The sequence below is a fragment of the Hemicordylus capensis genome, chromosome 3 (genome assembly GCF_027244095.1).
Source record: "Hemicordylus capensis ecotype Gifberg chromosome 3, rHemCap1.1.pri, whole genome shotgun sequence".
Classification (NCBI taxonomy): Eukaryota; Metazoa; Chordata; class Lepidosauria; order Squamata; family Cordylidae; genus Hemicordylus; species Hemicordylus capensis.
In genome coordinates this window covers 153,043,576-153,331,933 of record NC_069659.1, presented here as the reverse complement: position 1 = coordinate 153,331,933, position 288,358 = coordinate 153,043,576, and the positions used below count along the sequence as shown (strand labels likewise).

General features: G+C 44.1%; 2 protein-coding genes and 2 long non-coding RNA genes across 25 annotated transcripts; 3 read left to right on the top strand and 1 right to left on the bottom strand.

Annotated features, from left to right (window-relative positions):
* Positions 1-31,469: 31,469 nt before the first annotated feature.
* On the top strand, positions 31,470-61,325 carry LOC128349017 (uncharacterized). Of its 11 annotated transcripts, none has more exons than XR_008318497.1 (6): positions 31,470-33,367; positions 35,860-36,066; positions 36,191-36,288; positions 36,871-37,050; positions 57,507-57,812; positions 60,264-61,325. XR_008318497.1 is itself a non-coding variant. In XM_053304870.1 (5 exons), the coding sequence occupies exons 1-4, from the start codon at positions 32,998-33,000 to the stop codon at positions 37,048-37,050; spliced, it is 855 nt and encodes a 284-aa protein (XP_053160845.1). In that variant the 5' UTR covers positions 31,470-32,997; the 3' UTR covers positions 57,522-61,325. The 11 variants fall into 11 exon arrangements, 9 of the variants coding, with proteins under 9 accessions (XP_053160845.1, XP_053160844.1, XP_053160846.1 ...); XR_008318496.1 differs by having other exon boundaries at positions 60,205-61,325; XM_053304870.1 differs by having other exon boundaries at positions 57,522-61,325.
* Positions 61,326-90,741: 29,416 nt separating this feature from the next.
* Positions 90,742-241,436, top strand: LOC128352409 (eggshell protein 2A-like). 12 transcript variants are annotated; one of them, XR_008320388.1, is made up of 5 exons: positions 220,605-220,958; positions 226,929-226,982; positions 240,412-240,458; positions 240,759-240,892; positions 241,136-241,436. XR_008320388.1 is itself a non-coding variant. In XM_053312978.1 (4 exons), exons 2-4 carry the CDS (start codon positions 208,616-208,618, stop codon positions 241,185-241,187), a joined length of 243 nt encoding a protein of 80 aa, XP_053168953.1. In that variant the 5' UTR covers positions 90,742-90,805; positions 208,549-208,615; the 3' UTR covers positions 241,188-241,436. The 12 variants fall into 12 exon arrangements, 5 of the variants coding, with proteins under 5 accessions (XP_053168953.1, XP_053168951.1, XP_053168949.1 ...); XM_053312978.1 differs by lacking the exons at positions 220,605-220,958; positions 226,929-226,982; positions 240,759-240,892 and adding exons at positions 90,742-90,805; positions 208,549-208,759; XR_008320386.1 differs by lacking the exons at positions 220,605-220,958; positions 226,929-226,982 and adding an exon at positions 185,755-185,875.
* Positions 136,140-154,200, bottom strand: LOC128352410 (uncharacterized). The gene is made up of 3 exons (XR_008320393.1): positions 154,151-154,200; positions 139,106-139,276; positions 136,140-136,930 (listed from the first exon to the last, which is right to left on the bottom strand). It is a non-coding gene; the product is annotated as an uncharacterized LOC128352410 (long non-coding RNA).
* A 17,570-nt stretch (positions 241,437-259,006) lies between the features above and the next one.
* Positions 259,007-276,892, top strand: LOC128351938 (uncharacterized). Its single transcript, XR_008320124.1, has 3 exons — positions 259,007-259,339; positions 259,429-259,530; positions 275,536-276,892. It is a non-coding gene; the product is annotated as an uncharacterized LOC128351938 (long non-coding RNA).
* Positions 276,893-288,358: the final 11,466 nt, after the last annotated feature.

Genomic DNA, 288,358 nt, shown 5'->3' with positions numbered 1-288,358 from the left:
AATATAATTATCTGTCTGAACACTCTGTCAATTTTTCAGTGGATCACTGTAGGTTAACTAGATGTCACAGAACCATATTTTTGTTATCCCCCCCCCCAAATTAACAAGATGTTTTCAAAGGAATCTGAAACAAATTGGGTCAGAGTTACATACTCACTATGGTATCTAGGTTTGCAGGTATGCATCTTAGTTACTCAAAAGGTCATTGATCTGAAATTAATTTCAATGCCTAAGGCCCAGCCACTGTGCCTAAATAGTCCCAGTGAGTCCAATGATAATGCATGCAATTGTTTGTATCCCTGAATGGGTCTGATATAAACAGCAGCATTAAAAAACTCCGAAAGCAAACAAGTGGTACCTGTGCAAAAAAAAAGGGGGGGGGGAAGCACAATACCGTACACAGCACGGTTGCTAGCAAGAGGACCTGGGGTTCCCAGGTTTTACTCTGGGTTTGTATCTAATAATGAAATAAAGGACAGATGGTTTGACAGTAGTAGTTACTTTAGGTAATTAATGCAAACTTAGAATAGTTGCCAGAGTCCTTCTAAAGTAACATTTTGAGGCAAATGTGAAACTTCCTGCTTGGGCAAAACATGTGAGGAATCTCAGCGGAAGCAAAAGAAAAAAGAAAAAAGGAAAGTGTCAGTAAGAGCTATTCTACATACAATGCAGGGAAAGGAGGTTGACTGTTGGTGGTTCAGAACAGACTTGTGCACCGTGTCAGGTCCCGCAGGGCTGTCAGACTCAACTTGCCCTGTCAGGAACTGTTGAAGTTTCTTTGTGACAGCAAGGAGCCTCCAACAGTCAGAATGTTGGAGATCCGACAGGTATGACAGACTTTGCCCGCCTCCGCCCCCCACCAATGCCCTCTCCTCCTCCTCCAGAGCAAGGACACAAGGAGCTGCCTTGCCTTTCACAGCTTATATTTTAAAGTTAAGGGGGAAAGATATCTCTTTTACTTTCCTGCTAGGACCAGGCTTCTGGGAGTGGTCTCTTCCACACCCCACCCCCGAGGCTGCAGCCATGAAATGCTCTGTCTTACAGAAGACTATGAAATGGAAGGCTATGTAGGACTCTCCTAGGTCTGCAGCACACATGCACGTCCATCCTTTGATGATTCTACCACCAGGTGCTACATACATATGTGTGAACAGACCATTGCAGTTCTAACACCACAGACAGAACTTGTATATTGTACAGTGCTCTCATTAAGGGATGAGCATACTTGTGTGAACTAGCCCAGAGACAGCCTGCACATGTAGCCTCTACTACACAGCTTTATTTTAGTTGGCCTCTGGTACAATAGGCGGCGGGGGGGAGGGGGCATTTCAATTTGAGCTGGATTTTCTTCAGCTTCTATGTCCTCCAGCTGTAGCAATCAGTCAAGTCAGTCCTTTTCAGGCCAGGGCCAGGCCTATACAATGCCAGGGGGTTGGTATCTTGCTAATATGTAATCTCATATTACTTCACTGGCTTTATGCAGGCCTTTTGTTAGTGGCTTACACTTGAGTCCAAAGTTTCCTATAGATATTGTAAAGCTGGAGGCACTATAAATCTATAACTAATTTCACAGTTTCTTTCCTTCATGCTACAGCATGGAATTGTTTCTCAGTTTTGAAGTTACATATTCTGCTTCTTTCACTTTATAACGGGGTGCGGGGAGATGAAAAGTGGTCCTATTTTGGCGAGTGGACAAAGGGGTAACAATTAAGGAAAAGGAGTTATGTCAACCTTGTCTTTTCTAAGACATAGCCTGCCACTCAGAGCCTTTGAATAGTGGTAGATTTAATTACAATGTGCAAAAGAAGAGAGCTTTAAGTTGTTTATTAGGATTTCATTACCAGCAGCAATATTAAACAGTAGTTCAACACTACCCTCTACAGGACGTGTTCACTTTATGAGCCTACCTGAATTCTGTTTTGTTGCTATGCTACAAGGCAAGAGCACAGGACTGGCACTCCAAAATAATCCCACATTCCTGTTGTGCCTCTAAATATTTATACCTCCTATTTGCAATTAATCTTTTATGTCCAAGAGCAAAGACACTTTGTGGAGGTTTGTTATTAAAATCTAGGCAATGCCATGTGATCAAATCTTACTTTTTCTGATTACACTCTTTAAAAGCAACAGCACTTCGCCATTTCTTTTTTTGTGTGTAGCCAAAAACTGAAAGGTCAATGTGAAAGCATCTCATTCACTTGTTCATACACTCACTCTTTTTTTACAAATGCACATCCCCCTCCCTGATTTTTACAGGCCACCTTCGCACATCACGGCAAACCGTGGGTCCAATGGACCCGCAGTTTGTCTCCATCCCCTGTGGTTATGAAGGACAGCCACAGCAGCCAATGCCTTGGGGGAGGGGGAGGAGCTTCCTACCTTCAACCCTGGTTAGGACATGGAGGCATCATCTGCATGACATGATGCCACCTTCAAACCTGAGGTCTTGGCAGCGAAACTCAGTCAGACTCAAGGTACAAATTGCAGTTTGGGGGCTAAAACTGACCCATGGTTCAGCGACAAAACTGTGGTTTTCTGCATTTGCACTACCACCTTCTTTAACTTCTGCCACATTTGCCTCCAGTTGCCTTTATGTGCGAAGGTGGCCATAGCTTAAGGTCAGTTTCACAGGATAAATATTATCTTACAAGCTCAATACCATATATCCTTTAAATACTGTTAATAGACTTGAAAAAGAATATTCTACAATTCAATTTTTTTCTTTATTTTCTGCACCTGCAGCAGGAAAAGAACTGCAAAAAGAATAAAACTGCATCAGTAAATTCTCAACCACAGACATTTGAATTCGTAAAATCCTATTGCTTCACAGCACAAAGATAGTTCTGTGAAAGGTTAAAACTGTCCTATTTTACATACGAATAGGAGCTCCTTATTACCAGCAATTACCGCTCAGCACCAGGAATTAGTGTCTCTGGACAGAGGAGGTAGAACCATGCCTTCTCTGATAAAGACAGTGAGCTGGGTCTCACAATCAGTGAGACCCAGTTTTGGAGTGTGTGCGGGGAGAGCGGTCTAAGCCAGCTCTCACATGAGTGGGGAGGGAGCCCTGGGTGGCTGAATCAGTTGTCCACATGATTGCAGGCTCTGTGATGGAGCCGGGGAGGGGTGCTGGGGAGCTCGGTGGCCGCGCGCCCCCTGGAAGCTTCAGTATGCCCTGCGTGAGTGCGCAGGGCATACTAGGGAGACCCCTGGAGCTCAGAGGTGACTTTTTGCCTCCCTCCGGGGTCTACTCATGAGTAGCTGTGGTGCAGAGCCGCACCATGGCTATTCACGATCAGAAAGCCCGGGTTTACAGAGTGCTCACTCCACAAACCTGGGCTTTGGGGAGGGCTAAAAAAGTGGGCTAGCTGCTTGTAAGTCACCGGGCTCGCCTGCGAGTCCAGTGGTTTACACGATCAGCAAAAATCAGGCTAGTCTCTCCTAGCCCAATTTTTGCTGATCATGAGAATAGCCCCAGTTTGTTTTAAGGTATGGAAGAAAGGTGTATTATTATTTATTTATTTGATTTTTGATTAATCTGAGCATGAGATTGGCACAAGGTCACCTGGTTAGCTTAGTGGCTGGGAAGGAGAACTGGACATGAGTTCTTTTCCCACTGCTCTGAAAATAGAGGTGTGGCCATGCTCAGATTTATACAAACAGATCGGTACCTTTTGAAATTAAAATTATATTATTTCCCTATGGGTCTCCAGCTGTGGCTGGACTTCAACACCCATCACCCTATCATGCATCACAGCCGGGCATGATGGGAGCCACAGCTGGGGACCCAAGCTTGAGCAACTCCCACCTCACCTTGCCTTGAACTTCCTGCCTCATTACCACCTGCCTAAGGTCCACTGTCGGGGTGCCAGAGGAGGGTTATAAGTGTGGAGAGCTTATTTCAATCACAGAAATCACAGAGAGCTTATTTTGATCACAGTTCTTCACACTTACAGCTTACTCCTCTGCAGACACAAACTGTGACCATATTCGGCATGGGTGTGAGGCTTCTGAGTGTGTTAGTGCTGTGGCAAGGGCTTTTTGTAACATCTGAGGAGAGCTTCTGGAGCACCTCCTTTCTCCCAAGTGTTTGACCAAACACCTGGAACATTCTGAGAGGAAAAGGTTTGCCTCTGAGTGCTACTTATTGAGCATGCTCCAGTGGAGGTGGGGGAATACATCCTCAGGCATCCTCATTCCTCTTTGCTTTGCTTTTCCAATATTAATGCTTATAAAAGTATTGAAAACAACATGGGATGCACTGGTACATAGCCTCATACCACACAGTACCAGAATGAGTGCGGGCAGATTGATCTGTGAGGGAGCTGCATTATGGACTGCCTTGAGGAGGGGGAGATAGAACTGATGGCCTTTTAATGACAACCAATCCTTTTGATGTTCTATCTATCTGCTGCAAAGAGTCCTATTGACATTTGTGAAAGTTACTTCCAAGTAAGTGTGCTTAAATCATAGGCTAAGAGTCCAAGTGTACATAATAATTATGCAGAGGCTGCTGAAAACAGACTCTGTTTAATAGCTTAGCCCCATTGCAGCCATAATCCCCTGTTAACACCTTTTAGAGAGGTGACTCTCTTCTGTTTAGCAGAGAGAGAGCAAATGGCCCTATCTGCCCATCATAGCATCCCTCCCAGTGCCTATTGCTGGTGTCTCCCTTGTGTTATGAGGTTATGAGCCACTTTGGGAGTGGGATTCCTCTTTAAATTCATTTTGCTGTGTAAACTGCTTTGAGAACGGTTTTGTTGAAAAGCAGTATATACATAATAATAGTAATAACAACTATACTATATAATGCCGGCTATCATGTAATTCTGGTACTTGCCATAGAGAGTTTCCATTCCAGTGCCAGCCAGCTGCTAGAAGCAGTAGCCCTGGTGTGGACATTCTCCATGCCAAGTCATTGCATGACATCGTAGCAATGGTGTGGCAGGGCCAAGTCATCGTGTAGAGGTCATTTTTGAAGTTTCCTGCTGCTGCAGATTATCTATACGATTACGAGATGTATTACTGCCAGATTCCTATGAAGTGTCACAAGGCAGGTGACATTCTCTTAAGAGTTTAATTAGTAGGATGTTCAAGATGTGGAAGGGAGTTTCAGAGAAGCTTTTTCTGTGTTATGCTCTCAAAGAGCAATTTCCATTAACTGTTGAAGTAGTGATTTTCATTTCATTTTAGGCAGCTTTGCTAGTGATCAGTTACACATTTGCTTGGCATTTTCAGCCATCTGGTTGTGATAATATTCCTAACACAGCAGTGAGACACCAGTTATCCCCTCCCCACTTGCTTGTTTCTCAGAGAAGTATACTCCTCCTAACTGAGCAAGAAACAACTTTTCAACTAGAGGCTCTCTTGTATTTAGTGGAGGAGGAAAGAGGAACTCTCCCTATTCAGCCCCTGCACATTGTCTTTCCAGTGGCGGCTGCTGTTGTCCACCTTATGTCTCTTACAGGGAGCCATCTTAAGGTTTTTTTCCCCATGTAAGGTGCTTTGAGAACATTTTTTGTTGAGAGGCAGTATATAAATATCTTTAATAATAATATGTTGAAGATGAACTTCCAGTGCATTGACCTTTTGCACCAACTGTCCTAATGACCACTAGGGGCATTGGGAGTAGAGACAGTGAGTCAGGGTCTCCCTATCTCTCCCTACTCTATGACCCCTGAACTGACTCTGCAGCACTTCCTGTGCTGAGTCACAATCCTTCCTTTCCTCCTAGAGAGCAGATGGAAACATCTCTCTCTCTCTCTCCTTACCTATCCATTATGTTGTCCTTTGGATTAGATATAGGTCTTTCCTATCCAAGTGTATTTAACCAATAAATATTTAGTGTTTAGTCATACAAGGATCTCCATGTGTTTCCTCTAAATAGCTGCCATATCCAAACCATCCTCTACTACCTACTCTGTAGCTGGAGTGTGTGCTCATTCCTTAGTGCTCTGCTGTTTTACCTATTGTGGGTAAAAATCAACAACCTCTAACATAATAATACACGTTCACGAACTTGATCTTTCTTTGTGACTATTTTTCTTTGCATTTATAGATGTTATCTTGACAGAACTCCTACCAGTGTTCATATAACTTTGTTTATATTTCACAGTATTCCCATGTTGTGTGGCTGTCAGAAACCCATTTGTCAGAGGCCTATACCTATACCTTCCAAACACCTTTAAAATCTTTTCTTTTCCCCTCTTTTTAAAAAAAACCCTCAAAACCAAGCCTGTTATAAAAACAATTCTGGAAAAGATGCCAACTAAAAATTAACAGTAATTTTTTTTCCTGTTGAGAAATGCTTTTGCTTGATTATACAGGAGTCTGTATGTAATCAACGAAGCTAACCAGTGTTTAAATTAGAGTTGTACATTGATTGAACTATTTTTACAGTAGTTAAATACAGATATTTTACAGCAATATCATGGGAGTGCATCTGATTGGACTCAGTGGGACTTAATTCAGAGTAAATGTGCATTAGCTCAGGCTGTAAGCTGACCATCAGGGAGTTTAGTATGTGGCTGTCATGACCCTGAAGCCCCCCAACACACACACACCTACCTGAGGTGGGAGCATTGGTGGATGCATAAACCTTTGAGGCACAAGTGGGCTAACTTGTAAACTGCCTAATCTATTTGAACCAAATTTGCTACAGCTGTAGGGGCACATGGGGAAACCTCAATGGCATAGTTTGTGATGATTTCATCAACCCCAAACCCAAGATGGTGGACATGTGAATGTTTGAGCCGCAAGTGGGCTAACTTGTGGACTGTTTGAACCAATTTGAACCAAATTAGGTACAGTTGTAGTGGGTGTCACACAGGGACACCTCAATGGCATAGCCAGTGATGATTTCAACTACCCTGATCCAAGATGACGGACATGTGAATTTTTGAAGTGCAAATGCACTAACCTGAGGACTGTCTAACTGATTTGGACCAGATTTGGTACAATTGTAGTGAGTGAAACACAGGGACACCTCAATGGTGTAGTGACCTGATCCAAGATGGTGGATGCCTGAACATTTGAGGTGCAAGAGATCTAGCTTGTGGGCCTCAATCTGAACCAAATTTAGTTTAGTTGTAGAGGCAGAGAAAGTAGGCTGATTAGTTCTTACTAGAACAACTTATTAACTGCTCCAGGAGGCTGTAGAAAATCATCCCCAGCCTATTGCTTTCTAGGTCTTTATAAGTAGCTCATGTGTGCTTCCTTCCCTATCCAGAGTCTTGCAATAGCATGGAAAAATGTCCCCACCACTCATCACACCATCTTTGTCTCTCCTACTTGGGACTTTAGGTAACTGAAATGTCTCCCAACTCTGCTGTTACTTATCTGGGTTCCTCTCACAGGGAGAATGTGCCTGTCACCAAGGGAATGAAGCCAACATGTGCTGAGTCTAGGTACAGCTCTCCTGGGTGGAGGGAGGCTACCACTCGCCATAGCAAGAAAAGCAACCTCTTATTACATAGCACTGCAACCTCTTATTACTTTGAATACTGCAGTAATATATTAGTGCAAAATTGGTTTCCACACATAAACAAATATCTTTGTTTACTTTTGTTGAGTCCCAAGAAGCAATCAACATGTTATTGCCACCAGAATCTATATGGTATATTTCCCATATTACCTCTGCAACACTGATGGAAGTCACTGCATCACAACTCCTTCCCCTTCCCACACCACTCAGATAACTTTGGAAGCCCCAGAGGAAAGTCATATGGTGACTCATCCTCACACCTGTCCTGCACCAGCTCACCAGCAAACTGGGGGCTTTTATTATTAGCAAGAAAGAATGAAAATGTGACATAAATTGTGGAACTGACCCATTGTTTCAAAGATGTAATATGAAGACATGATGGTATCCTTTTCTATTCTTTCACAGGCATTTTAAAGGTAACTTTCTATTTCCTAATCATCTTGATTCTTAGCTCCAGTTAATGTTTAGATTTTTAAAACATCAGACTGTTTTGATTGCAGATCTCCAATATGAAGTTAGAGAGACATGTGTGATTATGGCTGGCATATTTATCTCAGAAGATGGCATGCTTAAAATGTAAATGGGATTTGGAAATCAAATTCTAATCCTAAAAAACAGCAGTTGAGTTTCTGTATTTAAATGCACCAGTAAATATTCAATTTGTAAGATACTGTGGCCAATTTTGAAGTGGGACTTGAAATCAGTTTGTCTTTCTATGCAATAAAAATGGCACATATTTTAAATAGGGCTGAACTCATTGATTAGTTTAACTGAGAGATTAATCAACAGTGCTTTTGTTGATTAAGTGAAGCAGGCTAACTGACCTTTGACATTTTTGAAGTCTAATCAAAGTAGTCCCATTGAAGTTAAAAGAATAACTTGGGGAAAGCCTAACTTGTTAATTGTAATAGGATTCCTTTGAGTAATTTTCCCCATAGTGTCAGCCATTGCTCTTAGTGGCAGGTAGGCAATATGAGAGCTCTAGACTGACCAGCTTTGCTTTCCACTCTTGCCAAAAAGAGCAGTATCTTTTTGCCTGCTGTATTTCAGGGCCTTGTGGGCCTGACTACCATCCACCAGAGCCATGAACTGCTGATTAGTATAACGGCTAAACACAATTACCTAGGAGTTAAAAAGAAGTTATTTCCCATACCCCAAATGACTGTATCTTGGCTCTCACACTCTTTTCTTTAACCTATTTAACCATTAATACATATCTTTCAGTTCCACCTGAATTTCTCTTGTTCAGGGCAGATAATAGTGTGCATTTGTGACAGGGGGAAGAATGACAGCTTTTTGAATAAGTTTCTGAAGCTTTCAAATTATTGAACTGATGCTCAAGAGCCTTTGTAAACTGTCAAGAACCACCAAACAATATGGGCACTGTCTGTCAGTTTTACTTTGCTACTCATTTGCCCAACAGAGAGGAATAAGTTCCCTTGATATTGGATGAAATGAATTTTAAATCATATAGTGGATAGAGCAGATTGGCTTCCCAGAAGATCTGTGACTCAACTGATGCTTTCAGGGTGAGTGGAGCTTTGAAAAATGCTGGCAGCTGTCAATTTCAGAATGTCTTTCAATGGGGCTATTAGACCATTCACTGGCTCTCGGACTTGAATTCATTGCTGTCTAAAAGGGTAAATGGAAATGCAGAGGCTTCTGCCTGAGCAATGACTTCTTCCAATGAAACTCTACCTACCATTTTCCATTTAAGTTCATAGGACTATATGCACATTTTTCTCTCAGTATTGTTTTACTGTACAACAATGACATCCATGTGGGGTGAGAGGCCCAAAAGAAAAGGGATTAGGACTTGTCCAGTCAGACTATGCCAATTTCAAAGATAATATCTGTAAAGCAGATGAAGCCAGCAGCAACATCTTGGGCTGTACTTCACACATTATGAGGCTGAACTGAGCTATTTTCTAGCCAGTGGTTGTCTCTGATGATAGATGTGAAACTGTAGAGGCAGGCAGAAGTCCCATCCATGGCCTGAGCTGTAGTAGGCTATAAGCAGACCAATAATTCAGAGGAATATAGACATTAGAATGTCATTCTCAGGGACTTTAAACAACTAAGGAAGCTAGTCATCGAAAGGGCTGTAACTTGTTGGTAGAACTGGCCTGCTGCCATTGCATAAGACCCATCAAGCCCAATGTAGCCACTAGCCATGTATGATAGCCCACTAAGAGCTCAATAAGCCTCCTGTTTATGGGCTGTCTGCCTGGGATGTCACAATATATGTGTGGTGGGATGCATGCTGGCTTAGTGACAGAGCATGCGCTTTTCAGATAGGAGGTCCTGGGTTCCATTCCTAGCTCCTCCGGTTAATGGAAGCTTGGCAGGAGGCTTTCCCAGGGCTCAGAAAGACCTAGTGACAGGGTTTCTTCTTGTCAGCTAAGAGCAGAAACTCATCTTATGGCGCCTTTGCTGAAGATGAAATACGTCAAAAATTACATCAGAGCCAGCCACTTGGTCTTTGCTTCCCTTTAACAGTTGCCAGGGCATATTCTGAGATGACAATAGCAGATACAATTAATAGAAGTCTCTTTCTATGAAACTCTATGTATGTTCCTGTGGCTCTGGGATGTCACATTTTAAGGAGATTTGGAAGGAGCTCTTGATAAGAATACGAATATGATGAATATTTATATACCGCTTTTCAACAAAAAGTTTCCAAAGCAGTTTACATAGATAAAATAGATAACTAAAATGGCTCCCTGTCCCCAAAGGGCTCACAATCTAAAAAAGAAAAATAAGATAGACACCAGCAACAGCCACTGGAAGGATGCTATGGTGGTAATGGATAGGGCCAATTGCTTTCCCTCTGATAAATAAAGAGAATCACTACTTTGAAAAGGTGCCTCTTTGCTCAATTAGCAGGGGACAAGACTAGAATCAGACCAGGAAGGCAGCAAGTTTTCTTTCTTTCTAGGGACAGTAGCAAGCAGCAAGACCAGGGGAGCTTTTCTAACAGAGGTTTGCAAAAAGATATTGAAGAAGTTTAGGAGGAAGATTTCGGCAAGGAACTGCATTGGTCCCCTGTATCACAGAGGGAACACCCAGCATGAGGAAAAAGTGAGTACTATCCCACTTTTGAAATTTTCTTGGAGGTCAGAGCTTAAAACCTTTACTAAGCTGAAAACAGCACCCTAGACATAACATGAAACCCACAGGGGTGTGATAGAGGCATCCCACCCCAGCCTGATGGTGCCTCTCCTGTCAAAGAGAAAGAAGTTCTCAGGGAAGGTGGACATCAGTTTGAGGAAGAAGGAAATGCTCACTTAGCAGGGACCCCTTCTTTGGGAGATGCATCCATATCTTCTTGCTCAGAGGATACTCCTCTGGGGGGTGGGGATGTCCTAGTAGTGGGTGATTTGATCATTTGGGGCCTAGAAAGATGGGTCTGTAACCCGTGTGCAGACTGTATGGTGACTTGCTTGGTGCAAAGGTTGTGGACATCATGGTGCAGCTAGATAGGCAGTGCTAGGGAGCTTTCTTGGTGCACATTGGCACCAATGGTGTTTGGAAATGGTGTTGGGAGGTCCTGGAAACCAAATCTAGGCAGCTAGGCAACAGATTGAATTCCAGGCCCTCCAGGGTAGTGTTCTCTGAAGTGCTACCTGTTCCACACACAGGGCCAGTGAGACAGGCAGAGTTAAGGGTTCTCAATGTGTGGATGAGACGGTGGTGCCAGGAGGAGCGGTTTAGATTTGCTAGGTACTGGGATACATTTTGGGGCTAGCAAAGCCTGTTCAAAAGGGACAGACTCCTCTTGAACCAAGATAGAACTAGACTGCTGGTGCTTAATTTTTTTAAAAAAAATCAGAGAACAGCTTTTGAAATCCCTCAGGGATTTGGCAGTCCCTGGGGGGATTGCCAAAGGGAACTGGGTGGTATCTGGTTCGACAAGATACTGGGTGGTATCTGGTTCAGCAAGCAAAATCCCCTAAGGTGCGAGGGTGGAAACATTTCTGATAAATCAGAAGGGGACAGAGTAGAAACAGGAGTAGAGCAGACAGACAGCTGTTCAAAAAGGTCAAATGACAATTGTGGAGATAGCACATACCAACACCAGGTAAGAGACTCAGTGACCAGACATCTTGGCCTCCAAGTAAAGATGGGTGAGCTAGAGTGCTTGGTTACTAATGAAAACATAGATATAGTGGGCATAACAGAAACATTGTGGAACCATCAGAACCATTGGGACACTGTTATTCCTGGGTAGAAACTCTACAGAAAGGACAGAGAGGGGCGCATGGGGGGTGGAGTAGCACTGTCTATCAAAGAAGGGATAGAATCCAATAAGCTAGAAAAACTAGGAGGACTGGATTGTATAGTTACCACAGAACTCCTCGAGGAAAAAATTTTCCATTCCTTCAGCGAGGCAATTCACATGAGCAGCAGAAAGCAGGTTAAGGGAGCCCAGCCCATTTTCTTGTGTGCAGCAATGGGAGCTGTGCGGCTGCCGACGACAAGCCTGCCTAAATGCCCCCCTTAAACTCTGCTAACCCCATTTTTCTGGTCATGTGTCTGCTGCGGCTGCTTGCAGCCATGGCAGACACACTCGGGGAGAAGGGAGAAGGGACCCCAGGAATGTGGTGCATTACTAGGACTCCAGGGGGCGCTTCCCTGTTCCCAAGCCCCAGAGATGTCGGATGAACCACAGCCAGGTGCAGGAGTGGCCAAGCAAAGCTGCCACTCATCTGGGCAGATGATCGGCCCACCCAGGGTGTTCTGTGTACTCATCTGTGGGGAAGTAAGCACTTTCGGGCTTCCTCCCCACATAACAGGGTAGCCCTTTCCACTTGATCATGGGAAGATCTTCAGCATGTTGGAACTGATATCCCATTAAGATGAGGGTAAAGACCTTGCTTTTCTGATTCACTGTATTCAAGGAAAGGATTAGCCAAAGATTAACTGAATGCCATGTAGCAATCAAAGCTAATTCCTGTTGACTAGAGATTCCATTTTCTTAAGTTGAACATAGTTCACTTGGAAATAAGTGTCTTACTACTTTAGTGACACTTTAGCGACACGGGTCACAACGAAGATATATGAGCTACATTTGTCTTCTCTTCTGAATGTAGCATCCATAAGTGTAAATAACAAATGTAAAGTCTTTTGCTTAACTGCCATATCCTGAGTGGATTTTTCCTAGTGTTTTCAGTGCATGGTGGATGTACAAGAAATGAGGTTTTCTCAAAAGGACCAGCACAGTCAACTCTGAGTGCTTCTAGCAAGTTTCAAAATTTCTTCTGTTCCTGAAGAACCCTTGATCAGTTATTTCATTATAGCTTTACAGATTGTGTATAAAGACAAGTTATTTGTAGAGCCGTATACAGCAAGAAGGCTCACACACTTGTTTTGTTTCGAGTTCTATATTGAACTCATAAATATGTGATACCAAATAAGCCAATGCAATTATGAAACCATAATAATATGCTGAAGCATTATCCTTTTGCCCATCCACTACAGGATCAACATTTTATTAATCTCATTTATCATATACTAGTATAACAAATTTATAATTATCATTATTTTTTATTAATAGGTAGAACTGAGCCAAACTTTCATATTTGATATTCACTCTGAAAAAATGCCACTTTAAGGAAGCATAATGCTGGCCCGCTTCATAAAAAATTGATTTTTGTTGTTTTTATTCTTCCTAGTGCAGAACTTCACATAATGCAACATGCAGGCACATGTAAACTATAGAGGCTGTTCACACAAGTGTCAGGTTTAGGAGCTGTGTGTGCTCCCAATTTTGAGTTGTGTGGGATCAATCAACTAGGTAGGAGGAGGGGAAAGTGATTGTGTGGAGACCAGAGCTGGGTAGCACAGCCTTTCCTCCAGTCTTGGTCAAATGCTAGGTACGAAAGCTAAACAGGATGGTGCTGTCCTACCCAGCTCCTGTCTCCAACACTATCACTTCTCCCTCCTCCTACCTAGTTGTTTCTTACCACACAACTGAAAATTGGGAGCACTCCTAAACCGGAGTAGGACACAGCTCTCAAACCTGAGTAGGACAATTGTCCTATCCAGTTTAACACATAGAGCTTATTCCCACGATCACTAGAAAGTGGGCTAAGGGAGCCTAGCCCACTTTCTAATGATCATTGGAACCACCGGGCTTGCAGGCAACCCCGGTGGTTTCACAGCAGCTAGCCCCCCTAAACCCCCTCCCCTTAAATGAGGTTAACAGAGTGAGCGCTCCATTAACCTTTTTTAAAAATTGTGTGCCGCTGCGGCGTGTGGCGACACATGAGTAGTCCCCCAACCAGGAGGTAAAAACAAGCCTCCCGCCCTCTGGAGTCCCCCCAGAATGCCCCTTGCACACACGTAGGGCATCCTGAGACCTCTAGGGGTCAGGCGGCCCCTGATCCCCACAGCCCCCACCGGCTCCATGGCAGACCTGGTAGTCATGTAGGTGGCTGATCCAGCCAAAAGGCTCTCCAGGGCTTCCCGACTGATCATCTGTGGATCATCTGTGGAGCGCGCTCTCCCTGCCGAACCCTCCCAAGCTCTACACACAGCTTGTGTGTAGAGCCTCATAGAGTTTAACACAGAGAGGCTGTTCACATGAGCAGCCCAGCTTGGGTAGGGCTGCTTGTGTGGAGCACCTTCTGCCCCTGCTTCCTTTGATGGATGTTTTGTAAAATGCTAAGGTTGCTGCATTAATAACACTAGTAGGTGTGCTGTGGAAAGAGACTGGTTGGCATTTAGCTTCAGTTGTCTGGCTAACAGTGCTATACTATACTGCATAAAGCTACACAGGACTTTTGGCTGATCAAAAATGATTTAGTACAGTGGAGAGCACTTTCCAACCTTTGGGCATTTTTTACAGTTTCCCCCAAAGCCAGGCACTTTCTTGTGAGTTAAATTACTCATCTTCATGACTACCTGATCTCTGATCATCTCAGCTGAAGACGAAAAAATAGAAAATTTGCAGTCACGCTCAGTTGATGAAGTGCTGTTGCATACTGGCCAACAGACTCATGAGGCAATTGAGAATGAGAACAGAACTTGAAAATTTGCCAGCAGAAGTATGAATCCTGGGATTTATAGCAGATTGGGGGAAGGTGCTTTCAGCAGGATAGCAGCATGAGGGGAAAGTACACTTACATACCCCCTCTTGTGTGCTGTGGTCCCAATCCATTGGTTCCCACAGCTGTTATTTTAATGAAGAGAAAAAAGCAAACACGAACAACTGGATATGGACTTCCTCAGATGTCCTTAACATGCAGTGGGGATCTTGCAGGAGAAGGCACTCTCTAAGGTAACCTGGACCTTTTGTAGCTTGTCTCTGGACATACTAGACAGAGTTTGAAACTTTCTTGCACGCATGCATGCATGCGCTCTCATGCGCACACACACACACACACACACACACACACACTCACTCATATTACTTGGTAGATTCTCATAATGTTTCCTACAATCCTTCCATTCTCCTCCTCTTTCTTCTTTCCTTGCTTACTTTTAGAGTGTAATGATAACTCCAGTCCTGAGGAACAGACTACAGAAACTGGAAAGGAATACAATTTTAAACATCAATGAGAATAACAGACTGTGTTATGGTGATCCAAAAGTGAGGCAACACAGCAAAACACATTCAGACAGTGACATGCATGAGCCAATAGGCAAGCACATTCCTAAAAAATTATGTCATGCTGGCCACATTTGCACGTAACACAGAACCCACAGTTCTGCTCCTCCACTTGCTCTCCCGTCCAAATTTGAATGTAACAGAGAGCTCCCTCTCTTCTATCAATGAGATTGCAGAGAGGGGAAACTGACTGAGTGGGCTTCCTTCTTCTGTGAAGGACAACCTGCACAGCCAATTATAGCCAGTTTTAAGGGAGGAGCTTCCCAGTTCCAGGAGTTGCAGCCTGCATCAAACCTCAGGTTGTAGCAACAAAGATTGCTACAACCCAAGGGTTTAGATTGGAGGCAGAAAACCTAAACCTTGGGTACATCACTGCGAGTAATGCAGTTGCACACATCCATATGTAAAGCTTGTGGAACCTCTGGCCCCTTCAACTGTGGCTCTGTGTTATGTGCAAATATGGCCTTACTCAAATAAGTCACTCAAGGAATAATAACTGCAGTGGCTCTTGTTTGTCAAACATACAATTTCCATGCTAATTTTCACCATGATCATCAGTTAACTTCAAGGTACTCTGGGGAATAAGTGCAAATAATGCAGTTCCCATACCAGGTCCTTCATTCAACACCTACAATCCATAACTGTCAAAAAGTATGTGTCCTCTGAGACACTAAAAATCATCATAAATTAACTTGAGAACATCAAGTCTTTGGAACTAATTCAAAAAAGTGGTTCTGTCCCTGATGGCAAGGATAGCTGTCATACTAGACTTCCTCTGTTGCTCAACAGTTGACAAAAAAATGTAGGTCAACCACAACAACCCCACCCCCTCTCATTTGCCAAATTGTAATCCATGTTCTTCAAATATTATATAATCAGTATCTCTTAACATGTATTTTTGTTCAGTATCAAAATAGTGCAAGCATGTGATAATTTATAAACAATTGGATTATTGATTACTGACTAACCAAATATGAATAAAGGATTCCAACTGAACAAAGGTTCAGCACAACAATCAAAAAGGCAAATTGTGTGTGTAAACCTTTAACACATTTGCCAGATTAATTTGCTTAAATTAATTTTCCCAAAAAAAAACCTTGTACCACTACACATTCCATACATTCTCACACAGTAAGAGTGTGTGTATTTATGTGTATAGTTTGAAATGCCCTCCAGTGTTAATTCCTATGGAAACTCTATTTCTGTTCTTGGCACTCTCACCTTACTGCCACTCTGGAGGTATGAAAAATTAAATGAAGTAGTGGCTAATGACCTCTTCCCCTGTTAAATCAACAAGACGTTGTGGATTGTTGTGTTTAAAAAAAGTTTCCTCATATTGAGGTCATTTCAACCCCGCTGATGTAGATATGAAATGTTTTGTTTTTCCTCCATCCACTCTGTTGGGGGCCTTCTTGCACCATTGCCCTTCTAATGAGTTCCTTTAATTAAAAACCAGTTCCGTGCACATCCCTAGAATTGAGTCGTGCAGGGGCAGGTGTTACTGCTAATTTTGTAGCTTTATACTATATACTGTACACTACACACGGTTACAGAATGGGTGAATAGGACTTGTTATTTTATTGGCCTCATTGGCCTGCAATGAGGAGTGTTATGATCCTCAGGTTGCAGCATAATTCCACCTACAAGGCAGGCGGTTGGTTCCTCCTCATCTCACCTAGTTATAAATTATTCTTGATCAACCTTGGGCACTCATCAGGTTCTGGCTTTGTCTCTATCTACAGCTCTCCAGGCGCCATGCGATCCCTAGCACTTTCATGCTGTATTGCTTTCCCCATTCTGCCCACATTTCCAGTTCTGTCTAGGACCCCACACTAGGCATTTTCAGCACTCATTTATTCATCCCATTTTACTTTTATATCCTGCTCTTCCTCCAAGAAGCCCAGAGTGGTGTCCATGGTTATGCCTACCCTCACAACCACCCTGTGAGGTAGGCTAGGCTAAGAAATAAGTGACTGCCCCAGAGTCACCCAGTGAGTTTCATGGCTGAATGAGCATTTGAACTTGGGTCACCCCAGTCCTAGTCCAACACTAACCACTATACCTTGCTATCTGAGTGAGAGCCAGTCACATTCCAGTGAGCCATATATCTTCAGCTACCTGGTGTTTCTAGTGCCTATGCCCCAATACTGACAAAGGTAATATAAAATGGTGTGTGTGGGAAACCTAATTCAGGCATGTCTCATTCTTTCATAGGAAGGCTATTGTAACTTATGCTAAATTGCCTGCAAAACAGATGCAGTGAACAAAAATTATTTTCTTTCTTCTCACAAAAGTGGCTGCACTCAATTAAAAATGGTTCTTCTGTTTGGCTTTGTACTGAGAACACTTATTTTTCCAATCTGTTCAGACAGTTTGTTATCATCTAGCGACATACGCAGCATTCAGTTTGCGCTCTTCACTAGTTATTTATAAAGCATTGTCAAAAGCAGTGGTTTGTATCTGAAGAGAGTTTGTCACAAATAAGTCACACTAATCATTGTAACTGACGGGACTGAAGTTAGTCATGATTAACTTGTCTCATGGTGCTTAGTTATAACTAACTTTCTTTGGATACAATGCACTGTTTTGAATGAGAGCCCCAAAAGTTATCTTCTGAATTTATAGTTTGTTCATATCCAAATAAAATGTCTTATGAAACAATTTAAACTATTGCTGGCTAATAAAGTATTATGAATATATCAGTCATATTCATAATTGTATTGTGTAGCCAATACAAATGTGCAATCTGCAAATGGCTAACTACTTAATTTGGCCAAATGGAGGAACCTGCTACACACTGAGGTTATTCCCATGAGCAGCAAAAACTGGGCTAGGAGAGCCTAGCCCGATTTTTGCTGCTCGTGTAAACCACCACACTCACAGGCGAGCCTGGTGGCTTACAAGCGGCTAGCCCGCTTGAGTAACTCACCCCTTAGCCCAGGTTAACAGATTGAGAGTTGCCGTGGCGTGGCTCCACACCACAGCAACTCACGAGGAGACCCCCGACTGGGAGGCTGAAAAGCAGCCTCCTGGCCCGTGGCTCTCACCAGCATGCCCTGCGTGCTCGTGCAGGGCATGCTGGAATTACCAGGGGCCACACAGCTCCCAAACTCCCCAGCCCCCGCCAGCTCCTTGACGGAGCTGGCTGTCATGTGGGTGGCCACAGCGGCAGCCCACTCAAGACTTGGTGCTCATCTGTGGGGAGAGCGGGCTTAGCCCGCTCTCCTCGCAAACCTTCCCCAGGCTCTTCTCACCGATCGTGAGAAGAGCCTCACTGTCCCACACCAGAAGACATGGGGCAATAAGACAATTAAAGCAGATATTGAGAGAAACTTTATTAATTGATCAAATAAATGTGAAATGCAGCGGGTAAATAATCTCTGCCCTTCCAGTAGCACAGCCCGATACCTAAATAGGGAGTCAGACAATGCCTGCCCTTCCCCGAAGATCTTCAGAGCGAGTACACCCTGGTTCAGAGTGGTGGATCAGACGGGTGCTGAGCCTCTTCACCAACAACCAAAGGGGTCAAGTCCCTTCCAGAGACCTCACTGACCTCAAGCCATTCAGCCTTTGAAGCTGATGGAACCCCCAGTGCTGGGAGGAGCCAAACCCTAACCCTAACCCCTCAGCAGCCAAGCCTCTGGGGTCTGACTGAGCATTTCCTTCTCTCTTTTTCAAATAAGCCCAAGAGTGCTCGCCAAAAAATCAACCCTCTGCCCATGCCTTGCCTGCACTGCACCTACTGTGCCATAGACAGTTTTCCGAAGGGAAAATATAATGGAGTAGGTAAAAAATGTCCAGAACCAGCCAATCTCTCAGGAAGCAAGGAATTCCTTCTCGGACTCCCAAAAGGGTAACCAGCAAAGCCCATTCTGTGCCCATGCTGGGAGAGAGGCAGGGGAGCTCAAACACAAGAGACTGAAGTGCAGAGTGAGGAGGCAAGCTACATAGCTCTGCAAACTCCACCCCCACCAATCCTTTCCTTTAGCCAATCTCACCTGCCTCATGCCTTCCCCAAAATGTTGGCAAGGAAAAGATGCCATTCTCAGCACGAGGCAGTAGGAGTGTCAGCATTACAAATCTTTAGAGGGCAATTATCTTCTTTATATTTAATTCTCTAAGATGTACCCATGGTTAATTCTGAGCATGGCAGCTCTTGCAAGAGTTTGGAGACCTGCCGGATAATCACGGGGACAGGGGAAGAAAACAGCCATGGCGGCCAGTGGAAGCCGTGCCTGCTGGTGGAGCGGCACTGGTGGGTGGAGGTCTTCACTAGGCAGACTACAGTCTGTTTGGAGACCTAATCATTGATACACTAGTGCCTATCTATCTATCTATCTATCTATCTATCTATCTATCTATCTAATTCTCTGAGGCATACCTGTGGCTAATCCTGTGTGTGGCAGCTTTTGCAAGAGTTCATGAGCAGAAGCACCTGATTGGGCAGTGGGGATTCCACATGCAGATAGGGAGGAGGAGCCTCTGGCGCCATGGTGATTGGGCAGTGGGCATTCCATATCTAGGTAGGGAGGAGGAGCCTGTGATGGTTTCAGTCAGCTGGAATGCAGCTGTTACTGGTTGGAAGATGTTCTTGATTGTAGAGGAGAGAAATATATATATATATATATATATATATATATATATATATATATATATATATATATAAAAGGATAGTGGGCAGGGATCTGTGAAGAGAGGGGTCATGAGGGAAGAAAGAGCCCCTTCAGGAGAAGGAGGCTGCCGCTGTGTGAATTAGATGAGGAAACAAGATGAACAAGATCTGTTAACTCAGGGAGAGAGAGAGAGAGAGAGAGAGAGAGAGAGAGAGAGAGAGAGAGAGAGGGAAAATAAGGGAGGGGAAGAAAGACAGAGGGGAAGAGCAAGTGAAGGAGAGAGAGAGAGAAAGAAGGGAGAGGAAGAGAGAAAGAAGGAAGGGTGAAGGATGGGCCTGAGCCTGTCAGCAGCCTGAGGGGAATGAGCAGCCATTGTGGCGGCAGCAAGGAAGGGCCCAGTCAACCACTGCTGGTGTTTGGAGCTACCAAGGCCATTGGTGGAGGGAGGCAGGCAGGCAAGGGATGGACCTGGTCCTGAGGGGAATGAGCAGCTATAAGGGCGGCAGCAGCAAGGAAGGGCCCGGTCAACCACTGCTGCTTCTGCTCCTGTGGGGAGGAGCAGGAGTGGAGCTCAGGTGAGGGTGAGGGTGGGGAGGTCTCTGGGGATAGTGGGTTGCAGCTTGGATAGGCAACGCTGCAGCCACTACCAAGAGGGGTGAGGGGGATGGAGTAAAGGTGTGCTGGGGGGAGGGGAGGGGGATGGAAGCAACAGGGTAGAGGAGGATGAGCAGGAGTGTGGCTCAGGTAAGGGTGGAGAGATCTCTGAGGTTAGGGGAGCTGTGGCAGGGGTAAGGGGAGCAGTCAATTACTAGCGTGCAGATACTCTGTGCGGGTTAAGCTAGTTAATATTTAATTTGGGTTCTGCACTGGCATCTAAGCTAATCTGAACTGGAACTGTAATGTATTGAATCAATGAATAAAAATTACTACTACTACTAATACCTATATACTGCTTTTCAACAAAAGTTCCCAAAGCCATTTACATAGAGAAATAAAAACAAATTAATGTCAGGCCTGTCCCCAAAGGGCTCACAATCTAAAAAAGAAACATAAGATAGACACCAGCAGCAGTCACTGGAGGGATGCTATTCTGGGGTTGGATAGGGCCAGTTGCTCTCCCCCTGTTGAATAAAGAAAATTACCACTTTAAACAAGTGCCTCTTTTCTCAGTAAGCAGGGAAACCAGCAAAGCCCATAGAAATTAATAAATAACTAATGGCATGGTACCTGCAGGTTTCACCTGTCCCTACCAAGCACTCAGGATGTTGGGGGGCGGAGAGGGATCTGCCAGTTGGTTGGCATCATCTTTAAGGATACTTTTACAGCATGATGTCCCTGAATTACAGATTGAATAATTTCAGAAGGGAAGAAGATTGATTTGTTTTTGCCATCATTGCCCTTAAAGGCAAGCACGCACCCCACCAGTTTCTCAGATGAATATTTCCTTCTCGTCTATGTAAATCAATTTCCAACCAGGCCTCTGAAAAGACATTGCTCAGCTGTTGTTTCATCCCTCCACAATCTTTACATTCTAGGAAATAACGTCAAAAGATTATTGCCAGAATCTGACTTCAGGCAATCAGGCTCTTCAAATGAAATATGCAGCCTTAGAGGTTTTTTTGAAATAAAGAAAACAGGAAGATCTGAAAAACTTTATTCTCCCCAAAGATTTTGCTTTTTAGGCTGTCAGGAGCGTCCACCAGTGGGCCTGGAAATAGACTGTCATATTGAATTAATCAGTTTTATTGATTGCTGGAACACATTCGAATTCTTTTTTGCATTTTATCAAATAACACATGTAACTCTTGAGATGAATTCATTATGGTGGCACTTTGTTAATCTTGGCATTGGTATTTTACTCCTGGCAATGTGTAATTCTATGATTAATTGTTTTTTCACCCTTCATTAAGGCATTTAAAACTAGAGAGCCAACATTATATACACATATGCCTGAGAGGCAGTGTCTTACAATGATCAGCTTTGAACTTGAATTAAAGAAATCTGACCTCAGATCCCTGATCAGACATGGGTGGTCTTGGACTATTCACCAGCTCTCAACCTAACCTTTCACACTGGGTTTGTTGTGAATATAAAATATGATGTATGCCTCACTGAACACTTGGAAGTGCATTGTATACCTGTGCAATTAACTGTCTGTGCATGCATATCAGTGTTAAGGATCTAACCATAAAGACAAAAATCCCACCTTTTTACCATTTGCTACAGATTTCAATCTATTCATAGACAAATTTTGCATCATGTATATGTTACTACTTTCAAAATCCTTGAACCTCTCCAAAACTCAGCACTGATTAAATAATGCATATACTTAACATTTGAAAGTTGACCAACTCAGTTATAGACCATGATCAGCTTGCCTCAGACAATGATGAAATACTGTATAATAGGGTGGTGACTCATAAGCATGGACTGTGATGAACATTGTTTTACCTCTTCAGACAGCTTATGAGTATCTACACTGCAAGTATCAGTGATCCATAGGCGTGGTTCATGTCAGCATTAAGACTAAATATTTGGGCTTCTAGTGTTTATAGGTACCAGGTATACAGGCTGGTGTTATTTTATTAATATTTCTATCTGCATTGTTATCAGCAATTGTATTGAGGATGAGTACAGGCTGTTCTGATTCCAAAGAACAAAATCAGACAGATAAGGGTAAATCATATTGTCTGTCTTCTTTGATGGAAGAAAGCAGACTGTGTTTAGCTTCTTGAGTCAAGATATAGATGTGGAGAAACTATGAGAAAAAATTTTCTATATGAGAAAATGTTTCTTCTTGGGAGGTACACTGAAGCTCTCTTTGAATTTCAGTTTCTCTTTGAATAAATTTCACTTCTACATCTAGGTCAAATAAACTAAAGATATGTGAAACCAGTCTCAGCATTTTCACTAGACTTATTAAAATATTCCCCAAGGGTCATCAGATGTTTTGATTGAGAAGGAACCTACAAATTAATTCCAAATAACATTTTACATGAAATTTGAGTGGTAACTTAGGGACAGGGGGAGGATACAACGACAACAAACATTTATATACCTCTCTCCAACCAAAGTTCTCAAAGCAGTTTAGAAAAATAAATAATGCATAAATAAGATGGCCCCCTGTCCCCAAAGGGTACACAATCTAGAAAGAAACAGAAGGCAGATACCAGGAACAGCCACTGGAGGGATGCTGTGCTGGAGTTGAATAGCGCCAGTTTGCTCTCCCCCTACTAAATAGAAGAAAATCACCACTTTAAAAAGGTGTCTCTTTGCTCAGATAGCAGGAGTATCTATCTAGCTACAATATGAGTTCATACATATTGGCGCACATACTGTGCAATGCTCCTTCTGCCTAGCAACAGAGCGTCGGTGCAGGTGTGCAAGAACGGTGCAGGTGTGCAAGAACGGTGCAGGTGTGCAAGAACGGTCTTGTGCAAGAGGCTAAAATGGTGCTAATGCACTTGGACAATAGAGGGTCAGTGTTTCCATTGGTCCTCTACCATGCAGCTGTGCTTGTGCAACTCTAGCGTCTTGTGCTAGGCAGATGCATAGTATTTGATAAGGCATTCCTTATGTTTTGTATGCAGCTTTGTCTCCTAGATAATTGCATGGCCTCCTTTAAAGTTTGCACCATCTGCAGTTCACAGTCTTTCACATCTGTGGTATCCTTATGAAAAGCCAGGCAATTTCTTAGTGCTGCTAGATACAGATTGCAGCCCACATGCACTTGATTAACTCTGTTTTCTACTGAGAAATCAAATTCCGGTTCCTCAAACACTACATGGAGAATGGGAATGGGTATTTCAGTGATTCTTAATATTAAAAAGCTTCTATAAGATTCAAAGAAACAATTTTGTTTTGTTTTTTACTTATACTGTATGCGACCCGCAGAGGGAGCATGATATAGCCAGTTTATTGAAGCTAAGCTGGTTTAGGTATGGTCAGAGCCTGGATGACTGACCATCCACTCCTCATGTAGACGGTCATGAATTGCATGATGGAAGAAAGGTGGGACAGAAAGGTAACAAAATAAATAAAGTAGGCATGAACTTAAGATCCATTGGTAATGTATCATATTATATGACAGAAACAAGTCATGCATGCAGATCATGAAATTTCATGAAAGAGGCTACACATGCAATAAACATGCATGCTTCTTGTATGAAAAGGCTGAAGAAGGACCCTGAAGATGCTCTTCACCTGTGATGCCATTTGGTCTAAGGCCAGTCCTGTTTCTACTTCAGGTCATGTCAATCAGCACAAAGTATAAAGTCTTAGGTTTTCAAAAAGGTGAGTTGTTTAAAAACTTGGGGAAGCAGGAAGACCATCTTAAGAACATAAGAACAGCCCTGCTGGATAAGGCCCAAGGCCCATCTAGTCCAGCATCCTGTTTCACACAGTGGAACACCAGATGCCAATGGAAGCCTACAGGCAGGAGTAGAGGGCATGCCAGTTGGGGGCAATATGCTAAATCATTGTAAACCGCTTAGAGAGCTCCGGCTATAGAGCGGTATATAAATGTAAGTGCTATTGCTATTGCTATTGCTATTCTGCTGTTACTCCCCTGCAACTGGTACTCAGAGGCATCCTGCCTTTGTGGCTGGAGGTGGCCTATAGCCCTAAGACTAGTAGCCAAAGATAGACCTCTCCTCCATGAAGTTATCCAAACCCCTCTTAAAGCCATCTAGGTTGTTGGCTGTCACCATGTTTTGTGGCAGAGAATTCCACAAGTTGATTATGCATAGTGTGAAAAAGTACTTCCGTTTGCTGGGCCTAAATTTCCTGGCAATCAGTTTCATCGGATGACCCCTGGTTCTAGAGTTATGTGAGAGGGAGAAGAATTTCTCTCTATCCACTTTCTCCACACCATGCATGATTTTATAGATCTCTATTATGTCTCCCTGCAGTTGTCTTTTTTCTAAACTAAAAAGCCCCAGGGGTTGTAGTCTTGCCTCATAAGAAAGGTGCTCTAGGCTCCTGTTCATATTGGTTGCCCTCTTCAGCACCTTTTCCAGTTCTACAACATCTTTTTTTAGATGTGGTGACCAGAATTGTATGTAGTACTCCAGGTGTGGCTGCACCATATATAGCTCTGTTAATTAGGATCCAATTATTCATTTATCTTTATAAAACCTATGCAGAAATGGCTGTGCAGTACATGGTTTTGAATATATCACTTCATGCCAGTTCTTAATGACCCATTCCAATACTCCTGTGCCTGCCTTCCTGCCATGAACGTAAGTTGCACAAGAGCACAACAGTGCTCAAATGTTTCATCTGCACTCTTGCAACATGCACAGTGAAATGAATTTGAGCAACGCAAGCATACTGCATGCTTGGGCAACACTCATGCATTTCAATGAGACTTTCACAAGAGAACTTTCTAAGGCATTGTTCCATTAAACAACAACAAGAAGAGAGATTACTGTACATTGCAAAGGCATGAATATCCAAGTATGACTTCATCTCAGTTGCTTTTGATGGTTATTCATTTTGTTTTAATGCCATTAATATTTACTATTAGAAATCGCTGTGGTGCAGGAAAGAGCTCTTTAACAACGTTATAAATTCTAAACCTTGTTGTAAAGTGAACACAGCAATAATTTAGCTGGGGATTAATTCTGTTAATAGTCAATTCCCAGAGCCCTCTTGCAATTCAGTTGAACATATTCCAGCCTTCTGGCATGACATTGGTAAATGTGTGGAGAACCCTATGTGAGCCATTAAACACATTACCTCTCAGCTGCTAAGTAAGCTTGCCGAGCTCATGGAAACCTCAAAGGAGAAACTCAATCGGGCTCTAATAAAATTGAGTGAAAAATTTTTATCCAGCATATTGGTAGGCTTGCTTGGGAATTAGAGAAAACAGATTACTCAGTAATGATGCACAATAAGTGTAAGTGTGCTTTGCATTTAAATCGGGATAGGAGTGCCGAATTGACAAAAAGTCATGTTGTTCAACCAGGAGGCATTGCAAACTGATATGGAAGATTCCCAATTCATTATTCTATTTATTTATTTTTCAAATTTGTATACTGCCCCAAGCTTCCGTTTCTGTACTGTTTACAACAAAATCAGTATGTAAGAGAATTATGCACCATTTCTGTAAGAGTCCTTGTTCTGGATATGCCTCTTGGAAAGAGCTGTGCAAGGTGTAGCAGGCACCTTTCTCGGAGGGCAGGTAGCTCAGCTACTGGAGGAGAGACTGAAATGAGCCAGTCCTCCCTGACCCAGAGATGGGGCGGTGAGCCATGCCTGGTGGAGGCTGAATGGAAGGAAACAAGACCAGAGCAGTGAGTTCCGCAGAGTTGCCGTAGGTAGCCTCCTCTCCCCACAGGTTCATGTTCATATACCCTGGTTTGTGATGAGCTTAATTCATTCATCTTCTATATTGAACCAGTCCCAGAGACTATGTTCTGCTGCAATGCTTTTAAATGGGTTCTTTGCACATAAAGCCAGGAAGGACCAGGGAGACCTGAGTTCAGATCCCCATTCAGCCATGATACTTGCTGGGTGACTCAGGGCCAGTCACTTCTCTTTCAGCCTAACCTACTTCACAGGATTGTTGTGAGGGAAAAATTAAGTACACCGCTTTGGGCTCCTTGGAGGAAAAGCAGGATATAAAAGGTTAATAATAATAACAACAATAACAACAACAAAACAAAACAACTAGACAAGTGTGCTGCATTAATAATGAACAGAGGGAAAATAAGAAAAACAGAAGGAATAGAACTGCCCAATGGAAGCAAGATCAAGAACCTGGAAGAGAAAGAACATTACAAATACTTGGGCATTCTCCAGGCTGATAACATCGCACACACTGAAGTTAAAAGAAAAATAGGTAGTGAATACATCAGGAGAGTTAGAAAAATCCTCAAGTCCAAACTCAATGGCGGGAACACCATACAAGCCATAAACACCTGGGCTATACCTGTTATCAGATACACTGCAGGAATAATAGACTGGACCCAGGCAGAGCTAGAGACGCTGGATCGTAAGACCAGGAAAAGAATGACCATCAATCATGCTCTGCACCCCCGCAGTGATGTCGATAGGCTCTACTTCCCTCGCAGCTGAGGTGGAAGAGGAATGCTGCAAGTCCATCAAACAGTAGAGGAAGAGAAAAGAGGCCTTGAAGAATATATCAAGGACAGTGAAGAAGATGCACTTCAAATGGTCAATAACGAGAAACTATTCAACACCAACGAAACAAAGCAGGCCTACAAGAAAGAACAAGTCAAGAACCGAGCAGAAAAATGGAAAAATAAGCCCCTGCATGGTCAATATTTGCACAATATAAGTGGAAAATCAGACATCACCAAGACTTGGCAATCAGGGGCGTAGCAAGGATGGAGTGGGCCCAGAGACAAGATTTTAAAATGCCCCCCCTACACACACACACTGAAGCTCAGCTCATGAAGTAAAGAAATCGTAAATGAAGCTGAATAGTGGTAACAAAAAGCATATCTATCTATCTATCTATCTATCTATCTATCTATCTATCTATCTATCTGTCTGTCTCCCCATCTCCCCTATGTGCCACAATAGAACATCATCCTAAATTATTTTTTAAAAGATTTTGTAAATTGTGGGCGATGCAAGTCATTTAATGGGACTAGAGAAAGACATGCTGTTCTGGTAGCTCCAGGTCTGAACACTCACATCAATTTCGGAGGACGAATACAACTGAAGGAAGCCTGGGCGGGTGCACAGCTGGGGAGTCAGTCATGTGACTTGCCTCTGGGGGCCCCCCAAGGCAGTGGGCCCCCAGACAACTGTCTCCCCTTGCCCTATTATAGTTACGCCCCTGAAGAGCACCTCAACACCATAGGGGCCAAATAAATCGCCATCAGCCAATTACAAAAAGCAGCTTTACTGGGAACAGCCTATAATCTGCAACAATATCTATAACAATTGACAATAAAATTCTGGCATCCCAGGTCCTTGGGAAGGACTCAATGTCTGGATAAAACAAACCAGTCAACAACACTTGTCTGACTGTGTAAACAAGAAATAATAATAATATAATCTTGTATTCAGTCCAACTTGGACTCCATTATTCCTGAAGAGTCTATTAAGGGGGTGTAAAGCAATCCCTCTTGCAGTATTAGATTGGATTAGTTGCAATCTGTGACGCCTGAGGATGTGGACAAGCTACTTGGAGCAGTTCCACCTACCACTTGTTCTCTGCATACTTGCCTGACTCGACTGCTTCTATCTGTCAGGGAGATTGTTGCAGGTAGCCTGTTTAATATCATTAACTAATCACTGAAGGAGAGTAGGATGCCTCCTTGTTTGAAAGCGGCAATGGTTAGACTGCTTCTTAATAAGCCTTCCCTGGATCCCTCAGCGATGGATTGTTATAGGCCGATCTCCAACCTCCCATGGTCGGGCAAGGTGATTGAGGGAGTGGTGGCTAACCAGTTCCAGGCAATTTTGGGGGGAAATGGATTATCTAGACCCATTTCAAACTTTCTTTAGAGCAGGCTATGGGGTTGAGACAGCCTTGGTCGGCCTGATGGATGACTTTTACCAAGGAATTGTCAGAGGGAGTGTGTTGATCCTTTTGGATCTCTTGACGGTGTTCAGTACCATCAACCATAGTATCTTTCTGGATAACTTGGGGGAGTTGGGGATAGGAGGCACTGCTTTGCAGTGGTTCCACTCCTATCTGTCAGGTAGATTCCAGATGGTGGAGATTGGTAACAGCTGATCTTTGAAATGGGAGCTATTATGTTGAGTCCCTCAGGGCTCCATTCTGTCACCAATGCTGTTTAATATCTACATGAAAACACTGGGTAAGGTCATCAGGAGATTTGATGCAGGGTGTTATATTGATGACACCCAAATCCATTTCTCCTTGTCATTATCATCAGTCTATTTCTCCTTGTCTTTATCCTCCTCCTCCTCCTCCTCCTCCTCAGCATAATCAGGAAATGGCACTTGTGCCCTAAATGCCTGCCTACAGGCAGAAATGGACTGGTTGAGGGACAACAAATTAAAGCTATATCCAAGCAAGATGGAGGTGCTCATTGTGGGGGATCAGAATCTGAGAGATGAGTTAGAGCTTCCTGTGCTGAATGGAGTTACACTTCCCCAGAAGGAAAAGCTATGCAGCTTGGGAGTTCTCTTAGATCCAGGCCTCACCCTGGTATTTCAGGTGGAGTTATGGCCATGAGGGCTTTCCATCAGCTTCGGGTGATTTGACAGCTGTGTCCATTCCTTGAAGGGAAGGATCTCAAAACAGTGGTGCTGGTAACCTGCAGGCTTGACTATTGCAATGTGCTGTATGTGTGGCTGCCTTTGTACATAGTTCAGAAACTTCAGTTCAAAATGCAACAGCCAGACTGGTCTCTGGGGTAACCTTAAGAGACCACATTATGCCTGTTTTAATACAGTTGCACTGGCTGCTGATATGTTTCTCAGCAAAATACAGAGTGCTGGTTATTGCCTTTAAAGCCCTGAATGGCTTAGGTCTGGGTTATCTTAGAGAACGCCTTCTGTATGATCCCCATCGCACATTGAGGTCATCTGAAAAGGTCCATCTCCAGGTACCACTGGAACATCTCATGGCAACTCAGAACCGGACCTTCTCTGCAGCTGCTCCTGGGTTGTGGAATACACTCCTGGCAGAAATTTGTAGTTTGGGCTCATTGTTGGACTTAAAGAGAGCCCTGAAAACGTATTTGTTTGGCCTGGCCTTCCAAGGTTTCTAAATTGTTTTAAAATGTTTTTAAATGGTTTTAAACTGTTTTAAAATTTGTTTTTATATTGTTTCAAGCTGATTGTCTTAAATTGTTATTTTCAGTTTGGGTTGTTGTAAACCACCCAGAGCCTTTGGATGGATAGGGCGGTATAGATATTTATTAAATCAATCAATAAATAGCTACAGTACTTCTCTCCAGACCTTTTTTATTGCGTTAAGTTAAAACATTAAAAAGAGAATTGCCGCAAAGAACAGATGTTTTGACCCACACTCTTAAACAGTAGGACATAGAACACTGAAGCTGATGTATATACTTCAGAACATCTGTCCTTTGTTGTAGTTATCTTTTTAATGTTTTAACGCAGTAAAAAAGGTCTGGAGAGGAGTATTGTAGCTAGCTCATCATGTGTTTTGCATCACCATTGTATCAACTAATAAATTAATTTAGTGGGGAGGTTTCTATCCCATTCCTATGTTACATCAGTTGGGAGAAATCAAAATGAATAGACTTCCTATGTTGGGGTGCCTTCTGTCCCATGGCCATGTCAAGTCAATTGGGAGAAAAACCTCCACAGAAATAAATGGACTTGCCATAGTGGGGTAGTTTCTATCCCATTCCCATGTTAACCATTAGGGATGGGAAAGAACAGCCTGTTTCTCTTAAAATGTTAGGTTTTGTCCCCAGACCCCAGCCCAAGAAGACACAGACAACTATTAATGGGTAAGCTGGCCATAGCCTTATTTAATTATATAACAAAGAGAAAGAGAACTAGGTTGGGAAGCCCACCTCCCCAAGACGGTGCAGGGCCTAGCAACGGCCAGGTTTGGACACCCTAGTCCTCCCCTGCGCCTTGCTTGGGCGACACACCCTTGATCAGGAAGGCATCAGGCACCTGCCTGATACCTCCCCCTCACTGCCAACCTCCAAAGGGGGTCTGGATTCTTCTAGGCCTTTGCCCACCCCGGACCACGCAGCCCAAGGGTTAACCAAGTCCTGAAGCCGGTTCGTGACGAATTGTCATCCCTGGGCCACACAAACCACAAGGGAGCGATTGACCAATCCCCATTCAACTATCCAAGGGTGCTCACCGATGTTAAACGTCCACTACTTTTAACCCAAACCTGCACTCTCCCTGCCACACAGGGAGGTCAGCCTAGCTTGGCCTTCCTGCCCCACCACTCTCCAACACTGCCCTAAGCCCCTTTTGAATTTTAGATAAATATAGATCGCAACCCGTTACCGACAAATACACCCCATCAGGCTGAAATAAGTGGAGAAAGGAGGCCGATAGGCCCGGCTGCGCCAACACATACCCCCCATTATTGACCACGAGCTTCCCTATGGCGGAAGATGCCTTACGACGGGCATGCACAATCCCTCTCAAAGACTGCAACCCCCACCAAACTCTATGCTGCAGCCATTCCACCCACACAAATCGTATACCTGGGAAACTATTCTGCAGGGACATAATATCAGAAGAGGCCTGCTGGATAATGGAGAGCCCAGTTCGCTTGCCCAGGTCGTTTTCCTCTAAATGTAACACCAAAACATCAGGACAGGAATACTTATCTACATAATCAACTAACGCCAGGAGCAACTGTCTCCAAAGCATGCCCCGCAACCCCAACCAGACAACTGTGGCTCGAAGCCCCAAACCAATTTGGGTGCCAAACTGGGAGGTGCTGGCCCTCTTGTATGCCCAAAATATCAGCGAATGGCCATAGAGAAGCACTCTTACTGGAGCCGCCGCCCCGCCAGCACCTGTCAAAAGAACAGAAACAGATAACAACGGCCACTGCCGGACTTTCAGCGCACGTAGCAACTGGGTAGCCAGCCCTTCCATTTTTTCCTGAGTGAGGGGAACCCCCAGCTCCCTAGCTAGCTGTGTGAAACTCTGCAGAAGGAGGTGACATTCCTTAGAATGCCGCTTCTCGCCTCTGTGCCCGAGCAGTGAGGTGGGGGGCAGGGTTGTGCGCCTGGCCGGAAGAAGCAGGCACGGAAGCACCATCTTGGCCCCCTCCACGTGACTAGGGCCTGGCCATTCAGGAGAGGGGGCCGGGGAAACATCTTAGCCCAGCAGCCGATCGCTGTTTGCTCCTGGGGACAGTCGGCCAGGGAGGAAGAAGAGATCAGCCACGTGCAGGCTGGTCGCGATCAGGACTCTTCCTCTAGGCCGGTAGTGGGAGCGGCAGCTGCGATCGGCCACAGCTCAGGCCGATCGCAAATGTGCACCTTTCGCTGAGGCTTGCCGGCGCAGAGGAGCAAAAATTGCTGGGGACGGTGGCGGTGATTGGCCACGTGTGCAGGCCGATCGCGAGCCTCCTCCCACCCCAGCTCCTGACTCGTAAGGCACCAGCTGCACGCTTACCCCAGGAAGGGATTAACGGCCTTCGCACACGCTGCGGCAGGAAGGGAGCAGCTGTGCTTCTCAGCAGTCAGAGTGCCGAGGGACCAAGCAGACAAAGGCCTTTCTCAGGGGCCTAGGGTGATATATGGGGCTTGGTCTTTTTTCTTTTCATTGCTTGGGGAATGCGGAAGGGGGCTTCTTTCATGGGGGAATGCTCTTTTTGAGGTCATTTCATTGCTTGGGGAGTGTTGAGGGAGTTGATGTGGGAGAATTATTATATTGGATTGATTGATTAATTGGGGAGCCAACTGATGGTTAAGTTGATGTGGGAGCATTATTGTATTGGATTGATTAATTGGGGAGCTGAGTGATGAGTACCTTGCAGAAGGACTGAAGGAGTAAAAGCTTGAATAACAAGCAGAGGGCTATCCAGTTTAGGGAGCCTGGCCCACAATTTGCCAGAGCGGTGCGAGACATCCTAAGCCAGTTGAGCAGTTAAAAAAGCTCGTTTGTAGAAGCAAGCATGGATTGTCCCCTTTGCTAAGCAGGGTCTGCTCTGGTTTGTATTTGAATGGGTGACTACATGTGAGCACTCCAAGGCAAGGTTTTTTCCCTTTAATGGTCCTTCAGTTGTGCTATATTTGCTCCCATTAAGTTAAAACAAAATAAATTAAAATGAAATGAAAATAAAATAAAATAAAAGGAGAGAGAGGGAGAGGCCTTAATAGCTTATTTTCTGTTGCTAGAGTGGTGCGAGGTATTCTAGGCCAGTGGAGCATTTAGAAGAGCTGGTCTTGTGGAAGCAAGCATGAATTGCCCCCTTTGCTAAGCAGGGTCTGCCCTGGTTTGTATTTGAAGGGGTGACTACATGTGAACATTCCAAGTCAGGGTTTATTCCCTTTAATGGTCCTTCAGTTGCAATATATTTGCTCCCATTAAATTAAAATAAAATAAAAATAGAATAAAATAAAATAAAAAGGAGAGAGAGGGAGAGGCCTCAATCACTTATTTTCTCTTCGTTTGAGTTTCAGCCACCCTGAGCCTATTGTGGAGGAGTGGTGTAAAAATTGAATTGATAATAATAATAACAACAACAACAACAAATAAATAAATTACAGCTATCTCACCCCCCCCCCACACACACACACACTCTTGTTCCCGCATTTGGCCACGTAGGCGAGTTGGGAATCAGTTGCAGCCTCTTTAAGGGATTCTGCCAGGCCTGCTCAGTCATGCCAACAAGGAAAGGGCCCGGCAAGGAGAAGGGCAAGGGAAAGGCTCCGGCCCCTAAGCAGCCTTCAGCACGGCCGAGGGAACCCGACCCCTACTCTGGATCAGAGGATGAAGGGCAGCTGGTAATGGCGAGGATTTTGTCTCGCTTAGATGCGTTGGAGTCCAGGAAGAAGGCCACTCGAGGGGAGGGGTCCAAGGCGGTTGGGAAGCAGGGGGCAAGGAAAGCAGGGAACCAACCTAATAAGCAGCTGCAACTTTTACAGTCCATTGAGGTGAGGCTGGACGCGCTAGAGAGTGGCGAAGGGGAGGCAACTGGATCAATGGAGAATGCCAGCCGGAACACCTTGGATGCAGATGTCAGGTCCTTTGGTGAGTCCGATTGGGGATGGTGCTGCCCACCTTGGGCAGGGCACCTGCCTAGCGTGTGTGTGGGGGGATGCCGGCATGGCCAGTAGGACTAGGTTACTCAGCCCTCCCAGTCTCAGTGACGGCTGGGGCGCCTGAGAATAAGGCAGAACCAGAACCAGCTGCACAACAGCAGCAGCTCACACCCTGAGAGCAGAAGTGGCAGAGCGGTAAGGTGGCCAGTGCAGACCCAGGGCAGGTATCCGAGGGCAAGGAAACAGCAGCTACAAATGATAAGATTGAGCACTACCCACAGGGAGAGGTGTCCCTGCCCCTGGGCAATCACTTGTTGCTCGCCACAAAACAAAAGATATGGAGGAATGAATTTGTTTATATGTTCTCATTATTGTTTCGGGAAACAGAACCCAGAGAGGGGAAAAAGGGGGACCAGAGGGACAGAGAAAGAATCAGATACAAAACAGTTGACCGTAACTGGTCCAACTGGCTGGTCGGTTACATGGTGTACATGGGGGAGGTGTTACAGAAACAGCCAGCGCGTGGAGCATCTATGGTGAAGTATTTGGACATCATATATCATGCTTTCTCGGAGTACAGTGGGCCCGCTTGGGCTCGCTACGACGAGGCATTTAGGAGACACTCAGCCATGAACCCGGAGCTCCCGTGGGATTGTCAGCACCAACAACTCTGGATGAGGATCATGGGCCCCAACCGGCCTGGGGGTGGGGAATTCTCTGACAGTGGACACTTCATAGTAAAATCTGCTGCCACACCTGCTTAGGGCCAGATGCCTGGTGCTGCGGGCCAGTTTTGTCAGCCTTGCTGGGAATTTGCATCAGCAGGGATTTGCTCGCGCTGCCCGTGTCATTTTTGGCATGCATGCACTATTTGCTGAGGCGCTCACTCATTCAACTTCTGTCCAAAGGGCCGCTGGCCCCGGCCCGGCACCAGAGATGGGCCTGCCACCAGAAAAGGTGGTAGCCGCACTCCGGCAAAAGGGACCTAGCCCCATAAGGCTGGGTCTGCTGTTGAAGCTGCTGCAACAGTACCCAGTAGTGCAGGATAGGGACTATCTGGGGGAAGGGTTTCAAAGGGGGTTTCGGATCCCTTATCAGGGTCCCAGGGTTAGTTCCTGGGCAGAAAATTTGCGTTCAGTTAAGGGGTTGGAGCAGATTGTAAGGGCAAAAATTGATAAAGAAGAACAGGAACGGCGGGTGCTGGGCCCCTTCCCTCAGCCGCCCTTACCCAGCTTTAGGGTTTCCCTTCTGGGGGTGGTGCCTAAGAAGGCAAAAGGGAAATACCGTTTGATCCATCACCTTTCCTTCCCTGCTGGCGGATCGGTTAATGATGCCATGCCTCACCAGCTGTGTTCTGTTAAGTACACAACTTTTAAGGCAGCAGTGGAGATGGTTCGAGAGAAGTGTGCGTTGATGGGGAAGTGCGATATCAAGTCAGCCTTCAGGCTCCTTCCAGTCCATCCAGACGACTTTGACCTCCTGGGTTTTGCTTTTGAGGGCGTCTACTATATTGATAGGGCCCTGCCCATGGGCTGTTCCATCTCTTGTTCTGCCTTTGAGCATTTCAGTTCCTTTCTGGAATGGGCAATCCGAGAGAGGGCAGGGCTCGCCTCGGTGGTGCATTTCCTAGATGACTTTCTTTTTTGTTTCCCAGGGTCTTTATCGACCTGCAAGTATCTAATGGACACATTTCATGAGCTGGCAAAGGAACTGGGCATACCATTGGTGCAGGAAAAAAAGGAGGGTCCAACCACCCGGCTGGCCTTTCTCGGAATTGAAATAGATACAGTGGCTCAGTGCTGCCGCTTGCCACCAGAGAAGGTCCTTGCTCTTGAGTGGCGCCTGGGGCAGCTGCTCGATGCCAGGAAGGTCACATTGAGGGACTTACAGGTCATAGTGGGACACTTGAACTTCGTGTGCAGGGTGATCGCACCCAGTCGCGCATTCCTTCGGAGGCTCTGTGATGCCACTAAGGGGCTTAGGGCCCCACATCACCAAGTGCATGTGACACATGAGCTTAGGGAGGATGCCAGGATGTGGGTGGAGTTCTTGAGGGACTTCAGTGGCATTTCCCTGTGGCGGTCCAAATTCCTGCTAGAAGCAGAGCTCCAAGTCCTGTCTGATGCAGTGGGGGGGGGGCACGGTTTGGGGCTTTTCTTCCGGGGGTGGTGGTGCACATCCAGGTAGCCCCCAGACTGAGAAGAAAGGGGAGTGACACAAGATATGACATTCCTTGAGTTCTTCCCGATAGTGGTTGTAGTGCACATCTGGGCTAGGGATTTTGAAGACAGGGCTGTCCAGTTCTTGTGTGATAACATGGCCACAGTGCAGGTGATCAACTTGGGGACTTCCAGGAGTCCTCAGGTGATGTGCTTGGTTCGCTGTTTCATGCTGCAATGCCTGTGCCACAACATTCTTTTCGCTGCATGGCACATGCCGGGGCTGGATAACAGCATTGCGGATGCGCTCTCTTGGATGCAGGAGGAGCGCTTTTGAACTCTCGCCCCAGCAGCCAGGGAGCTTCCCAAACTTTTTCCACCCCACCTATGGAACCTTGGATTCTAGAGGCAGAGGAGGCCATTCGCCTATCCCTAGCACCTAGTACAAGAGTGCGCTATGCGTCGGCTGTCCATGCGTTTCATGCATTTAGGGTTGACACAGGGCTGAAGGACCTATGGCCCATCCCAGGTGAGCACATAATGCGCTATAGCACACATTTACATGGGAGGGGCTTGGCCATGGGGTCCATTGGGGGTAGGTTGGCAGCACTGGCTTTCCAGGCAAAAAATGAAGGGGTTTGCGGACTCCACAGCTGACTTCCAGGTGCGCAGAATGCTTGAGGGATTGGCCCGAGAACACCCCCCTCGACCAGACATGAGGGTCCCGCTGGCACCAACAACCCTGCAACAGGTACTCCAACTTTTAAATGATATTTGTTTTTCCAACTTTGAGGTACAGTTGCTTAGGGCTTCCTGCCTTGTGGCCTTCTTCGGTGCACTGCGAATCCGTGAGCTGGTCGCCTCCTCCAGGTCTGATACGTCGGCATGGGCCCTGCAGTGCAGGGATGCCTGGATGGAGAGGGACAAGGTGGTGTTGCGCCTGAGGCGGGCTAAGACCGACCAGAAGGGCAAGGGAGCCACCATCACCCTGGCAGAGGGGACTGATGAGGGCCTGTGCCTGGTGTGGGCCATGAAGGATTACATGGCGGTGCGTGGGGAGGGAGAAGGCCAGTTGTTCCATCATGTGGACACTATGCCCTTGACGCGCTTCCAGTTCTGGGCTCTGGTTAAGGAGGCTTTGAGGAGAGCAGGCCTGGACCTGCGGGTTTATGGCACCCACTCCTTTCAGATAGGGGCAGCAACTGCAGCGGCAGGGCTGCCTGAAAACCGGATCCGGGACTTAGGGAGGTGGCATTCATCCTCATGTCGCCGCTACAAACGCCCACTGCCGAAGTGATGGCCCACAGAAGTAACACCCAATTTTGTCTTACAGACGGTCAGGCACCTCCTTTCCCTTTGCGGATACTCATCTATGGGCACAGCTATGTGTTCTGGGCTAGTCGGCGAGCTCAGCAGACCAGCTTGGTTACCCAGTTGGGCCTGGCAGGAGCGGCGGAAGTGGAGTGGATGGGGTGCCGAGGAATGCTGTGGAACCTTTTCCTTCCATTTCTAGGTGAGTACATCGCTGCAAAGGGGGCACCGCACATCTTGGTGGTACACCTGGGAGGCAACGACTTGGGTTTGTTGCAAGGCAGGGCCCTGAGCCTGCAGGCAATCAAGGATTTTCAGGGCCTGGCGGCCCGGTGGCCTGAGATGCAGTTGGTCTGGTCTAACCTGCTCCCAAGGACATGCTGGAGGGGCCAAGGGGCCCCCGTGTGTTTCAGTAGGGCACGTAAGAAAGTAAATCAGGCAGTTGGAAGAGCGATCACTGCCTTAGGGGGGACAGCAATACAGCACCCTGACATACAAGTGCAGGATGCGACCCTGTATAGAGGGGATGGAGTGCATCTCTCTGACCAGGGGAACGAGGTGTTCCTCCGGGACTTGCAACGCGGTCTCCAAGAGGTACTGGCGGGGTGAGGAAAGTGGGGCTAAACAGAGGTTTGCCCCACTTCTGTGGCAGGAGAGTTCAGGTGTTGGGTAGGTAGATTTAGGGATCGGTGTTTGGCTGGAGGGCCAGTTGGGTGAGGGGGAGTCAAGGAACAGCCTTTCAGGGCTTTGGTGGCCCGTAAGGTTGGGAATGGCCCCCACTCGGGGGGTGGGTACGACTCACCGGCTCAGAGCTTTGATGGCTTGGGTTGGGGGGGTGTTGGACCCCCCCCCCCTCAGTGGGGTGGAGCCCCATGATGAGAGGAGGCCAGGACATGGAGCCTGACCAAATCAGGACCCGGCCCTTTGCCCTGGTGTGGGGTGCCCTTCACTAGGAAGGGCCACCACGCGAGAGTAGTACCCGCACTCTTGTTAATTGGGACCTCATTGCAAGTGTCGTTACCTCTGTACAATAATAAAAGTGGCCTTTATTTACTCCAACTAAGCATGTCCTGTCTTCATTGGGGGCCTGGGGGTGCAATCAGCCCTGCCAGCTAAAAGAAAATCATCAAAGAATGAGCTCTAGACATAGAACCCGCCAATCTCCTGACCGCCCATTCCAAAAAAGCTGCGCCTTCAGGACCACTCCCATATAAATGGTATAGCCAGAAAGCCAGTTGTTCCACAAATTCTCAACCGACTTTCTTTTTGTCGCCTCGTGGTCCTTGCACGATTCGCCTTCTTTATGCTTAACCATCCCAAACCCCGCCCCCAGCAGACCGGCAACCAATGAGGGCCTTCTTGGGCCTCATACAAAGCTGGGACAAATCCCCTCCCACCTGCACGGGGCCGAGGGAGGGACATTAGTTTCTCCTTGCAAGCTCAATTGACCTTGAAAGATGATAGTATCTGAGGCTCTCCACACGAGCAGTGTGGAGAGCCAAGGAAGGTTTGGCGGGGAGACCGGGCTTGGCCTGCTCTCCCCACAGACTATCATACCACTAGCACTGGGCAGCTGGATTGGCCGCCCACACGATTACCGGCTCCATCATGGAGCTGGTTTGGGCAGTGGGGATTGAGGGCTGCCTGGCCCCCAGAAGTCCTAGGATGGCCCGTGTGAGTGCGCGGGGTATTCTGGAGAGACCCCGGTGCCGGGAGGCATGTTGGTGGGCTACTGTGTGAAACAGGATGCTGGGACTAGATAGGCCTTGGGTCCGATCCAGCAGGACTATTCTAATGCAACACTTGGGGCAGCTTCAGGTGAATCGTCCATCTACAAGTCCTTCAAAACCTTATTGAAGCATATGTAGAGGGGCGATGCAGATGAACATCCCTCTCACATGACTTAAGGATGTGTCTAGCGCATTGACACATCCACTGGGGCCTCTGGGTAGATGCGTTCTTGCCTTGGCTCTGATGTTATAATGTGTGTAGGGCTGTGTTCATATTCTGAACCTGCACTCAGAGAATTATAGTGATGGATACAATTTTTCTCAGTATAGAATGGGCAGCGGCTCTCCTGGGCAAGGAGTTGCCTTGTGTAGACACTATGAATCATAGCAAGCCAGACATATCTCCAGAGATGCAAGCACAGTCACAACAGGAACCATTGTCATTTGTGTTTGGCTTGGATGAACAGAAGACATAGGTTTTTTTTAATATATATATATATACAAGAAGTGCATGCCCAAGGATAACTGTCAAGAGACCAAGCAAAAGATGTGACAGTTGTGGGAGACTGGCTTGTAGAAGGCACTTGAGCAGCTCCCAGACCTGAGATGTTTATCTTTATGTCAGTCAGTGTGTCCTTTCAGCTGAAATGCTGAGAACTGAGATGTTGAATAGGGATGTGCACAAACCTCAGTTTGAACCTCAGTTTGAACCTCGGTTTGAGCACATTCAGCAGCAAATTTCAGAAGCTTTAAGAAAGAGGATGGCTGACGTGCATCCCTAGAAGCCCTGTGTGACATCAGCATGCAATGGGAGCCGCACATGCGTGGACACCATTTGCGTGGTCAGCATGGTATTGCTGACCATGCAAATGGTGCCTGCACATGCGTGGATGCCATGTTCATGCTGATGTTGCTTCTAGGGATGCCCGCTACCACAGCAGGAAGCTGCATTGGTCAGTAGAGAGCTGATAAGGACCTGCTCTCCTCTTTCTTAAAGCTCCCAGACCCCACTGCTGAAATGTGCTTGAACCACGGTTTGAACCACGCTTCGTGCACATCCCTAATATTGAAGTATGAATCCTCATTAGGGTGGGCTCTGAAATGTTAATTTTTCTTAGTTATGAACTCACATTTTCAGTGAGTCATGCAGTCACACAGGCACCATGCTTGAGATGTGGGGGTCACCACTGTACTTTCCTTAAGTGAAATGTTAAATCACTGTAGCTTCTATGACTTGGAAAAGTTGGGGGGGGGGCATCCAGTGTCACCAATGGAACTACTTGGAAGTAGGAAGTTTTATGCATGTGTAAAAAATCATGACTCCTGTGGAGGGTTAAAATGAAAAGAGGATGTAGAGGTGGATGTTCATCTGAACCTGCGCCCAGGGATGTGCACGGAAACAGCAGGGGGGCTGCTTGAAGGTGGGGGGGGATACCTTTAAGGGCAGGGGTGCTCTTACCCCTCCCGCTGCATTTCCCCCACCAGCACTGCACTTTAAAAGGGTCCAGTGGGGTGGCAGCATCCCTCCCTGCCACCCCATTGCCTTGTCGGACTGGACATGACTAGAAGTACCCAGCGCGCAAGCAAGCACTATGTGCATGCACGTGCCCAACATGCGTGTGAGCATCAGGTACTTCCAGTCACTTCCGGTCCAATGAGGCAATGGGGCAGCAGGGAAGTTCACTGCCATCCCACTGGACCATTTTAAAGTGCAGTGCTGGTGGGGGAAACATAGCAGGAGGGATAAGAGCACCCCCGCCCATAAAGGTATTCCCCCGACATCGAACCGGCCAAACCGCCGGCCATTCAGACCTGTTCAGAGGCCCGTAAAAGGGCCTCCAAACAGGTTCGTGCACATCCCTACCTGCCCCCTATGTGCAGATCTGTGCCTATGTATATTGTACACTTGTCATAAGAGTGTTGAACATAATGTCTGAGTAGAGCTTAAATCCACAGTCATTCTTAATTCACCCTGGTGTTGCTTCCTGTTGGGTAGATCAGGGGAGAAGAATTAGGCATCTGTCCTGGAAGTAGAGATGACAAGTTACTGCACTTCATCAATTAGGTGTTTCATCATTTCTGTCTCAAAAATTGCCAGAGCAGGAGGTACCATGAATCTCAAGCCAAATGAACAAGCTAGCCTAACAATTTGTTTTCACCAATAACACCCACCTTTCATGCTAGATGTTGAACACTGCAAGATTGATTTGTGCATTGACACTCTTTGTTGTGAGTACCTAAAGACCGGAAACTGGGACAGTATTAATCACTGCTGAAACCGAAGAAGAGAACAGATAAGCTAACACCAAAATGAGTGTCATGATAGCAGCAAATGTCTGAAGAACTTTTATTGGAAAAATTAGTGTAATCAATCCTCTTAGATCTCTGTACAATGAAGAAAAAGAGCACTATCTCTTGTGAGATAATGGTTAAGCTCTGCTTAGGGGAAAACGGAATCGTAATTTCAGGGGCAATTACATTGTAACTGCATGTAACAGATACCCCCAGTCCCTTGTAAAGTGCCTTCAGGAGAAGTGGCAATTACATTGAAGATGAGATTGAAAGGGTTGCTTAGCTTTGTCCATAGTCCCAGCTACCCCTGCAGATTCTAGACCCTTGTTTGTGAAATAGCTAGGTTTCTTATACATGAGCATCTGAGGATTCCCTTTATTTATATGCTTCCAAAGATTCATAAACTGACCTTTCTGTTTTTCAGTAGACCTATTTTATTGGGTTCACGTGGGTTCCGTTTTGGAAATATTCGGATTATTTCCTTCAACCCTTTGTTCCCTTTTCTCAACCTTATATTAAAGATTGATGTCCAAGATTTAAAACCAAGAAATCGATTAACGTATGTTATTGGTTATATTCCCATGATGCCTTTGGACATCACGGGAAACCTGAGGTTAACTCATCTCAGGCTGACCCCCTGTGATGTTCAAATTATCGGAACCACAGTTCCTGTACCCAACCAGTTCCAATTTCTCCCCCTAACCTCCGGTTGAACCCTCAGTTTGTAGTAAGGTACACCAAACCAAGAGTCCGGAGTCAGGGATGTGTCATCCGGTTTGGGGAGATGGCCCATACTAAAGTTAAGGGAGGAAGCAACTCCCACTGATTGAAATCTATTGGCTGGCATAGATTTCCTTCCAGGCTCAGAGGAAGTCCACACAGCCAATTCCCATCCCTTTGCAATCTCCCAGACTGCAGATCTTAATAATCTGGGAGCGCACCGGGAGACTTGAGGCAAACTATGGGTCCATCAGACCTGCAGTTACAGGGATCCATAGAGACCCACAGTTACGGCCCATAGTTACGGCTGACATACAGAGAAGGAAGCACCGGTACAACTAAGAGAGCAGGCTTGTCTCCAACCTTCCGTGGCTGGGCAAGGTAACTGAGAGGATAGTGGCCTCCCAGCTCCAGACAGTCTTGGAGGAAACGGATTATCTTGACCCATTTCAAACAGGATTCCGGGCTGGCTATGGGGTGGAGACTGCCTTGGTCAGCCTGATGGATGATCTCCAATTGGGAATGGACAGAGGAAGTGTGATTCTGTTGGTCCTTTTGGACCCCTCAGCGGCTTTCAATACTATTGACCATAGTATCCTTCTGGAGCGTCTGAGGGGGTTGGGAGTTGGAGGCATTGCTTTGTGGTGGTTCTGCTCCTACCTCTCCAGCAGGTTCCAGATGGTGTCCCTTGGAGACTGCTGTTATTCAAAATCTTAACTTTTGTATGGTGTGCCTTAGGGCTCCATATTGTCTTTGATGTTGTTTAATATCTACATGAAACCACTGGGAGAGATCATCAGGAGATTTAGTGCAGGGTGCTATCAGTATGCTGATGACACCCAAATCTATTTCTCCATGTCAGCATCATTGGGAGAACACATAACCTCCCTAAATGCCTTCCTGGAGGCGGTAATGGGCTGGATGAGGGATAACTAACTGAGACTGAATCCAGATAAGATGGAGGTACTCATTGTGCGGGACCGAAACTCGGGAGACGATTTGATCTGCCTGTTCTGGATGGGGGTCACACTTCCCCAGAAGGAACAGGTACGCAGTCTAGGGGTGCTTCTGGATCCAAGCCTCTCCCTGGTCTCCCAGGCTGAGGCGATGGCCAGAGGTGTCGGCTGATATGCCAGCTGTGTCAGTTTCTTGAGGTAAACAACCTCAAAAGAGTGGTACATCTGCTAGTAACTTCCAGACTGGATTACTGCAGTGCGCTCTGTGTGGGGCTGCTCTTGTATGTAGTCCAGAAACTACCGTTGGTCCAAAATGCAGCAGCCAGGTTGGTCTCTGCGTCATCTCGGAGAGACCATATAACTCCTGTGTTGAAGGAGCTACACTGGCTGCCAATATGTTTCTGGGCAAAATACAAGGTGTTGGTTATAACCTATAAAGCCCTAAATGGCTTGGGCCCTGGGTATTTAAGAGAATGTCTTCTTCATCATGAACCCCACTGCCCACTGAGATCAGCTGGAGAGGTCCGTCTGCAGTTGCCACTAGCCAGGAGCGGAGCCAGCCGAGCAGTGGCCTGCGTCCAGCCCCGCTCGGCGGCCCCAATATGCCGGTGTGCGGTACATCACACACATGGGGTGTGGCTTGGGCTCTGTAGGAGCCCAGAGAGCCAACTCCCCCCTCACATGCCCGGGCCGTCGAGAGCCAGGGTGAACTCTTTGCAGGTTATTTCAGGCAGCTCCAACTGCCCAATAGAATGTATTTCCCTTCCTCTCCCTCTCTGGAGGGAGAGAAAAGGGAAGATGTCCAATTAGGCAGCCGACCCTGCCTGAAATGAAGAGCTGAGAACCCATTCCGGCTCTCGGCAGCCCAGGCCACGCCCCCTCACACATGACAAGGCACATGATAAGGGGGCGTGGTCTGGGCTGCCGAGAGCCAGGACGGGCTCTCAGCTCTTCATTTCAGGCAAAGTCGGCTGCCTAACAGGACATTTTCCCCTTTCTTGTGGGGGAGATAATTGAATGCACAAATCATAGGAACTAGTTACCTTAAAAGTATCAATTTTTCTAGCCAGTAAAGTGAAAATCATGTGAGGCAAGCATATTTTTCTTCCAAGTTCCAATAGCATTTCAACATTTCTCCTTCTGCCAGGAATCCAGTGAAATGACTCTGGTACACATTTAACACATCTAATTTCAAAATTATCTATCCACTTAAGAAATAAACACCTGCCACCTGTGTAAACCACTGGAGGTTGTGATAAATCCCCCCTTTACCTTACAAATTCATCAGCAATGTGTTGTATAATTGAAAAGGATACTTATTTCGGACTATTTCAAAATATTTGAAACTGACTGTTTTCATTAGGAATTATGGCTGATTCATGCTTGAATTTCTAGTTGTGTGGTACATCCCTAAAATGAAGTGGGCCTTAGGACTACAGTCTTGTATAGATTACCCTGTAGTGATGCACCATCACTAGTTAGAAGAAATATCGGGCTGGGAGGAATTAGTCATCCTGTTCATATTAGAAACCATAAATAGCAGTTAGTTTCAACATGGCAGTCCTTTTTCTACATGGACATCATAGATCCCAACAAAACAGAAAAACATGGGGGCGGGGGTGTGTGTGTAGAAAATAAATGTATTGTTCTCTCAGAAATTCAGAGACCTTAATCTCAAATAGGAAATCAGTTCAACAACTCCTAGACATGACTTAACGACAGTACTACACACAGGGCTTATAGTTTTGCAGAAATACAACACTTGTCCAGAATGGTTGAAGCAATGCTGCTGTGTTAATGACACTTTTCCTCTTCCCACAGCATCTTGATATTGTTCCTTTTTAAAAGCTCCATACAGTTTACACCCTAAAAGCATCAAAGGTGCAACAGGCTGAAAATGCATCTTCCTTTCACTATTTTTTTTTTAAGTTCAAGAGGTCATTGGTCTTTGATAAAAATGTGCTTCATACAACTGGTGGCCCCAATGACTGCAATGACTAGAGCTTTAGGTGGTGGATTATTGTGGTGCCACCAGTCATCTTGATGATCTACTAGAGCAGTGTTTCTCAACTAGCGGTCTGCAGACTGGTGCCGGTCCACAAGGTGTTGGGTACCAGTCCATGAAGCATCACTAATGAAAATCATCCCCCCAAAAAACAATTTCGGGCTGGCAGGAGCTCTCCAGAGTTCATTTCCAGGCAGCCCTCATTGCTGGATAATGTCCATTTCACTTCCTCGAACATTATCCAGCAGTGAGGACTGCCTAGGAATGAGCTATGGAGAGCAGCCTGAAATTGTTTGGGGGTTTTTTGTGGGGGGTGCCGGGGTGTGTGTGAGAGGGTGGCCCCCTTACTAACTGCTGGTCCAGGAAACTGTGCATGAATAATGTACCGGTCCATGACTCCAAAAACATTGACAAACACTGTACTAAAGGAGGCAGACTCATGGTGCCCTGCTCCTTCTGTCCTTCCCACATCACTTCCTCCCAGAGAGAGGTGTTCTTACCCCTGGATTTCCAGGCCATAGTCCAGGGCCTCCACAGCCCCAGGGCCCCCCAAATCCTCTTTAGTCTGCCCCAGGAGGTGTGGTCGCCCATTTGAGCATGATGATGCTTAATTTTTAGGGGAGGAGGGCCTCCAAAGGCCTTTAGGTCCAGGCTCCAAAATTACCTAGGTGCACCTCTGCTCCCGGAGTTCCCTGTAAGAAGGTAGGGGATGCTGAGAGGAAATGTCATTTGCCCTGTTGGAGGAGAGGACTTTGAGGATGCTTTTCTCCCTTCCCCTTGGTGAATGGGAGAATGTAGCCATTCCTCTGCTGGGTGAGTAAAAAGGGTTGCTTGATGAGAACGAGTTGCTGCCATTAGCCTACATCCCACTGCCTTGCCACTCATCATGTGGAAGAATGGGAGGAAGCAGCCATCCACTGGTCAGCCAGCTCATTGTCACCACCTGCCTAGTGTTGCATTCCTCTTTCTCCATTCAGATAAACTAGGGAAAGGATGGTGGGAGATGGAGTGGGGCAGGGTAAGTGGACAAGAGAGTTATATCAGGCAGTTAGATATCTTGGACTAACTAAAATTTGCCAGGGATAGTGGACGGTACCTACCAGGTGTCACTTATGCCATCATTTTAGAAATACTCCTCCTTAAAAGGAATTGTGGAACACATATTAGAACAAACCCTCACATTAAAATAATCTCACAATGCAGTAAAGAAATGGAATGGAAGAAATTCACTCATCTCTGAAAAGAAAGAAGAATGACTTTCTAATAGGTGATACCTGCCGCTCAAGAAAAAAACTGTGAAAAAAAGTTTACAATTTGAACAAAACCTGCTGTCAAATTAATCAGTCACCCTTTTAATCTTTTCAGTTAATAGACTTAAATATTGTAGCCCTGTGTTTTTCACTGAGATTCATTATTTCTGCATGGTTTAAGCCTTTTTCTTTAATACCCATGTATTTTTCAACTATTTAAAATGACACAGCAATGCCTGAGCAGATTTTTGCTTTCTGATTCCATGTCAGATTGGTGTAATAACTTGTACTCTCTCCAAAAGACATACATAAATATGAGGATGTCTTGTCTCTCCCAGAGAAGCAAATGAATGACCTGTTACACTGCTTTCTGACACGAAGTTGTTATAGGGGATGCCTCAGCACATGTTCATTATCTAAGCAGGAGGCTCTCCTTAAAGAAAAAGTGAAATGTAGGACGTCCCTGAACAGTTGCATAGGCCAAGGTTCTGTGTTTCTTTACCCACTTTAATAGCTTCTGGTGCCAGAAGTGGTTGATAATCATATATTTGACATGTGTGAATCTGATTCCATGTCTTGTGAGTGTGCTACTGATTGCAGAACAATGGCTGTGTGGGGAACTAGCAGGGGCGTAGCTATAATTGAACGAAAGGGTTCAAAGAACACGGGCCCCCAGCTCCTGAGGGCCCTCCAGATCCATCCCTCCCTATTTTCTTCATTGTCTCCCTCACTCTGGGGGGCCGCCCAAGAGAGGGATGAACACGGGCCCCCTCTCCCCTAGCTACGTCCCTGGGAACTAGTTTGGTGCTAGAAGAATTTCTTTGTTCGGCAATCTCTAGGCCTAATATTCCCACCAAAGAATAGACAGCTATTCATCCAATGGAGCTGACTCAGTAAACTAGACCTTTCTAGAACATAGCCAGGACTGGCTGGAACATGACTGGTTTGGGGCCCATTCTGGATCTCATCCTACCCTTTATGGAAAATAGGTTTTTGTTCCAGATTAATGTCCATGCAGAATCCACCCTCATTTTTAACACCCTTTTATCTATAGGTGGGCTAGTCCTGGGGGGGAAAGAAGTTGCATGAATATTGATGGTGTAAGTTGATCATACAAGCATTTTCAATGTTGTCCGTGTGTGTTGGGGGGTGGGGGTTCAGTGATGAAAATATCATATAAAGGAATAAAATAATTCAATTATTTTTCAATAGCATTTTATTTTTAATGGTTCTGCTATTGAGGTCATCTATAATAACATAACCCAATATACAGGTCTGTAGATGCCCAAATACTCCTAAACAGCACCACTCCTAAACAGCACCACCATATCTTAACACACTGGTAGCATGCCATTGATAATCATGATCTACAGACAGCAAAATCCTACATATTAGAGGTAAACCCCAATAGGTCTACTTCCTACTAATGATACTGTCTGATATCCAGAGTATGGAAGTGCCAGCAAGAGGAACAGCACTTCAGTCTAACTGCGCTGGAGCATCAGAAGTGATTTTTGATTACCTCCCCTTTCCCAGAAAGCCCTCAGTGCCACTTGAAAATATGTCCCTGAGGTCTCACAGACTAAATTTTGAAGTGCAACTGAACAAACAATTCTGATATTGGAGCTGCAGGAGAGAGAAAGAGGATTTGTCTGCCAAGTCACATTTTTTTCATGGAAACATGGTTGGGGTCAAAACTGAGATGCATTATAATGCAGTGTAGAGGTATGCAAACCAACTCGACACTGAGCCGGTTTGACATCAAGCTGGACCGGTTTGAGGGCTTGCCCTTGAGCCTGACCGGGCCCAGTTGGGCTTGAGGTCAAGTTCTAGAGCAAAACATTTTTTTTAACTTACCACCACAGCAGAACCAGGAGGTGCTGCTGCAGCCACGGGGTTTCCAACAGTTTCCCCTCCCCCTGTCGGCCTCCTCAGGTCTCCAAAGGGCTGGTTCAACCCGTTTTGAGACCATTTTGGCCCTCTCTGAGCTAATGGCAGCTATTTTGGAGGCCTCTGTGCATGTGCCCTGGCCATTTGCATGGCCAGGTCACAGGGTCTCCAAAATGGCTACTGCACACTCAAAAGGCAAAATGACCCCCAAACAGGCCGAACTGGTCCTATGGAGAGCAGGAGAGGCCGAAGGACCCCCCCCCCCCTCCGCAGTCTCCAAAATGGCAGCAGCACACACTGGAAGAGCCAAAGTGGCCTTGAAATGGGCCAAACCAGCTCTTTGGAGACCAGGGGAGGACTACAGGGGGAGGGGGAGCCTCTGGAGACCCCCACCCATGGTTGCAGCAGCACCACCCCTGGGGCCACCAAGGCGGTAAGTTATTTTAACAAAAATTTCCCCACCCCCCTTGAGATGGTCCCGAAACCATTTGGACTCGAGCCAGACTGGGGCTCAGCTCGCTGTGCACAAAACCAGACTGGACCCGGTTCAGTTCGAATCCGGTTCAATTCAATCCGAGCCGGGTTTTCCGGTTTTGTGCACATCTGTAGTGATCAGCCATCCCTCCCCTTAAAGAGTTAACCAGAAGTGAACCCTGTCCTGACTGACAGACTGGTGAACTCCAGGGCTCAGCCAATCAGTACACCAGGTTGGGTGGGACCTAGAAAGCTGCTGGGAGGAAGAAGAGAGTTCTTTGTTAGAGAAAGACATGTGGCCAGGAAGGGTGGCTGCAGGAAAATGACTCGGCAGGTCCTGGAAAGCCAGGAGGGCAGGAACTTGAATTCTCAACCAGGGTTTGGTGAATTCAAGAAAAGGAAGCCTGGGCTTTGGCTTCAGAAGTTTAGCTCAAGAAAATGTGGTTTAGTAAGATTTTATGTTATAAGTTCTATTCTCTGTGTGTGTGTGTGTGTGTGTGTGTGTGTATGTATGTGTGTGTTTTGCGTTTTCCTGATACTGTTCTATTATAGTTTACCTACAATGTAACTGAAATAAAAATCACTAACCTACGCTCCATACACCTAGGGGATAGCAAAATACTCTGTATGCATTCAAGTGTGCTTTTGCATTTTCCTACATACTGTTCTTTGCAAATGGGTAACCAAGATTTCTAAAGTGTGCCGCCCTAACATCATTTGGGGTGCTCTTGAAGTGTTCTTGTCACCTACTGAGTATTTTTATCTGTAACTAGAAGCTGAGTAAGTCTCAGATTGAAGCAGTCTGTATTACTGGAATAAAACTGTTTTTCTTTTTGTTCTTTTCTTTTACAAGCCTCTGCAAGTTGGTTTTTAACTCAGGAAAGGGTGAGACTAAAGGGGGATTTCTCTGATGCAAATACGTCTCCTTAAGTATTCAGCAGCTATCATTTTTCTCACCATGTGTAGGCTTGCACATGGAAGATTTTTGTACTTGTCTAGTAGCAAAATAAAGAGAGCTTTCCCTGGTATTCCACCCCAAGTTCAGGGAGGTTCGAGCTCTGTAATAAAGAGGGATGGTGGTGGCAGCAGCCATTTTTGAACCTACCAAAAATACAGAAAAGTATTAAGAGAAGCTTAGTCATGCAGTTCAGCAGGGACGATTCATCACTTATTTCCCTCACATGAGCTTGCTCTGAGACAAAGGTTTTAATCTGCTACAACATCTCTAATGCAGTGTGACATCAGAGACATAACTCAGTGTGACATAACTAGGTGCAAAACTTTGGTGGCATAAGGCATTAAACACCGTTGGAACTCTATATAGCTTACTTGCACAAAGTTACAAAGGAAACTGGAGTTCAGACACCACTAGCATTCTAGTCCAGAAGACAGCTGACCAAGATCAGAGCTGTAGAGCAATGTATGTTCCCTCTCCCCAACAGAGTTGCTAGGTTCTCCTATGGAGACATAAATGGTTCTCTGTGAAATTCCCTGCCATGAATGGCCCACCCTAAATGACTTTCTCCTGACCTCCCAGATGACAAGCTAGTGTCTTTCATTTCATAAAGTCATGTGGTCAGATGAAGTGATGGCTAGTCTTAAAACTGAATAAAATGTAGTAGCAATGTGGGATTACAAAATGAAGGGGCCAAATAGGAGTTTGTTTTAGGTTTCTTTACATTTTATAGCTCATTTTCGGTCTTTATATGTTATTTTGGTGTGCTTTGACTATTTAAAGTGATCTAAGCTCTTGTAAATGCCCATCAGATATTTCAGAAATGAATAAATGAAAACAGCCAGTGTACCTTCCATCCTCCTCCTTCTAGACCAGCCCACTGGAGCTCTGACATAATTCTCTCGCCTTTTTGAAATCCTTTTGGTTTGAAATGCCTCAGATATTTTGCCAGGAAGAAACTTTCACATTTGCTTTGAATTTCCCCCTAGGAAACATTTTGGTGACAACTGTAGGCCCTCTCACTTTCCTGAGCCCATCTGCTGTGAATCAAAATTAGAATCCTAGTGTTCTATCCAGTTATGTTGGGGAGAAAGATTGGTAGATTAATTCATATTACTTCAGTTGTGGATTACCTACATTGCCTACCAATTTGTTCTGGGCTCAGTACATAGTGCTGGTTTTGACCTACACAGCCCTAAACTGCTTGGGAACAGCAGTTGTACCACCTTTCTGTTGTACCACCTAGAATTGAGAACAGCATTCCAAGACTGGTTCACCTGGTACCATTACTGTTGGCTTTTCAGTGAGTGGCAATGACAGCCCTGTCTGAGCTCTTCCCTGCCAACTGCCCTGTTTTACCTGGGACCGCCACTTTTTTTTTAAACTGATTCCCAACATCCTAGGGAGGCCCACCAAAATCCCAGTTTCACTGAGGATGCCGCTTCCCGTTCTTCCCCCTCCCCATCCTCCCCCTCCCCCCATCCATGCCACAGCCTCCTCCTCCTCCCTACCTCCTCCGGCAGCTCCTCATCCAAAGTCTTGTGAGAGTCCAGTCCCCTCTTGCGAGACTTCTGACAAGATCTGGAGATGGAGCTGCCAGAGGAAGGAGGGAGGGAGGAGAAGGAGGCTCCTGGCAGCCCAGAATCTCCTCAATGCTGCAGTGCAGTTGCCGTGTGGGGAAGAGTCCAGCAGCAGCAGCCACCCACTTCCTTCACAATTTGATTTCTGGTCAGTGGGAAGTATCTTATTCAGAATTTTTTCTTTAAAACAAAAAGGGAAAAGCCCTTCCCGTGAGAATGTCTGTTGTAATATGTAGTGCATTCAGCTAGTTTAAGTGGCAGGATCGAACCTCTTTGTGTGTCACTTCTATTTATATATTTGCAGAAACAATTGTGGTTAATGCCTCTGTTTTCACAAAAACCTGGGGATTGCCATCTTCATGGTTCCTGTGGTATGCTATAATGGTGTCATACAATGATATGATGGTATGGTATTTATTTATTTAATTTATATACCGCCTCTGACTCCAAAGACTCTACGCAGATATGATATGATATAAGTTTCAAGGCCACAATGAAGTTTGGATAACAGCAAAACAAGGGGCTAAAGACAGAAGGGAATAAAAAGTTGTTGCTTATCCCAGGCTAACATGCCTATCACATCATTGATTTGATTTTTATTGTGATCTGCTTATTTAATGCATGTTAAATTTATTTAATGGATGTTATGGATTCATTTAATGGATGGATTCATTCATTAATGGATTCATTTAATGGATGTTAAATTTAATGGATGTTAAATATGGGGGCATATTGCCCCCAGAATGTTGGGGGCAATATGCTAAATAATTGTAAACCTCTTAGAGAGCTTCGGCTATAAAGCGGTATATAAATGTAAGTGCTATTGCTATTGCTATTAATGGTCTCTATTGCCAGGTGCTCTAAAGACTATATAGCTGGTGGAAAAGCAGGAAACAAATGTCTGAGACCCTGCTTGCTACACTTTGTTTATTCTGCAGGTACTTTCATAATGTCTCACTGTGCTATGAATATCCCAGTGGGTCATCAAAAAAGAAATTTGCCAGATTTTTGTGTGTGTGCGTGTGTGTGATTAAATAAAATATAAATGCAAATGCACAGAATGCCTGTCTGGGTGGTGGGTAGAGGGATTTTGCACACCGTGCTTTGCATGGTACATTAATTCCTGCCTGAAGGGAAGAATTTTTTGCTGGGTGGTGGTGGTGGTGGTGGTGGTGGGGTGGTCCACACTGTCTCTTTCCCATTCTGAAATGTTGGCAGGCATGTGATCTGCTTTTACATGAGAATGCCTTGATGCTTTTTGTGGGGTGTATTACTTAGATAGGAATCCTTAATTATGCCTTGTGGTTCCTTGTTTTGTGTATTTTGACTAACTATTGTCAGCTGTCTTGGTTGTGATGATAGAAAAGTGAGGAACAAAGGTTTAACATAAGAAGTTGCTTTCTACGGAATAAGGCCAGCAGTCTATCTAGCTCAGTATATTGTATACTGATAGACAGCAGATCTCCAGCCTTTCAGAAAGGGGTCTTTGCCTGCTATAGCCCATCCTAAGATGCTGAAAATATATAAGAAATCAATAAAAGAGCGAGGAGAAAGGTGAACGAATGAGGAGCATAGGAACACAGTATGCTGCCTTATAGTGAGTCAGACCGTTCGTCCATCTAGCTCAAAATTGTCTGCACTGACTGACTGGCACTGGCAGTGGCTCTCCAAGGGTTCAGGCAGGAGTCTTCCCCAGCCCTACCTGGAGATGCTGCCAGGGACTGAGCCTAGGGCCTTCTGCCTGCAGAGCAGACCCTTAATCACTGAGCTATGACTCTTCCTGGTGGAGGAGTGCAGGAGGTGGCAACTCACTGACTACTTCAAAGCCTCAAAATGTATAGGCAGCATCTCCAGGAGATGACCCAGCAATCCTCCTCATAGCAATCCAGTTGTTGTTGGAGGACGTGTGCAGTCTCTGGTACTGGCTCTCCTGCAGGATAGTGTATTGCGACATATTCTTGGAACCACTTGAGTGGAAACAAATCCAAATATGTCTGCCAGTTACAACCAAGCGTTCTTTTCGGTTTAAAAAACGGAGCCACCCTGGCTTCCTGCTGGACAGCAAGCAAGGCCAGCTTATCTCTGCAGTGGAGGCTACAGGGAGTGCTTGTGTAAACAAACCTCATTACTAAACTGCTCTTTGCTGCTGAGTGATTAGGTGCTTGTTTCCACAAATTCAGCTTCCAAGATAATAGCTTATCTTTGGGGTTGGAGTTGTTAAATGCTCAGAAGCAGAGTGGAATTAACTAATTGAGGTTGTTTACACAAGGGATAGAAGCTCTTATCTCTCAAACCAAGGTTAAGAAGCAAGGGCAATTAATGCCTCCCTGGAGTAGTTGCCTCTTTCCATTAAGTGCCCTAGGGGGACACTGCTGCTTATCTAGTTAATGCTGCATCTTTAAATGGAACAGCCAGAATATTTCCCTATTTTACTCTCCCGCAGCATTCAGCTTCCTTAGAGTGGAGTAGAGGAATAGATGCCTCTCATTCCCATCAAGCCACTGATGCGGGGGTGTGGGGTAGTGTTTTTTGCAATGGACCAAACGGATTCTATACAATGGGGATGTGTGAGGCAGCATATGGAGCTACCATAACCAACTGTGACAAGGAAGATACTTAGGTTAAGGGACAGCAAGACACTTTCCAAGGTGGCACAGCAAGACAGCAACTTGCAGGAGGTGCATCTAGTCTTGCAAGAGGAGCACTTCGGTTATTGTGGAGCCTGGACCTAAAGGCCTTTGGAGGCCCCCGTCCTCCACTGCAAGTTCAGCATCCTCCCTGGGACCTGGGATCATGCTGTAGTGAAGGCTACCTGGTGGCGGGAGGGAGGGAGCCGCCTTGGCTCGGGCTTTGCAGAAAGGGAGTGCCGGGGTCCAAGAGCTGCCGCTGCTGTGCTTATGCACCAGAGTGTAGCAGGTGTTCTCCCATCCTCTCTTGCAGCGCATGCTTCTGTGCCCCCCTCCCAACGCCCCTACGTGCACCAATCACACCAGCCTACTTTGGGGGCCATGCAGCTCATGTGGTCCCACATGCTGCCTGTGCGTTGCTGCGAGGCGAGCCAAGCCAGCCCTCCTCCCTCCCTCCACCGCTTAGCCCTCACCGCAGCATGATCCCAGCGGTGAAGACCAGGGGGTTATAGGGGGCCGAGGTACCACAACGCCCCACCAATGCAAGAGGGGAAAGGCGTTTCTTCTCAAGGTGCCTTGGCCGCAACAGGCAGCTGGGTTTCAATCAATCAACAGCTGGTTTAAAATCGGTTCGGATCGGACACGAACCTCACTGGGCATCAAATCCCCAGGATCACTTCATTCCAGTGCCATTCATCCAATGACCCTTTTGAATGAATGCACAAAATGGTATCTTGCCTCTCCCTCATACCATGCCGCCTCCCTCTGCCACATAGCCCTCCTTGGTATGCATGCTTGCTCCCCCTCCCCCGAGGAAGGTCCACCTGCATTCCCTTTCTGCAAAGCCTGAGCTAAGACAGCCCTCCTCCCTCCTTCTGCCACTTAGCCCTCACCACAGCATGATCTCGGCGAGAGGTTCCACCCCCTGTCGAGGTCACAAAGGGGACCACTGTCTTCCACCGCCGGTGCAGACCAGGGGTTATAGGGGGGTGAGGGACCACAACGCCCCACCGATGCAAGAGGGAAACAGCTTTCCCTCTCAAGGCGCCTTGGCTGCAATAAGCAGCTGGGTTTCAATCAATCAACCTTTGGCTGCAAACAATGAGCATGCAAGAACAAGCAGCCCTTCAAGTGGCGCCCACTGCCATACCTTTTCCTCGATGCCTCCGCACCACATACAGTTTGAAGCTGTAAAGATAGGAAATAAGATAGCTGTAGGAAGATCTCAGCAGCACGTGGAGGCAAGGCAGAAGGGTCCTGCACCTCCGCGATACTCCTCCTCTTCCGAGCCATGTGCAAAATTGAGGAAGTGAGTGCCTTGATTGCAGTTGTTTTTTTTGGGGGGGGGGGGTTGACTCCCAGTCACAGACCAGCACTCAACCCTTCCCAGATCGGCAGTGGTCCAGGGACTGTTGGTTGAGAAACTGTGCTTTACACCACCACTCACTCTGGGCCACCCCGGTGCCCCGCAAGTGCAGGAAACCTCCATCATTCCCTATGGGGAAGAACTTTAAAGATGTGTAAACTCCATTCAATCTTTAAAAATCAGCCCTCTGCCCAATTACTTTTAAATAATTCTGGCAGCTTCCTTGCCCCCACTGGGCACTACCACCCACCCTAATCTTCTCTGGGCCACCCCTTTCCTCCCGACATGAAGCTATACTTTTGCTGAAACCTCCATTATTCCCTATGGGAAAAATCTTAAACTTCAGAAATTCACAAAAATCAGCCCTTTGCCCAATTCCTCTGAAATTTGAGTGGTAGCTTCCACCCATTGGGCACTACCACCCCACCCACTAATTTTGCCCCGGGGCCCCTTTTTAAAAATCCAAAACATTTTGGATTTGGATTTTGCAATTTCGAACAAAGAACAAAATTGCGGTATTTTGGATTGGCTGATTTCAAAGAAAGAACAAAATGGGGGTGTTTGGGATTTGGGCCAAAAACAAAACAGGAAAAAAAATGCACAACCCTAGCTACCTGTTCCACATGCAGGGACATTGAGACAGGCCAAGCTAAGGGGTCTCAATGTGTGGATAAGATGGTGGTGCCGGGAGGAGGGGTTTAGATTTGTTAGGCACTGGGATACATTTTGGGGAAAGTGAAGCCTATACAAAAGGGATGGGCTCCACTAGAACCAAGATGGAACCAGATTGCTGGCACTTAAAATCAAGAAGGTTACAGGGCAGCTTTTAAAATGACGCCTGGAGGATTGCTGGCAGGAACTGGGAGGTATCTGCTTTGGCCAGCAAAATCCCCTAAGGTGTGAGGGTGAACATGTTTCAGATAAACCAGAAGGGGACAGAGTAGAGCCAGGAGTTGAGCAGAAGGAAACTGGACAGTTTGCAAAATAGGTCAAATGATGGTAAGGGGGATAGCACATGCCAACACAAGGTGAGGGACCCGGCATATAGATGTCTGTATACCAACACCAGCAGCCTCCGAACCAAGATGGGTGAGCTGGTGTACTTGGTTACTAATAGCGGGTATAATGGAAACCTGGTGGAATGGTGAGAACCAGTGGGACATGATTATTCCTGGATATAAACTCTACAGAAGGGACAGCAAGGGGAGGATTGGGGGAGGAGTATCACTGTATATCAAAGAAGAGATAGATTCCAATAAGCTAGAAAACCTAGATGGACCGGAGTCCTCCACAGAATCATTATGGGTAACATTACAAGGACTGTTTTGCTGGTCAATGACCGAATAAACTTATAACTAACTTACAAGGACTGAAAGGAAATGTGTTACTAGGGACATCCCATCGCCCTCCAGATCAAAGAGCTGAGAGTGACCTGGAGTTGGGGAAACATATAAGATAGGTGTCCAAGAGAGACAGGGCAGTAATAATGGGTGACTTCAACTACCCGCACATAGACTGGGTATATTCACATTCAGGTAATGACAGAGAGGCCACATTTCTAGACATGCTAAATGACTGTGTCTTAGAACAGTTAGTCGCAGAACCAACCAGAGAGAAGGCGACTTTGGATTTAATAATGAGTGGTGAGAGATGACAGAGTTGCAGAACCATTGGGTAGCTATGACCATAGTGTGATCCAATTCAGCATATATGCAAGTGGAGAATTATCAAGGAAGTCCAACACAGATGCATTGGACTTCAGAAGAGGAAACTTCTCAAAAATGAGGGGACTGATAAGAAAGAAGGAGAAGGGGAAAGTCAGGAGGAACAAATCACTCCAGAAAGCATGAAACTTATTTAAAACCACAGTACAAGAAGCACAGTTGGAATGTATACCAAGAAGAAGGAAAGGTACCACCAAGTTCAGGAGGTCGCCAGCATAGCTAACAAGCAGAGTCATGGAAGCTATAAAAGGGAAGAAGACTTCCTTCATAGGAACATAGGAAACTGCCATATACTGAGTCAGACCATTGGTCTATCTCGCTCAGCATTGTCTTCACAGTGGCAGCAGCTTCTCCAAGGTTGCAGGCAGGAATATCTCTCAGCCCTATCTTGGAGATGCTGCCAGGGAGGGAACTTTGAACCTAGATGCTCTTCCCAGAGCGGCTTCATCCCCTAAGGGGAATATCTTGCACTGCTCACACTTCTAGTCTCCCATTCATATGCAACCATGGCAGACCCTGCTTAGCTATGGGGACAAGTCATGCTTGCTACCACAAGACCAGCTCTAATGGAAGTCCTGCCCAAATAAAGAGAACAGGAAGGAACATAAACTCTGGCAAAAGAAATGCAAGGAGACAATAAGGGATGCAAAGAGAGAGTTTGAGGAGCATATAGCTAGAAGTGTCAAGGGGAATAACAAAAATTTCTTTAAATATATCAGAAGTAGAAAACCTGTCAGGGAGGTGGTTGGAACCTGAGGGTGTGAAAGAGATTATTAAGGAGGATAAGGAGATTGCAGAGAAGCTGAATGAGTTCAGCTAGTCTACTAGTCTGATGGCTGTGGGCCATTTCCAGCCTCAGATGCATGATGCTTCTCAATAACAGTTGCAGGGGAGCAACAGCAGGAGAGAGGGCATGCACATATCTCTTGGCTGTGGGCTCCCCAGAGGCATCTGGTGGGTCACTGTGTGAAACAGGATGCTGGACTAGATGGGCCTTGTGCCTGATCCAGCAGGGCTGTTCTCATGTTCTTATTTTCTTTGCATATGTCTTCATGGCAGAGGATACTGACCATATATATAATTCTCCAGAATTGATCTTTTCAGGTAAAGCGGCTGAGGAACTGGGTGAATTTGAGTTGACAAGGGAAGATGTTATAAACTGTCTTGAAAAACTAAAAATTAACAAATCGCCAGGGCCAGATGGCTTCCACCCAAGAGTTTTGAAGGAACTCAAATGTAAAATTGCCGATCTCCTAGCAAAAATATATAATTCGTCTCTACAATCAGACTCTGTACCAGAGGACTGGAAAGTAGCCAGTGTGACTCCAGTTTTCAAGAAGGGATCCAGGAGGGATCCATGAAATTACAGGCCGGTCAGCTTAACTTTGGTGCCAGGTAAATTGATGGAAAGCATACTTAAAGACAAAATTGTTAAGCATATAGACAAAAAAGTCTTGTTGAAGGAGAACCAGCATGGCTTCTGCAAGGGTAAGTCTTGTCTCACTAACCTTTTGGAGTTCTTTGAGAGTGTCAACAGGCATGTGGATAAAGGTGATCCAGTTGACACAGTATACTTGGACTTCCAAAAAGCTTTTGATAAAGTTCCCCACCAAAGGCTCTTGAGTAAACTTAGCAGTCATGGAATAAGGGGACAGGTTAATGTGTGGATCGGTAACTGGTTGAAGGACAGGAAACAGAGAGTAGGAATAAACGGATAGTTTTCACAATGGCAGTAGGTAGGATGTGGGGTCCCCCAGGGATCAGAACTGCGACTGGTGCTCTTGAACTTGTTCATAAATGATCTAGAAGTTGGGGTGAGCAGCGAAGTGACCAAATTTGCAGAAGACCCTAAACTATTTAGGGTAATGAAATTCACAACAGATTGTGAGGAACTCTAAAAAGATCTCTCCAAACTGGGTGAGTGGATGAAAAAATGGCAAATGTGGTTCAATGTATGCAAGTGTAAAGTGATGCACATTGGGGCAAAAAACACCAACTTCACATACACTGATGGAATCTGAGCTGTCGGTGACTGACCAGGAGAGAGATCTTGGGGTCGTGGTGGACAACTCATTCCATGCTAGGAATCATTAGGAATGGGATTGAAAATAAAAATGCTAATATTATAATACCCTTATAGAAATCTATATTGTGGTCACATCTGGCATACTGTGTATAGCTTTGGTCACTGTATCTTAAGAAGGATATTGTAGAAATGGAAAAGGTGCAGAAGAGATCAGGGGCCTGCAGCACCTTCCTTATGAGGCTAGGCTGTAGCATCTGGGGCTCTTTACCTTGGAAAAGAGGCGACTAAGGGGAGACAGGATCGAGGTGTATGAAATTATGCATACAGTGGAAAGTGTAGGCAGAGAGAAATTTTTCTCCCTCTCTCACAACACTAGAACCAGGAGTCACCCCATGAAACTGAAGGTCAGGAAATTTAGGACCAACAAAAGGAAGTACTTTTTCACACAGCACATAATTAATCTATGGAATTCTTTGCCATGGGATGTGGTGATGGTCACCAGCTTGGATGGCTTTAAAAGAGGCTTAGACAGATTCATGGTGGACAGGTCTATCAATGGCTACTAGTCAGGTGGCTGTGGGCCATCTCCAGCCTCAGAGGCACAATGCCTCTCAATACCAGTTGCAGGGGAGCAATAGCAGGAGAGAGGGCATGCATATATACTTCTTGCCCCAGAGGCATCTGTTGGGCCACTGTGTGAAACAGGATGCTGTACTAGATGGGCTTTGTGCCTGTTCCAGCAGGGCTGTTCTTAAGTTCATATGTTTTCCCCACTTCAGAAACCGTCTGCTTCTTAAGGCCATCCAGGCTGGTTGCTGTCACCACATCTTGTGACAGAGAATTCCATAGGTAGATGGACCACAGCGACACCAAGCTAAACCAAGGCTCCATTATTAGAAGCAGTGTGCCACTGAGTGCTAGATGCTGTATGATAGGCAACAAGGCATGGCTACTACATCATACCCACCCTGTGAATTTCCCATGGCATCTGAATGGCCATCGTTGGAATAATGCCAGATAAACCCTTCCTCTGATCCAATGAGGTAATTCATATTTGGCCTAAATGCACATGAGAAGATTGTGTATAACACATTACTGTATTTATGTTTTCCCTGATGTAGGAGGTGTGTGTGCTTACTTCTCCGCTACACAAGAAAATCAATACCTGGGTAGGAACTAGCCCCAAAGCATAACATTTTTGCAGTAAGCTGTAAAGTTGTGTGTGTGTGTGATTTATTTATTCATTATTTTATTTTATTTATAAGATTTATATGCCATCATTCTTCTTAAATGAATTCATGGCTGCCCAGAGATGTAGGTTTGGGCGGGGTACAAATTTAAATAAATAAATAAATAAATAAATAAATAAATAAATGGTAGCTTACAACAAAATTTATTTAAAAACACAGTAAAACACAACCCCTAAAATCATAGAAATGCAGGATAAGGCAATCATTAAATCAGGGCTGTCACAGATAAATGTACAGAGTTCGGGGGAGTCCTGCTGGAATTAAAAAAAATACTAAGTACTCTGGTCTATGACCGTAATAAAGCTTAGATTGGATTGGACTGAAAAATTATTAAGAATTAGACAGAGAGGAGAAAAGCCTAAGATCAAGGGGCAGAGTGCTCCAGAGAGCTGGGGCCACCACTGAGATTGCTCAGCCATGTATCACCTGTGTTATGTAAGTGATGTGGGTTGTGTGGAGTCACAGTCAGACCCAATTAGCCAAAAATAAGAAAATATGTTACATCTATTAGGTCCCTACATAAAGACATATGGAATGTTCTGGTAACAGGAAGTTAACTGGCTTCTTCAGACTATTGACAGGTTCTGGAACAAACTACTGAGAACAGAATATGAAGAGAAGACAAAAGAGAAGGAACTGAAAAAGTACCCTGGTTTCTTTTTAAAATATTGTTTTTTTCTTTTTCTTTTTGGAAATCTACTGCAAATATTTCTGTAAGTAAATAAATATTTCTGCATCCTCTTACATTTACTGAGGATTCTGCTTATCTAAAGAGCCAGACCTCCTGGCCTGGATGAGTAACTGAGGCTCCCAACAACACATGTTGTCCTCAGATCCGAACGCACCCTATTCTGCATGATGGATAAGAAGTGGTACTTTAGCTTGCCCTTTGGTGGCTATCATCAAAACATTTGCTCCCCTTAATCCAGCAGTCAGTTCTGTTGGACTCAGTTATGTCTTGGAATGTAGAATGAGCTCTTACAGAATGACTGAGCATGATCACATCCAAGTCTGTACTCTACTCTGTGTGATGTTTTTTGAAAAAAAGTGGACATTTGTCAGATGCAGGATGTGAAGTCATACAAGCTACTTGCCCCAATAACCTGTGGAGGATGCATGTACTGTACTTGCCCCTTGTGGAAACCCAACATATGATGAATGTCTAGAACCAGATCCATGTATGTATATGTGTGTATGTATATGTATGTATGAATGATATACTGCCTGATGTGTATCTCATGTGATTCATCTATGAATCTTCATTGAAGTAGCATAATCTGTTCAGTTAAGATTCTAGTTTGTGCTTTCTTAGGAAATACATAACATTCCAAATATAAATATCTCTAATTATCAATGGCACAAAGAAAATATCACCAATTAGAATAAAAAGTTTCTTGTAAGTGTATTAAGCTGCCTTTATAACTCTGAGCCATTATAAGTATCTGGTGCATAATTTATTTGGAGTGCTTTAGCTAACAAGAAGAGAGAGAGAGAGAAATATTTCTTTTAAATGAAGAAATGGAAATATAGTGATATTATGCAGCCATGCTTAGCTTGAGCACATAAGAAAATGAGATGCATTAAAAAGGGGGCACAAGCCAATAACAATAAAGAATGTTCATGTAATAAAAATATAAATTGGTCTAATATGCAGATCATTTTTCATTATTTTTTAAATGCCAAGAATACCCAGTATAGAATTTAATGAAGGCTATGTAACATTAATACAATATTATTATAAATAAATAAAACACCTAATATGAATTCTCTAGAACAAACGGTTCACAGAACATTTTAACAATGCATAAATGCAAAATGAAGCTGACATCATTAGAGACGAGAGTGGAAATCATCCCCCTGTCCACCACCTTAAATTGTATTTGGATCACTAAGTATGACCAGGTATGATTAAAATATGACTCTCTTGAGAGCGAGCCTTCAGGGCCCTCTCCCTCCGTCCAACCCACCTGCCCACACATCCCTATCCCTCCAAGCCCTTTCCCTCCCTCCTCGAACGACTATATTTTGTTGTTGCACTAGTGACAACAGAAGTGTAGTGGGAGGGAGGTCTTGTTAAGACCCGCATGGACACATGTCAGCTATCACGGTCCGTGGCTATGCTTTGCTCAAGGTGGGAGGAATAAGCACCAAATGGGTGCAGACCAATCAACAGTACTTTAAATAAAATAAAAACAATAAAATACATTTAAGTCCTGCAGGACTGTGGCCATGGTGTGGGCACACTGGGAGGAACAAAGGAGGATAGACACTTGATCTTGATATCAAAGGGTTGTTTTATTGAGAGATAGTGGGGTACAGAAAGTAAAAGAAGTTGGTTAATCCTGAGGTACATTACCAGGCTGAAGTACTGGGAAGGGGAAGAGGCTTGTGGGTGACAGAAAGAAAAAGAGAAAAGCATTTGTCATAGCTACCTGCATTTAGCTAGGGGAGTCTTGTCTCTCCAATGGCTCAAGCATAAGGTGAGCAAATGAGGTGCTCTCAGGCAGTGTCGGGCACTGAATCTGATGGTAAAGACCCCTGGGTGCCTATTGCTCATCCCAGTTTTTTGCCCCTAGGTACTCCACATAGGAAATAATGGGCAATAATAATAAAAATTCAAAAATTCATTAAGTATCATAGGAGTGTCTGATTGCTTTGGGGTTTGGGTGATAGTTGGCACCCATGGGTGCCTACCACCCAACCCAGTTTTGGAGGCTCAAACTGGTTCAAACCAGTTCAGAACGGTTTGAACCAGGTTAGAATTCAAACTGAAGCAAAGGAGGGTTTGAGCAAAACCAAAACCAAAGTTCCTCACCCCGGTTTGAACACGGTTCAAATTTGAAGCAAACTGGGCAAACCAGTTTTGTGCATATCCCTACAGGAGGTGAGGAGAAATCTTCTTTATCCCAAAGATAAAGAGGGGGAAGTGGGGGGCTTGACAGTGAGCAGGAATTGGGCTAGGAAGAAGGGCTTATATTAAATTCTTCAACTTTCAGGGACATAAATGCCTGCCTCATATTGAGGGAAGCCCATTATTTCTGTATTTCTGAGCCAAGGAAGTATGTTCATGAGCTAGTGATATATTAATTCTCACAGCATAAAGAATTACAATCAAGCCATACATGCAGCTTCCCTAGACTATAGGTTTCAGATATACTGAAAAACACCACAGACTGCCTCAACAAAATCAAAACCATAAAATTTACTCCTAGGAGATATCTTAGCCACTATGACTGCTGAATCATAATATACAAACAGACCTCAAAAATACTCAATCATAGACCATCAGGAATACAATTCTGAATAGAGCAACAACTTGTATCATGAATGAACTATCACACTTTGCCCTCACAACTATATACTTGCCCTCACAAATATATGCATATATATGTTGATGTATACCACCTACGAGTTCATCTTATTGCCACTGACACACACAACCCCACCATATGGCTATATTCCTTGTTTAATCATACTTATCAATGAAGATTTCATTCTTTCATTCATTCATTCAATCATTCATTCATTATATTTTTATACTGTCCACTCAACGTATCTCAAAGTGGTTTACAAAAAAAATTCTAGCTGTCTCATGCTGACGCAATAATCCTAGATGGGTGTTATTGATGAAGAGCTCCCAATTGCCTTTATTTATTTGTAAAACCTGTGTGTATACATTGGGAAAGTTGAAATACATTGGGGACAAAGTGGGTAGTCTGTTTTCTGCTCAGCTGTCTTCTTGATTTTCTTGATGCTTTTTACAGTTGTTTGGATCCTCTTTGGATAGCTTGTGATACCAGCAAAACAGAACTAAGGTAAATAATGTTGAGAAATATGACATTAAAAGCAGAGAATTCTTGGGCAGTCTACTGAGATCATTGGCCATACAGAAGAGAATTTGGCCATAGACTCCATCGGGTGGTGGTGGGGTGTTAGTCTATTACAACAGAAGAGCAAGAGGCTTTGTCAGGCTTCACCTCCAGCCAGAATACACAAAAGGGCCAGTCACTTCTTTCAGTTAAAGAATGGCTGAAGTAGTGAAATTAGGGACATCTCCACCTTCTTAAGGAAGATAAAGCATTATTTCTGTGTTGAAGAAAAGGTACTCACTTCTTTGTGGAAGAGGTTTGGACATTTTTGGAATCTTAATAATGGTGCAAGTAAAGAAAGACCTTCCTTTCTAATATGGATTATTAAATTGTGCTGCTTGGTTTACTTTTATTTTTCTTTTGCTGTTGATGCACTTAGTGTATATTCATTCAGATTGGCTTTTTTGGGTCATTGATTTCTGCCTGAGTCAAACACCGTATTATTACAAAGCAATAAAATGAAATACATAGACATTTTTTAAAAAGACAACTGAGGGCCTCAGACAAGGAACTCAGTAGCACTACCCAGCAGGAGTCTTTTGCCACAGCAGAGAAAAGCGCACTACGAAATTCCCTGGTTATTGTCACCTTCATGTCCTGGCTTTATGTGACTAAGGAAGATGAGGGTCTTACGATGATGGCACTCCCTCTCTCTTGGGAAAACTGTGGTTGCATTTGGCTAATGGAATGGAAGGGAATGCATTTTTTATAGTACGAAAGGAGGCATAATGATCGAGGGCCTCGGTATCTGAAGGCACAATGAAAAGAGATGTCCAGAAAGACATGATTGTTCCCTCAGTCCCGTCCCCCTTTCTTTTTTGAAAAATTATAAATGCAGTTGCAGGAGGCCCTGATTGGGGTCGGAACCACCACGTTGAGGATTTATTTTTAACCTTTCACCCAATGGCATTATCCTGGCTGAAATTGTGCCTGTGGTGGTATTGATTAATCCATTCCTTGATCCAGGCCAGTTTTTGAATGGGGCTTCAGTTACTTGTATTCCAGTCCTGGAATAGAGGCTAAATAAACAGCCAGCAGCAAGAGCACTAAAAAGCAGTCTGCACTTGCCTCTCTGTACATAATATCTATTTCATGAAACTATTAATATTCCTGATTCCACTCCACTACCCTGTCCTTGCATACAACAACACTTTCCCTTGGATTCCATAGTACCCTCCCAGAACTGCTGCTTGTCCCTCAAGGCAAGGCATACAGGTACCCAGGGAGGTTTCAGGCAGGAATATTGCAGAGGGTTTGTGCCCTCCCTCAGTGCCATGATCTCAGGATTCTCAGTGGAAACTGGAGGAAAAAGAGCTGGATACTTTGGTGCTCAAGCCACAGTTCCCAAATTGATGTTCTGTGGGCAATTCCCGGAGGGTGGCTCTGTGTGGGTGTGTACACACCAGTACAACATTTCTGTATGAGCTAAGCTACAGGTTAGGGCTTCACAGTTCACAAGTAAGGCAAAATCACAGTTAAACAGGCCAGAGGTTGGAACTTCAAAAGGAGAAGATGGTTCCCTGTCCCCAAAGGGCTCACAGACACCAGGGAGACACCAGCAACAACCACTGGAGGGATACTATGCTGGAGTTGAATAGGGACAGTTTTCTATCTATCTATCTATCTATCTATCTATCTATCTATCTATCTATCTATCTATCTATCTATCTATCTGTCTGTCTGTCTGTCTGTCTATCTATCTATATTATTTTATTTATTACATTTCTGTTCTGCCCCATCCAAAAGGCTCTGGGCAACAAATAAAACACATAAACAAACATCATTTAAAACAAACAGGTTAAAGCAATATAAAAACAGATTTAAAACAGTTCAGAACAATGTAGAACCAATTAAGAATGCTTAAAAACAATTTTAAACAATTTAAAAAACCTTGGAAGGCCAGGCCAAACAAATAGGTCTTCAGAGCTCTCTTAAAGGCCAACAATGAACCCAAACTATGGATATCTGCCGGGAGCGCATTTAACAGGTCAGGAGCAGCTACAGAGAAGGCCTAGTTCTGAGTTGCCACCAGATGTGCCGGTGGCAAGTGGAGACGGACCTCCCCAGATGACCTCAACGTGTGATGGGGATCATACAGAAGAAGGCACTCTCTAAGGTAACTCGAACCTAAGCTGGGTTACCCTTGTAAAACTACTTTAAAAGAGCCACTACTTTAAAAGGTACCTCTGCTGAGTTAGCAGAGGGTTTTATGCTCCTTCGTCCTCTAGTCTATATTTGTGTTGTACATTGTGTTGTGTCATGAGGCATATCCTTGCTCGCAATAATTTTGAATAAAAGAGTTAGTATAGCATAGCATTTGAGAGTCTGAGCTATAAATCGTGAAGTCCCCGATTTGAATCTTACCTCAACTATGAAAGTCTCTCTTTTAGCCTCAGCCTTCCCATCTGCATTATGTGGATGATAATAATACTGATCCACTTGACAGGGTTATTGCAGAATTACCCAATAATGTATGGGAAGGGTTCTGAATGCTTGAAAGTGTTGTACAAATGCTAATCTAAACTAATTGCATTCAGATAATTTGACTGCACTGTGAGGCTCTCAGTGGGAAGCTTCCATTCTCTTTGGAACTTCTACATTTTTTTGTTGAGATACGCAGATATAAAATGCTTGACATTTTTATATTTTATTTCTCAAACTCTGATTTATAATCCTTCCATATAATGAACAGCATGTTTTGTTTTTAAAAGGTTATATATGCCAACTCAAAAAAGTTTCATCTTAAAAAATAATGGAAGAATCAAAGCTGGCAGAAGCCATTTCACAATCAAAATGACAGCTGTAGAGAGGAGTTCACTGCTCTTGATATAGCTAATTTACGATATTAATAAAAGAAGTCTTGCATTGTGTGAGTTGTCCATGTTGTGCTACGGAGAATGTCTCAGACATAAGAAGAAAGCAACAAAACAAGTTGGCTGGCTGTTTTCCATCTCAGCATGAGTGCTACCATCAAAAAAAGAGACGGTCTTAAATATATGCTACAAAAAGAAAGTCTTGATGATTAGATGACAAAAATGATACAGAATGAAAGAAAAATTTCCTTTGGTATTACTAATGAGAATTTTCTATTTGAAAATTGATAGTGCTGTTCACTTGATCAAAATAAGGAATGCTATACTCACTATAGTATCCCAAGAATGTGCCCGCAAGCTCCATCCTGGAGCGGACACACTCAAAAACCTCACCTCCCTGCACCATCCACACTTATGTCATTTGTCTGAAGAGGCAAACACTGTAAGCATGATGGAGATTGTTTCTGTGATCAGAAAGCTGGGACATCCCAGCCTTCCAAGCACAGAAATAACCTCCATCACATTTATGGCACTTGCCTCTTCAGTCAAAGACCTTTTAACAGAGGCGTATAGAGCAAGCACTGAAATTGTGCCCCTTGTCCAAACATCTGACACCCATCTTTCAGATAACTTTACCATAATATCAGCTCAAAAATGCAAGTCAAGATTGTTAATCTTTTAATATTTCAAAAACTATTTAGCAGTGGACGTAGCCAGACCAAAACATGCTGGGAAACTACAAATTTCAGTATGCTGGGGCTCATGAAATACCCATATACTTTGTGGAGGTGTACTTAGAAAACTAAACAGAAGTGCCAGTCTAATTCTCTACTATGCATTGTAGCATCACTATTGCATAAGTTTTAAAAATCAATGGAGAATTTGACTTTTCCCAGATACTCTGAAAATAATTAAAGTATATGCAGAGTAAACTGTGTCACTGCTTGGAATATACAGTATTCTAGTATTTCAGAAAGACAGTTAAAATGAGAGAAAGAGAGCAAGAAACTCCCAGTGGGCCTTAATACTAAGGATTTCACACTGGTTCAAAGACAACCTCACCATTGATAGCCATATTATTAAGACATCACATTTAACTCACTTATCACAAGAAGCAAAGTAAGAGTAAATGAAAACAATCCTAGCTCACAAGCTTCAGCTCAGTATTCACAAGCCCTGAGTCTCTGTACATAGTGCCAAACTGAATATGTATACATTGACTTATATTAAATTTAATTTTTTTTTAACCTGTAGCCTCTTCGGGGGGCTTCCTAAAGGCCATGGGGGGGTCTACAAAAGTCCCCCCTTCCCCTGTCGGCCTCTTAATTCACTGCCGCAGCCTGTCCCGGGTTGATTTTTGGGCTTGTTCCGGCCTACAAAGATCAGCGTGGTGTCCATTTTGGAGGCCGCCACACATGCTCAAATCGCCTCTGAAAGGCCTGGAAAGGCCTAGGGCCTCACAGGGACCATCTGAGCATGTGCGGTGGCCATTTTTAAATATATATATATATATATTTTTTTTTTAAATGGCCACCCAAAACAAAATGGCTGCCGCACATGCTCAGATGGCCTAGGGCCTCACAGAGGCCATTTGAGCATGCGCGGTGGCCATTTTTGTTTTGGTGACTTTTGTTTTTATTTTTCCATTTTAAAAAATGGCGTCCCCCCTTCAAGTGGTGCCCGGGGCATGTGCCCTGCCTGCTCCACCATAGATATGCCCCTGCCTTTTAAGTATGGAGAGTGCATTGGCGGCAGCGGGCGGGGGAGGTTTGAGGGTTTTTTTGAGAGCATCAGCACCAGAACAGAGCCTGCAGGCACACTCTCAGGATGCTGTATGTGACTACAGCACCCCCTTTTCTGAATGTTTGAAGTGGGCTTCTACCTCTCTTATTCTCTGCCTCTTCTTGCTGCTGCCACAAGAGCTGTCTGATAATTTGGCCAACTCATGCTGGAAAATACCTGGCAATCAAGAAAAGAAGGCCACAGCTATCACGTAGATTTGGAAAAGTATATTCTCCAATGTAATAGAATGGACAGAATAATCCTCTGAAATATTATCTTCAATTCTAATTAATGTATTGGCAAATATTCTTTCCAAGTCTATATAAATTAAAGCAGCAGAGCACAGCCCATCTTCTGGCCACCCTGGCTGGGCAAATGGAGTGTGAGGCTGAAATAAATCTCCTCTTCCAAGCAGAGGAAACAAGCTTTTAAAAGTCCAAACCTCTTACCTTACCCCCTCCAGTCCTCCCTTGGATAAAATTGATTGATTGATTGATTGATTGATTAAGTACTGTCAAGTCGGTGTCGACTCTTAGAGACCACATAGATAGATTCTCTCCAGGATGATCTGTCTTCCACTTGGCCTTTAAGGTCTCTCAGTGGTGCATTCATTGCTGTTGTAATCAAATCTATCTGCCTTGATGCTGGTCATCCTCTTCTCTTTCCTTCAACTTTTCCCAGCATTATGGACTTCTCAAGGGAGCTGGGTTTTCGCTTAATGTGTCAGAAGAACGCTAGTTTGAGCCTGGCCATTTGTGCCTCGAGTGAAAATTCTGGATTGATTTGTTCTATGATCCATTTGTTTGTTTTTCTGTCTGTCCATGGTATCCTCAGAAGTTTTTCAAATAATAATTAAAAAGCAAATATCCCAACTATATAGGACTATATACATCTAATAGTTCATACATTCCATTGTTCTACTGTTCAGTGTTTCTGGGGAACGTGTGCGCACATGCACATGTGTGATATATCCTCTTGGTAATACATCTTTACCAAAGGGGTCAGCAAATTTCATGTCACAAGAGGGGGCTTCTATGATCCAGGACATGGAACTAAATTATTTTTCCTCCATTAGCCTAAAACTACACCACTAGAATACATTTGTGCCACTAGTGAACTGAATGAATGGAGAGGATGGAGGCAAAAAAGTAAGACATGATACATTTATTTGGATGCACAAAACTGTTCTGTATTCCCACAAACTTCCATTACTTGTTTGGGGCAGTTTCAGTCAAAAGGGATAAATTTTGTTTGTAAATTGATTTTTTTTTAAATATTTCAAATAAATAAATAAAATCTTCTTATACTCAAAAGTAGTAGGTATGGAGTTTTTACAATAAAGATCTGAATGACTGCACTTTTATTATTATTCACACTGGCTTTTTTGTGCATTATGTTCCCCATTCAAAAGCATTTACACATCTCTTTGTACACAGTATAATGCAGATCTGAATCATTTTTGCTTATCATATACTTTTTGTTATCTTCAGTTGGCTTGCATATCCAGTGATCATTGGGTTTTTTTTGGGTTTTTTTTCAGAATGAACAATATTTTTCACAGACTTCCTGCCTGTTTGGGATTCTTTACTCCTAAAGTCAATCCATCAATCCATTAAATATAGCAACACAAAATAGATGTTGATATCGTAGACAGAGTTTTGTTTATTATACAAGTTTTGCCCATAGCTTAAATTTGTACTCTTCACTATAATGTGCAGAAATAATCTGAAACAATATTAATGTGCTGGAACATTTAAAACACCAGTCTTATGAATAAATAAAAATGTCCCCTTAAAACATATTTTATAATGTAAAGAGCATATCTTAAGTGATATGTGGAAAATTCAGCTGGAGAGGAAAATCAATCTTTGCTACATTGTTCAGGAAAAGCAAAGATTCTGTTTTGTACTGCAGTGCTTTCATATTTTATATTCTCGGTTTAAATCTTTTTTCAATGAATATAATCATTGTTTTTTAAACATGGTTTCATCAGTTGCCCATTTTGCTGTAGCCCACTTATTGAAAAGAAACCAACACATAAGTTTGCATTATTCACAACTGGTGATAAAGGATCCAAGGATTTGTTTGAAATAAACATAAAAATGATGCACTTAATCCAATAGTGATGAATTTTAAGCATATTTTAGGAGGTGTCTTCTTTTGTTAACTTCAGCTAGTAGAGAGTCACTGAAGATAAAAAGATTTGGGGATAGTTGTAAATTGAGTCTCATGCTGGCTCTATTAACTCTGAAGAAGAAAAAATGAAAATTGTTCACATTCTTATAAAGCATATTCAAGGCTTGTTTGACTTACTGTAGTATTCAATCATAAAGTGGAGATGTTATAAACCGACTCTGCTCAGGGGAAACACACATCATATAAACCCTTATCCCAAGAATCCTAGATATTTCATGTACTACATTGAAATGTGCCTCATTCTTGTGTCTCATAGAATGTACCATCATGCCTGTTGTTGTGTGAACACTCTCATCTCTCTGCTCACAGAAGACTCTGGCCCACATCTTCCGTAGTGCTATGAGGGCAGACAAAGGGCAGCATGCTTGCAGAGTGTCTGGAGAATATCTCTGTTGAAGGCTTCTTCCACAGCTCAGTGCAGGTGGGTGGGGAAGTAAGTTTTGCTTCACTTCTCTCCTTCTAAAAGCCCTCTGTGATACTTTTACCTCTTGACCGTGAGGTATCATTAATGAGAGAGGAAGAGGGTGGTTTCGAACACTCCTACCAATTATAACTTCTGCTCTTATGAATATTTGCAGGAAACCTTAGGAACATAGGAAGCTGCAATATACTGAGTCAGACCATTGGTCCATCTAACTCAGTATTATTCATACAGACTGGCAGTGGCTTCTCCAAGGTTGCAGGCAGGAAACTCTCTCAGTCCTATCTTGGAGATGCCAGAGAGGGAACTTGGAACCTTCTGTGTGCAAGCATGCAGGCGCTCTTCCCAGAGCGGCTCCATCCCATCTTAGCAGTGTTCCCATGTAGTCTCCCATTCATATGCAACCCAGGATGGACCCTGATAAGCAAATAGGAAAAGTTATGCTTGCTATCACAAGACCAGCTCTCCTCTGGTCTTTTAGAAGACCTTGAGGAGATTCTCACGATCCACCAAAAGCAGGCTAAGGGAGCCTAGCCCATTTTTGGAGGATCTTGTGCTGCCACGGGAGCCACGCAGTTCCTGGCAGCAAACCCTCCTAATTCCCCCTCCCCTTCGATGAGTTTAGCGGAGTGAGCACTCTGCTAACCCCATCTATTTGATCATGTATTGCTGCAGTGCAGCTCCGCACCACAGCAATACACAAGGAGACCCCCCACCAGGAGGCTGAAACCAACCTCCCGGCCCTGGGGTTCTCTCCAGGATGCCCAGCGCACTCGCGCGGGGCATCCTGGAACTTCTGGGGGCTGCACAGCCCCCGATCCCCACAGCCCCCCACTGGCTCCGTGATGGAGCTGGCAGCCGATCGGCCACCCAGGGCTGTCTGGGGATCGTCTGTGGGGAGAGTGGCCTAAGCCTGCTCTTCCTGCAAACCCTCTTAAGGCAAGTCTCACTCGTGAGACTCACCTCCCTGTCTTCTAGAAAGCTTTTATCATTGTTGGGTGTATACATGTGGTTTGGCTATTTGTTGGTGTGGGTTTGTGTTTTTTTAGCTGCTTCTTTAGTTTAATTGCTTCTGAGTCTGCATTTAACATTAGTCTTTAACTTTCATCAGGCCAAAGATTACACAAACCTCTGCCTGGTACTTTGGCACCCTCCATCACCTGTATACCACCCTCCCTCTCTCCTATTAACCTTATTGACACTTGTGAAATGCTGGACTCCTGTTTATCCTATGATTGCCCTACACCAGGCCTGCACAAGAAGGCCCAGGGGCAGGACCCGGCCTGTAGGGACTTCCATGCTGGCTCACAGATAGGACTATCCTGCAGCAGCATCAGGAGCCATGAAGAGCTTTCAGTCTGTCCTACTGACAAGCAGCAGCAGCTCAATGCAGTCGAGTCAGACATTCCCCCACCCACTGACATCATCCCTTACACACACACACACACACACACACACACACACACACACACACACACACACACACACCTTGACTAGAAACTCTAGCAAGTCTGTGAAGGGTTGCCTCCGTCCTCCACTTGTGTGAACTGCTCAGCAACTGCTGTTCAGTGGGAAGGGCCACTGATCTTCTCACTGGTCTTTTTTAGCCATCATGCTGAGAACAGCTGCAGAAATACCCTTTGTGAGATTATCTCATGGTTTAATTACTGATTTCTAGTCTGTGAGAAAGAGATTAATTAGATATTTGATCTGAGAGGAATAAGATGTAATTGGTAGGAGTGTTTGAAACCACCCTCTTCCTCTCTCATCAATGATGCCTCACAGTCATGAGGTAAAACTAACAGAGAAGGGCAAGCCATCTCAGTTTTAAAGGTACAAAGGGCAAATTCTTCTGTTTGATAACCACAAAAACTGAATAGGATGCTTCAGGGAAAGGATAGCTGGCCTTGTGGTAGCAAGACTTGTTTCCTTTGCAGGGTCTGCCCTGCTTTGCATTTGAATGGGAGACACAGAGACAGATGCCTAGATTGCCTGTCCCCTGGGGGACACCGCTCAGCATGCAATGCACTGTGGGATATCAGTGCACTGTGGGACACCTGGAGGCTGGGATAAAAAGTCCTGGCCTATGTTCATCCGTGCTGCTCCCTGCGGCATGCGCTGTGTGTGTGCGTGGCTTGTGAGCCATAGGGGCAAAGAGCCTAATCCTAACCCCTCCCACCACAACTCACTTTAGCGAAGCCCCCTGGTTCCCCCTTCCCCTTTACTGGGAAAGGGGAATCCTTACCAGATTCCGCTTTACCAATAGAGCTTTGAGCCTACCCAAACCGAGCTCAGTTCAATCCAAACCAGGCCTGGTTTGAGTGTGCACAAATCCTGATTGGACATGGTTCGACTCGAGTACAGTTCAATTTGAGCCGAACTGGGCTTTCTGGTTTTGTGCCTCTCGCATTCCAGGGTGCCCAGGGGCAGGAGTGGAGTGGCTACTCCCAATAAGAGCAACCACTGCGCTTGGCACGGCCACTCCCCCACTCCGGCTCGCTGCCAGAAATGGTGGTTGGCCGGGGGGAAGCCATTTAACCCGGCTAAATCTCAGAATTGACTATGAATGCCAGAGCAGATGCATCTGATTGAAATTGGTATGCATCTGATTGAAATGATTGAAATTGCATCTGATTGAAATTGGTATGCAAGAACTTGCCATTCTTTTTCAACTGTCCCCACAACATGCAAGGGGGTTTCATTTCCGTTCTCTCCAGGGAAAGAGCTAGAAGTATTTTTAAATATGATTAAAAGAGCCCTAGAAGGGAATTTATGCAATAATGATGCTTTGCTCCTCAAAAAGCACCTGACATCATATGTATTTTTGAGTGGTTTAAGAAATCAGTGGCTACCTTTCCATAGAACATCATTTACATTCCTTATCCAATTTTCTAAAAAGAAAGACTGTCCTAAGTCTATGTTATCTTATTGTTATGGTGCCTCAAAAAAAAAAAAAAAAAAAAGAGGCAGTAGTAAAGTGCTATATCAATACCCTGTTCCTTTTATTATAGAGATTACTATTTATAGTAGTTGAGGATCCAGTCTTTTTATGTGGTCTCTATTCCTTGTAAAATCTACATCTGTCATGCAATCATTATTTTAACACAGCCATTTCTCAATTCTGGGCTGAATAGCATTGCCAATATAATCACTCCTCCAGGTATAAGCCACTCTTTCGAGGAATAAGTCTAGTTTCTAGGTGGGAAATATAACCTAAAAAACAAATCTGAGCTTCTTGGATTCCTTGCCCCTGTTATAAGATCACCCTCAATAGCCCGAGTATGTTAGTCTCTCTCTTTCTGTCTTTGCTATGTTATTCTTTCCATTAGCCTCCCTCTTCGATCTTTCAAACCGTTGTTTCAAGACAAAAAAGGTAGACCCACTGTAGGAGTAGCCTAGTGGTTGACCGAAGATGGGGTCGAGCTTTTGTGTGCATTCCAGTCAGATGTCTGCAAAAGCTTTAGCTACTGTGAGCTGTCACTGTGCTTGATGAGCCTTGTGTTTCAAGTTGTTTGCCTTGCTTCCAACAACAGATTCTGTGTCTTTCAAACAAACTATAAATTTTATTTTAAATAAAAAGGCTTACCGAGCTTTCTTTGTTTGTGGCCTCCAGCTAGGCAGGAAGTGGGAGTTGCCCTTAACTTCTTCCTGGTTCTTCCAAGAAGACATACTTTAAGCCTATTCACACAAGCAGCCTGACCCAGGCCAGTGGGCAGCCCAGCCCGGGTTTGGCTGCTCGTGTGCAGCTCTCATGTGCAGCGCTTGTGTGTATCCAATCCGATGCAGTACCCAATCCCGGCACTGCCCTCCTGCCCAACCCAACTTTTAACCTCAGCCTTTAGCCAGCATTAAGGTCTCAAGTGCACTCTTTACCCTGGTGGTGGGGGTGTGTGTATATTAAGTATGCACTGAGTTGAGCGCAGTGCATTGTGGGTTGCCAGATGTCTTCCTCCTCCAGCTCTCTGCTCTGCCACTTCCTGCGGCACCGATTGTGTGTCAGGTGTGTCAGCTTGGAAGGGGATGGACCTAGTCTGCCTCCAGTGGCTCTTGCCATATTGCTATGCTTTGGCCCTTCTCCCTGGCTGAAATGATACAAATGCTATCCATTGTATGGTGGGGATTCTGTGTTCGTGTCCTAGTCAGAAAAGGACATTCCAGCCTCAAAGGAGAAACCTCACTTTTTAAAAAGGGAATTGAGAAGGGGATGCGGCTATGGTATTGAGAAGGGGACAAGCCTACTGCTCACTTGCTCTAAGCATGTCCTACAGACAGGGCTGTGCTCATCTCAGTCCTGCTCAGGAGGATTTGTGGTTTTTTTAATGTTCCTTATAAACTATTTGTGACATCTCTGGTTCAGCAGCTCCCTCTCAACTATATTTTGAAGGCCATTGCCTGGAGAATTTCCCCTTAGTAGAAAATACTCCCTTAGTAGAAAACATTCCCACTCTTCTCTTAGCAGAAAATATCTATATATATAATTCGCTTACAGACGACCGAGTAGAGGACTACGTCTGGAGGCAGCCGGAGCCGTGCGGATGCTTGGAACCATTGCCTGGGGATGGAGCCACAACGAGGGAGGCTGGTGGGACTTGGGGAACGTCAAACAGGACAGAGGACTGGGGAACAGAGACAGAGGAAGAAGGGAAGGATTCCGAGGGAAGAAAACAGGGAAGGGAAGGAAGCAGAGGAAGAAAGTTGGCAGGAGAAGCTACGAGGGGGCGGCTGGGGTGGAACGGCAAACTGAGGAAGGAAGGAAGGAAGGAAGGAAGGAAGGTGGCAGACAGGGCGGCTGGCATATTCGGGGAAGAGAGAAAGAAAGGCTGAGGCGGAACGCGGGGTACGGCAGGCAGGAATCGGCTGGCAACCTCGAGGCAGCAGGAGCAGGTACAAAGGGGTGGCTGGGGCCAGTTTGCGAGAGGCAGGTGGTGGCGGGGAGGGCTGTGTGATGGCTGTTAACCTCCTTCCCACCATAGTTCCCAGCCTGCCTGCCCCGCAGCCACTGTGTCACACCCTACATCTAAAAACACACACAACCTTTAAAAAAAAACACACCATTCCCAGTCACTCCTTCAAAAAAAAAAGACTGTGTAGTCCAGCTGATGGCAGTCCCCCCGCAAAAAAAACACCACCCATATAACAACTCAGAAACAACTGAACAATCAACCAATATCTCACAACAGAAGTCCAAAAAGGGGAGACAGAGCAAGTGAGAGAGCACTGGAGGGAGACAGAGCGCAAGCGAGAGTGCAGGGGGAGGAGACAGAGTGCACAAGAGAGCATCGCTGGGGGGGAGACAGAGCGTGCGAGAGAGCGTCGCTGGGGGGAGACAGAGCGTGCGAGCGAGTGCCATTGGGGGGAGACAGAGCGTGAGAGAGAGCGCCGCTGGGGGGGAGACAGAGCACAAGAGAGAGCACTGCTGGGGTGGAGAAAGAGCGCGCGAGCGAGTGCCAGTGGGGGGAGACAGAGCATAAGAGAGAGCGCCACTGGGGGAGAGACAGAGTGCGAGAGAGAGCGCCGCTGGGGCGAGACAGAGCGAGAGAGAGAGTGCCGCGGGGGGAGACAGAGAGAGAGAGAGAGAGCACCACTAGAGGGGGACAGAGCACAAGAGAGAGCACCGCTGGGGTGGAGACAGAGCGCACGAGAGAGCGCCGCTGGGGTTAGACAGAGCGAGAGAGAGAGTGCCACTGGGGGGAGAGAGTGCGCGAGAGCGTGCTGGGGGAAGACAGATCGTACAAGAGAGTGCCGCTGGGGGCGACAGAGCGCGCGCGAGAATGCTGCTGGGGGGGGACAGAGCGAGAGAGAGCGTGTGCGGGGGCAGAGCGAGTGAGAGAGAGCGGGGGGAGACAGAGCAAGCGAGAGAGAGCGGGGAGACAGAGCAAGCAAGAGAGAGCGGGGGAGAGAGCGCATGAGAGAGCGCTGGAAGGAGACAGAACACGTGAGAGAGCGCTGCTGGGGGAGAGACAGAGCGTGCGAGAGAGAGCAGGGGGAGACAGAGCACGTGAAGAGAGAGCACGAGACAGAGCGCGGGGGGAGACAGAGCACGCGACAGAGCACTGGGGGGAGACAGAGTGAGTGGGAAAGCGCTGCTGAGGGGGAGACAGAGAGCGTAAGAGAGCGCCTCTGGTGGGGGGAGACAGAGCGCGCTAGAGAGTGGGGGGCAGAGCAAGTGAGAGAGTGGGGGGAGACAGCGAACGAAAGAGACCCGGGGGAGAGAGAGCGCTCGCGAGAACGCTGGGGGGAGACAGAGCATGAGAGAGAGTGCTGGGGGGGTACAGAGCGAGCACGGGAGTGCTGCTGGGGGGATACAGAGCGAGTGAGAGAGCGCAGGGGGAGACAGAGCGGGCCAGAGAGCACTGGGGGGGGATGAATGAGACAGTTGGGGGGAAGAGAGAGAGGGGAACACGGTTCAATGCACAGCTAAAAAAGGAGGACCAGCCAAACGAATTCTCCCAACTAAACCCCCAAAAGAAAGTAAACTACCGCACAGTTGCTCTGTGCGGGTTCAGCTAGCTGTTTTGGAAACGTTTAAATCAACCAGGGAAGCAGAAGGCCCTCAGTATGACGGCCTGCTCAAGACTGCTGAATTCCAAGTTCTCTAAATAACCTGGTTCACTCTGAATAATTGCTGAGTGTCTGGTTCTCTCTTCTTCGCTCTTTCCGCTTGGAACAACCAACCCTTTACATATTATAGTCAGTACTTTCAAAAGGCAAAGTCCATTCAAGTTCAGAATTGACAACCAGCACTCAATGACCTGCAAATGATCTAAGATAACAGGAAAGGGTTATGAATATGATTGTCTGGGGCTTCCTACTCATCTGAACTGAGTGACTTTACCAATTCCACGTAACACTGCTAAAGCTAATTTATCTAATCTTGAATAAGCTCTTTGTGGTTTCATCAACAAGGCCATTCCATTCCAAGGCCATTCTAGAGTAAATTAAAGAATGTAACCTCAATGTATAACCATGTGTGACGGAGACACAGACTTTTGTGCATTTCATAGTATATTTTGCCTGTCCTGATATAAAATTCTTGAATCCTGAAATAGCTTAATCTGAAACAATTAAAAAGATACATTTATGACTATTTTGTGAAGTGACATGAGTCAATGTGACCATTTTTAGCCATTTTGCAAAGGAAACATCTGGCAATACTGTTTTTGTTTTGCTTTTTTCAGAATTTCAGTATAGGCAGTTTTTTATTTTGCACTCCCTCTTATGAACATAATAGCTTATTTGGATAGAAGTATTAAGGAGTTAAAGAAGGTAATGTGAAAAATCTGTTTCTAAATCCATGGAAAATATTATTTCTCTCCTGTTAGTGATAAAGATGGAATGCCAACATTAGTTAAAAAAATTAAACTGAAACAGAAGGCACAGCAAATGCTCAAAATTGGAATGACTTAAGGAGCAAGATTAAATGAAGCTGCAGTGCGCAAAGCAGAGTCCAGGCTAGGGAATTTCATTAAGGTCAGTTTTATGAACACCTCATTTACCTTCCTGCTATCAGTTGGAATGTGCAGAGTATAATTAAAATGACATTTCTTACTCTCAAAGACAGAAAGGATAAGAAAGAAATTTGCTTCTTGAAGAGGCATTACTAGATCCTAGCTCAAGCTTAATTATTTAAATGCCACACAGAGGAACAGAATGCTGAGGCAAATAAAAACAGATCTATATATTCTCCTGACTATGAAAAGGTTAAGCATTTTGCAAAGGCAAACTAATGCTATTTTAATTTTAAGAATCGAGCAGGAAGATATACTAGTTTAAAATACTTTTCTGAATTACAACTTTCTTTTGCTGCAAACAAGTCCGCAGAAAGACTAGAACTACCTTTCAAATTGCGCTCCATTTGTTCAAACAAAATGGTAGGGGATTTGTACACAGGCAGCCTCAAGTTCCTCTTGCCTCACTCCTGTTTGAAATGTGAATGTAAAACTTGTGTGGGGCAGAATTCATTCATTCATTTTTTAAAATGATCCCCTGCATGTCAGTATTTCTGGTTCCAGGTAGGAATGTGCGAACCAGTTCAAATTAGAACCAGGGTGGTTTGAAGGTTCGAATTCGAACCGAACCAGCCATCAGGTTCGAGCTGCAGGTTCGAATTTGAACCGAACCAGGGGGTGGTTAGATTCAAACCGGTTTGAACTGGTTTGAACCGGTTCAGACATCCAAAAATTGGTAGGATGATAGCTGGCACCCAGGGGTACCTGCCACCCAAACCCCAAAGCAATTGGACACTCATACGACTTTTTAATGAATTTTTGAAAATTATTTTTATTTTTTTCTCATAGCGTATAATGGGACTCAACCCAGCCCATTATTCCTTATAGCGGAGCACCCATGGGTGCCAACAACCACCCAAACCCTGAAGCAATCAGACAGTCCTATGAAAATCTTATATGCTACCAAAGAATCTACACTCAGAACACTTCAGAAAGAACAAAACCTAGTACCCCATGGGTTAGCAACCCATGGGGGTGGTTGGCAACCTCTTTGCATTAGATCACCACTCACTCTGGGCCACCCCAGCACCCCACAAGTGGCTTTAAGGTTTTTCTCCATAGGGAAGAATGGAGGTTTCAGCAGCCCCATAACTGCACTTGGGGTGTGCTGGGGTGGCCCAGAGCGAGGATGCCAACCACCTCCATGGGTTGCTAACCCATGGGGTACTGGGTTTTGTTGTTTCTGAAGTGTTCTGAGTGTAGATTCTTTGGAAGCATATAAGATTTTCAATGACAAACCATGAATCCACTCTCATCTGCAAACCTTAAAGACACATAAACTTCAAAAATCACTTAAAAATCAGCCCTTTGCCCAATTCCTTTCAAATAATTCTGATAGCTACCTGGCCCCCCTTGGGCACTACCACCCACCACACTCTGCTCTTGGACACCCCTTTCTCCCCGACGTGAAGCTATACATTTGCTGCAATCCTCATTATTCTCTATGAGGAATTCAAAAATAATTTTAAAATTCACCAATAATCAGAGGAGTGTCCAATTGCCTTGGAACTTTGTGGATAGTAGGCACCCCTGGTTGTCTACCACCCACCCGACTTTTGTGCCCCTAGGTGCTCCACAATAGGGGATATGGGCTGGTTTGGGTCCCATTATACTGTATGAGAAAAATAATAATAATTTTCAAAAATTCATAAAAAATCGTACGAGTGTCCGATTGCTTTGGGGTTTGGCTGGCAGGTACCCCTGGGTGCCAGCTACCATCCTACCAATTTTTGGATGTCTGAACTGGTTCAAACTGGTTTGAAACGGTTCAAATTAGAACCAAAACAGGGGGAGGTTCGAGCAAAACCAAAACCGAACCACCCCCTCCTGGTTCGAACCTGGTTTGAATTTGAACCAAACTGGGAAAACTGGTTTTGTGCACATCCCTAGTTCCAGGGGGATTGCAAATATTGCTCATTAAAATATCTCTCTTTGTTCTTGAATTTTGGTACCTGTCAACAAGTTCATCTAGGTTTTATGTCAACTTAGGGCTTAGCTACGTTATCTAGCAGTCAGAAATGTAAAAGCAGTGGTGTGTTCAGGACTGGTTACATATTGTCCTTTTTTAAATAAATGCCTGAATCAGTCAGATGACTTGGCTTGGGCTATCATGATCCCTTGTCCTCCCCAATATCTTACCTTAGCTCTGTTTGCATACTATGTTCAATGAATGTACAGTCTATACAGTGTACACAGATATGGTTATTCACCTATTATATTTAACGCATATCCAGTTGCTTGCTTTCAAGCTCTATAAATTGTTTTTGAGGGGTCCTGTACCAAAGTTTACTTTTAAAATAAATGCATGTACACTCATTCACACAAAAACATGTACATTTATACAGAGACCTCTAAACATATACAACAAAATGTCTGGTAGGGATGTGCATGACCGGCTCGGGCAGCCACTGGCAGGGCAGGGAGCAGTTCCCTTTAAAAGCAGGTAAGGAGCTGCATGCCTGTGTTGGAGATGAACTTCCAGTGCATTGACCTTTTGCACCAACTGTCCTAATGACCACTAGGGGCATTGGGAGTAGAGACAGTGAGTCAGGGTCTCCCTATCTGTCCCTACTCTATGACCCCTGAACTGACTCTGCAGCACTTCCTGTGCTGAGTCACAATCCTTCCTTTCCTCCTAGAGAGCAGATGGAAACATCTCTCTCCCTCCTTACCTATCCACTATGTAGTCCTTTAGAATAGATATAGGTCTTTCCTATCCAAATGTATTTAACCAATAAATATTTAGTATTTAGTTCTACAAGGATCTCCATGTGTTTTCTCTAAACAGCTGCAATATCCAAACCATCCTTTGCTACCTACTCTGTAACTGGAGTGTGTGCTCAGTCCTTAGTGCTCTGCTGTTTTACCTATTGTGGGTAAAAATCAACAACCTCTAACAGCCTGCTGGCCATGTGCATGCCGATGCCACGTGGAGGCTGCAGGCAACACCACCACAGCTGTGCGTGGCCTTTTGGAAGCGGGTGCCACCACCGGAAAAGCAGTGGGGCAGCAGACAAGCCAGTGAAGAGCTCCTTACCTGCTTTTTAAGGGAACCACTCCCCACCCCACTGACCTGGTTCGGCGCTTCCCGGAGGAGGTGCCAAACTGGCTCATGTACATCCCTAATGTCTGGATGGGGCTTTGCGAAGATCTGAATCTTTCCCTCACAACAACCTTGAACCAATTTTAAACTGGTTTAATAGTAATTTCTATATGTGAAAGAGTAATTACAGATTAAAAGATACAGGCACATCTTTCATGTCATTTCAAACACAATGCTTCTTGTTGGAGCCAAGCCGTGCATTCTTCTATGATTCACCATGTATTGACTAATCAAATGAGGTCTGTGCATGTATGAACTGGTCCTTGAAATGATTAGTTCTGTAGTGTATTGACATCTTTATAGTAATGGACAAGCTTGATTTGAAACTGAGTTCACAGTAGGAGAATACGTGAAGGGAGATATGATTCCCCCTCACACACCTTTTTGTGGACAGAGTTCTAAATTGGATTGCATTTTATCCCCTGCTTCCCTGCTGAAGGTGTCAAGCACGTGGATTTTATCATATTGCCTTCTTGGAAGCATAGTTCCAAACACCATCCATGGCAGACAGCTTGGAAATTCAACTGCTCCCTGTAGAATCCAAGGGGGAGAGTTATGGTATGGAAGGACCTGGCAGTGGAATGGAATCAGGAATATTAATAGTTTAATAAAATAGATATTATGTACAGACAGGCAATTGCAGGCTGCTTTTTATAATGCTCTTGCTGCTGGCTGTTTGTTAGCCCCGCCTCTACTCCAGGACTGGAATATAGGTAACTGAAGCCCCATGCAAAAGCTGACCTGGGTTAATCAAAAACACCACATTCCTCCCCCACACAAAAACCAGCAACAAAATACAGTTTTAAGCCTAGATGTGGACAGGAAACACATCTTTATTGAGAGTAAGAACTCAAGAGTAAAGAATTGTTGTGCATCTTCTTACAGAGAAGCAGGTTTTGTAATTCATAGTTGTAATTCAACATTGGAACATAGGAAGCGGCCTTCTACCGAGTCAGACCATTGGTCTATCTAGCTCAATATTGTCTATGCAGACTGGCAACAGCTTCTCCAAGGTTGCAGGCAGGAGTCTCTCTCTGCCCTATCTTGGGGATGCCAGGGAAGGACCTTGGAACCTTCTGCATGCAAGTATGCAGGTGCTCTTCCCAGAGTGGTCTCATCCCCTGAGGGGAATATCTTGCCATGTTCACACATGTCTCCCATTCAAATGCAAACCAGAGCAAATGCTGCATAGCAAAGGGGGAAATCCCTGCTTGCTGTTAGAAGACCAACTCTTTTCCCAGAGAGGAGAATAATGTATAGATGGATATACTATATATCAATTTATTATTTCCGTGTTATAATGTTGTTTCATGGACTCCAATCCAAAGAAACTTATTTTAACTAAGTCACATGTGAAACCGATATAACAAATTGCTAATTTAAGCCCCTTTTGATTGCAATGGTACTTATCATCAACTTTCTCTGGATCAGGGTCATTGATTTGAATGGAACTACAGCCTCAAAAATCCAAGGGTATGCAATAGTGAAAAGGTTCTAGATTTCTATAGATGTTATTAGGGTATTTATATCCTTGTGGACCATTGATCACCCAGATTTATTACCCTGGTAACTACAGTATTCTGAAATGTGCAATGTAGTTTGCTCCACTCAGAAGTTATTAATTTAATTTATTGCCTGATGGCAAATGATAAAGGTGCCATCCATCCAGAGTAGAAAATTGTTGATGAAAATGATTTTATACAATGATTTAAGACCATTTGTAAATGCAACTTGATCTTTTATTGAAACACATTTTAAGAATATATATCCTTTGTTTTAAGAAGAGAGTTAAGATACTTATGAGTCTTAGGATATTCATAAGTTTTCACTTATGTTTTAGAAAGCCTAAGAATTACATACTTTTAAACTTCCGTGCCATGTAAGCAGTAAAGCAGTATTGTATATTATCCTGGCTTTAAAAGAACATATAACAAAGTAATCTTCTAATAGCATATTGACAGCTTTATAAGTGCATCTTCATGGGTTTTCTTATGCCTTTGATTTCCTTTGTAGCAACACATGAACAACTTGCATGAGTGGCTAAGGCTAGTTCCCACAGAGGTGGTAAATCTGTGTGTGTGGTTGGGGAAGGTAATATTTCTGTTATGTGTGTCTAGTATTTCTGTTCCTACAAGCTTAGAACCTAGCTGCACTCTGGCAAATATAATAATCATATTTTTAAGGAGAGTAATAGGTTTCATCAACTCTTCTTCAATATAGTTTGTGAACAACATTGCTTTCTCTTCATTTGTACCATTTTAAATAACTGAAGTTAAGCAAAGTGTAGCTCCTGCAATAACAACTAAGCACCCTGGTGAGATTTGTGAAATGTTACCAGTTGGCCAACATCTACTTTCTATCCTCAAGACCCTGTGTGTTGTGTTAATGGAGCAGGCTGAGGACTTAAATTTAGGAAATTGGAGTGCATGTCTTAAATATTAACACTTCTGCATTCTAAGCGCAACTTAAGTCACAATAATCCATGGCACAGAGAATCTTACTTCACAGGTTTGATTGAACTTAATGCCATACCAATTTGCATTAGTAGAAGAAGTGGGAATTAATGTTTCCTGGGGGATGGAAATAATGACAACAAAAAGCTGGCAGCAAAAGACTCAGCAGCTCTAATATATTTTTAAAAGGATATTTTGTAAAACTTTTGTACTGCCTCTCAGTAGGGGAATATTAGATGTCATTAGCATGTTGGAATCAATTCTAGATGCTGTGTGATTAATGCTGACATCTGAACATTTTTGTGTTCAATTTGCATTTGCAAGCCTACTCTCTGTTAGCACAAAGACAATATGGACTATTCTCCTACAAGCCAAGTATGAAAATAACTATAGAATGTCTTCACCCAAACAGGTACAGCTGCATTTTTCATTCAGTGTGCATTAAGAAACACAAATGCTGAGCTATCCAAGTATGCAATACATAGCTATCTGCTGAGAGCTCACTGCTTTGTTTACTCATCTGTTGTTCAGTCATGTGTGTGCTTAATCATCTGTACCCAATAGCACAGGATGCATTCTTAGTGTCAGAATTATATGCTTTAAAATTTGACTTGGAGAGAAAAACATGATTCTTGACACAAAGATCTATTAAGTAAGGGTACCACTTGCCATATGAATGTCAGAATTGCCTTGCTAAAACTGACTAATGTCTATCTAGTTAAGCAATATGATTCTAGCCAACCAAATGTCTCAGGGAGCTCACAATCAGGGCATGAAGATGATGCCTATCCTCTGTTACTTCTTTCAGCATCTGGTGCTATGAGGTATACTGCCTCTGATCATTAAAGTTCCATTTACAGTAAATTGACATTTCCCCAAAAATGTGTACATAAACATACATTAGTTTTAAAAGGAATTCCCAAGATTCATATATTATGCTGCATAATAGATGCAAACAGGTTTTTTCATGTGTCAAAAAAAAAAAGTCTTGATTCGTTCAGAATGCAAACTTGTGGGCTGGTCTACAAGAAGTTCAGATGACTTTCACTAAAATGGTCTCATGTAACTCAGGCCAAGAATCAAAGGACCCAACATAAAGGCCTTTTCTTATTTTGGGAACCAAGAATTTTAAGGCTTGCTAGAGGTACGCTGGCCCCAGAGACCCACCATCCTGCATGAGATGCCATGTCCATGTCCATCCCCCAACAATTAAGAAAATCACCACATGATGAATAATCTGGCCATCCATGAAAAACCACATGAAAGTGATGATGGGAAGAACTCCAATGGCCAAACTCGGAAAAAACCAAACTATTACAAAATAGTTCCATTCATTCTGAGCCCAGTTCTGAGCCCAAGTTGGACCCTGTTGTTATTATGCTCTGGATGATGTCACTGGAAGCCCTGAAACCCACAATGATGACAATTAAATCTGGAGAAATATTCTGAGGTGGTTGTGTTTACTTTGTGAGGTGAGCATACAAGCTGCATACAATCTGTATTTCTGAGCTAGGAAATATGGAATTTGAATAATATCACCATACAAAAGGCCAGTTTGCATGATCTTTGGAGACATCTACAATCTATCCAGATGGATTTCCCCCCACATTTGGATGGAGTCCTGTTCAGCATACCACCACTTATTATGTAGAGTAGTATGTTGAATTACTGCCTGTGCCTCTAACACTGCTTGTGCCTGCAATACCTGTTTCTCTATGGGCATACCATAATCAAGACTGACCAAAAAAAAATCAAGTTAACCCAAATAGAAAATAGGCAGTTAGTAACATGCTACAAAGTCACAAAAACTGGCTTAATGTGTCCAAATAATTTTCAAGTTTCATTTCTTATGGTATGAGGCAAGCTTTTCTTTAGTAGTCCAATGTCATCTCCAGTATTTTGACAGATTCATCATTTAAATATGCACCAGATAACATAAAACAAATTAGGATGTTTCCTTCCTTACAACCCTTCAATCAAGCAGACCATGATCTGCTTGTTCAAGGACATCTTTCAATTGATGGTTGTGCTGGGAAGTGTTAAAGAGCAATTTGACAATGTTCAAATGTTCTCATCAAGCCATTTCAAGGCTCCGGCAGAAGGATAAACTGGTACTTTTCGCTATTCTTCCAGATTGTTAATATACAACCTGCACCTGAGCAGTGCAGCACACCCATCTGCCCCAATGCAATAGGCTTAAAGTATTGGTATTCCTAGTGCAGTTCAAATGGGCAGAATATGGTGAAGCAAATACCTTTTACCCAGCATCTCCGGTAATTCCCATCTGCTTGATTGTACTGCTCAAATGAAAGAAACAGCGCATGTTTGGGTTATTACTCACAGCTGGCAAATAAGCACAAAGGGCTTCAAATTCCCTGACTTGGTTAAAGGAAATTTCAGATCTTCCAATCTGGCCTGCCATCCATGGATTTGTTTTTGTTTAACTCCTTAGCCAGATAGCACGTTTGTCGATATAAGATCTAAGCTTGTTGACTTACAAGCCAGGCAAAAGTCGTTCCAAGTGGGCCTTCACAAAAGATGCATAAGTTGAACTTGCATTTGATGTGAGCATTACAAATGACCAAAACTGATACTCATGAGCCAAGAAATATACAACTTGCCCCCACGCACCCCAGCTGCAAGAATCACACACACACACACACACACACACACACACACACACACACACACACACACCAGCATTTTAGATAAAAGGGCCACAACTTTATTCAACAATCAGTTAGCAAACTGGATGTGGAAGACTCCACCCCCTGCAGTGTGAGCTTTGCAAGGCTGGGGGTCAAACTTTTGTGTCCTTCCCTAAGCCTTCTATAGGCACCCTGGCTCAAAGATAGAAGCAGTGCCAGCGTGCTTTCTTTTCACCCTTGTCAACCCATAGGGTCAGGGCAATTTCTAGGGCTTCACCCCCCACCCCAAGCCATGCAGCTTTTAAGGTTTGTGAAACCCTGAAGCAGTTCATGGCCAATTGTAGCCCCTGAGCTGCAAAGCTTCTAAGGAACTATGGACCAACCTTTCAAATGCCCAAGGGTGTTCACCAATACCATACCCTTCTAAACATCCTCCCAGACCACACTGCACCTGCCCACCAAGTCATGACCTGACACTAACTAATGATAGGAAAGCAGAATGGAATAGGTAAAAACAGCCCCCCTCCCCCACAACAAGGCCAATAAGTCAAGGAACCAAATATTCCTACTCAGCCCCCAAAGGACGACCAGTATAGGTTGTTGTGCCCCCTGGGATGGGAGGGATGGAAAGCCCAATGAAGGCGAACTGAGAGGGGAGGCAAGGAACATCCCTAAGGGCTAACAAACAACCTCCTCCCCTCGAACTACTGCCCAATCAGGGCAGCAGCTGGTAGCTGGCTGATTAAAGGGTAGGGCAAAGAGCAACCCCCAGCATGAGACTGCAGGATGATGCAATGTGGTGATATCACTCCAGAGAAACATTGAACCAGGTCTCACGATCAGTGAGACCCGGTTTTTGTGAGTGCACGCAATCCTCACACACGAGCAGGGAGGAAGCCCTGGGCGGCCGGATTGGCCACCCACACGATTGCTGGCCCTGTGACAGAGCGGGTGGGGGCTGGGGGAGTGGGGGCCGATCGGCCACCAGAAGCTCCAGCATGCCCTACGCGAGCGCGCAGGGCATGCTGGCGAGACCCCCGGAGCCGGGAGGCGGCTTTTCGCCTCCCCTCCGGGGGTCTCCTCGTGAGTAGCTGTGACATGGAGCTGCGCCATGGCTACTCACGATCGGGAAGCCTGGGTTTGTAGAGCGCTTGCTAAGGGGAGGGCTACAAAAGCGGGCTAGCCACTTGTAAAGTGAGCCTTATAGGTGAGCCCAGTGGTTTACACGATCAGCAAAAATTGGGCTAGGCTCTCCTAGACTGATTTTTGCTGATCGTGAGAATAGCCCCATTAAATAATGAAAAGAACATACCCTGTGGCTTATTATTATTCTGCAAAACTAAGGAGCTACCAGCATTTTCCAAAAGCCAGAACTTAGAAAATCTGCTCTCATCAACAACCAAGTGCCAGTTGCCACGCCTAGATTTTTAGTTGCCTGTGAGTACTGGATGGCTGCATTTTTGTATCCCTACCCACAATCCTTTAAAAGTCTACTTAGACATTTTCCAGACTGTGATTTACTCCTGCTTCACTCCAATTAGGGTTGGGGCGAATTCAGATGAGGAAGGGATTTACAGCACTTTTAATATGGTAACAGCAACGTGTTGTTCATACAGCCACTGGCGTTATTCAGCTTTTCTCAAAGCGATTGGCCCCTAATACATAATATAAAAATCTTTTAAATGCTGTACTTTGGAAGAGTGCTGAAAATGGTCGTGAGGGATACTCTGACATTTTTGTGGAGCTGTGTGGAGAGACCCATGAGATGAAGTGTGAGCTGGAGGTGTTGCTACCTGTCTGGGAGTGACCTTGGTCACTGTAGCACACACTTCATGTTGGCTCCACCTGCCACCCCTCTCAATTCCACCCCTGAGGAGACTTGCTTCCTGTGCCCTGCAATCTACTTCCAGTCCAGAGCTCCATCTAATACTGGCATTTTAAAAAAACCAACAACTACTGGTGTTCTAGTTCTCTAACAGCAGTGCACTAGAACAATGGGAAAGTCCCGCTACTGCAAAATCCATAGCAGGTTTCACGCTCTGTAGTGGGAGATTGTGAGAGATAGGCGAAACTATATGCCTGGTACACAGAAAGCACAGGAATTGGACTGCTGGGAAGCTTGCGCTTGGGAAGGTAGAATTTACGATGTGTGTGTTAGGAGTTTGCATGAATGGTTCATCCTGAACTGTTTTGCCTCGAACTGGGGCCAGTTTGCAGGTTCAATCACGGACCGAACTGGGGGCAGTTGTGTCTGTGATTGAACTGTACCAGGCCTCGATTGGGCAAACTGGTTTGGGATGAATGGGGGGCGCCGAGCAGGAAAAACTGCTTACCCTCAGCCAGATTGCTGCCAGCACCACTGCTTGGCTTGCCCTCCTGGTGTGGCCCCTCTCCTTTACCAAGCCACTCAGCCCAGCGGCAGCTCGGTTATGGCCACCATGCACATGCAGAGCCCTACAGGGGTGGTGGACCAATTAGAATGATTGGCCTCTGAAGGCTGATGGATCCGCTTGGTTTCTAGACAGCCCTTGGGAAGTTTCCAGTGTCCAGAACTGGTGACTCTGTTGAGGCGATGGTGAATCTATGGAATGTGGATACAGCCTGGGTTATTGACATGGTTGCTCCTAAATGGCCTCTTCGCCTTGGTGGAGCTTGTTCCACTCCTTGGTTCTCCTTGGAGCTTAGGGTGATGACCTGAAATGAATCTGACAGAACATGGGCTAGAGCCCATTTTAGGGATGACTCCGTAGTGGTGGGGCCAGTGAAGAAACTTGTTTTTTTCTTGACCTCCACTGTGTCTGCCCAGTTTAGACCAGCAGAGCTGTATTGCGTGGCAAAGTCACTGTTTCACACAGGTTGCCATGTGACGGGAAAGAACTACCAGCATCCCACTGTGATCAGTTTGCTTGTCACTTCAGAGATAAAGTCGCTTGCATTCATGCCAGTTTGAACTCCAGGATTTTGTCAGTTCCAGGAGATGTGCTTTGGCAACCATCTGGTTGGATTGTGATGGATTATTTTCAGTTAGTGCAGTCTGAGGAGGTGACTGGATCCTAGGCAGTATGTGGGCAACATCATGCATTCTGGACCCTTGCCCTTCATAACTAGTAAAATCTGTCAGGGAAGGAACAGTTAGATGGCTGGAGCCAATTATTAATGCTTCATTAAGGGAGGGTAAGATGTCATCGAGCCTCAAGCAGGCGGTGGTAAGACCACTATTTAAAAAGCCCTCCATTGATTCCACCAACCTTAATAGCTATTGGACTGTTTCAATCTTCTCTTTTTAAGCAAGGTTGTACAGCGTGTGGTGTCTGTGCAGCTATAAAGGGTCTTGGATGATCTTGGATTATCTAGACCCTTTTCCATCTTGATTGTTTTAATGAAAGGCGGTATATAAATCTAACAATAAAATTAATCTGGCTTTCACCCTGGTTTTAGGATTGAAACTGCCTTCACCCTGGTCGATGGCCTACACCAGGAACTGGATAGGGGGTCCCTGTTGGTTCTGCTGGACATCTCAGTGGTGTTCAATACCATCAACCATGGTATCCTTCTGCACCGCCTCTCAGATATAGGGATCGTGGGTGGTCCAGTGGATGGTTCTGGTCCCTTCTTGTGGGGAGATTCCAGAAGGTGGTCCTGGGGGACTTCTGCTTGACTCCTTGGCCTCTGGTTTATGGGGTCCCACAAGGCTCAGTATTGTCCCCCATGCTGTTTAACATCTACATGAAACCACTGGGAGAGGTCATCAGGAGGTTTGGGGTGTCATAAACATGCAGATGACACTTAGTTCTACTTTTCTCTGATATCAGATCCTAGGGAAGCAGTGGACATACTGAGCCAGGGGCTGGAGGCGGTGATGGGCTGGATATGGGCTAGCAAACTGAGGTTAAATCCAGACAAGACAGAAGTACTGGTCAGTAGAAGAGCCAATCAGGATAGGGTGATTCAACTGGGGTTGTACTCCCCTTGAAAGAGCAAGTGTGCAGCTTGGGGGTGTTGCTGGATCCAGTTCTGCTTTTGAATGCTCAGGTGGCAGCATTTGCCAGGGGCACCTTTGCACAACTTCGGCTAGTGCACCAGTGTGTCCCTTTCTCAAGAAAGCAGATCTGGCTACAGTTACCCATGCCTAAGTCATGTCACAGCTGGATTACTGCAATTCATTTTACGTGAGGCTGCCCTTGAGGAATGTTCGGAAACTTCAGTTGGTGAAGAATGAAGCTGTCAGGGTTCTCTCTGGAACTGCTAGTTCGGAGGATATGACACCTATTTTGAAAGAGCTGCCCTGGCTGCCAGTTTCTTTCTGGATCCAATTCAAGGTAAGCCCTTAATGGTTTGGGCCCTGGATACCTGAAGGGCTGCCTGTTCCCAAGCATTTCTGACCATCCAACAAAGTTGTCAGAGGGGCCTTTGCTCCATGTGCTGACATTGAGAGAGGCTAAATTGCCATGCGTATGGATCAGGGCCTCCTCTCTTGTTGCCCCCAGGCCCTGGAATGCTCTCCCAATACATGTCCACTCTCTGACATCTGTGGCTGCTTTTAATAATCAAGTAAAGACCTTTTAATTTGTTCAGACTTTTACCCCTTAGGGGCTGCCGGGATCTCTTCAGATTTCCTGCCATTCTTTGTCTTTTTTATGGTTGTTTGTTTTATGGTGTTTCATGGTTTTCACTGTTTAATTGATTTTCAGGTTTTAAATTTGATTTTAATGGAGCTTTATTGTACTTTAAGTTTTATAAACCATAGGCACATAGGCACATAGGAAACTACAATATACTGAGTCAGACCATTGGTCTATCTAGCTCAGTATTGTCTTCACAGACTGGCAGCAGCTTCTCCAAGCTTGCAGGCAGGAATCTCTCTCAGCCCTATCTTGGAGAAGCCAGGGAGGGAACTTGAAACCTTCTGCTCTTCCCAGAGCGGCTTCAACCCCTGAGGGGAATATCTTGCAGTGCTCACACATCAATTCTCCCATTCATATGCAACCAGGGCAGACCCTGCTTAGCTATGGGGACAAGTTATGCTTGCTACCACAAGACCAGCTTTCTTCTCCATCTCCACCACCTTGGGATATTTTATGAAAGGGAGTATAACAATTGAAAAATAAATAAGCAAACACTGAGGGGGGAATTTAAGGGGGGATCTGTAGGCACCATATGTGTGCACACACGTACTCTCTTCACTACCTGAGCACCGGGGAATGTAATGATCAGAAGCAGGAGGTTGGGCCCACCTCCTCTACAACCCTATTGGCCAGAAATTGGCAGGATGAATAAAGGGAAGCCTTTTGTGTGAACCAACCAAAGGAAGAAGAAAAAAGATTTTAAAAGGCAGCAATGTGTACAACTCATTCTGAATCCAATTTACACTTATACGTGCTTTATATACTCTCATTCTAACTTACAATACTTCCTCCTAGAGTAAATCCCACAATTTGGAAAACACCTTACAGTTTCTTTTAGATACCTTTTCAGAGCCTCCCTCCCATTCACAGGTATTTATGAAATGCATTTAAGCTTGTTCTGCCTTTCCAAAATTATGGACAAACTCCATTCCTAATGGATGTTTCAGTCTTTTATGAGTAGAGATCCAGTTGTATAAGCAATCCATAAAAATTATGAACAGGTTGCAGTCCTACTGTTAAGTGCTTCCAAAGCTTGTTCATGACAAATGGGCCTGATAAATACTGCAAATGGCTGTATGAAAGACATAGAGCCTGTGCAATTGTATGGGAGGATGCTACAACTGGTGTATTTTCAGTTATTATCACCATACTTCATGCTTTGAAGCCTTTCTAAAGGACTGTCTTTATACAGAACTGATGGCAAAAATATACCATGAACTGAGGTCATTGTGACCCAGTTTAAAATAAACATTTCCTTCAAACTTTACTTTTCTTCTAAGGGACTCTAGAGAGCGTAATAATTAGGATAGAGAGGTATAAACAAATAGCCAGTAAATAGCAGGGGTTATGCTAATAGAGTCTTCACTCCTGTGTAAGTCTTTGCCCATCTGTCCTACTATCCAATTAGGATGCTAAAGTCTCATAACTTATAATTGCACCGAAATATAAAAATTCTATAATAAGTGATTTAAATGCATGTGAATGTTCCATTTCTGTTGCAGCATGGAGTTGTAGTTCTTTAGACAAATATTGCGAAATCTATCACACACAAAAACAAAATAATATGTTGTGCATTGAACTAGACCCCTAATTCTCAATTGCTGCAGATCAACATAATTGTACATTAAACGATGGGTCTATACTAAGTCACACCATCTGACGATCTGGCCCGCCCTAAGAGCTGGCATGCAAAATAATTTCCTTATAAATAATAATTCCTTATTGGAAAGTCCCACTCTACCTGGCCTTTGTTTCCAGTCCACAACCCTCTTAAAACTCTTTGCATGTTTTTAAGACCATAGAATTAAAATTATTCTCTTTTGATCTTAGTTTTAAAAACTGCAGCCAATCCTGAAAGCAAATAATGTTTATATTTAACTTTAGCCTTTATATTGGGATGTAGTATAATGCAGTGGTTCTCATACCTTCTCAACCAGGCTTTTTAGGGATGGAGGCTAGAGAGCTGAGTCAGATAGAAGTGACAAGGGATGATGTTCTAAACTGTCTGGAAAAACTGAAAGCTAACAAATCACCATGACTGGATGGCATCCATCCAAGAGTCCTCAAAGAACTCAATTGTGAAATTGCCGACCTCCTTGCTAAAATATTTAACTTATCCCTGAAATCGGGCTCTGTACCAGAGGACTGGAGAGTAGCAAATGTAACACTGATTTTCAAAAAGGGATCCGGGGCAATCCAGGAAATTACAGGCCAGTTAGCCTAACATCCGTTCCAGGCAAAGTGATGGAAAGCATCCTCAAGGATAAAATTGTAAAGCACCTAGAAGAACAGGCCCTGCTGGGAGTGAGCCAGCATGGCTTCCGCAAAGGTAAATCTTGCCTCACCAACCTTTTGGACTTCTTTGAGAGTGTCAACAAGTGTGTGGATCAAGGTGATCCAGTTGACATAGTATACCTGGACTTCCAAAAAGCTTTCAACAAAGTTCTTCAACAAAGACTCCTGAAGAAACTTAGCAATCATGGGATAAGGGGACAAGTACATGTGTGGATTGCTAACTGGTTGAAAGACAGGAAACAGAGGGTAGGTATAAATGGAGAGTTTTCACAATGGAGGGAAGTAAGAATTGGGGTCCCCCAGGGATCTGTACTGGGACCGGTGCTTTTTAATTTATTCATAAATGATCTAAAAGCAGGGGTAAGCAGCGATGTGGCCAAATTTGCAGATGCTACCAAACTCTTCCGGGTAATGAAATCCCAAACGGATTGTGAGCAGCTCCAAAAGGATCTCTCCAAACTGGGGGAGTGGACAACAAAATGGCAAATGCGGTTCAATGTTAGCAAGTATAAAGTGATGCACATTGGGACGAAAAACCCCAACTTCAAGTATATGCTGATGGGATCCAAGCTGTCGGTGACAGACCAGGAGAGGGATCTTGGGGTTGTGGTGGACAGCTCGTTGAAAGTGTCAACTCAATGTGCGGCAGCTGTGAAAAAGGCAAATTCCATGCTAGGGATCATTAGAAAGGGGACTGAAAATAAAACGGCTAACATTTTAATGCCCTTATACAAAACTATGGTGCGACCACGCTTGGAGTACTGTGTACAATTCTGGTCACCACATCTTAAAAAGGACATTGTTGAACTGGAGAAGGTACAGAAGAGGGCAACCAAGATGATCAGGGGCCTAGAGTACCTTTCTTATGAGGCAAGACTACAACACCTGGGGCTGTTTAGTTTAGAAAAAAAAAACGACTGCGGGGAGACATGATAGGCTATAAAATCATGCATGCTGTGGAGAAAGTGGAGAGAGAGAGATTCTTTTCCCTCTCACACAACACTAGAACCAGGGGTCACTCCATGAAATTGATTGCCAGGAGGTCTAGGACCAACAAACGGAAGTACTTATTCACACAACGCATGATCCACTTGTGGAACTCTCTGCCACAGGATGTGGTGACAGCCAACAACCTGGATGGCTTTAAGAGGGGTTTGGATGACTTCATGGAGGAGGGGTCTATCAATGGCTACTAGTCGGAGGGCTGTGGGCTACCTCCAGCCTCAAGGGCAGGGTGCCTCTGAGTACCAGCTGCAGGGGAGTAATGGCAGGAGAGAGGGCACACCCTCAACTCCTGTCTGTAACTTCCAGCAGCATCTGGTGGGCCATTGTGCAAAACAGGATGCTGGACTAGATGGGCTTTGGGCCTGATCCAGCAGGGCTATTCTTATGTTCTTATATAACAAAAGGTGGCATTCCAAGTAGGGACATGTATGGAACCGGCCAGGCTGGTTAAGCTCAAACCCAGACTGGATTTGAACAAACCCAGCCTGATCTGGTCTCGGGTCTGGCCAAACTGGGTCCAGTCTAACCATCAAACTGGACCAAACCAGTTCATAGGCTGCTTTGGACAGTATACTTGTAAAGGGGAATCTGGCAAGGGCAAATAAAGGGCATTCCCTATACTAAGGGGAGGGGAGAGAAAGGGAACTGTTACCTTAAATTTAGAGGCAGTGGAGATGGCATAAGCAGCTGCGACCATGGTGGAGGCATCAGTGGCAGCAGCACGGCTCCTCTAACTCTCTTGCTGGCCTCTCAAATGACAGCCTGGGCCAGTTCGGGCCTCTGTGCATGCAAAGAGGTCATTTCATGACCTCCATTCACAAAGGCAATTTGCATGGTAACACAAATTGCCTCTGCACATGCACAGAAGTCACGAAAATGGACTCTGCACATGCACAGAGCTGGTCCAGTTTCAACTCGAACCAACTCCCCACTTTGCGGGCCGGGCCAGTTTGAACTCAGAACACCCGAACCGGGCCAGTTCGATTTGAACTATGGTTAGAATCAAGCCAGCTTGCACCATATGGCAGTGATTCTCTGCCTGTGGTAAACATCAGAATAAGTACTACACAGGATTGCAGCCCCAAAGAAAATGGCAGCAGAGGCAACTAGGACAGCTAGAGCTGGGAGGGAGACAATATAGTGCCTATATCCATCCCCCATCATATGGTTGTAGCTGAAGAAGTTTGGAAGCCATGACAAAGTACCTCTGATGAGGAAGGCCCACTCAGGAAGGAGCTAATTCCAAACTGGAAAGTACTAAGGCTGCAATCCTGTGCACCTTTAAGAGATCCCTAACTGGAGAACCCTATTTGGTCTCTCCCTGGTGCCTCAGGTTGAGACAATGACCAGGAGTGCTTTTTACCAGTTGTGACTGATGCAATAACTCTGCCCATTTCTTGAGGAGAATGACCTGAAGACAGTGGTGAACCAGCGGGTAACTTCCAGGTTGGACTTCTGCAATGTGCTCTATGTAGGGCTCAGGGCTGCCTTTGTACGTAGTTTGGAAACTTCACTTAGTTCAAAATGCAGCTGCCAAATTGGGCTCTGGGACATCCCAGAGAGACCACATTATGCCTGCTCTCACACAGGTGTACTGGCTGCTGATATGTTTCTGGGCAAAGTACAAAGTGTTGGTTATTACCATGAATGGCTTAGGCCCAGGTTAACTGAGGGAACACCTTACTTTACAAGATCCCCACTGCTCATTGAGATCATCAGGAGAGGTCTGTCTTCAGGTGCCACTATTTCATCTGGTTGCAACCTCAGATAGGGCCTTCTCTGTTGTCACCCCTAGGTTGTGGAGCATGCTCCCCATGGATATAAGAGGATTCTTGTCTTTGTTGGAGGCCTTCAGGAGAGCCATAAAGACCCATCTTTTTAGGCTGGCTTTTAATGATATTTAGTTAAATTGTTGATTTAGTCAACTGCCTTGACCGTGGTTTCTTTCATATAAGAGTTATGGATATAAAGCATAACCAACACAGAGAATACCCACAAGCATTCCTGAAGATTAAACAAGGTGATTCACTTTCAAGTATCAGCAAAAGAATAGATGGATCACTTTGGTCTGATCTACCAGGCGCATGGCTACCATGGAACATGGGAGGATAGCCTCAGGCTGCCGCCACCCTGAGCACTTCCAAGGGGCCACCAAATGCTCCCACTGCACTCCCCCCAGCACTTCTGGGGCTGCCGAAGGCTCTCATCCTACCACGCCTTCCCTCTGCAGACTCCTCTGTCTGCTCTCCTCCCTGCCCATGGTCATTAGTGGGAGGAGTGGCCATGCTGCCCCTCTGATGCTCCCAGCTGAGGCTTTCTTCAAATGCAGGCTAGGTGCTTCTTTCTCTGCCTCTCTCAGAGCAGAGGAAGAACACATCCAACCAGCGCTTGCACAAAAGCACCAAACGGTAGTAGCAGAAGGGCAGCATGGCCTGTCTTGCCTATAGTGGCCAAGCCTCCTGTGTATACTTTATTTATGTGTTTATTTATGTATGTATTTATTTATCAAATTTAGATACCACCCAAAATTTCATCTCGAGGTGGCTAATGTCATATTGTCCTGCGGAGGCATTGCCGGCTCATGCTGATGCGCATGCACAATATAATTTTTTATTATTTATTATTTATTTATTTATTCAATTTTTATACCACCCTTCCAAGCTGGCTTGGGATGGTTTACAATTAAAAACAGAAATCATTAAAAACAATTAAAACAGAAATACAAATATAAACACCAATTTAAAAACATCTTAAAAAACAATTAAACTATCAAAACAATTAAAACCCTGAAAACCAGGTTAACATTAAAACAATTAAAACTAATTAAAAACCCTGAAAGGCCAGGCCAAACAGATGGGTTTTAAGGGCTTTCTTGAAAGTCAGTAAAGAATTAAGATTACAAATTTCTGCTGGGAGTGCATTCCACAGCCCAGGAGCAGCTATAGAGAAGTTGCCACCAAACGACCGGTGATAACTGGAGACGGACCTCCCCAGATGACCTTAACGTGCAGTGGGGATCATGTAAAAGAAGGCGCTCTCGAAGATAATTGAGAAGGGAGAAGGGAGCCACCAGGAGCCACTGGTCAGTTCCCTATGCCCCTGCTCCATATGTCTATGTTTGATGAAGAAACAATCACCAGGAGAAAAGATGGCTTTTCTATGGAATGTTAATGGTCTTATACAGTACATGGTCACCACAGAGCATGATAGACACTTAACATATCCTGGAGCATAATAGACACTTAACATATCCTGCAAGGCATAATAATTAACAATCTTATCACACTGGGGTGCATTCATAAGACCATCTCAAAACTTAAAAACTGCAGGAACATGTCAACTTAGGGTGAGTGTTTCACAATTGAAAAATAGGGCTGTATCCAAACCTTGTCTTCTACAATTGAAAGAACGTCTGATTGCACAACAAGAAGGTTATTTGTGCTGATCTCTCTTGCTTCTCTAACCCCCACCCCCATGCCACATATCATCTTGTTCCTGAAGATCACCCAGCTGTCAGGAGCAGAGCACTGGAGAAGGAAGTGGAGATTGGTGGGGGAAGTGTTGGGGGAGCCCTCCTCTGTAGTATTCAGAAGCTCTTTCACTTGCAGAACACAGAATTTTGAAGGATACAACCTGCTGGGTGAATCTGAACTTGCTGTGTGTCTCTGAGAAAGAATTCTATGCACCCTTCCTTTCCATTCCACATCTCTCTTGCCCAGACAAAGGCTTTCTGTCATTGTGTTCCTGGTCTTTACACAATGAGCGGCATGCATAATACAAGTTAAAGCAGAGAATCAGAATAATTTGTTATTTGCAACTTTGGTACTTTTGTTGGGAGCAGGAACTTGTGAACTGGTAGTGGTGAATTAGATACAGGGCAAAATGGTGCAGTATTTTTGTTTGAAAGTAGTCAGAAATCATCCGAAATATTGTCGTGCCCCCCCCCCCATCCAGTTGAATTCACTCCAGCCGTTAGTGTTCAAAGCCCAGAAAGCAAAGCGATACATTCATAGACAGGCAATTTCTTTAGTGAAATATGAAGGTCACTTTCCAACTCTGTTAGAAGTATCAAAGAACCTGGGTCAAGACTGTGGCACAATCATATCAGGAAAATCTATTTCAGGCATACTAGATGTGTGGAATTAGGAACTCAGGGGAGGACACAGAGAATAGACATCTGTTATTGATGGGGAAATTCTGTGATGTGAAAGTGAACTGTAATGAGATTTATCTTTTTCTTCCCCCCACCTCATCCCAAATTGTTCTCACATAACAACATTGGTCAAATATTTCTGACATTAAAGAATATGCTTAGGATATCCGATAGATAATTTGTTGTTCTTACTCATTGTTCTCATGTTCCTATTCATTGTCATTACAATATTTGTTGACAATGCATCACTCCCAGGGACCCCAGACACGTCAGCACAGAGAGAAGGTTTTTTGTTTTTGTTTTTTTGTTTTTAGGGGAGGAGTACAATTTTGTTAATTGAATCACTGCTTACTTTCATCTTTGATATCAAATCAGTTCTTGTGGAAACAAATTATTTGCATTGAAAACAGCACGGATTTCACTCTTTAGTTTGATTCCTTTAGGCAACTTGCATCCAATAACTCAGTGCTACCATGGCACAGTGGCAATTCGATTAATACAGATGATGTTCAAAGGGTCAGACTGGCATAACCATTACTCATTAGAGTTTCAGTGATTTTTAGGGAAGCTGATTTTGTGACATAAGCTGCAAGCAATAGTAGCTAATGTAAATAATACAGAAGTGACTTGACGAATAGTGATATTTTTACAATGGGGACGTGATTGGATAACTTCATGGAGGAGAGGTCTATCAACGGCGACTAGACAGAGGGCTATAGGCCACCTCCAGCCTCAAAGTCAGGATGCCTCTGAGTACCAGTTGCAGGGGAGAAACAGCAGGAGAGAGGGCATGCCCTCATCTCCTGCTGTAGGCTTCCAGCGGCATCTGGTGGGCCACTGTGTGGAACAGGATGCTGGACTAGATAGGCCTTGGGCCTGATCCAGCAGGGCTGTTCTTATGTTCTTATGAGCCATGAATCCTATGTAGACCAAAATAATAGAATTGAGAGTTGGCATTTAAATTGGGTTACTATATTCTAATAGTTCGTATTTATACTGGCACAGTCTTGTCAGTATGGTTAAGATAGAAATTAGTTTCAACATTCTACCATACACCCACACTTTGGCTTAGTCTTTCAGCTGGGCATTGGGCTGGGGAGGGATGCATCCAGGCAGACATTTAACAGGTGCAGTCTCCCTTATCACTTCCTAGAGATGCCCCTGATGAATTTCTGCCTGATGCATCTCTGATCAAGGCAAAGTGTGGGTGCATGGAGCCTCGTTTCTAAAGCTATCATCATATACCAGACTGTACAAAGTCTTTACAGCTTATATGGTGAGGAAGTTCAGATGGGCACCTTAACTTGCCGTTTCCATTCTTTTTAGAGCACGAGTGAAAATGTAAAGCATCTTAACTCTCATCTTAAACCAAAGGTTTAAGATTGATCACTGATCAATCTCTTGTTGCTTAATCCCCCCCTCCCCAATAATCCTACCAGAACTGGGAGGTTGTCTTCTCATAGTGGTTGCCCTTTTGAGAGACAAAAGTGCTAGACTTTTTACATTTGCTCGTTACAACTGCCTGGACTCCAGGCAACAAGGCATCATTGGAGGTTCAAGGGTCAAAAAAGGCCTTTGACTCTTCTAAGAGAGCTTCACTGGGATGTATTGCAGTCATTCACACAATCAAAAGCTGTGTTCTACTCAGGTTTGGGAGCTGCGTGTGATCTCAATTTTCAGTTCTGTGGAAGCAAGGTATGAAGAAAATCTTGGTAGAAGTGATTGTGTGGAAGCAAGGTAGGAGGAATACCTGGGTAGCTTTTCCTCCTATCTTGCTTCCACACAATCACTCACTTCTACCTAGGTTTTCCTCTTACCTTGCTTCCATACATCCAAAAATTGGGTTGTGTTGTTTTGATTGTGTGAATGACCTCATTGAGTCTGGTTGTGAGATTCACTGAGTTCCCAGGGTTAGCAGCATCACCTAGATTCATGGTTGAGGGAGTTAGTCTCTCCCTCTTAGTAGGATTAGTCACATGATTCTCAAAATGAAGGTAGGAGGCATGCAGTCCAGCCCAGATCTGCAGACTCATGAGGATCCACACAAGTGCCTCCAACCCAGCTTGCTAAAATGTAGGTAGCCCAGATTCTGTAACTTGTTATTTACAAGGAAATAGGATGAATATAGGAGCCATCCCACCTTGGTGTGTTGACTGTGTTGGTGCATTTGCCAATTCTAGGAGTCCCCAGAAGTGAATGACCAGGTTTGTAATAGAGCACTGTGGCTACAGTGGCTTTCATCTGTGAATGTGCCACTCTGCACAGCATAATCTATGGTCTTTTGCTAGCAATGCCTTCTGTGGGGCTGGTCCCATATCCTCCCCCTTTTTGACCATTCAGGTGACAGCTGATGTTGCAATGAGGGTTATGCATCTCCTGGCAGGGTAAAGCATGATGAGAACCTCGGAGGACCTTCCCCACCCCAACTCCCATTTGCAGCAATGGAGACCACGCCTGCTTTGATTTTCCGAGTCTGCTTTTGCTGAATTTGCAGGCCCAATCGGGGTCTGTGAGAAACATAATATGATCTCTTTACCCACACCCCACCCAAAATAACCCCCATATGACCATGTGCAAGGCCTTAGTGGATAGCAGGCAGGCTAAATAGGTTTAGTTTATAAAACTGTGCTTAGACCCAGATTTATCCAAAATAAAGGAAAGGAGGAACCTACCAAGCTTACATGAAGCTCTTATATCGTTATTTTGTGTGAGGCCTTATTAAGACTCCATCTATAGAAGCTTTTCACCTTTATCAAATCCCTAGTAATAAAAATGTCACGTTTCTTTTAATACTCCGTCGGTAATTATAAATGTACTGGAGAATTTGTGTCTCCAACCACCGTTTTATTTCATTCAGTCTCATGTCTTATCAGACACCAAAGACTAACTTCACTTGACCCTTTGGTCTTACTACTCATCAGGTTCAGGAACTGCCATTCAGGGATTGCACAAAAGCAAAAGATCAACTGTATTGCTCCTTTTGCTGTAACCAGAGCTTCCCAGAAAGACTCATTGTTTAACAAGCTTGTAGATGGTTCCTTCAGTAGACTCTGCCTTGTCTTTGCTGCTGGTTTGCTTGCCTGACTCTCTGAGGTCATGCACATGACTTCTTACTTGAGTGGATGGGGAGGGCTGGTCCACATGATCAAAGTTGTCCCCCAGGCTCTGCTGCTTGCATGGCATATGGGCTGTGTCGCAGTGAGTGGCAGAGTAGGGACCGGAAGAGGAAGTCCTCCAACATCCCTCCTCAATGGATCCTCCCTCAGTTCTTGCCGCCCAGCTCTGTGTATGCATTGGCTGCTTACAACCCATGCAGACAGACAAATCTGAATCTGAGGCTAGTCTCACAATTGGGGAAAAACTGGGCTAAAGAAGCCCGGTTTTTCCCCATCATGAGAACCAGCTGGCTCACGGGCGAGCCCGGTGGTTCTCTGGTGGCTAGCCCGCCAAAGTACCCCTTCCCTTAACTCAGGAAGGCAGAGAAAGCACTCCACTAACCCAGGTTTTAAGATCATGTGCTGCCAAGGCGCGGCCCCGCACCACAGCAAAAGACATGGAGACCCCCGCCGGGAGGCTGCAAGCAGCATCCCAGGCTTGGGGGGATCTCTCTGGGATGCCCTGCGCACTCGCGCAGGGTATCCTGGAACTTCCGGGGGTCGATCCCCGCTGCCCTGTCGGCTCCATGACAGAGTCGGCAGTTGTGTGGGTGGCTGATCCGGCCACCCAGCTACGAGGGGCTGCTTGTCTGCAGGGAAAGCAGACTATTTATTTATTTATTTATTTATTTATTTATTTATTTATTATTTTACACAGTCAGACAGGTGTTATTGACTGGTTTGTTTTATCCAGACATCGAGTCCTTCCCAAGGACCTGGGATGGCTCAATTTTATTGTCAATTGTTATAGATATCGTTGCAGAATATAGGCTGTTCCCAGTAAAGCTGCTTTTTGTAATTGGCTGATGGTGATTTCTGTGACGCCTATGGTGTTGAGGTGCTCTTCAAGTTGTTTTGGAATAGCACCCAGGGCGCCAATTACCACTGGGATTATTTTGGTCTTTTTCTGCCATAGCCTTTCAATTTCAATTTGTAGATCTTTGTATTTGGTGATTTTTTTCTATTTCTTTTTCTTCTATTCTGCTATCACCTGGTATTGCTATGTTGATTATTTTGACTTGTTTTTCTTTCTTCTCGACTACAGTTATATCTGGTGTATTGTGTGGCAGATGTTTGTCTGTTTGTAGTCGGAAGTCCCATAATATTTTTACATCTTCATTTTCTTCAACTTTTTCAATTTTATGGTCCCACCAATGATTGGCTACAGGTAGCTTGTATTTTTTGCAGATCTTCCAGTGTATCATCCCTGCTACTTTGTCATGCCTTTGTTTGTAGTCAGTCTGTGCGATCTTTTTACAACAGCTGATTAGGTGGTCCACGGTTTCATCTGCTTCTTTACAAAGGCGGCACTTGCTGTTTGTGGTTGATTTTTCGACTTTTGCTCTTATTGCATTTGTTCTTAGTGCCTGTTCTTGTGCAGCTAGTATTAAACCCTCTGTTTCTTTCTTCAAGTTGCCATTCTTAAGCCATTGCCAGGTCTTGGTGATGTCTGATTTTCCACTTATATTGTGCAAATATTGACCATGCAGGGGCTTATTTCTCCATTTTTCTGCTCGGTTCTTGACTTGTTCTTTCTTGTAGGCCTGCTTTGTTTCATTGGTGTTGAATAATTTCTCATTATTGAACATTTGAAGTGCATCTTCCTCACTGTCCTTGATATATTCTTCAAGGCCTCTTTTCTCCTCCTCTACTGTTTGATGGACTTGCAGCATTCCTCTTCCACCTGAGTTCTGAGGGAGGTATAGCCTATCGACATCACTGTGGGGGTGCAGCGAATGATTGATGGTCATTATTTTCCTGGTCTTACGATCTAGCGTCTCTAGCTCTGCCTGGGTCCAGTCTATTATCCCTGCAGTGTATCTGATAACAGGTAAAGCCCAGGTGTTTATGGCTTGTATGGTGTTCCCACCATTGAGTTTGTACTTGAGGATTTTTCTAACTCTCCTGATGTATTCACTTCCTATTTTTCTTTTAACTTCAGTGTGTGCAATGTTATCAGCCTGGAGAATGCCCAAGTATTTGTAATGTTCTTTCTCTTCCAGGTTCTTGATCTTGCTTCCATTGGGCAATTCTATTCCTTCTGTTTTTCTTATTTTCCCTCTGTTCATTATTAATGCAGCACACTTGTCTAGTCCAAACTCCATTGCTATATCGCTACTGAATATATGGACAGTGTTTAGCAGTGATTCGATTTCTGACTGGGACTTTGCATACAACTTCAGATCGTCCATGTACAGCAGATGGTTAATTTTACTTGATGTTTTAGATGTTTGGTATCCGAGGCCTGTTTTGTTTAGTATTTGTGAAAGTGGGGTCATGGCGATTACAAACAACAGAGGGGATAGTGAATCCCCTTGGGAAATGCCTCTTCTAATGCTAACCTGTCCAAGTGTCTCGCCATTGATTGTTAACTGTGTACTCCACATGCTCATTGCTTTTTTAATAAATATCTGAATATTTTTTCTGACACCAGTTGTTTCTAAATATTTTAGTATCCATGTGCGACGCAATGAATCGAAGGCTTTCTTGTAGTCAATCCATGCAACACTTAGATTGGTTTTTCTTCTCTTGCAGGTTTCTAAAATCATTTTGTCAATCAGCAGCTGGTCTTTTGTGCCTCTGGTGTTCGGGCAATTTCCTTTCTGTTCAACTGGAAGCTGTTTGTTAGTTAATAAGTGTTGCATTACTTCATCTGCTATTATTCCAGTTAATAAGTTGAACATGCTTGGCAGACAGGTTATCGGTCTATAATTACTTGGAACTGCACCTTTTGCTGGGTCTTTCATGATGAGATGAGTTTTCCCAATTGTTAGCCATTGTTCAATATCACCTCCTTGCAAAATGTGATTGAACTGTTTTGATAGTTGTTTATGAAGGCTTGTTAGGTGTTTAAGCCAAAAGACATGCAGTTCATCGTCGCCTGGAGCAGTCCAATTTTTAATTTTCTTTGCTCTTTTGCTTTATGGCGAATCAGATATAGAACTTCTATATCATTCATATATATATATATATATATATATATATATATATATATATATATATGATACTTCACTTTCACTTATTAATTCTGGTGTTATTATTAGATCTTGCATTTGTTGGTTACATTTTTTGACCTCTTTCATCCAGCCTGCTTTTTTAGTATAATCTATTGGATTGTCCCATAATTTCCCCCAGAATTGCACTGTTTCTTCTTTATTTGGTGTTTCTAGGTTTCTTGCAGTTTCTCCTTCTATGCTTTGGTAGAAACGTCTCTGATTCGACTGGAATTGGAGATTCTGCCTGTATTGTGTGTTTCTGGCTTCATATCTGCTAGTCTTCTTTGACATTGCTCTTATTTGCTGCTTTATTATTTCCAGGACTTCTCTAATTTTCCTTGAATCTAGGTGGTATTTTTGGATCAGATACTGTTTGGTGTTTTCATTCTTGTCTTTCATATCTTTCAATTTACTAGCATCTGATCTAAGCCTGGAGATTTTATTTTCTAATCTAATCTTCCATTTAGGTGATGTACTACTTTCTTTTTTTACAGGTCCATTGATCTTATATCCAAGCTCTTGTGTTGTTATTGTTGCTGCACTGTACATTAGTTGGTTTGTTTCTTGCAAATTATAGGTTGTTATTTCTGCAAGTGCAGCATTGACATCTTTTAATACCTGAGCAAGTTGTTTTTGGCAACTGTTTTTAAAGCTGGAAGTCGAACCCTGGTGGTTGTTTGGTTCATGTGCTCAGTTACTTTTTGCTTTAGTTCTTGTTGCTTTTCTGTTAAACGGCATTCGGGTTTTTGAGGTGAAGGCAAAGGGGAGGTTGCCTGGTTTTGATTTTGAAACAGTTCAGCAACAGTGGCATGCTCTATTTCCAACACCTCCTCCACCTGCGCCTGAGCAACTGCTTCAGTTGGTGGTAATTCTTCTTCCATATCTTGATACTGTGTTGCTCTTTGCAGTTCTTCCAGCTCAACTCCTGTGAATACTTTATTTCTTATTATGAATTGTCTCTGGTCTGCTAGCCTTTGTTCTGTTATTTCTGTATCTGGATGCTTCTCTTTCCAAATTCGGTACATTCTTTTTAAATAACCTCTTCTAGTTGGACTAGACTTGTAATAGCAGATCATTATTTCCTTGTTGGCATTTTTCGTTTGTTTTTTTTTCCCGGTTAAGCGACGTTTCTTCCAGTAACTTTGCTTTCTTCAGCCCTGGTTGCTCAACTGAAGATCCTGAGTCCTGTTGCCCACTTGCCACCAGATGTCCAGGGACTCTAGCACCTGGCGTGGTCCTTGTTGACCCGGGCAACGACCGATCCGGTATAGATTTATTAAAGTTACGTCTCACCATATTGTTGATGGGAGAGGCACTCTTTGTCTGGCTCCTCTGGCATAGCTCTCACCTTCCTCAGAGCACGCAAGCCCCACAACCACACCAAGGTAGTGCCTCACTGGGGGATTATTATTATTATTATTATTTATTTGATTTGTATACTGCCCTTCCAAAATGGCTCAGGGCGGTTTACAATTAAAACAAACCACTAAAATAGTAAAGAGCTAAAACAAATTAAAAAACAATATAACAATTAACAATTTAAAAACATTTTAAAACAACAATTAAACAATTACAGTGATTAAAGTCCCAAAATCAGGTTTTCTATTTTAAAATATACCAGATATTAAAACCCCCAAAATTTAGGAAGCTCAGAAAGCTTGGGTGAAAAGATGGGTCTTCAGGTGTTTTTTGAAAATTGCCAGAGATGGGGAGGATCGTATCTCAGCAGGGAGCGCATTCCACAATCTTGGGGCAGCAACCAAGAAGGCCTGTCTCTGTGTCGCCTTCAAACAAGTTGGCGGTAACTGGAGACAGACCTCCTCAGATGACCTCAATGGATGGTAGGGCTCATAATGAAGAAGACACTCTCTTAGCCCACTTAGACTTAGCCTGCTCTCCCCACAGAACCCTTTCAGGCGCTTTACACCGATCGTGTGAAGCACCTCAGAGTCTAACTGAAGGAAAGGCTTGTGTGAATAGCCTTTCTGTCTTGTTGCCCACTCTTCTGTGCCCTATAGCCCCTATAGGTTGCTATAGACAACTCCAGCCTCAGAGGCAAGATGCCTCTCAATACCAGTTGCAGGGGAGTAACAGCAAGTGAGAGGGCATACCCTCACCTCTTGCCTGTGGGCTTCTCAGAGGCATCTTGTGGGCCAGTGTGTGAAACACGATACTGGACTAGATAGGCCTTGGGCCTGATCCAGCAGGGCTGTTCTTATCTTCTTATGTACCAGCTATTCCTTTACAACAGCCTGCTATTTGAGTTTTGAATGTTGCCTGGACTGTGGATTATGAGCTTGCCTCTCCCCTTTTGAGTCCCAGTTCTGCATAAATGTATTATTGGCTTGCTGGGCCCAGTCTTGTCACGGCTGTCAGTACTCTGGCTTCACAGCACGTTGGCCTGAGCTTCACAAACTGACATGACTGCAGCTTTACTTTTGTATTTCTCTCTAGATGAGTAGTCCCAATCATTACTATAATGATTACACGCTAATTTAATACAAGTATATTGAGTTAAACTAAGTGGATTATAGCAGCACACACTGTGAATATAGAATACAATAATGCTGTGTTAAAGCACACACACATCACTACCTAAAAGTAATGAGGTGTTTTCATACACTTGTTGTTGGGGGCTTAATGTTGCAAGCGAGATACCTAATGCAAATCAGGGAAATCATAGCAAATATCCTACTGAACTGTGATGTATGGCTAGAGAGATCTTTAGTGTTCTCCAGAATAAAATTAAAATGGACTGTTTACTAAATTAACACAGTCTTATTTCCCTGTAGTGTTTTCTGTTAGTTTTATTATTGTCAATATTGGCAAGGATACCCAACTCTCTCTTTTGTTGTTGTTGCTTAAAGTTGTTTCTAACCTTTTTTTTTTTAAAAATCTCAACAATTTCCAGCTTTATCCATGCACATTTAAGGAGGAAAGGTGGAGTTAGCTGCCCACATGAAATGAACTAAGCTCCTGCTATATCTGTATTCAAGCATCATGGAGGATGAATGTTGAGAAACATAGTAGCAGTACCCTTAATTCCCAATTAACAAAGTTGTCCATCTGAGTTCCTTGCAGAACAAACATTTGTTAAGGACTATTCTGGAAGAATCATTCTGTCACAAGCAAGACATCCTGTGGCTTTAGTACCATGGATCAGGTCAGATTAGCTGTTCATCCATGCAAATACATAATGAATAAAGACTCTAGTCAGGGGGAGGGAGATGTCAGTTGATCAAAAAATACCATATATTGGAGACACAATATGATTCACCCACAATTCAATGCAATTGCTATTCATATGTATTACAGCTTTTATAGCTTGAATAAATTCCAGCGATTAGATATAGTTCCCCAATAGTTCCTTGTTGGGCACAGTCCAATTAGCTCTTTCAGTATAACATATGGGGCTAGTTTGGACTATACCAGCTTCCATTGCATAATGAGTGTGTGCACACATCTCTCCAAGCATGCTATTCCATCTTTGCTTAATTGTGTTAGGTGAAGGGGAAAGTCCAAGCTGTCCTGATTGCACAGTTAGAAACCTACTTTAAAGTAGTATTTAAAGAGTGTGTGTCCAGAGTTTGGACATTCCACTCCCCCACCCCCCTCCCCATACACATGGCTATGCAGGATGAAATGGCATACCAGGTGAGGAGAGACATGCACACATATGCTCCTTGTCAAGCACTGGACAAAAGTATCCTTTGAACATATATAATTTTCAAGTGTGTGCCATGGGTTGGTTTCTCTCTCCAAAACCCACACTTCCCTTCACCTTCTGCAACAGTTAATGACTTAGAAAATTCAGACATGTTGTACACTTCATTCACCCACAGAAAACAGTCATCTCTGTCTTAACTGCTTTTATTTAAATTTAAAATAAATCCCATTGTTTTCATTGTGGGTTGAGCCTCTGGAAAGGCAAGCAGCTAGCAACATTATACTTCTCTGCTTTTCATGTTGCTGCCTGATTTCTTTTTCACAATGCTCATGTTGATCAGCAACATCTGTGGGCCTTCTATGAAATTCCATTACTAATGTTCCAAACCACAGGGGGAAATACAGCTGCCAACAATGGGAAAAAATATAACAAAAGAAAATGACACATAAAATGAAAAACTGCCATTGACTGCCAGAGAAAATGTCAGAAAGGAAGAAATGCTGGGGTGATAGGGTGAAAGGAAAAGAAGGGCAAGAAAAGCAAATGCAGAGGTAGAGGACTTTTCCAGGCACAAAGCAAGAAAGTGAAATAAAGGAGAGAGGGAGGGTAAAGAGACCAACATAAATGGAGAGAAAGAAAAGTGACACATAATAGCTGCCCTATTTCACCTGTGCCTTCTCTCTGAGTGCTTGACTTGTTTCACCTGTCTCCAAGGACCAGAGAGCTCTCGTGAGAGAAGAGATTTCTGGAGTCCCTTGGCAGCATATATTGGAGGGAAGCAGGCCGAGAGCATCTGGGAGATCAAAGAGGGTGAAGAGAGGAGGGGGCTAGATCCTGTCAGCTCCCTGACCTCTCCTGATGAACAACAGCCATCTCACCCTGCCTGCGCATTCCTGTCTTGATTGAGGAGGTTTGTTTTTGCAGCCCCAGATCTTCTGAAGGACCGGCTTGGCTTGTGATTGCTGCCCTATTTCACCTGTGCCTTCTCTCTGAGTGCTTGACCTGTTTCACCTGTCCCCAAGGACCAGAGAACTCTCGTGAGAGGAGAGATTTCTGGAGTCCCTTGGCAGCATATATTGGAGGGAGGCACACCAGAGGCATAGCCAGCAGACAACCTGTAGGTGGCTGCAAAAGGGGGCCAGCCCTTGGTGCCAGGCCCTTGGTGTGGGACTGACATCTGGGGCGGGGGAGCTATAAAGTGGGGTTGGAGGTCTGGGTTGTCTGTTATTAGTTCTTCCTTTTATTGGGTTGTGCCAGGCCTTCTGTTGTCATGTGTTTGGGCTCTCTTGGGCAGAATGATGCCAGGTGTGCGTCCAGTGGCTCAGGGGCAGCTATTACCGTCGTGGTGGGGAATAGAAGAATTGACATTGGCAGAGCAGCTGACCGTTACAAGGGAAGGGAAACCAGTAATTTAGTAACTGTTTTCACTTCCGGCTGCCCTGTCAGCTCTCTGGCCTCGGGGAGCAGTCCCAACTTCCCACAGAACCTAGTCTTGCTCCTTTGAAATGCCAGGTCGGTTCAGAATAAGACCGAAATCATCCATGGATCATGGATAAGGGAGCTGACCTGGCTTGTATAATTGAGACCTGGATGGGGGAAGCTAGTGGCCCAGTTAGGGCTCAGCTTCTTCCACCAGGCTACTCTGTTGTGGAGCAGGCTAGGGGATGTGAGGGTGTGTGTGTGGAGTGGCTGTGGTCCATAAGGATACCATTTCCCTTACCAGGGCCCCTGTGCGACAGTTGACTTATACTGAGTGTGTCTTTCTAAGGCTGGCAGCTAGGGATAGATTGGGGATTCTGTTGGTGTACCATCCACCCTGCTGCTCAACCGACTCCCTAACTGAGCTGACGGAGCTGGTCTCGGGGTTGATGTTGGAGTCACCCAGACTTTTGGTTCTTTTGGTGACTTCAATATCCATTGTGAGGCTGACTTGTCTGGTGCGGCTCAGGACAGGAGTTCATAGCGGCCATGACAACTATGGGCCTATCCCAATTAGTTTCAGGACCAACTCATGTTGCTGGCCACACACTTGGTTTGGTCTTTTGTTTGGATCAGGGCGGTGTTCCATGGGTGGGGGATCCTGTGGTCTCCACATTGTCATGAACGGACCACTACCTGGTTAAGGTTGATTTCACAGCCACAACCCAGCCCTGCAGGGGTGGAGGACCTATTAAGATGGTCCGCCCGAGAAGACTGTTGAACCCAGTAGGATTCCAAAAAGCCTTGGAGGGTTTTGATGTTGGTCCTGCCAGCGACTCTGTCAATGCCCTGGTGGGAACCTGGAATAGGGAACTCACTAGGGCAGTAGACATGATCGCTCCTAAGAGTCCCTTCCGATCTGCTTTAAAAGTGGCCCCTTGGTATACAGAGGAGTTACGGGGTCTGAAGCAGCAAGGTAGGTAGACAGGAGCACAAGTGGAGGAGAACTTGGCTTGAATGTGACAGGACACAGCACAGAGCCCATTTGAAGGTTTATGTGGAGGTGATGCATGTGGCAAAAAAAAAAAAATTCTTGTCTGCGTGCATTGCTTCTGCAGGTTGGCGTCCAGCAGAGCTATCCCGGGTTGTGAGAAGTTTGATTCAGGCTCCTTCCAATTCAAACCAATCCCCAGGGACTTTGTTCTGCTGTGATGCTTTCAATGAGTTCTTTGCGGACAAAATCTCCTGTATTCGGGCCGACTTGGACTCCACTGTTCCTGCAGAGTCTATTAAGGTGGTGTCCAGCAATCCCTCTTGTAGTATTAGATTGGATCAGTTTCAATCTGTGATGCCTGATGACGTGGACAAGCTGCTTGGGGTGGTGCGGCCTACCACTTATTCTCTGCATCCTTGCCCAACTTGGCTGCTTTTATCTAGCAGGGAGATTGTTGGGGATAGCTTAGTTAATATCATTAACTGATCGCTGAGGGAGGGTAGGATGCCTCCTATTTTGAAGGAGGCAATTATTAGACCACTTCTTAAGAAGCCTTCCCTAGATCCCTCAGGGATGGACAGTTATAGGCCGGTCTCCAATCTCCCATCGTTGGGTAAGGTGAGTGGTGGCTAACCAGCTCCAGGCAGTTTTGGAGGAAAACGATTATCTAGACCCATTTCAAACTGGCTTTAGAGCGGGCTATGGAGTTGAGTCTGCCTTGGTCGGCCTGAAGGATGACCTTTACTGGGGAATCGACAGAAGGAGTATGACTCTGTTGGTTCTTTTGGATCTCTCGGCAGCATTCGATACCATTGCCCATGGTATCCTTCTGGATCGCCTGGGGGAATTGGGGAGAGGAGGCACTGCTTTGCAGTGGTTCCGCTCCTATCTCTCAGGCAGATTCCAGATAGTGGAGCTTGGTGACAGTTCCTCTTTAAAACGGGAGCTATTATATGGAGTCCCTCAGGGCTCCATTTTGTCACCAATGCTTTTTAATATTTACAATAAACCGCTGGGTGAGGTCATCAGGAGATTTGGTGCAGGGTGTTATCAGTATGCTGATGACACCCAAATCTATTTCTCCTTATCATCATCTTCATCATCAGGAAATGGCATTCACTCCCTAAATGCCTGCCTACAGGCAGTAATGGGCTGGATGAGGGATAACAAACTGAAGCTGAATCCAAGCAAGACGGAGGTGCTCATTGTGGGGGATCGGAATTTAAGGGATGAGTTAGATCTTCCTGTACTGGATGGGGTTACACTCCCCAAGAAGGAACAGGTACGCAGCTTGGGAGTGCTCTTGGATCCAGGCCTCACCATGGTATCTCAGGTGGAAGCTATGGCCAGGAGTCCTTTCTATCAGCTTCAGCTGATTCGACAGCTGAGTCCATTCCTTGAAGAAAATGATCTCAAAACAGTGGTGCATCAGCTGGTAACCTCCAGGCTTGACTACTGCAATGTGCTCTATGTGGGGCTGCCTTTGTACGTAGTTCGGAAACTTCAGTTGGTCCAAAATGCGGCAGCCAGATTGGTCTCTGGGGTAACCCGGAGAGACCATATTATGCCTGTCTTAAAACAGCTGCACTGGCTGCCAATATGTTTCTGGGCGAAATACAAAGTGCTGGTTATTACCTTTAAAGCCCTGAACGGCTTGGGTCCAGGTTACCTTAGAGCGCCTTCTTCGGTATGATCCCCATCGTTCGTTGAGGTCATCTGGAGAGGTCCGTCTCCAGTTGCCAGACTCCAGTACGTCTGGTGGTGACTTGGAACCGGGCCTTTCCTGGTCTATGGAATGCACTCCAGGCAGATATCCGCAGTTTAGGCTCACTGTTGGCCTTTAAGAGAGCCCTAAAAACCTATTTATTTGGCCTGGCTTTCCAAGGCTTATAAAGTGTTGTTGTTTTTAAAAGTATTTTAATTAGTTTTATATTGTTTTAATCATTTTTGAATTGTTTTTATATTGTTTTAGCATTGTTTTAATTGTGGGTTTTAGGTCTTTTTAAAAGTTATTGTACACTGCCCAGAGCCTCTGGATGGGGCAGTTTATAAATGTAATAAATAAATAAAGAAATAATAATAATAATAATAATAGTAGTAGTAGTAGTAATAAATGTAACACCATACAAGCCATAAACACCTGGGCTATACCTGTTATCAGATACACTGCAGGAATAATAGACTGGACCCAGGCAGAGCTAGAGACGCTAGATCGTAAGACCAGGAAAATCATGACCATCAATCATGCTCTGCACCCCCGCAGTGATGTCGATAGGCTATACCTCCCTCGCAGCTCAGGTGGAAGAGGAATGCTGCAAGTCCATCAAACAGTAGAGGAGGAGAAAAGAGGCCTTGAAGAATATATCAAGGACAGTGAAGAAGATGCACTTAAAATGGTCAATAATGCGAAACTATTCAACACCAATGAAACAAAGCAGGCCTACAAGAAAGAACAAGTCAAGAACCGAGCAGAAAAATGGAGAAATAAGCCCCTGCATGGTCAATATTTGCACAATATAAGTGGAAAATCAGACATCACTAAGACCTGGCAATGGCTTAAGAATGGCAACTTGAAGAAAGAAACAGAGGATTTAATACTGGCTGCACAAGAACAGGCACTAAGAACAAATGCAATAAGAGCAAAAGTCGAAAAATCAACCACAAACAGCAAGTGCCGCCTTTGTCAAGAAGCAGATGAAGCCATGGACCACCTAATCAGCTGTTGTAAAAAGATCGCACAGACTGACTACAAACAAAGGCATGACAAAGTAGCAGGGATGATACACTGGAAGATCTGCAAAAATTACAAGCTACCTGTAGCCAATCATTGGTGGGACCATCAAATTGAAAAAGTTGAAGAAAATGAAGATGTAAAAATATTATGGGACTTCCGACTACAAATAGACAAGCATCTGCCACACAATACACCAGATATAACTGTAGTTGAGAAGAAAGAAAAACAAGTCAAAATAATCGACATAGCAATACCAGGGGATAGCAGAATAGAAGAAAAAGAAAAAATCAGCAAATACAAAGAGCTACAAATTGAAAGGCTGTGGCAGAAAAAGTCCAAAGTAATCCCAGTGGTAATTGGCGCCCTGGGTGCAGTTCCAAAAGACCTTGAAGAGCACCTCAACACCATAGGCGTCACAGAAATCACCATCAGCCAATTACAAAAAACAGCTTTACTGGGAACAGCCTATATTCTGCGACGATATCTATAACAGCAACAACATTGACAATAAAATTCTGGCAACCCAGGTCCTTGGGAAGGACCTGATGTCTGGATAAAACAAACCCCTCAATAATATCTGTAATAAATGTAATTATTAATAATACTAATACTAATAATAAAACCTACAACTGTTTTTAATCATTTCAGCCAAAAGTTGATCTAGGTAATTTTTGGAGCCTGGACCTAATGGCCTTTGGAGTCCCCCCCACCCCACTTTGCAAATTAAGCATCATCATGCTTGGCTGGGTGACCACACCAGACTAAAGAGGTTTTGGTGGGTCCCCAGGGGCTCTGGAGGCCCTGGACTTCGGCCCAGAAGTCCAGGGGTAAGAGCGCTGTCATTTATGACAAGTCTTTGGATATTATATTTATAAATTAACATTTAATGCAGAAATGAAATATAATTATAAAGACAATTATATGGCAACTTCCCTATACTATCATGAAAGCACAGAGCTAGAACAATACTTTCTTTTATTACTGATATGGAAAGTCCAAACTCACCTTCCTTTACCCTACTTCCATTAATTAGTATGACATAATTTGAATAATTAATAAACAAACTTTATTTGATAGCTTCCCCATAACAATTTGTTCTCTGAGTTCACAACACAGCATTAAGACATAGAGTAAAAACTCATAAAACATGTGAAAGGTTTAAAGCAGAGGGCAGGGTGGAGAGAAAAGGCAAGGGAACAGGGGATTGGAGCAAAAAAAAACCCCACAGCTATCTGCAAGGCAGACTCACCAGCACAGCTACAGAGCAGAGGTCAGAAGAAAGCCAAGCAGCAACTGCAACCAGAGTGATTTGCCAGGCCAGAGGCTTGGCTTTATATAAGATTTGGACTATATATTTATATAGGAAATAGTACTCCCTCCTTTGGGAGCCCCCACCTTTGCCCTCCCTTCTGGCCAATAGGGTACCAGCTCTCAAGCACTGGCACAGTGCACAGCCTACCAGAGAGCCAGACTCATCTGACCAATCACAGAATCGATAGCTTGGCCAATGCAAACAAGCAAAACAAGTCTCACAAAATGGAGGACAACACCTAAAATGGAGCCTAGAAGCTTCGAACCAGCTCGAACCAAACTGTGCTCGATCAGTTCAAATGTGGACTGGCATTGCAAACCAAATGCTCAGTTTGGTCCGAGTTTGAACCATCGAACCGAACCAGTTAAAATTCGAACCAGTTCGAACTCGAGCCGGTTTGCACATCCCTACTGGAAATGATCTTAGTGTATGAAAGCATCCTGTTATGCTCACCCCGTTTCACCAAGCAGTGAAATGTTCCAGGAGCAGCACTACCTAGTTCTGGCTTCCTGAGGAGAGAGATCACTGGAGCCTGATGATGTCTCTGTAACATTTGATTATTTACAAATATATATGTTGAGCATCGGGTAGAGGAAAACCATCATGCCCCCAGAGTGAGCCCTTCTATATTTCTAACTCTCCACTCTGTCTCTTCAGTCTGTGTCTGTGTCTCACACCAGAAGCTACAACTACTGCTCACACTCCTTACATCAGTCTGGCCCCTTAGCTTGGAGGAGTAATATGTGACATCTTAAAAGTTCTAATGACCTTCCACAGAAATCTAGATATCTCCCATTAAGAATGCATCCATGGACCAGTTAACTTACCTAACAAAGAACCTGAGTGACAATTAGCCATTATACTAGGGGTGTGCCCGAAATGGATTGTGTGTTTTGTATTGAGCTCGAAACAAAATGCAAAATCCTCAAAATGATTCATTGAAACACTCAAAACATTTCGAGTTCGTTTCATGTGTTTCGGCCCTTGGGAACAATGGGGAAACACAAAACACCCCATTGTTCCCATGTGTAGCTCCTAGGGACACCAAAGTGGGTGTCTGTACAAGTTGCTCTCTCTCACACACAATTATGACTCCTTATTCCAGCATTGCAACAGCTGCCAAAGCACAGCAGCACCCTTAGCATCAGCATGCATAGCCATAAGCTCAGCTCCAGCACCGTCTTGGGCCACTTCTTGACTGAGTGCACTTTGTAATGTAGATTGCAGAGCAAACCAGAACAGTGAGTGAAGCACAGTTTAGTCTCAAGGCTAGACTTGGAGCTCATCTCACAGCAATCACCAATAAAATATTACAGGGGGGCCAGGGAGGGAGGGAGGGAGGGAGAGGAGATGCTACTGTCCATTTCTCATCACAACATGATCTCACAAACAAAACAAACCACAACTCCGGCAGGCACCCAAGTTCTGCCTTTTGTCAGTCTGGGATTCAGCAAAACCAGATAGTTATTGCAGCAATAGCACAGCAAGCATATTTTACTTACTCAGAGCTGTGAATTTTGTTCAAAAAACCCAACACTTCCTTCCTTCTATCCTGCTTGCCACAGCGAGACAGGATGGGCCAATGGCCTGACAAGAAACAACTATTATACTCTTACCATGAGAAGAACGTTTCTTTCTTAACTTGTATTGGGCGTAGGCTAGTGTTTCTTTTTTCAATTACATTACAGGTAAACAATAATAGAACAGTATCAGGAATCTGCAAAACACACACCAAAGAAATAGAAATTTTAACGCAAAGTTTGACTAAACAAACCTTTCCCTAGACTAAACATCCTTTTTTCTTGAACTCACCCAATTCCCAAGGAGAAACAAGCTTCCTGTAATCCTTTCTTTCAAGGATCTACAGAGTTATTCCATGAGAGAAAACTCCATGCTGGCTTCGACCATGAGGGAGCAAGCTCCATTGCCCCTCACTAAGCCCTTCCACACGTGCCTCTCTCCAACAAAGACTGCCCTTCTTGTTCCCAGAATTCATCACAACCCCTATCTAGGTCCCACCCACCTGGTGTACTGATTGGTTGTCCTGGAGTTCGCCAGCATGTCAGTTGAAACAAGGGTTCACTCTCTGTTAAAGCTTTAGAGGGAGGGGTGGCTGATCACTACAGCACTGCTTGGCGGGCACGAGAGGACCCGTCTGGCAACTGCCACTAAGTCCAGCCAGACTTGCTGATGCATTGCCCAAAACTGGATCTGCTCCATCTTCTGGCCTGCCACTGGCTGCTCCAGGAACTGCAGAACACACTACTCAGCACTGCTGCAGGACTGCAGGACTGCGTAATTTCTCGTACCTCTGGCAAGTCTCCAAGGTAGCCCTCTGTGAACCACCAAGTGGAACCCTGAGGCAGAACTACCAGCACCCATGACCCTTCCAGGAACACCACGGCTCTGGACTGGGAAGTGGTGGTGATCCTGCTCCTAGGAGAGGATGGTACACCAGCAGTAAGTGCTCCAAGCACCCTCCTCCTGGTTGTGCCCTAGTCTCCTCTCCTCAGCTCACCTGACTTCTTCAACAATGAGCTCCCTCTACCTGGGCAGCTGGTCAGGGCTAATCTCTTTCTCCTTCATCCTTGGGACACATCGGCAGGATAAAACATGTGTTGCAAAACACCCAAGGGTGTTATAAGCGGATCCACCTCTACATTTCTCAGCCAACCTGCCAAGGCGATTGCTTTCTCAGTGGTCAGCATGGACTGGAGCTCACCAATCATCTTCTCGAGGAAAATGGTGGGCAAAGCCTGGCTCAGCATTGCCGTCTTGACACACAAGCCATTTGTGGCAAAACCCCTTTAATTCCCATCTTTTTAGCCTGGCTTTTAATGATATTTAGTTTTAATTGTAATTTTAATCTGCTTCTAATTGGGTTTTAGTTTTAATTGGTTTTTTTTTAATTTTAGTGTGTAAACCGCCCCGAGCCACTTTAGTGGGGTGATATATAAATTGAATTAAATAAGCAAAGAATGGCTGGAGTGCCAAGACATGAGTGGGTGGACAGGTCAAACAATTCCTGTTGGGTGGACAGGTCACACAGTTCCAAGCCATGCCTCCTTGCTAGGCTGTGGATGGCTGCCTCTTACTCCTGCAGGTGCTTCAGCAAGAGAAAGGATGGCACCCACCTACCCAAAAAATCAAAAAAGAAAAGGGGATACAGCAGCAGCAGCAAAGGTGGTGCAGCTTGGGGATACAACAGAAGAAAAAAACTCTCAGCAGTGCAGATTTCCAGGTGTTGAAGCCACTGGGCTGTCTACAAGAAGAAGAAAACCGGGGGGGGGGGGGAATCCACAGCAGCACACAGTTAAAGCCACTGTGGCTACTGGTACAAATAAAAAGCAGTTGGCACAGCAAAGAAAAAAGAGGGAGACACAGATACGCCACAGGCACTCTCTGTCTCTCTCTCCATACAGGCAGGCCCAAAAATGTTTTTGTTTTTTTTTTAAAGCAGTTTATTATATTTCCATACCTCCCCATACAAAAAAGTCCCTGGGTGGTGCACAACTTAAAATACCTTTAAAACATTGACACAACTAAAACAATTATAAATACTGATAAAAATGTTAAAACCCGAAGCTTTAAAACAATAATCTAAAAGCCAGACTAAACAGTTATGTTTTCGGGTCCTTCTTAAAAACCACCAGAGACGGGGAAACTCTAATTCATTAGGAAGTGCATTCCAGAGTCCTGGGGCAACTCTAGAAAAGGACCAGTTTTGAATCGCCACCAACGAAGCCAGTGACAAATGCAACTGGACCTCCTCAGATTATCTTAATAGGCGGCGGGGTTGATGATGAAGAAGGCGTTCTTGGACCCAAGCCATTTAGACCTTTATAGGTAATGAGCAGCACTTTGTATTTAACCCAAAAATACACCTGGAGTGGTCAACAATGTGATTGTATTATCCCTGAGGCTCTCCAAGCATTGTTGAAATACAGCATCCGGGGTGGGGGGGGGAGGAGGAGCCAAGGTGGTGTTGCAGCAGCAGTCTCTGTGCTGAGCTCCTCAGCTGGATTATTATTTTTCTCTTTTTTATCCATTTAGCTTATCTAAAGCTCCAGAACCCAATTATAACTGGGACATTCTATCTTTTTTCTTCTTGTGTTTTTTGTTTTGCTATCTCCCTTACTATTTGTCTGGTAGCTGGAACTGTTTTACCAACAGGGGAACAATGGGTTTGAAAAAACAGCCGCGTACCTCGCCAGAACAGCTGAAGGCAGGAAAACAACTAAGATTGGACCAATTTTTAATGGGCAAGGACCTTGAAAGTATCACGGTTACTTTCCCTACTAGCAACAGATATTCTTCTTTGGATCAAGAGCCTGCTGAATTGGATGGGGAATTAAGAGAAACAATAACTACAGCAGCAGAGCCCCCCTTAACAATGGAGATTCCCCAAGAGCAGCCTCAGAATCCGGAGGAGCCTCAAAAAAGCAGGTACTTTAGAGATCCTTACACATCAGACTTTCCTTATTACAGAAAGTCTCCTAAATCTCTATGAAAAAATACACCAATTGGATTTGAAGATACGGAGACTGAAAACAGCAATGGATACTTTAGCTGAGGACTTACATAAATACCCATCGGGTTCAGGCTGTAAGGAGAACATCCCAGCAGCAGTGACAAAAGCCTGCACCCTATCTTGCTCTCCAAAATGCTCACTAGCTGGAAACAACGCCAAAAACCCATTCTCGTAGCCTTCAGAGTAACAAAGTTGCTCTATTTATTCGTCATTCTAGGGTTAATTATAATAACAGTTCTTAGCTCTTTCAGTCTTTTGCTCCAATATAATCCAGCTCAAGTCGATATTCGATCTCTCTTCTGGCTCCCTAATGCTAATATTCATCAAAGATTAGTCATCACATTTCATCAGAATGAAGTTCCATCTAAACTTTTCAATTTACACATTTTTAAAGCAACTTATAACATTTTTATTACCAGAGTCTTTCAGGATCAACTTTGCTCTCCTCTGTGTGGTAAAAAGGTTAAGAGTCTTCCTAGATCTGGAACAGTTGCCTTCCTGACCCTAAAAAGATAAGACTGAAACCAACAATGTCTGGGCATTTAGCCAGTAATAGCAAGCCTTGCCAAAATGAAAGCACTGATGCCGAGACAACCAGTACAAACTCACTCACTGCACAGAGTGATGCAGAGCCTACATCGGTACGGAACTTAGGGAATCTACCTCAGATTCTTCCGATTTTTAGAGAATTTCAAAATTCTTGGGCATCAGTGCAAGATGTTGCTAACCTGGTACCAGCACTGGCACGACAAAATGAAGGAATGATTGCCAGTTTGGCAGATATGGCTACCCCTCCATAGAAGGATTTGATGGTGATTAATGTGATACCTGCCACTCCTGATTCTGTGCCACTCTCTGACCCTACTATGTGTATGGAAATTCTTCCATTGAATGACCCGACAGTGATTGTGGCCTCGCAGAGGGCATTTGCGCATGTGTGCGGCAGCCAAAATGGTGGCAACTCGCTTTTACGGAGGCCTGAAAGGGCCAAAAAGACTATGTTTACCTGGCCGTGGTGGTGATGAGGGAGGCTGGTGGGGGGAGAGTAAACTCACATGGACCTCCCCCCATGGCTACAGCAAGCCCCCCAAAGGGGCAACAGGTAGTTACTTTTTTGATTTAAAAAAATTTTTTTTTAAAAGTTTGCAGACTGGTCTGGGACCAGACAGGACTGGGGAGGGGTTCGCTGGGGGCCGGACTGAACTGGCCCGGTTCCGTTTGAAGCCGGTCTGGCCTCAGACCGAACCAGGCCGGACAGTTCCATGCACACCACTAGAGTTAACATACTGGGGCAGGGAGGGGAGCTAGTATGATTGATTATTTTGCAGCCTGAAGAATGCTCCTAGATTTTATCTTACAGCTGAAAGTTGATCTGAAGGTGGAAAGTGACCATATGCCCTTGACTCTTTGTGTGAGATCCCCTGATCACATCATCTTTATTTTGGAGAATGCTATTCCAGTAAATGCTGACACTGCCTCCGCTTACATATCAGATGGACAAGTGAAACTGCTAAATGTCTGAGTGATCTACTTGAGTCAGAGGAATTGTTGCATCTGAGATCTAATATCTTAACAGCTGATTCAATGAATGAAATTTTAGATCATTATCAATGACTGATTCAACGTTTGCAGGGTTCTCTCACTATTGAGAGACAATCGGGCCCCCTATCCAACAACAATAGATCTAGACCGTGGTTTGACCATGATTGTGTTCTAGCCAGGAAACAGCTGGTTAAGGAATTTCATTTATTTAGAGCAAGGAACCCTTCAACATCTTCTTAATCAGTTACGGCCCTTTAAAAAAAAGTACAACAATCTGATTCACAATAAGAAAAAACTGGAAATGAAAGAGTCCTGACACCTTTTGATCCAGGCCTCTAGGTTAAAAATTCCTCTAGATTCTGGTCGCTAGTCAGAGGGAGTATAATCCCTAAAAGAGCCTGAAATTATTATCTGATTCCACCTGGAATATGGGAATCCCACTTTCATGCTCACTTTATAGCTGTTGCAGAAGGTCCCAAAATGATAGATGATACGGTGCATCCTTCCATCCCTGAATGGCCCCCTGTTACTCCTAGGGAGATTAATGAATTGGTTGGGCAACAAAGTTCTGGGAAAGCACCCGGAGGGGACTTTGTCCCTATTGAACTGATAAGTCCAATTTAGCATGGTGGGCTGAGCTCCAGTATTAGTGTCACCCTCTTTACATCTGTTAACCAAACTGCATGTATACCTCATGATTGGGGCTTGTCTATAATTATCCCAGTTTTTTTTAAAGGAAACAAAACTGACCCAGCTAACTATAGACCAATTAGCCTCTTCTCCATAATTGGTAAACTCAGACAGCCAACAATCTGGATGGCTTTAAGAGGGGTTTGGATAACTTCATGGAGGAGAGGTCTATCGTCGGCTACTAGTTGGAGGGCTATAGGCCACCTCTAGCCTCAAAGGCAGGATGCTTTTGAGTACCAGTTGTAGGGGAGTAACAGCAGGAGAGAGGGCATGCCTATAGGCTCCCAGTGGCATCTGGTGGGCCACTGTGTGAAACAGGATGCTGGACTAGATGGGCCATGGGCCTGATCCAGCAGGGCTGTTCTTATGTCCTTAAATATATTGGCAGCCAGTGTAGTTCTTTTAAAATGGGTGTAATATAATCTCATCGGGCAATCCCGGAAACCAACCTGGCTGCTATATTCTGTACTAACTGCAGTTTCTGAACTATGTACAAAGGCAGTCCAATGCAGAGCGCATTGCAGTAGTCAAGTCTTGATGTTACCTCCATATGCCCTACTGTTTTATCGTTATTCATCTCCAGAAATGGACACAGCTGGCTAATCAGCCAAAGCTGATAGAAAGAACTCCTGGCCACTGCCTCAACCTGAGAAATTAGGGAGAGTTTGGGTCCAGAAGTGCTCCCAGATTATGTACCCACCCTTCTGGGGGAGTGCAACCCCATCCAGAACAGGCAGATCTAACCCACTTCCTGTTGGAGATCCAGCTCTAGATGGCATTGACCTTTTGCACCAGTAACCTTAATGACCACTAGGGGCATTGAGTGTAGTGATAGATAGTTAGGGTCTCCTTCTCTTTCCTGTTTATATGATCCCTCTATTGATAGATTGTTCTCAGGAACTTCCTGGGATTGACTTCCTTCTTCTTCTTCCCAGAATGCTTCTAGCTTTCTCTCTCTGAGCACCATGCTTCAATAGGTCTCTCTATGACCAACATGTAGCCAGAACTTAGATATAGGTCTTGTCCTGTCATCATGTACTTCTGAATAAAGTAGATTAGTTTAACCTCACATCAATCTCCAAGCTTTCCATTTTATTATTATTATTATTAATTCAATTTCTATACCACCCTTCCAAAAATGGCTCAGAGCGGTTTAAACAGAGAAATAACAAATAAATAAGATGGATCCCTGTCCCCAAAGGGCTCACAATCTAAAAAGAAACATAAGATTGGCACCAGCAGCAACAGTCACTGGAGGTACTGTGCTGGGGGTAAATAGGGCCAGTTACTCTCCCCCTGCTAAATAAAGAGAATCACCACATTCAAAGGTGCCTCTTTGCCAAGTTAGCAGGGGTAAATTTACAAGCTGTTGCCTCTGAGACCCTGTTAACTTTTGCTGTAATGGGAGTGAGATAGCTCCTGAAATACTCTGATTGATATATATATTTCCTCCAACACTTCCTAAGTCTCAACCTCCTACAATGTGTACTTCCACCTTGCTTGGATTCAGCCTCAATTTGTTCTCCTTCATCCAGCCTATTACCGCCTCCAGGCAGGCATTTAGGGAAGTTAGGCCATTTCCTGATGAAGTTGACATGGAGAAATAGATTTGGGTGTAATCAGCATATCAATAACACCCTGCACCAAATCTCCTGATGATGTATCCCAGGGATTTTGTGTAGATGTTAAAAAGCATTGGAGACAGTATGGAGCCTTGTGGGATTCCATACCGGAGTAGCAGTCTCCAAGTGGAACCTATCCAAGAGGTAGGAGCAGAACCATTGCAAAGCCGTGCATCCCACTCCCTACTTTTTCAAGTGTCCCAGAAGAATATCATGCTCAATCGTATCGAAAGCTGCTAAGAGATCCAAAGGGATCAACAGAGTCACATTCCCCCTCTCAATTCCTAATTGGAGATCATCCAACAGGCTGGCCAAGGCTGTCTCAACTCCATAGCCTGCCCGAAAGCCAGTTTGAAATAGGTCCAGATAATCTGCCTCCTCCAAGACAGCCTAGAGCTGAGTCGCCACCACCCTCTCAATCACCTTGCCCAAGCATAGGAGGTGTCTCTCCCAGTCCTGTATGGAGATGCCAGGGTGTGTGTGTGGTGGTGGTGGGACTTGGAACCTTCTGCATCTTCCCAGAGTGGCTCCATTCTTAAGGGGAATATCTTAGAGCTCACATGTCTCCCGTTCAAATGCAAACCAAGGTGAACCCTGCTTAGCAAAGAGGACAATTCATGCTTCCAACCACAAAACCAGCTTTCCTCCCTTGAGTCCCTTGATCATTCCCTCTGAAATCTATGGTATTTAAATGCATATAACCGTGTACTAGTTTGAAATCATATATGTTATTTTATTCTAATGAAAACTGGCCAGCCTTATCAGAAAGTTCTGATTAAAACAACTTAAAAGGGAGCCTTTGATTGAATAGCAAATGTTAAATATTTACATTTACTGAGTGTCTATGAAAAGGCAATCTCAAGTTCCTCAATATAACACCCATAAACTTTGAAAAATATATGCTCAATAAAAGGAGTGTTAATAATTCCATAAATACAGATTTCTGCTAAATTTTATAGCAGCTCCCAGGAATATGCTATAGTATTAAAGATGAATAATAGATATTTCACATCTAATTATATAAAACATGCAGACTAAATGCATTATACCTAATACAGTGCACAATTGAACATTTCTAAGTGGATTATTAACGTTTCATTTTATTACAGATCAACATCTATCTGAAATCAAGGAACGTGAAGCCCTGGTTCCAGTTTAGATGGCAGAGCTTTAAGAGAAGCAGTTCTAGCACACCGGGCCGGCATCAAGGGTTGATATTGCTGGGCAGCTGCCAAAAGCTCTTGGAAGGGCCCATTGCTGATCTGTGAGACCACCTCCGTGCCCATAGCCTTTGCACAATATGTGTGGAGGCAGCAGAACAATTCTCGAACCCATCCAGGCAGGAGGGGGCCCATGCAGGCCTGTTTGCCTGAAAGCTGGAGCCAACCTTAGGAACATAGGAAACTGCCATATACTGAGTCAGACCATTGGTCTATCTAGCTCAGTATTGTCTTCACAGACTGGCAGCGGCTTCTCCAAGGTTGCAGGCAGGAATCTCTCTCATCAGCCCTATCTTGGAGAAGCCAGGGAGGGAACTTGAAACCTAGAGCGGCTTCATCCCCTGAGGGGAATATCTTGCAGTGCTCACACATCAAGTCTCCCATTCATATACAACCAGGGCAGACCCTGCTTAGCTATGGGGACAAGTCATGCTTGCTACCACAAGACCAGCTCTCCTCTCCCAGGGTAGCCCAGAGTGAGTTGTGGTGGGTGGTAGTGCCCCAATGGATGCAAGGAAGCTGTAGGCCTTGGGGATCCGACGTGAAACTGCCAATCTGTTGCCTTCTGGGCCTTGCCTTGTGTTTGCCTCCACGTCTACTCTACCTAGAACATAAAAACATAAGAACAGCCCTGCTGGATCAGGCCCAAGGCCCATCTAGTCCAGCATCCTGTTTCGCACAGTGGCCCACCAGATGCCGCTGGTAGCCACAGACAGGAGTTGAGGGTGTGCCCTCTCTCATGCCATTACTCCCCTGCAACTGGTACTCAGAGGCATCCTGCCTTTGAGGCTGGAGGTGGCCCACAGCCCTCCGACTAGTAGCCATTGATAGACCTCTCCTCCATGAAGTCATCCAAACCCCTCTTAAAACCATCCAGGTTGTTGGCTATCACCACATCCTGTGGCAAAGAGTTCCACAAGTGGATCACTTGTTGTGTGAAAAAGTACTTCCGTTTGTTGGTCCTAGACCTCCTGGCAATCAATTTCATGGAGTGACCCCTGGTTCTAGTGTTGTGTGAAAGGAAAAAGAATTTCTCTCTCTTCACTTTCTCCACACCATGCATGATTTTATAGACCTCTATCATGTCTCCCCGCCCTTGCCCACCATGACAATGTATGACCCCAAACTGGGGTCACACTTGAGCATTTTCTGTTGTAATAGGTCCTCACACCAACAGATAAGTCTTTGGAATCACAGGAAGCCCCTGACATCATGTGCCCACCAGCTTTCCTATGACACGTGGTATGCATTCATGCTGACTGTCATTAGATGGCAGGACATGATTTTGAGAAGCAGGGGAGGGAGGAGCTCTATTTTCTAGTTCTGTTCTTAATGATGGATTCATGCTTCATCAAGAGTACATCAGCCCTGGTTGTGGCTGACTACGGCGATGTTGTATCTGGCAGCCGAGTCACTGGTACATTAAGGAAGCTTCTTCAGTTCCCCACATCTGAATTTCTCCCTGGATATGGGATTCCAAATTAAATGATAACTAAATTAGAGCATTAGGAATCCTCCATTTTTCCACCATGTATTTAAAAAAATGTTAAGGAGTGCTTTACATGCACTCCCGAAAATTCTGAAACAAATGCCATAACTGGAAAATGCAACATTTGTCACAATATTGATTCCTTCCATTCACTAGAGCCCCATGGAAGACCACTTCCTTTGCAATTCACCACATGCTGTAGATAGGGCTTCTCAGCTTCAGCATTCCTGCAGATGTTGGCCTACAACTTCCATGATCCCTGACGATTGGCCACTGTGGCTGGGGATTAAGGGAGTTGTCCACAAGCAGCTGCAGGGCCAAAGCTGAGCAGCCCTGCTATAGGTTGTGAAGTTGCACATCTCTTGGTTCTGACGCAGGTAGAACAGGAGGGAAATGGTTTGAGTTACTTCAGTGAAGTTACCCTTGTGCATGGCACTGATCCATTTGGATAGCAAAATGCTATTTTTCTTACAGTATCCCTTTTGCACATTTAGTAGGGATGTGCACAAACACGTTTGGCATTCCCTTTCCAGGGCACACGTCCACTGATCATTCTCATGTTGACACCGATCAGAACTGCAGGAAGGAACACTATAGCAGTTTCTAAAACAAGCACTGGTGGGGGGGAAGTGGGAGGGAGGGGGCGCGACACATTCAAATGTCTGCCCTGTCAACTTTCGATGGTACTTTCTGAGCCTGCCATGGTGACCACGGGTTTGGTGACTCTAGATAACCTCAGGCCAATTGCACACCCCCGTGGTGGCGGTGGCGCATTCGAATGTCTGCCCTCTCAACTTTAAATGGTGGGAAGGGGGCGAGTAGGTAAGGAGCGCCTTACCTGTTTGTTAAAGGCACCCCTCCCTGCCCTGCAAGGGAGTGCACAAACAGCTCATGCACATCCCTAACATTTGCAAGGTCTCACCTTTAGGGTTGCCAACTGTCCCGAATTAAGAGGGACGTCCCTTATTTTAGGGAGGAAATGTTTGTCCCGTTTGAGACTGCATTTCTCCCGCATTTTGGTGGCTGGGGGCAGGCAGAGGTGGACTGGCAGCCAGTATGAGCTCCATAGAGCTCTTCCCTTGCTGGCTTTCGTCCTGCAGGCTCCTGCTGCTGCAGTAACTTGAGCTGAGCTGCTCCTGGGGCTCACCTGCCAATCAGCTATGAGGTGGGTGGGCGGGGCTTACACAGGAGTCTGCCAGGAAGGTTTAGCTGTTCAGTTCTGTCCAAACTCCTGCAGCAGCAACTAGCTGCTTCTCACTCTATTACCCCCCCCTCCGTTGTGCATACACAGCAGCACTAATGTAAGTTAAGGTACAGAGGTTGACTGGGCTGACCAGGGTGGTGGTGGTGGTAGGAATTGGAAGGGGAGGCATGTGTGGAAAAGTAAAAGGCAAGCAGGGGAAGAAGGAGGGAAAGGAGCAGGCATGTATTCTTCATGTGGATTTTTTCCACTCTCTCATTCTCATCCCTTTACCTTCTGTCTTTTCAATAGTGGAGCGAACTAAAACTGCTTTGCTACTCTTGTTATAATGCCTTCGAAAAATTAGAAATGAGCATATTTATTGTGTGTAGCTTTTGAATGGCTGAGCTCTCTCTCTCTCTGGCTCCAGTACTGAATTTATTTTGCCACAGTTCTTCTTCTCGCTGCAACAACCTAAACCTAAACAGGGAGTGGATGCGGGAGGCAGGGGGAGGGGAAAGACTTTAAAAATGATTTCTTTCCCCAGTTCTTTTGTGCCCAAAAGGAGATGGTGCGGGCAAGGTGGGGAGGTCTTGTTGCTTTGTCTCCAGAGTCCAGCCAGAGCACAGAAACTGAGAGTTCCTCTGCTGCTAACTCACCTGGAACTTCTTCCTGTGGGTGTAATTTCTGCTGGAGGCAAAAAGAGCTCCTGCAAGTCATTTACTGTGTTGTGGCCAACTTGGGGCTCTCTTGCCATTGCTGTTGGACTATTGCTGCCATCATTCCCAGCTGTTGTGGCTCAGGATGATGGAAATGATAGCCCAACAGCAGCTAGAAACTCCCAGGTTGGCTGTCCTTGATCTGGGAAATAGTTAGGGTGAACAAAAGATAGATAGGGATTTGCTTGTAAGTTTCTGGCTCAGAAATTCTGGGTGATGCAGTTTTGACTCCCACCTTTCTTCTTTATTTATTATTTATTTTGTTTTAAGAACTTGATGACCCTCCCCTCTGTTCTCCCCCATGCACTGCTAATTCAGTACTCTGGCAAGAGGCAGGGCTATTAAAGGTGGAGACCAGGGCCTGGAGGATTATTATCAACTACTGGCTGGAAAATTATTTACAGCCAGTAGGTCTAATATTCCTTTTTTTTTTTTCAGTCACCTTTCAGCCTACTTGGTTTGCAGGGATAATTAATAAATTACTCATGTTAAGTTTAGACCCCGGACATCTGTTGGAGCTGGGATTCAAGAGAGCAAAATCTCTGCTATATAAACGTCTTACTGATATTGAGTTACAGAATGAGCCTGCTCTCCTCCCAAACACTTAAAGGACCTTAAAATCATGGGCAGGAATCATGGGCACCATATTTATCATCTATCACCCTTCCTCAATTCCGTTGGGCCTTTTCTAGGGCTCGCTTTAACGCCTTACCATCAGCTTTGCTCAGGGGGAGATTTCAGCACTGGCCTGTAGAGGTGTGTTTATGTCCCTGTAATGCTAATGAGATCAAGTCAGTTACTCATGTTTTCCTCTGTTGTGAATTTTATAGAGATGTTAGAATTCGTTTAATCGCGCCCTTGCAGTTATTCTAGTTGCTTTAATGATTCATTGGTTAATTTCTTGCTCGAAGACAAAGACTCTAATATTTCATATTCAGTGGCAAAGTTTTGCTATATTGCTAGCAGAATTTGGAGTGTTTGGGTGTCTGGTGCGATTGCCTGGTAACACTGTATTTTCTTCTTTTTGTGTTGTTTTTGTCATTTGTTTATGCTGGTCAAATGACTGAATTTGAATAAAGTCTAAGCCTGCTCTCTTCCCACCCCCACTATGTGCTTATGCAATAGCAACCAGAACAGTTTACAAATAAACATCTACCAAGAATTGTGAAATACTTGCAAGGGGGCATTTTATTCTTTTTGCCGTGTCAACTATTTTGAGAACTTTTTGGTTGAAAAGTGGTATAACATAATTATGTTCTGAATAATAACAATGCTGGCATTATTCAATATTTTTGCATTTATATTCCACTCTTCCTCTAAGGAGCCAATAGCATATATATGTAGAAACATATATAATTCAATAACATACTCAGGCTCTTGATTACCACTGCATATACTTCCCTGCCCCAGCCCCTGGCCCCACCCTTCAGCCCCAAACTTATGTCCCTCATTCTGGCAATGAAATGTTGGAAACCCTATGTCACCTCATATCCTGCTGGTATTCTCTGGGACATTTCTTTACTCTCACTCCATAGCATTGGTTATTACTGCTTGGAAATAAGTAAAAACTTAATTATGCCAGAACATGATTTTGAGATGCAGGGGAGGGAGGAGCTCTATACACAACATTCTTTTTTGTAATTTCTAGTTGTGTGCCTAATGATCCAGTGCTGCCTACAATGAACATTCACCCGACCAAGCAGAATGCATCTCCAGCAAATATCCAACATATGCTTTGCCATACTAAACTGTCATGCCATTGCTTGACAAAATATATACTGTACTTGATGTATGTCTGCTGACTTTCAGCATGAGAAAGTAAGTCACTGGAGTTCTGGAAGCTTATTCAACACTTGGAGTCATCACATACATTTCCCCTGTCCTTGCACGCGGCTCAGTCTTTCTGCCATTGTGTAAATCTATCAAATCTGTCAGGTGTTTCCATAGCAGCAGTCGGAAAATAATGTAGTTTAAGACGTAAAAAGGACTGTCCTGATGTTAAAGTTAAATTTCATTTTAGAATGGCAGAGAAGTTTGAAGGAGAACTGACTCACATTAATTTGGATCAGTAATCTCAGTGAAGTTTGTGGTTTGGAAGAGGGTAGCCCTGTGATTTTGGGAGGGCATGAACATCACCAAACATTTTAGTTAGGGGGTACCCTGTTTCCCCGAAAGTAAGACCTACCCCGAAAGTAAGACCTAGCAGTAATTTCTGATGTACCGCTAATTGCCCTAGTGCATTTTGGGGGGGCTAAAATTAATATAAGACACTGTCTTATTTTCGGGGAAACACGGTAGGTTACCTTTATTGCTGGTGGGGATGGAAGAAGCACCTTCTTCGTTACAATGAAAAATGCTGAAGTTCTGTCAGTGGCGGGAGCAGCAGTGCTTAAAGGGTTGCTGCCTTTCCCAGGGTCTGGTTCTTGCCAGCCACCATTACCCCTCAACACTGGAATGCACCAGGAAATGATATTGTGATGTAACATCATTCTCTGGTGCATTTCGGGGAGAACAAAATGGCAGCCAGGAGGAGCCAACTACTGGGGGAAATAGCAATAGTTTAAGTGACATTGCGGCAGCCACTGCCATCACCCCAAGAAGCACAGCATTTTCACTGAAAAGAAAAAAAGATATTGTCTCCCACACCAGCAGCAATGAAGGTAAAACTTCCCCATGGTGACACCTGTGGCAATATTTGTGGAAGCTTCCCAGGCTTGAAGGTTCAGGTTCTGAGGACTCTTGGCTTCCCGGTTCAGACTCAATGTTGGGACTTGGATGATCTCATACCTCTGCAGCTGGTACTGATGACCTTAATCTTATTTGATCAACTGCTTCCCCTCCAAGTCTAAGTTCTGGATGATGCTTGAGTTTGGAGCTATAGCAATCAAGTTACATCTCACAACTCTTGCTAATGGAACTGTACCTTCATGAAGCTGAAAAACTGATCACTCTGGAAGCAGAGGAAAATCTCATATCTTTTCCTGATTACCTCTTACATGCATTTTAAAGGGAAATTCGGCTTCTTCTTTTTTTACAGCCATGTGAACACTTCAAAGTTGAGGCACATGAAATTTGGACTCAGGCCTCTGCACCTGAGTCAAAATGCCAAGTGAGCTGTTCTCCTTGGACGATATAGCTTAAATCCTCAAACTCATATTCTAGCCCACTGTTGTTTCTAAAGGTCCATTGAGGGTAAGTCACAATTTCCTGCTTATGATACGGAACCTGCACAGTGTGGTTCCAGCCTCTGCAGATGCATGGAAGCCACAACTGTGCTACTGGCTTGCTAAACAGGGATCACATGTGCTGGGGCTGAACCAAGGGAGATAAGCATGGGCATTGGCAGCCAGGCCAGGCTGAGCCAGTAAGACCTTTAAATTATTCCTCTTGGTTCCCCTCACTGGTGGCCCCATAGAGTATTCCCCCACCTCTTTACTTGTAAAGGAGAATCCTCACTGGATTCCCCTTTACAAGTATAGCCGTTTGAACCACCAAACCAATTCAGTCAAATGGATCGGACCAGCTGGTCATTTAGACCAAAACTGTTTGTCAACATGCAGTTTTGCTCAAATTCAATCCAAACTGTTATTTTTGGTTTGTTCACACACCTACACCTATTCCTTTGGATTGCTATAGATTCCATTGTTTGGAAATGTTAGTGTGAACGTAGAAATGCAATCCAGGAACTGGCTTTTCTGTTAGTGCTGAGAGATGCCTAGTTTTCCATTTGTCACATGGAGGATACTGGATTCTGTTTTATGGTGATGAGGAGGAGTTATTCACACTGAAGCATACTAGAAATTTATTGGCACTGTGCTCCTGTAAAAGCAGTAATGGCCTGGCTGGAGGGGCAGTCTAAAATTTCATGCCCTGATGACTTTGAAGATAAGGATCACTTGGTTTAGAAAGACATTTCCATGTTAACTTTCCCAACCACCGTCACTAGTAATCAATATGAAAAGGGGGCGGGGAGGGAGAAAAAGAAGCCTTTATAAAATGTTATTTGTACCTTCAAAGCATCTTTGATCTGTTCTCACTTCTGTCACAATTCCCATTATAAACGGTATATTTCAAGGTTTAATATCACAAATGTTTCCTACAGCTGAATCTTAGCACAAAGACTGTCAGTCGGAACAATACAAAATAATTCAAATCAAAGACAAGTAAATAAAAAACAGTTCTTCCAAACTATTCTTGTATAGAAAAGAAGGGCTCAAGGACTATTAATATCATTTTGCTAATGGCAGCTCAGAAACTGGAGGACAGTTTTCACAGTGGAGGGAAGTAGGAAGTGGGGTCCCCCAGGGATCAGTACTGGGACCTGTGCTCTTGAATTTGTTCATAAATGATCTAGAAGTTGGGGTAAGCAGCAGTGGCCAAATTTGCAGATGACACTAAAGTATTTAAGGTAGGGAAATCCACAACAGATTGTAAGGAGTTCCAAAAGGATCTCTCCAAACTTGGGGAGTGGGCAATAAATTGGCAAATGTAAGCAAGTGAAAAGTGATGCAGTGAAGTCCAAAACAGATTGTGAGGAACTCCAAAAGGCTCTCCAAACTGGGTGACTGGGCAAATGCGGTTCAGTGTTGGCAAGTGTAAAGTGATGCATAGTGGAGCAAAAACCCCAGCTTCATACATACACTGATGAGGTCTGAGTTGCCGGTGACTGACCAGGAGAGAGATCTTGAGTTAGCAGCACTAACAGCCCAAAAAAACACATTAAAAGACATAGAGGTCATTCACACTGTAGCGGATTAAGCCTTTGTCTGAGAGCAACTCACAGTGAGGAGGGGAAATGCCAAGTCATCCCTGACAAGCTGCCTGGGTGGGCTTCTCATAAAACTATTCTGTATTTCTGGAAGATTTAAAATGCTGCTACCGCCACCCTCTTTGTCAACAGAGCCTGAACCTCCCTGGGCTTGGGGTGGAATATCCTCAAGGGAAATTCTCTTAATTCTGCTACTGGATAAGTACCATAAACCTTCCACATGTATGCCTACTACACATATAGAGAAAAATGGCAGCTGCTGAGCTCTTGCAGATGCATTTGCATCAGAGAAATCCCCCTTCTGCCCCCCTTTCCTGATTTAAAAATCAACTCTGAGAGGCTTGTAAAAAGAAAAGAACAAAAACCAGTTTTATTCCATTGCTACAGACTGGTTCTGTCTGAGACTTTTAGCTTTTTAGATACACTCACAATTACTTAGTAGATTACAAAAATAGCTTTCAGTTTTAGGTTGCATTTAAAGGTAAAGCATGCCATCAAGTCAGTTTCAACTCCTGGCAACCACAGAGCCCTGTGGTTGTCTTTGATAGAATACAAGAGGGGTTTACGATTGCCATCTCCCACACAGTATGAAATGATGCCTTTCAGCATCTCCCTATATCGCTGCTGCCCGATATAGGTGTTTCCCATAGTCTGGGAAACATACCAGCAGGGATTCAAACTGGCAACCTCTGGCTTGATAATCAAGTCATTTCCCCAATGCGCCATTGGGTGGCTAGGTTACATTTAGGCACACTTAAATGTTTATAGAGTCTTTTTTATGCCCTAGGTGGGTTCAGTATAGGCTAATGTTTCTTATTTTAGTTATGTTGCAGATAAACAATATTAGAACAGTATCAGGGATATGTAAAGTACACACTCAAAGAAAAATAAATTAAAACACCAGTTCTTACTAAACACTATCTTCTAAGCTAGACTTCTGAAGCCACAAACCTCAGCTTCCCATCCCTCAGACTTAACCAAGCCCCCTTACAACCTTGTCCCACAAGGGCTGCAGACTCACCATGACTCCATTGTTCCTCTCTCCCATGGGTCACACTCTGCTTCTCCCGAGCAGCCACCAGGAGACCCCTTTGACCTGCCTAGCCTCCAGCCGATTGGGTCATGACCTAGGATCACTAGTCTGTCAATCAAGATCACCTGTTATCTCTTAATTAACTCCATCAGTGCTGGCTGGCTGCCCACTACACTGTGTAGTGTTCCCAATTTTTGGTTGTGTAGAAGCAAGGCAGGAGGAAAACCTGGGTAGAAGTGATTGCGCGGAAGCAAAGTAGGAAGAAAACATGGGTAGCTTTTCCTCCTACCTTGCTTCCACACAATCACTTCTACCCTCCTATCTTGCTTCCGCAAAACCAAGAATTGGGAGCACACACAGATCCCAAACCCAGGTAGAACACAGTTTTTGATTGTGTGAATGTCCTCACTAAATAGTATAAAAGCAATGCAAATATTCAGTGAGGTTTTATGGTAGTCTGTCTGGCATCATCAAATGTGCCAATTTTCAAAGTGAATATCAAAATTAGATAATATTGTGCAATCCTAGCTACCATACATGCAAAAATAAAAGCCCTCTCAGATACCTTTCAAAAAGAGCCACTGGGAGTAATTCTTACAGCCAGCCAGCCTCTATCAGGGAAATAAATGTGAATAATTCAGATAACCACACACTGCAATCTCTGCCAATATTTACACACAGAATAGCCTGATCTTGACAACTCTTTACTGCTTTGTTTGAGCTGATTCCACTCAGTGGAGCTTGCCAAAACATTTTGTGCTAGCCAACACATTTTGTTCAAATTAGAAATTAATGGATATGAGAATAGCCGCAATCTAAGCACATTGGTTTAGACTTGTAAAAAAACAACTGTTTGTGTATGTATTTTTTAATATATTTTTATGTCTTTTGTCCCTGTAATTTCCAGATTTTTGCATCTATGATTACTGAAATCCACATTAAAACCTGATGCATGAATAGGACTGAAAACAGCACTCATTAAAAGTTATTCTTTCAACCTGCATGAGTAGAAACTAAACTGATAACATACAGAGAAATGATAATAGGAGGAATACTGTGGTAGCTTCAGAATGTATTCCTTGTACAGAAATAAAAGGGAGGCAAGGACTTGGTTGTCAAGAAGGGAGAACAGGCAGACCAAGCAAAGCTGGAAAATGGCACTCCCAACCACTGCATGAGACTCCAGTAGCAAAGACAATAGCAAATACTCCCTTGTTGCAGAGTGTTTACTTGTATTTTATAAGTAATTGTGCAGGAAGCTTGGCTTTAGTTACAGAAAACAAGAGCTTGAAAATTTATTATTTCTTAAACACTTGCTAACCAATGTAACAGTCTCTTATGTGAAAGAGAACCTCTGGGTTTGAATTCTGAACAAGTAAGAAGCTTAACTGAAATTTAGACTCCTTGCTTTAATACATGCAATGCATTTTATTTCAGATTTGCATGGTTTATCTTGTAAGTTTATTGCCAATTGTTCTGTTACTAGTTTTGAAATGTGTTTTTTGCTTGGATGACCAAGTCTATGATGCCATAAGCTCATGCAATCTTTGTGTGAGCACTAATTTGCAACATTAGCTTGCTCTCTTTTGAAATCTATTTCATACAGTTCATCATCTCTCAACATGCCTTTCATCAGAAGCTTTCATCTTCTGAAAACAAAGCAACATTTTTTTCTGAAAAGAACTCTGCATTTACGACTTGTAGCTGTCTTCACATTCACAGTAGGCCTCTGGAATACACACTTCACTCAGGGCCTGGGGGAAGGGAAAAGAACTCTGCTGGACAGAGCCCTGACTGTTTGCCTCTGCTCCACCCCCTCTAGGTTTCTGCTATAAAAGGACAGCTATGCCATAGGTATGAGACTCTTAGCACTAGTGACAAGTCAAAAGGTGAGAGCACACGGGCTCTTGTCCTTTCAGCTCTCAGCCATGAGGTGAGCAGATTGGGGCCTCAGAAGCTTCATAGAGCTCTTCTGCATGACTGAGGAAGTTGTGGGCCTGGTGTTATTAAAACAGAGGAGCTGGGGTGGATGGGTTGGGGAGTTGTGAGCAGAAGAACAGAAGGGTGGGGATGGTCTGGGGGCAGTGGTTTCACAGGTAGCAGCAGAAGGAGGTATGGTGGTGGGAGTTGGGGAGGCTGTTACGGGGGAAATGGTCCAGGCAACTATGGCTTGTTCCTTGTTCCAGCTCTTCTCCCACCCAGCAGCCCCAGGGAACTCTGGAAACACTCCCTCCAGGAGTAGGGTGCCGCTGTTAAATGCCAGAGCAGTAAATGCTAAGACACCTCTCATTCATGATTTGATTGTGGGTGATCATGCTGACCTGGCATGTGTGATGGAAACCTGATTGGATGCACTGGGTGGGGTTGGTCTCTCTCAGTGTTGTTCTCCAGGCTTTCTGACCCTGCAGCAGCCCTGCCTTAAGGGTCAGGGAGGTGGCATTGCAGTCATCTATCATGAGACCTTTCCCCTTTCCAGATGCGTGGTAAGGCAATCTCAGAATTTTGAGTGTTTGTCCTTGAGGGCAGGCCTCTGAGATAAGATCAGGCAGTTCTGTTGGTGTAGCGACCACCCCTTTGCACTTCAGTCTCCCTACCTGAGCTGGCAGCAGTGGTCTTGGACGTGGCTTTGGGTTCCCCCAACCTTATTGTCTTCAGGGACTTCAGTGTCTACACTGAGGCCCCCCTTGTAGGAGCGGTTCAGGATTTCATGGCCTCCATGACAACTGTAGGCCTATCTCATTTGGTATCAGGGCCTACCCACATGGCAGGACATACTCCAGATCTGGTTTTTGCTGACCAAGGAATAAGTTATATGGAAATGGGGATAACTCCCTTGTCATGGACAGATCATCATCTGGTAGGGTTTAGTTTGACTGCTCCATCTACCCTCTGCAGGGGTGGTGGACAAATTAGAATGGTCTGTTGCATTTTCAGCTCTTTCAGTATTCCCCACAATGAGCATATGTGTTCTTGCAAACTCTCTCCTACTTTGAATCTTTTGTTATGGAACTTCAGCATTTGAGTATTCATGGTTTTTTTAAAGACCTCTTTTAATCTTTCCCACATCTCTTTTGCTGCATTTTTATCTTCTATATGATAAAGTAATTGATCACTTACAGTCAGAGATATGTGTTCCATGGCTTGTTAGTTTTCAGAATCCTATTCTCGTTGCTTCTTTTCATTCTCTGTTCCTCCAATACATAAGATAATCCAAGTGTATTCAGCAACATCTTGACTCTAAACGGCCATTTTCTGTCGTTGGTTTCATTCAGCCATTAAATAGTAGGATGCTTCCCTACAGATTCAAAAGCTTTCTTACCTACAAGCTCCTTGCTCAGATTATTATTTCAAAAGTCCTGGGCTCCTGGGCCCATAACTCAATGTTGCAGAGTGATTACTTATATTCTATGAGTAATTGCACAGGAAGCTTGACTTTAATTGCAGGAAGCAAAAGCTTGAACATTTGTTATTTCTTAAACACTAGCCAGCAAACATAACAGCAAGTGATTGAGTCTGAGTTCAAGCTCTCTGTTTGAATTCTAAACAAGTAAGAAGCCTAACTGAAACCTAGCCTCCAACCCCAAACCTGAACAAGGGATATATTTACATAGACAATCATTTTCTAGGACAGAACTCCAACTACCATAATTAACTCTGAGCTTCATTTTATTGGTCCTTATCAGCCTCTGCCATTTCACTGGGACTTGTGGAAAGGAAAAAGATATTGCCAGAGTCCTGAAGAAAGACACACCTCAAACTCCTTGAAAAAGCTCCCAAGGAGTCTAATTGAGATGTCCAGTTGCACAGAAGGTGGAACAGAACTCTGTGGAATCCCACGGGATATCTTCCCATGGAGCAGAACAGGAATCTGCTAGCACCACCACTTAGAACCTATCTAACAGGTAGAATCAGAATCAGTTAAAGTAGTGATCCTGATCTAGCAGATCCAGAATTGATGGTACTGAGGGCCAGGAAATTCAGAGACATATTCTACTTATCTGTCTCCTAATGAAGGTAATCTATCAGCATGACCAAGATGGTTCCTGTCCCAAAACCAAGCCTGGAATTAGACTGAAATAAATCCAGAACTCAATGTAATCCAAGATCATCTCAAATTAACCAGACACCAAAAGGGGCAAATTTGAGAATGGCACAATCCAATCAATGGATCTAGGAAGTGCTTTTTAGCACTGGCCATAAAATAATCTTCACTACCATTGTATTCTTTCAGTTGTGCCCAGCAGACCTTTTCTTTAAAAGAGAAAAGAGGTCCAGGAGCAACTCTTTAAAAGAGGTCCAGGAGCAACTCTCTCCCTTAAAGAAAAATGTACTCTCAATCTATTGACTTCTGCCTGAGTCTCTTGGCGAACTAAAATTATCCAAGAGGAAGAGCAATGGCCTAAAGCAGGGGTGGACAGCCAGACTACTTCAAGTACCTCTTTCACATCATCCGGCCACAAAAACTTAAGCTTATTCAAGAAACAGCCATAAGAAGAGTCCATAAGGACTCTTTGGGTACAGACATAGTCATAAAAGAGGAGGACTCCCAAGTTGGAGTGAATGTAAAAGATTTCATCTGCAATGTGTTTATCAAACAAATCACAACAGGCTCTGAAGCAGTCAGCATTGTCCAGTAAAGGCACAGAGCCTCACATGACGTAGAAATGGTCTGCTGGGCACAACTGAAAGAATACAATGGTAGTGAAGTATGTGTACCTTGCCAGTATCACTGTCTCAGAATAGGCTCAAATGCGAGCTCAGATATACATTCTGTATGATCAGTGGTCTATCTGTCATCCCAGCTTTTTAACTGCCTGCAGCTACTTGTTACTGTACTGACTGAATCTGCCAGTGAGAAAAGCCCTAGGAGTGACTGCATGGATCACACATGAAAGCTCCCCATTCCAGAAATCCACTGCAGTGATTACTAAGATGCCACTAGCACCAATCCAAAAAAATCCTCATGGGTATTCTAGAAACCATCAGCTATTGGAGAAAGCCCATTCAAATAGGCCTTTTGCAAGGACCCAAGATTGCTGGAGCCACAAATGTCACCAGAGAGTGGCTGGCCAATGCCAATGGAGTAATTAAAACTACATTTATCAAGTCAGTCATATCCCAATCTGAACAGAATATAAGTGGAACTGTTGGCTTAGATATACAGTTATAAACAGCCTTAGGATTGATATTAAGGAACTTGGACACACATCCTGCTTCAATGCACACTGTGATATAATTTATACAGTCCTTGTAATTCCTCACACATGTTCTGCCCTCAGTACAACTGCTTTGTTGCAGATATGCATTTAATTTTATGTACAAGTTATGTACAAGTTCCCCCCCCCCAAAAAAAAGCGAGGTTGACATTATCTGTGAATGACATTCAAATGTTTCAGTCCTTCTTGGTTAAGAAAAATTGACTACTGACTGCTTGTAATACTATTATATCACTCGACTACAAAATACTTACAAACATGCCGTGAAAGCTTGGAGCTGTTTCAGGAAAGATATAGTTCCTACCAATATCCACCTCTGGGTGTTCTGTCTAATGCCAGTCTCAGGTAAGCTTGTTATCTCCCCTTCCACACACACTGTGCACTCTGTGACTACAAGATGATTTGTTTCTTGACAGCCACAGAACCTTTGTTAGCAGAAACAAAAAACACAACTTGAGCACTTGATAGGATTTTATAGTAAACCAAGTTGAAACTAAAATCAATGTCTTCACATTCGTGTCACATGAGATACATTATCTTTGGTATACAATCCTACAAATTCAAGATCAATTGGATTGGATAGGAAGGCCTTAAGGATGTCTCCTAGGACTCATTTGTTATCAAAGGCAGAAGGCACTAAGGCGGAAGGAAATAGCCTAAAATTTTTATAATCCCAAGTGATGACTCAACCTTCTATTTAAGGCTTAACCTTATATGTTTATTGGAAACCTAGATCTGAGAACTCAGGTCTCCACTGAAGAGCTGCAGTGAAGCAGGTATGACACAATTTGAAGTTGAGAAGCAGTGGACAGGAGAGGTGAATCCCTCCTTAATCTACTGTTTTTCCTCTGAAATCCCAGCAGCAAACAAGTTCAGAGGTTCCATAGAAAGTAGAGGCATAGGGACATAGGAAGCTGCCTTCTACCAAGTCAGACCATTGGTCAATCTAGCACAGTATGCACAGACTGGCAATGACTTCTCCAAGGTTGGAGTCAGGAGTCTTTTTCAGCCCTATCTTGGAGATGCCAGGGAGGGAACCTTCTTCAAGCAAGCATGCAGGTGCTCTTTCCAGAGAAGCCCATTCCCTGAGCAGAATATCCTACGGTGCTCACATGTAGTCTCCCATTCAAATGCAACCCAGTTCATGCTTGCCACCACAAGACCAGCACCAAGCAAGGTGGAGGGAACTGGAGGTTCCCAGGGAGTGCACACTCCTGGCACAAGCCAGAAAGAATGTGCAAACAGGTCTGAATCTATCTATCAAATTTGTACACAGCCCTAAATCTTTGTCTCTGGGTGGTTAACAATAGCATAAAACAAGTTAAAAACATATACAAAAAAACTTAAAACTATTTAACAATTTAAAAATAAACCAGAGATTAAAACCTAAAAAAAAATTAGGAAGCTGAGAAAGCTTGGACGAAAAGATGGATTTTCAGGTGTTTTTTGAAAATTGCCAGAGATGGGGAGGATCGTATCTCACCAGGGAGCATATTCCATAATCTCGGGGGAGCGACCGAGAAGGCCCGTCTCTGTGTAGCCACCAAACGAGTTGGCGGTAACTGGTCATCCTCAGATGACCTCAATGGGCGGTGTGAACAAGACGCTCTCTTAGATACCCAGGGCCTAAGCCATATAGGGCTTTATAATGTCGAACAGGTTTGACATTGAACCTGTTTGGTTCAATTGTCTGGTGTCAAACTGAACCCCCACCCCCAGTTTGGCACTGACTGAACCCCCTGGCCATTCAGGGTGGTTGTGATTTTTTTAAAAAAATCAATTTTTTAAATTTAATTTGTACTTACCCCCTCCAGGGGGCTTCTCTGAGGCCACGGGGGCTCTCTGGAGGTTCCCCCTCCCCCCTCTGGCTTCATTATGTTTCAAATCACCCTGTTCTGGGGTCTTCAGCCTGTTCCGGACTTCACCCCCATTGCAATGGCCATTTTGCAGGCTGCCGTGCATACCCAATGGGCCTCTGCATGGCCTGGGTCATGAGCTGGCCATGCAGAGGCCCATTGGACATGCGTTGTGGCCTCCAAAATGACCACCATGATGGGGCTGAGGCTAAGAACAGGCACAGACCCCTGAACAGGGAGATTTGAAACCTAAAGGAGGCCAGAGGGGGAGGGGGAACCTCTGGAGACCCCCTGCAGCCTCGGAGAAGCCTCCCGGGGGGTAGGTACAAAATAAAATACAACATAATTTAAGGAAAAAATGTTCACCAACCCCCAGACCAGACCAAATGTTGGGGGTTTGAAGGGGTGCCAGACTGAACTGGCCTAGTCCAGTTCAGGTCCAGTACCAAACCGGGCCTGCTGGTTTTGTGCACACCCCTACAAGCCAGTACTTCTAGCCATTTCTGCGTCATACGAAACTGGAAATGTCAAGGTTAACAATGCTGGGTTCCCTTTGCCACCTGACATTTGCTCAACATCTGTATCCACCAACATTTGAAGCTGAATGGAGAATGGTGGGTGGCGGGGGAATCCAACATTGTCAACCCAACATTTCTGGGTTTTGATGACACAGAAATGGCCAGAAATTTTGGCTTGTGCCAGGACCACAACTCTCCAGAAACCTCTGATTTCCTCCACCTTACTTTCCTTGTGTCATCTGAACCTGTCCAATATGAAAAACGTAACTGGAACCCTGGCAGTGTGGAAAGTGGCTTGCAGGGAAATTTCCAGGTAAAGAAGCAAGTAGGGAAGGGGTAAGCAGCCCCTCCCACCTACTATTCAAATTGTGCTCTACCCCCACCACTTTGCAGCTGTTCAGAATCAGAAGCAATACAGATTCTCAGTTGAGGGTCTCTGCTGAACATATAGTTCTGCCCTGAGGAGTTGGTAGAGGAGTGCAAGGAACTGGAGAAATTTGTCGTCTATCTTCTTATGCTATTTTTAATGAAATGTGACACTTCCAAAATTAGTTTGCAAATTGAAGTCAATTTTCAGGCAGATTTATATTTAGCTAACTCTTCCCAATTTACAAAGTCTAAAGTATAAGCTGAGCTGCATATTTTCTGTTTACACATTTTTAACAAGCACCACAATTGTTATTGCAGACGTGTGGAACAGATTTGAGTGTGTATCCCTGTTAAGCATTTCTTTTTAAAAAAACACACATTAGATTAATCTCAAGTATGCCACCATTTCATAGCATGGTTTATTCAAAACTGATTCCCCTGGGGGCATGTTAATGAGAACAAAATCTGCAGAGAGCCACATGCACACACTGATGAAAAGTACTTTAAAATTAGATGCAATTAACAGTAGGGCCTTTTATATGGTTTCTTTTTCCAGATGCACTAAACAAGTATGAGTAGAAAGACTCATAACAGCTTAGTGTTAAGGACCACTTCCCACATTACATGTCTTAGGTGTATACCTAAGGAGCTTTAAGTAGAGAGGCAGAATAGTGAAGTGGTTAGAGTCTTGGATTAAGATCATAAAGAGCCAAATTCAAAGCCCTCCCCAGCCATGAAGCTCACCGGGTAAACTTGAACCAATCGCCATTAATGTGGTGTTGCATTAACTCATTTCATCCTACCAACACCATGGATAATTGCATCCTTTCCTGGATGTCCTACTTGCCATCAACAAAATAGTCACTGGCCCACATGTTCTGCAGTGGGAGGGATGGTTCTGAGCTACCTGCACTGCTGGAGGCTCTTGTGCAAGAGCACAAATCTTATATTGTGCATGCAAATACTTAAACCAGCACATCTGCACTTTGGGAATGTTACTTACATTGGAAATAATAGAAGTAGCGCTCTCAAAGTCTGGGTCTGCTACTTTAATATTTGTGCTCCACTGGCACTTCTTTAGGAGCCAAAAGCAGCACGGGTGGATCAGAACCCCTTGCATCATGCCATGGAACAAGTGGGACACTGATCTTTATAAAAAACCTACTGATGCCCACAAATTCCTGAACTAGAAATCCTGACTTCCAAAACATCTTAATAGAAACTTCTCCAACTACAGCTTAGTTTTGAGAGACAAATACATCTGCAACAGATAAGAGAATTGCTGTAACAGGACCAACAAACTAAAAACACATTTCATACAAAGAGGATATCCTCAAAAAACCATCAACTACAACAGTGCTGTGGGAGGAGAGCTGGTTTAAAGAGGAGATCTGGTCTTGTGGTAGTAAGCATGAATCGTCCCCTTTGATAAGCAGGGTTTGGATTTGAATGGGAGACTACATGTGTGAGTATGTAAGATATTCCCCTAAGGGGATGGGGCCACTCTGGGGAGAGCATTCTGCATGCTTGCATGCAGAAGGTCCCAGGTTGCCTCCTGGAATCGCCAAGATAGGACTGAGAGAGACTCCTGCCTGTTATCTTGAAGTAGCTGCTGCCAATCTGTAACCAGGCCTGCTCAATTTAGCCCCCCCCCCCCGGTGTTTTTGGACTACAATTCTCATAATCCCTAGCCACAGTGGCCAATAGGCAGTGATTATGGGAGTTGTAGGCCAACATCTGCAGGAGGGCCAAAGTTGAGCAGGCCCAGGTATAGAAAATACTGAGGAGATGGAGCAATGGTCTGCCTCAGTATATGGCAGCTTCCTATGTTCCTAGCTGTATTATCCAGAGATACTATTCTCCACAACAGTAACACATCTGCTAACAAAGCACAACACATCCCATTTGTGTCTAATTCCATTCCAGCAGCCCCTGACTATCACCCGACAATCAAGGAAAGCTACCAATGTTAGCCAATTTAGAATATCTAGCTAAAATTATCAGTCAGCCCCCAGTAGTAGCATTTTGCCAACTGCCCAACCTCCACAAGTTATTAGTGAGAGCAGTACATAAACCACCCATCACCAATAATCATGGTGATTCTAAATGCTGCATCACTTGTACTTACATAAAAGTGACAATCACCTCCAGGAGCACTATGACTGATGGAACATACTGGCTGAGATCCAAAGCAGCACTGAGAGGGTGCAATAAGAGCTGTGTCCTCACAGGCCACTCTTAATGCAGCCAGAAGCTTCTCAGCTGTCACTGTGCCCATATGCATTGGGAGGAGTGAATCTTGGGAGATCTTCTCTGCCTGTGATAATATCCTGTGCTTCCTTAAAATAAGTTACTGAGGGCTGCATGACCCTTGGAGACAAATTTTCAGAAGGCACTGAATGCTTCTGGAGGCAAAGAAGTTTGCTGAAAATCTCTCCATCCCCCACATGCATGGGCACAACAACAGAGGCGAAGCCCCCAGCTGTGAGGACGCAGCTCCCATTGAATCCTTGCTCTGTTGCTGGATGTCAGCCATTATATCCAGAAAAATATCAGATCCTACAATGTAATTTACATAACTGAATGTAAATGCCCATATTCAATACACGAGTAAAACTACCATTGACCTACATACTCATTTTAGAAACCACAAACCTGCAATATTCAGACAAAAATTGAAACAGTCAGTTGCAAAGCATTTTAATCCCCATAGTCACAACCTTTCTAATTTGCCCATTTTTGCCATAGAAATAACATCTGATCCCCACAAAAATAAACAACCTTGAAATAAGAGAAAACAAGTTGTTTTCACTTCTGGATATAGAGACTAGACACATTAACATCACATCACATGACCTAAACCTGGAGTATAACACCTGATAACTACTAGCAATAGGAACCCACAACTGTCATTCAAGCCCAGTACTCCCCAGTCTTATCAGGAAGACAGAGGAAGACAGAAGCAGAAATGTTTTGCTTTCTATCATTTTTACTTTATTACATTAATCACTAGAGAGAGAGAGAGAGGGCGGGTGTGTGTGTGTGATTAACTGGATCGTTCTAAGATCCAGAACTTACTTGTCTGAACTTACTGGTTTGAGGCTTTTATTTTCATGCAATATTTCATTTTCAAAGAGGAATCCCATATTGTCTAAACCTAACACATTTTTCAAGTTCATCAGAAATCTCAGAGCAGCTTTGACACATTAGGGATGCAGCTCTCTCTCTGCAGCTGAGAGTGCATTCACTTGAGTCTGGATCTTATCCTCCTCTAGTCTGGAAAATGTGGGGACAGCTTGTGCATCTCCCTGGAGGAGGAGATGTGAATATTTTATTTGGAGAAGTCAGTGATGCAAGGTAATGGGAGGTGCAAGGCACTTGTCCTTCATGTTCCCATGGAAGTCATATCACACCTGAAGCTGCTGACACGATAGATGTGCTGGTTCTTTTAGTGCAATTTGCACATTTCCATTAACTTATATTCCCAGAAAATGTACAGGTAAGAACACACTATCCCATATATTTACAGTGTTAATTTTCTGCAGATGTCTATTGTGCTGCAGCAATTAGAATTCAGTTATGCATAAAATATGTTTCCATCTTCCTAAGTACATTAGCTGGAATTAAGTTCTGTGAATTTGATCAGAACATTTCTGTGTAATGTGTTTAGGACTGATGTGGTTGTTTACTTAACAAGGTCTGGATAATCTTATCCACACGAACACTGACTTCTATCCTGATTGAGTGCTGGTGCTGTTACTTCCAGAGAAAAAGGCAGATAATCCATTTTTTATAACAATACTTCTGAATTGTGACTAAGAATCACAGAAGCAAATTCAATTAAAAACCAACACTTTAATCAGTTTTAATGGATACTCCTTCACTCTCATCTCAGCATCAATGGGAACATTTCAAGACTCAACTTCAATTGGTGCCTAACAAGTGCAATTGGTCCAGTTATAAAGAGAAACAGTTCCTGGAAAGTGCTGATCATCTTGGGTTCATCTACATGGTGACTCCCTTTGCTGTAGCAGCAGCACAGAAGGTCATCATGGTGAATCCAATTTTTTTTTTAAAGGATGCTAGCCATAATTGACGTTGGACAGTAAAAGCTTCAGAATTGTGCTTGTCTGATAGATATACCACAGGAGGGAGAGTAAAATGGTTCATCATATGCTTGCTCGTGGAACAGATTGAGACTGTTAAATACCCGTGGGGAGCACCTAAGTGATATGAACAACTATGTGCATACAGATGGTTTCCAAGAGTGCGAAGATATCTTGAAGAAACTCAGAGCATCACACCTGAGATTATTTCCATTTTCTCCTCACAACAACCCTGCCAGGTAGGTTAGGCTGAGAAATCGCTACTTGCCCAGTGTCGTTTTCTAGCTGAGTAGAGTCTTGAAGCAGGATATTCATTCACACTGTATGATAGCATATTTATCAGATGTCTTTCTTTTGAAAGTTCCTAGCTGATCTCATTTCTTAACTTTGATGTATTGCTAATATCACTTTTAACCCTATATATACGTTTAGGCAGCTTGTTCATCATTAATACAAATATTCATTAAAACAATTTCCTGTACTATTAATAGTGATACATATTGTCAAGATTACTGTGATGTATATCAAGATGATAAATTCATCACCAATATGCACTAAAAAGGTCCATTTAATTTTTCCATAGTCTTTTGCCCTATTCACATGTAATGTTCAACACTTGTATAATCTGTGTAGAGTATACACACATACAGATATTCCCACATGCTCAAGGTGCAGAAGAGGGCAACCGAAATGAGCAGGGGCCTGGAGCACTTTCCTTATGAGGCTAGGCTACAGCATCTGGAGCTCTTTACCTTGGAAAAGAGGCAACTAAGGGGAGACATGATCGACATGTATAAAATTATGCATGGATTGGAGAGGGTAGACAGAGAGAAATTTTTCTCCCCCTCTCACAACATTAGAACCAGGAAACTTCATGAAACTGAAAATTGGGAAATTTAGGACCAACAAGAGGAAGTCCTTTTTCACACAGCACATAATTAATCTATGGAATTCCTTGCCATGGGATGTGGTGATGGCCACCAGCTTGGATGGCTTGAAAAGGGACTTAGACAAATTCATGGAGGACATGTCTATCAATGGCTACTAGTCTGGTGGCTGTGGGCTATCTCCAGCCTCAGAGGCATGATGCCTCTCAATACCAGTTGCAGGGGCGCAACAGCAGGAGAGAAGGCATGCACATACCTCTAGCCTGTAGGCTCTCCAGAGGCATCTGGTGGGCCATTGTGTGAAACAGGATGCTAGACTAGATAGGCCTTGTGCCTGATCCAGCAGGACTGGTCTTACGTTCATGTACAGTAGCATACTTCCTATATGTACCCTTCATTTGAGGGAGCCTGAACCCAGGTTCACTTTTAAAATGCACACATAAGTCACTCTTAAAAAAAAAAAAAAAAAAGATGCCTTTAACGCACCTGTTGCACATGCAGTGTAATGTCTGAACAAGATTATCTCCTTTCTAGACTGGAACACTGGTACTCAGGCCTTAGCAATAATTAGCTATAAGCTTGCACTGCACAGTTTCATTGTATAAGGTCAGATTTCAAGTAGACCAAACAATGGGCCACCACTTTCACATAAACTTGCTGATTAGCAAAGCAGTGAGCTCTGGGGCTACCATTCTAGTGTATACTGCAGTAGCGACTGGTGTTGGTGCTGTGGGGGGGGGAGCAGTGAGAGTCACCTTTAAGCATAAATTAGTAGGTGCGTACCTCTGCTCCAGCTTAGGGATGTGCATGGTCCGGAGCAGTCCGGACCAGCACCAAAGGGGGGCCTTCCTTTTAGGGCGGGGAGGGCTTGCTTACCCCTCCCGCCTCTTTGCCCCCGCCAGAAGCCGTATTGTACCTAGTAAATGGGGCGCTGGAAACCAGCCGCCCCCGCCACCCCCCCGCAAGCGGATTAGGGCAAAAAATTAGTAGGGTACTCCCGCCGTCACGCCCTCCCTCCTTCCCTCCCCCCGCCCCCCCGAGTGCTCACCGCATTGTTTCAAAAAAAAAGAGAGGAGCTCGCAAACAGAGCTCCTCTCTCAGCAAAGTCTGTGGCCCAACTGGGGCCTGGGGCGCGTGCGATACGACGTCTAAAGGAACTTCCGCCGGAGGCCCGGTCTACCTGGCGGGACGAGGCCGGGTAGACCAGGCCTCCGATCGCTGGAGGCCCGGTCTACCTGGCCTCATCCCGCTGGGTAGACCGGGCCTCCGGCGGAAGTTCCTTTAGACGTCGTATCGCACGCGCCCCAGGCCCCAGTTGGGCCACAGACTTTGCTGAGAGAGGAGCTCTGTTCGCGAGCTCCTCTCTTTTGTTTTGAAACAATGCCTCTCGCCACACCGGATGCTACTGGTATACTGTACTGTCTAGATGAGAGAGCTGGTCTTGTGGTAGCAAGCATGACTTGTCCCCTTAGCCAAGCAGGGTCTGGCCTGGTTACATATGAATGGGAGACTACATGTGAGCACTGCAAGATATCCCCCTCAGGGGATGGAGCCATTCTGAGAAGAGCAGAAGGTTCCAAGTTCCCTCCCTGGCATCTCCAAGATAGGGCTGAGAGAGATTCCTGCCTGCAACCTTGGAGAAGCCGCTGCCAGTCTGTGAAGACAATACTGAGCTAGATAGACCAATGGTCTGACTCAGTATATGACAGGTTCCTATGTTCCTCCTTTGATTTTGATATGATTGCAGATGGGGAAGCAAAATATTCACATGACCTTCCCATGTATCAGTTTAACTTGCTGTCAGATTAGTAGATTTTTAGTACAAATTCAGCAGTTCCCTCTCAACAAAGCAAACATTGGGAAATATAGTGATACCATTATAAAGGGAGATAGATGTCAACCTTTTTTAAAAATTAAAAGGCAGTTCTACAATAGAGCCTGCCTACATGTTGCATTTCAGCAAAAATCACATGATTCTGGTGACTTTACTATGTCAAAAAGGGAATGTGGGAATCAGGCTTGACCTCACGCATTGTAATTCATCAGTACAGTTGTACATTACAGAAGTCATGCAATGGGAGCCTGAAATCATAGCCAGGCGTATCCTATAACTAACTGCACAACCTTGGAAAACCCTGAAGCTTCTGTATACAACAAATGATCTAAGAAAAGAACAGCCAGATTTGACAGAGGAACATCTGGAGTTGCTTCATCACTTCCATTGTCCTTGGGCTTTTAATTGTCCCCCTGCTTGTGTTGTCTTGTGTGAATCTTACTAAATTTGGCATAAAAATGTCTTGCGCCCCCCCCCCGCCCCCCGCAAGCTAGCAAGGAGAGGGACCAGCTATCATGACATCCATTCTAATGCCCTTACTGAGATGAAATATGAGGAGAGGAGTAGCAATATTTTTGGAGAAAGCTGTCACAAAGTGGAAGATATAAAATGCGGGGGGGGGGGGGGAAATATGCTGTCAGGTGTGATAAGCAGCTTGTTCTTCACATTTGCACCAAAAACCGGCATGGGGAAAGCCCACAAAGGGTATTCTCATCCTTGAAGAATTCTAAGATGTTGACTCAACAATAAATGGCTGCAAGGAAGTCATTATGGAAGTTTTAATTAGCATGAAGTTAGGTGGATTATTAACTATCAGAACTTTCTAGATCAGATGACTATCTTTTCCTCTAAAAATCAGTGCAGCCAAGCTACTTTTCTTTTGTTTGAACTGAATAATCTCATCTGATTTGCAGGTCAAACAGTGCTTGAGGGAGGGGCACAATTCTCTCTAAATTACCTAAAAATGCCTTTAAAACCTTAATTGTGAGAATATTAATCTTTTTTTCAGTCCTTTTTATTTCCATTGTTTCCCTTATCTGCTGCTGCTTCAACATCATTTTCTTTTCTAATTATTGCTTCTTTCTGGATAAGTTGCATGCCCACAAACTGAGGATATGTAGTTCATGGAGTGTCATAACAACATTAGGCGGCCAGATTTAGTAGTATGATTATATCATAAGAGACAATTAAGCCAACCGAGATAAGTCATATGGGGTATTTTAGCCAATCAGGGATCACACAGGAATCTGGGTAGTGTCAGAATCCTATGCAGTTCGTTAAATTACATGAAGAATCAGCTCAGAGGGAAGGCAAGAATTCCTGATTAGGCAAATACTTTTAAAACAACTGGAAAACTGAAGAAAAGAAAAGATTTTTTGACACTGGTGAAATATTCAGTACACAGGATGGCTATTCAGATGAGCAGCCTAATCCAGGCTAGGGCAGCCCGGTCTGGGTTAGGCGGCTCCTGTGCAGCGCCAGGATCAGGGCCGATCCCAGTGCTGCCACCTAGTGGAACCCTAACTTTCGACCCCGGCCTTTAGTCAGGGTTAAGGGTGTGAGTGAGCCCTCAACCCCAGAACCGGGGTTGTGTAAAATATACAGAGTCAGGTGCCTAGAGCACCTGTCTTCCGGGGGAATCCCCCAATATACTGTGCTCATCATGCAGTGCATTGTGGGGTTCCTGGAGGCCAGGACAACAAGTCCCAGCCTCCAAAGATCCACTGTACTCCATGCAGCATAGATTGTGTGGGAGCATGGTGGTGCGCCAAAGGGAAAAAAACATCAACTATCTGGGGGGAAGGTAGGTTCCACCCTGCTTTCCCTCCCACCCACCATCGCAGTCGTCTGTATAGCCTTAGAGAGTATTTCAGCTCAGCCATACTTTTTCTTTTTAGAAGTCTGTGAACTTGCAGCTATGATTCATGCACTTCTGGAGGAGGGTGGAGAATATCTTGCTAAGCCTGATGGATAGTCTCCAACCGGGAATCAACAGAGGGAGTGTGACTCTGTTGGTCCTTTTGAATCTCTCAGGATGACCAGTTAACCCCTGCTAACTGAGCTAAGAGACACCTTTTAAAGTGGTGATTCTCTTATATTTAGTCGGGGACGGGGGTGCAACTGGCCCTATCCAACCCCAGCACAACATCCCTCCACTGGCTGTTGCTGGTATCTGCCTTATATTTCTTTTTAGATTGTGAGCCCTTTTGGGACAGGGAACCGTCATGTATTATTTATTTTTCTATGTAAAGCACTTTGAGAACTTTGTTTCAAGAGTAGTATATAAATATTCATGGTGGTGGTGGTGGTATCATCCTTCTGAGTTACCTGAGAAAGCTGGGATTGAGAGGCACTGTTTTACATTGGTTCTGCTCCTATCTCTGTGGCAGATTTCGGATGGTGTCACTTGGAGACTCTTGCTCTTCAAAGTGAGAGCTCTTGTATGGAGTCCCACAGGGCTCCATACTGTCTCCAGTGCTTTTTAACATCTAGATGAAACTGCTGGGAGAGATCATCAAGAGATTTGGTGTGGGGTGCTGCTGACAACATCCAAATCTATTTCTCCATGTCAGCATAACTTCCCTAAATGCATGCCTGTAAGCAGTAATGGACTGGGATAACAAACAGAAGCTGAATCCAGCTAAGACGGAGATACTTATTGTGTGGGGGCAGAACTTGAAAGATGGTACCTGTTTTGGATGGAACTCCCATCCACTACTCCAGAAGGAACAGATACATAGTTTGGGAGTATGCCTGGATCCAAACCTCTCCCTGGAGGCTTTACACACAGGGCTTCTACCCCAAATCTCCTTTGGGAGAGAGTGTATGCATTCACACACCAGCCAAACTTATCCTGAAGTCCCTTCGAGATCCTTGGACCCACTCCACACACAAATTGGGCTTTGCCTTGCAAATTCAAGCTTATCTTGAGGTATTTCTGGGTTTTTAAAATGCTGATTTAAGCTATTTTTTCTGGAAATGCCAGAGGAAATAGGGAGAGGCACTGACGTAGAACATTAACATGATAAGAAGGATACTCTCTTTACAAATGCAAATGTAGCTCTTCAGTACTCTCTCACTCTCCCCCCCCCCCGCCTTTGGCTAGAAGGAAAACACGAAAGAAAACATCTGAACTTGCATCAAAAGCAAACCCGAGAATAGAGGGGAGGGGCTGCTTCCCTCAATGCCACGGATGTACTTCAAAGTGCTTTCGCTCAACATTTACCCCGTAGCATGAAGCCGTGTACGAATAACTCCCTGGTGTCTCGAGGCAGTAACCAGGAGTGCTTTTTATGGGCTTCAGCTGATGTGCCAGTAATGTCCTTTTCTTGACATAAATGACCTTAACACCATGGAGAATACATGGGTAACTTCCAGGCTTGACTACTGCAATGTGTATGTTGGGCTGCCTTTGTATGTAGTCTGGAAACCTCAGTTGGTGCAGAAAGCAGCAGCCAAGGTGGTCTAGAGACCATATTAAAGGTAAAGTGTGCCATCAAGTCAATTTTGTCTCCTGGCACCGACAGAGCCCTGTGCTTTGCTTTTGGTAGAATACAGGAGGGGTTTACCATTGCCTCCTTCCGCGCAACATGAGATGATGCCTTTCAGCATCTTCCTATATCACTGCGGCCCATGCGGTTTTCTTCATAGAATCCAGGAGTGGTTTACTATTGCCTTCCTCCCATGCAGTATGAGATAATGCCTTTGCCATTGTCACTGAAGTGAGCACCCACCACCAGCACCTTCCTATACTGCTGCTGCTTGCTATAGGTGCCTACAAATATATATTTACTAGACACAGTCTGGGAAGCACACCAGCAGGGATTTGAACTAACAGCCTCTTGCTCCCTAGCCCTTAATTACTTAAGCCCATGGTATTTTAGAAAGCTCCTCCTTCATCATGAGCCCCACCACCTACTGAGATCATCAGGATAATTCTGATTGCAGTTGCCACTGTCTCGTTTGGTGGTAACAATTAACTTGGAACTGGGCTTTCTCTCCACCCCGGGACTTTGGAATGTTCTTCCTGTCAAAATAAAAGCTTCCCTCTGTACTGGGACCGATGCTTTTTAATTTATTCATAAATGATCTAGAAGTAGGGTTAAGCAGAGAGGAGGCCAAATTTGCAGATGATACCAAACTCTTTTGGGTAGTGAAATCCAAAACTGATTGTGAGGAGCTCCAAAAGGATCTCTCCAAACTGGGTGAGTGGACAACAAAATGGCAAATGTGCTTCAATGCTGGCAAGTGTAAAGTGATGCACATTGGGATGAAAAACCCCAACTTCAAGTAAATGTTGATGGGATCTTAGCTGTCCGTGACTGACCAAGAGAGGGATCTTGGGGTCATGATGGACATCTCGTTGAAAGTGTCAACTCAATGTGCAACATCTGTGAAGAAGGCCAATTCCATGCTAGGGATCATTAGGAAGGAGATTGAAAACAAAACTGCTAATATTATAATGCCCTTATACTATGCCCTTATATACCCTTATATAATGCCCTATGGTGCAGCCACACCTGGAATACTGTGTACAATTCTGTTCATCACATCTAAAAAAGGACCTTGTAGAACTGAAAAAGATGCAGAAAAGGGCAACCAAGATGATCAGGAGCCTAGAGCACTTTTCTTATGAGGCAAGGCTACAACACCTGGGGCTATTTAGTTTAGAAAAAAGACTACTGCAGGGAGACATGACAGAGGTCTATAAAAGTGTGGAGAAAGTGGATAGAGAGCGATTCTTCTCCCTCTCACATAACACTAAAACCAGGGTTCATCCCATGAAATTGATTGCCATGAAATTTAGCACCAACAAACGGAAGTACTTTTTCACACATAATCAGCTTGTGGAATTCTCTGCAACAAGATGTGGATTTTTCTCCCCTCCAAGAATAATATTTTTAGTCTCCCTTTAAAACAAACAAACAAAAACAAACAAACACCTGGATGACTTTAAGAGGGGTTTGGATAACTTCATGGAGGAGAGGTCTATCAAGGGCTACTAGTTGGAGGACAATAGGCCACCTCCACCTCAAAGGCAGGATGCCTCTGAGTACCCGTCGCAGGGGAGTAACAGCAGGAGAGAAGGCATGCCCTGCCCTCAACTCCTGCTGTAGACTTCCAGTGGCATCTGGTGGGCCACTGTGTGAAACAGGATGCTGGACTAGATGGGCCTTGGGCCTGATCCAGCAAGGCTGGTCTTATGTGTTGCTTGATATCAGGCTCTTTATAAATCATATGCATGTATGTACTGTATGTATTTATGTATGTACATATACTATACATTTTTCTTGCTCTAGCTGCACATAGCTCAAAAACTAAACCAAAGAGAATATACAATCTCTAGGCTTCTGCCTGCAGAGTGTGTCAAAATTATAAGCATCTTTTAAATTATTTATCTTAAGTTTTAGTGTCTTTGTGGGTTGAGAAAGGGCAGTTGAGGGCTGTAGAAAACTTGCCGTATTAATTCTCCTTACTCTAAAATGTTGTTAAAATAATGACACTTTCTGCAAACTTTAAACAAATTCAGAGTGTGGATAAAAAGTCAAAGCAGCAGATTTGTAAAGCTCTGGCCATTACACTTATGGAATATAACATTGTTTTAAAATTTAAATTGCTTTAATGTTTTGATTTGTTTTAATGTATGTTATTTTATTGTAAACTGTCCAAAGACATGAGTTTTGGGTGGTATATAAATATGTTAAATAAATAAATAGGATGAAACTTACCATTATGCCCTGAGTGTGACTCTAGTCCAACTTTTATGCAATTGGTCACTCGAGGTCATGTGATGAGGAAGCCCTAACCACCCCTCGTGACACCTTTGTGCTTCCCTTCCTGGGTCTTTATTTTATAGGAACAGATAAGAGCCCAACTGATAGAAAGAATACCATAAAAAGGGAGACTAAAAATATTATTTTTGTAGGGGAGAAAAATTAAAAGGCAGCCCAATGTGCATCAACAAAATCTTTGGCAGGGACACAGGGACTTGATCTTCTTTTTCCTCATACAGCCATCTTTTTAGAACGTGTCTCGAGCAGTGTCTTTCTTCTTTCAAATTAAATGCTTAGCTGAGAAGCTGTTGGATAGTGGAGCCTGATCTTTTCCTTTTCTGATCGGAGAGAAAGCCCAGTGAATAAAATTGAAAATAAATATCAGCTTTGAATAAAGAAGTGTATCGGTGTAATATAGCAATCACTGAGCTAGTTATTGAAATTCAATAACTTTTGCATAGGCTGGAGAAGCACTTTATCTTAGCAGACAGAGTATCAGCCTTGGGCTTTGGGGAACTACAATGAAATTTCCACTCAGCTAGCCACCTAATGGTGCAGTGGGGAAATGCTTCCCTAACAAACAGAAGGTTGCCGGTTTGAATCCCCACTGGTACCTATATATTGGGCAGCAGCAATGATTTCATGTTCATTTTGACTGTCACTGGACAGTGCCAACTGTCGACTACCATGTGTTAACTACACCCCCCCCCACACACACACACACACTGGGGTACTCAGTTATTTTTTTAATTTTTTAATGAATTTTTGAAGTTTGACATTTTGAGGTTTTGAAGTTACCTTTACCATGATGCTTACTGAGTTGCTCTCAGCATATGCTTCCTCACAAGGTTGTTGTGAGGGAAAGTATGTGACAAGCCCACCTTGGAAGCAAGGTGGAATACAAACATGCTAAAAAGGAATTTCAGGGGTGCAGCTAGACCTTGAGCCGGGTCTCACGATCAGTGAGACCTGGTTTTGGAGGGTGTGCGGGGAGAGCGAGCTAAGCCCGCTGTCCCCGCACATGAGCAGGGAGGGAGCCCTGGGCGGCCGGATCAGCCGCCCACACAATTGCCGGCTCCGTTTCAGAGCTGGCAGGGGCTGAGGAGTTCAGGGGCCGTGCAGCTCCCAGAAGCTCCAGTATGCCCTGCATGAGTGTGCAGGGCATACTGGGGAGACCCCCGGAGCTGGGAGGTGGCTTTTCACCTCCCCTTGGGGGTCTACTCATGAGTAGCCACGGTGTGGAGCCACGCTGTGGCTACTCACGATTGGAAAGCCCGGGTTTGCGGAGCGCTCGCTCCACAAACCCGGGCTAAGTGGAGGGCTAAAAAAGCAGGCTGGCCACTTGTAAGCCACCAGGCTTGCCTGCGAGCCCGGTGGTTTACATGATCAGCCAAAATTGGGCTAGGCTCTCCTAGCCCGATTTTTGCTGATCGTGAGAATAGCCCCCTTGTCACATAGCAATGCACCATCCAGCTACTTAACTTGGGCTGCTGTCAACAGCACAAATGTACCCAGTTTTACAAGCTTGCATTCTAAATCCTATTTGCATTAAACAGACAGAGCTGAGACAGGCCTAGCTGTTCCAAGTGTTCTTATTCAACCACACAACAGGTCTACAGCCCTCTCAATGACATCACCAATCCCCTCCCCTAGATAAGGTTATCCCTTTGTACTACATCTCTGTTTCTCTGGAAAGTGTCCAGACCTGTAACTACAAAAGTCAGTTAATAAAATTTTATTTAACAAATTTCTAGACCTCCCAAAACTTACGTCTCTTACGTCTCACAATAAAAACACAATCAAAATAAATTTTAAACATTAAAAGCAATTTAAAACTTAAAGCAAGTTAAAAGTATTAAAACAATATATCTAATTAAAAGCTTGGGTGAACAAATGTGTCTTAATTGACTTTTTAAAAGTTGTCAGAGATGGCCAAGCTCTTATTTCAACAGGAAGCACATTCCAAAGCCTTGTGGCAGCAACAGAGAAGGCCCGTCCCTGAGTAGCCAACAGACGAGCCAGTGGCAAATGTAGATGAACTTCTCCAGATGATCTTAGTGGGTGGTGGGAATCATAGCGAAGAAAGACATTCTCTTAAATACCCATGACTAAGCTGTTTAGGGCTTTATAGGTTATAACCAGCACCTTGTATTTTGCCCGGAAATTTATCAGCAGCCAGTGTAGCTCTTTCAATATAGGGGTAATATGGTCTCTCCAGGATGACCCAGAGACCAACCTGGCTGTCACATTCTCTACCAACTGCAGTTTCCGGACTATGTACAAAGGTAGCACCACATAGAGCGCATAACAATGCACAGGTTCTCACCAATGACATCTGACTCCAGTACTGAGAACTGCCAAATCTAGTCTCTAGGGTTCCCAACAATGATATCTTCTCAGATATTGAGAATTGCACAAATCAAGTATCTTAAGCAGAATGGAAGTGCTCCCTGATCTAGTATGATAGGAGGAATGAAATGAAGATGTTCATATTTCTGCTAAAAGAATTCCTTTTGTGTATTTACTACATAAAAACAGGGTGTTTCTGCTCCAGCTTGGACCGTTCTTTGCACTCCCACATGCAGAATCAGGATTCCTGCTTGGGGGGAGAGAGTGGAGGGTCAAGCTCTATCTAGGGAAGAGGCTTAACCCTTTATACTTCACCATTCATTTCATTGGTCTATTCTGTGTAGTGGAATGCCGGCAGGGCAGGTGTTGCACAACACAGCAGTTGTGCAATGATTTAAAGCAGTGTCCACACAGTTGTGCAGCACTACTTCCATTGTTTCCAGTTGCACAGCTCTGGCAGGTCCTTAATTCTAGCATTGTGTTGTGCAGTAAGGATGTGCCGAACTGGTTCGCTCACAAACCAGACTGCCGTGAACTGGGCCAGTTCAAGTGGTTTGGTCACGAACCTCTTCAAACCACTTTGAACTGGTTCATTGAACCAACCAGCCCAGCTCATCGGTTCTACCAAACTGGTTCACTTTGGCACAGTCTGAATTAAAACTGAATTCCGACCGAACCACAACAAATGGTTCATGCCCACCTCTACTGCACAGGGCCAGCCCTAGGTGAAGTTTGATTTTTGCTTCTCCTTCCACCCAGCCAAGAGGTGTGAAGCCTCAGCTTTAACTTGAGCCATGCAGACTGCTCAGTTGTGAGGTCAAATGACCAGCCCACGTGGATAACCAGTGAATGACTAGCCTGCAGTAGTTTGGGGATACAGACGGAGAGAGTTCCCAGTCTATTACAGGACGAAACTCTAACACTTCAGAGATGAAAAGTTGCTGCTGTTAACCTGGAGATCCAGTCTGAGACCATTTATTTCTGGAAATGAATACTGATGCAGGCAATTCATATTCAAGAGGAGGAGTTCAACTGCTGAGACTAGCTGTCTATTGAGGGCTGAGGTACAATGAGCAAAAAACTGTATATGTACAGAATAGGCAAGCGCTTTGGGGTGCAGGATACAGTAGTACATATTATAGAGAAATCATATTTGACAATGCTATATTCTGCCACTGTTCATGTCCCCCCACAAGGATTAGTGCCCTAGACTAGGTCTGCCTAGTGGACTGGTCAGTCCTGCCACTGCGCAGAATGTAGGCCATCAAGTTCACCTTTTAATTTTTCAATTTTCATTCTATTTGTTTAACTGAAATTTGGGAGTGCCTAACAGTCAGCCAGTTGTTTACCTCCAGGGACTTTAAGGACAGGCATAGGCTTGTTTTTTTCAGCCAGTACAAATTTGTGAGAATTCATTATCTTCCTCTGTTATCTACTTTTGCAGAACCAAGAAAAATCCCATTAATAATTTGTCACTTACTATTGTCTCCAGAATATCTTGCTGTCTTTCAAAAAGCCATTCCTAATCAATGTCCACTAATGACATGATTTACCTGCATTCTCTGAGACAGCAAGGTGATCTTCCCGGTATTTGCTGATTTGGAAGAGCACTATAACATTATAGTAAATCACATGCTTTGCATGTATATGATCTCTAGGACTGTCAGTCAGGGTGGACTATTCCTGTGGTTCTACTGCTGTGTTTTCTTTGACTGGTGATAGCTCTCTGGACAGGTATCTTTCTTAGCATTGCTGCCTGGAATCCTTATAGATTGAAAATGCTGAGAATATGTGCTCTGCCACTGACGTCAGCTCCCCACATGATTTATTTCCTACTTTTGACCTTTCAAGCACAATATCTGGTCTATAACACAACAATGTCCCATAAAGTGCTTTCCCCTTCATCTAAATCTAATCAAATGCTCATTTCAGGGAAGAAATTGCTTTTAGGATGAAGCCATTCTGAGAATCACAGCAGAGGCTTCGCATGCATATTTCAGCTTTGTAGTTGCGACCAAAGAAAGAGGAAAAAATAGAAATATAACAATAAAAGTTAGTTTCATGAGATAGAGTCCCTGGAGCAAAACAACGAAAGACAGCAGCAGCAAAGGCCCCGCAGATGTGCAACTTCATTATAACAAAACAGAACATAAAACATTATTGGAATTGTATGCAAAACAACAAGGATTTGTAGAGTTAAAACTAGTCATAAAACTTCACATAGCCTTTAAAGGTGTTCCTTACGTGCTGGGGGGGGGGAGTCTCTTCACTTTGAACAAGATGTGCAGGTCTTAAGAATAGGGAACCTTTCCCTAGAGCGATTGTTTCTCCTTCTATCTGAAACAGTTACATTTATAATAATGGTGCCTCAGAACCCCCCTCAGAAGTGTTAAATATTTGTACAACTAACGTGTTTTCTTTTTATAAGACATACATGAACGTTATGATTCTGTGAAGACAGCAAAAGAGCTCCAAAGCAAACAGATGTGTACTTAGACAAAGAAAAACCAAGTTTTGCTCAAATTTAAAGCTGTAATTTAAAATTTTAGTGAATAGGGGAGAAGAAATGGGCATTCAATGAACATTACAGTGGTATTCAAGAAATATTAGGAATCTGTCAAGTGGACCTAAAACAGGCCTTACAAGGCAATGAAGCAGCGTCTGGGGGATGGTCTCTTTAGTCTTGATGGCTATCGATTAATAGCAGTATTCTTGAAGGAGCTCAGCTGGATTTTTCTCATCCACTCTTGTGATTGTCATGTAGACATATTCAATAAAGGAGCCAAGAGCTGACCATCACAGCCCAGCTGTGTCCCTCACACTGTCCCACCATCTCCACAGAATCAGACAGTAAAGGGTCCTGGAGAAAGGACATATGGACATAGAGCCCTGCTGCATCAGGCTCAAGGCCCATTTAGTCCAGCATCCTGTTTCACACAGTGGCCCACCAGATGCCTCTGAGAAGCCCACAAGCAGGGGGTAAGGGCTTGCTCCCTCTCTTGCCATTGCTCCCCTACAACTGGTATTTAGCAGCATCTTGCCTCTGAGGCTGGAGGTAGCCTATAGCAACCAGACTAGTAGCCAGTGATAGACCTGTCCTCCATTACTTTGTCATGACATGGTACCTTTAGTTAAGTGTAAGCTCCCTTGAGTATGATCATAGCAAGGTGGGATATAAATGTGGAAATTAAATAAATGAATCCCTCTACAAGGGCAGGCCTGAACATACAATCCATCAGCCATGAATGCCCACTGAAGGACCTATTCAATTAATTGTTTGTTATGCAATCCCAGGTGGCAGCAAGAGAAGGAGGCTCATCAAACTCCTGGTAGGCAATCACGCACAGATCAGGGCTGTGTTTCTCATGAAAACTAGAGACTACAAAGAGCTGCTACAGAAATCAAGCAAACCTACAACACTCATGCCCTCCCCCCATAATTCCTGCCATGTCACATGTTTTTTAAAACAATCTTTACCAAATTACCTGGATCCTCCTAATTCTCCCCCATCACCTATTTGGTATCCCAAAGATGTTGCTTGCTATCAACCTGAATTCATATGTGCCCTCTACCATGCTTCAGAAAACAGCATTTTGTCCCGCAGGAAATAATTGCGGAATGCCCCTTCCCAACCTTACTCACTCAGCTTTTGACAGAATCAAACTTCATGTGAACAGTGAACAATGCACCTGTGACATCTGTATTCCATGCTAGTTGAGATCTCCGTGGTGTTACAGTACCAAGTACATTTTATCCTGAATCTGTAAGAAGTGGAAGAAGAAAAATTGTGAACATGAAAGTGTAGGGGAGAACCCCAGCAATTCAGTTGAGAAGGTTTTAGGCAACTTGTGTGTTCCTTGCCCCAGACAATCATATTCATTCATTCATTCATTCGTTCGTTTTATTTCTATACCGCCCTTCCAAAAAATGGCTCAGGGCAATTTACATAGAGACATAATAAATGAATAAGATGGATCCCTGTCTCCAAAGGGTTCACAATCTAAAAAGAAACATAAGATAGACACCAGCAAGAGTTACTCTCCCCCTGCTAAATAAAGAGAATCACCATATTAAAAGGTGCCTCTTTGCCAAGTCATGCCTTTCCAGCATTATCTCATGCCTTTCCAGCATTATTTAAATGCATCTGCAAGGCAAGGTCAGCTTTTCCATATTTGATAAGAAAACAGCCAGATAAAATCAAGTGGACTAGGACCGGGGAGACCCGAGTTCAAATCCCCATTCAGCCATAAAACTAGCTGGGTGACTCTGGGCCAGTCACTTCTCTCTCAGCCTAACCTACTTCACAGGGTTGTTGTGAAAGAGAAACTCAAGTATGCAGTACACTGCTCTGGGCTCCTTGGAGGAAGAGCGGGATATAAATGTAATAATAATAATAATAATAATAACAACAACAGCAACAACAGCAACAACAATAATAATAATAATCAGCCAATTACAAAAAGCAGCTTTACTGGGAACAGCCTATATTCTGCAACGATATCTATAAAAACAACATTGACAATAAAATTCAGCCATCCTAGGTCCTTGGGAAGGACTCGATGTCTGGATAAAACAAACCAGTCAATAACACCTGTCTGACTGTGTAAACAAATAATAATAATAATAATAATAATAATAATAATAATAATAATAATAAAGAGGCCTTGAAGAATATATCAAGGACAGTGAAGAAGATGCACTTCATATGGTCAATAATGCAAAACTATTCAACACCAATGAAACAAAGCAGGCCTACAAGAAAGAACAAGTCAAGAACTGAGCAGAACAATGGAAAAATAAGCCAATGGTCAATATTTGCACAATATAAGTGGAAAATCAGACATCACCAAGACCTGGCAATGGCTTAAGAATGGCAACTTAAAGAAAGAAACAGAGGGTTTAATACTGGCTGCTCAAGAACAGGCACTCAGAACAAATGCAATAAGAGCAAAAGTCGAAAAATCCACCACAAATAGCAAGTGCCACCTTTGTAAAGAAGCAGATGAAACCGTGGACCACCTAATCAGCTGCTGTAAAAAGATCACACAGACTGACTACAAACAAAGGCATGACAAGGTAGCAGGGATGATACACTGGAACATCTGCAAAAAATACAAGCTACCTGTAGCCAAAAATTGGTGGGACCATAAAATTGAAAAAGTAGAAGAAAATGAAGATGTAAAAATATTATGGGACTTCTGACTACAAACAGACAAACATCTGCCACACAATACACCAGATATCACTGTAGTCGAGAAGAAAGAAAAACAAGTCAAAATAATCGACATAAGCAATACCAGGGGATAGCAGAATAGAAGAAAAAGAAATAGAAAAAAATCACCAAATACAAAGATCTACAAATTGAAATTGAAAGGCTGTGGCAGAAAAAGACCAAAATAATCCCAGTGGTAATTGGCGCCCGGGGTGCAGTTCCAAAAGACCTTGAAGAGCACCTCAACACCATAGGGGCCACAGAAATCACCATCAGCCAATTACAAAAAGCAGCTTTACTGGGAACAGCCTATATTCTGCGACAATATCTATAACAACAGTAACAACATTGACTATAAAATTCTGGCATCCTGGGTCCTTGGGAAGGACTCAATGTCTGGATAAAACAAACCAGTCAATAACACCTGTCTGACTGTGTAAAATATTATTATTATTATTATTATTATTATTATTATTATTATTATTATTATTAAAAGTGTGAATTTTTTAGCAATTAGATGAAATCTAGGAAGTGTCACAGCTGGATAATATATTGATTTAACTCAGAAATAACAGAAAATGAGGAGAGAGAAATAGAATTCTAAAAAACAGAGAGAAGGAGGGAGAGAGGGAGTTTGTTTTTGTCTTGGAATCCAGTAACTGAAGATCTGAAATTTGAAAATGTCTAGAACAGCAGGGATTCTCTTTTTCTTTTATGGAGCTTTCATTGTTTATATGTAAATGCCCACTATTAAGATAGAAAGAGAAGTGTTAATTGCAGCAAGCCATAAGGGATGAAAAGTGTTCCTAGATGTTCTACATTGCACTTCTTTCTGGGGCTCCCTGAAGTGCAGGCTTTGCCATTCAGAGAAAGGGGGCAGGTCTGGATTTGAAAAGCCTTGCTGATAAGCAGACAGGGAGCCCTTTCTCACAAGCAGTGAGAAAGGTCATTGTGTCATTATTTTTATTACAGCCATTGGCCAGCCAAGAGATAAAAATCAGAATAACAGATATAACTAATATACACAAATAGTAACTGATAATAACACACAATAAAACAGTACACAAGCATCCAGGATAGATTACTTTAAAAACAGTAAAACAGCTCCTACAATTGAGACCTTAATCTCATAGCAATATAAAAAAAAATTGGCCACCACTTTTGTGATCTCACAGCTTGTATCTGCAAGGCAATATTGTGTATAAAAAAGCTCCCACCTTCCAGGAAATCAAACTAACAACGGGGAAATAAGTTCTTCTCTGACACCTCGATACAAAGAACAATATAACAGAAGATGGGCAACAGTTTCCAGGGGGCCGGAGCCAGAGGGGCAGAAAAGCGTAGCTGAAGAATCCTTAGCGAACCTCCTTTCCAAAAGAGAGGAGGGCAGCACATTTTAGCAAGCCCGAGCAAACGCAACCCAAAACTTGGAAAAGTGAAGCGTTGTTAGATAATTAGCACCTCTATCTTCCATGGGGGGGGTGTCCCAAAATGTAGGGGAGAGCAGGTCCTGTTAGCTGAAGACTTAAGTTCAGTGAGAAAGGTTAAGAGGGTTCGTGGTGAGGACGCCTTAAAAAGTTGCCCTGGTTGCCATGGTTTTCCAGGGTTTTGAGCTGTTTAAAGCTTTAATTGGTTTTACTCTGTTTTCATAGCTTTGATTTTAATTGTTAACCGGTTTTAATTGTTTTTATCCTGTTGTAAACCACTCTGAGCCATTTTGGAAAGGCGGTATATAAATTAATCAAATAAATAAATAAATAAATAAATAAATAAATAAATAAATAAATAGCTTACCTCACCACAGAGGATCCAAGGCTCCCTCTTTGGTGGGCGGAGCACCCACCCAGCTGATTACCGGCTGCTGGTGGTAGCCCCATATTGCCCCACCCCCTGGAGCACTCACAATGTACTGCGTGAGTGCATGGTGCATTATGGGGATCCCCCCTCCCCAGAGCTGGCTGGCATCTCCACCATTTGCCAGCTGTAGCTGCAAATAGCCACGGTTTGCAGATGATTGCAGAAACAGGGTTAGGAGAGCACTCACACTCCTACCCTTGTTTTAGAGGGTGGCTGCCTAGGCGGGTTTGCTGCCAAGGCACCGCCGGGATTGGGCCCGATCCCAGAGGTATGCCTGAACAGGCAAAACTGGGCTGGGCTTCCCTAGCCCAGTTTGCCTGCATATGTGAATAGGAATATAGGAAGCTGCCATATACTGAGACAGACCATTGTCTCAGTATTGTTTTCACAGACTGGCAGCGGCTTCTCCAAGTTTGCAGGCAGGAATCTCTCTCAGCCCTAGCTTGGAGGGAACTTGGAACCTTCTGCTCTTCCCAGAGTGGCTCCATCCTCTGAGGGGAATATCTTGCAGTGCTCACACTTCTAGTCTCCCATTCATATGCAACCAGGGTGGTCCCTGCTTTGCTTAGGGGACAAGTCATGCTTGCTAACTATTAGTAGCAATAATGCATAATGCATAATGTTTCCTGAACCTAAAAACCACGTTCTGGAAAAGAAAACCCTAATTGGGCTCTAGGTGTCACGTGTAGGATGGTGGCCCATGCAGTTCTGCAACGAAGCACAATATCAGGTTTTCAAATAGTGTAACCTGAGGACTTATTCATTGTGACATCATTGTGAACATCAACGTTCGAAAGAACATCAACCCATCATCACATGAAGGGGAGGAGTGTGAACCAGTCACATTTCTTCCCTCACCACTTCTGAAGTATGTCCCAAATGCACTGACATTCACACGGAGCATGTAGAACTCCAAACATCTATGCAGCTATGCAGGAAGTTAGGAGTTTTGGAGGGTTTTTTAAAGATGGTTTTTCCATATCCCTACAGCTTGCACACATCAGACAACTCACTAAGAACATATACATTACCTTTTCCTCCTCAGCAGATACTATCATTATCAATGGTGTTAAAGATATTCCTGCTCTGTTATCCTACAAACATAGTTTCTTGCACTCCTTAGTTTTGAACCACTTTCCACCTGTTGACTGAGTGCTGCTTGGACACACAGAGTTGTGCACTTACCTTCTGTGCAGTTCTTGTGTCAGTGAGCCAGTTCAAGAAATACTGGGCCCCGCACATGTGAAGAAAGAGGGGCACACTAAAAGCACATCTTTCAGGATGTCCTCTATGGACAAATTATACTTTGAGATGCCTCTGTGTAAATCATTTCAAAATTGCAACGAAATGTGACTTAAAGCAATTTGGAAGATCCTGCCCAGGAAAAACATGAAGACCTTTTGAGGAAATCTAGATGAATATTACTTTCAGGATGGTTTCATGCATTTTATGTGGCCATTGCATTTTTCCAAAAGTAAAGCTTAGGGCAGAGGTACATATGACTACAATGACTACCAATAGCTCTCAAAAATTTTAGACTGGGGTCATTCTCAGCCCTCCCTAGAGATGCCAGAAATTGAACTTGGAACTGTCTATATGCAAAGCAGATGCTTTATCACTGAGCTATGGCAACATCTTTAATTTTGAGGAAGCTAAACTACAGAGAGTTTGGGGAATTTACACATTCCTAAAATCAGTGTATTTCCTCTGAACCCTTTCATTAAAAAAAAACACAACCCTTATAAATCAGTGCAAAAATTGACTTACTATTTTCAGACTCTCTGGATATCTCCAAGGAACAAGATGAAGGGCTTTGATTTGTGAAAACTGCCATTCTACCTAATGCAGTTGTAGAGAATTGAGAGCATACTGTTGTTGCTATCTCTTTGGGGAAGAGAGTTCAGTTTTGTATTTCTGCTTTAGGCTTTATGTAACTTTTGAGAGAACAATTAACCTTTAATTGAATCACTCACAACTCGTTAGGTGCCTTTCTTTAGGAAGATTTTTCTTCTTCTCAGGGGTAATGAGAGTTCTTTGTTAGCTATAATGTGACTCAGGCAGTACAGAAATAAAAATAATACACAACTTGGAGGAAATGGCCCAGATCACTTCATCAACATGCTGCTTTTATCTTCAATGTATCCCTTTTGTTTCTACTGAAATACCTCATTGCTTACATTGGTTCTCATGGACCCCCATTGAGGGCTGCTAGGGAGACAGCTGGAGTCAGGAGGCAAGGTTGGGGCCAGGTCCACCCCTGCCCATATCTAAGAAGACCAGCATGACACCTAGGGATAGTGAAATCAGAGGAGTCCCGATACTGACTGCAGCAGGAGATTGTGAAATGCCTTAGAGGGGGCCAGGCTAAGCTAACTCTTTGTCCTGAAGAGAATAAGAGTTAGTCTGCCTGCAGACCAAAGTGCTAGGGCTAAGGGAGGGATTGTGACATAATAAATACGTTCTAGTGAGAGGTCAACTGGAGGGGATGAAGAATACACTGTCCCACTGTGCTCTGCCTATAATAAACTGATTTTTGGTTGTACAGACCTGCCTCACACACTGGATGACTCCTTGGCCTCCCAGGGGGCCATTTGATGTTAAATTGCCTGCTTGATGGGAAGGAGGCCATTACAGTTTTGAACATTAAAAACTGCCTTATACTGAATCATAAAGGTAAAGGTAAAGTGTGCCGTCGAGTCGGTGTTGCCTCCTGGCAACCACAGAGCCATGTGGTTATCTTTGGTAGAATACAGGAGAGGTTTACCATTGCCATCTCCAGCACGGTGTGAGATGATGCCTTTCAGCATTTTCCTATATCGCTGTTACCCAATGTAGGTGTTTCCCATAGTCTGGGAAACATACTAGCAGGGATTTGAACCGGCAACCTCTGGCTTGCTAGTCAAGTCATTTCCTTGTTGCGCCATTAGATCATACCCTTGCCCAAAAGTGTCTACTCTGTTGCTTGCTCACCTATAGATTGTGGGTGTGGGTGTTTCATTCAACCCCATTACAGGAGGAAACATGAGACTTTCAGAGAATCAATGGCACTGAACAATACCTCTTAGCCATTCAGAGGGAGAAAGAGGGCAAAGTGCCTGCCTCCCCAGCAGAAGTTTGGTTGGTAGCAGCCACACCCATCCTTCCTGGGAGCGGGGATTGGCCATTTGTGACTGAGTAGAATTTGGGCTGGGGGGCAGGACCTTCTCTGACCTAATGGCCATGGGTGAGACCTTTCTTTACCTGCTTTGCACCGCTGGTATTCTTGGGTTGAGATATATTGAAACTCAGTTTCATTCAACTGTATAATTCCACTGGCCAATAGTGGTTACATGCATGCAGATTTTGTGCATGCAGGGAGGGAATTTGAGGATGGGTACTGCTGCTGAGCACACTAAGGCACCATAACGATGAAAACTTGCTTGCTTCTTCTACTAACTTTTCACAGCCAACTAGTTCAAAGGTCAAGGTTGCCTCATTGCATTCAGGGCTGATCAGTTGAGGTGCAACAGGGTAGGCTGGGGGTTCTTCAACACACCTTGCAGGAGACTTGGCTCTGAGTGTATGGATCAGTTCAAGGTCTGACCCAGTATTTGGAGCCAGGGTGGAGTTGTCCATATAAGACTGACAACAAAAATGGTACCCTCCAGCTCTTGCCTTAAGCTGTAGGAAGCCCACAGGATGGGCATAGGGGTGGAATTAATGCAGTTTGATATGTGTTTACCTAACTGAAGATCCTTTACATTAGAATAAAAGATGTGGACCTATGGTTAAGTCCATAACTGTCTTATGTCTTCATTTTTTACTGTGTAGGAAAAAACAGTGACTCTTCAAAAATCTCAGAGAGAGGTCTTTCCCAGCCCATTTATCTGAGATCTTTGTAATTTGGGATGCCAGGAATGGAACCTGAGAAGTTCTGCATGCAAAGCACTTACAGTTGCTGTAAATCCTCCCACATAATCAAGTGTTCATGGAAAATAAGAGGAGAAAAACAAAAAAGAGAGAGAATGTTAACTTCCTCATTAGAAAACTCCACTACCACACTCAGTCTTTATAAAATTGGATAAAGTTATAAAAGGATAACATTGTTATCAATATGGCCACCTTCGGACATCATGCCAAACTGGAGACAACAATGCCGGAAGTTGGATTTGTGGTCATCCAAATGCAGAAAACCTCGGTTCCATTAGAAAAGTGATCTGGGGTTTCCAGCCACAAACCTGAATGTGCACCCTTGGTTCTTCCTCAGTTTTGCCACAGAAAACTTGGGTTGGAAAGTGGCAGCGTTTTGTCTGAAGGCTGCCAGCTCTTGAAACAGGAGTTTAGGGTAGGATGCTCCTCCCTCTCTCCATCTCCGATTGGCTGCTGTGGTTGTCCTTCATGAGAAGGAGGAAACCTGTGCAGCCAGTTCCTCCCCACGTTCAGGCTCCTAGACTCCAGATCAGGATCATATGGGAGCACAGTGGGAGGAATGGGGGGAAATCATGGGTCCATTTCACCCACGGTTTCCCATTATCTGCAAAAGAGGTCTATGTGTGCTTTGTTGTACATTGAAGTAATGGTAAACCCACATAGTGTTTGACTAAATGACAAAAGACACATTATAAGATATGACATACTCAATGTTAGAAATTAGTTCTTGGCTACTAGTAAGATTATTTGACCAGTTAGATCTAAATAATCAGGAATAGAGTTTGTTTAACTTTCCAGAAGGGTTGGAAATATCTGTGTTATTTGCAACATAATTGAATTATGGTTTCCATCTTCGGGAGGGGGGGATTCTTTGAACTCATTTATGTTCACCTTTAAGTTGGATGAAATCTTATCTATAACTATTACCAAGCAGATCTTAGTAAACCACTGCCTAATAGGTGTACAGGTATGTCCTGATTTTTTCATTGGGTTTATATGGTAAATTTCACTGCAATAACTAAGAGAGTTTTTTGATCCTCTAGCTATTAGTTCATGGTCCAGCATAGTGTTCAGAAAGACCTTCTTGCTTCACAGAACAAACATTTTTTGTTTAACTTATTTCTTATTCAACTTTGCCCATTTATCTTTCCTAGAGCAAGGAGTTACAGGAGGTAGTAATTCTCAGAGGAAAAGGATGAGTAAGGTCTCAGGATGGTTTTTATTTTCCAAGGCCCATTCAGTTGTTCAAATATAATGTTGATGCTTCAGCTATTGGCAGCAGCCCATTCTGGCCTTGTTCGTTAAATCACTTCATTGTCCAGTGACATCTTTTATAAGAACCAAAATGCACTTTAGACTGAAAAAGTCAAAGGAATTTCTTGGCAGAGACTACATATGATTTTCTTTTTGATTACATTAAGGTTGGCTAATTTTCTACTGTCTTGTAAAATCAATATTGTACACTATATCTGCTATAAGGGCATTGGAAAATTCTGGATTAGTTAAACCACATCCATTTTATGATGTCAGCATTACCTGATGTCAGCAGAAACTGGAGAATTGCAACTGTGACAGCATTATTCAGCTACAGCAATCAGATAGTGCCAGCTATAGATGCCTTTATATTCATACAGCCCAAGTCACAATGAGGCCACTTTCGGACATAATGCAAAATCAGAGGTAAACGTGGCAGAGGTTTGAGTTTGTGGTCATCTGAATGTGTGAAGCCATGGTCTTATCACCCAATCATGGCTCCATTTTTGCCTCTAAACCTGAATTTGAACCTTTAGTTTGTATTGAGTTTCACTGCTGAAACCTCAGGTTCCAAAGGGCCATTGTTTCATCTGAATTCTGCAGCCACTGTAACCTGGGGTTTTTTTGTGTGTGTTTTTGCTCTAGCTCCTCCCAAAACCAGAAAGGGTGGCTCAGAGTAGCCTAGAAATGGGGCAGTTCTATACCAGCCCCTCTTCTCACTGGCCACCTCTCAGAGCTGGTGCCCCACCCTCTGCTGTCTCTGCACTCCTCCTGCCAATGCTTGACAACGATGCCATGTCCCTAGAGACCATTCATTTAAATTGAAATAATCACATTGGGGGGGAAATCAGCTTTCCCTTGCATCTTATGGGCCCCTCTTGTCCATCTGCACAAAAAGGATGGGATGACATGAGAGGGACAGCAAGAGAGGTCTTCAGCAATTCAGGGCTTTAGTGATCTGTGCACTAAAACATGAAGCCCTGGCAACACCAGAAATGGAACTAGGTTCTTTCCTTACAAACGGTACACATGCCAAGGCATTGTGGAAGTGATACCAGGGCACTTATCAGAAATACCCATGTGACGACTCCATGCACAGCAGGGTCATCATATCCATGCTACTCCAGAGGAAACCCTTTTTATTATTTGATTTATTTTATTTAACATATTTTTATACCACCCAAAACGTATGTCTCTGCTTGCCATGAGATGTAATCCTTGCCATGGCAACCTTTCTGTGGTCCAGTGAATTAAAGAAAGAACTTGTAGCCCCACAAATCTGGTCTCTGTCTTGGTCCATTGGATTGGATTTCTTGAACAACCTGCAACACACACCTCAGCATGTTGCTTGGCATGCAAGTCCTTGACTTAGAATTAACACAGAAAATGTTTTGACAGCTTCCATCTGGGGAAGGAGGGGGCACAAGTGCAAGGGACCCTTTCATTAACAAGACACCTGATCTAACATGGCTGCTCAGCAAAGCATCCTTTTAAATTTGTTGTGTGTTGTCTGATTGGGCAGCAGGGCATTAATTGCCCTGCATGCCTGAATAGTGTCGGTATTTTTAAACTTCCTGTGGACAGTACTGCTCCCCCCAACTGTATAGAGGGGTGCCTTTAAATCTGTATATAGATAGAGATAGAGATAGAGATAGAGACTGATATAGATATATCTAGATCAGGCCTACTCAACTTCAGCCCCCTAGCTGTTTTTGGACTACTACTCCCATTATCCCCAGCCACAGTGGCCAATAGCCAGGGATTATGGGAGTTGTAGGCCAACATCTGCAGGAGGGCCGAAGTTGAGCAGATCTGATCTAGATGTTCAGCCTTGGCTCCCACTTAATGTGTCTGAGCAGTTTCAAGTGGGCAGAGTTAGGAAATAACAGGGATGGATCCAACATCCACCACTGAATTTTTTGGGGGGAGGGGGAACCCAAGGGTTTGGGGTTTTTTTTAACCCACACATAGGATTATCCTGTTCATGGTAGATTTCCCTTTGCTGGCATGCAGATCTCTTGCAAGGACAGTGGTGCAAGTGGTTAAAATGTCTTTTGAGGGTGGGGGATTGATGCTGAAAGGATACGATTGTACTGGGCACACCCCCTCAAAGATCGTGGCTAATGTTTGCTGCTTTACTGACATCCTGATGCCTTGCCCAGTCTGGTGATGTGAGAGGAACAGAGCTTGCTGGGATGCAGCCTCGGTGGACCAGGAAGAGGGAATTTTCCCAGTTTGCCCCTCTGCCCCAAAGCCAGAGTTTGCCAAATCCCGGTTGATGGATAGTCTGCGGCATGATTCTTGGCATTGCAAATTAACCCCAGCTTTGTCTATCTGAGGTTTCACACTATGTCCCAATGGGCCCTGTGTGTTTTCCATAAGATCCTATACCCAGCAGGGATTGCATGGAGAAAGAAGCAGTCAGTTCTCATGTGTGAACCAGCCTGAAATCATCACCGAATGCTCAGCTGGGAAAATATTTTCAGCCAATTCACAATGAAGTTTTTTTTAATTGAACCCAGAAAGAGATTGGCAGTCAATGTAGTTCTTTCAGCATTGGCATAATATGCAACTTGCAGCAGCCACTGGGTAGTAATTGTGTCACTGCATTTTGGACCAACTGATGTGTCCAAATTGCTCATCAGTCTACTCTGGAAAGTAGACAAGTTTAAATATCCTTTCCCAGGATAAGGCATAGCTGGCTAATCAGCTGCAACATGACAGCTATCTGTATATGCAGAAGGTCCCCCAGACTAGGTGCTACAGGGGAAGTGTGACCCCCCCTCCAAAACAGGCAAAACACCTGCCTCCTTGTTAATCCAGTCTCCCAACATCATCTTCATGTTATCTGAACTGAGCTTCAGTACACACACACACACACACACACATACACACACTCTGAGTGTATATATGTATATATGTACAGTGGGTATAGGAAAGAATCACCCCCTTTGATAGACCTTAAATTCTGGTTCCCTTACATCCTGAAATGAAAACACAAAGAAAATTCCCTTCACCAGCTGTACTTATCCAATGCAACCTATAACATCCAACTGAAAAACATCACAATTACAGTCCAGAAAAAGTGTCAGAAATAAAAAACAATAATTACTGAGATTGAAAAAGGATCACCCCCCCAATGTCAATTTTTTGTTGAACCACCTTTTGCTTTAATAACAGCCTTGAGTCTGTTGGGATACTTCTCTATCAACCTTGCACATCTAGACAGAGCAATATTTGCCCACTCCTCCATACAGAACTGTTCAAGTTCAGTCACATTGGATGGTAGGTGTTGGTGGACTGCTATCCTCCCTGGATCCGGTCGGCCCTCCCAACTGGATGGAAGAGCAAGGAGGAAACTGGTAAGAGAGGTTACCAAGAGGCCAATGGCCACTCTGAAGGAGTTAAAGGACTTCATGGCAAAGAGTGGTTGTTCTGTGCAGGTGACAACAATTTCACGAGCGCTCCACAGCTGTGGCTTGTTCGGGAGGGTCGCAAGGAGAAAGCCACTTCTCAAGAAAGGCCACATTAAAGCTCGTTTGAGCTTTGCCAGAAGGCACCTTGAAGATTCTGATGCCAAATGGAAAAAGGTCTTATGGTCAGATGAGACCAAGATTGAACTATTTGGCCTCAACACCAAACAGTACACCTGGCGTAAATCCAACGCAGCTCACCATCCACAACACACCATACCTACAGTGAAGCATGGAGGTGGCAGCATCCTGTTGTGGGGGTGTGTCTCTGCCTCAGGGACTGGGGCTCTCATTAGGGTAGAAGGAAAAATGGATGGGGCAAAATACCGTCAGATTCTGGAAGAAAACCTGCTACCCTCTGCCAGACAGTTGAGGATGGGCAGAAGATTCACCTTTCAACATGACAACGATCCGAAGCACACAGCAAAATTGACCACACAGTGGCTGAAGGAGAAAAAAGTGAACGTCCTCATGTGGCCCAGTCAGAGCCCAGACCTAAATCCCATCGAAAATCTGTGGGGAGATTTGAAGATAGCAGTCCACCAACACCTACCATCCAATGTGACCGAACTTGAACAGTTCTGTATGGAGGAGTGGGCAAATATTGCTCCGTCTAGATGTGCAGGGTTGATAGAGAAGTATCCCAACAGACTCAAGGCTGTTATTAAAGCAAAAGGTGGTTCAACAAAAAATTGACATTGGGGGGTGATCCTTTTTCAATCTCAGTAATTCTTGTTTTTTATTTCTGACACTTTTTCTGGACTGTAATTGTGATGTTTTTCAGTTGGATGTTATAGGTTGCATTGGATAAGTACAGCTGGTGAAGGGAATTTTCTTTGTGTTTTCATTTCAGGATGTAAGGGAACCAGAATTTAAGGTCTATCAAAGGGGGTGATTCTTTCCTATACCCACTGTATAGATGTGTGTGTGTGTGTGTGTGTGTGTGTGTGTGTGTATATATATATATATACACACACACATACTCTCTCTCTATATATATATACACACACACAATGGGAAGAGAGCTGGTCTTGTGGTAGCAGGAATGACTTGTCCCCTTAAGCTAAGCAGGATCCACCCTGGTTGCATACGAAAGAGAGACTAAAAGTATGAGCGCTGTAAGATATTCCCCTTAGGAGATGGAGCCGCTCTGGAAAGAGCACCTCAGCTCCAAGTTCCTTCCCTGGCATCTCCAAGATAGGGCTGAGAGAGATTTCTGCCTGCAACCTTGGAGAAGCCACTGCCAGTCTGTGTAGACAATACTGAGCGAGATGGACCCATGGTCTGACTCAGTATATGGCAGCTTCCTATGTTCCTAATTTATTCATTTAGAATATTTACGTACCACTTCTCAACAACAACACAAGGTACTCAAAGCTCTTTACATAGCAAAAGGAATAAAAAGATGGTTCCTTGTCCCACAGGGGCTCACCATCTAAAAATTAATACATAGGACACACCAGCAACAAGCATTAGAGGGATGATATGCTGTGTTGAACATGAACAGTGGTTCTTCTCCTGCTAATTATAAGAACCACAACTTTCCTTGGTTAGCAAGGGTTTGTCCTCATCCAGTCCATCACTTGTTTCAGAAACTCTTTCAAGAGAATTCAGTGCTTCGCCTGGATCACATGAAAAGGAGAAACAAAACTGGTTGTCATCAGCATACTGCTGACGCCTCATCCCAAATCTCTGGATGAATGTACTCAGTAGTTTGACAGCCCTGAGGAACCCCACAGGACAAATCATTTACAGAGAAACAACAGTTATGGTCTCCTTGACTGAGTGCAGAGGAACTATTTTATACTTGAAATTTATATTAGAATTGTTTCCAGCCCACTTTAATTGCTGAGTATGGCGGGAGAATAAATTTCCCAAGTGCTCCATCAGGTGGTCCATCAAAAATGCCACATGGGCTCTGAGAAACAATTCCAAAATTACTGTATTGATGATAGCACAATCAGTTCTGGGGAGCACGAAGAGACCATTAAAAAACCTGGCTGTAATGATCAGGTAGCAACTGTTCTGCCAGTCTTTCACCTGCCTTGTTTTAAAAGAACCTCCTTGAAAAACTAAATTTTAAGGGCTTCTGAACTTGAGATGTTGGCTTCTGGTTTCAAAGAGCTCCTATGCTATTCATGGCTACAGTAGAAAGTTTGGCAAGTATAGTTTCTTTCCCATTCACCCACAGTGTCTCACGCTGCCAGCTCTCCAAATTGGATCATTGCAGTCCCTGCTGAGTCCATCATCAGTTTCAGACACTTCTTTAGTACAAAGGTAGGTATCCACACAGAACAAATAGGCCATAATTTTTATCATACTAAAAGGCCAACACTGTAGGTATCTCTAAGTACAATGCACTATTCATAGTGACATAACCAGCATCTCCCTTGAATCATTTTTTTTTTCTGCCTTCAGCAATTATGAGCATGTCAGGAATTATGAGCATGTCTTTCACATCTCAAACCCTTCACTGAAATATCATTACCATTAAAAACAGAGCAACTTTGACCCTATCTTCCCATGTCAGCTCAGCTACAGGCAGCCTGATTGCCATAATGAAACACAAAGTGCATGAGACAATATGGCAAATGGAGGGAAAGCAAAAGTAAGAATAACTTGCTATGAGCCCTGTTCCATCAGCTGAGGTCTCATCATAACAGACATGAAAAGCTTGTGACATGCTTCTTTTCATCCTTATGTAAATGGTCATCTCAAGCTGCTACGTGACTGCAGCATGTGAAAAAGGAAGAAAACCAGCCAGCCAGCATCATAAACACAAACAAGACTGGAGAAGGACAGAGTGCCTGGAGGAATACATGCAGGAAGGACAGGTTTATCAGTGGCCGTTAGTCACAAATGAAATCTCCATGTTCAGAGCCAGTATAGCTCTGATTAATAGGTGCTAAGGCAAGGCTATATGCTAGGGCAACCACAGGATAGCCATCTTCTTTGCACCCTACTTGGGAGCTTTCGGGGGGGCTCAGGTGGCCACTGTCAGAAACAGAATGGTGGCCAGATGGGCTTTGCTGAGATCCAGCAAGACAAGTGTTACATTCTTATTTTGTTATGCATTCCTGTGCTATTTATAGAATCTAATCTGATGCAGAAAGCAGCATGAACTTTAATAGAATACAATTTTCCAAATGGGAAACTTCTGCCAAGAGAAGGGGACAGGAATCAATGCAATGGTCATGCCTTGATATAAAAATAGATGCCTATAAATCCTTGATTATCAGCTAATGTTTAACAAGGGGTATATTTTAAACTGAGAAAGGCTGAAGGGCCAGAAATGTTTGCTCTGGCCATGGGCACATTCCCATGCAAGGGGAGTATTCGCCTCTTCCCCAGAGTGCCACAGTGGCTTTGGCTGAGTTTCCCCTTTACACCCTTTAGCTACTCCCATTTCTCTGTGTCATGGCTTTGTAAATGAGAATGGGCAGCATAAGCAAAGATGAAGATTGTTGTTGTTGTTGATGATGATGATGATGATGATGTTTATGTAGAGTAGGTTTGCAACATTTCAACAACAAAAACATTCTCAAAGTGGTTTACACAGCAAAAGGCATGAGAAAATGGTTCCCTGCCCCAAAGGGGCATACAGTCTGGGAAGAAACACAAATGAGACACCTGCAAACAGCCACGAGGAGGGATGCTATCTTGGGTTGAACAGGAGGAACAGTTGCTCTCCTCCTGCTACGTATAAGGGAGCCTCCACTTTGAAAAGATGCCTTTTTGCCCAGTTAGCTGGGGTTAAGAGTTGGACACTAAAGCCTGATATGCTTTACGAGTGTACAGGTGTCTGTACTCTCATACATGTGTTTGTGTGAATGACTGTACATGTGCTCATTTAAAAAGTGAATATGGATACTAGCCCTCCAAATGCATGGTACAGATAGGACAGGTACTTCTGTACATCCATTCAGCATAACATGTGAATGACTGTACCTGTGTACAGATCTGTACCTGTGTACACTATACACTCACTGAACATAATGTGTGAATGGATCTTAAGACTTTAAGAAGAGAACTTAAGTTGGGCACAGCAGCTGTTGCTGTTCACAATAAGGCAAAATAGTTAACAAGTCTGGTCTGCATTTTCCGTTCAAAAAACAGCAGCAGCTAAAATGCATAATAGAACATGCAGGAATCCTTGGGGTTGGGGACTCTGCTGGGGAGCAGATGGGAAGCCCTTGGAGGGAGGTTTATTATGCCTCCCCCACCCCGCCCTCTCTCTCCCCATTATAAAGACAAAATGACTAACTGATGCTACTCCAAATACAGGGGTGGGGGTGGGGAGGAAGGGAAACAAAGAATCCAACCTATCCCGAAACCCAGCAATCTGACTGCTCTTTTTAATATCCCCATCGTGAGAAGATTTGGCTTAATGAAGACATTTGTTGTGCATTCTTTCTAATTGCAGTGGGCCTAGGGAGAAGATGGCACTATTATTTAAAATGCTGCTACAGTTGCTGTGATGAACTGCCAACATATTATAATAGCAAACTCACTGTGGGAGAGAGAGAGAGAGAGAGAGAGAGAGAGAGAGAGAGAGAGAGAGAGAGAGAGAGTAACCAACCATTTCATTTGTACCACCCACTGTTATTCCAACCCCACCGCCGGATCTTCCATTACACTTTATCTCTGGATCTTTTCCCCTGGACCTTCCAAACATATTTTGAGGAGGAGAGATGGTCTTGCAGTAGTGAGCATGAATTTGCTAAGCAGGGTCTACCCTGGTTTGCATTTGGATGGGGCCACATGTGAGCACTGTCAGATATTCCCTTAGGGGATGGGACCATAGCTCAGTGGTAGAACATAGTCATGACTACCTTGCTTCATTGCTGCCAATAGTTCTCAGTGATGACTAATTTAAGTCCATTAATTTCAATGAGACTTAGTCAGAACTAACTTAGTCTGGAAGCGACCCTATGAATGTACAGTCTCTCCTCCCACCTTGTACATCTGCCAATAGTTTATGGCTGCTGTCCATAGTCTTTTTGTTTGCTTACTGTATTTGGCTCCTCTTCAGTTTCTTGTAAATTATGGACAATTCTATTGAGAATCTATTCCAATATAGTTGAAGTCACGGTGGGCTCTAAAATGTTAAGTTCTATGTTCCAAGAAGAGAAATGCTCTGCATTTTTATTCATGAGACTGTGGAAATGATCCATCCAAAGGTAAGCACTTTAAAGTCATGTGCATTTCAATAGGGATGTTAAACACTTGCTTAAAGGCCTCCTGTTGCAAGCAATGAGCCTTAAACGCATCTAACTTTGGCTGAATCAATCCATGTTTGCTTCTGAAATACCCTCTGCATATGTAAAGTGCTTTTTGAGCAGTGCAACCCAGAGGCCCTTCATTTCCATGGCATATGCACACACAAAAGAATGACAATGGTCTGTGCACAAAGTACTGAACAGGACCAGTTCAAGATCAGCCCATGCTTGAGGAAGGACAGAAAGTGCCACCAGTCCTCTCTTACCCGACAGTGTGCAAAATATCCTCCCTTGCTTCTTCTCCTCTTTCTCCTGTGTTCCCTAAATTTAAAAAGGAAGTGGGGATCAGAGCAGAGGAGAAGGTATAGCAGAGAAGAGTCTCTCAGAAGATGTATTAGCCCACCACTGCTCTCCTCCACACTTCTTCTTCTGCCCTGCTCCCTTCTTTAATTTCAAGGAGGAGGGGGAGAGGAAGGGGAAGGGGAAGGGGAATGGCAGAAGCAGGTAGAGGTTGTGGCTCGAGCTCCACTAATTCACTGCCACTAATTTACTGCCTGGGATAACTGCCACCATCAACCTCATGGAGAGCTGAGTAGTAGTCATCTTATGGTTGATGAACCTGCACCCCCCACCACACACATAGTTCATGGCATTTTCCTCTTTGTAGCCGTTACTTCTTTCCTAACAATTTCTAATAATGTGTTGTTGTTGTTGTTAAAGAAATGATGGTAGCAGCATTAGTGTCACTATTCAATGAAACCAATGTTCCAAACCAGGGAGGCCAAATTCTTCAGCCAAGGAGGTGGATTTTCCTGAACCAAGCTGGGAAGATCTACCTGTTGAAGCTGGGAAGATCTACCTTTTGAAGACCAGACACCCTGGCTATGGCAACCCCACTCATCTTCTAAAGGCACAATGACTGGTAAAAGTCTACACTACCTGAGTTAGATTGCCCCTCCACCTTTCCGCTGTAGAAGGGAGAGACACCCTAAGGGTTTTTGTGATAGCAGTTGATTAGCAGGTGAGGAGAATCCCCTGCCTCCTTCAGACATTAATATCTTATGACTACCTGGTCTTATGCTCAGAAACTGCAAGGTGCTATAGCGGGAGGGTTTCAAATTGGCCTAATGTATTCTTCTAGCATTAGGGTAGAGAACATTATAGCTGCACAGAGAGGGATGTTATCAGATTCCTCTCCTGTCAACATTTGTGTCAGAAAGCATGGTTTTGGACCCCACCCACTCTCCTATGGATCAGATCAAATGATATAAAAGTGTCGATCAGGCATTTTATATATTTGCATAAAACGTGTACTTAAATACATCCTTTGAAATGCATTATTGTATCAACTATTTAGATAGGAAATAATAATTTGATAGGAAATAAAATACCCAGAAAAACAAAATCTGGGCATTTTTAGCAAAAATGGAACAAAAAGTAGTCCTGTGCGATGGAAAATGAGAGGGATCTGCCAGCTTGAACTAGTTCACAAGAAAACCCCAGTGAACTTCCACCAGTGATGTAGCCACTGTGGAGCAAGGAAGGACAAATGTCCCTGGGCTGTGGGGACTGTGGGGCCACCAGAACACCCCTTACCCACCCACCCCCAGTGCTGCTCCAGTCATAGAAGATGGGTATGCTGCCAGCCACCCTCTTATTCCATCCTGAGGGCCACTTCCAGCTTTCCTATGCCCCTGAACTTCCCCCATGTGTCTAAATTCATAACCAATCCATCACCTTTGAGTAAGTAGAAATAGACTAGATCCTTTGAAATACTTTCAGAGAAATTAAAAAAAAACTGCCACCAACAACTGGAGTCCAGGCATCATTCACTGTGAGTTCTCTGACTGTTATTGCTATCACAAGAAGAAGTCCCACAGTAACAGAGGAAGGGAAGCGGGTAGGGAGGGCTGCAGCATTCAGAGGAAATGAGTTACTGAAATGAAAATAACCATATAAAGGCATACGGTAATGAGCCATGTTCAGTTCACAAATTTTTCAAGACATCTCATGCCTTAAACTGACAAAAAGAAGACAGAAACAGCAGCAGCGGTATAATTTATTTGTAGAACAAAGATAGTAGCAAGTATTTTTGACAATGTGAAGTATACCCTTGCTTGCGTAGAAAGGCAATAGCTAAGAAGAAATATTATTGTTCTATCTCCAACTCAAACAGATGCCAATTCTACCCAGAATCTGGATACATTTGCCATCTTTTTTTTTTTTTGAAGAGAATGGCTATAACACACAACCGAATGGCTCAAGTTCTTTACCTTGTTGATGTTTAGAATTTCCTCCTTGCCAAGAACAAACTACAAGACTACAGCTAGTATGAAAAGAGCCAAGAAACTAGTTCTGTAAGCCTGAGCAGCCTCTTTTTCTGTAAACAGCACTACCAAGTCACATTGCAAACTGTTTTTGAGACTCTGGGTTTTTGAGACTCTGGGTATTCTGTTTTTGAGACTCTATTTTTGATACTCAAACATTACTTTATTCATTACTTTAAATGTGTCTGTTGGCCCTGCTGTCTTTGTTTTATTTTGTAAACAGTACGTGTGGGGATGCATGAACCAGATTGATCCAGTGGATGGGGGATAAACATTTTGCACCTGCCATGGTTCTGATATGGACCATGTACCCCACATGCACTAATTACCTGAGATGAAAATGAAACTTCCATTAGAGCAAATGGATTTTAAAGTGTGTTCTGATGCTGAGTTGCAAAAGTAAAAAATTCCACTAGGCTAGTACAATAGCCTTGCAATAGCTTAGCAGCTCTTTAGGGATGTGCATGGAACCTAGGGTTGCCATGCCCCCAGAAATTCCGAGTATCACCCAGATTTTAAGCATCTCATCTGGATTGCTTAGCCTACCTGGATTCACCTGGATTTCAGCTTTCATTAAAAAAAAAAAAGCTAAGCTCAAGCCCTTGTAGAAACTGAGTTATGGAGCAAAATGTGCAGTCACTATTACCCAGCCAACCAGCAAGTGGGTTAGGAAGTGTGTGCGCGCCTTCCTAACTCACTGTAAGCCCAGGCTAAGGAGCCAGGCTACCCAGGGGTAGGGCATTGGGATCAGGGGCAATCCTGGTGTTTCTTACAACCAGCTGTACCTGAGCTAGCACTGTCCTGCCCAGGTAGGGCTGGTTGTGAGAACAAGCTCATTGAATGCCTATTTCCCCCCAAGAAGCCTTTATCAGCTCTGCTTTTGGTTATATTTGCTGGTCTTTGTGTCTACGATCATCATCACCATCATCATCATCACCAACATCATTATCATGCTGTTTACACACATGATACTGACCAGATTTTGTTATCGGGCCCATTCCAAGGGTCTAGGAGAACTGAAGAAAAATTGAAGATAGTGTCCTAGTATTTATGCTGTCCCAAGTAGTGTGGCCTTCTGTAGTTGATGTGTTGTAATTTTATCAATGCCCAAGGTGTCAAGATGGTCTTCAAGTTCTTTTGGTACTGCACCAAGGGCACCAACTACTGGCACCACCAGAGCTGCTCAATTTCAATCTGAAGGTCCTAGTATTTACAGTAGTTATTTGCTCCGGTGGTTTTTCATTGACTCATCTATCCCCTGGCATTGCAGTATCAATTATCAGAACCCAATTCTTCTCGATGACTGTCAGATCTGGCGTATTGTGGAGCTAAATGCCTAACAGTTTGTATTCTAAAATCCCAAAGGATTTTTGCCTCATTTTCTGTGATCTTCTCAATTGGATGATTCCACCAATTCTTGCTTTCTGGCAATTGTTGTGAACCGCCCTGAGACCTTGGGTTAGGGCGGTATAAAATGTGCTAAATAAATAAATAAATAAATAAATAAATAGTAATTCTTGCAAAAGGTCCAGTGGATCATCACAGCAACTTTATTGTGTCTTTCCTTATAATCAGAGTATGCGATTTTCTTACAACATACAAAGTGTTCAACCGTCTCATCCGCTTCCTTCAATAACTAAGGAAGGTAACAGGGCCATTCAAACTGCTTTGCCAGGACTCACCAACTGGCCCTTTGCCTCCTGTGGAAACTCCAGCCCAGACAGGAAGCAGCAGGCCTGTTTGATCGTCTGTTGCCAGGTTCCAGCTGGCTGGCTGCCAGCCTCCCAGATTGAACTGCACCACCTGTCATTCATCCTGGAAGCTACTTGTGGGAGGAGTGGCTTTCAGGGCTTGCAGGCTTAAAAACAAGGAGGCTAGCCAAAGGCGTAGCCGTCGGTGTGGCTGTCGGGCCACCTGTAGGCGGCCGCCCATCAAAGGGGGCCAGCTTTGGGGGCTGGGCATTTGAAGGCAGGCCTTAGGGCTGGGGGGTTGGGTTGTGCCAGGCCTTTTGCAGGCATGTTTTTGGGCCCTCTTGAGTGGGATGGTGCTGGGGGTGTACCCACAGTTCTGGGGCAGCTATTACTGTAGTGGTGGGGAATAGAAGAATTGGTGCTGGCAGGGCAGCTGGCCATTACAGGGGAAGGGAAATCAGTAATTTAGTAACTGTTTCTACTTCCAACTGCTTTGTCAACTCTCAGGCCTCAGGGAGCAGCTCCAACAACCCACAGTGTCTGGCCTTGCTCCTCTGCAATGCCAGGTCAGTTCAGAATAAGACCGAAATTGTCCACAATTTGATTGTGGATGAGGATGCTGACCTGGCATGTATAACTGAGACCTGGATGGGGGAGGCGAGTGGTCCAGTGTGGACTCAGCTTCTCCCACCAGGTTACTCTGCCATGGAGCAGGCTAGGGGAAGTGGGCGGCAGTGGAGAGTGGCTGTGGTCCATAAAAATACCATTCCCTTACCAGGACCCGTGTGAGACAGTTGACTTATATTGAGTGCATATTTTTGAAGCTGGAACAGGGAACTCATCAGGGCAGTAGACATGATTGCTCCTAGGCGTCCCTTCTGACCTGCTTCAAAAATGGCCCCTTGGTATACTGAGGAGTTGCGGGGGCTGAGGTTCTTGGGTAGGAGACTAGAATGCAAGTGGAGGAGAACTCAGTTTGAATCTGACAGGATGCAGCATGTGACCCATTTGAAGACTTATGCGATGGTGGTGTGCCCAGTGAAAAAGAGATTTTGGTCTGCGTACATTGCGACTGCAGATTCGCGCTCAGCAGAGCTATCCCAGGTTGTGAGGAGTTTGGTTTCTGCTCCTTCTACCTCAAATCTGTCCCCCTGGCCATTCTGCTGTGATGCTTTTAAAAGGTTCTTTGCGAACAAGATCTCCTGTATTCAGGCTGACTTGGATTCCATTATTTCTGCAAGGTCTATGGAGGAGGTGTCCAGCAATCCCTCTTGCAGTATTAGATTGGATCAGTTTCAATCTGTGACCCTTGAGGATGTGGACAAGCTGCTTGGGGTGGTGTGGCCTACCACCTGTTCTCTGGATCCTTGCCTCATTTGGCTCCTTCTATCTAGCAGGGAGATTGCTGGGGGTGGCCTAGTTAATATCATAAATGCATCACTGAGGGAGGGTTGGGTGCCTCCTTGTCTAAAGGAGGCAATGGTTAGACCACTCCTTAAGAAGCGTTCCCTGGACCCCTTAACGATGGATAGTTACAGGCCAATCTCCAATTTCCCTTGGTTGGGCAAGTTGATTGAGAGGGTGGTGATCGACCAGCTCCAGGAGGTTTTGGAAGAAACTGATTATCTAGACCCATTTCAAACTGACTTTAGAACAGGCTGTGGGGTTGAGACAGCCTTGGTTGGCCTGATGGATAACCTTTACCAGGGAACCAACAAAGGGAGTGTGACTCTGCTGGTTCTTCTGGATCTCTCGGCGGCATTCGATACCATCGACCATGGTATTCTTCTGGATTGCCTCGGGGAGTTGGCGATAAGGGGTACTGCTTTGCAGTGGTTCCGCTCCTATCTCTCAGGTAGATTCCAGATGGTGGAGCTTGGTGACAGTTGCTCTTCAAAATAGGAGCTGTTGTATGGAGTCCCCCAGGGCTCCATTCTGTCACCAGTGTTTTTCAATATCTACATGAAACCTCTGGGTGAGGTCATCAGGAGATTTGGTGCTGGGTGTTATCAGTATGCTGATGACACCCAAATCTACTTCTCTCTTTCATCTTCAGGAAATGGCACTCATTCTCTAAATGCCTGTCTACAGGCAGTAATGGGTTGGATGAGAGACAACAAATTGAAGCTGAATCCAAGCAAGATGGAGGTGCTCATTGTGGGCGCTCAGAATCTGAGGGGTGAGTTAGATCTTCCTGTGCTGGATCGGCTTACACTCCCCCAGAAGGAGCAGGTGCACAGCTTGGGAGTACTCCTGGACCCAGGCCTCACCCTGGTATCTCAGGCTGAGGCCAGGGCCAGGAGTGCTTTCTATCAGCTTCGGCTGATTCGACAGCTGCGCCCATCCCTTGAAGAGGATGACCTCAAAACAGTGGTGCACCAGCTGGTAACCTTCCGGCTTGGCTATTGCAATGCAGTCTATGTGGGACTGCCTTTGTACGTAGTTCGGAAACTTCAATTAGTTCAGAATGCGACAGCCAGATTGTTCTCTGGGGTAACCCGGAGAGATCATATTATGCCTGTTTTGAAACAATTGTACTGGCTGCCAATATGTTTCCAGGCAAAATACAGGGTGCTGGTTATTACCTTTAAAGCCCTGAATGGCTTAGGCCCGAGTTATCTCAGAGAGCGCCTTCTTCTGCGTGATCCCCACCGCACATTAAGGTCATCTGAGGAGGTTCGTCTCTAGTTACCACCAGCTCATCTGGTGGTGACTCAGATGTGGGCCTTCTCTATAGCTGCTCCGGGGCTGTGGAATGCACTTCCTGTGGAAATCCATAATTTGAATTCTCTAGTAGCCTTCAGGAGAGCCCTTAAAATGTATCTGTTTGGCCTGGCTTTCCAGCGTTTTTAAATTGGTTTTAATATGTTTACCCGGTTTCAGGGTTTTTAATTACTGCGACTGTCTAATTGTTATTTTAAAATGTTTTTAAATTGTTAATTGTTGTTATATATATTTTTTAATTTTTATTTTAGCTCTTTACTGTTTTAATGGGTTTTTTTAAATTGTAAACTGCCCTGAGCCATTTTGGAAGGGCAGTATAAAAATCAATCAGATAGATAGATAGATAGATAGATAGATAGATAGATAGATAGATAGATGTCTTCTTGAGTAAATGAATGAAGTTGCCAGGCCCAGACCCAGCTTGATGAACTCTGGGACAGGGAGACAGGATGTTGCAGTGATGCCTCCCATCCAACTATGCTAAGAGATTTTTGGCCCACCTTTTCCACCTTTTAGCTGTAGCCAACAGGATCCTAAATGCATAAAATATCCTAAAACTGTTGAGTTTGGGAGAGTCATTGTACATTTATATCAACTATAAATGGGAGGAGAGAAAGGATACCATTTTCTTCCCCTACATCATTTTGCTTACTATGCTGCATACACAGTCCTGTCTCCACTGCTGTGTTTCCTTAGAACCATACAAGAAAGAATCACATGTGAATCCAGATTCCGTAGTAGCCATGCTCCCCTGATATATGAAAGCTGTGGCCTCCAAACCAAGCAGAGCCTATCTCTCCTAGTATACATTCCCTGGGCCAAGAAAGAATCTTCTGCCCAGGCTTGCCTCCCCCTTTAAAGTTCTATTTCTCCTTTCCATCTCATCCAATTAATTTTTTTAAAACATATTTTGAAAAGAGTTAATGGATTTGATGAGGGTATATCAAAAGAAAACCACAGGGTTCTGTGGGTGCCAGGAGTCAAAATCAACTTGACAGCACACTTTACAAAATCGTTGTTAACTGGGCAAAGAGACACTCTCTTATTGTTAGTAGGGGAACTGTCTGTGTTCATCCCAGTATAGCATCTCCCCCATTGGCTGTTTGCTGGTGTTTCCCTTGTGTCATTTTTACTATTGTAAACCCTTTTGAGACAGGAAACTATTTTTCTCATTCTTATTGCAATACAAACCACTTTCAGCACTTTTTGTTTGGGGGGCGGGGAATTGTAATAAAATGACATCTGAACTAAATTATTCACAAATAGTTCCATTGCAATTAATGGGACAATTAGTCAGGCGCGTAACAACGATAGGGCAAGGGGAGACAGTTGTCTGGGGGCCCCACTGCCTGGAGGAGCCCCCCAGAGGCACCTCACGTGACTCCCCATTGCCCCCTGCCCAGCCCCAAGGCTCCTCAGCCACTTGCCCTGTTCGCCGTCTCTCCAGCTTGTTCTCCTGGCCGGCAATCGAGGGAGCAGACACGCTGCAAAGAGCAACTTTTCTCCCGCCTCTCAGCTGATCGGCGGGTGGGCCGGGCTTCCACGGAGGTCTGGTGTAGGCCTCTGTGAAGCCTGAACTCCAGTAGGGCCCAAGCCAGCCAGGAAGGAGGAGGCAGCCAGAGTGGCCACCACTGTTCTTTGCAGCAGAAGACCCCCTGCTGCCAGGTAGAGTGTGAACTCCTTTTTGTGGTTACCTTCCCCACCCCCACCCGGATATATAGGGATCTGCTTGCCATAGGGCTTTGATATGGGGGGGGGGGGACTGAGAAGTCTCTGAATATTTATTTTTAAACAGCTTGGAAAATTTGCTGGCTTAAAAAAAACTATCTAAAAAGTCCTATAAGTGGCTTGTTTCATGGCAGAAAATTACAAAAACTTCTGGAAGAAACAGTATTATATTTATTTTATTCATTTATAAATGCACTTATGTTCAAGTTGTTTTGCAACCCAGAAGGTCTGAGTGAGAACTGTGAAGCATGCCTTCTGCTTTTATTTTATTTTATTTTTCTTGTGTGTGAACTGCTCCCCAATAACTTGTAGGGACTTCAGGGTAAATCTGGCCAACATGTGAATGCAGCACCTCCCTTCCAGAGGAGATGTGTGTTAAAGGGCTTTAAAAGCCTCCTGTGAAAAACCTCCTGGAATCAAACTTGACTGAATTTGTTCAGAATTCTGAGAAAACAAACATAGGCTCACCCTGCATGGTTGAAAGTCTCCTTGGCTAATCTGCAGCGAGGGGCCCATTTTAATAATTCATCTTTCTAGTGTGTTCTAGGCATTAAAAGTAAAACAAATGTATAGTACTCAATGTATATCACTATATATTGTGACGTGTGCGTGTGTGTATTCAGTGAAATGTATTTCCAGGCAGCATACTTATTTTGGAATATCAGACTTAAATCCTTGGGGGCCTGGGGTGTGCGGAGGCCCTGGACTTTGAGTGGGGGGGCCCCATTTTAAAATCTTGTCTCTGGGCCCACTCCAACCTTGCTACGCCCCTGCAATTAGTCATGACTACCTTGTACAATTCATTTCAGTGGGGCTATTCGTGAGTCATTTAGCCTGGATGTCATCCATTGTTATTACTGTTCTTTAGTCTGGATTTCAGCCACCAATAATAAAGGTTTTCTGTATGTGTGTATACAGTAGATTCCACAAACATAGGTCTGTGAACGTTGTGATATGCTAGTAAACAATCCAGAAATCCTGAGCAATATTTTCATGATAGCTAAATAAGGATAAGCATTCCAGGGATGATTTAGATGCAAGCATGAAGTGGCTTGGATTACAGTAACTGCAGGGAAATCATCATCCCCAGCCCCCATTCAATGCTGGTGATAGTATTTTAACAAGTGGATGCCTTGTGCTTTTTGCTATTCTTGCTACACTTCCATATATCACAGTTGGGAAGATCCATAATTCTTAAGTTTGTTACACTGTGCTGCAAGGTGATGTTCCTTTATAGCACAGCAAGAAGATAATTCCCCATGGGGCAACAGTGGTTGTGCCACTTATCAACTGCAGAGATGTACACACTAGATTTGTAGCAAACACTTTACTCCAGTTACCAGCTGTGGACTATAAGGCTATCAGTGTCCCAACCATGTCCCTAGACTCATTTGGATCCATTAGCTTGGTTATAGAGATTGGAAAGAAAACTGAAATAAAATTATTGGTGTGCTTTGTGAATGCAAAAGATTAAACATGTTTAGAATGAGAAAAAATGTTAAGCAAAGGAAATCACCGCAAGGGGCAGGGGATACAACTCCTAGAATGCCTTTGTTCATTAAAAGGAGACTTCATAGTATTTACTTTAAATAGTGCATTGTGAAATATGATTCAAAATGCATCAGCTGTGTATAGTTCCAACATACGAGAGTATCTGTATGTGCATTATAAAGGTCAGGGCAGTAATTACCATGTTTATTTAATAATGGAATGCTAAATCATGTGTAAATATACACAGAGTAAATTGGACCTCTTTTTTCCTTCTTCAGTAAAATCTATCTCTATACTCAAAATCTGGAACATTAATTCATATACCATGTTTAACACCACATTTCTGCCCTCTTGAATCCTCTGGAACATATGTTGTTTGGGTCAGTTCATAGTGTATGAGCAGCACACTCCAGAGACAAGACACAATGTACTTTCAGAATCAAATGGGATAGGTTTCCCAGGACCCCATCACATCAGGCTGTGTGGTGGCAGTTGCATGTTTCAGTCTTCCCTTTGTGAAACAAAAGGCTTTGCCTGTCTTCAGAAAAAAAGTGGGGATGCAATGATAAAAGTACCCCCACCTTGTAAAGCCACTTCTAGCTGCAGAGTCTGATGGATCAAGAGGCGATACTCAAAGTAAAAAGGGGCACACCTTAGTGGTTAATCCTCTATTTATCTGATGTGTACAGTTATTGCACATGCTTACAGATCACTTGCCACCAGAAAATATTATCCACATATGGGATCAGGCCACCGCAGATCAAGCTACCACAGTCTTCACTACAACTGTGCTACACTTGGAAAGCAGAAAATGGCCTACATGCAGAGCAGATACCGCAAGAAAAAGTGAGCCAAGCCAGAGGCTGCAGGTCAAACTGACATATAATACACACCAACTGCCACCATACCTCAGCTCTGTAGGGGAAGAAAGGCAGTTCAGTCCCCAAATAGCAAAGCAAAACCAGTTTTGTGAGAAAGCAGCAAAGCAAGAGGTCTTGAGACAGTACATTCTTTAGTATTGAAGAACTACAAGGATTTGTTTAAAGAAAAGGTTACAAACAAATGTGGAAAATCCTGGAGCTTAATTTCAGCTGTAGCTCATGGCTGAAGAGAGAGATCAAAACAAACAGCCATCTCTGGAGAGACAAAATGCAGACTAATACTGGAAGAACAAAGAGGGGAGGAGTCCATCACTTTTATCCATGAGCCTAACCCCCTTCCCCCAGTGGTCACTATGAGACACTGCAGCTGAGAGCTGATGCTGCCAGGGTCCTTGCTGCAACAAGCTGTGCACTGGAGATTGATATGAGGAGGCCAGGCTAACTCCATTTTGTGTCTGACTCCATTTTGTGTGCAAACAAGTCTCTCACCCCCCTGCTTGATTCTTTGCAGTTTAAAAGTTGACAGCTAAGGGCTTTGATCAGAAAGGCTAACAGAAGGTTACAAGAATAGCCATAATGGACATGCGGGGTGATGCGGCGTCTGGAAAAAAGAGGAAGTAGGCAGTTAGACATTGCTACACGGCCCTATGCCAGTTAGAAATGATTGCATTAACATGCTCTTTTGAACTTGCTGATATTAACACAAATATTTAGGGGGCATTAAGTAATGGTTGGGAGGTGGAGAAAGGAGGCGGGGAAAGCTTGTCATGTGTAAAATGCTGTAATCATTCAAAGAATGTATATTTAAAAAAAAACCCTGAGGAAGGAGGGGTGTGCTTTTGCTTTGTGAAATTATTCCCAAAGTGCCACCTTTGCTATTCTGCAGAATAAACTGGTTTTTGGTTTGGACCTCCACTCTCTTGGTGTGTTAATTGGACTTGCACGCCAGGCAAGAGCCCGGCTTTCCGGCATAACAAGATCGAATCCGACTTTGAATCGGACCAGACCACCAAAGGAGGCTCCCATTCTGGGTTCAAACCAGTCTAGCCCTCAATTCAAAGAACTGGTCCAAGAGCAGACTCAGGGAGTATACTGTTAAAGCAGTATCCGGAGAGGATTCCCCTTTACAAGTACAGGGGGATACCCAAATCTAAGGCGGGGGATGCCTTTAAATGGTTCTTTCCAAGGGTGGCAGAGAAGGTTGAGGCAGCTGAAGCAGTGGCCACCATGGCAGCAACATCGGCGGGCTCCTCCAACACCCCCTCCGCCGGCCTCCCAAATGACAGCCTGGGCCACCTGCAGTCTAGTTCAGGCCTCTGCATACACGCAGATGCCATTTTAGTGATGTTCATGCATGCGTGGAGGCCTTTTGTGTCACCTTGACAATCACATGGTGACACAAATGGCCTGTGTGCATGCACGGAGGTCACAAAAATGGCCTCTGCATATCTGCAGAGGCTCAAATAGGGCCACAGATGGCTCAAGAGGTCAACTTTTGAGGCACAAATGCACTAGCCTGAGGACTGTCTAATTGATTTGGACCAGATTTGGTACAGTTGAGTTGAGTGACACACAGAGACACCTCAGTGTAGTTTGTAATGATGTCATCCACCCCAATCCAAGATGGTGGATGCCTGAACATTTGAGGTACAAGAGATCTAGCTTGTGGACCTCAATCTGAACCAAATTTAGTCCAGTTGTAGATACAGAGAAATAGAAGTAGGCTGATTAGTTCTTACTTGAGCAACTTGTTTAAGACTGTAAGCTCCGTGTAATATGCAGTAAATAGGGATGTGTCAAAATGCAATTCAGCTTCTGATTTTGTGACACAATCCCTTTAAAACTGAGCGCTTACTCAGCCCCTTTAATTTGGAGGAGAGCAAGTCCATCCCTGCTCTTCCTCTGATTGAGCAGGTCCATCCCTGCTCCTCCTCCAATCGCTGCCATTGCAGTAATCCAGGTGCTCTCCCCCCAGCTATGCCTGCATGGTGGTGGGGCATCTCCCAGCAGCCCCTGAGTGATGCTGACATGTACATGGCCTCTGAGCATGCGTGGAGGCCATGTGCATGCTGGCATCACATGCAGGATGCTGGGGGAGAGCGCTGCTGGCAATGGTGGCAATCAGAAGAGGAGCAGGGATGGATCTGCTCTCCTCCACTTTAAAGGGGCTGGGTAAGCCCTCAGTTTTAAAGGGAGTGTGCCACAATTCAGAAGCTGAATCATGTTTCAAGCAGATCCCTAGTAGTAAATGAAATAGGAAACTTTTTGCCTATCCCTGTAAGAAGACCATGACATTCTATGTAATATATACAACTATTATTAGATTGTTGGAGTCTGGATGTTGCTAGAGTTTTCTCTGTGCACCTGAACCTGGAAACTATTTTTCTAAAGATTTGTCTGATTTTTGCCAGCCATATAATGTTCTGAAATGATGAGCGAATTTTTCCATTATACCTCTCCACAATGTATTATGTGAAGGAAAAATATTGCAGTAGCAACACTGAAAATGACGGTAATGCTAAGGGGTAAAATAAGGATCTTGTTAGCTGGAAACACCCATAGTTGATCTGTAAAATGTCAAGGGAAACTCAGAGTAACTGCAGTTTTAGGTATTTTAAAATGCTTGTGTCCACTCCCACCCCCACCTTTCTCAATGTGGTTGCTACTTCATTTAAAATTGCAGTTAAAAACTCTAGAACAAAGCTACCAATGTGTGCTGGAATCTTGTGCCCATAACAATGGGAACCAAACTCACAGAAAAACTTGTCAGAGTTTCAGATTATGATTTGTGTGCTGTGGTTTATGACTGGAATGCCCTCAAAGGACAAGGCATTCCAGGACAGAGCATGCCCCCAAAGGATAGGGTATTATCATGTGCAGGGTGATGGTAACCATGCATCGCTTTGGGGTATAATCACTCTAATTGAGCTTAGAAGGTCAAGCTATGCCTTCAGCTCCAATCTGATTTGAACCCATTTTGAAGATTTTGAAGCGTGCATTCAAACGCCAACCTGATATGGGGCCTTTTTGAAGTCTGAAAACTCTTAATAAGCCATCTTCGCTCATAATAGTAAACTGCAGGTCCAACAGACCCACAGTTTGCCCCCATTCCCCCCACTACAATCTCATATGATCCAATCTGGAATCTGGGAGACTGGGGTGGGTGGGAACTGGCTGCTTGGGCTTCCTCCTTCCTATGGACAGCCATGGCAGCCAATTAGGGATGGAGAGAGGGAGGAGCTTCAAACCCTCAACTCTGGTCCCAAGCAGCAGCTTTCAGATGACATGGCATCTAACTGCAGTTTCTAACTTCACTTAGCACCCACAAAACCGAAGAGCAACTGAGGGTGCACATTCAGGTTTGTGGCCGAGAACCTCAAGTCACTTTCGGAATGGAACCGAGGGTTCCAGCATGCATACAGCCACAAACCCCAACCTCTGGCATGGTCAACTGTGGTTTTGCATGATGTCTGTGGTTTCGCATGATGTCCATTGTCAACATCAGTTTGGGTTTTTAAAAGGCAGTGCATTGGATCCAGAACTTGCACCAAGTGAAAGAAGGGCTTTTTCCACAGCAACTCCTCTTCCACAAGAGTTGAGAGACATTGGGAGCAGGTTGAGAAGGGACACAAATGATGGCAGAAAAAACTTCCATGAACAGAGCTCTTCATATTGTGGACTGAAACTATCCAATTAGCTCCCATTGAGCAGTTCTCTTGCCCTGTGCTTACTTGATTTATAAAATAATCTGGTTTGGGGACCTCCCATGAACAGCAAAATGCTAGGTTGGAAAGCTGAGCCAGCCCTTGTACAACCACTCAACCTTCTTATTGCTACCCAACAGGTTTTTTTGTGAAGTACATGAATTCTATCTGCTCTACCACTTTCTCTATAGTGGTGAAGCTGATTGACATGAAGTGAATGTTATAGTTGGAAGATCTAACCTATTTAGACTTATTTCTGGGTCAGGTTCATATGATCCAGATCTAGCAATCTACTAATTGCATTTTCACCTTCTGATACATCAGCCAGAAATGTAAAAAGAGAGCTAACATGGTGTAGTGGTTAGAATGTTTGACTAGGGGCAGGGAGACCTGCGTTCAAATCCCTGTTTAGCCATGAAACTCACTGGATAACTCTGAGCCAGTCACTTATTGCTCAACTTAACCTACCTCACAGGGTTGTTGTAAGCAGGAGCTGAGCGGGTGGGGGTTTATGGAGGGTAGTTTGCTAGGGGCTCCCTGAAACCTAGAGCCCACCCTGTCCTCAGTTTTGGGGATAAATCACATGGTCCTTAGCAGTGAGCTTCTAGTCCAAGTTTATGCCACAACAAATCTCTTCATTTTCAAAGTACCACAAATAATTTCTGCTATTTTTTCAGCAATAGACCAACTGGGCTACCCCTTTGGAGGTTCCCCAGATTTGTTTTAGAATCATTTTTCTTTCTAATAACAAACACTTTTACTGTTATGCTCCTAAGAATAACTAAGAAGAACCTATCTCCTTTCTGAACAGTACCCTAATTTGCCAAGTATGAAGATTACCACATACAACGAATATTATTCCTGCCAACGAGTTATTCCTGCCCTTTTTTTCTTCTTCAATGGGTAACAAATGTACAATTGCTTGAGAACTGCTTTATGAATCCATTCGTGTTGAACTGGATGCAGTGAAGCACAGAAATTTCACTGCCTGTATATCAAAGTTAGTAGTTTGGCTATTTGTATTATTTATGTTACCCACACATTGCATTCCTAACAAATGCATACATGAGTTAGGTTGGATATTATTTGCAATAAATTCAAAGAGGCTGTTCCAGCTAAAATGGAATTCATGGACTACATTGCCAGCCCCCTGTCTGTTAACGTATTACTCATTCCCTTGCATGGGAGATTACATTTTAAAACAGTTTTCATGTTAATTTTACAAAACAGCAACATTCAATACATTCTTCACATTTAGGAGTACACAATGGATAAATATATCATCCTAGAATGTTCTCAGGGTGTGTGTTTGGGATAGGGCAGCCAAAGTCCTGATTATCTCTCCAGTTAGAAGTTCAGTTCAGGTAATGGAAGTGTCATTATGTGCTTGTGTGAGACTGCTTGTCCGCAGCATGGGGTGCAGGGCAAGTGGTGTGAGGCGAAGGGTTTACATGCTATTTCAAAAGCTTTAAATGCCCTTCTCCAGATGAGGGCAGGTGGTCCCTGCTGAAAATTCACCATCAAGCTGTGCATGCCCCCTTCAAGATTGTGACCAATGCTTGCAGCCCTGATGACACTCTGATGCCTTGCTCAGAGTCTAGCATCGTGAGCATCGCAAAGCTTGCTGGGATGCAGACTCGGTGGGCTAGCAGGAGGGAAGGGCACCCCTTCCTGGAAACCTGAGGCTGCCGGACTGCAGTTGGATGAACGTCTGCAATGTGATTCATGGTTTCAAAAATTAACCATGGGTTCAGCAACCTCCAGTTCCATGTTACTTGCTATAAGATCTTGACCGAGCCAATTGGCTCTCTCTTCCCCTGCTCTTGATTTTCCTTTCTTTCTCTTTAAATCGACACCTTCAGCATTCTGTGTTTCAGTTGCTTTCTACCATAGGCTTAATTGTGTGAGAAAGGCACCTTTTGAAGTGGTGGCCCTTTTTTATTTAGCAGGGAGAGAGTAACTGTTGCTATTCAGTCCCAACATTGCATCCTCCAGTAGTTGTTGCTGGTGTCTCCTTTGCATTTATTTTTAAGTTTCAAACAAAAATACATTGTCTTGGAAAAGAGAATACATACAGTGCCCTCTTAAGATCAGATACAGAAGTTTTTCCAAATATCCTGAAGCAAATTTTTGAAAATATATGGACCATTGTACCCAACTTTTAATATAAGGCAAAAAGCTGGCATTCTGCAGACTTCTTGCCATATGATGAGAAATTCTTGCCATATGATCAGAAAATAACTGACAATCCAAACTAAAAGAGAATTGGGTTATCAAATCAGCATCTCCACATCAGAGCTCTTCAAGGCCTAGGGAGGTGTCTTTTCCCCTCATGGCCTGGACTGGGACAATAAGTCCCCAGCATCCCTAGCAGAAAAATGTGTGCCATTCCCAGCAAGGAGATATTACCCCACTTGTGTACATGCATCCAGCTGTGCAGTTCTTTGGATACTGACTAGAGTGTTTGTAAATGATAGTGACAGAATTATTTTGAGCTTGGTTGCAATTTGGAAATGATCATGGGGTCTAGTACAATATGAGGTCATTCACACAATCAAAAACTGTGTTCTACCTGGGTTTGGGAGCTGTGTGTGCTCCCAATTTTCAGTTGTGTGGAACCAAGGTAGGAGGAAAACCTGGGTAGAAGTGATTGTGTGGAAGCAAGGTAAGAGAAAAAACTCCCCAGGTTTTCATCCTAACTTGCTTCCACACAACCAAAAATTGGGAGCACACACAGCTCCCATTCCCAGGTAGAACACAGTTTTTGATTGTGTGAATGACCTCTATGTCAAGAAGGCCAAAAATGGTTCCATGAGGTCAGTATTGGGTAGCCAAGGACAGTTATTGGTAATCAATGCATCCTGCACAGTTTGCTTGTAGGCCAACATTTCTACAAGATTTATGGAGCTCAAGACTCTATGCTGGGCATGTTGCCAGTTTTCATTAATGCAATCTAAAAATCTGGAGAATTAGTTACATCTTTGGAAAAGCCCCAAGAAAAATGAAAGAAAACTGGAAACAGGATTTGGCAAGCCAAAAGATTTCAAAATGGTCAAGATGTTCAAGGTTAAATTTGAAATAAATATGTCTTGTGTGTAAATTAAACTCCTGATACAATATAAAGGCCTTTATACCCATTGGTTTTATGAGTCGATTTTATTCTAAATATCAATGGATAGCTTCAAAGACCATTTTGTATTGCCATTGCCACAAAAATAGCTTATCACTATAATATAATTTTGGAAATGCTTTTTAATAGCTCTGAAGAGTGATAATGTTATTTTTAATTCTATTTTCTTTCTCAGAAATTTTTAAGGCAAAATGCAAAGGAGAATTAGTATTACTCATTTGGATCATTTGGGATTGAATTAACGAATACATCAAGCCTTCAAATATTTTCTATATTACACTCCAATTGCAATTTTAATTAAGTTTGCATTATCTTGATTTTTGTGTATTTGATAATGTCAATTATTTTGCAGTGAAACAATCTACATAGGCTTTATATTGCCTCAGATGGCCATTTCTTTTCTAGAAAGCAATATGGCTCCAAACATCAATATCAAACACTGAAGATATTTAATGTTTTGAAAATACTCATTTTACTTTGATCTGACAGAGTGCGCTACTGCCTTGGACATGGGAGCAGCTGAGCAAAAGAACTCTTTATTTTTCCACATTCTGTTGATTACTGACAGCTTTTGTTTATTTGTTTTATTTTTAGCCGACGTTCTTTAATGAAAGTAAGCTTATGAGATCACCATCATTCTGTGTGTCCATATGTGTGTCCCCGCACCATAAACTTCGCAATACCTGGACAATATGAACCAAATTGGGTACAGTTCTAGGGAGATATAGTGACACCTCAACGGCATATTTTGTGTTGATATCAATAACCCTAATCCAAGATGGAGGAGGCATAAACTTTTGAGGCACAAGTGGGCTAACTTGTGAACCACCTAACCAATTTGAACCAAATTTGTTACAGCTGTAGGAACACATTGGAACACCTCAATGGCATAGTTTGAAATGATGTCAGCCACCCTGATTTAGGATGGTGAATGCATGAATGTTTGAAGTGCAAGTGGGCTAACTTTTGAACCACCTGATTTGAACCAAATTTGGAACAGTTGTAGTGAGTGACACATAGGGATGGCTCAAGGGTGTAGTTTGTGATGATGACATCCATCCCATTTAAATACGGTGGATGCATGAAAATTTGAGGTGAACCATCTAACAGATTTGAGCCAAATATACAACAGGTTTAGGGACACATAGGGACCCTTCAACGGCATAGTTCATGATGATATGCACCCCAATTCAAGATACTACATGTGTGAATATTTAAGGCTGAAGTGGGCTAGCTTGTGAGGATGGTAATTATCAATTAAGAATATCAACAATTTATTTATTTATTATTTTTGTGCACCATCCCAATCTTCTGTCTCTGTGAGGTTTATAGCAACATAAAACAAATTAAGACAGAAATTAAAACCTTAAAACTATTTTAAATGACTTGGACCCCAAATATCTAAAGAAGCATATCCAGCCATATAGACCTGCCCAGGTATTAAGATGAGCCTGAGAGGCCCTCCTGCTAGTGCCGACTCCCTCAGTGGTTCTAGGGGTGGGAGCATGTGAGAGGGCTTTCTCCATGATAGCTCCCAGATTATGGAATGACCTCCCTGCTGAGGTCCGCCAGGCTCCTTCATTATACACTTTTCGACAATTGTTGAAGATGCACTCTTTATCCTGGCCTTTGGCTCAAAGTAGGTTTAGTTTTTTAAATTATGTTGCTTTAATCATTTACTAGGTTTCCACAGGTTAATGTTTTATAATTTGTAAATGTTGCTAATCTGTTGTAACCTGCTCTGAGACCATGTGAAACAGGGCAGGGATATAAATGTAAATAAATAAGAATAATACGAATCTAACAAATATTTATATACTGCTTTTCAATAAAAGTTCCCAAAGCGGTTAATAGAGATTTAAATAAATAAATAAAATGGCTCCCTGTCCCCAAAGGGCTCACAATATGGAAAAAAAACCAACCACCCCAAAACATAAAATAGACACCCATCCAGCAACAGCCACTGGGGGGATGCTGTGCTGGGCTTGGATACGACAAATATGAATGTGACAGATTTTGATATACTGCTTTTCAACAAAAGTTCCCAAAGCGGTTTACAGAGATATAAATAAATAAACAGTTTAAATAAAATAAAAATAATAAAACCACACGTCTAATTAAAAGGTTTGCATGAATAAATGTGTCTTTAGATACTTTTTTAAAGTTGTCAGAGATGGAGAGGCTCTTATTTCAGCAGGGATCACATTCCGGAGTCTCAGGTTGGCAACAGAGAAGGCCCATCCCTGTGCAGCCACCAGACAAAGTGGTGGGAACTGCAGATGGACCTCTTTGGAGGATCTCAATGGGTGATGGGGCTCATAGTGAAGAATGTGTTCTCTTTTAAATACCCAGGACCTAAGCTGTTTAGGGCTTTATAGGTTATAACCAACACCCTGTATTTTGCCTGGAAACATACTGGTAGCCAGTGTAGTTCTTTTCATATAGGAGTAATATAGTCTCTTTGAGATGACCCAGAGACCAACCTGGCTGCCGCATTCTGTACCAACTGCAGTTTCCGAACTATGTACAAAAGCAGCCTCACATAGAGCACATTGCAGTAGTCAAGTCTGGAGGTTACCAGCAGATGTACTACTGTTCTGTAATCATTTATCTTAAGAAAAGGACGCAGCTAGCGTATCAGCTGAATCTGATAGAAAGCACCATCCTGAGACACAAGGGAGCAATTTGGCTCAGTTCCCTTGCTAACTGATCAAAGAACCACCTTTTAAAAGTGGTTATTTTCTTTATTGAGCAGGGGGAGAGCAACTGGCCCTATCCAACCCCAGCACAGCATCCCTCCATGGATATGCTGGTGTCTGTCTTACGTTTATGTTTAGATTGTGAGTCCTTTGGGGACAAGATCCGTATTTGTTTGTTTGTTTGTTTGTTTGTTTGTTTGTTATTTCTCTATGTAAACTGCTTTGGGAACTTTTGTGGAAAAGCAGTACGGTATGTAAAAATTAATTGCAGTAGTAGTTGTAGTAGAAGCATTCCCAGACTGCGTACCTGTTCCTTCTGGGGAAGTGTGACCCCATCCAGAACTGGCAGATCAAAATTGTCTCCTGAGTTCCAACCCCACACAATACGTGCAGTTTTAAGAGAGGTGAAATGGAGCGCATTAGTACTGTGTCTGAAAGCAAAACCATTTTTATTGAGAAGTTCACCTACAATTAGGATTTGCAAGTGCAAAGCTGCCACTGGGAATTAAGCCAGCTTTTACAAAATGAAAATGTAAACTGGATAGCTGCCCAAAGTGGCCTGGAGAAAGGCAATTTTAATGCTTAGCTATTTCTGTAATAAATATACAACAGGCCTCCATAATTAGTAACCCACCAAACCAGAGGCAGTCCACCAGCCATACATGGCAGTTCTCTAGAGGCTCAATAAACCTCCCGTTTTTCCTGCCTGCCTGGGACTGCCGATTTCACCTGATCGTGGCAATAGCCTCACTATGTTCAATGTACGTAAATAGTACACTTTCTATCTGTAGCCAGCATTTGAGGGGGCCTATGCACAGGTTCACATTTAAAACCCACATACAGTCATTCACACAAAAACACATACATGTGAACAGGTGTCTGTACACATGAACAACATAATGTTTGAATAGCCACCCCCTCCCATGTCCAGCATGGTGTTGATGGGGAAACGGAGGTGCACCCAGCATCATGGAGGGCTAGATGTGTCTCAGCCATCTGCCAGGCATGTGTGTGGTGGTGGGGAATAGGCTGTGAGTGTCTACAACTCCATTATAGGTTGGCTGTGGCTACAGCCTCAGCATTCCATGAGGAGCTTGACAGCCAGCCAGCCACCCACCACCTGTGACTCAACTGGGAGTAGCTGGCTGTCTTTGGAGCCAAGGAGGATTTAAAAAAAAAAATATTTCACCCTGATTGGCTGTGGGTGGAAATTATTTTGCCTACTTCTCACTGAGTTTTGTTTGATTCGGGCCTTTCAGTTAGGAGGAGTGGGAGCTATTAAATAGTGTACCCCTGGTCACACTGGCAGTGAATGCAGGCTTGGCGGGTAACGTTGACAACAATGGTGTCCAGTCAGAGGCACTTTTAGGGTGAGGGGAGATTCCCCCCATCAGGGTTTTATAGTCTGGGGCAGTTGTTGGGCTCACCCACTCACAGCTTTAGGGCTCAGGGGTACGGAGATTCAGGCAACCCTCCCTTGCCGCAAAAAACTATGTGGCTGCCTGCTGGTTTGCCCAAAGGTTCTCTTGTGGAGTGGAGTTGCCTGCACTTTATTTAACTGAGTTTGTTTAATTGCACTGTTGCAGGTCCACTTTTAGATAGTTAATAAAGTGTGGTCACATTCAATCCATCATGCATGTCCTATCCCTTCACTGGTGTCAAGAGCCAAAAGCCTAGCATCTCTTTGGAAAGAGGGTGGTTTTGTCAGCTGTATTGACTCACTTCCTGCTCCTCTCCCCACTGCCTCTCCTCCCTGCCTCTTGTATAGTAACTGGGAGTAAATATTGAGGCTGATATCCCTATATCCCACCACATTCCCTATCACAGGCAGTTAATCATGTGTAGTTCCTGCCAGAATGGCTAGAAGTGGGGGAATGCTATGAGGTCCTTGCTGCCACAGTGCCCCACATGAATTTACAACCATGGGGCAGAGGGAGGGGGGTAAAACCGGAAATAGATATGACGGAAACATGAACACATAAAGTACATAGGCCAATAAGGGGAGGTCTGGTTACAGCTGCCACCGACTTGTCTGGTGACGACTCAGGACAGGGCCTTCTCTTTCACTGCACCAGGGCTTTGGAATGCACTCCCAGTCAAAATAAGAGCTTCTTCATCTCTGATTGCTTTTAAAAAGACATTTAAGACACACCTCGTTTCTCAGGCTTTAAATTAAAACTAAGTTTCAACTGTTTAATTGTTTTATTCTGTGAAATTGTTTTGTTTTTATTCTGTGAAAGTGTTTTAATTGTTTTTATTATGTTTTAATGTTGTATTTTGGATTATGTACACCACCTAGAGATACATATATCGGGCGGTATATAAATATGATAAACAAACAAATAATATTCTAATGGTGCACATGTCTTTCTAACAAAAGTATGGGCATACCTTCCCTGCTTCCGACACCTGGGCACTCATGCACTATTTCATCCACTCTCCCCTTGCTCTGGAACTGCTCTTTGATCTGTGCAACCCTTAGGGACGTGTTTCCATTGTCAAAGAATGCTTCCGGAACAAAGGGAGTGCAGTAAAAATCAAGAGTACAGTTGATTTTTTGCACATGTGTTTTTGTTAGAAGCATGCATGCACTGTGATTCGGGAATCTGACCACAGTTAATGCACAGAAAGAAGGATGGCAGAGTTAACTCGTAACCAAGACTGGTTTATTATGTTGTCACGCTTTTTACTGATATATTTTCAATGTGTACATTGACTGCCATGATGCACAGTCTACCATCTCATGAATGGTCCACCATGGGGCTGCAGACAATTTCAAAGCAAGTCCCAGTGCTGTTAATGTCCCTATTTGTGACAATAGGGAAACCTATGGAAATGCTTCTTCCACTTCTGCTACTTTTTAACGGCACGATGACTGACCACAGCCCCATGGTGGACCATTACAGTGATGGTAGGCTGTGCATCATGTCAGCCATTGAAACATGTATTACTGTCCAAGCAGATGGATATTTGGTTTAAGGTATCAGTCTATATTTCCCTTGTAGTCAGTTGCTTCTCAGCTGGTAGTCTCATGGTGTCGACAGAATATATGACTTCCTATGCTAAAATTGTCATTTTCTTGTTCCAAGCAGACAGGGCAGCCTTAGGAAAGTACTTTCAGTGACCATGGTGACAATGACAGGGTGATGAAATTATTTCCAAAATACATCAGTTCCCCTTCAGATGCATAAAAACCTACCTTGTCACAACACTAATGCTGAATTGTGTGGTGGAGAGTAAAAGACTGTGCAGTCAGTAGATGATGGATGGATGTAGTGATGGACAGATGGAGAAATGTATAACAAGTGCTTTATCACCCACCTGCCACTTGCTGAATGGCAGCCAATACAAGCAACAGTCTATCTCAATGTACAAAACGGCAACAGCTAGTTAGATAAAGTGAGATTTTGCATGATATCATTAACATACACACATCAGGTTTACAAAGGGATTGCCAGTTCCTCTCTGAAAGCTACAAATGCTTAATTGGTTTAATCAGTAGATTCATCAATTAAATTAGTGGAGGTATGGGTTAAGGTCACACTTGCTCAGTTTTGAGACTATTTTGCTGCTTGGTATATCTGTCACAGGAACAAAAAATAAAATATTATGGCTGGTGTTTTTCCCCATGACAGTGAATGGTAGCTTTTCTTTGCCAAATGTTATTTCACATTTTCTTTAATGCCTAAAAAAAACCCCTCTGCTGAAGTTTATTTAAATTTATTCAGTGTATTAACAAGTTAGGTGACAAGTGATTAATCAACTAAAAACCCTTTACTTCAGATATAGGAGGTCACTTTCTACTGAATCAGAGCACTGACCCATCTATTCTAGCAGCATCAACAGTGGCTTTCCAACATCTCAGAGAAGTATTTCTTTGATCCTTATTTGAGAACCTTTTGAACCTGAGTTTGAACCATGGATCACATAGTGACACCAGGATCCACCATTCCTTCCATTTAGATATAGACAGCTAATAGGAACTATTTGGGTGTGAGAAGTACAGAAAAAATAGGGGAAGCTTCAGAACCCTACTTGGGGCTGACCTGCTTTGACTCTGTTAGTCCTGAAGTGAAGTACTATCTGGTGGGAGCCATTGGGGTTGTCAGGAGCCAATGGCAGTATCAGGGCAGAAGAAAGCAGGGAAACCTACCCCAAATACTGGGAGAGCTCAGCCGGTGTGTCATGCGCCCTGCCCACTGCCCCACCTTGTGGCCAAAGATGGGCTTAATAGCGACAATTGTAGGCTAAAATGACCCCAGCAGGGAAGAATTTCCAAATGTGGTGATGGGGCTGAGAGTTTAAACAGTCTGCTGGAACTCTTGTGAGATCTTGGAATGAGATCTTGTTTCAGGCCGAGATCTCGCGAGATTTGCCAGAACTACTGTGGGTTATTTAAAGCTGGACTTTGAATAGGTGAGTTAACAAGGAGCGCCTATGCTAGCAAATGCCCTATAACTCAGTGTAAAACAGGGCTGCACAACTCAAATGCCCTGGTGGGCCGGAACCATCCACAGCTGGGTGTGCAGGGGCCAAGGTCAATTTTAGAACATTATTATATTAAAACTAAAAATATTATTAGTTACTTGTGGATCTATTGTGCCTATTAATGGACTCATAGTTTTAACCAAGGATAGTGGCCAGAAAATAGGTCCTGTCCCTGCTCAATCAGTGGGGCCCCTGGAGTGCACGCCAGCCCCAAACAAAAGCCAAATCCTATCCTCTCCCTAAATAGTCTTTGTTTTCAGGCTGCAGTCCTAGGAATGCTTACATAGGAGTAAGCCTCACTGGGTACACCATGGAACATATTTCTGAGAAAACATGCATAGGATGGTGCTATAAAGCAGTTCCCAGCTCCTGTGTTGCTGCAGGAAACATGGGGGCCAGTAAAATAGTCCCTGCGGGCCAATTCTGCCCCTCCCCCCCCCGGGCCTTATGTTATGCAGGCCTGGTGTAAAGACACCACCAGGAGGGCTGTTTGGAGTAATAATCAGCTGTGCCATAAACTTCTGTGTTTTAAACCTTTGAGGCTTGTCTTGATAACTCTGTGAGTTTGTTCCTGGATAGCTTGCCTGGACATAGACGGATGTGAGAGGGATCTATTGCTGTGACCTTAGAAAAGACTAAGAGTCCCAGGAGCACCCACACTATTCCTAGGACTCTAAGGAAAAAGCCCCTTTAAACAGTCAAGTCATGGAAGGCAGTTGCTTGCTCCCTCAGTGAAGAGTGGAGAGGTATAATGGAGTCTTGTCTCCTGTTCTGCTGGTTCAAGTAAGAGGTTATAGGGGTGGGCAGCCGAAACAGAGCTATAAGGGGCTGAAGGGTTTGGCTTGAAGCAAAGTGGGCCTCCGCAAAGTGGAGCCAAGTCAAATAGGGGACCCTCTGGAAGCTCCAAAGGGGTCTCTGAAATAAAACAGGGCTGCTTCGCACAGGCCTTGTAGCCAGCCCTAGATTTCATACTGCTGCAGGGGAAGGCCGTAGCAGCCTTTGGGTCATTTTTTAGCCTACTTTTGTTAACAGAACTGTAAGGAAAGTAAGCTTATGAGATCACCTAGCTCTATTTGTATAGAGCTAGTCCCCCTCAAATGTATAGAGCTAGTCCCCTTCAAATGTATAGAGCTAGTCCCACCTGAAAGACTAGTCCCCCTATCAACTTTGCAATGCCTGGACCAATTTGGACCAAAGTTGGTACAGTTGTAGTTACACATAGGGACATCTCAACAGTGTAGTTTGTGATGATGTCACCCACCCCAGTTTAATGTGGCAGACGTGTGAATATTTGAGGCACAAGTGGGGACTGATTTGTACCAAATTTAGTGCAGTTCTAGGGATACACAGAGACACCTCAATGGCATAGTTTGTGATGTTGTCATCCACTCCAATTCAAGATGGTGGACATGTGAATGTTTGAGGCAGAAGTGGGCAAACTTGTGAAGATGGCAATTATCAATTAAGATTATAGTGAAAGTAGGCAGATTAGTTCTTAACAGAACTTGTTATATTTCAGGACTCATGTAGTTATGACTTTGCAATAATAATGTCCCCACCCCACAGTGTTAACATTTCAATTTAGAAGATTACATTGTTGGCTCGTTTCATGTGATCTCCTGGTTTCAAGTGTTAGCAGTAAGGGATAAAACAACAGGGAAGCAGCAGAATAGTGTTTCTACAACATAAGAAATGCCCCTCAATTTCATCTGGCATGAAAAGGCAAGGCCAGAGAGGCTGCCAAGTGTGAGAGGGGGAGGTGTAGCAGCTCAACAGAAAACTACAATGAATCTCAGCTGACTGATATGTGAGACATCTGCACCATTTTTAGCAACAAATGTGTAAAGTGTCAGAACATGACAAGAGCCCTCACTGTGGCTCCTTATCCTGCCAACCTCACTCCAGATTCCAGGCTGACAAACACTTGCCTAGCAAAGGACCATGTCTCTGGGTCTTCCTACGTGGCCTAAATTTTAGTGGCATGACATCACAGCAGCACACTCTGCAGTCACATTAACAACACTTAGAGATAATATCAGAAGGATTTGTATGTGTACACCTAGACAGTGGCCAACATCCTGACTAACACTGTACTAGCTCAAGGATGTTGTGCTGTTAAAAAGCTGTTGTACAAGCTAGTTGCACTAAGTCTGGAGCTTGCATTCCAGACTAGTGTTGCACTAGCATAAACATGTTTGCACTTGCAGCACAAAGTGTGCAACCTGTGACACACACCCTATCTTTTGCAGGGAGCTTTTGCTCAATAGTGCAATTCTGAGCATCCCTGTGATTTAGTACACTATCACAACTTTGTTAGGCCAGTGCAGCATTAGTAGGATGTTGGCCTTCGTAATGTGTGGAATGGTGCTTAGTGCAGAACTACACACTCCTTCTCAATCTCTTGCCTTTCAACTCTGGCCAGGAGGGCACAATTTGCAGTAGAGACCATTTGGGCAACAAGAGGCCACTTCACACTTCTCCTTCTTGCTCCCCCATATGATGGAAATGCAGGTGTGAAAGCTGCACTGAGGGAAAACCCACGGGTAGGGGGAGTTTTGAGGAGGGACTGTTCAGTGAAGGAAGGATTGCCCGTCCCCCTCCTGCACCAAGCCTCTTCACTGCAAAGCATACTCTTTCAGTCCACATTAGCATAGGAGAGAAGCCGCCAGCTTTGCAGGTTGAGGTGGAATGTGCAGTTTTGTCCTTAGTTACTATCCAAACTGATGTAGTTAGTTGATAATCCATGTACATGTACAGATTAGTACATTGTTGGCTGTATCACACTTTCAAAAGAATAAGAGATGAAGATACACCAGCTGTCCTTTGAATCAAAGTAGATCTGTTAATTATTCCAAATCCCACAGGTCTGATCAACTGGTGTTTGGCTGAATAAATCATCTCCAACTTGCTTTGGTGGTGTGCGTGCATATCCAGTGTATGACAGGAAGTCTCCTCTGAGCAATATACGTTCCATGAAGATTCTTATCATCACTTTATGGTGCCGTTAACATCTTGTCAATAGCAAGACTTCAAAGAAATGCAATGTGAAGCAGGCGTTAATAAAAGACAGCAAGTTAATATTCCCACAAAACTTTGAATGTCGCACTGAACGTCTTACCAACCTCTCGGTCTCCAGATAGCAGCAGACTAAGCAGACTTAACCTCAGCCTGCTTAAGCCATTCAGATTCAAATTACAAATCTTTTAAACCTGAATTCATCTTATTACATTTAAAAATGGATTGGATGAGATGGATTTGGTTCCCGGTGGTTATTTTTTATTCATGCGAGCCCCACACCAAGATTTGCCTGCTCTTGCTGCGTCTGTTCACAGTGCCTTCCAGACTCAAGCTGTGAACATGTGTTAAGATATTATTCCATTTCAAATTAGGCAGCTGATCCCTGCAAAAAGCCTATTCCAAAAGAAGCAAGGATGGGAGAAAACATCTGTGAAGAGTGCGCTGCTCTCCAGCTTATGATGAGGGTCCAGAGCTTAGTAGCAGAACATGTGCTTTGCTTGTATGAGGTTTCACGCTCCCAGGTTTAATCTCCAGTTAATGGATCTTGAGAAGTTACTCAGAATGAAGAGTCAGACCAGTCTGTGCAGCTTTACAGCATGGATGCAAATGTATTGACTCCTTGTGTCACTGATCCCTACATCCCCCTCCCAACTGCACACCTCAGCCATCTGCAGTAATGCAAAGAAGAGCAAGCATAAGCAGCAACTTTCCATAGCAAGCTATCATGATGGAATGGAGAGCAGGTCACCTGAGTGCTTCTGTTCAGAGGCCCCAGTTTGCAAACCCTGGTGCCCTATGTTCAGCAACCGTGCTAGGAAGGACCTTTGCCTGAGATCTCGAAGAGCCACTACCAGTCAGCGCTACCATGGGTGACATGGGCCAGTGGTCTGATTCAGTAGAACCATATGCTCAGGCTCTAACCATGTGAATATAGTGCCAGCCAAGAACAGTGAGGGAGGTGTGCGGGCAGTGATTTTGATTCTGGAGTCTTCAGGTTGGTATGTACAAGTCACCGGTGATGCTGGACAGTAAGCAGCAGCACAACATGGCACAGTGAAATAACGTGGCCCAGAAGCAATACACAGGGATTAGTTGTGGAGTGGAGAGTGGCTTGGTTCACAAGATCATGGGAATATCCAATGATAAAGAGAAGGAGCAGTTTTCTACCCACTGCTATTTAACCCCTGTTAAAAACCGTTGAAGACATTTAGACATTGATGATCATCATGGCACAGCTTGGCCGTCCACAAAGGAAAGCCTATTAGGATTGAAAGCCTAGTAGGATTACCATATTGCTTATCAATATGGCAAGCCATTGTGCTGTGTAATGTGTGTTTTTGTAAAAAAGGATTTTTAAAAAACAAGTTCCCCTTCATCCCAGTAACAAAGGTTGGTAGCTCTGCTCACTGAGACCTGTATTCCTCTAGCATTTTTTTGCAGGAGATGCAATCTGTTTCAAGAGTGCTAGTATGTCTTCAGAGCCTTATCACTGATAGGGAAGCAAAGGTAATATTGCAATATATTAATCAAGAAAATGGATAGAGTTATTCACAGCCTAATCACTTGATAAGGAAAACAAAAAGAGAAGATTAAATTACAAGCTGCTCAAATGTTTTCGGCTGGCAATGAATAAATGTCAGCTCCTAGTGAAACCTATTGGGCAGTGTTTTGCCATTGATTAAAGGGAAGATTTAAAAAAAAAAACACCTTAAAAAAAACCATGCATGCAGTGAAATTTACATTACTGTGCAATACTTTCGTTAGAGTGTACATTCTCTAGGTTAAATTGCCTCTTAAGGGCACCATTTGGTGCTGTTTCTGACTAACAAGCATCTGTTCGTTAGGAGGAGAAAGCTGTATTTTTGGTAAGTAGGCAGTGTCAGACAGTCCACCAAAGGGGCATGAATACAGAGAATCCATGAATATTTGTGCTTACCCGAGGTTAACAGCAATTGCAGCTTGATCAGCAGGTTGTGAGTTTCACTTGGGAAATCTGAAATCGCCACCTGTTGTTTTCTGTAGAGGCTCAAGTGATGCACTCCATTTGGTTTTGATGGAATTTAGAACATCCGCTTACTCTACTGGGTGCATTTGCAGCTCCACTGTGTGCAATTCATATCCATTAAGCAACCAAATAACCAGCTGGAACAATGCAGGTTGCTTGCATCTGATATCTACATTTTAGTCGTGATGTTTGTATTGCTCAGGGCAAATAGGTATGCAGTAGCTTGGGACGTGCATTGAATTGCTAATTTTTAAGTCCTTTTTAAAAAGACGTTAATTCTTTTTTTAAAAAAAAATCTTTTTGACATTAAGCTTACAGACTAGAATCCAATAGACTACCATAGCTGTTGGAGTTCCAGTGCATCGACCTTTTGCACCAACTCTCCTAATGACCACTAGGGGCATTGGGAGTTGAGATAGTGAGTAAGAGTCTCCCTAGCTGTTCTTCCTGCCTCTACTCTATGACCCCTGATTAGACTCCTCAGGTATTTCCTATGAGAGTCAGATTCCCTTCCTTTCCTCTTAGAGAGCAGATGGAAACCCTACCTATTCATTATATAGCCTATAGATTAGGATTGGGTCTTTCCTATCCAAAGTGTACTTCACCAATAAATACTTAGTATTTAGTTCTACAAGAATCTCCATGTGTCTTCTCTAAATAGCTGTAACAACTAAACTCTGCATTCTACTCTGTAACTGGAGTGGGTAGCTTCTTTAGTGCTCTGTTAATTAACTGGGGGATAAAAAATTTACAAACCCCAACAATAGCCATGGTGGATGGCTTGTGTGTTCCTAGTGGAATTTATGACTTTTTTTCTTTACACTCACACATACAGTATAATCTCAACTAGCTGTGGTCATTGGCAGATGACAATGTTGTTTATGAATGATTTCAAGGTAAAACTGGGCTCATGTTTGTCAGTAATTTTTGCTTCATCTTAAGGGTACTAAAATGCATACCTGCTTTGATGTGTATCCTCAGTCCCTACCCGGGGTATGAATATGTATGGTTGTTTAAAAGAATAGATGAAATTAACCCTGATTGAACAGCTGTTCCATATTATTTGGTTGTCAATGCGTTTTGATACCTAAATATAGTAACCATGGAAATGTTCACACTTTGAACAGGGCAGTCACAGAAACTTGATCTGAAAATTCTAATAGTCATATGAAAATCTGTGTTTCTTGGTTCTAGGCAATAATATTCTTGGCAGATAATGATCTGAGGGGTCAGAAGCAGATGGTGCGGCCAAGGGCTAGAGATGTATGGCACAGTTAAAGGTGGACAGGCAGTAGATTCCAGAGCAGACAAGCAAGAGGGTAAGATGCAGTATAGTCTGTTGAGCACCTTCAAGCTCAGATTGGGAAGCCAAGAAAGTTCTCTCCCCCCACCTCTTATTAAACAGGTACATAAAAATATAAAATAAATAACTGTAATAAATAAATAAATAATAGAAATATAATGAAATAATATGACGACTTCTATAAAGAAATTCAGTATGTTAGGGAGAAAACATCCCCCCAACAGGCTAATTTTGTCATTGTAAGGAATGTTTCAAATCTGGGATGTCCCACTAACAGTCTGATGTGGTGTGTTCAAGCAAGAATGGCACCTGTATGATCTTCCTGATGCATAGTTTGGCTTTTGGTCAGTTCAGGGAATTTAAGCGCATTGTGAATATTTAAATTTATCTTTTAATTTAACTTTTAATATATGAGCTTTTAATATCTATCAACCCAGATAGAAAAGAAATGGTCTCTTTTTCTCCTATGGGTTTCCTCAGCAGTCAATCACCCATGTCCTATCCTCTAGAGATAAATATTTGACATTTGGTAAATATTCAAAGGTGCAAAAAATAGATTTTGATGCTGCTTGTTGGCCTTAATTGTTACTAGGCTTATCCAAATATTCCGCTCTGAAGAGTCAAAGCTGAATAATCTGCACAGCCCGACATGCTCAGTGCTTACCTCCATGCAGGACCTGGCTCCTTAATCAACTCCCTACCATTTCAAGGGCCCCTTAAAAACTACAAAGCCCTGCTGCAATCGAGTGCCATCTTGGAAGGCAAGTGGGTAGTGCTAGGAAATGAAGTCTTTTCCGGCTCCCCATAACACTTGACATTCCAGCACTTCCCATGCATCAGGACTCCACTCTCTTTAAGAGGCCCTGGCCTCCTGGAAACTTAAGTTTAATACAAAAGATAGGTGCTAAATTATGGTTGCTGTACCAGGTGCAGGAAACACATGTCAGCAGTCTTTACATAACTGCACTGGTTTCTAGTTCATTTTGGGCACCATTCAAAAGTGCTATTGAGCATGTTTACAGCTCTAAAAAAAGGCCTAGAATTGGGGTGTCTCCTAATCCCACCTGAATCTACCTAAACTCTACAATCTTATTCAGAGACCTCTTCTGCCCCCTGCCCCCCAATGAAGTTAACATGGAAGATAACCAGAAGGAAGGATTTCTCAGTTGCTGTGCCCTTTATCTGGAATACTGTCCACATGGAGGCTTGTCTGGTGTCAAATCTGATGTCTTTCTGGCACCAGGCCTTTGTATTTGCATAGCATTTTTAAACATTAGCTTGATCTTCAAAGTGAGCTCTATTGTATGGAGTCCCACAGGGCTTCCATTCTATCTTCCATGCTTTTTAAAATCTACATGAAACCCCTGGGATAGGTCATCGGGGAATTTGGTGCAGGGTGCTATCAATATGCTGATGACACCCAGATCTATTTCTCCATATCAAGTTTGTCAGGAGATGGATTAACCTCTCTAAATGCTTGCTTGGAATCAGTAATGGGAGAGGGAGAACAAACTGAAGTTGAATCCAAACAAGACAGAGGTACTCTTCCTATGATTAAAAGGCTGGAACTTAGGAAGTGGTTTAGATCTGCCTGTTCTGGATAGGGTTACACACCTCCTGAAAGATCAGGTATGTAGTTTGGGAGTACTTCTGGACTCAAACCTCTCCATGATATCTATGGTTGAGGTAGTGGTCAGGAGCACTGTAGTGATAGTCAGGCTTGAGGGATAACTGGGCTTCAGTAAGGGTAACTGCTTTGAGGGTAGGCCTCTCCAAATAAGAAAGAAAGTCTGGGAGAATTAAATCCCTGTGGCCAGTCCTGAGTGAGGGGCAGGGTTAACTGGACTACAGCCTATAGAGAAGTAGGGGAGGGCTGTGTGAGGACAATTTCAGTTCTTCCCTGGAGACTTCTGAAGGAGGTCTGATCAGAAACTACTGTAGGAAAAGGGGAGACTAACAGCCTTGGGTTGGGAATCAATTGGAAGTTCCTTACCTAGAAGTCAGTAGGAAGGATAGGGGCCAGATTAGCTAGATATGTCAGGAAATTTATTTTTAAGTACTTGGATCTGACTGCATGATTCTTGTAATCCCTGTGGAAGGGTTTTACTTGAATGGAAGCAGCCTCCATAGTTTTCGTAATCATCCAATTATTAATAATCATTGTTGTTCTTATAGAGTGTCACTCCTTATTGGGTCCTGCCCTAGTCACAAGCTCTTGAAGGCCTAAGACTGCTCAAGCCTTTCTGTTGGAAGGGGTTTTCCACTTTACTCTCCCAGAATATTCCCTTGATAGGGTGTATCTGCTCATATTAAAAATGGATCTCCTCACAGCTAGAGGAGGGGGTTTGTGTCCCCTTTCCCCTTTTTAATCATTACAAGCGCTTTTTGTCAGCTTCAGTTTATAAGCCAACTACATCCATGTCTCAAGACAAACGACCTTAAAACAGTAGTGCATAGGCTGGTATCATCCAGGCTTGACGACTGCAATGGACTCTACACTGGGCTGCCTTTGTACATAGTTCAGAAACTGCAACTGGTGCAGAATGCGGCAGCCAGGTTGGTCTCCAGGGCCACCCTTAGAGACCATATTACTCCTGTTTTAAAAGAACTACACTGACTTCCAATTCGTTTCCAGGCTAAATACAAAGTGCTGGTTATTATCTATACAGTCCTGAATGGCTTGGGCCCGGGTTATTTAAGAGAGCGCCTTCTTCTTCATGAAGCCTGCTGCCTGTTAAGATCATCAGGGGCGGGCCAGTCGAAGTTACCACTGACTGGCTTGGTGGCAACCCAAAAGCAGGCCTCCTCTAGGGTTGCCCTGGGGCTCTGGAACCCACTTCCAGATGAACTCAGAATCTCCCCATCTCTGACTGTTTTTAAACAACTTTTGAAAACACACCTGTTTTTTCAGGCTTTTAGTTTATGATGTTTTAAAGTTTTATTTATGGTAATTTTGATCTGTTTTATGTGGTATATATTTTTAAGGTTTTACTTGCAGTTTGCTGTTTGTTTAAATTGTAAATGGCCTTGATAATTTATATAGGGCAGTATATAAATCTGACACATACATACATACATTCATATATACATAAACTGTTTTACTTAATGATTTTCTTAATCAGATTTTATTCTGCTTTAGTCCTTGGAAGATTTCAACAATTTAAGGTTATATTTTTATTGTGGTGTAGTATCTTACCATTGTTAGCCACCTTTGGCAAAAACAACAACCCCAAAACCATAGTAACTGAGGGGCAATATATTTTCTATTATTGTTAATTTAGTTACTTCATGAGAAACTCTTTAGAGACTGTTTCATTCCTGGCCAAAACACTTGAATAAAAAGGGGAAACTAGAACTAAGGCCTGGTGAGTTCTCATAAAACCTAAGCCCTATTCTTACTGATACAAACCAGGCAGTAGGTCATGAGGTAGTCATTTCAGCTAGTAACATATTCCTATGAAATAATGGACAAGTCACAGAAGAGACAAGCCAACCAAAGATTCTCTCTTTTAATCGGGTCAAACTGGTTGTGTATCCTTCTTTGTGGAAATACGAGGAGTCGAGTGACATCATTTACATGGCTGTGCACTGAAATATCAGCGTATAGCAATCAAACGAAGCAGTTACTGGTGGTCAAAGGCAGTAATCAAGAATGAAGAGATTACAGCCCAACTCCATTTTTTTAAAAAAAGCCTTGAAGCAGGAAACATACATGTAGTTGTTTGTAAGCTTTATTCTGGACCTGAAGCAATCAAGTATATCTAACTGCTTTAATCTAGCGGTGAATAAAGATTGATTGTGGAAAAGCAAGGTCTTTGTCAGGTTGTACTTTGTGGAATTTTCTGTATGTATGATTAATGTTCACAAGGTTTATGGGAACCAGCATCTAGGGTGATTGTGAGCTGTTACTGCCATCTACTGATTAAACCTATGAAACAATTGTGAAAAGACAGCTTCACTCAAGTGGTTTCACAGCTGTGATTGTAGCTGTGAGGCAGATGTTTGCACAACCACTCCTGAAAGATTGCAGATAAATCAGTCAGGGCACATTAAAAGCACCAAATATATTTGTATAACTGGCTGTTGTACCTTTCTAACACTGGAAAAAGAGAGGGAACAGTCTTCCTAGTCAAAAAGGCTATATTACCTTTAAGAGAAATGACCTTAAAACAGTGATGCATATGCTGGTAACCTACAGGGTTGACTACTATAATACACTCTAATTGGGGCTGTTTTTGTATGTAGTCTGGAAACTACAATTGGTACAGAATGTGGCTGCCCATCTGGTCTCTGGGACAACCAGAAAGGACTATATAACACCAATTTTGAAATAACTGCAGTAGCTGCCAATATGTTTCTGAGCGAATTACAGGTTCTTGCCTATAAAGCCTTCAACAGCTTGGGTCCAGGGTACTTAAGAGAGTGACTTCTTTATCATGAATCCTGCCACCTATTAAGATCATTTGAGAAGGTCCGGTTAGTTGCCACTGGCTCATTTTATGGTGACCTGGGACTAGGCCTTCTCTGTGGCTGCCTCAGGGCTTTGGAATATGCTTCCTGTCAAAATAAGAACATTTCCACCTCTGATTGCATTTAGGAAAACTCTCAAGATGCACCTGTTTTCTCAGGCTTTTAACTGAACTTAATTTTAAACTATTCAGTTGTTTTTATCCCATGAAATTGTTTTAACTTTTTTTATTCTGTGTAATTGTTTTAATTGTTTTTCCTCTGTTTTATACTTCTTGTGATTTAACTTGTGTACACCTCCTAGAGATACACATATCAGGCAGTATATAAATATGATAGATAGATAGATAGATAGATAGATAGATAGATAGATATGTCATGTCAGGAAAACCCAAAAATAAGAAGAAAAGGCACTTGCTAAGTAAGAAAGAGCATGAAAGAAAGCACCCTAAGGGCAGCATTATATATACGTATATTGATGCACAATTTGATACAGTACATGGCAGAAGTACTAAATTCTGTGAGTGACGAAAGTACTCCATCAGATGCTGTCAGGTATTGATTGCTACTGCATATCAGCTACTGGCAAATGTTGATTGCTGCATGTCTCATACTGTCAAATGCTGGCATCAACTGCATGGCATTTGTCAAATACTGTCAGACGTTGACTGCTACTACAAAATATTTAGATGCCAAATGCAGGTGCTGAATATCAAAAAGCCCTCCAAATATTTGCCATATATATGTGCATCCAGATGTTGGGAGAATATTCACTATAAACATTCTCAGAAGACACAGTTGAGAAGTTTCTAGGACAAATTTGGTTCATAAGCACAAGGCGGGGGTGGGGGGGAGTGCTGTAAAAAAGGAGACTATAAAGATTCTGGAGAAACTAGGCAAGACGAATTGCCGCTGCTTCATTTCCTGAATCACCCACCATTTAAAGATAAATAAGACTCTCTGGGTTGCAAACTGGCAACTTTGGGTTCCCTGGGCATTAACTAACCTGCAGAGCACCAGCCTAGAGCTTACTCTGTCTTTTCTTTCTTTCTTTCTTTCAATGAAAGCTACATTTTGCATACAAAAATCTATAGAAGCAATGTAAAATAAACAGCAAAAAGTGTCAAGATGCCACCTGCATTGCTTCTACTGCAGGGACTTTGTATAATCATTTACATCCCTACAAAAGTCATCCACAGTCTTAACTCTTGGTTATTACATTTTATTGACTACAGAGACCCTGTCAATTACTTTTTAATATGCTTTACAAAAAAATCTCAACTGACTGAAATACAATTTCAATGAAGTTGGACAATTGCTTATTTCCCTACTGATTTAGTAAATTTTCTATTTAACACCCATTGATTTTGTTCCCTTGCTTTTTACTAAAGCTTAAAAGCAGCGTGCCTGTTAGCAGATATTAGCACATATAATGTTCACTGTGCAGGTTTCTGGTTGCTCTGACTACTCCAATGGAAACCACTACAAAGGTGCTTGTAAATCTTGTGTTGGTTTTGTCCTTTCAAGTTCACAAATCATTTTTACCAGTTTTATCCCATAAATGTACAGAACTGGTGAATCAAAACAGCAGCGGCTTTTTCAAATGTGAAGTCATGCGGATGGTTCCTACAGGGGAGAAAGCTCAGGCTAACAAGAGACTTGGAGACATATATACATATATATCCCCTTTCTCCTGCATTGAACTGGAATTAACCATGTTTATGTGAACAAAAGATTCATCCAAAACTAGACATACTGTAGAATCCAAAATGTGTGGGGAGGGTGAATACTGCATTGCTGGAATCTCTGGACCTTAGATCTATTTTGTGTTGGATCCATAACAGTCTGAAGTCTCCCAGGAGTAGGTGTGCATTTGTTTCAGGATGAACAGTAACATATCACGAGCAGGACCCATTTTGGCCTTTGTGGCATCCACCTATACAAGCACAATTGCCACCAATCAACCTTACCAGTGTCCAAGAATCTGATTCAGCTTTTTGACACATACAGACTTGACACAATGTCAAAGTGGCAAGGGAGAGCGATGTTCAGAACAATAAAACACAAGAATGACATGATATTTTCATTCTATCTGGTTGGGTCAGTTCCATCCAAGAAGAGAGATAACTAGTTGACCCAGGGATGTGGGGAACTAAAGGAATTACATTTCCCATATTTTCTGGCACCCCTGAATGAGTTCCATAGCAGAGTACAGTGCCTGAAGCCTGCATTCTCTTGGGAGCTCTCTCATCAACCTCCTATCTCAGCATAATGGCAAACCGCGGGGCCAACAGAGCCACAGTTTGTCTTCATTCCCCCCACTGCACTCCCAGAAGATCCCCATCTGCAGTCTGGCTGTGTGGGCTTCCTCCTTCTCATGAAGGAAAGCCATGGCAGACAATCTAGAAGGAGACTGGGAGGAGCTTCCTATCCTCAACTCCAGTTTGTGCAGCTTGCACAAACAACAAAATAAAATTAAACCACTCAGTTCAACTAATTAAAGCTCTGATTATGAACACATCAAGGAAGTAAAAAACACACCACCATATCAGTCCAATGGTCAGTCCATCTGGTCACTAAAATGTGGCAGCTTGCACAAACTGGAGGACACCGTTGCAGAATTTGAATGACATGATGCCATTTTTGGACCTGAGGTTTCGGCAGCGAAACCGAGAGCAGACCAAAGGTTCAGATTCAGGTTTGGGGGCTAAAACTGACACACAGTCTGATTACAAAACTGTGGGTCCACGCATTTGGATGAGCAAAATCTTGAACCTCTGGTACAGTTGCCTCCAGTTTCGAGTTATGTCTGAGGGTGGCCTATAAGCAGAGGTGCACCAAGGTAACTTTGGAGCCTGGACCTAAAGGCCTTTTGAGGCCCCCTCCCCCTCCCCTGCAAATTAAGCATCATCATGCTCCGCCAGGCGACCACACCACCCAAGACAGACTAAAGAGGATTTGGGGGCCCTCAGGGGCTGTAATGGCCCTGGACTTTGGCCCCAAAGTCTGGGGTAAGAGTGCCTCTGCCTATAATTCTGTAATTTCTGGAGGGACTTTACGGGCAGCCCCATGTAGAGCATGTTATAGAAGTGTAAATGTGAGCTGACAATGGCATGGATCACAATGGCAAGGTCTGTGTTGTATTCTAACTAGTAATCTTATATGTTTTTTCTTTTGGAAGTTTGTCCCAGTTGGGATCCTGTAGAGAGTGTGTGGTGGGTGGAGTCAGGAAAAAAAGGAAGGAAAGGAGAAGGAGAAAATGCAGGTGTTTCTGAATAAAGTCTTAGTTAAGCCTACATAAGATTTCTTCTTGCTTATGGGGGAGAAAGTTATACAAGTTTGCTTGGCTGAGGAATGGATGCAGCTGGTGCACCAGTTGTATCAGATATCTTCCAAACAATCCAATTTAAATATACCCCCTCTGAATCAGATGTGGGGGTGTAACTCTAGATGTTTGCGGACAAACAAAACTACCTCTATTTTGAGGATAAAGAAAAGGAAACTCCTCCCCCCCCCATAGCATCAAAGGACTATTTACTATAGCAGATCTTCACATGTTGACAGAGTGCTACTTTTTATACTTGGTTAGGCTGTTGTATTTTGTGTGTATTTACTATTGCAATGGGTACTGTTACTATTGTGAGGGTACTATTGCAGTTCTCTAGACTGGTACACTCATTATGATGGATTTGTTTTGAAAGGACAAAGAATGAAATTCTCCATCCACAAAACATTGGGTTCAAATGGACCACAACTTTATTGAAACAACCTGGTATGTCCTTCTCAGGCAGCCAAATCCAGTGCAGGGGAGACATTAATTTTATCAGATAGGACACTCATCTTAGATGCTCTGATGTACATAACTTTCTGACCCGATGCCCTTATTCTTCTTATTCTTTCAAAGCCAAACCTTTAAACTAATTAACAGCAAAATAAAATTAAACTACTAAATCCAACTAATTAAAGCTCTGATGATGACCCAGGTGCCTTAGGAACACATCAAGGAAGTTTAAAACAAAACAAAACAGGTCAGTTCCATGGCCAGAACTGCCACTAAAATGTCCTTCTTGGTGCCCATGAAGGGCAATCAGTCACTATATTTTTCCACCAAAGCGGGCTTTGGGTTACACCATCTGCCTGTGCCAGTCAGTGCCCTCCCAAAACAGAAATTGGGTGTACATAGCCCACATTCTTGCAAGATTTATAGCTAAGCTCTAAGCTCTTGGGAGATTTGGGGCAATTAGGCAGTAAGTCGCGCAGAACAATGACCCAAGCCCATATACCTCTTTTCAAGCCCCTACAAGCTCCCCTTCCTTCACAGGTGCTGCAGCAAGATGAATGGAAGGGGATTCATTCATTCATTTTTACTTGGGTTCTAGTTCACCCAGTTTCCCACTGCATTGCTGGATCATTGCCCCTTTTCTCCTGCATGGTTGCCAGAGAGTGTACCGATCAGTTCACACTATATTTCTAAAACTAGGAATGATATGACAAATACATTCCAGGTTATCTTCCTTTAAAAAAACAAAAAGACACCCTGCCAACATTTGAGTCTATCACAAAAAACATGTTTATTACATCTATGATGATCCTTTTTACCGTACTTGCCTCTTAAACTCCCACCTTGCTTAAGACTGCAATCAACTAAATTATCCTTCTCTGACTTGTAACCGTAAGAAGACACATGTTTTGATCTAAAACACAAAGTTGTTCCTCAACATGGAGCTAATAGCTTTCTTCTAATATACTCTCTTTTCAATAAATGCAAATTTAAAAAGAATTTAAATTAAGAAAGGAGGCACAAACCTGCCAGAGGCAAGGATTTATAAGCCTCACTGCTTTCAACAGGAGAGTTAAGCATGTATTGAAATCTGTCACATTGCAATCAGTGACACTTAGTGCACTTAACTTAGGTTGGATTGTACCCAGAATGATATGTTTACCTTGTCCTTCCTTGTAGGTGCTCAGAGTGGTATACATGGGTCCTTTACCCTTTTTTTAAATCCTTACAACAAATCTATGAGTTGGATTAGGCTAAGCTCTATTCCCATGTTGTGTTCAACATACATACCATAGTCAACTTCCTATCTGTACCCTGTACTTGAGGGGGCCTTTACTCAGGTTCACTTTTAAAATGAATGCATGCAGAGGAATTCACACAAAAACCATGTACATGTGTAAAGACACCTGTATGCACATACCACACAATGATGTCATTCTTACAACCAGTCAAAGCAGGGTAGGAGTGGGAAAACCTGGGTAGCAAGGGCTGTGTGGAGCCACGGGACCCACTCCTACTCTGCTGCTGCAGAGCAGGTCTACCCAAACCTTTTACCTACACACAGCCCACATGTTTCCTCCCAGCCCCGATCGTGTGTGTGATCGGGTCTATTTGCAGCAGCTCCTAGTGCCTGCTCCCTTTCAACAATGAGTGCCACCTACAGAGTGGCCAGGAAGCCAGGAGTTACTGCATTGGCGTGGGCAGCCTCTCTGCTTTCCACACAGATCTGCTTTCCTTTCCAGATCCCCTTCAGAACATTGCTACTGCACTGATCATGTGGGCACACAGTGCGTCCGGGTGAGCCAAGCTCATGTGAAGGAAGGCAGGTTGCATCCTGCCTTCCTCCACAGCCCTCCCTCACCCCAGCCTTGTGCGTCATCTGAATGACCCCAATGTCTGACTAGGACTATAGCCAGTGGCCCAAGGTCTCTAAGTGGTCTTCATTATTAAGGAGGAACTTCAATCCAGGTATGTTGTGTACTATACTGTAAAGCATTCACTATAATGTGGCCATGTTAGGTCTGTAGTCATTCAGACAAAGAAGCATCTTACCAAGGTTTACCCTAAATAGGACAATAATGGGTGACTCTCTGCCTTTACCATAAGGATGCTGCCATAAGGACATGGGCTGCTTATGCATTGGATAAGCAGGAACTCTGGGCTAGTCACTTTTCTCTCAGCCTAACCTACTTCACAGTGTTGTTGTGAGGAGGAACTTAAGTATGTAGTACACCGCTCTGGGCTCCTTGGAGGAAGAGTGGCATATAAAATGTTTTAAAAAAATGTCCCTGGGCCCAGAGGGTCCGGGGGGCCCCAAGCAGACCACACCTGCCACGCTGCACCACCACCCTTGCCCCACCGCCACTTATCTTTGCCCCTGTGCGGTGGCGACGACAGGCACTGTGGCTGGGTCAAGCCTCTCTGACCAGCCTGCATGCCTCTTTCTCTCTCTCTCTCTCTCTCTCTCTCTCTCTCTCTCTCTCTCTCTCTCTCTCTCTCTCTGGCTGGCTGTCTGAACTGCAATCTGTGCAGTTTGGCCAGCTGGCAAGAGAGAGAGGCATGCAGGCCAGCCGGAGAGGCCTGGTCCAGCCACAGCGCCTGCCGCCACCACACAGGGGCGGCGGGGCAGGGGCAGGGAGGAGATGTTTGTTGCCCTGCTCCTTGCATCTGGCATGTGCGATGGGGGGGGGGCTACAAGCTTTTGTCCCTGGACCCCTGGGGGTCTCACTACGCCCCTGCATAAAGATGCTGTTTGAAAATATATGCCTATAGCATGTTGAGGAATTATAAAAAGGTAATTTTTATATGGGGGCCTGAGGCCTGGTCTACCTATGCAGAAGAATGAGGTGGCAGAATTCTGACTGCAGGTGAAGGATACCAAGTGTAAATGTTTTGCTGTGTTAAAACAAATCCCTGCAAATAAAAATCCAGCACACTAGGGAAAGGATTCTAGCCCAGCCCACTCTCTTTGTGCTGGTTTCCTATCTGCGCGGGGCGGGGTTGTGTGTAGGGGGACATTCAAAAATGTGTTTTCCAGCTGTGGTGTAAAGTGGTACAGCCCATTCTGCCACCACCACCCAAAACTCTGCTGCTTTCATTCTACTACATGTATAGAACAGAACACGGTTTTGGTGTATTTGATCAGTGAACACTCTTAGTTGTAGAGGAATCATTGCCTATGACTTACTTCTATTCGGGTATATTTGCTTTAGTTGTAGGAAATAACAAAAACGGCATGAAATTAAACCAAGACAATAACAACCATTAATAAAGAGCACAAAGCTAATACAGCAAACACTGGTAAATATACTCAGGGTTACAGACTATATCAGGCAGCAGCGATATAGGAAGATGCTGCAAGGCATCACTGCACAGGAGGAGGCAATGGGAAACCCCTCCTACCAAAGAAAACCACAGGGCTCTGTGGGTGCCAGGAGTCAAAATTGACTTAACGGCACACTTTACTTTAAGTCAAGTGACAGATAAGCATCTGAGCTTTAATAGCATTCTATTTCATTTTAACCAGAGTCAAGGAAAAGACCTATTATCTGCATAACACACGTCATCACATACTCTGTCTATCTATATAATTCTCCTGGGTGTGCCCAGGGAAAATGCATCCCGGCAGCCCAGGTGATTGGCTGCCGGCAGAGGTGCCTGATTGGCTAAGGCGCACCCAGAAGAATTGGCTGGCCGGGTGGCCGCTGAGGCAAGGCGGTGGCCATGCACGGAGGCAGTAGTGGGCCAGGGTGCAACCCGTGGGCAGTAGTGGATCAGGCTGTGACCCGCGGTGGCCGTAGTGGGCCAGGCCGCGGCGGTGGGCCAAGCTGCAGCAGCGGCGGGAGAATTGGCTGGCCGGGCAGCTGCGGGCCCGGTGCGGTGGAAGTAGTGGGCCAGGCGGCGGGTCCCGCCCAGCCGCTGAGGCGAGGAGGCAGCCGCAGTGGGCCCGGACGCCAGGTGGCGGCGGGCCTGGCCGAGGCGGCAGCACTCGGCCGGGCCGGAGACTGGGGCGGGGGGACAGAGGCGGCGGATCTGGCCCAGCGCGGAGGCAAGGTGAGGAGGTGGCAGCAGCCTGGCCGGAGACTGGGGCGGTGGGGGGGAGATGTTGCCGGCCCCAAAAAATGCACAGATGCTCTGTGCGGGGGTTGGCTTGTAATGTTTAATTCTTATATTTGTGGTGTTTTTGGTTAATCCATTCCTTGATCCAGGGCAGCTTTTGAATGGGGCTTTAGATACTTGTAGTCCAGTCCTGGAGAAAAGGCTGGGCTAACAAAAAGCTAGCAGCAAGAGCACGGAAAAGCAGTCTGTGTTTGCCTCTCTGTACATAATGAGGAGATTCTCACGTTCCACCAAAAGCAAGTTAAGGGAGCCTAGCATGCTTTTGGTGAATTGTGTGCTGCCACGGGAGCCACGCAACCCGCGGCAGCAAACCCTCTTAATTCCCCCTCCCCTTAGATGAGGTTAGCGGTGCGAGCACTCTGCTAACCCCGTCTATTTGAACATGTGTTGCTGGGGCACAGCTCCACACCACGGCAACACATGAGGAGACCCCCGCTGGGAGGCTGAAACAAGCCTCCTGGCCCTGGGAGTCTCTCCAGGATGCCCTGCGCACTCGGCGGGGCATCCTGGAACTTCCGGGGCCGCGTAGCCCCTGATCCCCACAGCCCTCACTGGCTCCGTGATGGATCTGGCAGTTGTGTGGGCGGCCGATCCAGCCACCCAGGGCTGTCTGGGGATCATCTGCAGGGAGAGCAGGCTAAGTCCACGCTCCCCGCAAACCCTCTTAAGGCGGGTCTCACTGATCGTGAGACTGGCCTCAATAACTATTTCATTAAAGGTAAAGTTGTGCCATCGAGTCGGTGTCAACTCCTGGCGACCACAGAGCCATATGGTTTTCTTTCAGGAGGGGTTTCGCTTTGCCATTTCCCATGCAGTATGAGATGATGCCTTTCAGCATCTTCCTATATCGCTGCTGACAATAGGAGTTTCCCATAGGCTGGGAAACATACCAGTGGAGATTCGAAAAAGCAACCTCTTGCTCTCTAAGCAAGTTACTTCCCTGCTGTGCCCTTAAACTATTAACATTCATGATTCCACTCCACTGCCTTGTCCTTGCATACCACAACTCTTTCCCTTGGTTTCTACAATATTGTTGTAGTAAGTACTTCTTAAAATTAATGGCATGTTTGTCATTATGATGGGCAGGGTGTCTAAAGGAAGGTCCTATAAAGACTGATTGCTCAGAGAGAAACATATACCCTTGGAAATTTCCTGGAAGGGGGCAGGAATATAGGCTGCCTACGTTCCAAATTGAAAGGTATTGTGGTTTTCCCCTTACCATGACAATAGTGTCACCAAGTAATGGCAGCCATTTGTTTATAATATAGGAAGGAATAATGTGACTCAAATTCCACTATGATCATGATATATCACATATCTGGGCAGGCAAGGTTCACGTTTGCTCCCCCCACTTTCAAGTGTATCCCAGATCGCAGTCCATTTTCTTTAGCTCATAGAACTCAATGGGAACCCTAAGCATTATTTCAGCCCCTCTCCAAGCATCCCTATGGTAAGTTCTGCTTCTGGGTGAGATGCTAGAACATGATAACATCATGGGAACTGGATTTTAAATCTCAATGCACACTTGACAACTTCCCTTAATAGCAGATTAATTTGCTTAAGTGTAGCTGTGTTTGTGTTACATGAATAGTTCTTTATTTCACCATTGTCTCTTGTAAATGGCTTTTACTCATAATCAGCTGTTGAGTTGAACACAACACTGTATGACATGTCGTGCCTGAGACATTCTCTCTGTGCTAATTGCTTTGTAGATAAATACAACTCTGTTTTGAAAGAGCTGATAACTTGGCAAGGGTGGGATGGAACTAATTTATCTTAGTCAAGCAGCTTGGCTCACAGACCTCTCAAATGGAGCACAAACCAACTGGCATCACACAGAAAGGCTGGGGCAATGGGAAAATGAGCAGACTGGCACTGAAATCCCCTCATACTTTACAAGCTACATCTGTTAATAGCTTCTCAATTATTTATGTATATTAAGGGATTGTCAAATAGTACTTTAAAAATTCCCCTCTTGTCATACTAATAGAGCCTTCTCAAAGTATGTAACACATTAAGGCAGTTCAAACAACCAAAAACTGGTAAGACAAGTGTCCTACCCAGATTTGGGAGCTGTTCACACTCCCAATTTTGCCTTGCCTGTGAACAAACACCTAAATAGGAAGAGGTGGGAGTGATGGGTTGTGAGGCAGGAGCTGGTTAGGACAACTTTTCTTCCTACCTTGGTAAAAAGCTGGGTATAAAAGCTGGATGGGATGCCACTGTCCTACCCAGCTCCTGCCTCACAACATCACGCCTCTCTCTGCCAACCTAGTTGTTTGCTCACAAACACGCGAAAACTAGGAGCATAAACAGCTCCCAAACCTAGGTAGAACACTTGTCCTACCCAGTTTTCAGTTGTGTAAACTGCCTTATTATGTGATTATTGTCTCGTTGAGACAATACTGTCCCAGTCCATGTGATCAGGAGGGGGATGGACTGAGAGCTCACCCGTCAGGATGTCCAGCATAGTTGTCCTGACACTCTGCCTCCATGTCCCTTTATTGTGGGTATGTGTGGGGATTGTTCATCCAACTGGCCCCTCTATACGCACTCCAAATATTTGTTCAGATGAACAGCCTTCCCCACACAAGAAGGGGACATGCTGGGAGGGCATCAGGACATCTGTGAAGGATATTATGACAGGCAAACTCTCGCATGTCCACATCCACATCCTAACTGCATTGACAGGGACAGTATGAACTGTACAGGTCCTTATTTGTATAACTCTGTTTATTACATATAAGCCAAATAGAAGGTAATGTGGCAAAAGAGGGCAGGGCCAGCTCCAGGTTTTAGGGGATCCTCAACAAACGTCTCTCCATGGAGCGCTTCCTACCTCAAGGGGATCATTCTGCCGCTATCACAAAAAGACTATAGCTGGTCTCAGGGATTAGCAGTAGGTCTTCTGAGGGTCCTGGGAAGCTGTCCAGTGATGTTGCACTGGGTTGCTGGGGGGAGAAAAAGGAAAGCAAAGACATATAATAGTAACAATATCACTCAGCTATTATTGTCATGGATGCAGGATGGCCATTCCTTTGCTAATTTGCAAATCTGTTAAGAACCCAAAAGGTCAGCTGATGGGAACTAATGCTAAGGAGATCGGCACAAATCCTTCTGGGTTTTGAAACAATATACCTATCAGAATGTATAGAAGGTGACATTGCTCCAGCTGAAGGGACAGGTTTTTGTGTGTGAATGAAAAAACAGCTGTTTGAAAGCAAATTGCTGTCTAGGAATCTTCTCCCACGTAGGAACACCTTTTTTTGTCTCCACATGCTTTGCTTGTACATTTATAAATGCAGCAAATATTACAAAAATGCCATTCAGAGGATTCTCAACCAAAGGAAGTGGTGTGTGTGTGTGTGTGTGCACGCGCATGCACACGCATGCATGTGTACACATATACATGCATTTTATTTTATTTTATTTTTAAAAAATTAAATCTTGGATGCTGTTCTTGCCTGTACACTGCCCTGAGTCTGTGGACTGGGTGGTATATTAAACCACTTAATAAAATAAAATAAAATAAATATTCAAATGAGCCAGTGCAGACAATCTGAATCACCTCTCTACACATGCTCCAAAACTTTGGCCACATTTGCATATAATGTGGAATTGCAGATCCAATGCACCCACGGTTTCTCTCACCCGGTCCCTGCTCTCCTCTATGCATTTGGACAAAATAGAGAGCAGGGTCTCTGCAGACAGGAAGACTGGTTCCCCCTCCTGCAGGCTTCCTTCTTGCTGGAAGGACAGCCCGCACAGCCAATCACACCTGAAGAGAGGGAGGAGCTTCCTCCCTCACCTCTGGTTTCATCGAATGTAGGCTCCAGTGCTGCATTCGGATGTCATGCTCACAGACTGGAACTGCAGTTATGAGCAGTGAAACTCACTACAAATATTGGGTTCAAATTGGGGTCTGTGGAGTGCAACCTTGGGTCACTGAATGAGCGGGACCAGAATTGTACACATTCTTACATAATGGTAGGGAAACCTCTTCCCCCATGCAACTCCAGTTCCGCATTACATGCGGATGCGGCCTCTGTATTTTGGAGTGTGTGTAGTGGGGTGATTCAGATAAAAATCCCTCACATGATTAAAGTTTGCCCCAACTGTAAGCTGGGACATTCTGCAGTGTTGTTAGTGTAGGGGCACAAACAACGCAACCCCATACAAGCTGTGTGATGAGGCTGGTGATTGTTCAAACCAACCCACACTCTATCAGTATCATAATGTTTCCAACATTATGTAAGGCAGGTCACTATTATCCCCATATTGTGCATTTGACAAGTGGTGTGAGCCATTCTACATTACAAGAACAGAGAAACATGGCAAGCACTTTTTGTTTAGTTGCCAGAAGCAGCCACAGTCTCTGCTACAATAAAGTGGCTTTTAGTAGCAACCACATTGCCACAGATATGGGTGAATCTGGCCTAAGGGAATAGCAAGATGCAATAATCATACATAAGGAATCGCAAGAAGATTAATAGAGCAGCCTCATTTAGAGGCTGCTCTATTAAAACATAGAGCAGCCTCTAAATGAGAAATATTCAAGGAGATTAGGTTTCTTCATGCAAAAGAGGCAGGGAGAAGGGATGCAAGAAAATGACATGTAAATTCAAAAATCAATGGGAAATAATAGAATCTTTGTCCAAAGAAATTATCTCTCTCTGTGCTACTCAGCAGGCTTGGTAAACATAGCAAAAATATTACTGATTCCACTCATTCCCTAAGGTGGATGTGACTGAAGTCAATTTTGCTATGCATTTTGTTTTGGTCTGCTGGAGATTTGCATACAGTGTTTCAAATGTTGACCTTAATAGCTGTTCCGACATAACACATGAAGCATTCCTACGGTCTGTAAGAAGGCCATTGTCTCATTAATACTGTCACCTGTGGAGTTTGAAAGTAAAGACGCCTGCAATTCTGGCAAATGTTTTCAGTTTAACAAAGTCAACAGGATCTCCATTTTTCTATCAGCATGTCCATAGCGCCACTGCTAAAATATGGTGTCAGCATTTCCATCATAAATATAAGAGTTTCTAGAAAATGGAGCGATCATTAGGTTTGCCTCAAAAAACAGACTCTTTGTTCCCTATCCCTTTTACAGCTTAAAAGAGCATAGGATTGGGCTAAACTGAATGTTCTTATTAATTTGAGGACCAAAATATTTTCCCCACATCCCCTTAATACTCAGTGGGGCTATTCCCACGATCAACAGAAAGTAGGCTAAACTCTCTTAGCCTGCTTTCTGTTGATCGTGGGCACCACCCAGCTCATGGGCGAGCCTGGTGCTCCCAAGGCGGCTAGCCCACCTAAACCACCCTCCCCTTAAATGAGGTTAATGGAGCGAGTGCGAGTGATGGAGCCAGCAGTCATGTGGGCAGCCAATCCGGCCACCTCAGGGCTGCCCTTTGATCATCTGCAGGGAGAGCCGACTAAGCCCACTCTCCCTGCAGACCTGACAGTGACAGAGCTCTTCTCACGGATTGTGAGAAAAGCTTCAGTGACTGGATTTCTGAATAATGAAGCACTAGTGCAATGAGGAAAGCACCAGTGCTTCTGAAAAGTTCGACAAACTCAGCTATGCTGCTGGCTCAGCGGTGGGGGTAAATTTTGACAACCCCCTCATCCCAAGCAAGTGCTTTGTGCCACACCAAAATATGTTCAGGGATATATTTTCAGGTGACACAAGGTTTCCAGAGGAAGGAGAGGTCACTTAAATTTTACACAAATGCATGTATGCGTGGACATACACACAACATTAGCATCAGTGCCGTGTTAGACTGGAACTCTTCCGAAGCAATGGTACTACACCGATACTTCTCTGATGCACCAATGCTTCATTAATCAGGATGTCAGCCATTTTTTTAAAGTGCATTTCTTTATTTTTGCATCCAGCAGGCAAGAACTGGACTAAATTAGCCATGGCTAATTGAAATTAGTGGGACTTAAGTAAGTAGTTTCTAATTTTTCTCATGTGTTTAGGAGCGCTTAGTCATGACCAACTTATTCTGGATCCTGCCCTTTTTTTAAACTTATCTTCTTCAGTGGGGTGGTTGTTGTAGTTAGTGCTTCTTTTTTAGAGTGATGCCAACCAATCAGAGACCATATAGTGGTTTTATTTGTCACTGTGTTATGTTGCCAGTTAGATTTGGCTGTATGACACTGTGGGTGAATGCATATGAGGGTACTGAGAGTGAGGGTAATACTTTCTACATCATCACATGGGTATTCTCGGCCAATCAGTTCACCAATTGCCTTCATTCTGCATAGGCAAACACTTTTGTCTCTTTTCATTTCAATCACCAAATAAATCACTGAAAGGGGTAGGCATTTTTTGATGTGGCTGCTAAAAATCACCGCAGGCTCAACTCTAATACAAAATAAAGTCTCTATAAACCTAAGTATTATGTTTGTTGAAAAAGCTCTCAGCAGGTAATTACAGGCAGCTAGTTTAAGTGTTTATGGATTATTTCAACTTAATCCCCAGTAGAGAAGCCAGGTCACAAGATGGATGCAAATTTCGTGTTCACAGTGGATTGTAAAAGGCATGCAGATTTGTATAATGCTAATCATTCTGATTCATACAACATGTGTTACTTATCAATAAAACATGTAAGTAACAACATATGTTACTTACTGTTATCCATAATAATAACAATGACAACACTAATGGCTGACATGTTGAGGAAAATTAAAAGGACAAGTTAGGCAAGTAGCCCTAAATGGGACTTGAAATAATTTTCCTCATTGTGTCCGGCAATAATAATAATAATAATAATAATAATAATAATAATAATAATAATATCCATTTAGCTTAAACAATGGTGCAGCACTGGATTCTCCCAGTCCCAGACCATTCCCAAAATAATTTAGGAGGGGATTGAATGAAATTCAGTGCTTTTCCCTGGGTGTCAGGAGTCTTAGAAATAATGCTCTGAGACTTTGTTCTGTTTTGTTTTCTTTGCTTTTGGCACAATTAACTTTTATTTTATTTTATTACACTTGTCAAACTTGACAACCAAATATCAAATGAACAGAAAGAAGCAGAAGCTTACTAAAAACAGAAATGTAACCATGAATTTTAATTTCATACCCAACATTCTTTTTCATCTAAAACTGGGCGTATTTCCCCCATGATTTAATTCCCTACGTTGTCATTGGTTTCCCCTTTAATTCTAATCATTTAAAATTATTTCATATATTGGTTAACCCCCCCCCCTTTTAAAAAAAGACCTATGTGGATCTTTTAAATATATATATATATATATTAAATGCTTTATTAGATATTTTCATCAAAATACAATGACAGGTAAGTCTCAAGAACCATACTACAGAATAATAATGACTTGTAATTATAGCATGCTCCCCCTGCATAATTCAATTAAATGACCAGTTTTAAACATCAAGAAAGGACGAGGACAAGGAGGACGAGGAGGAGCAAGACAGAGGACAAGCATACAAATGGATTTAATGTCATGTTAGCATGCACACATATAGCCAGCCAGCCAGCCATTCCCAGTGTCACCTGCTTTTCTAGTACAGTTTAAAACAGAGGGGCCCATCTACCCTCCATACTCTTTCTCTGAGGATAGAATAGATCTGTTTAAAATGCTCAAGTAATTGCGTGTCTCGGAGATGAGGCATGTGCAAAGGTGGAGCAGAATGAGTGAAGACCATGCAGAAGGTGATAAGGAATTATACACGCAGAGAAGCTCTCCTACATTAGAAGTTGTGCCTGAAGTCTGAATTAGTTAAGATTTCAGGAGAAAATATCTGCACATTTTCAGAGCAGTCGTGAGGGCTAGTAAGTCATCTGGGTTAGTAAGGAAGCCAGGTGAGTGGTGGAGCCGATCTCCTGCTGCACGGAGTGCTGGGTGACATGCTGCAGCTTGGGGCAGCTTGCAGATGCTGCCAGAGCACAGGTAAGCACCTTCTAATTTATATGTAAAGGTGCCTCTCGTCCCCCCACCGCCCCGTGGTGCCTGCACCAGCCGCTACTGGTTGTTTGTAAGAAAGCTGAAAGCTCAATTTTTTTCACCCACCAGCACAGCACATTATTGGAAACTGCTCATTCAGTTGTAGACATTCTCGGCACCAAATGGGAGAAAGAACTGGAGGGCATGACCTGTTATGGTTGGTGATGGTGGCAAAGTTTGGAAATGGGCATTCAGAGTTGAGCTCCCCCTGCCCTGACCTTTGAGTTCAGATCATAGGAATCTGCCTTATACCATGTCAGACCATTGGTCCATCTAGTTCAGTGTGGTCTACACTGACTGACAATAAGGTTTCAGCTCTCCAAGGTTTCAGGCAGGAGTCTCTCTCAGCCCTCCCTGGAGCCTTTCATCAAATTTCTGCCAGAAGGGAGTGTGTGAGTTTGCACATCAGCCAGATTTACCCCCAAAGTCCATGGAAGATTTTTCAGAGTGCTACGTACAGAATTTGGGCTTTCTCGTCTGAATTTCATCAAATCCCAATTTATGTCCAAGTTTTAAAAATCCTGTATTTTAACAGAGTTTTCTGGATAAACTGGAGGGGCTGCAGCGAGGCATGCACTGATGCAAAGTCTGCACATTAACATAAGTTATATTTATTAGTTAAAATACCTAAGTTGGAAAACAATGTGGGCAAAATGGCTCAAGTGTCATCAATTATGGTTAGAGCAATTATCTCAGGGTGTGATGGATGGTCCAGCTGACCATTTTTTAATAACATATTTCTATAAAGGTGACAAAATTGTGGATATTAACCAACTCAGGTTAATAGCCACAATTTTGTCACCTTTATAGAAATATGTTCCAACTCAATATGATACCAAACAAATGTCGGAAGCATTGCAAAATGTGGACAAGAAAAACTGAGAAATCTGTATGGAGAGTTTTGATGTTGAGGCATTATTCACAAACGTGTATAATGAAGAAGCTAGAAGGAGTTTAATACAGTTATTATGGGAGAAAAAACAGGATATAGTGCTATGGCTTAACTGTTAAGGATCTTGATGGAGTAATAGTGGTCTGCCTTCAATGTAATGTGTTTAGGTTCAATGGTAAATATTACACACAAAAATGGGGCTTAGCAATGGGAAATCACCTGGCCCTTTTGCTAGCTTTAAATTATATTAATTCTTTTAAGAAAAGATGTGTTAACCAAAACATCATATTATATAAGAGATACATTGTTGATGTTCAGATTAATACAGATGTGTATAGGGAACTGAATAGACATGTGAATAGACGTGTGTATACACAGTAGACATGTGCATGGGGAACTGAATAGATTGGGGAGTATAAAATTGACCAGGGAATAGCCAAATGGTCAGGGATTTTTTCCACAGAAATACAGTTGAGAGGGGGTGGCATTGAGACCAGATGATATAGAAAACCAGCAAAGAAAGAGTTAATAATCAATAGTAAGTAAGCACACTCACAGGTGATTAAAGAGCAGTTAGTGTTGAATGTTATATAGAGAACTGTGGGAGTTTCATCAGATGAGCAGGTGGAGTTCTGCAGAAGAAAAGCCAAAGAATTCATTAGAAAGAATGGTTATAAACACCCAATGGATCAATCTAGAGGAAGGGTTACCTGTACTTCTACGTATTTCTGTATGTAGCTCCTTATGTGACTGATAGATTAATCTGGCAAACACAAAAGATCCTAAGAATACATGGATTAAAGACTAATGTATTTGCAGAGCACCCATGACTTTAAAACAGCATCCAGTCAAATCCAGACTTTATGATACCAAATATGAGAGGAGGGATTGTTTGATATGTGACATGGAAGAGGGTTGCTGTCAAAACCAAAGAAACAGTGTCTAAGGTCATGTGTGTGGAATGTGGAGAATTTTATATTAAGGAGACAGGGAAATCCCTGATAAAAAGGTATAAAGAACATTTAGCAGATACGGAACATAATAAAGATAGCTTGAAACCCTGGGCTAAACATATGAAAGAGAAACATGAAGGAAGAGTTGTACAAATGAAGGTCTTTATTCTGGCTCATGAAGGAAATGTAGTGCAGCGTAGAATTAAGGAAGCTGTGTATCTTTATCAGTTACAGCCAACTATTAATATAAAGGAGGAAATGAGAGAGGCAATGAAATTTATCGGCCTATAGAAGGGTTAATTTTGTGAAGAGCTAGTTATCTCCTCTCCCTGCCCCCCCACACCGCCGCTTCTCCTGTCCTTGGATTGGTTAGTTGGTTTCAGTTACTGTATTTAATCTTGAGTGTTTCCAGCTGCCTGGAAATAGAGCATTGAAAATGATGTATGGACATTGAAATACTTTTGCTCAAGTTGGGAGACCTTTTATTTGTTTTATTTATGCATTAAAGAGGTCTAACATTTTCATCAATCCTAATTCTAAATATGTCACAGTGTGTTTGCAGCAATAGATGCATCAAAACAATCTGAAGCTAGGCTGTTTCATATCTGAGCTTGAAAATGTGCGTCTAACTGAATCTCCTGTGAGGTATCTATTGCTTCCTGTGGAGTTTCAAAATAGTTTTCATTTTGTGATCTTTAGCCATTTACAATCAAATCCCAAGAAAGTGTGAAATATGAAGTCAACCGTTTAAAATATTAACCAGTCTCTTTCAGAGGTCAATACAGATTTCATTGTAACCATGGGTCATGAATGAAGAGTGAAGGATGTTTTGCTATATTGGAAGACATGAAACCATTGCACCCAGAGACCCAATAAAGACAAGACACAAGTGATGGATTTTAAACTAGGGCCACTTTATTAGCTCAAACAACTGCAACAAGGTGAATAGGAATAATTTTTACAACTGTGTGCGGGCAACTCCTCCTGTGAGATCCACCTTCCTAGACTCAGCTATGATCCCACCAAGGCGAATCAGCTGGGTTCAGGGGTTACCAGCTGGCTCACTCCCTACCACACAATTACTGTGTTGAGGGAAGATTGCCCACATCACCCCCCCCCCCAAGCTGCAAAACTATGAGTAAGTGAGACGAGTAACTTCCCAAAGAGGATCCATTTCCAGCCACCTTGAGTCCCATAACCCTAGGGGCTGTTCCATAGAATCCCCCTTCATCCCAAGGTGCTTCCGGCTGAACACCAATAACATAAACACTACCCACCCCAGCCAACCCTCACCTGCCACAAAAGGGGGCATAGGGATGTGCAAACTGCCTTGACCTTGAGCTGGTTTGCCATCAAACTGGTCCAGCTCAATGGTTCACACAAAGCCAGACCAGGCCCGGTTTGGTCTGAGGCCAAGCCAGCCCCGACCCAGGTTGGATCGGGGCTAGTTTGGGGATTATACAGTTTTTAAAAATTGAACAACTCACTGCCTCTGTGGTTGCTGCTGCGGCTGCGGGGGAAACGCCGGCAGTTTCCCCTCCCCCTGCCGGCTTCCCCCTAGTCTCCCCAGGGCCATTCTGGTCCTTTCTGATGTAGTGGTGGCCATTATGGAGGCCTCTGTGTATGCACCGTGGTCATTTGTGTGGCTAGAGCACATGTGCAGCCGCCTCCAAAATGGCTGCTACCATGTCAGAATGGTACAGAATTGCCTGAAAATGGCTCAAAATCACCCAAGAGAGACTGGTGGAAGCTGGTGGGGAAAGGCAGAACTGCCAGAGATCCCCCACAGCTGTGGCAGCACCCCCTGGAGGTGGTGAGTCATTAATTTTTTTAAAACAACAATTGTAGAACCCCTGAAACAGCTTGAATTTGCACCCAGCCAGGGGGGTCTGCTTGGTGGTGGGCAATACTGAACATGCCCCAGTTTGGACTGAGTCCGGTTCAGACTTGAAACAAACCAGGCAAAGTGGATTTGTGCAGACCCCTAAGGGGGCAAACTTCTGTTAGCCCCCTTTCCCCAAGCAACGACCACCTCTCAGGGCCAGGTAATGCCAGGATGAGAAATGATCCTACCCCACCCCCACCCATGGTGATTACAGTCATTCAAATCTCCCTATTAACTTTCTTCCAAGCCTTGTCCAAATATCTGGGGTCACCCTCATGCCACCACTGCCTCCATAGAAGCAGATTGGAACAAACCAGAAGAACATCAGGCCTAACCAGTTCCAGGTCATGAACAGCCTGCAGAATGAGCGCATTGCCCTTATGAAGCCCCAAATCATTACTCCCCGCCACCCCAAGTGCAGCAGCAGAACATGAGGTGGGCTATGTGCCCTGGCATAGTCCGACAACAGGCGTAGCAAGCGATTCCATAGCACGCCCCAGCCAGGTAAGTTCTGTGGCTGTACCAAGACTCATTTGGGTGCTGAAGCTACAATGACTGGCATGATGGCAGGCGCAAAAAACCAAGCTGTGCCCACTGGTGAGCACCTTCACAAGGCCTTCAAAGCCCACTGCATCTGAGAAAGAAAAGCAGCATCAGTACAAACATACAATCAAAACCTTAAGGATCTAGGCCAAACTTGTGAACATAGTGCAGACCAGGCCAGGCCTTTGGCTCTGTATGGGCCTCCCGCAGTTTGTGCTGCATAAGGGACAGGGTCTTTTTTAGGGTGTTTGGGGGCTTGTCCCCAAAGTTCAATTCATTTTCTCCCTGGGGGGGTTTCCTTCCCCTCCGACTCATGGCGGATCTGTTCCAAAGTCCCTCTGACATCTCTCCCATGGACTAGCTCAAAGGGGGAATAGCCTAAGCTTGGGTGCGGCATAGCTCTGTAAGTATCCAAGAGTTGTGGCAGGCCAAAGTCCCAGCCCTTGGAACGTTCCTTAATGAACTTCTGAATCATGGCCCCCAAAGTCCTTTGGGCCACTCCCACTGATCCAGCTGTCAGGTTCAGGAGTGAGATGCTCCACTCCATTGGTGCTCCAATGCTTCTCCATCACCCCATGTATGAACTTGGCATCTGCATCAGTCAGGACTTCCCTTGGCCAACCAATCCTGGCAAAAATGCACAATAGAGCCTGACTGGCAGTCTTTGCTTTCTTCAGAGGATGATTGCCTCTGGTCACCTAGTGGCCCTTTGTCCTGGCTTTTCCCCACCTTCTGGCAAACCTTACATGACTTCACTTGCTCAGTCACGTCCTGGCCATATCCAGCCCAGTAAAAGTTTTTCCTTACTCTGTTCCTGGTTTTCCCCACCCCCATGTGTCCATTTGGGTGGGCATGCACCACCTCTAAGATGTGCCAGTGGTGTCTCTTAGGCACTATAAGTTGCCTCTGCAGTTTGCACCCCTCCCTGTGAGTTTTAAGGATATACTAATGTACAGCAACCCATTCTGAATGATGATCTGGGAGCTTAGCTTTTCTTTGAGAGGTGGCAAGTTGGGGCTCACCTCCCGCTGCAGTTGTGCCAGACTTGGGTCTGCCTCCTGCTCTCTCTGGAACTCCTCGGCCTTGCTGTTGATGGCTGCTCCTGGCATCTCTCCTGGCTCCGCCTTCTCCTCCGCAACCCCCCCCCCCAGGTCACTTGCCTGCCACAGGTGTTCTGGGATAGGGACATAGGCCTCTGTTCCTCGGTGTAGCTGGACTTCTCCCTCACTGGGCTTCTCGGCGCTTGGGCTGGATCCTGGCCTCTCCCTGCTGATGGTGCTGTCTGCAGGTGCACCTCCAGTCTGAATAGATGGGGTTGGCTGGGTCCCAGTATCTTGGTTCTTCCTCTCTCACTCCACCATCACTTGCTCCTTCCCTCCCGTTTGGAGAGTCTCCCAAACATGGTCAGCTAAATCTTCTCTGATCAGCATGGCACAGGGATGCTCTCCCATCACTGAGAGCATTACGTGTGTATTACTTGCCACGCAACAGTTGTGTGTGTTGACAGTTCCCAGCTTGGTGTGAGTGATGGGCAGCATGCCTACTAAAAAGGGGTCTGGTAAGGGGAAGGGGAAAGCCCTGGTGCCTAAGCACCCATCTAAGCAGCCACCACTTGTGTCTTGATCATCTCCTTTGGAGGATAAAGGTGAGATTGCCATCGCCTCTGTATTAATCTGTAGTGATCAGCCAGTCCTCTCCTAAAGAGTTAATCGGAAGTGAACCCTGTCCTGACTGACAGGCTGGTGAACTCCAGGACTCAGACAAATAGGAAAACCAAGTGGGTAGGAACTAGAGAGTCATTGGGAAGAAGAAGGAGTTCTTTGTTAGAAGAAGTTGGCTAGGGTGCAGAGGAGGACATGTGGCCATGAAGCTTGGCTGTGGAAAAATGTCTCTGCAGGTCCTGGGAAACCAGGACGGCAGAAAGCTTGAGTTGCGAAGTGGGACACTTCAAGACAGGACACGGGAGCTACGATCTCAGCTATACACCCCTCGCTTGTCAAGGCCCAGCAGCTTGCCCAGGCCTCATGGGTGCAGGCTATCTTCACTAAAGGCTGGGCATAAATGCCCCTGGTGAAGCTACCTGTCTGGTGGGGCAGCTGGAAAGTTCAGTAATGCTCTCAGGCGCTGCATATTACACACAATGTGCTATATCTGAATAGCCCCAGCACCTCAATGAAGACTGAAAACTCCGCCTGTGGCTCTTCCACCAAACCCTGTGTCCCTAGGTTGTCTGGGGCTGACTAAAGACCTTAAAGACTAAAGGCTGACTATTACTTATGTAATAGTTTATTTACCCAACAATGTATGCATTATAAAAATTAAATAAATAAACAAACAAACAATAAACCTAAGAAACTACAGTAACCCATTACTCACAGGCCCCTGCTCTCCAGGCAGCAGCTTTCCCCACTGCTCCACCAGGGCTGTTACAAGCAATTCTTAGTATTATTATCCTCTCCCTTTCCCCACTAGGGGGATGACAGAAAACCCTTAAGCCCTCTATTTATTCATGGACAGGAGCCATTTATTGCCCAAGCCCTCATCTCACCAGGACTGCCTGTCAAACTCCTTAAATATTACTCAATCTAGCTAAACCTGGGAATGGAAGGGAGCCTGAGCCTCCCCACCCCACACACCACCACCACCACCACTCTCTGCCACCCACTCTCACATAGGCTGGCAAACCAGCCGGGCTCATGCTGTGGAGAGCGCAAAGGAAATGTCACCCGAGCCTCTGCTCGGCCCATCAGTTGCCTCCCTTGCAATGCCACCCCCAGCGCCCAGCAATCCACAGCGCTTGGTGGCCCCGTGCCGGAAGACAGAGCTCTCTCACGGAGAGATTGCTATCCAGGATCACTCTGTCCTCCTCCATCGCCAGCTCCATCAAACCTGCAGAGTTACACGCTGCCAGCACTGACAGGGCCAAAGATGAAAAGGATGAGCGAGTGGGAAGCTGCAGGGCGAAACCTCCCTCCACACTCCTGATAGGCCACTCTTCCACATGGCCACTGACAGCAGGCCCCAACTGAGTCTCATCATCCTGGGGCCCAGTCACAACCCCGCTCGCCCACCCACCGAGGAGTGTTGGGTAAGCAGCCATCTCACAGCAACACTCATTATCCTAGAATATCGTCCCATTTTTCTAGGTGACATCCATCATTCGGAATGTTGTGTTTGAATCTCTTAAGAGTGATCCTTTCATATCTCTTATAACAATATTGAACTGAAGTGTAAAATCCAGATATTCATTACAACCTACATACTGAACCAGAAGATAATGCATCTTGTTTTATACACAGCTATACGACTGTACCCATAAACTGTACAATAAACTATATTCACAAGGGCACTGTAGCTCATTATAATATCTTCTTCTAGGATTTACAGTTCCCTGGTGGAAATCTTGTTTGATGTTAACTGTGAGACTGAGTCAGTAACTTTTCAGTTGCTACCACACTTAAGAATAAGTTGAAAATTAGGAGACAGGATCATCGTTTTATATAAACCGGACATTATGTTAGGAAATCCAATAGTACTTTTTATTTTTTTAAAGAGATTTTTCAAATTTGAGATTTGGAAGTTTCGAATATCCTATAAAGGAGGTACCTTTATGGGAATTCACATGCTACCTAGGGGTATGTGTTCAGTTTGATACAAAAGGGAAAATGGGGTGAGCAGGATACCTTTCATTCAATTCAGCAACTGTTCTAAGATGAGCATAATGGCCTCAAACAAATCTCCCATGTGCAGCAATCAATTCAGCTATTTGAATCTCATCTGTTCCTTTTGAGTTTTCATCCCTGCAATCAGCTGCACCTAAAATGGAAGTGGGAGTGGGCCTTTGACCATGAAGCCCCCCATGGGGAGGTATCTTTCCTTTTTTTTCTCTCCCCACCATTTTCCAGGGCACAGACTCTTAAAACAAACCTTGAGTTATGAAGTAGAGAAAGTTTAACCCCCTTAGCTCTGAGGCTTCTTTGAAGGAACTTCTTTGAGGGGTCTCCCACTGGGTAGATCTCTTTCCTCCCTCCATTTTCCAGGGTGTGTCTCTTTAAAAAGCCCCTTAGATAAGCAAGAGAGACTCTTCCATGCTTTATTAGGAATCTCCTATTTTGAGCCTTAGGTTGTTCCTCATTTGAACCACAGTTATTTTTGGTTCTGTTTTGAAATTACAGTTCATTTCTGAGTCTGTCCAAGGTGATCCTGAGGGAGTTTACACATTTCTGGAGGAATGGACTAACAATTTGTGCTTTTTCTCTCTAGAAAGATAGATAGATAAATTTTATTACAGTCTTTGACCAGTACAGAAGCATGAAAAAGAAAAACACAAAATCAGACCCATACAACAATATAGCTTTACGAGTATACAGTAGCATAGTAAATTAATCCAGTAAATTACTCATTAGATGCCATCATATATTCTTTGCTATTACCCCAAACCTAGCCATGTTATGAGTAACGTTGGTTTGATGGTCTGACAGGAGAAATAAAATATATGCTTCATCTCCTCTGCCTGGTAGGTCCTTAAATAAGGGTTAAAATTAATGACTCACACAAGTCCCTATAAAAGTTGCAGTATAATAAAACATGACCCACATCTTCTATGGCCTGTGTACTACATGACAGTAATGTTCAGAATAAGGAATCCCACCATATCTACCATGTAAAACCACTGAGGGCAATAGATCAAAGCGGGCCAGCTCATATGCTCTATGGTATTTAGAAGTTATTAAGGCTTGACAATAACCAGCTAGCTTGGTGCTAAAAGCAAGTCTCCATTATTTGAGTCATTTGGGGGCTTTATTTATCTCCTCTTGCCATTCCATATCTAATATTGTTTGCTTTACAGCCTTTTTTGCTTGTTCATAACCCATGGGTTGTAGCACTTCAGGGGGGAAGCCATTAAAAGCTAGCTTTTCTTTAACAGCTGACTTCCACTGTGATTGGAAACTATCTTCAAGCATCAGTGGGACCATTCCCATTGGTGAGAATACCACCTTCAGCCAATAGTTAAGGATGGTAATCCACACTCGGGTTTCCACTCTTATGACTCCCAATCCCAATCTTAATGCTGTATTAGAGACACATCTAGGGACTTGCAAAATTGATCTTAGAAATTTGGATTGTACTGTCTCTATCCAGGCAAGATTAAAGTAAGGGCCCAACTGTGCACCATGTAGTAGCTGCACCCCAACTTTTGCCTCAAATAATTTCAGGACCGCTGGGACATATCACCTTCCTTTGGTATGATAGTAGGATAGAGTAGCCGAGGCACTCCTCTGTGCTACTTCTGAAGCATGATTTAAATGTACATCTCTCCGACCTGATGAATGGAAGTTTATTCCTAGATAGTTAAAACTGTGTACCTGATCTATTTTGTTGCCATTAATATATCAACTATTGTCCTTAACTCTCCTGGCAAAGGTCATTATTTTCATCTTTTGATAGTTTATCAGCAGCTTTTCATCCTCACAGAATTGTGCAAAGGATTTTAGGGTTCTTCTTAGCCCTACAACAGACCGTGAAAGAATAACCATATCGTTGGCATACTAAAGTAGTGAGACACAGCACTTATAAGAGACAAAAATTTGGAATGGTTTAAAGAAGATTGGTAACCATTTTTGCTCTACTTAAAGAATTATTTTTCTAATATGGACTTTTCAGTAGGGTTTGAAATATAGTAATAACAGCAGGTTGGGTTGGGTAAAATCGAGTAGTATTGTGGAGAATGTATGTTTTGAATTATTATAGCAATGGTTTATATGTATAGCTATTGTGAACCTTGCAGATAGGCAAGTGGGAAGTCAATATTTACTTATGTGTAGAATTAGATAAATGAATGTAATCTGAATGTAAAAACTATTGTAAAATCCAATAAATATTTAAAATGCCACCAAAAAAAGGTAGTGAGACATGCCTATAAGCTAATTTAGGCAGTTAGAACTCTTTTTAATCAAGATGTTGTACTACTAAGTTGATATAGTAATTAAACAGTAATGGGTCAAGCACACACCCTTGTTTGATTCTTCATATTGTAGGGATTGAATCAGTTAATTGACCTTGAATGTCACATCAGAGGCGTAACTAGGGAAAACGGCACCCGGGGCAAGCACTGAAATGGCGCCCCCCTGCCCCCCCCCAACATACTACATTATACTTAGGTTTTTCCTCACAAGCCGCCGCCGCCGCCAAGCCAGGCCACTGACTGGCCGCCAGGCACCAACAAAGCAATGGGGGGGGCGGGCAGTGCGGAAGGGACCGCTCATGGGGGAGGGGGCGCCAACACGCTCCCTTGACTGCTGCAGCACTGCTGCACTGAGCAGGAAACATTTGTATTAACAATTATTTTTTAAAAAATTTAAAAAAAATTGTCATGGCGGCGCCCCCCACGTGACCAGAAAAGATGGTGCCCGGGGCACGTGCCCCCCCTGCCCCCCCTATAGTTACGCCTCTGTGTCACATCTAACTCTCAATTTGGTGTTACTATGCAGCTTGTATATCAGCAACAGGTGGTCACCCTCTGGGCGGCCCAATATCACCTGAAAAGAGGTCAGTAGATGGATCACATTATGTGAGACAATCATATGATCAATCGCACTCATCCCAGCCACCCAATAAGTATATTCTGTAGGGATATCACCATCTATTGCCCCATTGAGAATGTTCAAGTTTAAGCAATAAGCCAACTGAGCCAAGCAAAATCCAGCAAAATTTGAGACATTGTCCTTAAATTGATGCTTCAGTAAGATGTTCATTTCACATAAATCAGGGAAACAAAGATAGTATCGTGCATATAAAGTCATATCTTCTGACCCCATTCTTTCATTAAAAACTTCCCCAATTAGCACATGCTGTGGGAAATTCAACCAACATACTACCAATATATATATTTTTAGGCTGTGCCAGTTACTCTTACATTGGGCTTTTAGCCATTGCGGAGCAGACTTATATGCAGAGCATTTGATATGAATTCCTTCTGACCCTATTGTTTGTTCCTGAAATTCTTAAACTTGCATTTTGTGAGTTCCTTTGTTTTTTTCATGCGTGTGTGTTTGGGGTGGGGGTATGTTTAAGAGCACTTGCTTGCCTTGTGTTTAATCAAAGCAGTTAATGTGTCTCTATTTTCCAGCAGATCGAGGGGATAAGAGTGCATGGTGAAGGAGACAATGCCAAAATGTAAGTGGATTGCCCCTGGATGTATGCTCCATCTCTCTCCCCATTGCCTGCACTGTATGTTGGTGAATCAAGGACTTTTGGTGTTTGCTCTACCTTATAGAGCACACGATGATACACAGCCATGGAAACCTGGTGTAAGCAGGTGCAGAGGCTGAGAACTGGTTTCTGCCTGGACATTTTATGTAGTACATGACATTTTGGGAAAACATTGTTGTAGGGATGCATAAGGCGTATCTGTAGGAAGTGATTATGAATGGTTGGGGAGTTCTCAGATTTCTGCCTATATCTGCACTGTAATAGGTACTGTTCCTTGTAGAGATGCATCACGCATAAATCTCTAGCAAGTTGTTGGGGAATCTGCACCAGCTGAATTTACGCCTGCATTCATCCCTTCCCAGCTCAATCTCAAGATGAAAGATCAAGACAAAGTATAGGTACATGGAACTCATTTGTAAAGCGAGAATAATATACAAGACTGTACCAAGTGTTTACTGCTTATATGACATGGAAGCCCAGGTGATCACATCACGCTTTCTAATGCACAAGTGGAAATTGTAAGCACTGTAACTGTCATCTTAGGGTTTTTAAAATATCTAAATATCCATTATCAGTCTCCCTCTATGTTAAGGTCTTCAGGAGGATGCCCTGCTCTAATTCCTTTGTTTATCTGATTGCAGATTAATGGGGAGAAAGAGAAGGATCTTCACAGGTTCTGAAATTCCTTCCTGAGAAAAGTAATATGAGACCATCTCTGTACTCCTACAAGAAAGTATAGACATTTTAATGGACTTCTGTAAAGATATTTTTATGTCAATAAGCATTCACAGGGTGAGATGCATTGTTACTGATGTTGTTTTAGCTTATCAGCGGGTGATAAGATTTATTTAAAACCTGTGCTTGTTTTAAATAAATATATTTTTAAAGTATTGTTTTTAATTGATTTGATAAAAAGGAATATAGTTTTCATATCCATTTGAATCTTTGGTGACTGTGTTTTAGATTATTTGTTGTGTGCTCTTTTTTTCATGAGAGCCCACAAGGTCATGTTGACAGGAAATAAATCCGATGGATGGATGGATGGATATAAGCATGAATGGCACATTTTCACTGCCACCTTTTCTCAACCAGGAGAGAAAATTGCCTACTTAAAAACATGGTGTAGGCGAAAATGAAATCCATGTTGTTGCCTTTTGGAGAAAGCATCTCCCAGTGATTTATTTCTTTAATATAGTTACATAGTACTAATTCACAAACATTTCCTTGAGCAAAAACAGCAAAACAAAAACCTGGTTTCTTTTGTTTCTACATCTTGACTTCTACATTTATAATTTATCCCAGCAACTTAATCCCCCCCCCCCCCGTCTTATGAGTTTATCTGTTTGGCACCTTTATTTTTCTGTTCTGCTCTTCCTAGTACATTGCTCAGCACTTGGGATTCTTGGCTTTTCTTTCTTCTTTCATATTCAAGTGTCATTCTTGCACAAAAGAACTACTGGTTCAAAATGTAAGCTGTGAACCACTGTATATGGTATTACAAAATGGAAGACTTTGTTTACACTGATATGATCAGGTTTCCAGAGGTCAGGCACAATACGACACTAGGAGCCTTTGAACCAGATGCAGTACAACTATAAACATATATGAAACTGTTGCACTTAAGAAACTCTCCAAGGCTAAAGGCAGCATTGACTGATGCCATCACTCACACCAGAACTGACCTTCCATCAGAGAGTAACCATGCCGGTTACTCACCCTCATTTTGATATTAAAGGAAGAGTTTACGAAGCAACCAGAGAAGCAGTTCCCACATCGCTAAGATAATTTAAGAACAGGCTTTATGCAGACAAGGAGTCAAAGAGGTGGGATGCACAGGCAAACATCTGCACCAAATCTCAGGCTAATATAGCCTATATTGTAAGCTTTCTGAACCGGCTGGTCCTTTTTGGTGTAAAGCTGCCTATTGAAATTGACGTGAAATAAAATAGGAGAATATGGAGGCCTTTAAGAAGCTGGTAGATGACAGCCTCTCCTTATGTTACACTGTCACTGTTACACTGTCTCTACAGGCTTCTTCTTGTTTTAGAAACTGGGGCAACAGTGAACTGTGGAGAAGCTGAAGCGTAGGTCCCCCCCCCCTGCCCCCATGGTTCAAGATTTCTTATCTTGGCAGTGTACAAATGAGTGTACTGCAGCAGCTCCCACACTGCCAAGGATCAAGGATCAATTTCCCCCAATGGTGTGATATAAATAAACCTCCACTGATGAGGCGGAGGTTTGAGGCAAATTTTGAAGGGCTGTGTATGTGTACTTATATGCAAGGGAGAGCAGTTAAAGAAGCTCTGTTTTTAAAAAGCTTAAAATTCAGTTTTGCAATCTCCCTGAAATCATTCAGTGACAAGGCAAGAACCTGCAGTCACCTTAACATCCTTTCTCAAAACTTCAAAAAGTGGTATTTTTTGCAAAAGATTGGATTTTTTTAAAAGGTTCTGCTTTTCTTATGCCGCATTGGAAGCAAAGAATAAGGACACTTGAAATGCTAATTTTCTGTTGGCATTTTAGTCATATCTTGACAGAAAGTGGGGATCCAGACAGGGCTGAGAAAACAATTCTGACATTTCCTAAACAATCAGTTGCATTATCTTGCTTTGAATGAGAAATGGAAATTTATGGAAATCTCAGCACAGATAATGAAGCACAGCATTATGCCTTATCAAGGGGAACACTAGGCTTGCCTGAAAATAGGAAATTAGAAGTACTGTAATTTGATGGGACTTTTAAGTCCACTAGTTTTCCCAGTTAATGTCTGACATTTTCATTTACAATATATGTATGCATGAGAGTCTCTCTCTCTCTCTCTCTCTCTCTCTCTCTCTCACCAAAACAAGCCATTTTACTACTATTAGAAAGTACTATTATTTACTTACTATCAGAAAATTAATCACATATTGGTTATCCATTTAGCTACAAGCCCTAGCCCTATTCTCACTTTGTGTTGAACACATATATTCTGCAGTGCACTTTCTGTCTGCATTTGAGGAGCCTGTAGCCAAGTTTTGAAATGAACACATGTACTGTCATTCACACAAGCTCTTTTCAGATATTAGTAATACAAGAGCCCAGCACACGTACAGGTGCCAAATGAGACTGGAAATCCAGTCCCACCACTTTCACTCTCTCCCACTCTCCAGCTGCTCACAGTTACAGCAGTGTTTGTGTGAAAAGAGAAACCCTAAAACCACAATGGCTGCTATTTCTGTAATTGGGAACTTTGGGTGCCCAATTCTGCCAGTCCCAGAAGCAGCAGTTATCACGGTTATGGTGCTTCCCTTTTCACGCAAACACTGCTGTAACTATAAGCAGCTGAAGAGAGGGGGTGAGTGGCAGTGCGGGGGCAGGACTTCCAACCTGATTTGGCACCTGTAAGCATGTTGGGAATTTGGATTACTAACATCTGAAGACGGCTACTGAAATGCCATTTCCCACCACAGCGCTCGCCCTCTGAAGCAGGCCCCATTGAAGCAGGCATGGGAGTCGCCATTTTAGATCCCCCTCCACATGGCCAGGACCAGAAAATTGGGGGAAGGAGGCGAGCCAATTGGGCCTGGCCACCTCCATTCTGGGCAGTCTCTCTTCAGCCGGGGATGGAGAAGAGTCACTGGACGATTCATTGGGGCTGCGTGGGCTAGCCGGTCGAGAATGAGAAAAGGGTGATTGAGGAAAAGCTGTGGCTGCGAAGACTGGCGAGGCACAGAGCAAGCGGCAAGGGACTGTACAACTAAGGGCCTTCTAGGCCCAGGGTGATCTCGAGCAGGTGGCATTGAAAGCGGGAATTTTGGCTGCTAACAGGGGGTCCCTGGGCAGGCGGCAACAGTGTGGGGTCCTAGTACCAGCCTTTGGCTCTAATCAATATGGAGCATTCCGGGCTATAGAGGAGGGATCCATGGGCAGGAGGTAACTGAGGGGGTGCCCTGTCTGAGCACAGCCAGACAGGCCACAGCCAGACCTCAGGTGGCATACTGCATTGGCTAAGCCCTGCTGGCAGCCATTATTAAGGGTGTTTATTAGTTCATTGGAGGGACATTGATAAATCCATTTGGAATATTTATTAATTCATTGGACATCTATTAATTCATTGGGGTGCATATTAATCGGGCATTAATTCATTGGGGGGCATTTTTAATTCATTGGGGGGCATTTTTAATTCATTGGGGGGCATTTTTAATTCATTGGGGGCATTTATTAATTGGGGCAGTTAATTCATTGGCAGGCATTTATTAATTGGGGCAGTTAATTCATTGGTGGGCATTTATTAACTCAGTGGGAAACATTTATTAATTCAGTGGGTGGCATAGCTTAATTGGGGGCATTTATTGATTCCTTGGAGGCAATTATCAATTCATTGCAGGCTATTGTTAATTCTTTGCATAGCATATTTTAGTTGGGGCATTCATTGATTCCCTGGCATTTATTAAGCCATTGGGGTGGCATTGATTTATTGGGGAGCAGTTATTAATTCAGTGGATGGCATACTTTAATTGAGGCATTTATTAACTCATTAGGCAGTTTTTATTAATTTGTGGGGGGCATCCATTAATTGGAGCATTTGGTAATTCATAAGGGGCATCTGCTGGTTTATTGTGGGGCATCTGCTACCCTGTACGAGGGTCATTTGCTGACTCATTTTGAGGGAGTAATTCTGCAAGCAGGGGTCCCTTGGGCATCTGCTAACCCATTACTGGGAGGCATTTGCTAATTAATTACAAGGGAACTAGGCTAGGGTGCAAGAGCCATGTAAGCAAGGAAGGGGCCTGGTAAGGCTAAGGGCAAGGGGAAGACCCCAGCCCCTAAGCAGCCACACACACACACCCAGCCCAGAGATCCTGAAGCCTCCTCCACTTTGGAAGATGAAGGGTAGCTCACGATGGCACAGATCTTGTCTCCCCAAGAGGCTCTGGAATCCAATATGCAGCCCCCACCCCCGGTGAGGGTTCTAAAACCGTGGCGAAAAAGGGTCAAAAAAGGCAGGCAACCAAGCTAACAAAAAGCTGCAACTTTTGCAGTCAATCAAGGCAAGGCTGGAGGTGTGGGGGAAAGGTGCTGGGGAGGAGGCTGGGACAGCAGAATCTGCCAGACCAGTGGAGGCTCCTGGCCCAAACATGCTGGACGCTGACATGGGATCCTTTGGTGAATCTGATTGGGGAAGGGGTCACCGTGGGCTGACCAATGTCTGGGGAGGGTGCCAGCTTGGCCAGTGGGACCGGGTTACTCTGCACCCAACTGGGCTGGGATGCCATTGCCACCTGCGGGGGTGGCAGGGGAACCTGACAAGAAGGCTGCACCAGCAGTGAAGCAGCCACTTAAGCCCTTGGAGTTGAAGTGGAGGAGTGAAAAGGCGGGGGGCACGGACCAGCTGGGTGAGAGAAAGGATTTGGCAGTGACAGACAATAAGATTGACCACTATCTCCAGAAGTTGCCTCTTGGTGATCACTTGTTGCTCCCACAAAAGAGAAAATTTGGAGGAACGAGTACGTGGATATGTTCTCACTGCTGTTCCGTGACATGGAACCCAGGGACGGACACAAAAGGGACTTTAAAGAGAAGGAAAGGTTCGAGCACAAGGAGGTGGACCACAACTGGTCAAACTGGCTGGTTGGTTACATGGTTTACTGGGGGGTATTGCAGAAACAACCAACACAGGGAGTGTCCATGGTTATATATCTGGACATCATTTATCATGCAATTTCAGAGTTCAGCAATCCCACTTGGGTCTGTTATGGTGAGGCTTTCAGGAGACATTCGGCCCTGAACCCAGCTCTCCCTTGGGATTGTCACCATCAAAAGCTCTGGTTGCGGATTATGGGCCCCAACTGGCTGGTGAATGGGGAGTACTCTGACAGCGGACACTTAATGATGAAACCTGCTGCAGCGCCTGCTAGGGGCCAGGCGCCTGGGTCAATGGGCCAGTTTTGCCAGCTGTGCTGTGAATTTGCATCTTCAGGAGTGTGTTACCACTGCCCGTGTCATGTTTGGCACTCCTGTACTATTTGCGGGGGCCCACACCCCTTTAGCACCTGCACAAGGGGGCAGGGCCCCCGCTCCAACCCAGGGATATCCAAGCAGCCAAGAAAGGGGGAGCCGCATCCCTCACTCTGGCAAAGGGGACCCAGTCCAATAAAGTTGGGACCCCTGCTGTGACTACTGTGGCGCTACCCTTGGGGGATGGGTTCCAATGGGGTTTCTGGATCCCTTATCAGGGTCCTAGGGTCGGTTTATGGGCAGAAAATTTGGAATGGGTGAGGGGGATGGAGCATGTGGTTAGGGATAAAATTGAGAGGCAAGTACAGGAGGGGAGGGTGCTGGACCCCTTCCCTGTGCCACCTGTGCCTAGCCTTAGGGTTTCACCTCAGGGGGTTGTTCCTAAGAAGGCCAGTGGGGAGTTTTGCCTAATGCATCACCTCTGAGGAGAGCTAGGAGGAGAGGAGAACTGGTCTTGTGGTAGCAAGCATGACTTGTCCCCTTACGTAAGCAGGGTCCACCCTGGTTACATATGAATGAGAGACTAGAAGTGTGAGTACTGGAAGATATTCCCCTCAGGGGATGGAGCTGCTCTGGGAAGAGCAGAAGGTTTCAAGTTCCCTCCCTGGCTTCTCCAAGATAGGGCTGAGAGAGATTCCTGCCTGCAACCTTGGAGAAGCTGCTGCCAGTCTGTGAAGACAATATTGAGCTAGATAGACCAATGGTCTGACTCAGTATATGGCAGCTTCCTATGTTCCTGTGTTCCTCTCCTTCCCTGTGGGTGAATGACGCAATCCACCACCAGCTGTGTTCTGTACAGTACACATCATTTGAAGCTGCAGTGGAGATGGTCCGAGTGCAGAGGAAGGGTGCGTTGATGGGAAAATGTGACATAAAGTCAGCCTTCCAGCTCCTGCTGGTGCATCTAGATTATTCTGACCTCCTGGGCCTCACCTTCAAAGGCAGTTACTACATGGATGGGGCCCTGCCCATGGGGTGCTCCATCTCTTGCTCAGCATTTTGGACGTTTCAGTTCTTTTCTGGTGTGGACGGTATGTGACAGGTCCAACCTGCCCTCAGTGGTGCATTACTGGATGACTTCCTTTTTGCCAGCCCAAGCAACTCTTCCAGTTGTTCCTACTTTATGAACACTTTCCAGGGTATGGCGCAGGAGCTAGGTGTCCCACTCGCAGTGGAAAAAACAGGGGCCTACCTCGAGGCTAGTGTTCCTCGGTATTGAGATAGATACTGAGGCACAATGCTGCCGGCTGCCAGCGGACAAGGTCCTAGCATTGGAGCTGCATCTGGGCTGCCTGCTGGAGGCCAAGAAAGTTATGTTGAGGGAGCTGCAATCCATCGTGGGTCACTTGAACTTTGTGTGTAGGGTTATAGCACCCGGGCATGCCTTCCTCAGGAGCCTGTGCGATGCCACCAAAAGGGGTTAAGGAGGATGCCAGGATGTCGGTTGAGTTTTTAAAGGATTTCAATGGCGTTTCACTCTAGCTCTCCAAATTCCTGCTGGAGGTGAGCTGCAGGTCCAATCCGACATGGTTTTGGCCTGTTTTTTCGGGGGCGGTGGTGCTCAGCCAGATGGCCTGAGGGGTGGGATGGGAGGGGCGTAATATGAGACCTGACATTCCTTGAGTTCTTCCTGATAGCAGTAGCAGTGCACATTTGGACTAGGGAGTCGAGGATCGGGCCGTTCAGTTTTGGTGCGACAACCTGGCGGCCGTGCACGTGATCAACTCATAGACATCCAGGAGTCCCAGGGTGGTGCACCTGGTGCAGTGTTTCACACTTCACTGCTTGTGACACAACATTCAGTTTACTGCACAGCATGTGCCTGAGCTGGATAATTGCATCGCAGATGCACTGTCTCGGATGCAGGAGGATCACTTTCGAACTCCTGCATCAGCAGCCAGGGAGCTCCTTGAAGTCTTTCCCACACACCTATGGAGCTTTGGAGACTAGAGGATGAGGAGGCCATTTGCCTATCCTTGGCACCTAGCACAAGGGCACGGTGTTCAGCAGCAGTTCGTGAGTTTCATGCGTTCAGGGCAGTGTCTGGGTTGGGCGATCCATGGCCTCTCCCAGTGGGACATGTACTGCGCTATTGCATCCACCTGCTCGGCTGGATTGGCACCAGGATTGGCACCGAGAGGCAGGCTAGCTGCCCTTGCCTTCCAGGCTAAGCTGGGTGGGGGCACACAGACTCCACGGCGGACTTTCAGGTGCACAGGATAGTAGAGGGGTGGGCATGAAAGTCCCCTCCGCACCCGGATCCGTGGGTCCCTCTTTCTCCTGCAACCCTGAGGCAGCTGATGCTACACTTTAATGATATCTGTTTTTCCAACTTTAAGGTCCGGCTGCTTAGGGCCTCCTCCTTGGTGGCCTTCATTGGGGCTTTGTGGATCAGCGAGCTGGTCGTCACTCCCAGGTTTGACATGTCTGCCTGTGCTCTGCATTATGAGGATGCTTGACTGGAGGGGGACAGCACTAGCAGGGTGGAGTAAGTGGGGCTAAACAGAGGTTTGCCCCACTTTTGTGGCAGGAGAGTGCGGGTGTTGGGTAGGTAGATTGAGTAATGGTGTTCGGCTTGAGGGCCATTTGAGGTTAACATAAGCATATAAGAACAGCCCTGCTGGATCAGGCCCAAGGCCCATTTAGTCTAGCATCCTGTTTCGCACAGTGGCCCACCAGATACCAGGTGAAGAATAGCTGGTTGCCTGCAGGGGCCAAGTAGGTATTTTTGGGGTCATGCTAGATTGGCTTGAGGCATGGCCTTTTTTCACCTACTTCTCACTAAGGTCTTAGTGTGGGGTCATAGGCAGACTCGGTAGGTAACTGGTCACTTGGCAGGAGAGTGCGGGTGTCAGGTAGGTAGATGGAGTAACTATGTTCTAAGCATGTGACGCTCTGCTGAGTGGCCAGCTGGGTGGCAGTGCTGATGTGGAAAGAAATGTTCCATGCAGCCAGGAGCATAAACTAATGAGGTAAAACGGGACTGAACCACAGGAAAGTAGAGTTTTTTGAGACACTCTGGCATTTGAGCTATATATAAATTGGTCCCTTAATGCCTATATATTGCAAAGTGTGTCACTAGAATTTCCTTTTAAAAGCTTATTTATTTTATTACTGGCTGGCGGGGGTCCCCACCGGCCTTACTGGCTCCAAAATTCCCTCGGCAGCCAAGGCCACACAGGCCCCAGGCAGGGCAGCCAGCCAGGCAGAACAGCCCGATGAGTGGCCAGCCAAGACGCTGCAAGACCAAAGATCCGGGCTAGAGGGGCCAGGGGAAGGATGGGGTGAGTGAGGGAGGAGGCAGCAGCAGACAGAGGTACAGCTGAGGGGGATAAGGGTGAGAGCAGCCTCATATGGCAGGGCAGAGGTCCAATTAGCGGGGGCATGGGCCATGGGATGCATCAATTGCCAGGAGGAATATAAGGCAGGCTCAGCCAGTGATGAGGGGCAGTTGGAGGGCGAGTGGTGGAGGCCTCTGGAGAGAGAGACTGCCACAGTGACCCCAAGGAGCCTGGAGGAGGAGGACTCGGGTGAACCAAGCCCCCTCCCCTCAAAAACTCTGAGGCCCTGCCTGGGGGTGTCAGGAGAGGGAGAAGTAAAGCAAGATAACGGCCGTGGAGAGACCAGTGTCATGACAATTATTAATCCAGCAAAGTCATTTGAAAGTATCTGTTTTAAATCTTTATTATCACTGATTAATCTTTTCATAATTTCTCAGAACATAATTCTTAAATATGTATGTGCTAAATGATTCCATCTCTAGTAAACCAGATTTTCCTTTTTAAAAAGAGAAAGAAAGAAAGAAAGAAAGAAAGAAAGAAAGAAAGAAAGAAAGAAAGAAAGAAAGAAAGAAAGAAAAGCATCATCCTGAGCTAACAAGTCTCAGGGCTTCCTAATTTTTCACCTGCCTACATGCCACAACTTTCGCTTTATTTTCTTGTTTAGTCTGGAAACACCCTGAGAAGCGGGGGCAGGGGAAAGCTAGGTGAAGTGTCAGCAACTGAAAAAAATTAAGTTTCCCAACACAGGAACTTTCTTCTTCCAAGGCTTAGGGTTTCTCCAGGTAATTAGTAGGCCTGTGCAAAATTGGATTGGTAAAATCGGAACATGTCCGATTTTACCAAATTTGGAGGGGTTCCAAGAGAGTAGGACCCAAACCTAAAAACCCTAGTTTGGATCAGACTTCTCTGAATAACACATGCAACACATACAAACACCCATTGGCAAAACTTAGAATAAAAAATGATAGCTAGGTGATGCTAGATAACACCTGTTTGGGGCTGCATGCAGGTTTGTTTTGTTTTTCAAAAATCACATTATATCTCTCAAAAACCCAACCACTTTCCTGAAAACTGAACTAAATGGATGTAATTTGAGGCAAGGTTCTTGAAGCTTAGCATAAGAAGAATCCATATTCATTGTCATGGATCAGTCTTGGAAACGGATGTAGCTAAGGGAGAAGGGGCCCATGTTTGCCCCTCTCCCTGGTGGTCCCTCAGAGAGTGAGGGAGATAATGAAGAAAATAGGAAGGGGTGGAGCTGGGGGGCTCTCAGAAGCTGTGGGCCCCAGATTCTTTGAACCTATCTGCTCAATTATAGCTACACCCCTGCTTGGAAAGTTGAGGTGATAGCTTCTGACCATTTGAAGAGTGCCTCTCATCACTGAGTAACACAGCTAGGGTCCATATGTCTGGGATTAAAGACAAGGTCTTCCAGGTTTAGAGGGCTGGGATGCCATTCAATGAAATATCCAAATGAAATCCAAGGCCAACAACCAGACTAATGATGAAGGAAGAACGTTTTTAATTGTGCAGGTGGGGAGGGGCAATTTTCAGCAATTCCCTCTTCCCCCTGCAACTGACAATATGACCCTGAGTGTTGGTGGAAGGGGAAATAATCAAAAATACTCTCTTCTCCTTTCCGCAATGGAAAATGCTTTCCCACCAGAACGTTGTTAGACTGGATGTTGGCCAATACTTTGCTTATTGCTACAGAGAACTTGGCTTGATGGCTACAAAAGAAGGCAGGATTGTATATCATTTTAAACAAAAGTAATCTGGCAAGATGCTAATCACCACCACTAAGAGAAGTGAAATCCAAGGCAAGGTGATATCCAGACCCTTCAGGCACCCCTTTAAATAACAAAGCCTAATGATCCAAAACGTAGGAGCCCTCACAATTAGGAAAATGAACTTGGTGTCTTCAATCCAGCTGCAAGAGAGAGGCTGGTTCTGGCTGTTCAAGTAGGCAAGATAGGGCAATGGAGCAGGACTTAACACTCAGACAGATTGATAAACAAGCCAACAGGCTGCTAGACAAGCTTTGCATTGCAAAGTCAAGCAAGGGAAATGGAATTCTGATAGGAACTCAGGATAAATTAGACTGCTTATTTTCATATGAATAGCTGATAGTGTCTTATGATGAGTCAGAATACTGGACTATCTAGCTGAGCATTGTCCACACTGACTGACAGCAGCTCTTCATGGTTTCAGAACAGAAAGACCTGCTTTTTCTTTTCTTTTCTTTTCTTTTCTTAATAAGCCCATTTTCTGCCTGATGGGGAGATGTTTATCTGTGTATGTGTGTGTAAGTGTAAGTGTGAACAGACAGACAGACAGACAGACACTCCAAGCACTCTATTCCCAGGGATGGAGCCCCACAACTCACTTGATAGCTATCAAACGGTTAAGTTGCTTCACACCAATGTGCTCATCATTTGCTGTTTCTGCATACAAAACAAGATTGCCCATCTGCACTGTTCCTGTTATTACAAGATTCATTAAGCTTTAATGTTTGTCTAGTTTATGAAATATCTTCTTTCAAATTATTGCAAAGTCCTTTACCAACAACTCAGCAATTGCCTGCTATTTGCCAAGGAGCGGGCAAGCATGTGTGAGAGCTGTCCATGTCATGCATAAAAGATCCATGTCAGCATAAAAGTGGTTCCATTTTGGACATCATTATTATCCACAGACACCAACTACAGCCTCTATGGGTTGCACACATTTGAGTAAACACAACCACCAACGTTTGTGTGACAGAAAGTTCTTCACAGTCAACTTCAGCCATATTGTTGAATCCTGGAGGTTAAATGCCATTTGTGGCCAGTGTTGCAGTTGTCAGCTGAGCCAGGTCTTTTTGATTGTGATTCCCAGTCCTTTCAACACTTGAATATATCTTGGAAAATGGGGTAACAAGCCAAGAGCTGAGCACATTCTATAGATTACAGCACTCCCTCTGAGACTTTTACATTAGAAAACTATTAGTCTGAAAGTCTAAAAATATCTCCTCCCTAAAATCAGTATTATAAATATCAGCATTTTTCCCCAGGTAGAGATGAAATGTGTGAGCATTTTGACAAAGCCAATAGCCCCAATTCTAAATGAATTCTGTCCAGGGTCAGAGCCACCATTGGGCCAATGGGTTCAAAGAACCCTGACCACGCCCAATCAGGGGTCACGCCTCGCGGCCCCGACACACACCCTGCATCTGACATCAGATGCATGGGTAGTGGTTTAGCTCCCAAGCAGTGGCCGTGCAGCCCCTTCGGGAGTTAAAATAAGGCTTAATTCATTGTGAATACTCATTCGCAGTGCCACCCTTAGTAGCTCCTGAAGGGGCCGCACGGCCGCTTCAGGAGTTAAAAAACGCAGCCAGGAGTGGCTCTTCCCTGCAGGGCTCAAGGCTCCATTCAGGAGCCAGACCCCGCCCCCCGGATCTGACGTCAGATGTGGAGGAGTGGGGTCAGTGGGGCCGCTGCTGGGGCCACACACGGGCCGCTGGCGGTCAGGCTCTGCCACTGATTCTGTCTGATTAGCCCACTAAACACCCATTAATTTTCAATACAGAGTCTGAAATATGCAAAGCCTTAATAGCCATGTTGGCACCACTGAACAAAACGTGCAGATGTAGATCTGTTGGATCTAGAACAGTGGCAAAACCTACAATAGCATTTGAAAGCAAAAGTCCCAAAGGGCTGGAAGGATCAAAGGATGGCTGTACCTTGAGCTTAATAAGCATGTTGATTATACAAAAGAAAGCTAAATTAGAGCTGTATGAAAACATCTGGGGTCCCTATGCGAAGTGTTGAACTCCACAGATGTCATCTCCTCTTTTTCCCTTCCCTCTTTTTTATTTATAAATTTGCTCCTATTTTTCTCTCTATGTCTGCATTTGCACATAATGCAAAACCACGAGTGGACATCTGGTTCCGTTCTCCACCCCACCCTGTTCTCCTGTCTGAATTTGGATGTAACAGAGAGCACAGAGCCTGAAGTCAATGAGACTGCAGAGAGGAGGAGAAACTGGCTGTGTGGGTTCCTTCTTTCATGAAGGACAGCCCACATAGCCAATGACAGCCTGTGAGAGGGAGCAGCTTTACTCCGTCAACTCTGGTTTGAGGGAATGCAGCCTGCACTTCCAAATTCGGATGTAATGCAGGCTGTGTAAAACCTCAGGTTGGGATGGCAACACTCACTACACCTTGAGGGTGCAAATTGGAGTTAGGAGAGAGGAACTTTGGGTCACTCTCCATGCGCAACTGGAGTTCCAAGGGGCTGTCCTGCATCCGGACATTCAGGTTTGGAAACTTCTGGTGTCTTCAGCTCCAGTTCCGTGTTACCTGAGAATGAAGTCTATGTGTGTTAACCTGTAGGAGTTAGTTCCCACACAGTCAGGACATGTGATTTAGACACTTGGGGAGGCACAGGGGTAAAAAGGGAGGATGGACGAATTGTCTGGATAGATTGTCTGAAGGAGACATTCTCGTTGAGGCATTTATCTGTAAGAGGTATGTATGAAGCTCTCACTATGTCATATCCCCAATTCATAGTAATCCTGTTCAGTTTCTCACATTTTTAATTTCATCCTTCCCCCAAAGTGCTCAGGCTGGCGTGCATGGGATTTTGCCCATTCCTTGTGAAGCAGGCTAGGCTGAAATAAAGTGAGGCTATTCTCATGACCTCCCAGCCCACTTTTGGAGGCTCCATGACGTGCTCGTCATGGAGCCGTTAGTGCTCGTCATGGCACTCACTCTGACAAATGTGGCTGTGGCTGCGGCACTGTTCCCTGCAGCCTGCATGTGTGGCATCACCATGAACATGATCACCACGCATGCATGGCGGCCGTTTGCATGGCCAAAATGATGTTGCTGACTATGCACATTGCCGCCGTGCATGTGCTGCAGCCAGGTGCGTGCCAATGCCACGCGCACAGGCTGCAGGGAACAGTGCAGCAGGTGCCATGGCCTTTGCTAGAGTGAGTGCCACACCTGGGAAAAACAGTGGGTGGCAGCAGAGCAGGTAAGGACCTGCTTACCTGCTTCTTAAGGGAACCATCCCCACCCCACCAAACTGGTTCAGCTGCAAGTGCCCGAGCCAGTCCTGCGCTTCCCAAAGGAGGCGCTTAACCAGCTCACACACCTCCCTTCTGAATAGTGCTTTGAGCTACCACTGCTAGAGTAAGTCCCCACAAAGTTCTGGGGAAGGGTACCTTGGTGGTGGCAGCTTGGAGCACTTCTCAGCAACTGCACTAGCAGCTGCCATCTCTTTCCACAAAGAGCTGAGGGACCAGCCATGGGCAATTTAATGGCTTGGGCCCTCAACCAGTGTTCAAGTTAGCTGACACTTGCCACCAGCTATATGTCTGCTCCTTCCATGTGGTTGGTGGCTTCTCTTGTGCTTGGCAGCATAGGATTGGTTAATAGCTGTTAGGAACAGCAAGTGGGGGAAGTATAATAAAAAAGGAAGTTAAAAAGGAAGCAGTCCCAGGGATGGAACTGTAATTCGGTGGATGGGCTGAAAGAACACAAGCCGCTCACTGATCAAGGGCTGATTGCCAGGCTGCCCCCCACCACTGCCCCCTGCTCACTTGCTGCCACTATGGTGGCCCCCAAATATCAAGGAGCCACTGTGACTCCTAAGCTTTCCCCAGCTGCTGGGGCTTAAAAGAACATCATGGCCAGGCAACAGGCACCTGGCCATGATGTCTTTAAAGGGCCAGTGGTGTGGGAAAGCTTTGGAGCCACCGCCACTGTGGCTTCTAAAGCTTTAGGAGACGTTGCAGTAGCAGCAGCAGCCCCTAAATCTCCAGGAGCCACAGTAGTAGCTCCTAAGCTTTCACCTGCTGCTGGCTCTTTAAGGACATCACAGCCCGGTGCCTGTCGCCTGGCCATGAGGTTCTTAGAGCATCAGCAGCCAGGGAAAGCTGCCCTGGCTTTCCTGGCTTTTTCCACTGCCATAACTCCTGGAATTTTAGAAGCCACTTCTGCTATCGTAATGGCTCCTAGAGCTGTAGAAGCCACAGCGGCAGTTCTGAAGCTTTTGACCATTGCTGGCACTATAAGAACATCAGGGCCTGGTGCATCAGGCCCTAAGAACTGGAGAGGTCTCACTCTTGAGCAAGGAATGGAATGAGCCTCTCTGCTTCCCAATGGCCAGAGCTGGATGGGAATGGAGGGAGCATGCACCCTCTCCATTCCCATCTGGTTCAGGGGTGTGAGGGAGGAGAGAGGTTCTGTTCCATTCCTCTCACCACAGAAGAACAAAATGAAATTGAACCTCCCTGCTTTCCCAGCACTGATGGGGCTGATGCAAAAGCAGCAGCAGGGCAGCCCCAGTAAGGAAGGTGCCCCAACAGGGAAGAGGGTGTGTGTGCCCCAACAGAAAGGAGGGTACACACACTGCTGGGGAGGTGGTTGGGGCGGAGGCCGAACACAGGCCCCCACTGTCCTAGCTATGCCACTGAGCAGTCATTTTATTAGCACTAGTAGTGTTTAGCATTTGAAAGCAAGTTTTTGAGTCACACAGAGCTTTTCTTCAGGCTCTTGCTCTGTTAGGTTATAGCACTTATTCAGCAATGTCAGTTCAATCTTTATTCCATTTTGAAAAGTTAACTTGATTGTCTCATTGCACTCCAGTTGACTTACTTTTATAATGCTCCTAGCTCACAACTCCCCTAACAACATGTTTTATTATTGAGTCTTTTCTGGAATGGTGGTTTCTATAGGCCCAAACACTAACATCTTAAAACCTTATATAGCAATCCAAATGTTCTTCACTGAAAAGTGTTCCCTTGTTATGTCTTTTTTAGTTGACAAACACTGTCTGAGTTATAGCTAAATTAGGATGTATAGCAGCACCAATTGACAGAGCAGATATTGTTTTGCTCCAGGGTGTGTGAAAGCCATAGTGCATTATTCTTATAGGATGTTTAGAGACAAAGATTACTTATTTTGGCATTCAAACAGACAGCAGTTTGAAAAGGTTGCATGGTCTGAATCAGTATTTTGTCAAGTAACTTCAGTTCACTAATTTCTTTAGGGAGTCCATCATCCAACACTTCTCCAGAGGGCAGTTTTCTTGACTGTAGATATATCTATCCGCCGTCAGCCTGCATGCTCTCTCTCTATCAATTCTGAAAGCAATTGCACAAGACTCAAAAATAATTTATTTTCATTTTCAGAATGTCTTCTACTCAATTTTTTTTTTACTGGACTATTATGAAAATAAAGGATTTCTTGAGGAGAACATGTCCCAAAGTGGCATTTCCCCTACAAAATAAGTACCATGCTGTTAAAGAAAACCAGTGTGCCTTTCTGTCTCCATAATCGTTATCTACTAATGGCCAATACCAAATGTCTGGACTGCAAAATTTAATGGGTGGGTGGGCTGGTTGGTCAATTAACACTTTAATAAATCAGTGATGGCCAAATTTACATAGTTGGGCTGCAAGTTACAGGCATATTTGCTTTATATTTTTTTAGGTTGCTTTGACTCTGGAGTATTGCTAAATAATGAACAGAAAAGAAAATATTAACAATGGTCATTTCTTCTAATGAGTGGTAACTTTTGTTTATTGAATTATAAACTAAACTCTACCTGCTTTAGCACCTCCAAGATACCTATATCGAGCTAGCTTAATATGCAATTAATCAATTGATTCAAGGATGAGAAGATGTATGACTAGACAACTAAAATGTTTTAATTGGGTGTATCAAATATTTCTCCATGTCAGCATCATTGGGAGAAGGCATAACCTCCCTAAATGCCTGCCTGGAGGCAGTGATGGGCTGGATGAGGGATAACAAACTGGGACTGGATCAAAATAAGATGGAGCTACTTATTGTGAAGGGTTGGAACTCGGGAGATGATTTTGATCTGCTGGCTCTGGGTGGGGTGGGGTCATGCTCCCTCGGAAGGAACAAGTATGCAGTCTGGGGGTGCTCCTGGATCCAAACCTCTCCCTGGTGTCCCAGGCTGCGGGAGAAAATTTGTCAAGTAAAATTCCAGTGCCAGGACCCATTCTTGTGTTATGCTGCTGAGGACAAGAGAAGCAAAAAACACATGGGAGGAGCTCATAAATGAGCATGCCTCTCAAAAACATGTGTTATATTACCTAGATCCTGCATACAGAATATTCATTATATTCTTCAGGATAATTTTAGTTATTCCCCCCACCACACACACAGAGAGAGAGAGAGAGAGAGAGAGAGAGAGAGAGAGAGAGAGAGCAGTTCAAATACAGAGTGCCTTTGAGGTGTTCTGCAGTGACAGTTTAAACCAGGGATTCTCAAACTTGGGTCCTCAGGTGTTATTGGACTTCAACTCCCATAATCCCCAGCCTCAGTGGCCTTTGGTTGGGGATTATGGGAGTTGAAGTCCAATAACACCTGAGGACCCAAGTTTGAGAATCACTGGTTTAAACAATATATCCATGCAACTTTCAAGACCTTCCCTTATTGCTTTTGTATTGTCTCTGTGTTGAAACCTGGCATTCAAACAGGCTGGAAAGTAATATAAAGGTACATGAATTGTCCTTCTGTCACTGGTGGATAGCATTCATTATGTTGGCCATGGTCCTTCTGTCGCTCAGGGTTGTTGAATGGCTTTAATGAAGGAACAAAAGTAAGATAATATGATGCACAGCCCTCAGTTGTCCAAAGGAAGTCTGCAGGGCTGCAAGAAGCTGTCAATGTCCCTGTGCTGAAGGCTTCTTTCCACTGTGGTGTGGACCAGATATTAAGTGGGAGAGATCTGCATCTCTCCCTGACCTCATTTTGGAGTGAGGGGAGAGATGCACAATTTGCTTCCTGCTCTGTGACTGGTCTGCTACAGAAAAGAGCCTTCAGTGCAGGGACTCTGAGGGCTTCTTGTAGACTCTGAGGGCTTCTTGGGGGTGGGGGTGAGATGTCGATTTTGTACTGGTGCCAACAACAAAAAACTTTAGCCTTGGATTAGCCAAAGTTAGAAGAGTTTAACTGAAGTACAGGGAATTTGTGGAACTGTCCAATGTGCTGAAACTAAGGCTATTTGTTTATTACACTTGAGAGTATGCCTGTTGAACTGTGTAATTCCGCATTCAGAACAAATAAATAACTATTCATTTAAGGAACTGAGTAATCTACAGCTTCTTTAAATTACAATGGAAGAAAATGCTGCAGGATAAAAGCAAGGGGGGATAAGATAATATATCTAATAGAGAAATATTGGCAGGGCAGCTGCTATAATTTTCTAAGAAAAATGTTGAAGAAAATATGCTTATCAGGGAGAGTATACATAAAATCCACAGGCAAATGAATGTCAATAGCAAAACAGTTACTGCAGCACAACAGTTACTAATAAGCAAAACAGTTACTGCTGAAAGTCTGTCAATGAAATCATATGGTGGTTACAATAAAAGGCGTAGTAATCTCATTCTTTTTGCTAGGTAAACTGCTTTGAAAACCTTTTGCTGGAAAGAAGTATAACAGCTTTTCCTTTGAAATGTATATCAGTGCCGATAACCAACAGGGTATTGTGTCCCCACACTGAATTTTGTGAAATTTTTGCTTTCTGTGAAATGGCGAGGTGAGTAATTTTTATGGTTTTATAGCTACTGTTAAATAATTGCTAGTGTTTTTGATATATTGTTCCTCATTTTTATTACTTGTACACAGTGCTGGTGCGGTCTTAGGATGAAGGGTGCAATAAACATGCAATTAATTACTAAATTAGTTTGGATTGAAGCAAAAGGATGCTGCAAATACAGCCTCCCTGTGGTAAGTGATTTCCCTGCCATTTGTAGAATGACTTATTGATGAATTGGTGCCAAGATGCCATTGATGTGAGAAGGGGTATAAAGCATCCAAACTTGATAGTGATGGTTTTGATTTATTTTATTTATTGTTAAATTTTAATACTGCCTTTCATTAAAACAATCTCAAGGCAGTTAACGCTACATATAATTCCATATCTTATGGTCAGAATAAGGGTCACTTCTCATGGGGTCCATTTTGGGGGGGTATCTCTGTGACAGTTACTGCTCTCCAACACTTGTGCTGCTCTCACAGTATGAAGAGACCTCCTTTGTGTCTCCGGGTTTCACTGAGTCATTTTTTTCATTGAGTCATTTTCATTGAGCCAAGTTTCATTGTGTCTCCTGGTTTCATTGATTCTTTGAAGAAATCTGGGTATCCTTTGGTCTATAGTATACTCCTGCCATGCGTACTTCTGCAGTAAGCATGAGGGAAAGGATTCTTGTGGGATTAAGGAGCTCAACTATACATGTGTTCCCAGCATTTGGGGGAGGGAGGCTGTTGGACAAGCAAAGTGTACTGAGATCCACAAAAGTCTCCCCACCCATTTGGTGGACACAATAAGTCAAAGAGAAACAACCTTGAGAGGCAACATGCAGCTCATGAAGCCATCTACTCTATCTTGGCAATTCCACAACTCATGCTGACATCATTGATGTGAATAATTTGGCATATGTGAGTACTCCAAAATGAAGATCATAGGGATAGGCACACGGAACTGGAGGGGGGTGCTTGAAGGCAAGGAGGCGTACCTTTAAGGGTGAGGGAGGGTGCCCTTACCCCTCCCACCAGATTTCTCTTGCCAGTGCTCCATTAAAAAAGTGTCCATTGGGGTGGCAGCATACCTCCCTGCCACCCTGTGTCCTCTTCAACTGGAAGTAACAGGAAGTACCTGGAGCACGTTGCGCTCGCTTGCACGCTCATTGGGCGGGCAGGCATGAGAGTGAGCATGGTATGTATGTGCACACACCCAGCATGGGCATGTGCACCGGGTACTTCCTGTTACTTCTGGGCGAAGAAGACATGAGGCGGCAGGGAAGTCTGCCTAAAATGGAATGCCGGCAGGGGAAACATGGAGGGAGGGGTAAGGGCACCCTCCCCCGCCCTTAAAAGGAATCTCCCCCTGTCTTCAAACCAGCCGAACAGCCAGTCGTTCGAACCTTAAAAGGACCTCCAAAGAGGTTCATGCACATCCCTAAAAGCTAATGGCTGTCAGCAAGGAGGTGATAAGGAAGGCTTTTATTTTAGCTAATCCCTCTGTGCTTCTGCCTCAGATGAATCACCGCAAAGCCAACACTTACAGTTAACAAATAGCTGGTTCCACAGCACTTCCCTATTTATCCACACTTTAAATACTTAAGTGACAGTGTTGCACAGTCTGGTTCCCAGATAATCAATGTTACTTATTGAAGTACTCACCTTTGCCGACCAAGCCAATGTATCAGGCAATACAAGAGCCTCTTTTCATAAGTGTTTCCACTCTGCTTAGCTGATGTGGATACTTTCTTCCTTCAGTCCAAATGTCAATCTTTCTTCTCCCTCATTTTCTCATTACTGATAACTCTGTTGTCCCGATCATCATGTCTTTATTCCATATATATTGAATACCCTTTTATTTAGACACAAGTCAAAATTGGAGGAAATAAGGATAAGGTGAACCATTAAAGCCTGCTGCCCGTCTGAGAGAACATTGCTTCCAATATATCCAGCTGAAAGGATGTAAATGGACTTCATTTCAAAGCACTACGTATAGTTACAGAAAAAGACGCAGATTACAATAGCTAGCCCAAATGATAGGAAATTGCTTCTAAATTGTACTAGGGAGCAAGCAGTTATATTGGTAGATTATGATGAAAAGCGAGTTACAGCAGGAACAGCTTTGTTATTGGTATATAAGGTGCATTGTGGAATGCCTGTCCAGCACTTACCAAAGCAATAGATACTGCTGCTTTCCAAATACTTCAGAACAAAGGAATACAAGAACCATGTTTTTGTAAGAAGAGCCATAATTGCTCTGGCTTAATCCATCAAACTTAGCTTCCTGTTTCCAACAAAGTGTTGTTTCGTTTTATTGGTCTGGGTTTCTTGCATGATTAGTTTTTAACTGTATTGATGTTAGCAACTTTGCATATCTTTTCATGAATGGAAAAGTGGGATATGGGTATTTTACCAACTGGTGATCCAAGTTACACTGCTTCTAAATGTGGAGGTTCCATTTATCTGTTGTGGATTAGAGCAATTGAGGGACCAATGGGACCACCATATGTCTAGTCCTATGAAAAAGCCATTTAGTCTGGTGGTCATTACATCTTGTGGCAGTGAATTCCATAGTTTGGAATTTTTTTATTTTTTTATTGTTAAATTTATATACCGCCTTTCATTAAAAAACAATCCCAAGGATGTTTACAACAAAATTCAAAAACAAGATTGTAAAAAAGACAAAATTAAAATATTAAGCTAAGTCTGATTAAAAATTTAAAACACAAGCATAAAAACAGTACAAAATACAAAGAGCAGCAGCAGAGACAATCATATAAAAGCCTGGGTAAAAAGCCAGGATTTAACATGCTTTCTAAAAGCTGTGATGGAGACCGAGGAGCAAATAGGCACCAGGAGAGCATTCCAAAGACTGGGGGTAGAAACACAGAAGGCCCTGTCCCGCCTGCATGACAACCAAGCCTCCCAGAGCACCCAGAGCAGAGCCCCCTCAGGTGACTTCATCAAGCAGGCAGCAACTCTTTGGAGCAGGCGGTCCCTCAGGTGTCCTGGGCCCAAACCAGTAGGACCTTTAAAGGTCAAAACCAGCACCTTGAATTGGACCCGGAAACAAGCTGGTAGCCAGTGCAGCTTTTTCAAAATGGGTGTGATGTGCTCCCACCGGGCAGCTCCAGATAAAACCCTAGCTGTCGCATTTTGCACTAGCTGCAGTTTCCAGATAGTCTTCAAGGGCAGCCCCACATAGACTGCATTACAGTAATCCAGCTGTGATGTGACTAAGGCATGGGTAACTTTGGCCATATCTGCCTTCTTGAGAAAGGGACACAGCTGGCACACTAGCCAAAGCCATGAAAAGGCACCCCTGGCCACCGCCTCCACCTGAGCTTCCAAAAGCAGAGCCGGGTACAGTAACACCCCCAAGCTGCATACTTGCTCCATCAAGGGGAGTGCAACCCCATCCAGAACCGGTAAAATCTCCTCATCTTGATTGGCTCTCCTATTGACCAACATTACCTCCGTCTTGCCCGGATTCAATTTCAGTTTATTAGCCTACATCCAACCCATCACAGCCTCCAGGCCCCAATTCAAGACATCCACTGCCTCCCTAGGATCAGGTGACAAGGTGACAAGGAGAGAAAGAGCTGAGTGTCATCTGCATATTGCTGACAACTCAGTCCAAGTCCCCGGATGACCTCTCCCAGTGGTTTCATGTAGATGTTAAACAGTATGAGGGACCAGAGCGAACCTTGCGGGACCCAACAGGCCAATGAGCACGGAGTCGAGCAGTAGTCCCCCAACACGACCTTCTGGACCCTCCCCCCAAGAAAGGACCAGAATGCAGTACCTCCGATACCCATATTCAAGAGGTGGCCCAGAAGGATACCATGGTCGATGATATTGAATGCCGCCAAGAAGTCCAGCAGAACCAACAGGGACGCACTCCCCCTGTCTAGTTCCTGGTGTAGGTCATCCACTAGAGTGACCAAGGCAGTCTCAGTCCCATACCTGGGGCAGAAGCCAGATCAAAAAGGGTCCAGATAATCCATATCATCCAAGACCTTCTGCAGCTGGGACGCCATCACACACTCTATCACCTTGCCCCAAAAGGGCAGGTTAGAGACGGTCTATAGTTGTCAAGGTTGGAGAAATCAAAGGAGGGATTTTTAATAATGGTCTTACCATAGCCTCCTTAAGGCACGATGGCATCATTCCCTTCCTTAATGAGGCATTAATAATCACCTCCAACAATCTACCTGTCCCCACCCTGTCAGCCTTTATTAGCCATGAGGAACAAGGGTCAAGAGCACACGATATCTCCCGCACACTGCCCAGGATCTTGTCCACATCCTCAGGCTGCACCAACTGAAAAGAATCCAACACAATAGGACCAGAAGGTGCCAGAGGCATGTCTGCCAGAACTGCCTAAACTCTGGAGTCCAAATCAGCACAGATGCAGGCAACTTTATCTGCAAAGTGACAGGCAAACTGATCACAGTGGGCTGTAGATGATTCCCCCCTCCCCATTACCTGGGGGGATGTGTGCAGCAATGTCTTTGCTACACAAAACAGCTCCACTGGTCTTGTTACTGCCCAGGCCTGGTTTATATACTAAATATGCTCATTAGCTAGCATATAAAAATTAGGCCTGTCTCATAGTGTCACCAAGTGACCAAGTTCTTTTATATAGTGACCATGTAGGATCTGGGCGCAAGGAAGAAAGGAGATCAAACCACTCCTAAATTGATTCAATGGGCTTTATTGAGTATAAAAGAGTAACAACATAATCTAGCAGAAAGCAGAACACTCTATCAATATTACTAACAGTATTTTAAACAGAACATCCTAGCCAGCACCAATATTCAACGTGTTCCTAACTAACATATGTGTGTGTATTAAATCTTCCTAGAGCCTAATACAATTCAGATATAGATGGAAAAAGGGGGGTGTAAGGAAAGCTGAGGGCTGGCATGGTTTGAGGGGGAGATCAGGAATTAGTAGAGGAAAAAGGGGGGAGGAGAAGGAGGGGAAAAGATGGAGGGGCCCAAGGCTTGTAAGGAGCAGCATATTACCAGGACCAGAGATTTGAGAGCGGTGGATCTCTTCAGCTGAAGGAGCGAGGCTTCTTGGCTGGAGACAGGAGCGTTTGCAGTTGCTCAGATCACGGCTGAGAGCCAGAGCACCATGGCTGGGGAAGTCTTGACTTCTCACTGCGCAGTAGAAGTCACAGACAGCTCCTGTCCATGGACAGAGTTCCTGCTGTTGCCCCGCGGCTTAGCAGCAAACTCTGGGATCCTTGTGAACAGCTCTTGCTGTAGGCAAAAGATTGCCCGTAGGCACAAGACTGCTTGTAGGCAACAGACTGCCCATCTGTCATGTCCAGAGACTCCTTCTTATAGTGGTTTCATCCTTTGATGTCCATTTGAGTCTTCTGGATCACAAAAGGCGTCTATTCCTGCTATCCTCTGAATATTGTCTTTTAATTACCAAAATTAGCTCAAGATATTTGATCAGTCCAGAGAAATCTTAATCTCATCTTCTGTTAGCTGCTATCTTGAGGAGGGGAAATTGCCCAAAGCAAATCTGCATCTCTGAGTTGCAAATGGGCCCCAGATGTGCTAGCCTGGTCCCAAAAGGTGTTAAAAGCCAGGAGTTAGTGAGAGAGTTAGTTCTATTTGTGTGAGACAGCAGTTACATTATTTCTTGTGTACCTCTATCTAGTGTGTATTTATAACAAAAGAATATTCAAAGTAACATCAAAAAGGGGCACATGTGTGAGGTGAGTTAATCAACACATTTGACTAAGGCAGAAGCATCCTGTCAGTGAGGTAAGGGGATTACTGGACAGCAGGTTAATTTCAGCAGTGTGAGACTGGTAATTAAGCCTGACCCATTGTGTCTCAGTGAGTTTCCACAAACACTGATAAACAATGCTAGATTACCCCTGCCTCTACACATCATTTACCAAGCATTACCCAGGCAGATCTGGGTATCATGTTCACCTCAAGTTCAGGCATTTAATTGAACTCTTAATATAAAATGAAATCAGACACAGGCCTACATTCCATATACTTCTGGGCTGGTACCTCTAAGTCTAAGGTTGGGGCGCTCATAACAGTCTGCACTGAGCAGATGCAATGGAGGCAGAGAAAAAGCATTTATTCGCCACCCCAACCGCCATGGAGCAGTCTCTAAAATGGGCTCTAGTCTGTGTTTGGTCGGATTCGTCATGACTCTTCCTCCAGCGTCGTTCCAGCCATCGCCCGATTTGTTTCATCGCCCTAAGCTCCAAGGAAAACCAAGGAGCCGAACGGGCTCCACCAAGCCAGAGAGGGCATTTAGAAGCAAGTGTCAACAGGCCGGGTCTTCTCTCCATTCCAGAGATCAACCAGGGCTTTGACAGGGTCACCAGCTCTGGACACTGGAAACTCCCTGAGGGCCATCTGGAATCCAAGCATATCCATAAGCCTCCAGGGGTGGACCATTCTAATCGGTCCACCACCCCTGCAGAGGGCAGATGGAGCAGTCAAACTAAACCCCACCAGATCTGTCCTCCCCCACCTCCAGATCATTTATTCCCCGGTCGGCGAAAACCAGAGTATGTCCTGCCATGTGGGCAGGGTCTGATACCAATTGAGACACGCCCATGGTTTCCATGGAGGCCATGAAATCCTGAGCCGCACCTACTAGGGGGGCCTCAGCATGGACATTGAAATCCCCTAAAACAATAAGCTTGGGGGAACCCAAGACCACCTCCGAGACCCCCCTACCCCGCCGCCAGCTCAGGTAGGGAGACTGAAGTGCAGCAGGGTGTTCAGTACACCAGCAGAATCCCCAGCCTATCTCAGAGGCCCACCCTCAAGGACAGACACTCGAAATTCTGAGATTACCTGAATGGGCACCTGGAAATGGGAAAGGTCCCTTGATAGATGACTGCAATGCCCCCTCCCCAACCCTGCAGGTGGGGCTGCTACATGATCAGGAAAACCTGGAGGACAGAGCTGAGAAAGACCAATCCCACCCAACTCATCCAACCGTCACACATACCAGGTCAGCATGCTCATCCACAATCAAATCGTGGATGAGAGATCTTTTAGCGTTGACTGACCTGGCATTCAGCAGCAGTACTCTAATCCTTGAGGGAGTGTTCTCAGAGCTCCCTGGGGTCAGAGAACTGGGATAAGAGCTGGAAAAAGGAGGTCTCAATTGCCTGGACCATTTCTCCCTGTAACAGCCTGCCCATCTCCCACCACCATACCTCCCTCTGCCTGCTACCTGTGATATTGCTGCCCCAACTCCATCCCCACTTTTCTACAACATTAACAACAGTGTTAATGCCCACCCAAGCTGTTCCCTTCCTTCCCTCTCTCCAAGCCCTTGGGCCAGCCTGCCATTTATAGCAGCAGCAACAACAGCATCCCCAGAGGAGATGACACACACCCGGAGAAAGGTGGGGGCAGAGGCAAAAGCAACAGAGTCAATGCCCCAGCAAAAGCTGTTCCAGAATTCAAGTATAAAATACAAAACAAGTTTGAAGAACTTGATTTCTTCCCTATATCAACTGCTAATGCTGCTTTCCCACAGCCATGCCTGCACAGTTTAGTGGGATTGTGCCTGACCTCAATGGGCGAGACACATATGACCAGCATCTTGATAGAGATGAGCATGTGACTGTGCTCGGCCAGTCAGAGGGAGGGTCAGACCGGCTCTTAAGGGCCGGACTTGCCTCTTTCCTGCACATTTTCTCTGCAGAGTGGCAGCAAAAAGATGCCTGTGGAGGTCTCCCTGATTGGGCCAGGAGGCCTTGATGAATGTAGGGAGTAGGGGGCTTGACTGGGGCTGGCATCAGCCTGGTGGGGGAGGTGCCACAGCAGAGCACCATTGGTGCAGCTGTGCCGAGACATGCAGCCTTGGCTGTTGGGGGCGGGGGACATGTGTAGCCTACCTGGTTATGGCCTGTATTGCCACATGGTTTCAGCCTTTAGGTGAATCATGCACAGGGGCAATTGTTGGTGAGTGGGGGTCACTGGCGGTACAGGTGGGCTGCCTTTGGCCCTGGTGGGAGGGTGTGGGGTAGTGACACTGCACTTGTGTGGTTCCCCCCTCATCTGCATTCTTTTCATTGTAAGACTTCTTTTCATTATCAAATTATTCACACACACACACACACACACACACACACACGCGTCAGCACCCATATGGCCCGGGCCCAGCAGTGAGATTTGGGGGGGACTTGGTAGGCTTTAGTGGTAGAATGACGTCTAAGAAAGGAGTAGCTAAAAGGAAGAGGAAGGGGAAGGCCCTTGCCCCAAAATGTCCTGCACCTCAGCAGCCAGTGCCTAAGTCCTCATCTTCCTCCAAGGATGAGGGCCAGTTAGTCATGGTCCATATTTTATCCCACCAGTGGTGAAGGCTCCAAGGAGAGCACAGGAAAGGGTTAAAAAAAATTGGAATGCAGGCTAATAGACAGTAGCAATTATTATAGTCCATGGAGCAGCTGCTAGATGCACTGGAGAAAGGTGGTGCCCCAAAAGATGTGCCAGCAGAGCCAGCCAAGCCTGATGTTGCTTCCCAGCCAAATGCACCGAATGTGGATGCTAGTCCTTCTGGTGATTATGACTGGGAGACAGGTTACCTCCCATGGACTGGGCATATAGGTTGCATTCGGGGGAGATCCCTGCTTAGCCAAAGTATCCCAGATGCCCAATGCCCACCTGACCAAGAAGCCTGAGGGCTCACTCAGAAGAGTAACAAATCAGTGTATAATCAACAGTCCCCGGTAATATATATGTATTGCTGGACACTTCCTCTTCAGACTGTTGGCTGGGATGTCAAATGTTACATAGGAATATAGGAAGCTGCCTTATACCAAGTCAGGTCATTGGTCCATCTATCGCAGTACTTTCTACAGGGACTGGTAATAGCTCTCCACAGCTTCAGGCAGGAGTTTCTCCCAGCCCAACCTGGGAATGCCAGAGAGTGAACCTGGGACATTCAGATGCTTTCCCACTGATCTATGGCCCCATCTCCTAAAGGGAATATCTTACAGCAGTTGCATGTAGTATCCCATCCAAATGCAAACCAAAGCAAACCCTGCTTAGCAAAGGGGGAAATTCACATGTACTCTCCTTGCCAAGACCAGCCCTCCTTCCTCCACTTCCAAAATGAACAACTCAGATGAAACTGCTGGTCTTGCCATTTTCTCTCAGTGATGCTCAAGAGCTAATTACGATCAAGATTCATATGGCTCCCTCCCTGGTGGCACCGCGCCACCTCTGGATGTTTTTTATTCAGGCAGGGATTGGGCCTGCATACTGCTTAGTTTTTTTCTGGCACTTTGCTTTCTGTTGCAATTTGTTTTCATTGTAAGTTTATTTGCCACTTCTTTTGTTTGCTTCTTAATTTGTTTTGACTGTAGTCCTTAAATTTTAATTTACATTCGCCACCTTGAGTGATTCGGATCTGGACTAGAAAGGCAGGATACACATATTCCTAAAATTGATAGATTCATAAATCAGGACGAAACAGAAGAAGTTTAGTGAAATAGACCAGAGTATTCAGCAGAGGTATAGAGGCGAGCATTCTGCCCTGTCCATTCATAAAACTCTCTGTATGCCATTATAATGAATATATTCCCAACATCTAAGAAGCTGAGCTTATTAATAAAGGCAATTTCTTACTGAAAGTTCTATACAGGCAAATGACAAATGTGCATATTCAGAGTGAGCGTCCCCATGGAAACCATAATTCAGCCATCCCGCATACATATATTATGGAACAAGTTTATGCAAAGGGAATGAGATACGGTTTGAGTGGGAGCTATAACTTTGATTTCACAGACTAGGGTGTGTGTTAAATGTCAGCCATAACTTTGCATTAATATATTTTGTATTTCATTTATTATATTTTCAAAATAGCATGCCACATTCTCACAGAATGAAGGAATCCACTGTTATATTTACACACAAGAGGGTAATAAATTAACTTCCTGCAGTAGCCTTAAATGTGAGTTTTCTGACTTGAATGTGTATAAAGATGGGAGGCAGTGCATGTCATATCTTTTCAGCAAGGGTGGCATTCATCTGCTGGACATCTGAGCCAGTGGGGTGGGGAATGTACTTTCCCCCACTTTTAACCTACTGCAATGAAATTGAGTCCAATACTCAGTCATGACTACAGTGAAAATCAAGAGACAAAATTCAGCCTTGAGCAATTAGCTCAAGCAAAACTTAGCAACCAGCAGGGGAGGGCTGGCTGTGCTTGTGGCCCATACAAAAAACACAAAAAAAACCCCAAGGAGATGGAGGTGTAAATCTGGCCTAGTTGGTAACTGGACTATACAACTTCAGAATGACCGTGCAACTTCAGAATCATAATGTGAGCTGAGGGCTCACATTATGAAACACAAAATATTCCCTGCATGCAGAAAACTAACCTTCAGGGAGAAAGCTAGGCTAGAACCCTTCTTCCTAACAACTAGTTTTCTATATGGGGGAGTGGGGCGGTTTGTACCATGAAACATTCAGCCAAGTGTGCCCTCACCTGTAATATAAAGTGCTGCAGCACAGATACAGATTTCCCACCTCGCAAGAACTAGGTCCTACTTCATGAATGATCGCCAATCTCTGGAGACACTGCTTGAGGCTTCTAAAGTCCTGAACTGGTCTGCTTCCTTCCACGTTATACTGTAACTCAGTGGGGTTGGGGTCTTATCACTATTTCTGAATGTGAGGCTTAATACTAGAATTGTGGTGATGGAGGTGAAGCTTGGAAGTATCTTCATGACCTGCAGAAGTAGATAGTAGTGATCATAGTCAGCTAAGGAGCTCATGTACCTATGCAGATAATAATAAAAAAAACAACCCTGCAGATGTTGAGCCAGGTCTCACGATTAGTGAGACCAGGTTGTGCAGCTAAGCAGGGAGAGCGGGCTAAGCGGGCTACTCACTATAAAAAAACCTGGGTTTGCGAAGTGCGAAGTGTATTTATCAGCGATGGATAGTTATCAGCCAGTCTTCAATCTCCCTTGGTTGGTCAAGGTGATTGAGAGAGTGGTGGCCGACCAGCTCCAGGAAGTTTTGTTGGAAACTGATTATCTAGACCCATTTCAAACTGGCTTTAGAGCTGGATATGGGGTTGAGACAGCCTTGGTTTGATTACCTTTATGAGAATCGACAGAGGGAGTGTGACTCTGCTGGTTCTTTTGTATCTCTCGGCAGCATTCAATATCATCGACCATGGTATCCTTCTGGATCAGCTGGGGGAGTTGGGGATAGGAGGCACTCCTTTGCAGTGGTTCTACTCCTACCGTTCGGGTAGATTCCAGATGGTGGAGCTTGTTGATAGCTGCTCCTCAAAACGGGAGCTGTTATATGGAGTCCCCCAGAGCTCCATTCTGTCACCAGTGCTTTTTAATATCTACATGAAACTGCTGCATGAGGTCATCAGGAGATTTGGTGCTGGATGTTATCAGTATGCTGATGATACCCAAATCTACTTCTCTTTTTCATTTTCATCATCAGGAAATGGCATTCATTCCCTAAATGCCTGCCTACAGGCAGTAATGGGCTGGGTGAGGGATAACAAATTGAAACTGACTCCAAGAAAGACTGAGGTGCTCATTGTAGGGGCTCAGAATCCGAAGGATGATTTAGATCTACCTACGCTGGATGTGGTTGCACTCCGTCAGGAGGAGCCAGGTGCACAGTTTGGGAGTGCTCCTGGACCCAGGCCTCACCCTGGTATCTCAGTTGGTCCAGGAGTGCTTTCTATCAGCTTTGGCTGATTCGAAAGCTGCAGCCATCCCTTGAAGAGGACAACCTCAAAACGTGGTGCATCAGCTGGTAACCTCCAGGTCTGACTACTGCAATGCACTCTACGTGGGACTGCCTTTGTAGATAGTTTGGAAACTTCATTTAGTTCAAAATGTGGCAGCCAGGCTGGTCTCTGGGGCAACTTGGAGAGACCATATTATGCCCATTTTGAAACAGCTGCACTGGCTGCCCATATGTTTCCAGGTAAAATACAAAGTGCTGGTTATTACCTTTAAAGCCCTGAACGGCTTAGGTCCGAGTTATCTTAGAGAGTGCCTTCTTCGGTACTATTCATCTGAGGAGGTCTGTCTTCAGTTGCCACCAACACGTCTGGTGGCAACTCAGAGGCGGGCCTTCTCTGTGACTGCTCCTGGGCTGTGGAATGCACTCCAAAATCTGTAATCTGAGGTCATTATTGGCCTTCAGGAGAGCCCTTAAGACCTATCTGTTTGGCCTGGCCTTCCAAGGTCTTTAAACTGTTTTTAAACCGTTAAAACAGTTTTAATTTTTTTAATAATGGTTTACGTTGTTTTACAGTTTTCAATTTTAACAGTTAATTTATTTTAGTTTTTTAAAATGTAAACTGCCCTGAGCCATTTTTGGAAGGGCAGTATAGAAATCAAATCAAATCAAATTAAATCAATCAAACAAACAAACAAATAAATAAATAAAGAAATAAAATACTTCCTCCAGCTACTTCAAAACTTTCATCAGGCATTAACCACACAGTTTCAAGCATGTCTTCATAAGGGTTATAAACCTGATCTTTAAAAAATGATTTATTTTTTAGGAAGGTGACAAATATACCGTGTAATATGCATTACATGTGTATTGCAACATAAAGTTTGCAAAGCTGCACAAGTGTGCCCTTGTGAAAGTGCAAAATTGTGCAAATGCAGTTGTGCAACAAATTATTTCCAGTGTCCATACTGCCACACAATGGACTCTATTTGCACAACTTTTGCAGTTGCACAAGGGTGTACTTTGAACCTTGCTAATTGGACAAATAGCCATGATATGGGGAGGGCATAGACAGCCCATGTTCAGGCTGCCTGTCCTCCCCAAAACCTGGCGGCGGCTGCACGGTGCTCCTTCTCTCCCACCATGTGCAGGGAGCAGCGGCAGCCTTCCTGACAGAGCAGCCCAAGGTAGGCTGCCCTGCCCCTGCTGCTCAACTGGCTGCTTTTCATGCAAGGCGGCCATTTGAGTGGTCCACATGGCAGCCGAGTGCTGAGCTGACCATTCAGCTGGCTTCTGGGCATGTGAGGTGGCCAGCTGAGTGGCGGAGACAGGGTCGTCCACCCACGGCTGCTCCCTCAGGGATTAACACCATACACACAGTGGGAGAGAAGGGGCGTCGTCTGGTGGGCTACCGCAGGTGCACAGCACAGCAAGCATGGTGGCCTCAGAGAGAATGGGTGGCTGCCCCAGCAGCAGCTGTGCATGGGTTCTTTGAACCCGTGCACACACAATTACAGCTCGACCCCTGGCAAAGAGGCACCTTGTAAAGTGATGATTCTCTTACATTTAGCAGGAGGAGAGCAACTGTCCTTATCCAACCCCAGCACAGCTTCCCTCCAGTAATTGTTGCTGGTGTGTCTCCCTTGGATATCTTATTAGATTGTGAGCTCTTGTGGCACAGGAAACCATCTTTCTTTTCTTTCTTTCTTTCTTTCTTTCTTTCTTTCTTTCTTTCTTTCTTTCTTTCTTTCTTTCTTTCTTTCTGTGTAAACCACATTGTAAACTTCTGTTGAAAAGCAATCTATAAAGAGGAGAAGTTGGAGGAGGCAGAGTTGTAGTAGTTGCGTATTATGCAAACTGAATTCTACAGCCAAACCACATTCAATGTGACATATGAAACCATTTACTCCTCAGTAAACTCAGCATCTATACTAGTTAGAGGGCATGGGACCCTTAAAATGAGAATCCTTATTTCTAACGATGCAGAACAGGCTTGGTGGATGCACTGTTTAATGTTCGGGTAACAGTCTGCTATCCTTCCTTCTAGAATTTGCCTTGCCCTTTCAGTCCAGCTTAAGTCCTGGGTTGGATCAGCTTGTGATTAACCCAGGGCATGCTAAAAAGAGAAATGGACGTCTCAAACATCACAGGATCTACTGAATTAGTCTTGGATAGACCTTTTTGTTGTTGTTCCTAAACAGTTGAATGGAGTGCCTCTGACTGAAACCCGTTCCTTGACATCTATATAGATGTTATGCCACGTTTCTACTATCACCCACATTTACTTTTCAGACAATTTAGAAAAAGTTTTATGTAAACTCAGCCTCCAAACTGAATTAATATGAATGCCACAGCGAAAGCTTATCTGTTAATTACCTTCTGATATTCTCCTTTTTTCTGAAAGTCTCCTTTTTATTTTTTTAAAAGGTGTCATTTGCAATTCATATAGATTTTCTGATTCCCTTCGTTGTCAAGTAATTTAATCAGCATGTTTGCATTTCTGTAGGAATTTATTAAGATGTTCTGCAATGTATGCAGAAGCCTTCCCAGTAATATATGAAAATTACTGTGTGTGCTGCTTTAAAATGGTGGCCTTCGGATAATGCAATGTAAGCAGTTTTGCAAATTGCTCTTTATGCCCTGATACATACAAGAATGCCCCCCAGTTACAAGCTGTTGACTTACAATTTTGGGATAAGAAATGTTTTTACATGGATAGTAGCTAATGTGAGCTTTAAAACTGATGGGTATACCACAATAATTTGTTGTCCAGTTTTATAACAATTGCCAACAGATGTAAGCATCCCCAGTTTTGCGGATAATTCCATCTTTATTGGTTAAGCTTGCATATTCACCAACCTCTTTTTTTCTTTCACGTTCAAAAGTGAGCCCTCATATCTGAGAACCAAGACATATGGGGATGAGACCATAGCTCAGTGCTAGAGCATCTGCTTTGCATCTGGTTTAATCCCTAGCCTCGCCCGGTAGGGCTGAGATATACTCCTGACTGAAAACTGAAACTGACTCCTGCCTGAACTTATTTCCAGTCAGTGTATTTTATTCATTATTTATTTTATTTATAAGCAGCCCTTGCAAAGGGGAATCAGGGTGGTTTACATCAGTAGTGTAGACAATGCTGAATTAGAAGGACCAATGGTCTGACTCAGGAATCTGATATTAGGCAGATTCCTGTGTTCCGGTTGTCACTGCGCCACTTGGCCTTTTCCTCCACCTCTTGCCACCATCTGGCTTATTCACCATCTTGCCCATCTTCCTCTCCCACCTGGGTGGTCTCCATACTGCGAGCTCTACTACAGTTGGAGGTAATGTAAAATGCTTTGACTTGGCAGGATCATATTCAAAACGTAAATAAAGGGTGGAAGCCGTTCATTGCATAGTTCATGGTACTGCTGTGGCTGTTCATACTGCCACTCATAAAGGTAAAAGGTAAAGTGTGTCATCAAGTTGATTCCGACTCCTGGTGCCCACAGAGCCCTGTGGTTGTCTTTGGTAGAATACAGGAGGGGTTTACCATTGCCTCCTCCTGCGCAGGATGAGATGATGCCTTTCAGCATCTTCCTATATTGCTGCTACCTGATATAGTACCAGTGGGAAGTCAAACCAGCAACCTTCTGTTAGTTAGTCAAGCATTTCCCTGCTGCGCCACCAATGACATTTTTCCCCCAGTAGGGACTGTTTGTATTGTTTGTAAGATGTGCCCTCTGTGCCCTCCTATTGCCCCATTTTGGGCCAATAGAGTTGCAGAGGAGGCAAGAGATGATGACCTGATGAGGCTTTTTAAAAAAACAACACACACACCTTTTTTTCTTGGTGGCTTTGCACAAAGCCACCTGCAAGCGGAGCACTCTTTTCTAGCTTGCACAAACTTACAGTAACTATTCCTTGCCATGGCTGACAACTAGTTTTTTGAACTAATTAAAAAATTCACTGGCAGAGGTTGAAAGAGGAAAGGAAGAACAGAAAGAAACATAATCACAGAAATATAAAAAGAAATATAATCACAATGGGTTTAACATTAACAGAGGAGGGAGAGGAGCGAAAAGCAAATAAAAAGGAAATTGCACCAGTGAAACATTGCACAAGAGCACCCAGGAATTTTTTTGTTTTGGTTTTTTTGTTAAAGGATCATTTCAAAAGCTGGGAGGAGATTAAGATATTGAAACGCTGAATGAATCCTCCACATTACACTGCAGAAACAGCAGGACAGCCCTCCTACAACAAGAAAATACAGCTATTTTTTTAGAACGCACATGCAAAGTTGTAACACTAAAACCTAAAGATAAAACCCGAAAGAAGGCTTCAGATGTGCAAATAGCACCTTGCTGTCATTGCATGCATGACGGTGTCAACACAGAGTTAGTACGGATGCACACTTTTAGCAGATACGTAGCAAAACAATTATAACGTAATCTGGAAAGCACACTGCAGTATTAAGCAGGACTCTGGTTTTTCTCAACAGTCATAGCAAGCAGATGGCAGGATCAACTGGGACTTCAACTAAGGAATCTCCGGGTCAGCATTCTGGTACCACTTAAAGTGAGATATCACACACTAAGACTACAGAGGAGAAGAAGAAGGAAGGGGTATGGAGATCCCAGGTCACAGCAAGGATTTCTCCCTCCAAAGGTCCCACTTGGCTGGGTCAGGCGATAAATGCTTGGAGGCCAGAGCCTTTCACAGCTAATTTCTGGCCTTACCTATGTGGCTTCCTAATCTTGTCCTTGGTGCCTCTGTTTGTCAGCCTGTTTGTTGCTCCTCTTTCTCACTATCCATTATCCAGTTTGCCAGCTTTTGTATCTGCCCACTGCTACTAAGTTCTAACCTTCTGAAAATCCTTCTGTTGGCCTTCACAGCACTTGACTATACTTCTGGACTAATTCTTTTGTAGACCTTCCCAGTGCTCCATCACACTCTCTTGCAGCTGTGGAATGTCTCTGCCTTGCAGTCTGGCAACCTTACCAAATCTTAAGTACTATGTGACATTTTGCCGCAGACCTCAATATGCAGTTTTAAACAGCCCATAAAAGGGAAAAGATTAACACTGAGTGATAGAGGGAGAGTGAAGCTTGTGGGCTGTGGAAAAAAACACCTACTGATTTAATTTCTATGGTCAGCATGAATTGAGTCAAGAACTAAGAAAATATTTTCACAAATTTTTGTATTGATTTTATTACTTGGATTTACCTTAGATTTGTCTTTTAAGGCCAAGGTTATCCAGAAGTCAGACAAATAGTAAATAAATTTCAGATGCGGTTAAAAAAAACCCACCCACATAATAAATATGTCAGGCAAGCTCTATTGGTAGCAATATTGAGAGTGAATCCATTTCTCTCAGAGTTGCAACAATATTAATTGTTTATTGCATTGCAAACAGGAGCTGCTGTAAAGGGTTAGGTATCCAACAAAAGCACATCTGTATTATTGATTTATTTTATGAAGTAGCAGTAACAATGTGAAAGAGAACACCAGAGAGACAAACTGACTATGAATCATGTAGTATATGAAAAGGATGGAAGAAGACTGCTATGAGCCATAGGCAAAGGGGGAGAATGATGTATGATTTGAAAGGCCTGTACTGATTCAGATGGATACTGCTACGACTGTATTATTACTTCTACTACCCATAATAATAACAACATGGCATTATATACTATATTTCAAGTGCTCAAAACACTTCACATACATCAGCTTACTAATTCTTAAACATCCCTAAAAGGTAGGCCAATACTATTATCCTCATATTGTAAACGGATCTCAGAGAAATAACAAATTGCCTATTGAGTTAACAACTGAGATGAAATAAAAAGTGGACTTTTCCTGGCTCACAGCTCATTCTCTTCACTACTGCTCAGCACCTATGACAAAAGAGTCATCATCAGAGATCAAACGTCACAGGCAGGATTTTCATCTCATCTCAGGTTACCTGAATGTTTCAGAACTGTACTTGAGAATGGACTTTTTAAAAAAAAAGGCACAACAATACATTGGCCTGGTTTGGACGTATAGTTTAACTGCAGTTAAAGTTAACATTATTGTAACAGCAGTACGCTCAAACGCGGAAAACCCAGGTTAAGCCTAAATTGTCAATTCCAGTCTGCCCCAACTAACTCCAATTTGAACCTGACATTTTCCCCATGGTTTGCTGCCAATAACTGTGGTTATGCCTCCAAAGCCTTTAGCCCAAACCCTGACCCATCCCTAACCGCAGTTAAGTGCCCATTTCCTAACTCCAGTCATAGAGGTGGTGGCGCAGACCTGCCCCAGGATTCGGCTGCTCTAGACTTTCAGCACGTCTCGCTGGCAGCTGTTCAGAAAACCAGCCCCAGCCCTCCTGTCAGCCAAGCAGCTAGGGAGTGGTCAGGCTGCATAGACACCGAAAATCCCATCCTGGACCGGCCAGCTTATCAAGCCACTCGCCCACTCGGGGCCAGCAGCCATGGATGTCCACAAGCACAAGCACCCCCAACTGGAAGCACAAGCAGGGCACTCCATCATGGTGCCGGGAGGGGGAAGCCCAAAGGCAGACCCAAGCAGGGAAGCTGGAAGAGCCAAGTTCTATTTTTCACACAGAAAGGGTGGCCTGGGGTGGGATGATCTGTTGTCATAGTCTTCCTCATGAGAAGAACCATCTGTTGGGCACTAGGGTGTACTGTGTCTGTACAAGAATGCAATATCTGTCCATCATCTCACGGAACGCTCTCTCACGAAAGGGGCAGACTAGAGGGAGTGAGGGAGGATGCTCCATGCAGGAAAGTTGTGGGGATGGGAACGCAGGCAAGTGCTTTCCTGGTCTCAGCAACTGCCACCAAGCTGCTGTCAAACCCTGCACCCTGCCAACCCACATGCCAATATTGGGATGTACACAGTAGAGGCTGGCCCCAGTGGCCAAGGCATCCATTCCTGGGTGGCTTGAACATGGGGCTCTCTTCTCCTGGGAATCATCGTGCCTCCATATCTACATATGCTGCAATGCTGGTCATGGCCTGGGAGTTTTGAACAGCTGGAAGGACCCTGCAGGCCACTGCGCACACCCTCCCTGCAAATGGCTTGTGTGGGGGTGCTATTGGTGGAGTCTGAAAGGCAGACCCCCACAAGGTATCTCATAGCAGCCAAGTTCTCCTTTTCTCCACATAAGGGTGGGGAGGGGGCCCCCTGCCCCTTCCCTTGTGGAGGGCAGATGCCCACAGAGACTAGCTCATGAGCAGGACAGGTAATTGAGGAGAGTGTTGGGTCAGCTGAGATCCTTCCTCAAGGAAACCTCTGCCTGACCCAGGGCTCAGTGTCCAAGCATGAGTGTGACAGGCCAAGGGAACACCTCCAGGCAGCTCATGAGAGGGACCATCAGAGTGGAGAGGAGAGGAGTGAGCTGGCCTGGCAAATCTGCCATGATGCTAGATGGCAAAACACCTCCCTTCCCCACTTCCCTCATGAGAGCTTCAGGCCATGGATGCTCTGAACAGAGCAAGGACGGTTTCTGGCTTGTGGCAATGGGGACAGATATCCCAAGGAACATATTCCTAGACTTGGGGACCATGGGCAAGCTGCCACAACACCGTGCCCCCTTTCTACCCACACATCAATGTGCACATGTGTACCCTTTCCAGCCCCCTGGAACAGCAACCACCTGCTGCAGCACTGTCTGGTGAGTGGGTGGGGCTTCCCTCTCCCATCCATCCCCACGCCTGCATATCTGCATATGGTGATGGTGCAGACCAGGAGCTGGGAGTCATGAACAGGCAGAGAGGTTCATGGCTTGATCCATCCCTCTGGCAGCACCATGTACAACCAAGGGACGGGGGCATCTAGATGCCCTCTGGGTGCTTGAAGGTCCGCACAGGGGAGGAGTGTGGGGAGGTTTTTTGGGGGGGGATTTCTAACTGTGCTGTCCTGGAAGCTCTAAATCATGTTACAGAAGTCCTCATCCACCGCAGCCTTGGAATTCTAATATTACTGAGGTGATGAATGAGGAAGGATGTCCACCTCAGCATCTTCCACATGACTGAGGTAACCTTGGAAGGAACTTTCAGCTACTTCACTACACCAGCGCTCTCAGCAAGAGGACTTTACAGTTTTTCCCATAATAGGGACAATTGATGACCTTGCTGCTTGCTTGTGTGAAGCCACTATCCTGGATAGCCTACAGTCATCTATTCTTATCACATCTTCACATATGTCTTATTGATAGCAGAACTGTGAAAATGAATCATATCACTGTTGTGATGTGATATTCAGATAAGATATTGTAGGATTACTATTGATTTTTATGTGGTACACTGTAAGTCCTATCAGTAAATTGTTCTTGTAAATTATCCCATGGAAGTCCTATTTTAATACCCACACTCTGTTTTACTGAACTAGAAGTCTATATCTTTTAAGCTATTAAAAAAAGAGCTCTGAAGACAAAAGTGTACTAGCACTTCTGAAAGTGGTAAGGGTTAATATTAGGACAATGTTACTATAATAATAGTAACAAACAGGGGTGGATCCAGGATGAAATTACAGGGAGTGAAACGGGAACACACACACACACACACACACCCAATATAAAAATATTGGGGCTTGGATTTTCTCTCTCTTGCAAATGCACTATGCCAGGGGTGTCAAATTCAAATCTGGTCGAGGGCCAGACTGGATTCTGATGAACCTCTGGGGAGCCGCACATGCTATTACACCACCTTCAGCCACCTTGTGCCCACTTCGCGCCACTTTCTGTCTCCCTCTTCCTCCACTCTTCTCATTCCCTTTCTTCCCCACCCCACCCCACCCCCTGCCCTTAAAGCGACACACACCCCCGTGTCGGACCGCCAGACCGGGCAACATGCGAACCGGTCCGCAGGCCTCCAACGTGGCCTGCAGAGCGGTTTGTGCACATCCCTACTTGGCATTCCCCAATCAGCCATGAAACCCGCTGAAGGACTTTAGGTGAGACACACTCTCCCTCTCCTGCAAACCTGCCTCACAGGATTGTTGTGAGGATAAAAGTGGGGAGGAAGATCATGTACACCACCCTGAACTCTTTGGAGGAAGAACAGGATATGTGACATAATAAAAAATATGTGTCTATAACATACACGTATTTATATTGACTTTTAGCCACCTGCACTCCAATCCTCAACATGGAAACTCAGAAGCAAACTCAAACAGCTTTTTTTACACCTATCACAGTAGCAAGCATTTTGTTTAAACAAAAAACATAAACAATAGTGTATGTCTATACACTACAGTGAATATACAGTGTGTATACTGTGTGTCTATACACTACAGAAGGAAAAGCCACCAATTTTATGTCATATATTTATGACATAATATTTATGGCAGAATGTCATATATTTAAATAAATGTAAATATAAATTTTATAAAATTTAAATATTTTAAATTTTGTATACCACCTAGAGATGTGCATATCAGGCAGTATAGAAATATGATTAAATAAATAAATAAATAAATAGTTACCTCTATTTCTTAGGATTTAAAAGCAACCAAGCATTTCATTGACAAGAGAGTTTTTAAAATGAGTTTCTTGTGATCTGATTTGCAAAGCCTTATTTTGAAGCAAGTAAATAAAAATAGACTTCTTGGTGGTGGTGGAGACTTAATGTTCATTTTAGCAATTCATTCAATCAATCAATCAATCAGTCAGTCAGTCTTTATTATGGTCTAAGACCAGCACAGGTTATAATATAGTAATGCAATATAATAGATTGTGAGAAAGAAGGTTGCATGTATCACTGAGATTGAGATTGGTGTTACAATGAAAACTAAAGAGAGGAGGATCTAAAAAATACAAAATATTTAAAATATACTACAGAGTGCAAGCCAAGTAGCTAAAATATATATAGACTAAAAGAAAGCATGGAACATCTAATTAAAATAGTAAGGCGGCTAGCTAAAATAGATAATGGAATTTTAAAATCTGCTACATAAAATGAATAAAAAGTATATAATGATGCATATCATAGAAGGACTAATATTAAAGATGATTGTGTTTTATAAAAGTGCATATATACTAAAAGAACTAGAAAATACTAAAAATGAGGGCATTTTAGCAAGTTGTGAAGTTACTTTCAAAAAGCTAGGGTAATTTAGTCCATTACAAGCTTATTAGAAAGACAATATGTAAGTTATTTATATATGAGCTACTGTTACTAGCAGAAAGCAAAATAAAATAGTAATGCTTATAAGGGGAAACAAGTTGAGAAAGAACCATTTTTCCACATTTTGCTATTTAAGCCACCTTTGTTGCGGAAAAAAAAAAGCAGCATATAAATATATTTAATGGTGTGTGGGTGTGGAGAGAGAGAGAGAAACCCACACAGAGACCAGATTAGAGCTATAAGGAGTTTAGCATCTTCAGGGACAAAAGGCAGAAACAAAAACAGATCCATTTTTTAGAGCATTTCTTCTTCTCATTCTTTAAAAAAAATTTAATACATTTGAACTGACTAATTTCCCACAAGATGATATTTTGTTAGGATGGAGAGGGTTTTTCTTACAAGTTTGTATTAGAACCAAAAATGATTTCTTTAAAAGTGTAAAACTCTCTCACACAAACACAAAGAAGAAACACATGCCTACAAATTGAGATGCGCGCGTGCGCGCACACACACACACACACACACACTGGGGTGGGAGAAGGAATACAGTGGCTTAAGGAATGGGTTGGTTGCTTAATCACTCTCTCACACACAAAAACCAAACAGATAAGGGTTGGGGGGGGGGTTGTTTTACTTTCCGGGGGGGTGGGGGGACAAGCCCAACAGCCAGCAACTCCTGGCAAATTGCAGTACGTTCAAAGGCCAGCCAGAGTAGGGGAGGAGCACAAGACCCCAGGAGAACAAATCAGGCTGCTGCTTGCCTGCTTGCTGCTGTTGCTCCTCCTGCTGGGAGAGAGCGGGAATAGCAGCAGAAAGTAAACCCTTTTTTGGTGTGGCTGCCAAGGAATTGCCGATCTGGATCCAAATTTACAGGGGGTGCAACTGTACCCCCCCCCCGGATCCTAGTAACAAATATATATTTTAGGAAGAGGCAGATGTAATGTTGGGATTTTGCCATGGACATTGACTCAGTTCTTTGTGTGGGCCATGCTTGTCTGTGTTTGAATGTGTCTATGTACTGGCTTGGGGGTGGAGTCACAGTTTTTCTACTCTTCACTTGCTAACTTGAATTCCAACTGAGAGGTTCTCCCTCTATCTGCCTAAGGGACTGCTTGTCGATTTATCATTTTCTTAGTCTATGTTTTTAGTTAGTAATAAATATCAAACTCTTGTTTCTCAGTTAAAGTTGGCTTCCTATTCAATTACTTACAGTAGATACATGAAACACATGAAACATGTAACACCTATATAGCAGCAGGGTCAGTCTGGAAGAAGACTCTAATGTTCCCTTCAAATGCATCTATTCTCTCAAAGTACTGCAAAAACTAGTCTTTCAAGTTTAAAATGTGAATTGTGCAGATTGCAGATTGGCTGGTGTTTGTAACATCACCAATGCAACTGCCCCCCTACCATCTCCAACACTGGTTCAATTGTTCTTTTTATATTTAAGGCAACAGATGGAAGATTAAATGAATAAACATTAATGCACTTTTTAAAAAATTAATGCACAACATTTTCTAAAAGTCTGTTGTCTGTCTGACATGGGGCAACACTGACAGCAGAATCAGCATTGTATTTGCTGGCATAAACATCTCATTCAAATTTCATTTGCTAGCATGTATGTCAATCATTCAAAGCTAGGAAAAGGTCTGGTTACACCAGAGTTGAAGTTCTTGCTGTGAATCCTTTTAAAATATTTAGTCTCTCTTCAACCTACATGAAGTATAGCAGTAAGCAGTGATTACACGTGGTAAGGCAGTCACTTGGAAACAAATGGTGAGACAAGGTCCCCTCCATTGTCTTGACTAGAACCAACTGCCATTTATTTAGCCTTCTTGTTCCAAATACCTAGCAGCGACTAAGGGAAAGGCAAGGAAAGACTCCCTCCATTGGCCTAGTGATGACCAACTGGCTCCTCCCCTCCTAGAATTGACGCATGCCGTAGCCACAGAACCTAAATTTGCTATTTTTTCCCTCCCATTCCTATCTCTTTTCTTTTTAGCATTGTGTTTATAAAATTATAGCCAATTATTTACCCCTGCTAACTGGGCAAAGATAGGGGTGTGCACGGAAATGCAGAGCTGCGGTCCGGCACTGGAGTGGGGGGTTCCTTTAAGGGCCGGGGAGGGTTTACTTACCCCTCCCACCACTTTCCCCCCTCCGGCACCCAGATTCTCGTTAGTAATCGGGGCGCACATGCACGTCGCAGAGACGTGAAGCATGCACGTGACGTGTGCACATGCAAAAGGCTTTTTGAAGCCTTTTGCAGCAAAGTGGGGAAAGGGGCGGCAGGGAGGTATCCTGCTGCCCTGATTACTAATGGGAATACGTGCGCCAAAGGGGGGAAAGCAGTGGGAGGGGTAAGTAAACCCTCCCCCACCCTTAAAGGAACCCCCCACCCCAATCCATCTGAACCCCATCTGCCTATGTTCAGAGGCCTGTAGAATGGCCTCCGGACCGGTCTGGGCACATCACTAGGCAAAGAAGCACCTTTTCAATGTGGTGATTCTCTTTATTTAGCAGGGGGAGAGTAAAATTTAAATTTTAATCTTTTTATTGGTTGTTTTTATTGTTTCGTTGTAAACCACCCAGAGAACTTGTGTTTTGGGCAGTATAAAAATTTGTTAAATATATAAATAAATAAACTGGCTTTCTGGTCTTCCTTCTTGACTCAAGGACAGTCCTGGCAGCCAATAGCAGCTGGAGCAATGGAGCTTCCTTGCTTCCTCCATCAACTCTAGTTGCATAGCAGCCAGATTGCAGTGTCAGTGTTCAGACATGACACTGGCACTGTGGAACCCAAGGTCCAGGTGGCAGACCTCACTACAAACCAAAGGTAAATTACAGATGCAATTTGTAGCTGGTGATGAGAGTGGTAGTTCAGCAGCATCTGGAGTACCAGAGGCTGGGAACCCATGAGGCAGACCAAATATAGGCTTGCATTGATAAATCCAGCACTTCTTTAAATATAATTATAGAGAGCCTGGGGAAGTGCTGGGTGTCCAAAATCACCCTTTTCCCAGTTTACTGGTGCAGTTAGTCTAGAATTGCTGCTAGTCTACTCATCTCACTGCACCAGTGCTTCCTTGCCTCACATAAAAATGTCAGCCCCAAGCCAGAATCATGTGCATCCCTTATTTTTAATAATGTAATGGTTAATGAAATAAACTTCCATAAAGGGAATTGAAAGATAATGGCTCATCACTCCATGACATATAACTGTAGAGGATCTTGCTTGCCAAACACTCATTAGTCTCCTCTGACCTTTCAACAAAACACTTGGAACACTTAAAAATGCAAAATATTAATCACCCTACTATATGAAATATCTTCTCTTAATTATACAGAAGGATATTACTGTTTTCCTCTTTTATTGGTGCACATAAAGGTTACTCTTTAGATAGTGATCCAAATTCTGGAACAAAAGATATTTTCAGGGACTGTTGCTGGTGTCTATCTTATGGTTCTGTTTAGATGGTGAGTCCTTTGGGACAGGGAGCCATCTTATTTATTTATTATTTCTCTATGTAAACCAATTGGGAAACTTTTGTTGAAAAGAGGTATATACATATTTGTTGTCATTGTTGTTAGCCACGTAGGCATATATGTGGTTTCTCTATGTAGTAGTTTTTTCTTTCCTGATCAGCTTAATTACATAAAGATGGAGAAAAACAAAGCTAATGTGCAAAGTATCTTGCATCTTGGGGTAGTTTAAAACAAAACAAAACATGAATACCTTTTTAATATCTTATCTGAGACATTCTAAGACCAGAAATCTATGCAAGCAAATTCTAGTAGACATGGCAAGGTATATGGCCGAACTAGTCTGAAGTTCTTATATCCTCCAGAGCTATGTGGTAGGGCCCATGCATGATGCTCATTATCAGGATTGTAATGATCTGATCCTGGTAAAAATCTAATTATGCATCAGATATCAGGGGTGCCCTAGATACATCTATTCAATACATTGGTATCAGCTCAGCTCAATGAGTCAGGCAGGGAGATGTGGGGAGGAGGCTTACTTTACTGAAGCTCTGACATTTCCTAAAGAAAACAGCTCTCCCAAAAGTAGCTACAGTCATGGGTGGAGCCATCATTGAGTGGATGGGTTCAAAGAACCTGGGCTGCTACTAATCAGGGGTCATGCCTGGTGCCCCAGCCACACCCCCTGCATCTGAGGTCAGATGCAGGGGGCTTGCCTTCACATCCAAATGGGGCTGTGCAGCCCTGTTTGGGAGCATATTCCGGCCAGTGCAGCATTCACAGTGCTGCTCTCCCTTTAAAGGCAGGGAGAGCAGCTCCCGGCCATGCTGCGATGGTAGCACTGGCCAGCATTTGCTCTCAAATGGATCTGTGCAGCCCCATTTGGGAGCGAAGTCATGCCCCCTGTGTCTGACATCAGATGCAGGGGGTGTGGAGTGAGGGCCGCTGGCGGGAGGAACACAGGCTGCCGGCTGGCTTCCTCCACCAGTGGCTGCAGTGGCAGTGATTCAAATGGCCACCTTTCCCTCTACCTTCTCACCCTAGAATGCACCAGGGCATTGTCATGGTGTTGGGAAAAAGGGTGGCGGGGGAGTTAGTCAAAGTGATCAAGGGAAAGGCCCACCTTCCCTGCAAGAAAAGTCTAAAACATGTGGGGATTTTTCTATTGGGGGGGGGGAATGCCTGGGAGGAGGCATGATACAGGTTTTGAAAATTATGAGTTGACTGAGATTTTTCTCCCTTTGTTATAATACTGTTTCTTGATTCTCCTCAGATGATTGGCAGGCTGTTGGAAGGAAGTAATTCCAGCACCACCAGACAGGTAGCTAAATTTTGTAGCACAGCCCTCCGTTTTGCGTAAGAGCTTAATAACGGGATAATAGGTGATGGATTTAAGGCCAGAGCAACTTTTGTAGCTACAATGTGGCTAACTGCAGGTGGGCACGCAGGTATTGGGATCATCTGTATATCATCAGTAAATCTAACAACAAAATTTTCCCAAGCTCCTGAATTGTTTAACCCCCTCTCAGATTCAGGAGTTGGGAAGGCAACTGTTTGAGTTTTGATTTGTGTGTAATAGTCTCATAAGTATGAAATACTGCTGCCTCCTTTAGTCTTAGATATGTATTTTTAGTAGTACATTCAGTACCTTGATCCATGTTGAGGAAGACTTTTTAAATTTTATTTGGTTTTATTGTTTGTGGTAGAAGTTTGATTGTCTTATCTTCTACATTTGATTTAATCTCATGCTGGTCGCTGACCGAAATAAAGAGATTTGATTCGGTATATTGTACAACTCTGGGTCACACAAATACAACGGACCGGCAACAGAATCAGGGCAGACAAAATAAAGTACTTCACACAACAGCTCATTAATGGAATTTGATGCAACAAGTTTTGCCATTGGCTTAGATTGCTTTAAAAGAAATTAGTTCAAATCACAGAGGGCAGATGTATCAACTGTTATCAGCTATGACAGCTAAATTGAACCTCCCTGTTGAGAGGCAGTATTACACCAGTTGCTTAGGGACAAACAAAGGCCAAGGAAATGTCTTCAAGATAGAAATCTGTGAGCTTCCTGGAAGCATCTGGTGGGCCAGAGTTGAAAATAAGATGTAGGAACAGATGGACCCTTGGATTGATCCACCAACAGGTCTTCAAAAGTTTGAACTATTTTATGCAAAGCATCCCACAGTTCAGTTTGGATCTTAAATTATATATTTATGTCTACTTTGTAAATAAGCTTACATGGCATATATTCAATTCTCTCTAGATGCACAAGACTAGCACAAATAAGTTTCACAAATAATCATCTTAATCCAGTGTAAAACCTCAGCATGATTTTGTTAAAAAATAATGGTTGATCAGGTCACAGAGGAGTTAGCATGGAGGCACTTGCCAGATCAAAACAATCCCTTCTACTGCAATAAAGAGAAGGAAATGCCAGCAGAACATTTGCAGATGGCAGGAGACTTGGCATTTATAGCTGGCTAAGAGCTACAGGCTGGGCTCACAAAAAATCCAGTTCCTTCTCCGTTTTGAAAATAGTTTCTGTACTACTGCTGTGGATGGAACAGAATCTTCCTATTACCTAATACACTTTTACCACACCTCTTGCAATGCACCTCTACTCCAGCAAAGAGTAAAGTTAAATTAAATAGCTCATAAACTAACAAAATAAATCTATCTATCCTTCCTTCCTTCCTTGATGAAGCACTGGTATGCTGCAGCAGAATAACTCCAAGAAACACACTTCTTTTCTTCCAGGGAAACATGTACAAAATCTGTTATCAACCTTCAACTCCTTATTGGAGGATAACCTGAGTGAAACCCAACGTATGACTGAAGAGTGGCATAATAAATGGAGTGGAACTAAGGGGAATCCACTCATCCCTAATTTGATGGAATCAGCTCATCCTTGCAGGCACACAGCACCAGAGGTATAGCAAATGAGCAAAGCACATGCATGTGTCTGTCGATTGCAACAGACTCAGTTGAAGGGCATTGAAGTGATACTGGGTGATCTGTGATAGCTCATTCATTCATTGAAATAATCACTGGATCCAAATATGTACATGGAAGTGTAAATCAACTCTCAATGATGGGAAGCTAACTATATTTTATTTATTTATTTATTTATTTAACACATTTATATACTGCCCCAAACCTACATCTCTGGGCAGTGCACAACAAAAATACAAATTAAACACAATTAACATTAATAAAATATATATAAGCTGACTCTATTGAAAAAATTAACGATGAAATGAGAGCTTGATTTTGATGGTGCATGTACATGTGGAACTCATCAATGGATGGTGTAGTAAGTAGCCAAGTGATGAACATGCATGTGTGAACCAGCCCTTGGATCATGGAAGAACAATTTCTTAATCTGTTTTGTTGAAAGGTGTATGAACATGGCAAAAGGCACTTGGACTGTGAGTATCGAGAGTGGCTGACATTCTGCACAACTTCCTGTGGGTGTTGTTAGCACTACGGGTGTTCACAAAATTGGCTGGCCCAGTTCAGCCCTAATCGTAACCAGCCTCAAACTGGACCAGGCCAGTTTGGTTTTGCCCCCATCAACCCCCACCCCCCAGTTCAGCTCAGGGTGGTCACAAATATATATATTTTAAACTTACCCCTTCTGGGGGGCTTCTCCAAGGCCATGGGCCTCCCTTCCCCATGGGCCTCCCTTCCCCCTTC

Excerpts from the sequence above, each read along its gene's own strand:
- LOC128352409 (XM_053312973.1), top strand. The coding sequence starts at position 220,629 with ATGCACGGAGGCAGTAGTGGGCCAGGGTGCAACCCGTGGGCAGTAGTG. Across the intron at positions 220,959-240,411 it reads TGGCCCAGCGCGGAGGCAAG|CAGATCGAGGGGATAAGAGT; the intron begins GTGAGGAGGTGG and ends TCTATTTTCCAG. Across the intron at positions 240,459-241,135 it reads GAAGGAGACAATGCCAAAAT|ATTAATGGGGAGAAAGAGAA; the intron begins GTAAGTGGATTG and ends ATCTGATTGCAG.
- LOC128349017 (XM_053304870.1), top strand. The coding sequence starts at position 32,998 with ATGCCAACAAGGAAAGGGCCCGGCAAGGAGAAGGGCAAGGGAAAGGCT. Across the intron at positions 33,368-35,859 it reads TGCAGATGTCAGGTCCTTTG|GAGGAGCGCTTTTGAACTCT; the intron begins GTGAGTCCGATT and ends TCTTGGATGCAG. Across the intron at positions 36,289-36,870 it reads CACCAACAACCCTGCAACAG|ACGGTCAGGCACCTCCTTTC; the intron begins GTACTCCAACTT and ends TTTGTCTTACAG.